This window comes from Zootoca vivipara, chromosome 13 (genome assembly GCF_965207765.1).
Source record: "Zootoca vivipara chromosome 13, rZooViv2.hap1.1, whole genome shotgun sequence".
Classification (NCBI taxonomy): Eukaryota; Metazoa; Chordata; class Lepidosauria; order Squamata; family Lacertidae; genus Zootoca; species Zootoca vivipara.
The window spans coordinates 31837538-32125895 of NC_142596.1; the positions used below are offsets into that span (position 1 = coordinate 31837538).

The window sequence follows — 288358 nt, forward strand, 5'->3', positions numbered from 1 at the left end:
CCAGATGCCGCAATGGAAGGCCCAAAAGCCAGAAGCTAGCGTTCCATAGCGTTACTACTTCCAACCATGGAGGCAGAGCATAGCCACTGTGGGTAGTATCGGTAGCCGCTGGTACCCTTTGTCTACATGAATTTGTCTAATCCTTTTTTAGTTTCTCAAATCCTGGTGTCAGAGTGGCCAGCCAGTTTCCCATGGGAAGCAGGACATGATTGTAGGACTTGAGTACATTATGGCATCCTCATCATGTTAGATTTAAGGTAGCACAAGCTGGGCAGAAACACACGTGTGAATACTCTTTGGTCTTTGCAAGCCACTCTTTCTCAGCCTCATCCACCCCATACATTGATCAAAGTGTTGTGGGTGCCGGCACAAAATGACTGCCAAGGGCAGCGTCATGGACTGGCTGAACGCAGAGGAGAGGGGGAGGGGGAACCCCCAAGGGAGGAAGACTCAGAGCCAGGGGATTGGTGGTGGGGTGATGAGGAGTCGTCAATGGGAGAGGGGGGGGTAGACTGGGGGTAGGAGCACAATTCAAAGTGTTGGTGCTGACCTTTAAAGCCTCAACGGCCTCGGTCCAGTATACCTGAAGGAGTGGCTCCACCCCCATCGTTCTGCCAGGACACTGAGGTCCAGTACAGAGGGCCTTCTAGCAGTTCCCTCGCTGCGAGAAACTAAGGGAACCAGGCAGAGGGCCTTTTCGGTAGTGGCACCCGCCCTGTGGAACGCCATCCCACCAGATGTCAAAGAGAAAAACAACTACCAGACTTTTAGAGGACATCTGAAGGCAGCCCTGTTTAGGGAAGCTTTTAATGTTTAATAATTTATTGTATTTTAATACTTCTTGTCAGAGGTTCTTGCGGCTACTCTTGAGTAACGACACTCCACACCTGCTTGTCTTTAAGGTGTTTTTATTGTGCATCCTATTTACAGTGCAAAGAGTCTGGAAAACATGTCTGCTTAGTCTGAGTCAGAACCTCGCAATGGCTTCTTTCTGTTTCGTGCCCAACATAACAGTTTGGGAACCCCAAAGCGCCTTTCTCTCGTCCTATGGGATGTCATGCGCCTTAATTCAGGCGTCGGGGGGGGGGGAGGGAAGGGCCGTCCTTCTGACTGCTCTCCCGTCATTTCCTCCCCAGCTGCTTCCTTCTCTACTTGGTGTTGAGGCTCTCTCATGCTGTCCGAGCCTCTTCCCTCCCTCTCTACTTCCTGATTCCTGTAATCTGATCCACTACTGGACTTGCTGCTCTGAGAGGAACTCGACCTGATATGGAGGGGGGTGGGTTGTTCCCTATAAGCCCTCCCCCTTACACTTCTGTTGGAAGCCGCCCAGAGTGGCTGGGGAAACCAGATGGGCAGGGTATAAATAAATTATTATTATTATTATTATTATTATTATTATTATTATTATTATTATTATTATTATTATGTGTCAGAAGCTGAAGAGGCATCGGGGTTTAGGGAGCAGGAATAGGCTGGTCCAGAATCAGAGGCAGAAGCAGATGGGGTCAGAAGGCTGAGTGAAGGCAGTCTGCTGAAGAATCCAGGGAGTTTCCCTTTAGTAGCCAACACCCAGGGGCACAGCAAGGGGAGTGCGGTAGGTGCGGTCCGCCCTGGGTGTCCCCACTGAGGGGGTTGACAAAATGGTGGGCAGCATTCACCGTGGGGCCTGCAGCATGCCTGAACCACTCATCTCCGGCATCTGCAGGCTCCACACTGTCCGCCTGCTGCCTCCCCACCAGCTGTAGGGTGGCTGAGGTCCCGCGGCGCCCCCGTCCCATCCCTATGGGTGCTGCGTGCCCCGTCCCTCCCTAAGGACACTGCTGCCCCGCCCTGTCCCTATGGGCGCTGTGCCCCCCACCCCGCACCTTTGGGTGGTTCATTCTCCCTATGGGTGGTTTGCCCCGCCCCTGGGCGCGCCACCCCAAGTGCCCGAGAGGCTTCCTCCACCGCTTCCTGCACCTCTCCCCCCTGGTCTCCCAGAACATGCAGAGAAATGCAAAGAGCAGAGAGGAGAGATTGGCGGCACACAGGTGCAGTCTCTGATTGCTTGGAAAAAACCCTGCAGAGGAGGGAACCTTCAGTCCTTGCAACTACCTCATTGGGGCCAGACCTACTGGGAAGAGTTGCTGGGATGACTGGGCCTGCACTGATTTCGTTTCTTTGAATAAGGAGTTAACTTCGCCGACACTGATGTGTTTTTTATTGCTGATTTTCACCTGACTTTGGCTTCTGACAAACAAACAAAGCAGTGACAGCACTCCATACTGGCACAGGAAGCTGTCTTATACTGTTGTCCTATCTAGCTCAGTTTTGCCTACACGGACTGGCAGCAACACTCTAGACTCTTGGAGATGCCACTGGGGATTGAACCTGGGACCTTCTGCATGTGAAGCAGCTGCTGTGCCACTGAACTACAGCCCTTCCCCTGCAGGCAGAACTTTCCTATTCTCCCCAATAGGAAATGCTTTTGCCTTCAACAACAAGCCACCAGGCACCAAGGAATGCTATATGCAACCTATTGCAAACCAGTCCCATAAGAAGAGGGTGGGTGCAGTCATCTAAGATGCATGACCACTTTATTGTTCCACCTGGAAGTGTGAATCACCTCCCAGTAGCTGTGAAGTAGTCCTTTGTGTTTCCTGATGAAACACTTGCCTAGTCTGCAAGTCATCTCTGATGGAGGTGTGTGGCATTGGCTGTCACTGGGACCCTGGCCCTTTGAGCACAGCACAGGCACTTTGGCAATGTATGAATGGCTTCACCCATTTCCTCTCCGTTCATATTTGTGATCCATCGCAGATGACAATGCGCTGAGTCATCTCTTCATCACTTCATTTCTGAATGAGAGAAGCAGCCAGCCAATATCTCTTTTTGTGTACAGGTGGGGGTGGGGGATGGGGGAACACATCACTACATCTTGACAATAAAATACAGGAAACTGAGTCACAGTGTTGATCCATCTAGTCCAGACTAGGAATGGGGGCATGGTGCCCTCCAGATGTTGCTGGATCACAACTTCCATTTGCCCATATCGTTGGCCCTGCTGATTGAGGCTGATGGGAGTTAGAGTCCAGTTAATTGATTGGTTAATCAATGAATCAGTTAGCCCCCCCCCAATCTCTGAGTGGTAAGAGATTCCAGGGGTTCCAGGTGCTCACCCAGGGTTCAGTTTCCCCAGAATGAGGGTGACTGTGGCATCTCTAAGACATATGGTTTACTTTTGCATATATTTACACAGTATATGCAACCTGAGCCCAGAGGGGCTCAGAGCATTAACACACCAACAGTCTGTGCTTTCCCCCTTAGTCACAGCCTTGCAATGGTGAAGGAAGGGGGTGCGGGGACAGAGTGGGGCCACCCCGGGTGTCATCACTGGGGGACGGGTTTGACAAAATGAGTTTTTTTTAAAAAAAAGAAATTGGGCTCACGAAACTTTTTAGGAGTGATGTGGTGGCCTAGGTACATGGGCGTACCCAGGATCAAAACTAGGGGGGCAAGGGGAGGGGCCAAGGCACGGAAGGGGAGGGGCCACAAAGTGGGCGGGGAAAGTGCAGTCAGATGCGCCGGGCTGGTGGGCGGAGACAGAGCCCAGCCCAGCCCAGCGGAGCGCGAGTTTGGCGTTCCCGCTCGCCGCGCCGCGCTCTCTGGTTCCCCGCCGCGCTTGGCCTTGCCTGAGGGTGCGACGGGGAGCTGGAGGGAGGGCGCAGCGCGGCGGGCGGGAACGGCGAACTCGCGCTCCGCTGGGCTGTGCCCCTCCATAGAAGCAGGGCTGGTGGGCGGAGGCGGAGCCCAGCCCAGCGGAGCGCGAGTTCAGCGTTCCCGCCCGCTGCGCCGCGCTCTCTGGTTCCCCGCCGCGCTTGGCCTTGCCAGAGGGCACGACGGGGAGCTGGAGGGAGGGTGCGGCGCGGCGCGGCGCGGCGTGGCGGGAATGGCGAACTCGCGCTCCACCGGGCTGTGCTCCGCCTCTGCCCACCAGCCCTGCTTCTAGGGAGGGGCAGCCTGCGGCCCCCACTTGCCCCGCGGTGGGTACGCCCTTGTGGGGGGGCAGCTGGCTTCTAGAGTAGGGCAGCTGCCCTAACTTGCCCCGTGGTGGGTACGCCCTTGCCTAGGTGCCTGCAGGTTCCGTGCTGCCTACTGCCTCTCCCTCAGCCGCTCTACAGCTGAGAGGGAGGTGGCGGAAAGGCTCCAAGCGTAGGAGAGGCTTGCCCCACCCCCATGGGCGGCTCTCTCCCCCCCCCCCGGCTGCAGGACATGCCCCTGCACCAGGCACCCGAGCGGCTAGCTACGCCGCTGCAGCCTTGGATTCCAGTCCAAATCAAGCATGGCTCTGTCTCCAGCTTTTGAACCTGCCTTCTTGCTCGACTCTCACACACCTTCCCTGCCTGTTGTCCTTCTAACTACCAGCCAGGTGAAGAGAGGGGAAGGCTTACCCATTTGTCCGGAGGGCACTGTCACTTAGTTGTAGTGCTGATCATGACACTTAACTACTCAGCCAGCAGCCATTGACTAGACAAAGGGACTGATTTAGCAAGCTTAGAATCATAGAATTGTAGAGTTGGAAGGGACCCGAGAGTCATTTAGACCAGCCCCCTGCAATGCAGGAATCTCAGCTACAGCATCAATGACAACTAAAGGTTACTCTCATAACTTTCTACCAGGTACAGGAACCCAACAAATGGAAGGGACTCAGGCATCATGCAGACCAAGTCCCCAAAACATACAACAATACATTTTATTTACGGATAATTATTTTATATTTATACCTTGCTGCTCCTTTGTCAAAGCAGCACCGACCTTGGTCAGACCACACTTGGAGCACAGTTGTACCTTGGAAGTCGAACGGAATCAGTTCTGGAAGTTCATTCAACTTCCAAAACGTTCAGAAACCAATCTGAAGCCGCAAAAGCTGTGTCACACATTCGGGTTCCAAAGAACGTTCCCAAACCGGAACACTCACTTCCGGGTTTCCTGCGTTCAGGAGCCAAAACGTTGAACTCGCAAGGTGTACAGGATCCAAGGTATGACTGTGCTGTGTCCAGTTCTGGGCACAATTTAAGAAGTAGGCTTAGAGCTAGGGTTGGTAAGCAATGCAAACAGGGGCAGCAACCCAACCCCTAGTAGAGTGCATGTAATAGAGGACAGTTGCCTTCTCATTATTATCTCTATTGAGATAGGGAAAAACTAGTGCCACAGAATTCCAGCTCCTGGTTAGGAGTTGCCTTTTGCAAAACACAAGAAGCTGCTAACACTCTTCTATCTCTGTGTTTACTTGCCCCGTTGGCGTGACTTTGGGTGGACCTACACACAGCTGTGTTTTGTTGGTGACCAGCCTACAGTCCATTGTCTTGCAAGTCCTGTTCTTCTTATCTTTATGACTGTCACCTGCTGTTCAACGAATGCCCAGTATAAGTAAGAGCAGAAGTCTAGCTGTAGCTTAGTGGTAGAACATTTCCTTTGTTTTCAATAGGTCCCAGGTTTAATCCTCAGCATCTCCAGGTAGGGCTGGGAAAGACCCACTTTGTAATCCTGGAAAGCTGCTGGAATTCTGATGTGGCTGGACCAAGGGTCTCAATTGGTATGAGACAGCTTCCCATATTCCCTATAAGAGCTATAAAGAAGAGAGGCAACCCCTTGCAGATCTGTCCTGGTGTTTACACCTAATTTAACCTATCTTCCTATGTGCAAAGTCACAGCTAAAGTTTAGGAAGCTTGCTAGGATGCACAGCAGCCTTTACAGATTACAGATTCCTAATATGCAAGGCTAGATCAGTCTCCCCCAACTGGGTGCCCTCCAAGAGCTTCTATGAAGGGCCAGGGCAGTGTGGTGGCTAGGACCCGAGAGAGACTAGGGTTCAAATCCCCTCTTGGTCCTGAAGCTCACTGGGTGATGTTGAACCAGTCCCTGCCTCATCCCACTCTCTTGCTTCCACTTCTGCTTCTGAGTCTGAACTGCTGTCTGCCACAGACTCTTCCTGCTCACTCAGCACTGTTACCTCTTCAGTTTCCAGCACCTCCTTCTCCCAGTCTTCTCCCCCTTCTCCTTCTGACCAGTCATCATCATCCCACCACCAATCCACAGCCTCTGAACCTTCTTCTCCTGAGAGTTCCCGAGCTGGTTCCTACCACCATTCCTCTGCTTCCAGCCATCCAGAGATTGTTAGACTGCAAATCCCAGCAGACAGTGAATGGGAGTTGTAGTCCAATACATTTCTAGGGCATCAGGTTGGCTGCCCTGTAGTTTGAAGGTTCACAGGAACTGATCTGTGGTGTAAGTCAGACAGAGTCCAGAGAGAAAGAAAGCCTGCCAAACCTTTACTGAGGAAACTGAGCAAAACAGAGGAAGGAGAAAGGAACAGAGAGGGTTTCTGACAGTCAGGCCTTGTACACAGCAGGGAGACATTCAAACAAACATACAAAAGTAAAAAAAAAAATCTCTCAGAACTACACTCCTGAGAGACTTACTGATAACGGAATTAAACCTTAAGTTGCAAACTGAATGATCCCTGCTGTTGGGGCTTCCGACATTCCATGTGAGCAGTGTGAATAAAGGATTGTGTGAGAGAGAGAGCAAAGGGGAATGAGCATAGTGAAGATATTACAAACAGACGCAGAATCGGTATCGGTATCAAGTTTATTGCTTATAGCCAAAGGCTGCTGCAATGTATACAATGTCATTCAGTAAAATATATACAAATTTGGTACAAAACTTAGAACATTTACATTATCAAAACATGACCTAATCAGCACAAAGCTATGGAAACACTTTATACCAATTCAATAATAAAATTCATAAACTAAAATCATCACATGGTCACTGATGTATTAAAAGAAATATTAAACAATACAAATGATAATTGTGTACAACTTTGGTGAGAGAAATGCATCTTGGTATGGATGGGGTCAGATAAATTCATCTCCTTTACAGTTACTAGCTACCTCAGCAATATAATTTTTTCTAATTTTCCTGGCGGCAGTTGCAAAAAGTGCTATGCGCCAGGTCACATATTTATCTGTGTCTCAAACGCAGAATCAGGCAAGCACCTCTGGTAATTTATGTGGGACTCTACCCAGATAGATTAATTGCTTTGCTACTCATCAAAGGCACAAGCACATAAATTAAACTAAAGGAGAGGAGTTGTCCCTCTGTGGCTTCGCCTCATACGGAGATATCTTGAGTAAGTACACATCCTCTCTCACACACCCCAACACAATACAACAGGGGTGGGGAATCTTTTTTCAGTCTGAGGGCCACATTCCCTTGTGGGGGAACTTCCAGGGACCGTATGCCATTGGTTGGGCAAGGCCAGAGACAAGAGTGGGCAGTGCAATAAACGTTGTTCTTACTTGTGTGCAGCAGCCGCTCATACATCTGCCTACACACATTGTGCACCATTCAGCCAGGCAAAAGCACCCAAGGAAGGTGTGAAGCAGGGCAGTGAGGGGTCAGAACCTTGAAAGATCCTGGACAAGGAGAAACCTGGGAAAGCAACAACCACCACAACAACAGCAACAATGATGCCCCCTGTCAGGGTTGTTGTGACTACTCTTGAGTAACGACCTTCCACATGCTTGTCTTTCAGATGTTTTTATTAGTGCACATTATTTACAGTGTAACAAACTGCTGGTTTCATGTCTACTTGCGCAAGTCAGATTCCTGCACTGCCCCCCTTTGCGTTCTTGACCAACATAAAAGCCTCGGAACTGAGAAGCGCCTCCCTTTCCTCCTCCTCAATTCCGGCGTCGGGGGGGGGGAGGTCTTCGGTCTGACCGATTCCTGTCCTCTCTTTCCGTCTCCCTCTCTCCCTGCCTATGTAGTAGGGGCTCTATGATGTTGCCAGACCCCTGGCATTCCCTTTCCGTTTCCTGACTCCCTCCATCAGACCCTTCGCTCTCATGACTGCTGGGAGACGTGCTGCTTTGGATGAGGGGGGGGTTCTCTATAAACCCTCCCCCTTACAACCCCTAACAAACCACATCTGGTTTACCATAATGGCCAGTTGTCTGAGGTAATTTGTATGCATTTAAATCAGTGCCTGAATCCAATCTACTAAAAATGTTTTATAGGTAGTATATGACCCCACACAGGCTTTCTAAGATGTACAAAAGCGTGCAAAATACCTGCTGGAGATGCGAGGAAGTTGGTGATTTGTTTCACATGATCTGGTGGAAATGTAAAAAAATTAAGATATTTTGGAATGGAATTCATTTAGAATTGGAAACAATCTTAGCAATTAATTTCCATAAATCACCAGAAGCGTATTTGCTAGGGATCGCAACTCCAGATATACCCAATAAACTACAGAACTTTTTCTTATATGCCACTGCTGCTGCGAGAATTTTAGTGGCATCCTACTGGAAGAGTGACAAAACACCTAACAAAAAAGAATGTTTTCTTAAAATTGTAGATTATATTGAGTTGGCCTTTCTGTCAGAAAAAAGAAAAGAAAATCCAAGAAGTAAATTTGTTGAAGAGTGGAATATGTTATTTTTATAAAAAAAATTCCTTCAGTAGCACCTTATTTTTTTATTTTACTTCGACCCAGAATTTTTTTATTTTACTTCGACCCAGACCAACACGGCTACCTACCTGTAACCATGTTATTTTTATGTTATTTAAAAAAGAGGTGCGACCTTAAGACGGCCTCGGTCCAGTATACCTGAAGGAGCGTCTCCACTCCCATCATTCAGCCCAGACACTGAGGTCCAGTGCCGAGGGCCTTCTGGCAGTTCCCTCGCTGCGAGAAGCCAAGTTACAGGGAACCAGGCAGAGGGCCTTCTCGGTAGTGGCACCCACCCTGTGGAACGCCCTCCCAGCAGATGTCAAGGAAATAAACAACTATCTGACTTTTAGAGGACATCTGAAGGCAGCCCTGTTTAGGCAAGCTTTTAATGTTTAATAAAGTATAGTATTTTAATATTTCTGTTGGAAGCTGCCCAGAGTGGCTGGGGAAACCCAGCCAGATGGGTGGGGTATAAATAATATATTATTATTATCATTATTATTATTACACATTGGATTAACTCTTGTATAATAAACTTACATAATAGTGATAATGAATTGCTAGATTAAGATTGCTACAAAATAATAAGTGGTAATCTCATGTTTTTTATTATTATTTCTTCTTATCGAATTAAAGGAGAGTTGGATTAGGGAAGTCAACGTTTATATATAATTAAGTTATTTTCTTATAATATGATTTAATGGAAAGATTAAAATAAATTGTATGAATTGTTTGAATGTACTATATTTTGTATATTAATATTGTGATCTTTCTTTTGGCTACAATTATATATTAGAACTCATATTTGTGTAAAAATATTTGAATGATGTGAAGATGTATGTATTAAAAACGAATAAAAAGATAAAATAAATAACTAAATCAGTGCCTGAATCAGCTAAACTGCCCAATGTTTATGACGAGGCATCAGCCTTGCCTAATCTGCTTGAATCAGCTAAACACTTGTATGCAAAACTACCCAACGTTTATGAAGAGGCATCAGTCCTACTGGTCTGCTTATGGTTGGCATCTGTTCTGAGGGGAAAAAAGAGGGGAGGGGACACTGAAATAATCCTGATGATGAAGATTTCCATCTCAGGCAGTGACTCCCTGGATTGTCAGATCTGGAGCATACCTGCCTAGCAGGTTAATCCCAAGTGCCATGACTCAGATCTGTTTGGGAAAGCTGCGAGTCACAAGGTCTTTATTCGCTCCCGAACAACATCACTGGTTACCTGGTGCTTCGGATAAGTGCTCTGCCCCAAAGAGCCTGCTGGTCGACTTGGAAATGTAAGCAGGAAGGGAGAGGTGTGAATACCAATTAGCGCCCATTTACCCTCTGGACAGTTACCGAGGTTGGATGATAACCGTGATTAGTTCCTGGAACACATCTCTGCACTTCCAAGAGGTGGATCCAAGGGAGGGAGGATCCTGTCAGAGATTGAAGCTCTTTCCCAATAGATGTGGAGAGGATGCCTAAGAGTGTTTTGGAGCAAGGCCAGAAAAAATGAGCATCATTTTTCTGGGCACAGTACCAATACAATGGCCGTGTGCAGGTTTGCTTTGCTGCTTTGATCTGAAGAACAGGCACCATCCTAGGTGTCATGTAATACTCATTCCACATTTGTAAGGAATCAATCTTTCAGGGCGTCACTAGAACCTACATTTGGGAACGCCCACCTGTTGACACCAGGCAGGTGCCTTCGCTGTTCCCTGCCACCTGCTTAAAACATCTAGGCAAGCCTGTCCAGACATGTGGATTCAACCTCTTTTTAGCTTGCTATCAATTTTAATTCTCTTTTGAATGTTTTTAAATACTTGTCTTAGCTGACTTTTATTGATAATTGTAATGTTGCTGCTCTTTTTGTAAACCACTTAGAAGTTTTCTTACAATCTAGCAGTATACTGTATAAATTTTGTTGGGGGAAATAAAATAAATACAGCCCACTTTTCACTCAGGACTGGCCTTACTAGTAGACAGAGTGAGGCAGCTGCCTCAGGAGGCAAGTGCCCCACAGTGGTTGTAGAGATCTTCCCCCATATTGCCTTGAGGAGTCGATGGAAACATGGCTGGAAGGTGTGATCCTGCCTGCCTGCACCCCCCCCCCCCAAATTCGTGAATGCTTGAGCATGTTAGTAGCTTCGAGAACACTGTCCATCCAACCATCTCGTCCTCTGTCGCCCCCTTCTCTTTGTGCCCTCAATCTTTCCCAAGATCAGGGTCTTTTCCAGGGAGTCTTCTCATGAGGTGGCCAAAGTATTGGAGCCTCAGCTTCAGGATCTGTCCTTCCAGTGAGCACTCAGGGCTGATTTCCTTCAGAATGGATAGGTTTGATCTTCTTGCAGTCCATGGGACTCTCAAGAGTCTCCTCCAGCACCATAATTCAAAAGCATCAATTCTTCGGCGATCAGCCTTCTATATGGTCCAGCTCTCACGTCCATACATCACTACTGGGAAAACCATAGCTTTAACCCATACGGACCTTTGTCGGCAAGGTGATGTCTCTGCTTTTTAAGATGCTGTCTGGGTTTGTCATCGCTTTTCTCCCAAGAAGCAGGCGTCTTTTAATTTCGTGACTGCTGTCACCATCTGCAGTGATCAAGGAGCCCAAGAAAGTAAAATCTCTCACTGCCTCCATTTCTTCCCCTTCTACTTGCCAGGAGGTGATGGGACCAGTGGCCATGATCTTAGGTTTTTTGATGTTGAGCTTCAGACCATATTTTGCACTCTCCTCTTTCACCCTCATTAAGAGGTTTTTTAATTCGGGGTCAGCCTACAAATAAAATAAGCAAAGCAGGTTATGTTTCTATGGGTCCAGATGGGCTTGTGCAGAATTCCCAATCCTAGATCGGTCTCCTAAAAGGTAATTATTTTGATGGGGTTACACCATACGTGAATACAGAGGATTTATTTTCATTTTATCTTTTAGTGCAGCAGATCAATACAGCTATTGGTCTGGAAAGCAAGTGAGCGAAAAACGCACAAAATTGAGCCCTTTCAGACAGTCAGGTGAACATCTTATTTTCCTTTAAGCAATGAAGTCGGAAGTTTTTTTTAAAAAAAAACAACAAAGCAAAACCACAGCAATTTATTTTGTGGCTGGGGCACAAGATGGGTGGGTATAAGTAATAAAATCATCATCATCATCATCATCATCATCATCATCATCATCATCATCATCATCAAATAAAACATTGTCCCTTTTGATTGTTCTGAAACTGCATAGAAAGAAGGAAGCATTTCCTAGCATGGTACTGTATGGATAAGGTACGGTAGTTATTTGGCTTGCTAATCAGTCTTGTAGGGGCCACCTCTGGTGATTCATGGGAAAGCACTCTGCACGTATTCAGAGGCCACCTTTTTACCTTGGCATTAGGAACTGGTTTGATTGCATTTCCCCATTTCAGTGGCGCCGCTCTTAATTTAGGTTCTGCTACACCTTGCTGTCACCTAGAGGTTTGGTGAGGAATTACGTCGATTGTGTGTTTACAGCTTGTTTTCACTGGAAGGAAGAACAACACACGCCGTCCACGGAAAGAGTAAGCTCTAAACTCCACCACCACTGAAGTTCTATGGAAGTTCCAAAGTGTTCTGAGATGGAGGCATAAGAAAAGGAAGCGCCTTTGGTAGGGAAAAGGCACGCTTTGGAACAGACCAAGGACTACAGAGGAAGCAGCCAGTGACCCAGGGCGAAGGAGCACCCTACCTGGAAAATAAAGACCATTAAGTCCAGGGATTAAAATGACCTGCCGCATGTGGAGCTGTGTGTCTGTATATGGGTGAGGTCGGTTCTGCCTGAGTCTTTCCAGTTTCCACCCCAGCCTCTGAGATACCTTGGCCTGGCCTTCATTCAAAATGATCCACAGCTTGTGACCAATTATCTGTTGTCCAGCCACCTGCTGCTTGAGGGGGGTGAGAGCTCGATGGCTTTGTCAGCAAAACTGGCACAATGGGGGCACTGCAACGAACGGGCGAGATTTCTCCCTGCTCGTTGCTTCTGAAAGCAGAGCGGCTCTTGAATTTTGCTGACCGTCAGTTAAAAAGCCCCCATTCTCCCTGTCCTGTGTCATGAGGGGAGATTTTATTCATACCTGCTATTTCATCTGCAGATTTTATAAACTGCGTCTCAGGACCCACCCAATACATTTTGGCACCTGAGGCAAACCACAAAATGGTGTCTCCCTGCCCCCCCCCCACCCTCAGAAGGCGGGAGTGACGATCTACAACCCCAACAAATGGGGAATAAAGATCTACATTGGAATCTGCTGCCCAGGGCTTTTTTTTTTTTTCATCTGGAACTCGCTGGAACTCAGTTCTGGCACATCTCAGGTAGGTGCCATTGCCATTATAAGAGATGAGGGAGGAGTTCGTGGTGAGTTCCGGCACTTCTTTTGCTAGAAAAATAGCAGTGCTGTAGATCCTGCCGCCTGAGGCGATCACCTCACCTTGTCTCATGGATGGGACGGCCCAAAGTGGTGTATCAAAAGATAATATGTAAATGATTAAATGCTCAGTAAAGCTAAAAAGATCATGACACCCCACAGAAATTATGTCTTAAAGCATTTAATTGTGATGTCCAAAGAATATTGGACCAGTAGTTTCTAAATCTGAAAGCACAAACACAGGCTTAGGCTGTGGGAACAAAGCAAAATCTGACATATTTAGGCTTAGAGAGCAGTGGGATTCAAACTTTCTGCAGGGAGGGAGCGAGCACTTTTGCTGCAAGGCAGCCTGTCTCACATAATCAAGAATGTGTGATTAAGCATTGCCAGAAGCCATTAAGACACGAAGCTGAGCAATTTGTGTTTGGATCCTGTGAATGGCAGGCAGGCATTGACTCAGAAGCTTCAGCTAGGCAGGGCGTTGTTACTAGGGATCTATAAATCTACAAATTTAGCTTTCTCTCAGTTTTTCAGTTTCTTCAGTGCTACACATTTCCACATCCGTTTGCTACACATTTTTTTTTAAGAACTCCTGAAAATTCACCAGCAGTTTAATGCAACTTATCACACACATTTTTGGTATGCGTTTTTGCATAATATATACATTTTTGCAACATACTGCATCTTCTTTACCTTATATTTATTCACATATGGAACTATAGGCACATTTCACCCTAATGTAGGCATTTTGTACACATTACCTAGAGAACCCCACTGCAGAATATCAAATGTTGAAGGAGGGCTGCATTTCGGTTTTATTGTTCCAGAAAGTGTGGATTAGGTAAATTTGCCTTTAACTGCAATGAGACTCAGATTTCTTTCCCATCCCCAGCTGCTATTTCTTCAAAAGTCTTGAGTCACAGGCCCTTGAAACGGTAGGATAACCAGTCTCATATAACCAACATGCTTATTTCTAATTAGTGTGTGAAGGGGTTAATACCATAGAGCAGTAGTTTTCAACCAGTGTGCTGTGGCACCCTGGGGTAACTTGAGGAACATTCAGGGGTGCCCCCCTTTCATTAACTTGCAGCCCTTTATCTTCCTGCATATATACATATCTCCCCAGGGGCAGAATGGGGGAATTCCCCCTAACAGTGTGTCCTGTAACGGAACCCCAGTGTAATGCTGTAGAAAGAATATGGTTGGCCAAGGGAGACATGGACTCAAAAAGGTTGAAAACTGCTTCCCCTCACCTTGGAAAGAACTAAAACTCGTGATTATTGTTAAACTCCCACCCTCGTCCATCTGAGAAGCTTAGCATGTGAAGAGGTTTGAGTTGGTTGCTCCAGCTCAGACCACATGGCTCTCACAAGCCACTCTTGAGGGCCTACAAGAGTGGCAAGCATAGTTCTCCCCCATTCCCATTTAATCCCCACAACAACCCTGTGAGGTAGGTTAAGCTCAGAGTGAGTGACTGGCCCAAGGCTACCCTGTGAGTTTCATAGCTGAGTAGGGATTTGAAACCTGGTCTCCCAGGTCCTAACCCGCTCCCCACCTCCCTCAGCCACACTTTCAGAATAAAAAATTTGCTCATGCCACACCAAATATTTTTATTGATAAGAAATACATTGGAAAACAAAAAGAAACAACTCCTAGCAGTGCTTGGTTTTGAAAAGATACCTATCCACATTCTGCAACTAAAAACAATAGTTGGATACTATACTGTACTGAAATGTTTAACTGTTTTTCTCTGAGTGCCCTTGAATCTTCCTGCCACACTTGCCATCTTTTCATGCCACACCAGTGTGGAGCGCCGCATCCTTTGAGACTGAGCCACTGCTCTAACTGCTACATCTTTTGCTGCCTCACTTCAAAAGGTGTTTCCTGCAACACTCTGCCTAAAACCCCTCTATCTGAACATTTCATCCTGGTTTTTTTTGTTGAACAGAAGCAACATTAATTTCACGCGACCTTCTTTTTCTGCCCTGCAGACAAAAGGCACCCTGTACCACCGCAGCTCAGGACGACACTGTGTTCTGGCTCTTTCGAAAATAAAGGGCTTCTTTGTTTGGCTGGCCAGGCTGCCTGCAGGCTTTGGATGAGCCTGGGCTTCTCCTGAAATGGGTTCAGGGGAGGAAAAAGCCCCCTTCAAAATTCCAGGCCCAAATTTCCAAAACAGCTTATTGGAATGGAAAGTCCTTCAACATGGAGGTGTACAAACAAACAAAATAAATGAATACAAAATGCAAGGGGGAAACATTCCACTGCCTAATCTTGTTAGATAATACATGTCACGAGAAATCTGTGTTCAGTGACCACATCTTTACCAAGTGTAGTACTGTTCCTCAAAAGATGTTTACTATTATGATTAAAACATGTTCTTCCTCCCCAAGGAGCCTAGGGGAAATAGATACACGATTGAAAAACAAACCAGAAGCGCTGTAAAGCAGTTGAATCATTCCAAAATAAATAAATAAATTACAATTAAAAACAGCTAGTTCCAAACATCAATTTGCAGAAAAGCCAATCGATGTTTGCTCTGATTCATCTGTAAAGACTGGGTTTCCTCAAGGCGAAGCGTAAGTCTGGCTGAGCCCAAAGTGCTTTTTTATTATTTTAAATTAACAAACGTTCTTCATCCTGCTTTCCATTCCACAAGTGGGTCACCAATAAAGCGTTAATGTTGGGGAAACATCGGCTCGCCCATGAGGCAGACTGAGGCAGCTGCCTCAGGCAGCAGAAGTCCAAGGAGCAGTGACCCTGTCGAGAAGCCGTGCCAGCTGAAGCAGTGGTGTCTTCTGGTGAGATCTCGCGAGATCTCACCAAAATCTCATGAGATCTTGCAGAGCACACAAAACGATGTGCAGCACACAAGATCTCACCAGACCCCACCGTTGCTACTACTGCTTTGCAGGCGCCACTGTGCAACGCAGGTAAGAGAGAGGCTTTGGTGGGGGCCTGTTTTGCATCAATGGCAAGTTTATTATTTGCTTATTGCATTTTCCCTCCAAGGGATAGATAGAATCTTTATTTGCATCAGCCACAAGCCCTAGCAATAAACAAAATCTCCAAGGGAACTCAAGGTTGATTGACTGATTAATTTCTATAGCACTAATCACTTAAAACTTAAAAAAAATACTTGCATTTCGGTTTCAGAGATTGAAATACAGACACTCAAACCCCCTTCAAAAATAAAAAATAGACCACTTTTTTATATGCCTATGGTATAAGTTTTTCTCCTATGAACTCATCCACTAAACCTCCTGCTCCACAGGTAAATATGTGGCGTGGACAAGCTTTATGGAAAACTAATTTGACTCACCTTTTTCGTCTGTGATAATTGTATGCAACACTGCACTCTCAGTTATTTCTTACTTTCCCCCTCCCCTCTGTATTGTCTTTTTATTAATTTTTATTTGTTACATTCAATATTCTTACTGCATTAAATGACAACAACAACAACCCCTGAAAAAGAGGACGTGTCCTGGAAAAAGAGGACCCATGGCAACCCTATGTCCGGCTCTCCAGCTGTATTGTAGGGGGCTGGACTAGATGACTCTTTAGTTCCCTTCCAATTCGGCAATTCTATGATTTTTAACTCCCTGTAAGCCAACAAACCACCAATCTCCACCCAAGCCTTGGGCAAACCATCCTATCTTCGTTCCTCGTTTTCCAGATTGCAAGCTCCCTCGGGGCAGAGACCTGTACTCTTGGGGCAAAGCCCCGGGATCCCTAGAAGCCTCCGCGCTTGGACCATGCAGCCAGCCAGCTGCGCAGCAACGCACCTCCTGCAGCGGCGCCGGAGTCCCCGCCCCGAGGGGCCTCCCTAGCCGGGGGCTGGCCTTCCCGAAGCCGCTCCACCTCCCGATTGGGGCCCGGGGAAGCGCAGAGGCGCGCGCACTGAACAGCAGCAAGCAAGCAAAGGTGGCAGCAGTTTCTGGCGAGCCCCGGAACCTCTTCGCAGGGGGAGATACGGTAGGTGAGGTTTTTTTAAAAAAAATGTTATTTTTGTTATTTTATTTTTTGCGCGGAAGGGAGGCTGCAAAGTCGATGGATGCGTGGTGCAACTTTAAAAAAAGAGAGGAAGTAGCGCGCGGGTCTACTCGAAAGTAAGCCCCGCTCTTTTAAACGGGGCTTTACTCCAGGCAAAGCTTGCCCGGGGTCGGGATCGTAGCCTCAGCTGGGGCGCTTGGAGGATGGAGTGAAACTTGCAAGCCGTGGGGATTGAAAACATGGGGACGAATTGAAAGTAAGGGTGGATCTATTGAAGTTTGCAACAAAGAGAAAAAGGAGGAGGCAACCGCACTGGGCTTCTGCAGGGGGGGCAAGATGGGGGCAGAGACCCCCAACTGCGCCCCCGAATATAATCTCCAGATCCCCAGCTTCCATTTGTTTGAAAAGTGCAAGTTTCTAGCATTTGTAGAACCTGCAATATGGGGCGAAATGTGTAAAAGCGCTATTCTTGTTTTGGGGAGGTAAAGTGGCCTCGGTGCTTTAGTCCTCTTTCCTGCCCCGCCCCCCCCAACACCCCGGGGAAAATCCTGCAGCCCCCCCCCCCCGGTAAGGTAAGAGAAGCAATCACCAATGGAAAATGATACCAGACGCTGAAACTTGGGGATTTACTTGTGTGCGTGTGTGAAGTTACTTAGGAGTTGCGTTCCTCCCTCCCCACATTTTTATGGGGTGTCCGCAGACAAAGGGTAAAGGCTTTCATGGATTTGGGGGGGGGGCGTGTATGAAGAGGTGCAGCAGGACTTCCCAAACTTAATTTATCCCTGGAAGAGTTGATAAACAGGTGGGGAGATGGTCCCTTTGTTTGTGGGGCAAGTTTGGAAGATATAAAAAAGTGTCTTTTTAATCAAAGCAACCTTGTGGCACATTAAAAAAATTCAAGGTGTGGTCTCCTTTCTGAAAATTAAAGGGCCCCACCCCCACCTTCAAGGGGAGGAGGGAATGAAAGGCTTTTTTTTAAGGGACATCCTAAAGCTGATGTGGTAAAACATGTTCACTTAGAATAGCAGTGCTGCCCTAACTGTCTACTCAGAAATGAGCCCCATTGAACTCAATGGGAATTGCTCCCAAGTAAGTGGGGTTTAAGATTGCTGCTTCTCTGTTAAAATGGGAGTTTTTATTCCATAATCATGGGACAACTCCATGCATGTTTACAGAGAGATAAGTCTTGCTGTGTTGGATGAGGCCTGATCTTTTGTAAATACAGTTTAGGATTGCTGAATCTGCAAAATTCCTAATGCCGCTTACTGGAGAGTAAGGCCCACTGACTTCCACAGGGCCTGCTTCCGAGAAAACATGGTTAGGATTGCAGCATTAAAGGTATTTGGTATTTGGATTCAGGGGAAAACATGTTTGATTGGCAGGGGAGCAATAACACAAAGCTGGTACGTTGCATTTTTTTAAGTGTAGTATTTTGTGTTCGTGTGTAACCTCTTTGCCACTTCAGTTGTGGGGAGTGTGAGAGAACCTGGCTTGCAATGGGCAAAACATAAGGTGAGGAGGCCACAGTTTTCCAGGAAGGAGCTTGGCATCCGGTCTGGGGTTCCAGAAACAATTGGCCAGCCTGATTGTGCAAGTCCAAGGAAGAAGAGGCAAGTCTGCTATTTCCTCCCAGCCCTACTCCCAAGAGAACTGCTACTTACATTTTCTTTTCTTTTGTGGGGCTTTGCCTTTCCATAGCAGCCTAGCAGGCAGGAATTCTACGGTTCACCATTCCTTCAAGTAAGGGGACTGCGCCTGTTGAGTTTCTGGCTGCAGGAAACTTAACCCAGAAGGTGGCAGCCTGCATCTCTTGAGTGCATTCAAAAGATAGTTGTTTCTTCTCCTCGCATCCCATCCTTCCTCCCAAGGAGCTTCCATGTGTCCCCACCCACATTTCATTCTAACAATAACAATAACAATAACATGGAGCAGGTTAGGTTGCACCATAGTTCAGCTGCAATAATTGAGGGTGAATTTGAACTCTGATCTCCTTGGTCAAAAAGTCTTACAACCATTCACATTTAAAGTTGTGGATTTCAAGTTTTCAGAACGGCTTCACCCACATTAGCTTGGCAATTTGGGCACCAGCCCTGTAATATGGACCAGTCCTGTATATGCAGAGTGTGATGAGAGAGAGAAATAAAGCATGCTCAGGGCCAGTGAGTTTGTGACTGATGTGAAATTTGAACTGGAGGTTTATTTTACACTTTATTGCATTTATGTGCAGTGTCCTCAGGGAGTGGGTGGGCTATTCATTTCTTCTGCATCCATTTTATCGTTGCAACAACCCTGTGAGGTAGGCCTAGGCAGATTACAGCCCAGTGTGTACACTGTTATGTAGCCTTATGATGTGTAGTTTCAAGAAGTTTCAAGATGTGTAGTTTAGACCAACAAAAAATACTAATCATTTATGCCAGGGGTGAGGAGATGAGACCGGGGCAGGTGTCAAACGTGGCCCTCTAGAACTCTCTTTCTGGCCCTCAGAACCTTCACCAGGCCACACACTCCTACACACCCTCCAACATTTCTCCGATGAAAATAGGGACATCCCATTCCATAATAATAGTTTTACTATTTACTGGGTTGCCCCAGCCACCCTGGGAGGCTTCCAACATACGGTATATAAAAACATAATAAAACATTAAACAAACTTCCCTATACAGGATTGCCTTCAGATGGCTTTTGGTCAGATTTACCCTCCAACATTTCTCTGACAAAAATAGGGACGTCCTAAGGAAAAGTGGAACATTCCAGGATCAAATCAGAAACCCGGATGGCTTCTCTAAATCAGGGACGTCCCTGGAAAATAGAGAAACTGGGAGGGTCTGCTCCTACAGGCCCTGCTTTGCACTCTCCTTGAGTCTTTTTCCCTGGCTGGAAGGTGTACCTGAACGCTTTCTTATCTTGCCTCTTATTTGCTTGTATGGAAGATAGAGAGAGCTCTCTGTGTGTGCATGGGTACAAACCAGTTTATTGCACCATATTTATTCAGTGATCCACCGACTTTTGCCTCTGCCCTCCCCCCCACTAACATGCAGCCCTTGTGAAGTTACCTTGGTGGGGAATGTGGTGCTTGAACTGAAAAAGATTTCCCCCTCCCTGATTTACATCAGTACTGGAGTTAGTTTCAGCAGATGCCTAAGCATGTCTACTCAGAAGTAAATCCTATTGAAATCAGTGGGGCTTAATCCCAGGTTAGTAGGGGGTTAGGATTGTGGCCTTCATTAAGGACTTATTTACAGGTCTCCTTTGGGAGATACCTCAAGCAGGGGAAGGATTTGTCTCATGAAAGCACAATGCAGTGGTACCTCGGAAGTCGAATGGAATCTGTTCCGGAAGTCCATTCAACTTCCAAAATGTTTGGAAACCAAGGCGCAGCTTCCGATTGGCTGCAGGAAGCTCCTGCACCCAATCGGAAGCCGCAGAAGCCCCGTTGTATGTTCAGGTTCCAAAGAATGTTTGCAAACCAGAACACTCACTTCTGGGTTTGTGGCATTCAGGAGCCCAAAACGTTCGACTCACAAGGCCTTCTGGATCCAAGGCACGACTGTAGAATGGAAAACGACAGCAGGCAACTTATATGGCAATGGTACAAAACTCTTCAGAATGTTAGGCTTGTTAAAAATAAATAATTCTATATAAGGAAAAAAGCAGTCCAAAATAAGATCTGGCTAAGATCCATTTCTTCCAAGTGATCTTTCCATTATTATTTTTTTTAAAGCTAGGGAAGTAAGACGTTGAAGCTAGGGAGTAAGACGTCAATTTAAATATGCAGTGAAAGGTCATAAAAGCAGTGAAATAGCATTCTGCGATCGGAAATGCAGAATACAGCAACATACACTCAAGGGTTTCAGCCTGAGGGCCAGAGGTAAAAATGGGTTCAGCAGTGAATGAAAATGATAGAATCATAGAGTTGGAAGAGACCACAAGAGCCATCCAGTCCAATCCCCTGCCAAGCAGGAAACACTATCAAAGCATTCTTGACATATGCCTGTCAAGCCTCTGCTTAAAGACCTCCAAAGAAGGAGACTCCACCACACTTCTTGGTAGCAAATTCCACTGCCGAACAGCTCTTACTGTCAGGAAGTTCTTCCTGACGGTAGTTTTGTACTGCAGGATGGTTTATTCACACACTTGCAATCCCTTCCCAGTCTTCTTTCGAGGGTAGCAAAGAGGCACAGTCAGTATTCAAGGACACTTTCCAGCCAGGCAAGGACACTCAAGGGGGGGGGGGAGAGAGAGAATGAGTAGTGGGCTGTGGTGCCTGGAGAGACAGGCAGGGAGGGCCCAGCAGAGAGGCCTGGGGGGCTGTGTTTGGCTCCTGGGTCCAGGCTTTCCCATCTCCGCATTAGCTAGAGAAAGTAAACCAGCCTTCTCTGAGACATGAAAGCTAACGGCACTGAAGTCTTTGCAACCAGGGTGCCACCACAAAGAAGCCCCTCCACCAAATCAGCCATTGACTGACTGCCAATGCAGCTGGCTTTTCATACATCCTTGCTCCTGAAAGGTTACTAGAATGCAGTGGTGGTCTTTAAAACGTTTGCAAAATACAGTTGAGCTTGGCAAGTCCTGGGAAATATGGTAATCTGGATGCCATGTCCTGAACCTGATTAAGACTTCTGAATAGTCTTCTGAATAGTCTTCAAGTCTTCAATGTACACCCCCGACCCAACTGCAGGAGTCAAGCCTCGATGTGACCAGACGGTGGATATCTGTGTCAAGACTTTCTCCCAATGCAAGAATAAAGCTAAGTCAGTATATTAACATTGGTGTAGGAAAAGGGGCTGGATTAATTGATGGGCCACACGTGCAATGTTGACGGTGAAGATGAGCGGTTTTGGCTTTTTAAAAAGTGGCTGAGGAACCTTCGGGTTGCAAGGTGCGTTGAGCGTGGGCTGCTTTTTTGACAACACAATGAAATGTGTCTTAATTGCTAGGTGGAAAAATCTCGTGACAGCTTGTTTGATGAATTGCTGTTGAATCATCGGCATCCGTGCTGAAAGTCTTGTTATTATTGGTATTGTAATAAAGTTATCTCCACCCCCAGGGACTTAAGAGTGGGAAGCAATATTTCCCAAGGCCTCAAAGCTTAGTGGCTGGAACATACACTATGCCTGCAACACACCATGCCAGCAGAAGGTTTCAAGATTCAGGACAGATAAAAGAAAGGCAAATAAAAATGATCTCTTATTAAAATTTGGCACTAAAAGCAGCAGAAATTAAAGGAATAAATGAAGAGGGGAAAGACTAAGATTGGAAAAAAATTATATAGCAACTATGGTGGAGAATGCTGACCTCTCAAAAGAACCATGAAGGCTCACAATAATGAAAATTAATTTGCCTATTAAAAAGTTAGGTATATACTTGAACTCAAAATACTAAGACGCAAGATAAGAATGGCTGGAAACACTAAAGGGTGGGTGGAGGGCAGGGTGGTGGGGGGTTGAAAAGATTTTGCTGCTGTATTCTTGACCAATTTGTGTTAATTTTGATTACTGTAATTTTGATTATTGTAGGGGCCTGGAATTTCAATCAAAAAATTTTTCCTAAAAAAAGAAAGGACAAGCGCATAGTTAAACTGTGGAACTCCCTTCCACAGGAGGCCACAGGATGACCACCAACTTGCATAGCTTTTTTAAAAAAGGGACAAATTCATGGAGGAGAAGGCTATCAACGGCTTCTAGCCATGATGGCTGTGTTCTTTCTCCACTTTTGGGAAAGCAAGATGCCTCTGGATAGCAGTTGCTGGAAGCCAGTTTCGGGAGAGGCGGGGGAATACTCTTCCTGAGGGTTTCCCCCAGGCATCTGGATGGCCCTTCCTTCCTGTTACAGCTTGGACTGGACCAAAGGCCTGATTCAGTACGAGGCAGCTATATCTATGCTCACGGGTGAAATGGTGTTGGATATATGAGGAGCAGATGCAACGTGCCTCAGGCCCACACACGTAGCTAAATGGCAGAGCCGGCCGGAAACGTTTTGCTACTGGCGGAGGCAAAGGTTGGAAGATTCAGGACAGCTAAAAGAAAGTAATTATTCACGTGGTACATAAGCAGTGGAACTCCCTGCCACAGGAAGCAGTGATGTCCACCAACTTGGATGTCTTTAAAAGAGCATTGGACAGATTTATGTAGCCAGATATGTGCATCAGTGCCTATGTTCTGCTGAGACTGTGCTGTTGTGCTTGCGGGTCTCTCAGAAGAGCCACGTAAGGCCATGAGACCAGGGGGCTGGGCTGGATGAGCCTTTGACCTGAACCTGCAAGGCTCTTCTTGTATGTTCTTCCATTGGATCGCTTGTCCTGTGTCAGGATAGCCACATTCAGGCATTTTCCTGAGCACACAAACTCTGTATCCATGGACAGCAGCAGCCAGTATTTAGAGGCACTGAGAAGAGAGGCAGAAGAACATAGCCCTTTGGGCTAGTAGCCATTGATAGCCTCCTTGATCAGGAATTTGCCTAATTTTCTAGGAAAGACACCCAAGTTAGTAGCCATCACTGCCCCTTGTGGGAGTGAAATCCCATAGGTAAACTTATGTGCTGCATAATGAAGGACTTCCTTTTGCCTGACCTAAATCTCTAGCATTCTGCTTCATCCGATGCGCCTGAGTTCTCGTGTTACGCCACAGGGAGAAGCAACTTTTCTGTGTCCATTTTCTCCTCTGTCGTGTTTCCTCTTGCTCTAAACCTAAAAGCATGATGGGACTTGGAGTGCGTCAACATCCGGAGATCGCCCAAGTTGAGGATGTTCTGTTTTCAATCAAGATTACAAGACCGTGCAATGCTATAATAATACATTTTGCCCTTTCTCCTGCTTTGTGTTCCTGTCTCAAGGTCTAGAAAAGCATCTCTTTTTTACCAAGGCAAGGTTGTTGCTGACACACCAGATAATGCAAGCGGGGGCCAGTGGGGTCCATTTCCCCCCCTCACAGAACTTCTGGGCCATGAATTGCAGTCAGTCCTCTGTTCATGTCATGAAAAGCCAGCTAGTGAAGGCAGGACTCAGTTTCCTGGGAATCACGGCTTTCATTTTTTAAAAAAATGATACCAGGGGCTGCTTTTCTTGCCCACCAAGCCCCACACTGCAGCTACAGTTTTTATTACAGAAACAGTATAGAGAGACAATCAAGTTTCTAGAACTTATGGTTGTAAAATATATGCTGGAATGTAAATAGGCTGTGTCAACAGCCAGAGAGATGGGTGGATAATCTTTCTCATACTTGGTATAAAGGCAGCTTCTTGTGTTCCAAACCGCTTTAGGAGGTCCTGCTCTGGGTGCCCCCTGTCAAATAAAGTAGGGTGGGTAACAAGTGTGTTTTGTGTACAGGGGCTTCTTAGTGGTGGCCCCCAGCAATTACAGAGCAGCTTTTGCAGGCATTTTCACCTGACACCATCTTTGTGGTCTTTTGCTCCAGCACTAGACCTTTCTGTTCATGCATGCCATTTATGTTAGCAAATTAATATACTACTTGATTGTAAAAAAAGCCAATGAACCTCAAAGTGGTTTACAGAAAAGAACAAAACAATGAAATAAATAAAAACAGTTAAAAAACACTCATGCGGAATGTTTTTCAAAACATAATTGAAAACATTGGTAAGCTAAAACCCAGATCGAAACACATGCCAACACAAGTCTTTTGTTTAGACAAGCCTGCACAGAACATATAGACATGTGTTGTCAGCACGTGTTTTAATCTGGTTTATCGCTGATTTTAGCATATCGCTGATGGCATCACTCGCCTTCAGATGTTCTTGACATGCTCCTGGCTGGGATTGCACCTTTCTCACATCTGGAGTTGTAGACTAAGCCAGTGGAGATTGCTTTTTAATGTTTTTTGCCTATCCCTTGTGCACGCATATAATTTTTGTTTCGTGTCTTCTCTTCTGTTTTAAAGCACATCTACCTGTTTTGAGCCTGTGCACATGTTGATCTATGAATATGGTCCCTGTAACCAATGTTTCCTGGCACGCCCCTTCCTCTTCCATCTCAATTTGAGCAAGAGTCAGGGGTGTGGTTTTGCCACCCGGCCCAAACTCCACAGATATTTCTCTCCAATCTTGTCAGATGGGGTGATAATGTGAGTCCTGAATCAATTTGCAAGGGGAGATGAAAAGGGATAGAAAAAGACTACTTCTGCTATGATCCTAACCCCGCTTACCTGGGAGTAAGCCTCATTGAATTCAGGAGGGCTTCCCTTCTGAGTAGATAGGGTTAGAATTACCTGGGTGCAATTTATCATTGTTTTCAGTGGGGCTGACTTCTAAGTAGGCACGTGCAAGGATTTGCATTGTTAATATGGCACGTTAATTAGCCAGATCAAGACCAGCACTATGCAAGCAGCACAATGAGATGGTAGAGTCCTGGGCTGGTAGAGTGGACTGTACTGCTTCAGACTGCATGGGTGGGAGATACCATTTGGAAGACTCCTTCTACATAAAAAATAACCCCTGCAAGGAGAAAGTTTGCTCGCCAAGGAGGGCTGGAAGCATTCTTCCTGATGTGCTAATTTTCTCATTGAAGAGATGCCTGTCGGTTTCACAAAGGGGAGTGTTAAATAATGTTATTTCCTAGCTTCAGCCTGAAATAGGTCCATCCTGGCACATTGAGATATTCTTCATCCAGCTGTCGTATGTAGATTTGGCAAGAGGGAGGAAGGAAGTAGGGTTGCGCCCATCTCTGGCCTTTGAAAGCATTAAGCAGAGGAAGGCTTGCTTTTCATTTTTTTAAAAAATAGTCAGATTTGTTGTTAGACTGCTGCTAAAGTCATGAGATTACAGCATGCCTCAGTTAGCAGAATTGGAATTTGCAACTGTAAAGCGCTTAAGCCGTGGCTTTGTGTGTTGCAGCACTTGATTTTTTAGTCGTAGATGCTATATAGCACCTTTCACCAACCTGTTGCACTCCAGATCTTTCGGGCAGCCACTGCTATACAGTCTGAAACATCTGAAGGGTACCCAGTTGAGAAGGCTGATCTGTTTCCTACGTTGCAACAGTTTGCTGCATGTCACAGTATTCTTCTCCTCTGATGTTGCAACAGTTTGCTGTGTATTATTCCTCTCCCTGTGACCGTCCTGTGACAAATGACAGCAATCTGTTTTCTTGGTCTGGCCTCAGGGGATCTGGCTGGGAGGGAGACAAAGGCTTCATTTCCGCTGTACTGTTGCTTGCGTTTTGTGTTCTGAGCAAGCAGGGCAGAGAGCAAGGGAATTGGATAAGCGCTGGCAATTACCGTAAGTGAGTCAGCACGATGCCTCTGTTGTGTTTGCCTTGATGTGTAAACTGAAGGGCGACAGCTATGGAGGCGAAAGAGTAAAACTATGGCTGTTGTGTTTCCCCTTTTTCTGCACCGCATGGTTTGTAGAAATCCAGAAGCGCTGTGGCAAGAATCAGACGGATGTCGTGTGCTGGACGCTGCAGGCTGCGCTTTAGCTCATTCATGTTCATGTTTTGCTCTGGGGTGGCTGGAATTTGGTTATTGTTTTGCATAAATAGAAGATCGTCCCTGCTTGCCCAGCCAGCCATCCTTATTTATTTGGAACGTTTGTAGCTGGCTCTTCATCCAAAAGGGCTCCCAGAGCAGCTTATATACAGGACAGTTCCTGCCTGTGGGTTTCTGGGTGAAAAGCCACACACATAAAAGAAAAAAGGGACTGGGAGGGCAGAGGTAGAATGCAAACTCAGGTAGAGAGTCTGACAGGTTAAATCAGGCATCCCCAAACTTCAGCCCTCCAGATGTTTTGGACTACAATTCCCATCATCCCTGACCACTGGTCCTGTTAGCTAGGGATCATGGGAGTTGTAGGCCAAAACATCTGGAGAGCCGCAGTTTGTTGATGCCTGGGTTAAATAGTAGTCCTTGACCTGCTGGAATGGAAATTGTTCAGGGGCAGGATGACTGCTGGTGTGTGGAATTCACAGAGCTATACTGCTACTGAGCATGGGGGCTTCAGGAAGGCCAACCTGGCTAACGCTAAAAAATAAATAAATACGGAAGTATATACATTTTACCCCTCTTGAATAAATTCACTACTCTGCTCCCACCTTCATAATTGCTTCAGTTTGTGTATCAAGTGAATCACCGTGAAACTTTTCCAGTGGATCGGGCAAACTGCTTGCCTAGATGGCTCTGGAAATTTATGAGCACAGCATGGAATGGATATTCTTTCTCTTTCCCCTGTTGTTTGTCCCTGACATCTGGTATAGTGGCCCTGATATTGCAGGTTCTATCGAGAGCTCTCACCGCCAGCAGCTGTTTGGGATAACGTTTCTTCAAAAAAGCCTCTTCCCATGCCATACATTTAAAGCAGGCACACTCTAGTTTGTTAAGGGTACTGGGAATTGCAGCTCTGTGAGGGGAAGACTACAGTTCCCAGGATTGTTTAGGCAGGGAGGTAGGGAATGTGCTTTAAACGTATGGTGTGTTCACAGAGACAGTATTGCTTAATTTGTGCCAGTTGCTCTGCCCCTTTTTAACTGCCTTACGCCAACTTCCCACTGAGTTTGGACCTTTGGAATCTTAAAGCCATATAAAATGTCAAATACTCAGCGTTTGGTCTTTTTAAATTTATGGCCCTTGCGATTTTGAACATTATTTACGTATTTAACCATTTGACAATGATTAACAATAATCAATGAAAAAACCCTGCTTCAGATAAAATTCCTTCAGATCATAATATTCCTGCAAGAAAATATAACTTAACATAAATTAACATTTGCTCTAAAAACAAACCTCAAAACCTACTTGAATTTGCTTTTGCGGGAGATAATTGTTTTCTGGGCCATAGGGGGAGACTAGTTTTCCCAAAATTTGAATTCCTTGTTTCCAGCAGCGTGATGATGATACTCTCTGGAATTTGATGGTGGGTTGGAATGAATGCATATTATTCCTCATGGGATCTTGACTTCATTTTGTTTCGTTTTTAAAAAGTTATAACCTCTTCATACCCAGAGCAATTAAACAGAAGATGAGGAGAGAGAGAGAGAGAGAGAGAGAGAGAGAGAGAGAGAGAGACTCTGTTCCCGGATGCTCTCCTACTAATAAGCCATAAATTTTTGTTCTTTCACTATTGTTACAAGGGGTGGAAAATTGTCACATTGACATGAGATGTCATCTGCATAATTCATGCGATCATCTATGTGGGAGCTTCATTGATGCTGGGTCTGACCTCTCTGTGTTGAATTGGTTTCCTGTTGTGTTTTAGGGTATTTTCCTGAGCAAGAGTCTTAGTAACATGTTGTCAGTTCTATCATTATTTATTATTATTATAATTTAGGATATTTATTATTATTATAATTTAGGATATTTATTATTATTATAATTTAGGATATTAAAACAGTCAGCCCTGAGTGCTTACTGGAAGAACAGATCGTGAAGCTGAGGCTCCAATACTTTGGCCACCTCATGAGAAGAGAAGACTCCTTGGAAAAGACCCTGATGTTGGGAAAGATTGAGGGCACAAGGAGAAGGGGACGACAGAGGACAAGATGGTTGGACAGTGTTCTCGAAGCTACCAACATGAGTTTGACCAAACTGCGGGAGGCAGTGCAAGACAGGAGTGCCTGGCGTGCTCTGGTCCATGGGGTCACGAAGAGTTGGACACGACTAAACGACTAAACAACAACTACTACCAAAAAATTCTTTTTGGTCTCAAAGTGATTTATAAGTTTGTTTTTAAAGAAGCCTATAATGTTGTTGTTGTTTAGTCGTTTAGTCGTGTCCGACTCTTCGTGACCCCATGGACCAGAGCACGCCAGGCACTCCTGTCTTCCACTGCCTCCGCAGTTTGGTCAGACACATGTTGGCATTTAATACCAGATTAAAATACAACAAAAGATTGCAAAGCACGATTAGCTAAAAGTCCTCAGCCTGCAGTAAGGTAAAAAAGATGGGCACTAGGGGTGGACAATATATTGATATATCGTCCAAAAGCAGTTTGAAGTCCATATTGTGATATTAGTTTCATAATTTTTGACCTGGCAATATATTGCGAAACATGGTGTGTGTGTGTGTTTGTGTGTATGCTATGCAAAAATCACAATGTGGGAAAAACAGTGAAACCAGCCAATGCCTCTACATAGCTCCATCCTTATTTCAGACATTGTGATATATCGGTATATCACAATGTTTAGCTGGTAATACATCACAGTGTTAAAAACCAGATACAGTGGTACCTCGGTTTTTGAACGTAAGACCGCTCAACTTCCGAAATGCTTGAAAACCAAAGCATTTACTTAAAGAAAACCAAAGCATTTACTTACAGAAAACTCAATACGGAAGCCGCGTGGCATGTTCGGCTTCTGAAAAGCATTCGAAAACTGAAACAGTTACTCCCAGATTTTGGCGTTCGAAAGCCGAAACGTTCGACTTCTGAGACTTCAAAAACCAAGGTACCACTGTATCGTCCAGCCTTAATGGACACCACTTCAGAGCATTGTTGAAATGGATATCTGAGAGAGAGCGGCTGACATTTAGCTTGCATGAGCCAAAACTAAATTAATGGGAAGATTGATCAACTAAACTCCTGCCTCTAAAACAAGACCTCCTCTCCTGTTTAGGTCTCTGAAATGTCTTCAGAATCTGCTTCCGCTCATGAGCAGCCTCCGTCTCCAGGCAGCCTCCGACTCCCAGAAGGGCGGCGGATGAGGGAGCGTTCTCCGTCTCCGATGAGAGGTTACTTCATCCCAAGTCCGCTTCCGACGCGGAGGACGCGCACATTTTCAGCGTGAGTATCAAGGGAAGCAGGTGGGATGGGGTTCGGGGCATAGGATACCCCCTGCCCTCCACTTTTCTCTGCCTCTCAGCATCATCTCTATTTTGAAATGGGCCTAAGGCATCACCATGAAAAAATAATCAGGGTGGGGTGAGAAGGACACATAATTGCATAAAGTTTGCATGCTTGTCTATGTATAAATGCAGGGCTGGATTTACCTTTGATGAGGGCCTAAGCTACTAAAGGTAATGGGGCCCTTTATATGTCCAGCTGTCCTTTGTCAAGAACAAATTGTCGCTGTTTTTTTGTGTTGAATATATGTTATGTGGTAATTTGTGGACCTAATAGGTATCCAAAGCCATTTGCCCATAACAAATAGGAGCCTACACAACACAAAACACTGTTGCTGTATGTAGGTTTTATTTTATTTGTTTTTTATCTTACATTTTGGAAATGTACATCCAGTGTTTTTTTATCCTTTAAATTTTTGGGGGGCCATGAGAGTGGGGCCCTAAGCTATAGCTTCTTCAGCTTATATGTAAATCTGGCACTGTATAAATGCAAATATGGAAATAACAGCTATAATTTAAGTAGAATTGCAATGCAGCAGAATCTTGGTTCTCGAACAGCTTAGCTGACTAAGCGCTGAAAACCCAGAAGTAAGTGCTCTGGTTTTTGAACGTTTTTCAGAAGTCCGACGCAGCTTCCGCTTGAGTGCAGGAAGCTCCTGCAGCCAATCGGAAGCTGCGCCTTGGTTTTCGAACGTTTCGGGAGTCAAACAGACTCCCGGAATGAATTAAGTTTGAGAACCAAGGTTCCACTGTACATCTCACCAGGGCTTTTTTTCCCAGCTGGAACGCTCCCCACACCATGCCTCTGGCTCACGAGAAGACTCCCTGGAGTGCAAAGAGGACATCTTTTATGGGCACTGGAGAGACAGAGGGGCAGTGGAGCTTTAATGAGGCTCTGGGCTAACAGCTGATGATGTGCAGGAAGACGCCTCCCCTGCTTCAGCTCTGCAAGCTCTCTGGCTTACTCAAGCAAGCAGAAGAGACAGGGCAGCTTGCAGAGCTGATGCATAGGGGGTGTTTCTTCCCTGTGCATTAGCTCTGCCCATTCACAGAACAGGCCCCCCCCTTTCCTCTGGCGCAGAAGCAGGAGGGACTGGGCAGCGTTCCTGCAGCTTTCCCCCCTAGAATAAGAGCACTGCATCTCACTGCAGTGGGAATAATGCAATGGCCTCTGTGGCTCAGCCTACCGTGCAATGAGGAGCTAGAACTGCTGATGGGCAACTTCCCATCAAATCCAAAATAAGGACCCAAAAGGAGGCAGATGGACTTCTTCCAATAGAGGGCTGTCCTCTGTAAAGTAGAACACACGGACACCCTAAATGTAGCCCAACGCACATATCCAACAAACTCTGCACTGCACTCTCCCTCTTGCCATAGCAATAATGAAGCACCTTTTTACCAGTTGCGCCGGGTATACAGCAATTCTGACAGTTCCTGCACTGGGAGAACTTGTCCACAGTAGTCCAGGCCTTGTGACTTCAGGACTGGACTAGTGCAATACATTCTGCGTGAGACCTCTGTTGTTCTTGACCCAGAAACTGCAGACGCTGCAGAACAGTTGCTGGCAGCGGGGAGACTGTGTCTGCTCAGAGATCTGCACCCGTGTTATCCTGGCCAAGTTCAAGAAGTCACTGTTGGTATATAAAGCCCTTAACAGCTTGGGGCAGTGAGATCACCTTGTCCCATGTGTGCCCACTCTTCCACGTCCATCTGCAGAACTGGCAGTGTCACATACTGCCCATTCCACAGTGGCAAGGAACCAATCTTTTACTGCAGGACCCCTACACTTTGGAACTCCCTGCCTGTTGACACCAGGCAGCCACCTTCACTGTATTCTTTCGGTGCTCATTTAAAACATTTTTGTTTAGGCAAGCCTAACCAGACATACTGATGTTGCTGTGTTTTAATCTCCTTTACTGTTAATTTCAATCTTCTAAAACAGTTTTTCATTGTTTTCATCTGCTTTTTATTGTTAATTTTAATACTTCTTGTTAAACCCCTTAGAGGTTTTGCTACCATAACATGGTATATAAATTTTGTTAGGTAGATAGATGAAATAATAGTGATAACAACTGTAATCTAGTGTTGGGATCCATTTTACAGCTGCTTTGGGATAATTTGCTTCTTACCTGACTCTGAATTGCTGGTACCACAATGGACATTTTAACCTTTTTTGCTTTTAACTTGTTTTTAACCTTTAATGCTTCTACTATATGGTTTTATGTGTTTATTGCCGTAAATGGCTTTGATATACATTTTTATGATATAGCAGTATACAAATATTTTTTAATTATAAATTAATAACAAACAAAAGGCATTCCTGCATCACTGGTGTTTTCTCTGGTCAAAATGAAACAAAGTAGTACAGTATAAACACCGGCAACTGGGAAACACTGGCCTGCGAGCGCTCCAATTGGAGAACAGCTTTTTCCAAAGGTGTCATGGACTTTGAAGACACCCGAACTCAGGATGAAAGGGAGAAATGTAATAAGAGGAAGGCGTGTTTGGCAAACCCTCACCATGATCAACTCCCACCTGGAAACCTATGTTCCTACTGTGGAAGGACGTGTGGATCCAGAATTGGCCTCTGCAGTCACTGTTGAAACTGTGTTTATGGAGGACAATCTTACTCAGCTACGAGTGATCACCAAAGAAGACGACGACTCTGGTCACTCACCTCTGCAAGCCTCGCCCTGCCTGCTTCCTTCTGTGATCACCTCCATACAGCCCACCCAGGAAGCAATTGCTCTGGCCATAGATGTTTGTGAGGTCACTGTAGATTTCCACCGAGAGTTGGTCTTGCTGAGACAAATCCCTGATATGCAACCCCCTACCCTACCCGCCATCCTTCAAAATACTGACTTGAGCAGCAGAGTGTAATCTCTCAGCCTCTGCAGCTGGAGGGCTTGGTAACTTGGGTGTGTCATTGACCGAATCCCCTGGGGCTCTGAAGGTTTGCTCAGCTTGCAGCTGAATGACATTATGACAAGCGGGGAAGTGCAAATGACTCTGGGATGGCTGGCTATGTCACAATCGCACCCAGGCCAGAAGCTCAGAAGTTTGTGTTGAGAGGAGGGAGGTGGCTGGCGGGCGGGCGGGGAAGCGAGAGGGCATGGGAGCAGAACAGCCTACCATGCTCTGTAGAAAGTTGTGCCCTCTCTCACTCAAGGCAGACGGGCTTCTCCATGGCGGCAGAAGGCCTTAGGTCCAGCTCGTCAAGGTGAGGAAGGAGGCAGGTGGCGGCAGAAGGATATTGCGGATCCTGGGAAAGATTCAGGAAAAAAAAGGAGACCAAATGGGTCCAGGGGATGGAGAGGCGCCCTGGCGAAGAACGGATGCAGAGTTTGGGAATTTTTAGTTTAGGGAAAAGGCGAGTAAGATGCGGCGTGACGGAATATTATAGAATTATGCCTGGTGTGGAGGAAACAGATAGATAGAGAACCCTTTTTCTCTCTCCTACTAGAACCTGAGGGGGGAACATGCAGGGAAGCTGAATGTTGGAAGATTCAGGACAGATAAAACTTCTTCACGCATGACAAACTATGGAACTCGCTGCTGCAGGGAGGCAGTGGTGGCCACCAACTTGGGTGGATTAGGCAAAATCATGGAGGAAGATGAGGCTATCAATGGCTGGTTGCTGTGATGGCTATGTTTATGAAAACCGCAAGTGGGGAGAGTGCTGTTGAACTCTGGTCCTGCTTGTAGGTTTCCCAGAAGAGGCACGTGGTTGGCCACTGTGAGAACAGAAGCTGGACTAGGTGGGCCATTGGCCTGATCCAGGAGGCTCTGATGATGTTCTGATGATCTTAGAAGGGCATGTCTTCAAGGCCAATTGCGAGCTCTGCTTTGCCCTTGGATGATTCTGACACTTATTTCCAGATTCTGATTCCTTCCTACAGATGTAGGAAGCTGCCTTATATTAAATCAGATCATTGGTCCATCTAGCTCAGCATTGTTTACACTGACTGGCAGCAGCTGTTTCAGACAGTTCAGTCCTCAGTGTCTCCAGGTAAGGCTCGGAAGAGCCTCTTGCCTCAATCCCAGGAGAGCTGCTGTCAGTCATTGTTGATGACTGGACGCTAGATTGGCCCTTGGTCTGGCACAGTGTAAAGCAGTTCCCCGTGGGTTGCATTTGCTGCTAATCCAACTCTTGAGTAGACCCTCTTAAATAGATGGGCATGACTAATGAAAGTCCATCAAGTTCAGCAGGTCTGCTCTGAGTATAATGTAGTTGGATGCATCTCTATGGGTGAGATTCACTTAGAAGCCCTGCATGAAGGCATCTGTGCACGGCAGGGCTCCCCACCCACTGGAATTGGCTTGCGGGGGGGATTGGGAGAACCCACAGAACAGCACACAGGAGGGGGGAATCTGGCAAACAGGTGGAATATTTGTAATAGCACGGTGTTGAATTTCACCCTGTTTTCCTAAAAAGAACACTACATTCTACAGCATCGTACCCAGTTCTCTCTTGACAATCTGAATTCTGCTAGCTGCATACATTTGCCTGATTTCTCCTCATTTTGCATGGTTTATTATTATTATTATTATTATTATTATTTATTTATTTATTTATTTATTTATTTATTTATTTATACCCCGCCCATCTGGCTGGGTTTCCCCCGCCACTCTGGGCGGCTTCCAACAAATACCAAAATACATTAAAATATCACAGATTAAAAACTTCCCTAAACAAGGTGTTTTCTAAATGTCAGGTACTTGTTTATCTCCTTGACCTCCGATGGAAGGGCGTTCCACAGGGCGGGTGCCACTACCGAGAAGGCCCTCTGCCTGGTTCCCTGTAGCTTTGCTTCTTGCAGTGAGGGAACCGCCAGAAGGCCCTCGGCGCTGGATTTCAGTGTCCGGGCTGAACAGTGGGGGTAGAGACGCTCCTTCACGTATATAGGACCGAGGCCGTTTAGGGCTTTAAAGGTCAACAGCCACACTTGTGCTCTGAAACATACTGGGAGCCAATGTAGGTCTCTTAGGACCGGTGTTATGTGGTCTCTGCGGCCGCTCCCAGTCACCAGTCTAGCTGCCGTATTCTGGATTAATTGCAGTTTCCAGGTCACCTTCAAAGGTAGCCCCACGTAGAGCGCGTTGCAGTAATCCAAGCGGGAGATAACTAGAGCATGCACCACTCTGGCGTGACAGTCTGCAGGAAGGTAGGGTCTCAGCCTGCGTACCAGATGGAGCTGATAGACAGCTGCCCTGGACACAGAATTGACCTGCGCCTCCATGGACAGCTGTGAGTCCAAAATGACTCCCAGGCTGCGCACCTGGTCCTTCAGGGACACAGTTACCCCATTTAGGACCAGGGAGTCCCCAACACCCGCCCGCCCCCTGTCCCGCCAAAAACAGTACTTCTGTCTTGTCAGGATTCAACCTCAATCTGTTTGAATTGAGGTTTGTTAGGAATGTAGGGATGCAGGGAAGCTGCCCTGTTTGACCATTAGTCCATCCAGCTGAGTATTGCCAGAGGCAATCCGGGGTTTTCGGTAGGTGTCCCTCTGAGCCCTACCTGAAGATGCCGGGATCATCATACCTGTGGCCTTCCACATGTGAACCGTGTGCTCTGCCACAGTTCATTTTTCTTCTGCTAGTTGTAAGTGGGTGGTGAGTAGTTCCATAGGACACTGAAGCACCCTGTGGCATCACTTGAACTCTTATTCAGGCTTCTCCAGGTTTCTCAGTTTTCAGCAGGCATTTTGCCCGTGCGCTTTCCCCCATATGGGCAAGAAACTTGACTTTTAAAAGCAGCCACATTAATTCCCAAGAAGCTGACTTCCGTGCCCTAATGTAAGAAGAGGTGGAGAATGGTTTTCTGAACTTGCTTTCGTTCTTCACAGGACGACAAGAGCCGCTGAAGGGCCTACCTACAAGGGGGTGTGTAAGTGTTTCTGCCGCTCCAAGGGCCATGGCTTCATCACACCTGTCGATGGCAGTCCAGACATCTTTGTGCACATTTCTGAGTAAGTGGGGCGGGGGAATGAACTTGCCCTTCATTTTTTCATCCTGAGGGGGGCTGCATTATTCCCATCAGGGCAACCTTCTGGGGATCACATGCCAACAGTGCTGGGACCAGATTTAGGTTTGACGAGGCCCTAAGCTACTGAAGGTAATGGGGCCCTTTATATGTCCAGCTGTCCTTTATCAACAACAAATTGTCACTGTTTTTTGTGTTGAATATATGCTATATGGTAATTTATGGACCTAATGGGTATCTAAAGCCATTTGCGCATGTTGCCATGCAACCAGTCCATGCAGAATGTAGGCACCCTATATATATAGAAATGAGCAAACCAGTGATATTTTTGGGAGCAGGTGGGGCCCATGACCTAAATCATAAGAGCCTATACAACACAAAACACTATTGCTGTATGTAGATTTTCTTTTATTTGTTTTTTATCTTATATTTTGGAAATGTACGTTCAGGTTTTTTTCCCCTTTAAATTCTTTTGGGGCCCCCAAGAGAGTGGGGCCCTAAGCTATAGCTTGTTTAGCTTATACGTAAATCCAGCACTGAGCAGTGGGCCAGGGCCAGAGGCAAAGCTGGTGGAGCAAGGAATGTAAATTTTACCTTTGCAAAGCCAGTTGTTTTCTGCACGCTCTTACACACCCCACTCCACCCAAGGCAAGCAAAATGCATGATCAGAATTCAAGGATAAGTCCCAGCAGCAAGGCAATAATGCTTGTGGTGCAGAGCAAAGCTGGTGGGGGTGTGTGATGGCATAGCTGCCAAGTACCCCGTTTCCCCCGGGAAACCCCCGTTTTTTCATACCGTTTCTTGGCGGTCCCCCGTTATCTCTTTGTCTCCCGTTATTCTCCCTTATATTCTCCTGCTGGCGGCCATTGCCCCCCCTGATTTGCCCATCTATGGGCACCGAAAATGGCCGGCGCCGGCTTCGAAAGTCGCCTCTACGCATGTCCGGAAGTGCGTAGACGCGACTTCCGGTGTCAGCGGCGGCCATTTTTGGTGCCCATAGATGGGCAGAGCGACACCGAAAGTTGCGTCTATGCAACTTCCGGTGTCACGCGGCTGCCGGTCCCAGATTCTGCAGTCCGGGACTTGGCAGGTATGGGTGATGGCCTGGGGAGGACGAGATGGAAAGAGTCCCCACCTGTGCCCTAGAATGAAGCTGAAGCCATGGTTTGTCACTGGCTTGCCAAGCTTCATTTGTCTCTTACTTACGACTCAGCATTACGTGCATATCTGGCCCCCTTTCTTAACTGTGGTTTGTACAGCCGCCCCAGGCTTGGTAGCTAAGCCACAAAGGCCAGAGGCCAAGAGCAGCTGGAAACCCAAGCAAGCTGTGGAGATGCAAGCCTTGGTCTGCTTGATTGTTGGACAACTCGTGGCTAATCTGTGGTTTGCTGAACACAAAGGATAGGCTTAGCATTGGCTCTCCCAGGCTTCTGAGTTCATTGACCCCCTGGATGAGATATATAACATTGCCATCAACCGCACCACAACTTCTTAGTCATGTAAATGAAGCAAAGTCATGAAATATCAACATTTATGAATCACCAGTCACTGTTGTATTGTGGAGTCATTAGATACATAAGTTCTTCATTGGCAAGAAAGGTGTATTCTGTACATGCCCATGATCTTTATTTCTGAGGCTCAAATTTCCCCGTTGTTGTTGTTGTTGCATTATTATGATTATGATGTACCCACCTTTCACCCTAAGGTCCCAGTGTGGGTTACAACAATTAAAACCCAGTGATAAAACAGTTTTGAACAGGTTACAACCACAGAAATAGGGTGGATCCTAAGAAACACAATTCATACACTTATTTTCCATCCCCAGGGGTGAGTGAGTAAATATCAACCACTTTGGGAATGAATGAATAAAAACATTGTTGTAGGTTCTACATTCCCTTTTTTGAGTTTGTGGCTTTTGGGCTTGACCAAGTTGGGATGACGAAGTCCTGTGATGGGATGAATGGTTCATTTAGCCCAGTGGTGTCCAAACTTTTTGGGGCTACCGCTCCCTTGGTTCCATAAACGCACCCTCAGTGCCCCTTAAGGTAAAGGGACCCCTGACCATTAGGTCTAGTCGTGTCTGACTCTGGGGTTGAGGCGCTCATCTCGCTTTACTTGCCGAAGGAGCCACCGTACAGCTTCCAGGTCATGTGGCCAGCATGACTAAGCCACTTCTGGCGAACCAGAGCAGCACACAGAAACACTGTTTACCTTCCCGCTGTAGCAGTACCTATTTATCTACTTGCACTTTGATGTGCTTTCGAGCTGCTAGGTTGGCAGGAGTTGGGACCGAGCAACGGGAGCTCACCCCGTCACAGGGATTTGAACCGCCGACCTTCTGATCGGCAAGCCCTAGGCTCTGTGGTTTAACCCACAGTGCCACCTGCATCCCTTACCCTACCCTACCCTATAAAGCAAATGGCAGTTTGCATGACCCACTAAGGAAGGTAACAACACAGTAAAATTCGAAACAGTAACGACCGATTTCACATTTATTCAAAATCCAATTGAAACAATTCAGTTGAACAAAGTAAACCAAATGGATGGCCTTGATCCAGTCATAGTCTGGTAGGCATTGACGCCTCCAGAGCCCCCTTGCTGCCCCCTTGCTTCTTAGAGAATCACCATTTGGTTCAATTATTTTGTTTTGTATCTTCTCCCCCTGCCTTCTGAAAGCATTGAAGGAGAATACGTCCCGGTGACCGGGGATGAAGTCACCTACAAGGTGTGCACCATCCCTCCGAAGAACGAGAAGCTCCAGGCCGTGGAGGTCGTCATCACTCACCTTGCTCCGGGCATAAAGCACGAGACATGGTCAGGAAACCTGATCAACTCCTAGGCCGCCCCGACGGAGGAAATGCTGGACTTTGGGTATTGTTCAACAACTGATACTGACTTGAGACTTGACAGACGAGTTTTCTGCGTATTGAGTGAGGTGGAAACACCATTGTAATGGGGGCCCAAAGGTGGCCAGAGTAACGCCCCCGCTTTTATACAAAAAAATTAAAAAAACGCAAACGGCACAACACTTAAGTTGACCAGGAAGACGGGATTTAGTTACGGCTTTGCTTTTTCTTTTTTCTTTTTACCAGCACGTGTAGATACACAAAGGCCTTAGAAATACGTAACCAAAATATAACAAAATGGCGCAGGTGCCATCTCTCCAGGTGAAGGGGAGCATGGCTTGGAGCCTGTAAATTTTCTGTTTTGGTGGGGACTCTGCATGGCAAGGCAAGGGATACCAGCGTTGCCTGGGTAGATCACCCCATGGAGACCTTTTCTGCTTGACACCACAGGGTCTCACCAGTATAATGAGCAACAGCACTGTGAAATTTGCCTGTCATTGTAGAAGTCATTTGCTGGTGGGAGCCACTTTCCTAGAAACATAGGGATTCTCTTGGTGTGCCCTCTGGGTTTCTAGGTCCAAGGAACCTCAATGGAGCACCTGGGCGAAGCCCCAGCAGGAAACACCTTTCCCTTCTTTTGATTTTGTGCTGAGATTTCTACAGAAGCCAATGCCCCGGCCCCTGGCAGAAAAGCACAGCCTGCCTCAACATTTCATACATAAAACATTTGAGATGCGAGAGTAGTGTCTGCTGTGGTTAGCTCGTAATTTGGGTTGATGAGAGCTTTCAGGGTTTTTTCTTTTAAAAAACCAGCTCTTGATTTTTATGTCCTCCTTGGCCCCATTTGCACAACTCACACCAAACCATGGTTTGCTTAACAAACTACAGATTTGTCCCACGGATAGTAAAACAAACCCATTGTTTGTTTCTCTAAAATGTGGTTTGTTTTTCCAGCTGGTCTTTTCTGGTAGCTTGGCAAGTGTTTGTTTGACTAACCAAACCTTGCTTTGGGGACGGTGCTGGCTTTCTTTGTGACACCAAGCCACAGTTAAAACAAACCAAAGGTTGTAAGTCAGTGACAAACCATGGCTTCAGCTTGTGGTTTGTTGGCAGTAAAGAAGCCATAGGTAATCCACTGAACAGGGTCCAGATGATCAGGTAAACAACAGTTTTAGTAAACCATGGCTTAGTATGAGGGAAACAAGCCCCTGTATGTCACGTGAACTGGTTTGAACCCTTCTGGGGCATTTCTTCAGCTGGCAAAGTATATTATTTTTAGTTAGTGATGTGTGTGTGTTTAATGCACAGCTAGCTAATTCCTGCCTCCAACTAGGTTTGTAGCTAAACCATATTTCATTTTTATTTCAATGCCATCTAGTTGGTTTTTTTCCCCTAGTAGAAAATGTTCTGAACAGTACATGTGTGTGTTGTGTTCCCTTCTCAAACTCCCTAACAGCTGGAAATCTTTGGGGAAATAAATAAAAAGCTTGGAGTGAATCTCCTCTTCTGGAATTGTGTGAAAGGCATCTGTAATCATCCGATTCGTTCTGGCCTCTAGTCCAATATTCTAGCCACTACAACACACTGCCTCTAAAGCAGGGACTGTCAAGAGACCAGAATTGCTCAATCTCCTCTTCTTATTATCTGCTAACACCAGAGAGGGACACAAGACTGCCAAGCCAGACAGACATGAAAGAGGAAATTAAATCCTCTTCTCATTCGCTGCAACCCCGGACATTGAGATACCGCAGGAGTTGTTATCGTTGTGACTGTTTTTTGTTTTTCTTGCCATGCTAGATATAGAACTGGCCTCTTATGTTTTCAACGGGATCAGGTAAACAGATCTGCTTGTGACAAGGCCACGCTGCCTGCAACTTTAGCGGTTTCATTAGAACCTCTGTCGCACTGATGTCGACGTCGCCGCTCCTATGAATCATTTACATTGCGTTTTAAATGTCTGGCAAGTTATTTTACATTCATGCGGCCTTGCAAGGGGACTGCAGGTTACTAACATTATGCATTAGTTGAGCGAGTCTGGGCTGAGGAGGAGGAAAAGTGGCTTGGCCCAGACTGAGTTTGTGCAAGATGAAATTTTAATTGCCACTTTCGTAATTTCCACTTCACGGCACCAAAGCTTGCTTCCAAGTAAGGCAGCATCAGCTTCATGGGTAAAGAGCTATAGGATCTGGCTAAAGATGTGCTTAGGATCACAGTACCATCTCAGCTGTAACCTGACTTTATCCTCTTTTACATCAGGGGTTCCCAGATGTTGTCCATGAGCTTCATTTAGGTCAGGCATCCCCAAACTGCGGCCCTCCAGATGTTTTGGCCTACAACTCCCATGATCCCTAGCTAACAGGACCAGTGGTCAGGGATGATGGGAATTGTAGTCCAAAACATCTGGAGGGCCGAAGTTTGGGGGTGCCTGATTTAGGTAGTCTTGTGTGTCTGTAGGCTCATGGTTGAAGAGGGAAGGTTCACTGCGTTAAATAATTCTTATTGATTTTAATTGCTTCCTAGATTGTATTTTATTGTCTTACAGTTTGAATGCCACATCATTCAAACTGTAACACAATAAAATACAATATCTAAGGAATAAAAAAGCAATAAAAATATAATTAAAAATCATACAGCACAAATTGCAACTGCTGCAACAAGCAGAAAATAATTATGTGGTCAACTAAGATCCTAATGTTTAGTCGGAATCTCCTTTCTTGTACAGTAGTTTGAATCCCTACCCTCTGGAGAAAACAAGCTTGTTCCATCTTCCATGTGACAGCCCTTCAGATATTTCAGGATGACTGTCATACCACCTCTCAGTCTTCTTTTCTGGAGGTTAAACACACCCAACTCCCTCAATTGCTTTTATTACCACGTGGTTTCCTGACCCATGAGCACCTCGGTTGCTCTCCTCTGCACACCTTCCAGCTTGTCAATATCCTCCTTAACCTGTGGCACCCAAAACTGGACACGGGACCCCAGGTGGGGTCTGAGCAAGGCAGAATAGAGTGGTACTATTACTTCCCTTGATCTGGACACTATACTTCTGTTGATGCAGCCTAGAATAGCATTAATCTCCCCTTCCCCCTGCTGCATCACACGGCTGGTCTGAAGAAATTGTCCTGGGTGTGAGTAAGCTCATTGATTTGTAACGTCTCCTCTAAGTAGTGTTTAAAAATGGTGGCAAAGATCAGTTTCTGAATGATTTTCCCTTCCGCATTCTATTTTACAACAATATTTCACTCTTGTTCAACTGGATATACATTCCATTGAGTAGCTGGATTTTTTTTTTTTAAGAAACCAGTTGTGAAAGTTCAGTCCCCCTCTCTTCCTTCTGCTCCTGGAATTTCCATAAAAGGGAATTGCAGTGCATTTTTAAACTTTGTTACAGAGACTATGCTGGCTTGAATTTGGACATTTCAGCTACTCATTTCCTGCTCTGGCACTAATATGACTGAATCTGGCCATGGTTTTTGTTTTGTTTTTTGCACTAAACCAGGCAAACTTTGGCCCTCCAGATGTTTTGGACTACAATTCCCATCTTCCCTGACCACTGGTCCTGTTAGCTAGGGATCATGGGAGTTGTAGGCCAAAACATCTGGAGGGCCGCAGTTTGGGGGTGCCTGCACTAAACCTACTGAAATTCTGTGGCCAGGGTGGGGCTGTTTTTTGTTTTTGGAAAAATGAATTCTTTAATTAGGATAAATGATTCAAATACATTTAATTTGCATAATTGCTTGTGGTTTTGAGAAGTCAACGATGCTGACCATACTGAGCTGGATGTAACAATGGCTTTACTCACTATAAAAGACAGTCGTACCTTGGAAGTCGAATGGAATCCATTCCGGAAGTCCATTCGACTTCCAAAACGTTCTGAAACCAAAGCGCAGCTTTTGATTGGCTGCAGGAGCTTCCTGCAGCCAATCGGAAGCCCTGTTGGACATTTGGCTTCCCCAAAAACATCCGAAAACCGGAACACTCACTTCTGGGTTTCAATCGTTCAGGAGCCGAAACGTACAAGTACTAAGGTGTTCGACAACCAAGGTACGACACTACTTCTCAAGAACAGGTTCGAAGCTCCTTAGCCAGGCAAATCCAGTTTGCTGATGACAGAAAGGCAATTGGGCATTATTGGTAAATATGAGAGGGTTTTCTTTCTGGGAGTGAGGGAGATATATGGAGAAACAAAACGTTATTCCCTGTGCATAAGGATTTTAATGTGGCGGTCCAACTTGAAGTATGAGCTTTTAACAGAAATTCCAAGGCAGGCTTAGCAACTGCACCATATTCCAAAAAGCCAGGTGTGAGGTATTAGTGGGAATCTCCCATCCCTTTGCATTCCAGTACATTAAATTCCAAACATACCCTACCGAGGCAACAAATTCTGAAACAAACCAGAGACCCCTGAAACAGCAGAAAACAGTGGTGGAAGAAGGATGGGCTCCTGTGCCAGAATTTTACCTCTACCCTAAAACCACCCTGCAACTGCCTGTCTCAATAAGTCACTGGGACAAGCAAATCCTTTCTGGACGTAGTGATCTACTTGCAAGGCTTCCACCGTGAGGCCTGTTTTTCAGGGCTACTCAGCAACCAGAAAGATGAAAGTGGGGACAGAACAGTGTTGGCAGAAGAAGCCATCCACACATGTTGCTTGGAAGGGATCCCGGTGTGTGTCGAGGAATCTGGTCTGGAAGGCGGGGCGGGAATCGCTTCTGACATTTCTGTTACGGCAGAACTTTTCAATCTCTAGGAAATCAGCCTGAAAGGCAAGCTGTGATCATGCAAAACAGAAACTGGGCACAACATGAAAGGCAAATCATTCATTTAACAGGTCTGACCATTTCCCCTATTTTTAAAATAGCTGTCGTGGAGGGAGGCAGCTAACTTGTATTCGCCTCATAATTGCCGCTTTCCTTTCTGGACAAACGGCCGCTTTGGGGGACGGGGACGGGATGACGACAACAGGAGAGTTAAATCCCCCCCCCCCAAAAAAAACTTCCTGCACACCACAGTCCTGATCCTGATCTTCACCCCAAGGCAGTTATTCTACAAATTTTAGTCCTGAAGTTAACCTGCTCCCTTTTCGTACAAAATAAGCGCATCTAGTTGAAGAATAACTCTTCACATATCTGTTTTGTCTGCTCGGGCGACGTGACACTGTGGCCGATGGTTCTGGAGTCTGTGTAAATTTCATAGTCGTTCCCACCCTGCGAATAAGACGCACACACACACACAAATTACACTTTGGAGTTTTCAGTCTCACTCGAGAGCTACCCCACCCCCAGAACTTCATAGGGGTTGCTAAAGCACCTGCTGTGGAGCCTCAGGTGAGTGTAACTGTGGAGCTATAGCAGCTTTCACCAACTACTAGGTGCTCTCCAGATATTTTTGACTGCAACTCCTATCAGTCCCAGCCAACACAGCTGTATTTAATTTCTCCGGGGCTACGAAGGAGAGACTATTTTGGGAAGGAAAAGTGGAGGGTAGGGAAGAAACTTTGCCGTTTCTTGCCTTCTGCATAGTGCAATGGAGATGAGGTCTTCAAAGATGGGAGCTTCAAAGATAGGGAACTATGTGCTGCTCTGTGTACTGCTGGCCGGGGGGGGGGGCAGTTGCCCTGAAAACTGGGTCTAGGTCAAATTGTTAAAAGGGGGTGGGGGAAGAAAATGAGCCATTTTAATAGGTAACTGTCTTGGTGCAATAATGAGTGCAATGTGACTCACTGTGATTTGGTATGTGCTAAATTTGCAAAACAGTCATACCTTGGAAGCCAAATGGAATCCGCTCCGGAAGTCCGTTCGACTTCCAAAACGTTTGATAACCAAGGCACGGCTTCTGATTGGCTGCAGGAGCTTCCTGCATACAATTGGAAGCCGTGGAAGTCCTGTCGGACGTTCGGCTTCCAAAGAACATTTGCAAACCGGAACACTCACCTCTGGGTTTGCGGTGTTCAGAAGCCAAAACGTTCGACTCGCAAGGCGTTCGGCTTGCAAGGTATGACTGTAGTTATCTATCTGGGATGGAGAACCTGTAGCCCTCCAGATTTTTGCTGGACTATGTCTCATCGTCCCTGACCACTGGCCAGGGTGACTGGGACTTAGAGTTCAGCAATGTCTGGAGGGCCATAGACACGCCTCCTTCCTGATCTATATATCAATTTCACGCGGGTAGCAGATGAATTTCTATTTCAATTCCACAAGGAATCCTTATCCCGATAGTGTATTTGAAACTTCTTGGCACGTTCCAGTCTAGCACTTACTGGCATTGTTTTGTCTCCAAAGAAATAAATTGTTTTGAAGCCATCTTGGGAAACAATTCCTAAACAGTATCGCTTATCCCAACCGTCTGGAAACACATCAAAACTTATCTGGCCCCCTGGTTGGAGAGATGTTACAAAAGGTTAGAACAGCAGCAGCACGTTTTGTACAGTGTAAAGAAAAAAATGACCTAGAAGAAGGTTTACTGAGCAGGAAGCACCTTGGAAGATGCTATCTCTATCAGCATAAAGTTACCGTAAATGGATTTATGGTAAAAGGGAGGACAGAAGTTTCATGCTTAAATAGAACAGAAAACACAGGATGTTGGAATATATCAAGACACCTGAAATTAACTCTTGTCCCAGTAAAAGGTAAAGGGACCCCTAATCATTAGGTCCAGTCGCAGACAACTCTGGGGTTGCAGCACTCATCTCGCTTTACTGGCCAAGGGAGCTGGCGTACAGCTTCTGGGTCATGTGGCCAGCATGACTAAGCCGCTTCTGGCAAACCAGAGCAGTGCACGGAAACGCTGCTGGAGCGTTACCTATTTATCTACTTGCATTTTGACGTGCTTTCGAATTGCTAGGTTGGCAGGAGCTGGGACCGAGCAACGGGAGCTCACCCCGTCGCGGGGATTTGAACTGCCGACCTTCTGATCGGCAAGCCCTAGGCTCAGTGGTTTAACCCACAGCGCCACCCGCATCCCTCTTGTCCCAGTAACATGCCGAAAATATATTTTGCCTGTGCTCCTGGATTGAAGTACTACGTCAATAGTAATTCAGGTGTTTCTCTAGGCTTGTTCACACATTACACTGAACACAGGTCTAAGCATTTGTGTGAATGAGTGTACACTTGTTGAGTAGTACAGCTCAACTCTTGCAGGCACACAGCCTGTACCCTTGTTGAACGTTTCATGCAAACAACTGTAGAAGTTTGCAGGTACACAGATTGTGTGCTTGCTGAATGTAAGGTGTGGACACCCTTATCCCAAGCCTATGTTTTCCAGTACCTCTGAAAACCAAGTGGCAAATGTTTCTCCCTTTCCCTTTCCCAGTCGTGTCATAAATCAAGCCGAGGGCAACACCTGAGTGGCCAGACTCATCCTTGTGCTTTGGCACAAACAAAAATGATTTAGGGGAGTGACATTTTATGTTTAAATACCTATAGAGAATGTGAGGCCTTTTCCTGCAAAGTCTCGTCGTAAATCGGCGACAAATTTATCTCTTATATGCTCCCTCTGTTCACAAAAACAAAACGGGAAAGAGCGTTGATGAGAAATAAGGATTCTGCCACACCAATGATTTTCAAAGCTTTCTAGCATTGGGGGGACCTGTTGCATGTCAATGAGTCTGCCACAGAGACCCTGCCAGAAGATTGTACGAATATGAAAAAAGCCCTTGCCCATGGTCAATGGCCCCTCCAGCCCAGCATCCTATCCTCACAGTGGTCAGTCAGGGAAGCCTATGGGAAGCCTGTAAGTAGGACCTGAGTTTAACGGGAGTCTTCTTGTGATTCAGAGCAATTGGTATTTAGAGGCATACAACTTCCGACACCACAGGCAGAACATAGCTGCTGTAGAAAGTGATGGAGTTGTGCAAGATTCTGAGATGCTTTCCAGGGCACACACTCTTCTTCGTGCAGACATGCTGAGACTTGCCATCGCCCTCTGTGCAAACTGAGCATGCACACTAAAACACTCCAGAAGCTTGCTCCTCCGTTGCTGTATGTTTGGGGGATTTTTGTCAGCTCTTTTGGATCTTCTCATCAAGAAGCACCAGTCTCTCTCTCTCTCTCTCTCTCTCTCTCTCTCTCCCCCCCCCCCCCCCCCCCGTAAACACAAATGGAAAACTACAGTACTGTATCCCACCCAGGAATGATTGCATTAGAAGTCAAGGGCATGGTAAAACCGACTTCATGCATCCACTTGCGCCACAACAGATTTGTTTCATCTTTAAAATGCAACAAGACTCGCTTAGCAAACCCCCGGAAGATAAAAGCTGATTGTCTTTACAGTTGCTCAAGGTTCACAGCTCAGTGACAGGTCACCTGCTTTGCATGCGGAAGGTCCCAGTTTCTCAATCCCCAGCATCTCCAGGCAGGGTTGAGAGACATCTCTACCCAGAGAACCACTGCCGGTCAGTATGGACAATGCTGAGCAGCATGGACCAATGCTCTGACTCAATGTAAGGCAGTTTCCTATGCTCCTATGTCGTGCCATGCATTTATAGTATTAATTCTCAACTACTTCAGAGTCGTAACTGGGCGGTCACAATGTTTTTTCACTTCTGTGCCAGAATCTTAGAGTAGACCTACACTAAGATGATGCCTTCCAGATGTTGCTGGACTACAAATTCCATCATCCCTGACCACGATGGCTTTGATGATGCAGGACCTGGAATCCAACAACATCTGGAGGGTGTCACATTGGCCAACCCTCATTCCTACAGTCTCTACTTGGCGATGCCAGGGATTTAATAAGGGACCATCTGCATGCAGAGCAGATGCTCTCCCCCTGAGCTGCAGCCTTTCCCCATGCAGATGTAAGCCTTGCAGCCACAGAACCAGAGCACACAAAGGGCCTGGCTATGTGCCACTGATGATGGTCGAAGGAGACGTGAAGCTTAGACATAAAGGGGACTTGCTAACAAAATGTTAAGACAGCATGGGGGGAAAGTGCACTTGCCTTATCAAGCTCATAGAATTCAATCCGCTCCTTCTGGCTGCAGTTTCTGCCCACGGGAGAGACGTTCAGCATCCCATTTCGGAATTCAATGAAAGTGCCCCTAAGAAGAGACACAGTGAGATGTTACTGCCTCAGACTTAGGCTAGTAAACAAAGCTCTTTGGACCAGCGTCTAGGAGGGAGATTAGTTATGGGGTAAAGGGAAAGGGACCCCTGACCATTAGGTCCAGTCGTGGATGACTCTGGGGTTGCGGCGCTCATCTCGCTTTATTAGCTGAGGGAGCCGGCGTACAGCTTCCGGGTCATGTGGCCAGCATGACTAAGCTGCTTCTGGCGAACCAGAGCAGCACAGGGAAACGCCGTTTACCTTCCCGCCGGAGCGGTACCTATTTACCTACAGGCACTTTGATGTGCTTTCAAACTGCTAGCTTGGCAGGAGCAGAGACCGAGCAACGGGAGCTCACCCCATCGCGGGGATTTGAACCGCCGACCTTCTGATCGGCAAGCCCTAGGCTCTGTGGTTTAGACCACAGCGCCACCCGCGTTGTGGCTCTTGTGGCTCAAACAAAGCTCTTTGGACCAGCGTCTAGGAGGGAGGTCAATTATGGGGTATCACAGCACTATTTTTTAGGATGCAAGCCCACCCATTGTAGTGAAGGAGGAAGATACATGGGAGAGAAACAGAAAATGCATTTTTCAGAGGTCAATGATATGTGAAAAATGGGGAGAGTACAGTCGTACCTTGGTTTTCAAACAGCTTAGTTCTCAAATGTTTTGGCTCCCGAACACCGCAAACCCGGAAGTGACTGTTCCGGTTTGCAAACTATTTTTGGAAGCCGAATATCTGACGGAGCTTCCGATTGGCTGCAGGAGCTTCCGTTTGACTTCCAAGGTACGGCTGTAGTTCAATATGGCTACTATTTGAAAAACAAAACTTGAAAGTTTATTCAACTGGTTTTGGAGAATTACAAAGTCTTTATCTGTATTACGTTTGCTCAGCAGCTTCTCTGAGTTCAATGGATTTATTTCCCAGGTAAGGGAGGAGTGGATTGTAACCTGAAGCATAAGTCTGATGTGTGACTAAGGCCTGGTAATGCTTCTATGGTGGCTCGAAATTGTCCATATAAAGAGCCTGGCATTTTTTTAATAAGATGATTTCCTTGACACCTTAATGGTTTGGTTGACCACTGATAGTCAATGTTGTTCCTTTAATGAGCTTTTTGTGGTAACCCTCAAAAACTAAAAGGGTTGTAGGCATCTAAATTCTGCTCAGAGTAAGTTAGACATATCAATTACTTTCAATGGGCCTGTAACAAGTATGACTAAGGTTGGATAATAGCCGGCAATTCTGCCACCTCTACTTCGTGGGAGGTGTCTAACGGCCCTCGATCCGACTCAGGCTACAGAAGAAGCTGGAACCACCCACCTCTTCCTCGGCAGTTTAAGTTTCGCAATGTAACTCAGGCAATAGTTGATCAAGTCTTGAAGAAGCTCTTCACCCATTTGGCCTTGAATACTCTACATGGAAAGCAGAACAGGAAGTGATTAGGTAGGTAGACTGGAAAAGGGTTTTCTAAAGGGGAGTTGTCTCCACAAAGAAGTATATAAAAGAATAAGAAGACGGGCTTCAGTTCCACTATTACCCGGAAGGGGGGCGGAGCTCAGTGGCAAAGCATCTGCTTGGCATGCAGAAGGTCCCAGACTCAATCCCTTGGAAGCCTCCAGGCAGGGCTTGGGCTTGGCAAGACTCCTGCCTGAAACTGAAGAGCCCTGCCAGTCAGCATAGACCAGTTTCCCAAACTTGGGTCTCCAGCTGTTGTTGGACTTCAACTCCCATCACCCCTAGCTACCAGGACTATTGGTCAGGGATGATGGGAGTCGTAGTCTCAAGTTTTGGAAACCCTGGCATAGACAATACTGAGCTAGATGGACCAAATCAGTAGAAGGCAGCTTCCTATGTTCCTAAGGGTCTCTTGCAGGCATCTCTGCGTTCGTTCCAGGCCCCCCTCTCGATGGCCCAGACAGCTGGTCCTCAGGGCTGCTTTCTGAAGTGGTAGAATTCCCCCCAAGGTGATCTTAACATACCATTTTCACATGGCAACACTGGATGACATTAAGAGTCAACAAGCCTTGCTCCAATGCAACTCCCCCAGCAATTGGCATTTGGTGTCATAATGTCTCTGAGCATGAGTAAGTAGCTATCAATCCCTCTACTACCAAATTTTGGTGTGTGCCAAAGGATTGTACTCATAACAGGGCCAATGAGAAACAAGACAGTGGTGTTATTTTGCAAGAAGCCGGAGCACCTCCCAGCCCCCATTTTCGAGTGAAGGGAGGGAGGGAATTATCCACCTTCTTAGCTAATCACAAGTCACAAACTCACCTGTTTACTCAAGAGGTTCCCATCTTTGTATGCCACGAGACCGTTTTCCGGGAATACGTAGTCAAATTTTTCAACCACTAAGAAGAACAAATGTTAAAGAACAGAATCATCAGAGAAATTTTAGGCACCTCTTCTAAAAAGATCCCCCCCCCCCCATATTGGGGATAGGTTGGCCTCAATTTAGTCATAATTTTAGCACCTGCACTTTGGAACTCCTTGCTCATTGATGTCAGGCAGATGCCTTTGTTGTATTATTTTTGGTACCTGCTGTATATGAGAGCAAATACTGAACAGTGATTCCAATGTAATGCACAAACATGGGATTGCGTGTAATGTAATTTGGACACAACTATGCAGAGATGGCTTGTGGGGTCTGTCATTCTTGTGTAGTGCAACAAGTCCCAGATTTCTTTCTCACATACCTCCCCCAACCCCCTTGTATCCTGGACACAAGAATGAAAGATTACATCTTATTACCTGCAACATGAATTTAACAGCCCATCTCTGTTGGGTAAGCAACAACCAACTCACAGGTATGGGGAAGGACCATGGGTTAATGAAAGAGCATCTGCTTTGTATGCAGAAGGTCCCGGGTTCAATCCCAAGGCTCTCCAGGGAAGGGGACCCTGCCTGAAACTCTGGAGAGGCACTGCCGCTCAGTGTGGACAATACTGAGCTGGATGGCCTAGTGGTCAGACTTGGAATAAGCCAGCTTCTTATGCTACCAACAATGTTCACGCCATCCAAACATGGAATTGCTATTAAGCTACCAGGCTAGCAACTTGCAGGCAGATCCTATGCTCTAAGATTTTGTCTGAAGCCAAGCTTTCATTCACAAGGATACCCAGCCTGAACCCCTTTCAGCCTAACTAAGAGCAGTTTACACACGGCTGAAAATAGAGAGCATTGCCAGATGGCAAGTCCTTGGCCATGCTTTATGAGCACAAATAATATGTGAGGAAAGTTGCTTCAGAGTAAATTAGTTTGATCAGGCAGGGTGCCAAGTGAAGAGGAAAGCTGCAACGCTTAAAACCACCAGCACTTTCCCGTTCAACCAGGAGTGGGGAACCTCAGACTCAGGGGCTGCATGTGGCCCCCCAGCACTCTCTCGGTCTCTTTCCCCAGTTCAGGTACTTTCGCGTAGCTAGAATGTGTCCTTGAAAACTCTGGTCTCAATTGCCTGGATGAAGAAGGGTGTGTGTCCATGCAGAAATATGAATTGTTGTATGGTTGGACTGCTGGCTACTGTTCAAAGGTCAAAGTCATGTTGTTCCACCCACCTTTTGTCTCTAGCCCTGCCTTCCACTGAAATGTGGCCCCTGGAAAGTTGTCCATGAGGGAATGCGGCACTTAGGCTGATAAAAAGTCCCCTATCCTGTACTCCAGTGTTTCTCAATCTTTTTTGGGCCATAGCACACTTGTTCCGTGAAAAAAATCACGAGGCACACCACCATTAAAAAAGTTAAAAAATTTAACTCTGTGCCGCCCTATATTATAATTATGACTGTAAGAAACACTTGCCAAATATTGCTTTCCGGTGGGTCAGTGTTGTGTATTGGCGGCCGCCAGGCTCGTTTGCACTGAGCTTTGGGAAAGAGGAGGAGAAATATTGCTTTCCGATGGGTCAGTGTTGTTTATTGGTGGCCGCCAGGCATGTGACAATGCAAATCGCCCTTCTCGTCGCCGCACGTCGCGGCACACCAGCCAGCGTCTCGCGGCACACTAGTGTGCCGCGGAACAGTGGTTGAGAAACACTGCTGTACTCAAGCAATTCCTTTCTCAATTTCCTTGTGCTCTATTCATACCATCGTCTCCCAGTTGCTCTTGAATCTTTTCGAAGTCTGAGCCGCCCACAACTCCGACCTTCACCTTCTTCCGCAAGGCCTGCAGAAAATTCGCCATCTCTGGGGTGACTTTCTAGATCCAGAGAGAAGGGACGGATCAACATTTTATTTGTTGTTGAACTTGTTGTGATTCATTATGAATTCATATTAAGCTGCTTAATAAGCTCCCAAATTAACAAGCTGCATTCTGGAAACCAGAAGCAGAATATGTTGAACTTCTAACAAGGAACAGTAGATAATTACAATGAATGAGGCTGCTGCTCCCGCAGCAGCAGAAATTTGCCTTCTAATTTGGATCCTTTTACTACATATTGCATTTTAATATTAATACACCAATGGCGAAATAATAATTTCATAATTTGTAAGAGCAAAGAGCAAGGTTTGCGTTTTCATTTTTCACTGTTACTTATTTTAGCTATGAAAAGCCCCGCACTTCACCTCCCACCTTCCCTCGAGCTGTAGGCTAAACGGAGGGGTTAAAAGCACTCTGCACATGCCCAGAGGCATGTTCAAGAGTGGAGTCGGCAGGCTCCCACCTGGCGAGGCGCGGTCAGGGTGCCGTCCACGTCGAAGAGGCAAAGCGTCCGCCCGCGGCCCACCTCCTCCATGGTCACTCGGGAGTGTCACCCGCCGCCCCTGCCTGCCCTAGCGATGAGGTGGCCGGCTGAGAGGCGCTTCGCTTCCTCCTGGGTTAGAAAGAAGACTACAACTCCCAGCATGCCGCACAGAGGGCGGGTTGACGTATACGCATGCGCTTCCCCGACATGCCCTGCGGAAGACTGAAAAGGGAGCCTAGAGTACATACAGTAGCCAATAAACACTTCCGGTTACTATTCGACTGTTACAATATGCGGGGCGGAAGTCTCATTTCCACCCTTGGAAGGAAAACTATCTATCTATCTATCTATCTATCTATCTATCTATCTATCTATCTATCTATCTATCTATCTATCTATCTATCTATCTATCTATCTATCTATCTATCTATCTATCTATCTAATATTATACGTAATAAATAATAATATTTATAATAACAAGATTATATATGTATATATTCCAGGGGGGAATGCTTTATAATGTTTCTAACAGCATGCAAAACAATATATAACATTGGGGTGGGGGAAACGGGATAGTAAATAATAGATTCTAAAATATGAGAGAACAAAACAGCAAGCACCCGCCAAAACCACCCAGGGTCTAAACTAGGAACCAGGAAGTTCCACGTATCAACAGTGCCCTGTGCTGCTCTACCTCTCCACACTAGGGTAAGGAGTCAGGCACTACAATTCCCGGCATGCCACGCAGCAGCTGACAGAGCTCACGTGCATTTCCCCCAGCAGGCAGCGCGCCGCCCAAGCGGTCTCCGCATCTGAAGGCGGATGGCAAGTCCTTGGTCATGTTGAAGGTGTTTGTGGTGTAAGAAGTGCCCCATTCAGGAGCTGCAGGAGCTGCCCTCATGGTAAAGCGGTGCTCTGGGTTCCCCTTTGGGTTGCTTCCCAAATGGCAAGCAAAGAGCCTTGCAAAGGAGCTGAGCTGGGTGGAAGCTGGTCTGTGGTGTTGGGGGGTGCATCAGGCAGCGTGGTGTAGTGGTTAGAGCAAGGTCAGCCAACGTGACGCTCTTCAGATCTTGCTGGACTACACATCAGCTGGCTGGGGCTCATGGGAGTGCAAAAAAGAGAGGAAAAAAACGCCATAGAGGGTACTGTGCTGGCTGCTCCTAGGTTAGTGTCACACTAGGTTCTGGGAGACCTGGGTTCAAATGCCCACTCAGCTACTGGGTGCCCCTGAGCCACTGTCTACCTGAGTTACCTCGCAGGGTTGTTCTGGGAATGAAAGTGGGGAGGAGGAGAACCAGCTATGCCCCTTTGAATTCCTTGGGGGGGGATAGGGGAGACATGAATGTAGTAATAAGACAAATAAATGAAAGTGTAGAGGAGTATGGAACTTTGTCCAGTCAGATCAACTGCAGTTAGCGTTAAATATGGGTAGTTTCAAACAGGCCAGCTTCAAACCATAGTTAAATTAACTACAGTTTCAGGTCTGTACAGCCAGCTGAAGTGAAAGCCTCTGAATGTTTGACACTGTGGGAGGAGGGGAGGGGAGTCTGGTGCACAAGAACCGGAGACTCATTGTGGTTCCTGCTTATTTTATCATGCTAAACTATCGTTTGATGTGACCATGCTGAACAGGACCATTGGGTTCAGATCCTTCCTGCAAGTGGAATGAATGAGCAGAGATTTAACCATTTGCTACAGAAGCCGTTTTCCAGGTAGCTTGCACAAGCAAATCAAGCCCCATGGTCCTGAGGGTTGCACAAAACATCCCAGAAAAATCTGGCCAGCCTGGCTTTGGCAGGGTGTGTGTGTGTTTCTCTGAGTTCTCAGAATAAATCAATCAGTGTAAATAATAAAGTTGTCCTGAGCGAAACATTAGCGGTTGCATGCATCTCTGATGTTGGCGGGTCCACATGTTATAATCTCTTGAGGGATAGGGAAACTCAGGCCCAGGCGAGAGGTTGGGAGGACATATGGCCCTCCAGGCCTTTCTGCCTGGCCCTTGGGACTCCCACAATCCACACCCTTCTCCAGCCTTGCTTCACACCTTCCTTGAATGTTCTTGGCTGGTTGGGATCCCTGTTACCCTCTTGCTTGCGTGATTGAAGAATAGAGATGTGTGTGAGTGTAAGTTGGTAAAATTTACATCTGTTGTTCCACCCACTTTTGCATGTGGCCCCCAGGTGGCCACCCAAAAGAGAATGTGGTCCTCTTTGTGAAAAACGACTCCCGCCCCAGTGATATCTCATGGAACTGTCTTTCAGGCTAGGATCCTCACCGCTTGCGTTGACCTGCCCTTCCTCGCACCCTGCGGAAGGTGTCTGGAAAACCAAGTTCCTCTGCGATGGCAGAAGGGCTTCCCAGCCTCTTCCCGTCCCTTTGGAGTTCCTGGGGTGCTCAAACCATGCAGTCAACAAGATCCTGGCAGTCAGCTGGCACGACCCAGATGGCTGGGCACCTTAGCCCCTTCTCAACGTGCCCTGGAGCAGACGCCCGACTTGGAAAGCACCCATCAGTATAAGCTGATTTACAGGTTTCCATGGATCAAGTACTGCAGAATCCTTTCAAGGGTGAAGCTGCTGCAGACAGGCCTGACCACCGTGATTCTCCCGCCGATCTGGGTTCTTTATTGGCAGAACCAAGTTTCTGTGGGACAGTGCCTTTACTGTACAGGGATTGCTTGCTTTGCCGCTGCGATGCTCTACGGCATGAGCTTCTACCTCCGGCGCATCGTTGGCATGATGTACCTGAGCGAAGACGGCACCCTGTTGAAAGTGGCTCACTTGACCTTCTGGGGGAAGAGGAGGGACATCTACTGCCCGGTCGCCACCGTGATGACTCTGGGGGACATCGGCGAAGACCCCAGCGAGCTGTTGCTACCGCTCAGGCGGTACGACCAAGATAACGTCCTGTATTTTAGTCTGCGCTATGGGCAGGTCATGGACAAGGAGGCATTTGTCAAAGTGTTTGGAGGGCTTGGGTGACCTCGGGAGCAATCGGGAGCCTTGGGACAATTTCTTCCTAGTTCGAAATATTTTGCGGTCACCATGTTGGTTTGCTTCAAGTGGCGCTGGTCAGCCGACGGCAATGCTTCCAGCAGTGCAAAATGGGAGCAATTTTGGGTGATTCTCACGCCCCACCGTAGATGCTACTTCTCCAGGGGTTTGGGGAAAATCTTCTGGATTTATTAACTAAATAAATGCATGTTTTGGAAAGTTACATGCTCGCTATGCATTCGGACACTTCTTCAGATATCGTAATCAATTTTGGGGCGATGTTACCCAAGATCGAGGAGCAGGTTTTCATCTGTTTAGATACACAGTGGTACCTCTACTTACGAATTTAATGCGTTCCGAACGCACATTCCTAAGTCGAAAAAAAATTGTAAGTCGAATCCCATAGGAATGCATTATGAAAAAATAATTCATAAGTCGAAGCAACCCTATCTAAAAATTCGTAAGTAGAAAAAATCCTATCTAAACCGCATCCAAGATGGCGGACGGAGCTCCATTCGTAAGTAGAAACATTCGTAAGTAGAGTTATTCGTAAGTAGAGGTACCACTGCATTTGGATTTTGAATCGGGATGCAGGATCAAGCCCCAATCCAACCCGAGTGAGCTCTGGCCAGTTCTCAACAAAAGCCATCAGCTGTGAATAGTTCTGTGGAGAGCATGAATGTGCATATGTGCCAGACAGAGAGACTCACTCACATCCAACAGAGAGTAGAGGTTGAATCTCTAGTCCCAAGCTCTTGCATGACTACATATTCACATGAGCCCCATGCCCCGTCGGCCCCTCTGGGCTTTCCTTTCCTTTGCACTTGCCTTGAGTGTTTTTGCCCCAGTCGCATGTTTCCTTGAGCTCTGATCATGCTGCTTCGTTAGTTAGATAGGTGTGTATTAAAAAACCCTACCCTATGAGGTTAACCTTTACATTCATTGTTCTGCCCACTTAAGAACATAAGAGGAGTTCTGCTGGATCAAGACAATGGCCCATCTAGCTCAGCATCCTCTGCTCACTGTGGCCAACCAAATGCCCCATGGGAAGCCTGCAAGCAGGACCCCAGCCCAGGAGCCCTCTCCCTTCCTGCAGTTTCCAGCAACGGGCATTCAGAAGCATTACTGCCTCTTGACTGTGCAGGTACATAATAGCCTTCATGGCAAGTAGTTATGCATAGCCTCCTCCCTGTGAATTTGTCCAATCCTCTTACAAAGCCACCGCTGCCTCCTGTGGGAGTGAGTTAAACAGTTTAACAATGTGCTGCATGAAGAACTTTATCTTATCCTGAACCTTCCAACCTTCGTTGAACGTCCACAAGTTCTAGTGTTACCGTACAAGATAGGAAGAAAACCTTTCTCAATCCACTTTCTCTGTACCATGCAGGATTTTACGAACTTGTGTTTTATACAGGTTACAGGTAGGTAGCCGTGTTGGTCTGGATCGAAGTAAAATAAAAAAAATTCCTTCAGTAGCACCTTAAAGACCAACTAAGTTTTTATTTTGGTATGAGCTTTCGTGTGCATGCACACTTCTTCAGATACAGTGAAATGGAAGTTTCCAGGCACTTATGTAGAGAAGGGGTGGGGAGGGGTGGGGATGGGGAGGGGGGATCACTCAGAAGGGTGGTGGAAATGGGTGATTGACTGACTGATAGCTGTTGATGACCGCAAACGACTGCAAATGGTTTTGCATGAAAAAGCAAGGGTTGAGATGGCTGAAGATCGCTTATCATGTATAATGAGATAAGAACCCGATATCTCTGTTCAAACCAGGTCCCTCCATGGTTTTGAGCTTGGTGATAAGTTGCAATTGACAACAGACCCTGGAAACCTTCCACCAGACATTCAATGACTTTCACCCCACCATCAACCTAACAATGAACCAATCTATGCAAGAAATACATTTTTTGGACACTACTATAAAAATACAGGATGGACGTATAGACACCACCTTATACAGAAAACCAACTGACCGACAAACATATCTACATGCTTCTAGCTACCATCCCAAACATACCAAACAATCCATCGTATACAGCCAGGCCTTACGTTACAACCGCATCTGTTCCAACTCTACAGACAGAGAATCTCACCTAAGAGATCTACAGCAAACCTTTTTAGAACTAAAATATCCACCTGATGAAGTTAAACAACAGATCAACAGAGCCAGACAGATACCTAGAGAGAACCTGCTGCAAGACAGACCCAAAAAAGAAAATAACAGAACACCACTAGTCATCACATACAGCTCCCAAGCTAAAACAGTACAACGCATCATCAGAGATCTACAGCCTCTCCTGGACAATGACCGCTCCCTTTCTCAAGCTCTGGGAGGAAGACCTTTCATTGCCTACAGACAGCCACCCAATCTTAAACAACTCCTCACCCACAATAATACAACCACCAGACTTAACATGGACACTGGTACCAGAGCCTGCAATAAACCCAGATGCCAACTTTGCTGCCACATACACCCAGACAACACCATTACTGGCCCCAACAACATCCAACATACCATCTCAGGACTATTTAATTGCTCATCCTCTAACATTGTGTATGCCATCAAATGCCAACAGTGCCCTTCAGCTCTCTATATTGGACAAACAGGCCAAACCCTACGCCAAAGGATAAATGGACATAAATCTGACATCAGGAACCAGAAGACAGAAAAACCAGTAGGAGAACACTTCAATCTCCCAGGACATTCTATACGAGATCTCAAAGTAGCTGTCTTACTACAAAAGAATTTCAGAAATAGACTGGAAAGAGAAGTTGCTGAATTGCAACTTATCACCAAGCTCAAAACCATGGAGGGACCTGGTTTGAACAGAGATATCGGGTTCTTATCTCATTATACATGATAAGCGATCTTCAGCCATCTCAACCCTTGCTTTTTCATGCAAAACCATTTGCAGTCGTTTGCGGTCATCAACAGCTATCAGTCAGTCAATCACCCATTTCCACCACCCTTCTGAGTGATCCCCCCTCCCCATCCCCACCCCTCCCCACCCCTTCTCTACATAAGTGCCTGGAAACTTCCATTTCACTGTATCTGAAGAAGTGTGCATGCACACGAAAGCTCATACCAAAATAAAAACTTAGTTGGTCTTTAAGGTGCTACTGAAGGAATTTTTTTTATTGTGTTTTATAAACGTTCTAATCTTTTACCTCTGCCCCCGCCCCTCACTGGCGTGTTGTCGCCCCCCCCCACCTCAAACTCGTACGTCCCAAATGTCTCCTTCCCCTGTTTTAAAAGAACACCTCTACTCCCGTAAGATTTCAGTTATAAATATTTTATTTTAAGAATACTGATTAACACAGGAAACGTTATTTCATGGATCTGTGCGACATGGTAACTGGCTACATCAAGTTAGGTACTGGCTCACGCATGAATTTGGCACAGTTAACAGAGAGGCTGTAAACAAAGATTATTACTTTCTTTTTTTTTAAAAAAAAGGATGACTGTTAACACTATAGAGCTTCCCTAGGTTAAAGCATCCACCATGGTCTGAGAACCATGGTTAGGTTGTGCACACGTGTTCACAGTTAACAGTGTTCCATTAAAAAAATTACCGTACTTTAAAGGAAGAAATGCGACAGGTGGAGAAGTTATTTTATGAACAATAAAACAAGAATGTGGCAAATGTGCAGGTTACTAGATCTTGGGATTCCGTCAGGAGGGAGGGACCCCCCAGGGTCATCTAGTCCAACCCCCTGCAATGCAGGAATCACAGCTAAAGTACAAGACTCACTACAGATGCCTACAACATCAATTGCGTCGATGTGCTGAAGGACTCTTGATTCCCTGCTACTGGCAATGGAGTCTGGCTTCTTTCCCAAAGGTCTCCAACCTGCTAAAGATGCGGCAGAGATTAAACTTTGATGCATGGATGCTTGCGAGGAAATGTCTGGAAAAACATGCAGAAGAAATCCAGTCTCCCAAGGGCAGGAGCGTTAAGTAGTTCAGTACCCCCCACCCCCCACCCCAACTACTTTTTGAAATGCCAAGTGTCGCAAGCAGCGAGATAAGCTTGCTTTCTTATGCACCAAGAGGCCTGGAACCTTTAGGTGTATACGTTCCTATCCCCATAGGTAAGGGAGTTCTTTGGACGTTAAGAGTAGCATCAAAGGCAGGGGCAGTATAAAATGAAATGTGAGGAAGAAGCAATTAGCCTGTTGAACTAACGACTCGGAGCACTCAGGATTACTGGAGCTATTTAGCTACCAGGTACCCAAGGATACAGACCTGTACGATACTGCTATTATAAGGTGCCAGGGGAGTCTTGAACTGGGGATTCCGGCAGTCAAGTGCAGGCGCCCTGCTGTGGAATTGCGGCAGTTTGACCAGTGGGAGACCTGCTGCCCTACAGCGCCCCCACTGCAAATGGACAAAGAGTGGCAATGCAGCTATCCACAGGTCAGGTGACAAGAAAGCGGCCAATGAAGGCTCCACTTGCTTCTTCCTACGCCCCTTACTGAAAAGGTCCTGGCGGTTTTGTGATTGCATAAATCATGCAGTGGTCTCTATTCTTTGCATAGATTGTTCAGCATTGCTATAATTTTGCTCTTCCAGATTTGCTTATCATGGCGGGTGAGGGATGAGGGAGGGAGAGGGGGCAAGGATCTGAAGCCCCTCCCTCAACCCCTGCAAATCTCGTTCAGCCAGCTTCCTGACTAAAACCTCAGATTTTAGAAGTCATTGCCCAAGTGCTTCCAAGTATCATAACCACAAGGACTAGACACTTCTTAGTCAAAGATTCCCAGGGAGTGGGATAACCCCCACTGCTTGCTATTTCCCGTCTCTGGTGGTCGAGCATTTCAGGTTCAACACCCAGCATCTCCAAGCAGGGCTGGGAGAGACCCCATACCCAAAATCCTTAAAAGCCCCTGCTGGTCAGTGTAGTAGACAATACTGGGTTAGGTGGATCAATGGTCTGACTCAACATAAAGTAGCTTTCTATGTTCCTAAAAGGAAGGGCCATCACCCAGCGGCGGAGCATCTGCTTGGCATGCAGAAGATCCAGGTAGGACTAGGGAACCCTCCATGCCTGAAACCCCTTGCCAGACAAGTTATTTTGGCACCTGAGACACACAGCCCCCTCTCCCCACTCTTGGCAGTAATGAATTAAGCAGTCCTGAATGCTGATTTTTGAGGACACACGGAACCAGCTGCCAGAAATGGCTTCTTCATCCTCTGCTTAATGGCAGAGCAGGTCCTGCTGCTGATGTTGTCTTGAAAGGGAGATAGGAGACATAGCACAGGATGTTTTTTTGGGGGGGGGGTGCATACAGAAGACCCCCTTTCTGTTGATCACATGTTTCTCTCCCCCCCCCCTTTTCAGGCAGTACTGAGTGACAGGGACAGCAAGGTAGGAGTTGTGACAGAGCATTTTGAGTAGAGGAGGGTGAATTTCGCTGTCTCTTCATCCTATAAAGAACTCCATTTATGAGAAGGGTATGCATGGTGGGAGGGGATGTGGGGCGGGGCGGAATAAAGGCACAGCACATGGGAGTTTGGCCCAGTCTTGTACAAGCAAGCCACATGCTTGTGTATTACAACCACAAAGTCTAGAAACTTAAAATCAGCGTTAAAAGTGCTGAAGAAGTTATTGTTTGAAAATTATTTGGTGGTGGTGGTGGTGTGTGTGTGTGTAAAACTTTCCTTAAAACATATCATCTTCTTCCCAATCCATACAAAAGTCCACACTTTCTGCTTAGCAGACAACCTTGTTAAAAAAAACAACTTCAAAACCCACACTCACAAACTCCGCTGCTTCTCTCCCTCTTTCTCTCTCTGGACACCAAAATTGGCAGGAGGACATCTGTGTGCAACATATCGCCCCAGCATGGAAGATATTTGAGGCCAAGTGGCAATGCTTCAAGGCTAAAACACAGTCCAGCCACTTGCAGCTGCAGGTCTGGGATGGCACGGCAGACCATTTGCTTTTGCTGCCTGCCTGGGATTGTAAAATGGGAAGGTCGTCAAGAACTGCCCCACGTTAAATGAGCTGGTGTGTTCACCAGTTAACACAGGAGGACATGTTTCATCTGCAAAAGGCTAGGCATTGCTAAGAGAAATTAGTATTCTGGTTCCGACAGAAGAGGGGTGCCGCCTTTCTGCACCTTTGCCACAGGGTTGTTCATTGTGCTTTTCTAAATATGCAAATCGGGACCCTTTGCACCAAGCCAGATGTTTGCCTTCGGAAGTACCATCTACATGATTTAGTCTCACCAATGTGACTTTAGTACAATCACAGAATTCCAGAGTTGGAAGTGACCCGCAAGGGCCATCTAGTCCAACCCCCTGCAATGCAGGAATCATAGCTAAAGAATCTCTGACAGATGGCCATCCAAACTCTGCTTAAAATCCTCCAGCGAAGGAGAGTTCTGTGCTGGCAGAGATATTTGGCACAGGAATTGTGGTGGTGGTGGTGGGGTATAAAAAGGAACCTCTCTTTATTAAGGAGGAGCTCACTGGCCAGGGGTCCCAAGTTCAGTGCTTGGCATCTCCACTAAAAGGGTTGGGGTAGCGATCCCAAACATCTACAATGCTTAAGGGCAGAGACCCACACAGGGTTAGGAAACTGCATCCAACACAAATTGGCATGAAGCCTCTGGTTACCTGCATATAGGGAAATGCAATGGGGAAACTCAAGAGGAAACTCGGACCCAGGGTCTGAGTCCAAAGGCATGCAAGCTGAAGCTAAGCAGGTCCGAGTCCAGTCAGTGCTTGGATGGGAGATGTCCTGGGAACCTGGCAGATACCACCTTTGGTAGCACAGTAGAAGAAAAACGGGACATATATGCAAGGAAAGAAAAAAAGTTTATATATATAAGAGGGGGAAATGATTCAATTGCTTGAATACAAACACAGTTGGCTCCAGTCAGTGATTATTTGTGGGTCTGGGGGCTCTGGGGTGTGCATGAATAGCTGCTCCCATCTGCACTGGTATGTATACAGAGCTCTGGATCAGTGGCAGTAGGTGGGCCTTTTCAAAAGTCTCACTGCCACCTTAAGGGCAGGAAAATTGTTGTTATAAACCCTGAGAAGCTCTCAGGAATCCCGCTTCGGAGTCTAAATGCACCAGACATGTAGCATGTGTCCTAACCAAGATAATGAACAACTCTAAGTCCCCATCCTGAACAGGTCGGCTGCCCAGAACTCAGAATACTTGCAAGGAATTTCAAAAGCACCAGAGGGTGTCCAGAGTTTTGAGTCGGAAGCAGCTCGAATTGGTGATAAGCATGGAAAAATAAAACAAACGTTTGAAAAAACAAACACCCCCCCCAACTTTATGAATTCGGTTTTTCCTATTAGTGAAAATATATATATATATATATATATTTATATATACGTTTATGATTTTAAATAAACTATTCTCAGACTCTTATAGGATTTGGGCTCTCTCAGTGCAAGGTAAGACTCGGCTACTTGAAGTCTGCCAAGATGTCGCTGAAGATGTTCAGGAAGAGGTGTGCGTGGTGGTCGCGGAAGACCAAAGTGGGCCGGAAACGGATCGACCTGTCGCCGCTGCCTCCCAACACGACACCTAAGGACAGGAAAACGCGCTTTAGAAATGCCTTGCGCTCTTTAGTTAGACTGCATACAAGCAGAGGAATGTACACTTTGCACTAAATCCCTCCTTCTAACAGAAAACTAAATTGTCCTCACAGCAGACCCCTTGAAAATCATGGACTTAAGTTAGCTATGTCCTTTAGTTTCAGTGGGCAGGCTTTAACGGTCACTGGATGCGACTCACATTTTCTGCTTTTTCTTTCTGATTTCAAAGAAGGTCGGATTTAGGGGAGTGCAACTGGTTCACTCGCACTGGGTGCCCAGCGGAGAGGGTGCTGCGGGGGGTGGGGGTGGCGTGACAATGATGAGCATCAGAAGGCAAGAGGCGGGCACCACAAATTTAGGTGTTGCACAGGGTGCTGCTGAAATATTCAAGCCTGACGTCCACCACTGAGTTACTTGGTTTGTGATTCCCAAAACAAAATAATCTGCAGACTTGAAAACAGATTTCGTAACGTGGAGGATTTGTTTACCAAGGTGATCATCTTTTGTGGAATGCTGGAACAACTTCCGTAAGAATTGTAAATCACAGAATCAATTGTTCAGTGTTTTGCATTGCATTATTTTATAATACATAATTAAGTTTATTTTACAATAAATTAAAAACAAGAAACTCTCCATTCTGTTTGTTTCTTAAAGTAAGTTTCTAGTCCTTACTGCTGCTAAAAGGTGCATGAACATGTGTGGAGAATAGTAGTGAACTCTCTGATGCCAAAGAGACCAACATTTTCTCTGGTTGCATGTGGGACCTCGCTGCCCTTTTTGTCACTAGTAGAACTAAATAAAAATTAAAAATTGTGGGATTGATGATGCAAAATGAGAGCAATTATGCAGCTGTTTGATATCACTGGATGACAACTCCCACCATCACTGGCCGTTGGCTATGCAGAGTAGCCAAAATCCTTAAGACCCAAAGAGATGCGAAACAAAGAAAGGGGCGCAGCTACGAACCACACAGAGCCTTACCTTTGTTTCTGGCTAATACAATGAGCTTGTTCCTCATAGCATCATTTGGAGTGTCAAATGAACAGAAGGTCCCTCGCCCTCGCACCCTGCTCATCAGATGTGGGTAGCGGCTCTGAAAAGAGGGAAGGAGAATTTAAGCCAGTTCTAACTCTGCTTTTGCTATGAACAGAGAAGCCGGGATTAGCAGTGGACCAGGGAACTGCCTTCTCTGGGAGAAGCCTCTCGCGTGGCATCCAGATGCAAGGCTAAAAAGAGACCCCCAAACACACATACAGTAGTACCTTAAAAAAAATGGCTGTTAGTGGCAACTTCAAAGAAAACCAAGCAGGCTGCTGTTGCTTTGCATCTATTTTGTCGTAAGGCAAAGGGGAGTCTGCTGGATCAGGCCAAAAGCCCATTTAGTCCAGCATCAGACAGCCAATAGCTGATGGAAACCCACAAGCAGGATCTGAGTGCAACAGCACACTCCATGCTTGCAATTCCGTCTCGTTCCTACATTTGTAGGGTTGCCATATGGCCGGAATTTCCCAGACATACACGGAATACTGTAGTAGGAAGCTGTGTCCGAGTGGAAATCGGCAAAATGTCCAGGAATATCTGGACGTATGGCAACTCATGTTGGCAATGCCGTTTTTGCTGATTTTCCTTAAAAATAGCTCAAAAACATCATTCCCCCCCTTTTGTGTCTGGATTTTCACTTTTTGAAATATGGGAACCCTACTATTTGTCTAATCCTCTTTCAAAACCATCGAAGTTGGTGGCCATCACTGCCTCCCATGGGAGCGAGTGCAAAGAAGCACCTTCTTTTGCCCGTCCAGAATCTCCTAACATTCATATTCATTGGATGACTTTGCAGTCTTATTAAATTACGCAGGAGAATGAATCGGATGATTTCAATTGACCAGAGTATATGTAGGAGAGCATTATCTCCTTTCTCTACGCCATGCATAATTTTAGATACCTCTGTCATGTCCCCCTGTTAACTTGCATTTTTTCCTAAACTAAAATGCCCCAGTCCTTGTAAACCTTCCTCCAACCCCTTGGCCATTTTTGTTCCCCTCCCCTGAAACTTCTGAGCTTCACAATATCCTTCTTGAAGTGAAGTGACCCGAGCTGTCCAAGTCAGGTGTCACCAAATTTTCAGCCTCTCTGCTTAGGATTTCTAAGATGAAATCTGCCTTTTTCACAGCTGCAGTTCAGTTGTATATTACACTGTGGTGTTGCCAGCTGTTAATCTAAACCCTGCTGAATCACAGGACGAAAAGCCAGGCCGCAGAAGACCAATATAATACAAGCAGCATGCAAGGGCACAAGATTCAATCAAGTTTCAAACTTGATTGGACTTATGAAGAAATTGGCAGCATTAGCCCATTATTTCAGGCTGCAGAAGACAGCTTTGCTGGCACCTCGCTGAATAAACGGAGCTGGTGTCTTCTTACTGCAAGTGAGAACAGAGAGTATTGTTGGTGCAAAGCAGTCCTTACACCCTGCTAAACTGCCGGAGAAGGCAGGGCTTTGCTTGCACCTTGCCGACTGGAGATTGCGTGTTACTTGCACCACACAGTGACTGGAGGCAGTGATATTTTGTTGGCGGCGGCGGAGACTGTACATGGATTTGGCTGCATTACCCGCACTCACAGCAACAGCCAGTTTGCATAATTACACATCTATGGCTTGAGGAAAGCTTGAGGGTTAAGCCACAGACACGGTGGCTGAGTCCATGCAAAACAGAGATGGGAAACCTGTGGGCCTCCAGACATTGATGGACCCAGTAACGTAGGAGGATGGGGGCGGTGAGGGCGCGCCGCCTCGGGCAGCGCGATCCCAGGGGCGCCATCGCGGCTGCCCCCCCCCACTGGGCGCCCCACTCCCAGAACAAGCGCCACATCCCTGGGGGCAGTGCGCCTGCTCTCTGACCCTGGTAGCGGAGCATGAAGCTCCGCCACTGGATGGACCACAACTCCCATCAACACCGGCCACTGGTTAGGCTGGCTGAGGAAGATGGGAGTTGGAGTCTGGTGACATTTGGAGGGGAGGGAATACTTCATGCCATCGGAAGAGAGCCTTACTGCAAAGACTGTGCGTTGGTCAGCGTGCACTGATCTACAGACATAAAACAAAATCACGCACAGGCTTCTTCCAAAAACCCAACCCAAACCCCAAAAGTCCCATGAAAATCGTGTTTATGGAAGACAATCTTACTCGGCTACGAGTGATCACCAAAGAAGAAGTAGAAGAAGAAGGTTCTCTGCCCCTGATATAAATAAGGTATTATTCTCTCCGAAAATAAAATGTCAGCATATTCTAAAAAGCTTGGGCTGTGATTGCAACCCAATCCTGGATTTCGTATTCTTATAATACCCGCTCAGCCACAACACAAAGAACCGGCCAATCTGAAATTGTTGTTGTTTAGTCGTTTAGTCGTGTCCGACTCTTCATGACCCCATGGACCAGAGCATGCCAGGCACTCCTGTCTTCCACTGCCTCCCGCAGTTTGGTCAAACTCATGTTCGTAGCTACGAGAACAGTGTCCAACCATCTCATCCTCTGTCGTCCCCTTCTCTTTGTGCCCTCAATCTTTCCCAACATCAGGGTCTTTTCCAGGGAGTCTTCTCTTCTCATGAGGTGGCCAAAGTATTGGAGCCTCAGCTTCACGATCTGTCCTTCCAGTGAACACTCAGGGCTGATATCCATTCAGAATGGATAGGTTTGATCTTCTTGCAGTCCATGGGACTCTCAAGAGTCTCCTCCAGCACCATAATTCAAAAGCATCAATTCCTTGGCGATCAGCCTTCTTTATGGTCCAGCTCTCACTTCCATACATCACTACTGGGAAAACCATAGCTTTAACTATACGGACCTTTGTTGGCAAGGTGATGTCTCTGCTTTTTAAGATGCTGTCTAGGTTTGTCATTGCTTTTCTCCCAAGAAGCAGGCGTCTTTTAATTTCGTGACTGCTGTCACCATCTGCAGTGATCATGGAGCCCAAGAAAGTAAAATCTCTCACTGCTTCCATTTCTTCCCCTTCTGTTTGCCAGGAGGTGATGGGACCAGTGGCCATGATCTTGGTTTTTTTGATGTTGAGCTTCAGACCATATTTTGTGCGCTCCTCTTTCACCCGCATTAAAAGGTTCTTTAATTCCTCATCACTTTCTGAAATTAGTGCTGTGCTAAAATCTGTCCCCCAGATTCTCAAAGGTTCCATTATTCTGCAGAAGAGGCACCTGTTTTTTGGCCTCATTCTTGGGGCACTCTGGGATTTCTTTAGCATTGCAAAACCTAGTGTTGTGATTTAAGCACCAGCCTTGCATTGGCACCTGCAAGAGTGGTACATATATATGTTTGTAGGTGAATAGTAGGATGATTTGAAGAATGAAAGGAAGCTCACAAACTGCCCTTGGCCACCTCAAAAGTGCATCAAAAACCTTGTACCCTACCCATGCGAATTTAATCAACGTAGGAAGAGTCTTTCTGGATCAGGCCAACGGCCCATCTAGTGCAGCATCCTGGTCTCAAAGGGACCGCTAAGATGCCTCAAAGGGAAACCTGCAAATAGGACTTGAGCACATAAGCACTTTCCCCTTTTGTGGTTTCCAGCAACTGGTTTTCAGAAGCATTACTGCCTCCAGCCATAAATAAATAAATAAATCACAATTTATGGCACAGCACTCGATAAAAAATTCTGCACAGAAGCTTACCTGTAAATCCAGCAGCCCTGACAACAGAGCTTTCCCTGCATGTGTAACATTGCTGAGAAGATCCTCTCTTTTGATAACGTTGATGACTTCTGCAAGCAGAAGGTTCTTGGAAGGATCCCCAAGCCACGTGTTGAAAATCCGATATGGCTGCAGGGCAGATGGATGGAAGGAGAGAAGAAGGGAACAGGAGAAACAATGAGGATTGTAAGAAATGCTTAGCAGCTGCCCAACCCATCACACCCCAGTATGTTTAACTAACAACAGTGCAAGCGAAGAAGATAATGCCTTGCACATCTTTGCTCCTTGATCCATTAAGACAATTGAAGGAGACTTTGGCCCCTCTGTCAGGCTGCTGCCCACCATCAAAGCAACAGGGCTGCATGCTGACACTTAAACAAAACATTCCATGCACTTCAATGGAGTTGAGTGTGGTTCAGTTTCCTCTAATGCACTTTTTAACAGAATTACCAGGGAGTCAGCTGAGAGAGGGGTTAGGGGTTAGCTGCACAGATATTATACGGCAGCATGCAGAACCAAATGAAAGCTAAGGTTCCCTATCTGTGACTTACAGCATTGGCCCTGAATTCCTCTTTGTGGAAAAACCCGCCACTCATCATCTTCTTACTGAAGGTGAGCACGTCGGCTGGGTCATCCAGGTCCCAGTGTTCATGGGCCCAGAACTTGCCGGTACATCCGCCTCCCGTCTGCACCTCGTCTACCAAGAAACCACAGCCGTGCTGCTCAGAGAGAGTGGAGAACGTTAGTTACTTGGAGTGTCAGTGGTGATATAGTGCTTAGAGTGCTAGAGTAGGACCTGGGAGACCAGGGTTCAAATCCCCACTAACTCAAGAAGCTCACTGGGTGACCTTGGGCCAGTCACAGCAGCCTCTCAGGCTAGCCTACCTCACAGGGTTGTTGTGGGGATTAAATGAGGGGGAGAACCATGTGCACCACTTGAACTCCTTGGAGTAAAAGGTGGAATGTAAGCGCAATAACTAAGTAAAATAAAGAACTGAGACTCTCAGCAGGTGGGGTTAGGAGGAATAACTGAGTGGGACAGATGTTTCACTGCAGGAGACAGCAGTTTACAGGATATGTGGATGAAGCATCTGATATGCCTGCACTCCACATCCCACCAATAGAATTGCTGTGCAGTTGAGAAATGGGTTCTTGGACCGATGGGACCCTGCGTTCTTCATCTGAGGCCCTTCTCCACGTGCCTCCTCTGATGGAGGTGCAGAGGGTAATGACACAAAAATGGCCTTCTTAGTGGTGGCTCCTGGCTGGTGGAAAACTCTCCTCAGGGCGCCATCATTATCTGTTTTTAGGCATCAGGCAAAAACATTTTTATTCACCCGGGCTTCTGGATTTAAAACTTTCTGCCTATCTTTTAGTGGGGTGGAGTTGGTCTACTCAGAGTAGGTTTAGCATTGGTTACAACCCCAAATCATTACTGTGTTATCATGTTTATTTTCAACCTGTGCATCTAAGCATAATTCTTTTTGGGGGGTGAGGGTGGAGAGGAGGCAGTCTACCCTGCTGTCTGTTTTTGACATTAATGTTTCAGTCTCCTTGAACTGAAAACAAAGCATAACTGATTTTACAGAAGAAGAAGAAGAAGAAGAAGAAGAAGAAGAAGAAGAAGAAGAAGAAGAAGAAGAAGAAGAAGAAGAGGAGGAAGAAGAATTAAATAAATTTATATAACACCCTGCATTGAAAGACCGCAGGGCAGTTTATAACATAGAACACAAAAGTGTGCATGTACACGAAAATTCATATGAATGACAAACTTAGTTGGTCTCTAAGGTTCTACTGGAAGGAATTTTTGTTTTGTTTTGTTTTGTTTTGACTATGGCAGACCAGCATGGCTACCTACCTGTAACTACAACAAAAGTCAATACATAGCATACCTATACAATATAAAAATCAAAAGTTACATAAATACAATTATGATAATAAAAAATAAATGATAGACTAGAGATTATTGGAAGAGACTGGATTTGTACATAGCCTTTGGGATACAAGTGCCTCGTAACAACAAAAACAACAACAAACATTCAAATTAACTCACCACAAACAATGGGAAACTTGGCAATATCCCAAATTTTAAGTCTGGCTTTCTACTAACCTTCCTGGCAATGTCCCTCAACTTTCTGAAGAAGTCATCTGAGGCATGGTTGTCCCCTCCTTCTGATTGAATGGGCTCAACGATAATTCCTGCCACAACTTTCTTCTTTTTCCTGTATTTTACAATCAAATCTTCCACCTGCATGTTGAACATGTTTTGTTTTTTTGAAAAAACAACTGGCTGTTGACATCCTCCCCCAATTAAATGTAAGAGCCAACTTAAATTTTAAGGGAAAATGAAATGGAAATGATTTGGAGCGGTTGAAGTGAGCAAATGTCAACACTGTGTGTGTATATATATATATATATATTGGGCATCTTATTGCCTGTCATCTGCTAGGCATTATTTACCTGCGATCCTTGCATAGCACGGGGTTGACCAAACGACCCTTGGGGTCTCTTCCAACTCTATGCTTCTAGTCTATGTCTACTTGTACTGACTATAGCCTTGTACAGTTAACTTGGAAAAAAAAGATGTACAAGAGATTGTCAGCGCTTGAAAACGCATGGCCAAAAACAGCTTTGTGACAACAGGTGATTGACAGGTGGGAGAAGTCAGTCACCCATCAATCTAGCCTGCAGGGTAAATGGGGCAGGGAAAGGTGAGGTGAGGATCTGACCTGCCAGCTACATCCAGTCCCCTCCCCACAGCCCTATACAACTAGGCAATAACTAACACAGTGTGTTACAAATATAGCTCAATATTTCCACAGCAACTGATAGCTTACAGAGATGATGTCACTACCTTGGGACATCTTGTGTGAACAAGAAGGTCTTTGACATTTGTTAAAAGCTTAAAAATAGATGATGTGTGTCTTTTTTTAAAAAAAAAATCAGCGGGAAGTTGTAGCCCAAAACACAAGTTAGTACAGCTTTATTGGTTTTATGTTGCATTTGACTGATACGGTTTATTGGTTTCATGTGGCATGCTGCTTACAGATTGTAAAAAAATTAAGCAGTTTATTATAAATGCTTTTAAATAAAGAAATACATAAATGCAAGGGGAGGACTGGGGTAGAGTGGGGGGGGGAGAAACAGACTTGGTTGAGGTAGGGCTGCTGCTCTTAAGATTGTCACTTTGCATTTCTTAGTACAGAAAGTATTGATCTGATGTGTAGAAATCTTTCCTACTCTGATTAATTCAAGGGGGTTCTGGAAGCTTTTCTGTGTGAAAGAAGCAAGCAGATGGTTCATGGTGTTTGGATTATTCCTTCAGAGAAGATGAGTACAATTGGCTTAAAATTATTCTCTTATCTCTTTCAGTCAAGGTGATGCTGACTATAAAATGCCATAAGGAGCCTGGGTTTCACTTTCACTTTCTATCGCTCTTCCTTCTGGTGTGGTGTTCTGTATATAGTGTTAAGGTTTAGAGTGACTTAGTATAAGTTACAGTGGTACCTCGGTTTACAAACAGTCCCATTTACGAACGCCTCCGTTTATGAACGCTGCGGACCCAGAAGTGTTTACATTTGGGTTCCGCGGCGTTGGATGCGCAGACGCGATCTGTGCAGCTCGCGCATGCGCAGAAGCGCTCTATCGGCGCTTCGCGCTGAAGCGTGCCTTCGGGGAGTGAATGCCACCGTTTACAAACGCCTCCGTGGAACGGATCGCGTTCGTAAACCGAGGTTCCACTGTATTGCAAGTTTAAGTCTGCTGCAGCTTGATTTCTTATGGGCAGTGCCAATCCTGAATGTATTGTATTTGTCACCATTATGTTCATTTCCCTTCAGTAGCAGTAAAGCTCTGCTGGATGAAATATTAATTGCCTCTGGTCTATTTTGGGGGAATCCTGCAATGTGTTTAATTTTTTTTTCTCTGCTAACTATACCTTGGAGTTCTGCTCTGAATCAATACAGTCATACCTCGACATCCGAACGCCTCGACTTTCGATGGTTTCGACTTCTGAAGTCGACAACCCCGGAAGTCTTTTCATCGCGCACGCCTGCGCAGAGCGACGTGCGCAGTTGGCGCATGCGCAGAAGTGCGAAATTGTGCTTCACGCATGCGCCGACCGCACGCTTCGACATCCGAAAACCTCGACTTGCGAAGACGGCCGCGGAACGGATCATCTTCATAAGTCGAGGTACCACTGTATATGAGTAGAATTTCATGACCAAAATCTCACCTCCTCTAGGCAGCGGGCCTCTTCCTGTTGATTTTCTCTCACAAAGTCTTCCAGAGGATACTTCAGCCTCGGAAAGGGAGCGATGGGCCAGTCAAAGGAAGGGATGTCCAGTTTGTGGATGGCTTTGGAATGCGTGGCAGCTAAGCAGCCTGCAGGAAGGGGGAACACCAACACATTGACTCATTAATTTTTTTAAAGCAGTTTCTCTCCCTTCTGGTTTTCTTAGAATGCATTCCTGGCAGCTAAGCATAAAAAGCAACAGTTGTATGATATAAAACATTCAAGATGTCGCACCCATGCCACTCACCCACAGTCTGACATGGCACAGTCCATCCATTGATACCTGCCTTAGAGTAAGACAAACAGAATGGACTGTACCACTCTAACTGCAGGTGTTAAACAGACTCATTTTTAGTACCCCCTTCTTGTATAAGGAAGCTCCCTGCAAGAAAAGGACTGCAGCAGGAAAACTGATACTGCTTTGCTACTTTTCCATTTGTGGGGATATATTTTTAACGTGCAGGAGCATTTAAAAAGTGGCATGCACACACCCACCCACCCAGCTTGTCATAAGCATTCATTCTATCACCACAGGCCTCTCTCAACTGCACGGCATTGATGTAGCCTGACTGCCAAGTCTTGAGGCAGGTCAAGGCAAAATGGCCCCTCGTAGCCCTCTCTTCTACACTGCTACCCCCTTCCTCCAGACAAAGTAGGGAGAAGGATACCACACAATGCAGAGGTTCAAGTGGCCCCAAACTTTTCCCCACCTTCCCCAAGAGCACACATCTTAACACTTTTCCTTACCCATAGTTCTCCCGTGAAACCCGCCCATAAAGGACAGCATACTGTACTCCGGGCAACCGGGGGGCTGGAATCAAAACAAGAAATTTATTCGCTGAGCATTCATCCAGATCTGCCTGCTGCACAAAGCTTATTCAAAAGTCAGATGAAGTGTCTTTACTGAACACTCCTTCTTATCCCTGTTTGCAGGGAGGTCGTACAGCAACAAGCATTTGACCCAGTTTGCTTGCAGGGTGTTCATTTGCCTTCCTGTTAGCTACTTGTCCATCCCACACTTTCCAATGCATTTCCCTGTCACTTTCCAAACAGCAAAAAGTCAGGTTCTCTCTTTTAAAGCATGTTTGCTGTGCTAGGGTGACAGAGCGTCTGAATTCACTTGCATGTTGCAGAACTAAAGTTATTGTATGCACTTGAATTAAAGGCAGGGAAAAGGGCTACCAAAATGATTAATGGGGTGGAGTGACTCTCCTATGAAGGAAAGTGGCAGTATCTGGGATCTGGGACTTTATAGTTAGGAGGAATAGCAAGTCGTCGTCGACATGACAGAAGTTTATAAAATTATGTCTGACATGGGAAGCAGCTTTTCTCCCTCTCTCCTAACACGAACACTCAGGGATATCCAATGAAGCTGAATGTTGGAAGATTCGGGGCAGATAAAAGGAAGGTCTTCTTCATGTAGCACATAGTTAAACTGTGGAACTCACTGCCACAGGAGGCGGGGATGGCCACCAACTTGGATGGCATTGAAAGATGACTGGACAAATTCATGGATAAAGATAAGGCTTATCAATAAATAGCTACTAGAAATGATGGTTACACTCTTGTCTCCAAGGTCGTAGGCAGTGATGCTTCTGAATACCAGTTGTTGAAAGCCACAGAAGGGGGAGAGCCCTCTTGTGATCAGGTCCTCTTTGTGGGTTTCCAACCGGTTGGCCACTATGAAAACAGGATGCTGGACTGGGTGGGCCAGTGGCTTGCTTCAGAAAGGTTATAAATTCAGGCACTCTCATAATATTGGTTGCATAATTCAGTAGCCTCTCTAGGTGGCAGCATCAAGCCCTGTATTGAAGCTCCAGGCATTGTTATGCAACCGACCAGGCTTAGAAGCAGGGGACCTTTGTTGAAATAACATATTCCTCATCTCTCCAGTATTCTAGGTATCTTTCGATTACAATAAAAGCAAGACAGAATAACAAAAAGAGTAAAACTGCAAATGGTTTGTGTCCTTCCATACTAGGGGATCAGGGTGGTAAGGAAAGTTCTCTTCCCCCCCCCATCCCACACCTGTCTTATCCTCCCAACAACCCTGTCAGGTGGGCTATGATAAGGGTGACTCATTCAAGGTGACATTTATGGCTGCCTGAGGATTTGAACCAGAGTCTCTCCCTGGTCTGAATATGACAGGCTGACCATGATGCTAACACTCTTCGTTTTAAGTCACGGATGGGGACCTTGCTGCCTCGAGGTTCCACATGCTTATTTTGCATCCAAGAATCTGCAAATTTCCACCAGGTGATGGCTCTCTTACCTGGTTGATCATGCAGGTCTCCAGCTCTTCCTTGGTAACACTGTTGTGCCCCCTTTCTTTGTTCTGGAAAACAAATGGGCTTCCTATTAAACTTCCAGAGATGGGAAAATAACCCAGCATCAATTCCTATAGGGTATTTCCAGATGCCCTGTTTATTGAGTATTCATTATGATTTGTTTGCAGAGAGGGTAGATGACCTTGTGTCAAAGCTAGCATTGCCTCAAACTTTCCAGTGAGTTTTTCTTATATTCTTATATAAAATGTCTGACCTTTTGGGAGCGTGGGTTTGTAGTGCAAGACCTCCCAGCTAACTATAACCACTCGACTTGAATTTTTTTTTTAAATTAAACTTTATTGAGATTAAAAAACACTTACAGAATTTAAACAACAAATAATAACAAATGAACAATAACAAATAATAGCAAATAACAAATAAACAAATAATCATAATCATAATCAACAAACAGCGTTCAAAAAAAAATGCTGATAGATATCAAACTCTAATAACAGATATCAAATATCAAAATAAATGATACTTTCAACTTAATACAAACTTAATCTTAAATGAACTTAGAGAAACCGAACTTCAACATAAATTTGATAACAAAATCATAAATTATAAATAAATCCCTAAAATGGAAAGCGTTCCCTTTTCTTTCCTCCGATACCCCCCTCCCCCTTTCCCCCCTCTAAAAACTGACTTCCAGTTCCCCCTTTGCTCTGGTCTTTTGCTTTTCATTATGTTCCTTATACATACTTTTTCTCCTATCTTTTACTCTTGTTCTTGTCCTGTGTCTTTTATAAATCCGCTAGAAGAGTGGTTTTTTCTATTAATTTTTTCTGATATTGTTTAAATAAGTTCCAATTTTTTACTAATTTTTCTTCTTTCACTCCTTTTGTTCTCCCCGCCCTAATTGTCAAATTTTGATAATTTATCAATTTTTCCAGCCATTCTTCTTTTGTCGGTACTATTTTACTTTTCCAATTCTTTGCGATTAATGTTCTGCTGGCGACTGTCGCATACATTATTAATACTTTATCATTTATTTTTATTTCATCACTTATTATCCCTAACAGAAACATCTCTGGATCTTTTTTGAAGGTGTATTTTAGAAATTTTTTAAATTCATTATATATTTCATCCCAAAATTTTCTAATTTTTTTTACATTTCCACCATATATGTAATTGGTTCCCAGGTTCTTCTTGGCACCGCCAACAAATATTGTTTGTTCCTTTGTACATTTTGGATAATTTGGAAGGCGTCAAATACCACCTGTATTGCATTTTATAAAAATTCTCCTTCAAATCATAATTTGTCACTAGTCTCAAATCCCGCTTCCATAAATTTCCCCATTTTTCTACTGTTATTACTTTCCCAAAATCTTGTGCCCATCTGATCATCGTTTCTTTTGTTAATTCATCTTTTGTTTCCCATTCTAGAATCAATTGATATAAATTTTTTATATATTTTCCTTTTCCTCCTAATATGATTTTCCCAAATTTTGACATTTCATTTTCAAATCCTAATTTGCAATCCAATTGGAATCTTTGCCTTATCTGATAATATTGCAGCCACACATTGCAATGATTTTTTATTTTCTCATAATCTTTTAAGCTCCATTTTCCGTCTTTCTTTTCCAAAATCTCCTCATATGTCGGCCATTTTGTTTTCATATTGATTTTTCTTACGGCTTCAATTTCGAATGGTGACGTCCACCATGGTGTTTTGGGTTCTAAAATTTTATGGTATTTTTTCCAAATTTTATATATTGACTTTCTGATTATATTTTCCATGAAGCAATTATGATTTTCCATTTTTTCTTTCATTAGATATTTATGCCATCCGAATCCGAGTCCCACTCCCTCTAAATCTAACACCAAATTATTTTTTAATTCTATCCAATCTTTTGCCCAGACCAATCCTGCTGCATCGTGATATATTTCCAAATTTGGTAAACCGAATCCCCCTCTTTCTTTTGCATCTGTTAACAATTTATACTTTATTCTTGGTTTTTTTCCGTCCCACACAAATTTTATCATTTCTTTTCGCCACTCGTTGAAACAATTTACCCGCCCCCCTAAAATCGGCAAATTTTGAAACAGAAACATTAACTTGGGTAATACAATCATTTTTATAACTGAAATTCTTCCCAAAATTGAGAGTTTTAATTTTGTCCATATTCCTAATTTTTGTTTGATTTCTTTCCAGATTCTTTCGTAATTCTCTTGTACAAATCAATATTTTTTGGTGTCATTTGTATCCCTAGATACTTTATTTTTTTCATTATTTCAATTCCTGTTAACTCCTGTAACCTTATTTTGTCTTCCTCTTCCAAATTTTTTACCAGCATTCCACTTTTTTATAATTTATTTTGAATCCTGCCAATTTTCCGAATTCATTTATTTTCTTAATTGCCTTTGGAATGCACTCTAACGGGTTCTCGGTCGTTATTATTAAATCATCCGCAAAGGCTCGCGCCTTATATCTGTTTTTCCCAACTTTAATCCCCTCAATTTCATTGTCCTCTCTTATGTTTTTCATTAAAGTTTCTAATGTTATTATGAATAATAAGGGGGACAGTGGGCATCCCTGTCTGGTCCCTTTATATATTTCTATCTTTCCTGTCAATTTTCAGTTAATCACGATTTTTGCATTTTTTTTATATATATAATTCCAATCGCTTTGGTTAATCTGTCCCCTAATTCTAATTCCTGCAATACCTTCGCCAAAAAACACCATGAAATGTTATCGAATGCCTTCTCTGCATCTACCGATAGGATTCCGCCCTCTTTACTTCTATCACTCTCCAAATATTCTAAAATATTAATTACGTTTCTAATATTATCTCTTATTTGTCTCCCTTTGATGAATCCCGCCTGATTTTCGTGTATTATTTCACCTAAAATTGAATTTAATCTGTTTGCCAATACTCCCACATAAATTTTGTAATCGCAATTTAATAATGATATGGGCCTATAATTATTTGGTAATTCTGAATTCAAATTTGGTTTTGGAAGCAATGTTATTGTTGCTTCCCTCCAGCTTTCTGGGATATTTCACTTATTTGGTAATTCATTCATTAATTGTTTTAGAGGGGTTATAATTTATTCTAACTCTTTGTAATATTCTAATGGAATGCCATCTGGCCCTGGTGATTTTCCCTTTTTCATTTTTTGTATCACTTCCTTAATTTCCTTTTCTGTGAATGGTTCATTTAGCAAATTTATTTTTTCTTGGGAAATTTGACTTGAATTTGCTGACATCGGACTGAATCCCACCGGAAGATAGTAACAGATGCACCTCTCTAGGAAGGGGATTACTGAACTGGGGAGCCACCACTGAAAAGGCCCTGCCATGGGTCAATGCCAACCAAGCAGTCCACAGTGACGGCACCACCAACAAGGCCTCACCTGCAGATTGTAGGATTTTGAGATGGTCTCCTATGTTTTACTCACCCTGTACCACATGAATATGGTTTTGAAGGCATTTTCATTTGAGCAAGATCCACATGCCATGGTTATAACCTGAGATAGACCCTTAGGAGCCACCTGTAAATGGGGAGAGAGTGGAAAAAGAGTTATAGCGACATTTAATCTCAGAAAGGCACAACACAAGAAACTTGTACACATCGTGGGCACATTCTTCCCTTTAGGCACCACCACCAGTGACCTATTAACTTTCCCTGAGCAACTGGCCCCACTTCCACAATTTCCATAAATGTGGTTTAGAAGCAGAACTGAATATTTGGCTTGACTTACATTTGTCCTGTCTCTGTACTCTATGGCTTGTGCCATAAGGCGCATGCACAGGAGCCCTAGAGGGGCCATTTCCCTCATGGCCTTACCACTGTATAGTGCTAAACACACCTAAAGACTTCATCATAGTGTTGCGATCTCCTGGGTTGCCAGGATGGCTGTGTTTTTGTTGCTTATTTTACTTTTCGTTATTGCAAGATGGAAATGTTGGGAGGTGGCAGTAAGGTGGGACAGCTCAGCTCTCCAAACAGATTTTTGAGGTACAGTCTGTGTTGATTTAAGCCAGGGGTGGGGAACTCTCTTCACGCTGAGGACCACATTCTCTTATGGGTAACCTTCCGAGGGCCACATGGGAGTGGTGGGCGAGGCCAGAAGCAAAAGTGGGTGGAGCGAGAGGTACGTTTTACTTTTGTACAGTAGGCGGATTTCTACACACCCTCACACATCTCCCCTCTGTTCCCCATCCAGGCAAGGAAAAGACATCATCAGAGTTCAATGACATATTCCAGTCAGGCAAAAACACTCAAGGTGGGAAGAAGAACCAGTGAGCGACATGGCTCGTGCAGAGGAGATGGGGCCAGAACGGTTGAACCTGAACCATTCACACCACAACAGGAAATTAAAAACTTTTTTTTAAAAAAAAAATATTTTTATTAATTTTCCAATTAAAACCAATTATATCACATTCAATATTTCAAATTATACACATATATATATCAATCAAACCGAATGTCAGGAAATTAAAAACTACGCCAGGTGGTTGGCTGCTGTGCAACAAAACTTCCCAAACCATCCATGCTGGGGCCACTTCTCTGCCAACGCAAAACGTACCGAAAGCAACGATTCCTTTAGCTTTTCAGCAAAGTTCCCTGGGGGAAGAATCCCCAGCGCAGGCCTGTTGACAAAGGTACTCTGGAAAAGAAGGCAAAAAGCTTGAAGTCAACACTGAACAGCACAGCCTTCACCAACCTCATGCCCTCCAGGTGCTTTAGACTACAAAAAGGAGGTACTGGCTGGGGGGACGATGGGAAACTGAAGTCCAAAACAGTTCTCTATGTTTGTAAAGGGAAGGCTCTTAGGCTTGTTTGTAGAGCCTGTGCCTTGCATGCAGAAGGTCCCAGGGCTGGGAATAACCTCCTGGTCTGAAACCCTGGAGAGTCGCTGCCAGTCAGTGTAGACAACACTGAGCTAGGTGCACCAATAGTTTGATTTCAGTAAAATAAAAAAATTCCTTCAGTAGCACCTGATTTCAGTATAAGACAGACAGGTTCCTATATTCCTATGTACTTTACATTTTTTAACATCTGCACCTGTTTTCTTCCTCCCTTCCCCTGAGTTTCCCCTTTCATCTTATTCCTACCCCTCCCTTCCTTCCATTCATATAATAAAAGTACAGGCTGATTCACACAAAAATATGGTTTGGGATTTGCCTGATGACCCTCTGGTTGAGTGGCTCACCCATAAGGGGCAGCGAGCCACAGATCTGAAGGCTCCAGGTTTGATTCCAAGGAAGTCCAAACAAGATGGGCACTACCTGTAGCAAAGAAAAGCAGAGGGGAACAATGGGAAAGTAGAGGAAGAAACTTAAGAGCTGGGCCTGGGTGGTGGTGGTTGAGGGCCAGAAATGGCCCTCTAAGAGATGGTTCTCCAATTCCTTGAAAATTGGAAAACCTGGCCACCTTCCAGAAGCAAACTCCAGCATGCAGTTTCCAAAACCAGAGAGGAAAGAAGTGCAGTTCAGGCAATATTGGGCAATGCTTAACAACAAATAAAGAAATCTCAACATGGGCAGGAGTTGCTTCAGTGACTTGGGTGAAAGAAGCATCTTACCAGATTCCGGGGCTGCTGCATGAGTTTTATCAGAGATGGATGGCTGTAACCTAAAACAAAACAAAGAGAGAATTTCCAATGGCTTTCAAGGAACCCTGCCAGCTTACAGCTAACATGTTAAAGGTTTTTGGAAACCATAATTTGAGTCTGGGAGCTGTTGATGACCACATTCTATCTCACTTCCTTTTTCTCATTTATGTTGTCATTTGAATGTGAGGAACAGAAACCACAGGGAATCAACACGAACATTGGCCTGGTTTGCACATAATGCTAAGCTAAACCATGGCTATGTGTGAGCAAGCAAGTGTTCTGGCACCCAGGGAGGAAATCACAGCCATTTCACTCCTTCCCCAGTCTTTCTGCTCCTGGAACAAACTTGATTGCAGCTTGTGGCTTATTTGGAGCAAGAGAGCTAAGCCATGGTCATGCATGTAACCCTAAGCCAAACCATGGCTTAACTCCAGGTAGTACAGTGACTGTGGGATCAGGGGAGGAGCCAAGCAGCCACAATTTTCACACTGTGCATCACAGAATCATAGAAATGGAAGGGACCCAAGGGTCATCTAGTCCAACCCCCTGCAATACTTACTCATTCAGTCAAAGCCATTATTTGGCTTAGTGTTGCATGAATGGATCACTGTCTGACCTCAACTGCTCTGTTATTTGACAAAGTGATATTGTGAATTTTCATTTCACAAGGACAGTACCTACTTATAGGGACAGCAGTGCCTGAAGCTGGAAGAAAATAGAGCGCCTCCAAGGACGAAGAGTGCATGCACAGGGAAAGAGCATGATTTAGGAATCAGCACAGTGGACAGCAACAAATTCAAATGCTTCTCCCCAAAAGGTACACTTTAGCCACCCTATTGAAGCCCAGAGACAAAGAGTAGTGGTTGTGATTATGGGACTTGCCAGCACCCACCTTCAGTAGGAGGCCCAGTCCATACTCTCCATGCTCCTCTTTTAAATGCCCCCCCCAAACTGGTTTCGGAATCACTGATACTGGAATGACTAACTACAACTAAAAGCACTGCAGTGACCACCTGCAAAGTCTCCAAAAGTTGTGTGTGCACCAATTATTCTGGCAATGATCCTAAAGCCATGCGACTGGTTTGTCACATTCTACTAATGACATGCTTGCTCACCCTGAGCAGGCTAAGTGTTTTGAACATTCTGTCAAATCACAGCAGCTTAGCCAGCAGCAACTGACCCATTAAGTTCTACACCAGGGGTCCCCAGACTACGGCCCGGGGGCCGGATGCGGCCCAATTGGCCTGCCAATCCGGCCCGCGACGACCCTCGCCGCCTGCTCTTATGGCGCGCAGCGTGGCAGCGCTCTTCCGGGTCGGGAAAAAAGCGCCGAAAATCCTTTGTGCACATGCGTATGGGCCTCTCCCGACCCGGAAGAGGTCATTTCTGGTGCACTTCCGGGTCGGGGGGAGGCCCATACGCATGCGCACAACGAATTTTCAGTGCTTTTTCCACCCTGGAAGCGCGCCGCCACGGGCGCGCACTCCCCCGCCCGCCGGCCCGCACAGGCGCGCGCTCCCCCGTCCTCCACGCAATCGGTGCGGTGGGAACCGGCCCAAACGCCGGTAAGTCTGGGGACCCCTGTTCTACACAATCAAGAGTTTGCAAGCTCAGGGTCGCAAGCCCCGTTTTTACAACCTCAAATATTTCGTTGACAGCTTGCGGGCCCAGCTGGTGCTCTTCTGATGCCGGTGAATTGTTGAAACAGCTCAGACATAGTAACTACACAGCAACTAGCCAAAATAAAATGGCACACGCTTGTGGTCATTAATCTGCATTCCTGGCCCTTCAGGAGCTTGGAGGCTTAGCCAGTTCCACTTCTGTAGCTATTCAGTTCTGTTTGGAAGTCTTATGTAAAGGCTAACCTACTTTCTTCAGAGTTTGGAAAGTTCTTCCTAGTGTCTTGCTCAATGACAGCCCTGGCTCTAGACCAGAACGTGCGTTTGGGGCCAACATTTGCTCAAATTTGGGACTTGCAACACTGAAAAAAGAATGCCAAACTTGCAATGCAGGACCAGTGCAGAGTCTGTCCAGTCCAGCCACCTGTTTGTTTGTTTGTTTATTTAATGCATTTATTCCCCACCCTCTTCTCCAAGGTGCTCAAGGTGACCTACATGGTTCTCCCATGCTCCTCAATTAATCCTCACAACAACCCTGTGAAGTAGGTTAACCTGAGAGTGAGTCGCTGGCCCAAGGTCACCCAGTGAGCTTCATGGCCAAGTGAGGATTTGGACCCTGGTCTCCCGGGTCCCAGTCGGACACTAACCACAATGACAAATTTGGCCAGCCAGATGCCTCCAGAAAGACCACAGGGAGGGCATGCAGCAGCCACCCTGTTATTTGCCCCAGCAGTAGTTCTTCAGATGTAGACTGCCCCTGTACAGGGAGGTTCTGTTTAGCTGTCAATGGACTTTTACAACTCCACCCTGCAAAAATGGCCCAACTGTTTGTGGCAGGCAACCCCACATCTCCCAGAAGGGAGTTTCATGCCCCCCAAAAGAGGACATCCTCTTGGCTTACCTATTGGGATGGAAGATATCTGAGAGTAGAGATCCAGCATGCGGTTCCCGTCAACGTCGACAAGGTAGTTCCCCCGGCTTTCTTCGTAGTTGCAGAAAAAGTGCACAGCTTCTGCATTCTGGAAGGGAGGGAGGGAGAGAGGTGGCCTTGACTGCCCCCGAGGGAAAGACCATTCAGGCCATTTAGCACAGGAGAAGGAGGGGGGCTGCCTCTGGTTTTAAAAAAAGACTTGAGGAGGCCACGACACTGTCCTGGTCTGCCTGATTCCTCCCTGATGGGGCCCTGAAGTTAAGGACGAATCAACACACTGCACTCTTTATTCATGCTTTTCCGATTGTGCTTAAAGCAGCCACTTTATTATTCTGAATAAAAAGCAATGCACCCTTGATCCAGACTAGGGTCCTGTTCCAGCTTCCTACTTGAAAATGGTCACATGCGCACACAGCAAGCTGCTCCTCAGCATAGTTTCAGGGAAACTGAGTTTGGTTTATTTCCTTTCCTCTCCCCCTCCCTTTTGTGCCTTAAAAAATCAAATATATTGTAAATCTCCAGGTAGGGGCTGTCTTGTTTTAACTGATGGCCTGTTAGCTTCTCTGAAAGGCTTTTTAGCTGAAGAGCAGGGTACAAATGCTCTTAAAAAATAATAATGAATCCAAATAAGGAAAACTCCAGCTTCCAGGCCTAAGAAGACTGGCCAGGTTTCTCCATTTGGTCCCTAAGGCTGTGTGGGCCAAGCCACACACATACCTGCTCTCTACCTGATGTCATCTATGTTGGCAGGTAAAGAAGGCTGAGCCAAAAGAGGGTTTGCTTGCATTAGCTGGTTGCTGGGGTTTGCAAAAAGCACTGGGCTTTTTGCCCATGTGGTTTGATTTCAAACCCTGCAGGCAAAAACAGCCCACCCGGCATCACTGTGATACCAAGCGACGGACAGTTGAGAGGCTCTGACATCTGGTCAAATGTGGCCCACGGAGAGGTGGGTGGGAGAGATAAGGACAGACAGATAACAGCCACGGGGAACCCTTGGAGGGCCCCCCAATCTGCAGCGCCTTCCAAGCCGGGGACTCTGGGCCACTTTCCCCCTTGAAAATCAATATGGCCAGCTTCTCAAAGAAGTATTGAATGCCCTCTCCCCATTTGCAAGGAGGGTTGCCTACCCACCCACAGTTGATTTGCTGCGTAGTATTATTATAAGGCTCTGCAAGTAAGGGGTTTGGGGACAAAAGATGGCAGAAGATTTATATCTTTACACTAAAAAGCAGGATAAATTACCTGAATTCTATTCAACTGTTTCATTAATTCCTGGAAGGAAAGAGATAAAGAATATTATGAATATAACTAGTGGCTTAAGCAGGATGAAATCTTGGATAGATGCACTGGTGTCATGGTTTGGCTTCCCACGTTGTCTGAACAGGGCTTGTGGTTTGGATCTTCAAACCACAGGGCAACTTTGGTTAGTCTAGAAAGAGCTGGACCTGGGTTCTGGCGACATTATAAGCCAGGGGTCAACAAACTTTTTCAGCAGGGGGCCAGTCCACTGTCCCTCAGACCTTGTGGGAGGCCGGACTATATTTTGAAGATTTTTTTAAAAACAAATTCCTATGCCCCACAAATAACCCAGAGATGCATTTTAAATAAAAGGACACCTTCTACTCATGTAAAAACACGCTGATTCCCGGACCGTCTGCCAGCCAGATTGAGAAGGCGACTGGGCCTTAGTTTGCCTACCCATGCTATAAGCCAAACCATGGCTGAGGAACTAATTGGCTGTACTCTCTCCTCCTGAAGTCCGCACACCTTCCACTAAGCCATTGTGTGGCTTAGTGTGACATATCGATTAGGATTGATAGGTCTGTCAATTTCAGTTTCTGTTGGTTTCATATTTTTCAAATCCTAAATTCGGTTCACATTTCTGTGGCCATTTGGGTTTCCATTTTTTAAAACCTCATGAGAATTGTTCAGTACTCTAGCACAAATTTCTCCTAATCAGCACGTTTTGGTATGCACTTTCGACTAAGGAGAGGGACCCAGGTGGCGCTGTGGGTTAAAGCACAGAGCCTAGGGCTTGCCGATCAGAAGGTCGGCGGTTCGAATCCCTGCAACGGGGTGAGCTCCCGCTGCTCGGTCCCAGCTCCTGCCAACCTAGCAGTTCGAAAGCACGTCAAAATGCAAGTAGATAAATAGGAACTGCTACAGCGGGAAGGTAAACGGTGTTTCCATGTGCTGCTCTGGTTCACCAGAAGCGGCTTTGTCATGCTAGCCACATGACCTGGAAGCTGTACGCCGGCTCCCTCGGCCAATAATGCGAGATGAGCGCGCAACCCCAGAGTTGGTCACGACTGGACCTAATGGTCAGGGGTCCCTTTACCTTTACCTTTTTCGACTAAGGAACACTTCTCTGCAAGCAATTTCTCCTATCACACGTTTGTATGTTACTTTTCTCAAATACGCACAGCTTCCCCTAATAGATGTATTTTTTGTGAGCACTGGGGAGAAAACAGCATCACAAAATTTGTAGAAGTCCAAATTTGGAAGCATGACTGCCTTTTGCTTCTCATTTTGTTTTGAAAAATGCGAGTGCAACAGTTTAAATGCAAACTGGATCAAATTCTCCCCCTCCCTGTGTTCAAACCAGGACAATAACAAGTAGGTGGGGGCTTGAAAGATGGCTGCCTCATTGCATCAGTTTACCCTGGATTTTGGGCCAGGGACTTCTGTCTTCATGAGGGGCCCATCGTAGTCAAACTCCACATCAATTTTTGCTGCAGCTTGACTGATTCCTCTGTGCCCTGAAAGGAAAATAAACCAATTCAAAGTCATTTTTTTAAAGGTTTAAAGCAGGCTTCCTCAAGCTCGGCCCTCCAGATGTTTTTGGCCTACAACTCCCATGATCCCTAGCTACAGTAGCAGGACCAGTGGTCAGGGATGATGGGAATTGTAGTCTCAAAACATCTGGAGGGCCAAGGTTGAGGAAGCCTGGTTTAAAGCTACAATCCCAAATGTACTTACCATGGAGAAAATCCCAAGGGGCACAATAGGACTCCCTTCTGGGTAATATGTATAGAGTTGCATTGTATATAGGGCCGGCCCAGGCATTAGGTAGAACGAGACTGCTGCCTCAGGTGGCAGAAGCTCTCCAGGGGGCACCTGCTGCCTCCGCCAATGGCAGAGAAGCACCGCCATCATCAGTGCAGATTTTGGGCAAGATTGTGTCCATTTGGGTGGTAGCAGCAGGGCAAGGTGGCACTTCTGGTTTCACCTCAAGTGGCGAAACGGGACTCGCCACCCTGAGTGTACATATCTATTGAACAAATCCAATGCAGTGAAATAAAGTTGCCTTCTATCAAAAACCAGTCCGAACACCTTTTCTGAGACACTGGTGGAAGCCTCTGGCATAATTTAATAAGCAAAGGCTACCAAGCACGGTTAGAAGCCCCATCTGTCCAAACTGAGCTGACACACTAGGACCAAAAATAGTCTCACACCCCAAGAAAAAGATTAACAAGTATGCCCTCCAGTGATGAAACCAACCGAAACTTTAGCTGATTTAATTTATTGATCAGAGCTTGATTGATCTGACCGCATTGCCTGTGTGGCAGTGAAGCCTCTGAACACTGATCAGCTGAGTTGATGGGATGGCAATAGAGGATTCATTAACATTCCTGCTGGTCGTAAGAGCTGTAGCCTAGTGGCAGGGCATCTGCTTTGCATGCAGAAGGTCCCAGGTTCAATCCCCAGAATTTCCAGGAAGGACTAGGAATGTCCTACCTGTAATCCCGGAGAGCTGCTGCCAGTCAGTGTTGACAATACTAAGCTAGATGGACCAGCTCAGAATAAGGCAGATCCCTATGTTCTTTCCTCTAGTCTATTTCATTGCTCAGATGACAGAGCACATTATTTCCATGCTAAAGTTCCCAGGCTCAATCCGTGTCGTCTCCAGTTACAAAACAAAAAGGTCATTCAGATAGCAGGTGATGTGTAAAACCTCTCATTGAGATGCTGAAAAACCACAAGCAACGATGAACTAGATTAAAGAATGGGGAATCTGTGGCCCTCCAAATGTCCCGTCTCCACCCCCCCCACCCCGAATTAAGATTGCAGTTTTGCTAACGGGAATCTTCACAGAGCAGAAGGCCAAGCCAACGGGAACTGCGTAGCAAGTAAACAATTCTTGTGCAATGTTCTGGGAGATGAATCCTTTTTATTAGATGCTTGAAGAGTAACACGAGAAGCTCTAGAGGATAAATAAGCTGCAGAAGGAGGCAGTTTGTACTGGACAATCCCAGCCGAGAGGAATTTAAAGGCCTCTTGAAAGGCCAAAACAGAAAGGGAAGATTTTGGATCCTGGCTGGTTTTGCTCACAGAAAGACATTTCGTAAGGAACATGTGAATCTGCCTTATACCGAGGTCACGTTCACCCTTTACATTGAGAGGGCTATGATGCCACTTTAAACAGTCATGGCTTCCTCCAAAGAATCCTGGGAGCTGTAGTTTGTTAAGGGTGCTGAGAGTCGTTAGGAGAGCCCTCTATTCCTTGCACAGAGCTATAGCTCCCAGAGTTCCCATGAAGAGGGATTGACTGTTAAACCACACTTGGAATTATAGCTCGGGGGGGGGGATGGGGTCTCCTAACAACTCTCAGCACCCTTAACAAACTACAGCTCCCAGAATTCTTTGGGGAAAGCAATGCCTGTTTAAAGTGATATCATGGGGCTTTAAATGTGTGGGGTGAATATGGTACAATGCAACACGCCCCCCCCGAATTTCAATGATATTTCTCCTCCCCTCTAGTAATTTCCAAATGTGATTTATTTTCTCCATAAATAGATGAAGACTGGTTGGAGGAAGGGGGGGAAACATGGGGGAGATATTCATCACAGGACTAATATAAGCCACTGCCTTGAGCTGTGGAACTCTACCAATGTCTCCACTCTGTTTCATGTGCTTTCCCCACCACTTACCAGCTGCAATAATCCTAGAGTTCTGTTGCAACGAACTCGTTAGATGTCGACTGAGCAGCATCAACGCCATTTCCCCTTTGCTTCCGTCACAAAAAGGATCAAACCTTTTTTTCCTCCCTTGCTGCTGATGACCTGGGAGACAGAGAAGGAAGAGACTGAACACACAAGCAAATACATTCTTCCTGTGACCATGAATCATAGCCCCATAAGAACAGCAGCAGCCTGTTGGGTCAGGCGCCCAACAGTCCAGCATCTTGTTCTCACAATGGCCGACCAAATGCCTGTGGAAAACTAGCAAGCAGGATTCCAGCACAAAAACACCCTCCTCTCCTTTGCTTTCCAGCAACTGGTATTCAGAAGAAGAGGAGGAAGAAGAAGAGTTTGGATTTGATATCCCGCTTTATCACTACCCAAAGGAGTCTCAAAGCGGCTAACATTCTCCTTTCCCTTCCTCCCCCACAACAAACACTCTGTGAGGTGAGTGGGGCTGAGAGACTTCAGAGAAGTGTGACTAGCCCAAGGTCACCCAGCAGCTGCATGTGGAGGAGTGGAGACGCGAACCCGGTTCTCCAGATTACGAGTCTACCACTCTTAACCACTACACCACACTGGCTGCCGCAGACTGTGAAAGCAGAGCACAGCCATTGTGGTTGGTAGCCAATGACAGCCTAGTTCTCCACGAATTAATCACCGCATCCTCTCCTGTGTACACAAATAGTTGACCTGTAAACTCATATTCACATTTAACATTCAAAGTTGTATGTTTCTGTGCAAACAATAGTTGAGACGTACATATTGACAAGTTTATACAGTCGCACCTCGGGTTACAGACGCTTCAGGTTGCGTGTATTCGGGTTGCGCACCCCGCCGAACCTGGAGGTAACGGAACAGGTTACTTCCGGGTTTCGGCGCTCGCGCAGAAACACCAAATTGCGAACGCTGCAGGTTGCGAACGTGCCTCCCGCACGGATCATGTTCGCAACCCGAGCGTCCACTGTACTCTTAAACACAAACAGTCCTAGACGTGTAAAGATGAGTTCTACCTGTATTCAGTGGAACACGTGAATGAGCTTACCTTAAAGTTCTGCTTTTGTTGCTGTTTCAGTTTTATTTAGCTTTATAAAAGGGAGTTGCATCCAGTATTGGTTAGAAGGCACATAATCTCAATATGTACACTGATGTTATATATACTATACTATACCTAGCTGTTCAAAAGCACGTCAAAGTGCAAGTAGATAAGTAGGTACTGCTCCAGTGGGAAGGTAAACGGCGTTTCCGTGCGCTGCTCTGTTTCATCAGAAGCGGCTTAATCATGCTGGCCATATGACCCGGAAAAAGTGTCTGCGGACAAACGTTGGCTCCCTCAGCCAATAAAGCGAGATGAGCACCGCAACCCCAGAGTCATTCGTGACTGGACTTAACTGTCAGGGGTCCTTTAGCTTTTTATATACTGTTAATACTTTGATTTGATGAAAGGAACGTACCTACCCCCAGGCCCCGGCTTTGTCCCTGTCTCAGATGTGGAAGTTTTTCAAAATCTGTATATCTGGCCTCTGCTGTCCCACTGAAGCCACTTCCTCTTCGCATTAACATTAACAATGGGCAAAGAATTCAGAAAGACTAATTGCTAATTGAAATGCTAGCATCGTTCCCTTATGTTGCTTCCCCCCCCCCATGGCCCACTTTCCTTCTTTACTTCCACAGACTGAATTCTATCAATAATTTCAGTTCCAGGTTCAAAGCCTTTTAGAAAAAGATTTTGCTAACCTCTGACACTCAGTGGGAATTTACCATCTTTATTTTGAGAGATCTTATTGTACTTTGTTTTGCACACAGCAACGTTTATTTAGCTCCTAGCCAGCAGTTCCTGCTTTTCCTCTACACAGTATTGGAAAGGTCATAAATTGCCACGGCAACACACAAAGCTGGAGAGGTTGCAAGCATTTCCTCGGGTTTATTTCGTCTGAAACTCAAATCACCTTCATGTTGCAGACTGCCCAGGGAATGTTACTCTCCCTGTGGAACCTATCCAAACATGCAGTCAAATCTCTTAAAGCTAAATGGGGTTTTGTAATTCTTTCTCCATCCCATCATTAAATCTCTCCCTTTCCTGGCGCACTGAGTCTTGGTATGCTGACCTGCTGGGAAAGCAGGTCAAATCAAGTTCAGCGACTGATATGCGCTGACTCACGGACCATGCTGGGGTCACCCAATCCCATTGCAACGATGAATCCAAGGATTCTTGCTCAACACTATTCCAAGCTTCTACATTTGCAGTCAATTGCTCCCGGGTTGCATAATTTATTACAAATGAATAAAGCACATCCTTGCTTGCAATGCCCATGTGTAATCTACACACTATTTAGTAGCATAAAAAGAGCCTGCCAGATCAGGCCAATGGCCTATGTAGTCCAGCCTCATAGTCACCAACCAGCAGGGGTGGCCTGCAAAGAGACTGGTATTGATGAATTGGAAGAATAAAGGCATTGATCCCCTTTAATCAATAGATTCGTGACGTGACAACACTTGCAACATATGAACAGATTGCTGTCTCAACAAATGAAATTGATTTGTAGGAAAACAAACAAACAAACAAAAAATTCAGCAGCACCTTAGAGACCAACTAAGTTTGTCATTGGTATGAGCTTTGGTGGGCATGCACACTTCTTGATCTGTAGGAAACGTAACTTGAAAAAAGAGACATTGCACATACTTTTGTAAACCAAGAAATCTTCAATAAAAAATACGTTTAAAAAGAAAATAAGACGTAGACTTTGGATAACATTTGGAACGAGTTGATACAGAATATAGCAGGTTACTAATAATCCTTTTTGTATTGGGACAATAGTAAAAGGTACTAGGACCCAGGTGGCGCTGTGGTTAAACCACTGAGCCTAGGGCTTGCTGATCAGAAGGTCGGCGGTTCGAATCCCTGTGACGGGGTGAGCTCCCGTTGCTTGGTCCCAGCTCCTGCCAACCTAGCAGTTCGAAAGCACGTCAAAATGCAAGTAGATAAATAGGAACCGCTACAGCGGGAAGGTAAACAGCGTTTCCATGTGCTGCTCTGGTTTGCCAGAAGCGGCTTTGTCATGCTGGCCACATGACCTGGAAGCTGTACGCCGGCTCCCTCGGCCAATAATGCGAGATGAGCGCGCAACCCCAGAGTCGGTCACGACTGGACCTAATGGTCAGGGGTCCCTTTAAAGGGGCCCCTGACCATGAGGTCCAGTCGTGTCCGACTCTGGTGTTGTGGCGCTCATCTCGCTCTATAGGCCGAGGGAGCCGGCGTTTGTCCGCAGACAGCTTCCGGGTCATGTGGCCAGCATGACAAAGCTGCTTCTGGCGAACCAGAGCAGCGCACGGAAACACCGTTTACCTTCCTGCCGGAGTGGTCCCTACCCTGTTTCTCCTAAAATAAGACATACCCATAAAATAAGCCATAGCAGGATTTCTAAGTATTTGCGCAATATAAGCCATACCCCGAAAATAAGACATAGTGATAGACGCGTTTCTGGAGGGCCCCAAGGAAGAGGCAAGGCTGGATGCGTAATAAAAAAAAATAAGACATCCCCTGAAAATAAGCCACTGTGGGGTTGTTGTTTTTTAAGGAAAAATAAATATAAGACGGTGTCTTATTTTTGGAGAAACACGGTATCAAATGATTGGTCTGAAATCTAGAGAGGGCAATGGTATGCACCACAGGGCATGGGTTGGCTGGAGAGATCTTCCCAGCCTACATTAGCACTGTGCTTACCTTTCTTCTCCCTTCCAACATCACTAAAATTGGCGGGTGGGGGGGGGAAGAGAGAATAAAAATTTTTGAGGTGGCTGAATTGGGTGCTCTCAGGTGTTTTAATCTGCCATTGTTTAAAGAATTTTGGTGTTCTTATTCACCCTTTTAACATAATTTGAAACTGTTACGGTATTTATCTACTTGTACTTTGACGTGCTTTCAAACTGCTAGGTGGGCAGGAGCTGGGACCGAGCAATGGGAGCTCACCCCGTTGCAGGGATTCGAACCGCCAACCTTCTGATCAGCAAACCCTAGACTCTGTGGTTTAACCCCCAGCGCCTATATAATAATGTATGGAAATGTAACTGATTATATTTTGTTATACTACCGTATATATTTATTTATTTATTTATTGTTGTATTTTTGCACTTTTTGTTCCTCTTTCTTTCCCCCACCCTCTTCCAGCACTTAAAAGACAAAACAAAAAAAACAAAAAACCAGCAGGGGCAGCCTGTCCTGTTTCGCCACCTGAGGTGAAACTCGAATTGCCACCTCCTTCCTCCCATCCCATCCATTTCCACTGCCACCATGCCCCAGCTCTTGCCAAACTCAGCGGGAACCAGGGCACGCCTCAAAGCTTGCCGCTTGCTTGGCTTCCCCTTCTGGGGGTGGGGAAAACGAGTGGCAATGTGGCATGCCACACACTTCCCTCTTGGTGGCAGAAGTAATGGGAAGGGCAGAGCACTGCCTGAAGCGGGCACTTCACACCACCTTAAGGGGAGGCCGGCTCTGCCAACCAGATGCCACTTCTGGGAAGCTCGTAAGCAGGACCAAGTATAAGAGCCCTCTCTCCTCCTGTGGCTTCCAGCAACTAGCGTTCAGAAGCATTATTGCCTGCAACCGTGGAGGCAGAACATAGCCATCAAGACTAGCAGGCAGTGTTAGCCTCCCATTCAAAGGAATCTTCTTATTCAGTAAGGTAAAAACACAATTTGGTGGATGCACTGGAAAATATTGTTTCTTTTATCAACCCCATCATCATCATCATCATCATCATCATCATCATCATATTTTCCTAATACCCCAGAGGAAAGGATCACACTTCAAAATGACCTTAACAGATTAGACAACTGGGCCAAAGCAAACAAGATGAATTTTAACAAGGAGAAATGTAAGGTACTAGGTAAAGGTAAAGGTAAAGGGACCCCTGACCATTAGGTCCAGTCGTGACCGACTCTGGGGTTGCGCGCTCATCTCGCATTATTGGCCGAGGGAGCCGGCGTACAGCTTCTAGGTCATGTGGCCAGCATGACAAAGCCGCTTCTGGCAAACCAGAGCAGCACATGGAAACGCCGTTTACCTTCCCGCTGTAGCGGTTCCCATTTATCTACTTGCATTTTGATGTACTTTCGAACTGCTAGGCTGGCAGGTACTACACTTGGGCAAAAAAAAGTAAAGGCACAAATACAGGATGGGTGACACCTGGCTTGGCTTAAGAGCAGTACATGTGAAAAGGATCTAGGAGTCTTGGTAGACCACAAACTTGACATGAGTCAACAGTGTGATGCAGCAGCTTAAAAAGCCAATGCAATTCTGGGCTGCATCAATAGGAGTATAGCATCTAGATCAAAGGAAGTAATAGTACCACTGTATTCTGCTCTGGCCAGACCTCACCTGGAGTACTGTGTCCAGTTCTGGGCACCACAGTTCAAGAAGGATACTGACAAGCTGGAACGTGTCCAGAAGAGGGCAACCAAAATGGTCAAAGGCCTGGAAACGATGCCTTATGAGGAACGGCTTAGGGAGCTGGGTATGTTTAGCCTGGAGAAGAGAAGGTTAAGGGGTGATATGATAGCAATGTTCAAATATATAAAAGGATGTCATATAGAGGAGGGAGAAAGGTTGTTTTCTGCTGCTCTAGAGAAGCGGACACGGAGCAATGGATTCAAACTACAAGAAAGAAGATTCCACCTAAACATTAGGAAGAACTTCCTGAAGGTAAGAGCTGTTCGGCAGTGGAATTTGCTACCAAGGAGTGTGGTGGAGTCTCCTTCTTTGGAGGTCTTTAAGCAGAGGCTTGACAGGCATATGTCAAGAATGCTTTGATGGTGTTTCCTGCTTGGCAGGGGGTTGGACTGGATGGCTCTTGTGGTCTCTTCCAACTCTATGATTCTATGATCATCATTATTAGAAGGCAAGGCTTGTTGTATATAAAGAATTAAGCTTACTCTATTTTGTCTATGTACCGTAGTTATTTTCTGAAATTAAAATCAATTCTGTGAACATGGGGTTCATTTCACAGATTTAATAATACACATGTACCTTTGAATACAATCCAGAGTTATGCCTCTCCATTGGTTGGATGGCGCTTACTGGGATGGGAGACAGAGGAAAGACGACTGAATTTTATGTGAGTGCTGGGGCCTGTCCTGAATCTCAGGAACTTGTGCAATTTGTTTAATTATGCTCCTGGTATAATAAACCTTGGGGTGGAGGTTCCTTCTACAGTTAATTAAAAAAATTGCAGAGTCTGATGGTTGTGATTTATTTTATTGTTAAAAATTCCTATCAATACTAAGATATTCAAGTAAAAGTATTTTGGATGAGGGAGAGTTAACTCTCTCTGGGTTGAAATTACAGATGTTAAGATTCTAGCATTGCAACGATAAACAAAGCTGAAGATTTCATTGTTCTGTTTCATGCCGTTTTACGTTCAGAATGATGAAGGGGGCTCTCTGGGTAGTTCCCCCCACCCTCATAAGCTCGGGGGGGCGGGCGGGGGGAAGGCTGCCTGGAAAGGTGCATTCTGTGTGGCAGCCCCCTAAACTGCACAATCCCACCCCGCCCCATACAGAGATGCACCTGGCACCTTCGTTTTGTGGTTTCCACCACATGCTGAAGATGCAACCTTTGATTCTGGCCTTCGACAGCTGAGGAATATATATATATTTCCCAACTTATTCTCTTGACTGTAATTTGTTTTCACTGTTCTTAATATTGTATTTTTAAAAAATTTGAAGGCAGGAAACCAAAGCAAATATATACAAATAATAATTAGTAGCAACAATAATTTTGTTATTGTCTATTGTGCAGAGGCCTGAAGCTAAAGGTAATAAATATGGCTGACATACAAGTCATTGCTTGATGCTGTGTGTGTGTGTGTGTGTGTGTGTGAGAGAGAGAGAGAGAGAGAGAGAGAGAGAGAGAGAGAGAGAGAGAGAGAGAGAGAGAGGGAACGAACCAGCCTGCCCAACAGCTATATTATCTAAACCTTTTCCCTTCCTATCCAGCCTCAGATAAAAAAATGCCAGGCGACCCTGCGCTAGGAAATTCCGCATGCAACGCTAAATACACCGAAACCGTCAGTGTACCAAAAAAAATCAGCCATCTTCCCTTAGTTCAGCTCAGCCTTCCTCTGCAAGATGGGAAAGTTCACAGTCCAGAAATTGGAGATTTAATATGTACACATTTACGCTCTGCTCACTCACAGATGCGTTATGTGTGCACAGAGATAACACGGTGCAAGATACTGTAGTAACAAAGCCTTGCCTTTACTCACCAGGAGAAAATGCAGCAGCCTCAGGTGACCCCCCCAAACACCTCTTGATAAGTTGCCATGGCACCCACAGTGGGGCAAGAATACAAGCGCAAGGAATGTTCCAATGAGGGAAGGGATTTCTTGGGGGGGGGGTGTCTTTTGAGCCATAAATCACCCAGACAGCTCTTCAGCTGAGCTATCACTATACGGTTGCTGTGGTAACAGGGGAAAAACTGCAAGGAAATGTATAATTATTAGATAGGAGACAGCATCTTAGTCCAGTCATCAGTACGCCACAGAAAATATATGGCTCAGTGGTTATGGTTTTTCTGTGTGTGAGAGTGTTAGGGGGGAATTTTTTTTATTTATTTTTTTGGGTGGGGATATTTTGGAATGCATGTTAAGTTTTTTTCTGTTTAAGCTACACCCCAGTAAGAATAGGTAGACCAGTTTTAATTTCTTTGTTTAACCGTCTGAAATTCAGCTTACCACATTTTCACATCAGTTTGTGTGTTTATATTTTTTTGCGGGGGAGTGGTAGAATTTCTAATGAAAATTTGCCAGCATTTTGGTTCCATTTCCTCCTGATTTACACATCTTTGCAAGGGATTTCCCCTAACGGTAATCCATTTTTCTATGTTGTTTTCAGGCACGCTTTCCCCCAACACACACATTTTGCTTGTACACTTTTTTTAAAAAGAGAACTTCTCTTACAAAACTAAGAGAAGTACGACTTTGGAAAGGTAGCAAAGTGCAAATTAGGTTAAAGTGCAAAGAGCCTCAAATTTCTCCAGGAATTTCCTGGACATATCCATAATACAGTGGTGCCTCGCTTAGACTAATTTAATTCGTTCCACGGGTCTTTTCTTATAACGAAAAATTTGTCTAGCGAATCCCATAGGAATGCATTGAATTTTTTTTGAATTTTTTTTTTGCCCATAGGAACGCATTAATTGAATTTCAATGCATTCCTATGGGAAACCGCGATTCACTAGACGAATTTTTCGTAAAACGAATTCGTCTAGCGAGGCAACCTCCACTAGAAAAAAACCTTTTGTTAAGCGAAAATTTCGTTAAGCAGGGCATTTGTTAAGCGAGTCACCACTGTACTGCATTCAGAAGCAGTGTCCGAGCAGAAATTGCCAAAATGTCCGGGAAAATCTGGACGTATGGCAACCCATGTCGGCAGTGTCATTTTTTTGAGATATTCCTTAAGAATAGCTCAAAAAGTTTGGGCAAAACTACAAAAAGCTCAACAACTTTGGCAAAAGAAGCAGCAGCTCAACAACTTTCAACTGTTATGGCAGCCCTACCTTACACAACAATATTAAAATATTCAGTAGCTTTAGAAATGACACTGGTATGGCAATGAAACAGGATAAACTCCACGCTCTTGCCCCAACGTCTTCTTTGTTATTTAGGGATACAAGCAGGCAGCAATTTCTTTCTAGCTCCCTAACAAACTACAGTTCCCAGGATTCTCTGGGGGAAGCCATGTGCCTTAAATACAGTATATGGTCCGGCTGTAACCTCAGGTTGCATAGGTACCATACATTTAAAGCACACGGCTTCCCCCAAAGAATCCTGGGAACTGCATTAAGGGTGCTGAGAATTGCAGCCCTGCGCAGTCTCCCTGCCACTCCCCAAGGCTGATTTCCAGCAGTCAGGAGTAATTGATTTTATGAGGGAGATGGAGGGCGAGAGCTTGTTCCAGACCGACTCTCCTGGTATGCCCCGCAGAGGACCTTAAGGTCCACAAATAACAACACTCTGGAGGTCCTGAGCTGCAAAGTGGTTAGATTGGTCTCAACTAGGGCCAGGGCCTTTTCAGTACTGGCCCCGACTTGGTGGAACGCTCTGTCCCAAGAGACCAGGGCCCTGCGAGATTTGACATCTTTCCGCAGGGCCTGCAAGACGGAGCTGTTCCGCCTGGCCTTTGGTTTGGACTCAGTCTGACCTTTATGTTTCCCTCACCTTATGGTTTAGATTTATGGGCTACTACTAAAATGAGGCTGCATTTTAAACTGGATTTTAACCCGTATTTTAATTAACTGCTTTTCTTTTTTCTTTTACGTTTTATTGTAATTTCATTGGTGTTAGCTGCCCTGAGCCTGGTTCTGGCCAGGGAGGGCGGGGTATAAATAAAAATTTATTGTTATTAAATGGCAGCCTCTTGAGACAGAGACTAAAATGTCAATTGGAAGCACATCAGTTATGCCTGCAAGCGACCCAATGAGGCCACATCAGCGTCACAAAGGAGAAGACAAACCAAGCGGGACAACTGCTGCCGCATTTGGTTTATCATTTCAAAAGCAAGCGCTCTCAAATGAGGCAACTTTTTTTAAAAAATAAATAAATCCAACCTAGAGTGATTTAAGTTCTGCCTCTGGACCCCTATGTTCACAAGATAGGTCTTACCTTTAAAGAAAAGCCGGAACATATCAACATCTACACCCCAAACGTCTATACCCTCAAACCCATCAAGGTTGAATATTTTCTAGGGGTGCAACATTTGATTGATTGGCTAATCGGCCAAAAACCTCCGAATGTTTTGGGCAACAACATTGCTCATTTGCTTTGCATTCGGAAGGTCCCAGTTTCATTCACTGGCATCTCCAGGTAGGTCTGGAGCAGAACGCTGTCCCAAACCTGGGGAGCTGCTGCCGGTCAGTGTCGACAATACTGAGCTAGACAGACAATGGCCTGACTTGGTATAAGTCTTCCCATGTCTGTCTAGCGCAGTACAGTGGTACCTCGGTTTATGAACACAATTGGTTCCGGAAGCCTGTTCATAAACTGAAGCGTTCATAAACTGAAGCGAACTTTCCCATTGAAAGTAATAGAAAGTGAATTAATCCATTCCAGACGGTCCGCGGGGTAAGCGTTCATAAACTGAAGCAAACTTTCCCATTGAAAGTAATGGAAAATGGATTAATCCGTTCCAGATGGGTCCGCGGAGTACTTAAACTGAAGCGTTCATAAACTGAAGCATGGGTGTAATTGGTTCTGGAAGTCTGTTCATAAACTGAAGCGTTCATAAACTGAAGCAAACTTTCCCATTGAAAGTAATGGAAAATGAATTAATCCGTTCCTGTTGGGTCCGCGGTGTTCATAAACCGAAAATTCATAAACCGAGGTGTTCATAAACCGAGGTTCCACTGTATTGTTTACACTGACTGGGAGCAGCTCTTCAGCAACTAGACAGGGGAAATTCCCTTGGGGGATCTTTGGGAGGGGGGCAGTATAATATATGTAAGAAAAATTGAGATAAGGATTGGAAAATTATGATAAAAGATATTGCTAAAGAAGGTTATAAATTGAAAATCAGAAAGGGGGAAAGGGGAAGTCTATAAGATAATGATTTTAAAAATTTGATGTTTTAAAGTTTGTTTGTTCTTTCTTTCTCTCCCTTTTTACTTTTTTCTATGTCTGTGTTTGTTGGATGTATTTGTTATATTGTATGTTTATTTGCTTAATTATGTTTAAAAAATCCAATAAAAATTAGTATAAAAAAAATAGACAGGGGAAATTCCCTGGAGCTGCTGGGGATTAAACCTGGGACCTTCCACATGCAAATCAAATGCTCTACCAATGAGCTACAGCCCTTCCCCAACAATGCTTCCTGCATATCAACCATAGCTCATTTGGTTAGAGTATGGTACTGATAACGCCAGGTTTGATCTGCATATGGGACAGCTGCATATTCAGGTTGGACTAGATGATCCTTAGGGTCCCTTCCATCTCTATGATCCAACCATGTGTCAGGAAAGGAGGGATCAATCTACAGGTTTTGGTTTTTCTGTTTCTCATTTCCACCCCTGGGCTGCATCCTACCTTAGTCCCATTTAGAGCAGACCCACTGAAATCAACATTCATGATTAAGGTAAGTCTGGCCTGGTTACAAGGCAGCATTCTATGCTCTTCCTATGTTCCTAATGCACACCATCCCTGAACACTGAGCGGCATGTAATTGCTGAGAGTTGCAGTTCAGCAACATCTGGAGGGCCAGCGGTTAGTGGGATACCTGGTGGTATCCCAGACCGGCAGCTGCTGCATTAGATGCCTCGCTGTGGTTGCACAGGGTTCAAGAGAACGGGTCCCGTCAGGTTCACGTGGCATTGTCTCAGGGGAGGAAATGTCCTGACTGAGGTGCCGCAACCACCAAGCGCCACGGTCCTCAGCTGCTTTTATGAAATTGACGAGGTTCATCTGCAGCAATTTTTTTAAAAAATTGATTTCTGCAAAGTTAATAGACCTGGCTAAGAGAATCCCGCAATCCGAGCTGCTCGCCGTCCTCGCTGACACCATCGGCACAGAGTTAATGAGTTGATCAGAGGCTGAAGTTCCACAGCGTGACTGCAAGATCTGGCTCCAAAGCACAATTATTGATTGGGGTTTCTTTTCTTTTATTTTTTTAATCTGGAAGACAAGGCTCCCTTTATGACTTTTGACCAGATTTAACAGCCAGGCATCTCCTCCCCACTCTGCAGGCAGTCATAAAACCAGGCACTGGAACAAGAAGGAAATGACCGAGAAGGGAACGTGGGTGAGGATTAACACAATTTGGAACAGTGCACAGAGAGGGACATTTATCCCAGTTTCTCCTAATGCTAGAAAGCATGGAGCTACACAAGAAGCTGTCCTACACTAAGGTAGCTCCTTGGGTTCATCTGTCTCAGGGCTGGGGGACCTCTGGCCTACAAACCCATTTTCCCCAAACCACATCCACCAACTGACAAAACCCATGACATCATCTCTTGGGTAGGAGGACGGTGTTAAATCCTACATTGGCTGTGCACCTATTCCCGGCACGGAGGAAGGGTATGCAGCCAAAGCAGCAAGATTTAACTGCTACTTTTATTAACTGATGAGTGGGGAGTTAAATCCTGCTCAGTTCAGCAAATTCCATGGAACCCCCATGCTAAAAAAGAAAGGGAAAAAACACTCTGTTTTAGCAGCACCTTGCAAGGTGCTTTGAAGTTCCAACTCTGGGACGTCAAAGCACCTTGCACTTGATGTCATTGTGGCATCGGGTAATGGACAGGTGAGGCTGCTCCTGATAATGATCTGGCCCACGGATCCAAAAAGGTTCCCCATCCCTGATCTAGCTTGTGACTGGCAGTGACTCGCCAGGATTTCAGCCGGGGGGTCTCTTACAGCCCTCCCTGGAGATAATGAGCATTGCACCTGGGACCTTGTGCATGCAGAGCTGTAGCACTGAGTTATGTCCCATTTTGCTTTTTACTAGGTTCCCTAAGCAGGTAAAGGTAAAGGTAAAAGTAAAGGACTCCTGACCGTTCGATCCAGTCGCGGACGACTCTGAGGTTGTGGCACTCATCTCACTTTACTGGCCGAGGGAGCCAGCATCCAGCTTCCGGGTCATGTGGCCAGCATGACTAAGCCGCTTCTGGCGAACCAGTGCAGCACACGGAAACGCCGTTTACCTTCCCGCCGGGGCGGTACCTATTTATCTACTTGCACTTTGACGTGCTTTCGAACTGCTAGGTTGGCAGGAGCAGGGACCAAGCAACAGGAACTCACCCCGTCGCGGGGCTGTAATCGACACTACAATTGACAAAGACACATCGAAATCAACTGCAAATGCCCCTGAGTTCAATCAATAGATTCCAATGTACTACCTGGTTACTCCTCTGCAGATAGAATCAACACCCTCCAAATGTTGTTGGACTCTAACTCTCATGAGCCAGCATGGCCAATGGTCAGGGATGATGGAAGTTAAATTTCAAAGGCATCTGGGAGGACACCATGCTGCTGCAGAGTGTGAACTCAATTCCCAGCGACTTAACTGTTGCTAAACTACTCAGAATAGCCACGATTCTGAAGACATTTCCAGAGAGTTTTGCAATACCTTAAAATCTAACAAATTTATTATGGCGCATCCTTTTTGTTAACTGGACTCCATTTCATCTGATGCAATCAATCACTCAATCAATCCCTTTATTATGATAAATGACCAGTATTCACATCTGATGCAATTCTAAGACACTGTGGAATTAAGCATTTGAATGAGAACGAAAACAGAAAGCTGTTACAATTTACTAACGCAACCTCCTTTTGTAGGCAGTGCAAGGCAGGCTATTCAGAGCCTGAGGAAGCTGAAATGTTAGAAGATTTGGGACTAACACCGCATAAATAAACCGTGGAATTGCTCCCATAGGGTGTAGTGTCGGCCACCAACTTGGATTGCTTTAAAGTGGAATGGTCTCCCTTGAGAGGTGGTGGACTCTCCTTCCTTGGAGGTTTTTAAGCAGAGGTTGGTGGGCCACTTGTCATGGATGCTTTAACTGAGATTCCTGCATTGCAGGAGGTTGGACTGGATGACCTTTGGTGTCTCTTCCAATTCTAAAATTCTATGATTCTATGGAAAGTGGATTAGACAAATTCATGGAGGATGAGGCTACCAGTGGCTACTAGCCTTGATGGCTATGTTCTAATCCCTCTGTCATGTCCCTAAATACCTACTGTTGACACCTGTCTGTCTTGAGAGACAATGGAGTGCATCTCCAGGGATGAAGTCAAACAGTGTATTGACCTCTCTGGGGCACGAGCCTGGGCAATGTGTATGGAGGTCCTGGGCTGCCCAGATGACAGATGACATCTGTCTTGCTGATGTGGTCCAAAGGAAAGCAGAGCAAGACATTTGGCACCAGCTTGGCTGCAGAAGTTGCGAGACAGAGGCATACACGGCACGATCCAATCGCCTTAGGGATTCCACTCTTTATTTGTGTTGCCCTTTCTTCTCCTGAAGATGTCCCACAAGGCAGTGGGTAAAGACTTTCCCCTGGGGTTTACTCCCAAATCCTTTCTCATGAAGGAGTAGAGCCACATGGCAGCAGAGGTTTAGGATCAGAATTTTCCTTCTCCTAGATGGGCTACCTTCCCAGGTTGATGAGCCCCACCTGCCCCTCATGTGCAGAAACCACCTTCTTGACCATTGGACCCACTATTGGTCTCATCCGTTCATCCACTTGAGCTTGTCTTCACATGCAGGGGAAGTCCCTAACTGACCGAGGGTTTGAGACCCCCTTGGCTACCCTCACCTGGTTTAGCCAGCCAGACACAGAGTAATATAACAATACAGTGGTACCTCTGGTTAAGAACTTAATTCGTTCTGGAGGTACGTTCTTAACCTGAGGTGCCACTTTAGCTAATGAGGCCTCCTGCTGCCGCCGCACCACCGCAGCACAATTTCTGTTCCCATCCTGAAGCAAAGTTCTTAACCTGAGGTACTATTTCTGGGTTAGCCGAGTTTGTAACCTGAAGCGTTTGTAACCCGAGGTACCTCTGTACGCAGGATTCCCAGGTCTATGCAAGCTACATCTAGATACTGAACACATACATCAGATACACATGCATTATACCAGAAATGAAACTAAGCTGAACTCTTTGGACCCAAAGACATTTCAAGCTTTTCAGGCAAAACAAGACACCCTGTTTTATCATGGCACTTAACAGCCAGTCACCCATACAAACATTTCTTTGTTGGCTGCAGACTTCTGCTTGCAAAGATCTTTCTGACTGAAAGATTTTGGAAAAAGTGTTTGTCCTCAAACCCAAACACAGCCCCAGAACAAAAATGGCAAATCTGCATGTTATATCCTCACAGCAACCACTCCAATTTACCCAAAGTTAAAGGGTAAAGTTACAGGGGACCCCTGACCATTAGGTCCAGTCGTGACCGACTCTGGGGTTGCGGCGCTTATCTCACATTATTGGCCGAGGGAGCCGGCGTATAGCTTCCAGGTCATGTGGCCAGCATGACAAAGCCGCTTCTGGCAAACCAGAGCAGCACATGGAAATGCCGTTTACCTTCCCGCTGTAGCGGTTCCTATTTATCTACTTGCATTTTGACGTGCTTTCGAACTGCTAGGTTGGCAGGAGCTGGGACCGAGCAACGGGAGCTCACCCCGTCACAGGGATTCAAACCCTGACCACCTGATCAACAAGCCCTAGGCTCAGTGGTTTAACTACAGCGCCACCTGGGTCCACTCCAATTTGCCCAAAGTTACTGATATTTAAAAATTGTGTGTGAGAGTGTTTTAAACCAGCCTCTGCTGACCACACATTAATTTTGCTAATCCTTAATGGCCCCAAAGGAATGTTTGTGTGCTGTACGTGAAAATTTAAAAGAACTTCTGCTTCTGGCCCACCAATGGCAACCCTTACTTGCCACAGAAGACCAGGCAAGAAGCCTATTGACAAGCACACCTGAAAGGGAAGAATCTGTCTTACGCCAGGACCAGTTAACACAGTACTACCAATGTGCTGCCCTCCAGATGTTGCAGACTTCAACTCCTCAGCTCTATCTCAATGGCAGCATTCATTTAAAAGCAACCCCAACTTCGGGTTAAAGCTGTTACTTAGCAGAGGGCAGCTTCCTATGACGAGGCAAGGTCCATAGCTCAGGGATAGAGCATCTGCCTTGCATGCCAAAGGTCCCTGGTTCGATCCCTGACGGCCTCTCCAGGTAGGGCTGGGAATTGTCCCCTACCGGAAACCCTGGAGAGCCACTGCTTGTTGTCAGTGTAGACCAGAGATTTTCAACCAATGTGCCGTGAATGATGGTCAGGGGTGCCATGGGCAACACTGGGCTCCATCCCTCTTTCCTTCCCTCCCTCCTCTGATGCCCTCTTGCATCTCTGCCTCCCCAAGGCTTACATGGCTGTTTGTTGCAGCAGCAGCCCTGGCTACAAGCTCCGCAGGTGAATGGTGCTTCTGGGGCTGGCCAGGGGGTGCTGGTTGCCAGGAGGTGAAGCAGTCTCCGAGTAAGCAAGCAAGCAAATGGGCAAGGGAGCCCAGCCAGCCAGTCCTTGCTGTTGGGAATGGACAGACAAGTCTCAGGGAGGCACCTCTCTTTGGGGTGGGGTGGGGGAGCTCAGAGATCAGGGGTGGTAGCAGTGGCTGCCCAGAGGACTCCCGGGGAGAGGAGAGGAGGTTGAGAGAACACTCCACAAGGAAGGGTGTTCAAAAAAGGATGAGAGGCTGCCAGCTCTGCAGGCAAGGGGTAACATAACAGGGCTCCTGAGCCCCAAAGGGGTGCCACAGAAAGGAGGTAGTTGGTCAAGGGATCCGTGGATTCTAAAAGGTTGAAAACCTCTGGTGTAAACAATATTGGGTTAGATGGGCCATTGGCCTGACTCATAGAATTATGGAATGGTAGAATTGGAAGGGATCCCAAGGGTCATCCAGCCCAACCTCTGCAATGCAGGATTCGGTATTAAGCAGCTTGTTTGTACTGTATGTTCCTAGGGTGTCAGTCAATCTGCTTATGCACACAAGCAGCTCATGTCTTCTGCAGATCAGAGTACAAATTAAACCGCAGCTCATTTCTGCCAAGCAAAGCCAAATGGCAACCTCTCCTGTTCCAAAGATCACTGTAATTGCCATCATTATTCCTTCGGAGCCGGGAATCAGCAGTGACTAAGCCCGGGCCTTGATCTGCAGGAACTGCAGCCCCTCCCTCCCACACCGGCAACAGGATCAAGCAAAGAACAGGTGCCGCCCCTGGGGAACAGATGCAATCCTGGTGTTTTGCATCCACCACAAAGTGGCAGGCAGCTGCTCCAAACACATCACCTCATTTGGCTGAGAAAACTTTGCTATGCTGTTCCACTGGAACTTCCTAGGCAAATACACCCGGAAAAATGAGCCTAAGGGCCTCATTCCCTCTTGGGCAATTTGCCGGGGGCCACATGCTGGGTGCAGGTGGGCCCAGAGGCAAAGGGGGTGGGCAGAGCAACAGGTGTAAATTTTACTTTGTACAGTAGGCTAGTTTCGAGGCACATTCGCAAGCTCCCTATCCTCCACTCATGCAACCAAGAGTTATTATCAGTTCAAGGGCACATTTCAAACATGCAAGCTTGTTTTCTACTGCTCCAGAGGGTAGGACCCAAGCCAATGGATTCATAGGAGAGGAAAGGAGATTCCGACTAAACATTAGGAAGAACTTTCTGGCGATAAGTGATGTTTGGCAATGGAACGGACTCCCTCAGAAGTTAGTGGGCTCTCCTTCATTGGAAGTTTCTAAACAGGGTATGGATGCCCACCTGTCAGGGATTATTTAGCTCGGATTTCTGCATTGCAGGGTGTTGGACTGGATTACCCTTGCGGGGGGGGGGGACCTTTCCAAGTCTACAATTCTGTGATTCTATGATTCTATACCCCTCTAGCTGCAGGTGATGGGAAAGACCAGGCCTCAGGCTGCTACCCTGCCCTGGACCACCACTGCCTGTGCTCACTAGCCTGGTGAAAAAACGGCATGATTCGGCGCAAGGCGAATTCCCTACGCTGAAACAGCAAATCGATTAAACAGTACCTAAACATGACTCAGCACAGAAGAGCAAAGCAGAACCGCTTCGTTTGATGGCTATAGCAAGATAATTGATATATGGTCTTATAACGTGCTCCCTGCTATCCAGGATCTTTCTACCGTCCACTGCTAGGAAAGGTTTCCTCCTCCCACCCCCACCCCAAATTAAAATTAAATCAAACCAACTAGAGGGAAGTGAGAGGAGAAGGAACAGGAGGGCTGTTTCTGGTTCCAACCAGGCAAGAGAAGGGATAAGGGCTCCTTTGCAAGACCCCTTTCTGCATAAGTGCACCAGAATTTATTGTGATAATTTACAGAGAACCGCAGCAATGCTCTCTTCCATCCAGTTTCAATCCCTAGAATGCATGAACCCACCCCCACCCCCTTTTCAAAACATCAGAGCAACACCAGTCAAAGAACCGCTTGCGGCTGACAATCCCTGGAAGAAGAAGGCCTTAATTGGAAACCAGCCACGATAAAAGCAGTTGATATGAGGGAGTACTTGAATGGAAAAGAAATCCCCCCTCCAAAGACTCAAACTGTTTGGGATCTTTTGAAGGAAAGAGGTTTTCTTACATAAGGGGACAGAGACACAAATAGTCATTTGTGGCAAGGAAAACAGAGTGGGGGTGGGGCAGAAAAACAAGGGAATGGAGACAGAGAGCAAAGAAAGCGTCATTTCACAGGGGGCTTTGCAACCCTCTCCCCAGGTGCAAATATGGATTTGGGGGAGTGTTGTGTTAAGAGTAAGTGGGTGATCAAAAACTGATCACCTGCCACAAAAGGGAGGTTTTAGTATTGAAACACATAGCACAGACAGACAGACAGACAGTGGTAATGCTAACCATACTCAGAGTGAACCTATTGAAATTACAGTAATGGACATGGCTAACTTAGGTTCATTAATTTGAGTAGGACTTGGTTGGATACAACACAGTGCAGAAAATGCTGTGCTTCCTGCTGCTTTTTTGTCTTCAGGCTCTTCCCATCAAGATTTGGCTAAGGTCTTTTTGAGTATGGGTTGGGAGGGAATCTGAGAAGAAAAGATGAGCACAAATGCTACATTTTCTGTAACTACAGAAGATAAGGACACAAGATTCTTTGGGCTGGGTATGTTCTACAAGTGTTGTAATCAGCCCTGGGGACAGCATTCATCATCCTTTGGAATCTAAGCTTTCTTTAAAAAAAAAAAGCTGCTAGTCCTCAAGGCTTCCAAGTTAAATTCCGGGGGTCAGAGGTTGGGACTTTAGTACCTGGCTATCTGTCTCCCAAACATCATTATCTTTGCGGGTGAATATTGATTTATTTAAAATATTTGAGTACAGAATATGAGATATGTAGAAGGAACTTTATCCCGGGTCAAAATTGGTTAGCAGTCTGGTTTTTATCACCCTTTGACCTCTTCAAACTCTACAGTTCCATTTAAAAAACAGTCACGTATTTTGGACTTGCAAGAAATGGGTGGGTTTATTTTAGTTAGTCACTTGCCTTTCAAGTAGTTAAATGGTTAAGTTTCATAAGCACTCGCAGTTTTGATAAACAAAACCTGCCAATCATTTGCTAAAAGGACATCCTTAGAGTCCCTTGGTGGGATGGTTAACAAACTAGAACCAAAACTGCTACAAAACAAAACTCTCTGATTAAAATATTCCTTCACTGATGGAAACAGCCCCCGCCATTCAATCAACAAGAGTAGTTGATTAATCCACCGATGAAGCTGATGAAAAGCTTGCAGCACAAATTCCAATGTGCACCTGCCCAAACCGTTTGCTTGTTTTGATAATGCAATTGAACCTTTAAATTTCTGGGAGTGGTGATGGGAAGAGTGTCCAAAACAAACTACAGAAAGCATCTAAGAATGTTATCCTTGGGCAGAGGCTGGCTGGCTGGTCTGAATCGGCTTCCTGTTCCTCAGGAAAGAAGGACCATCCAGGAGGGGTGGAGAGGAGCAAAGAGGCTCAAGTCAGGATGTTGGTGGTGGTGATGAATTCATGGAGGATGATACTGTCTTTGGCTACTAGCAACAATGGCTTGCTCGGCCTTCACAGTCAGAGGCAGCAATGCTTCTGAATACCAGTTGCTGGAAACCACAGGAAAGCAAAGCAGCCTTGAGTTCAGGTTGTGCTTGCGGGTTTCCCCCAGGCATCTGCTCAGCCACTGTAACAGGCATCCCCAAACTGTGGCCCTCCAGATGTTTTGGCCTACAACTCCCATGATCCCTAGCTAACAGGACCAGTGGTCAGGAATGATGGGAATTGTAGTCCAAAACATCTGGAGGGCCAAAGTTTGGGGATGCCTGCACTGTAAGAACAGGATACTGGACTACATGGGTCATTGGCCTGATCCAGAAGCCAGAAGCTCTTCTGATGTTCTTACCATGAGAGCACCTGGAAAGGCTCACAAGAGACACTGGGCATTGTCAGAATTGAAATCGTTTCCCCAAAATTTGACCAATGGGGAAGATTCTTTGAGAATGGGATGGGGTGTGCAGTGGGATGAGAGTCCCTAAGAAGGGTAGGCTAGATTTGGGGAAATGATGGAGACGAAGTGAATATCTTGAAGCTGTGTCCTCAATAAAGGGTTTTTTTGGGGGGGTTAGTTCCCTTGAAGAAAAATGGGGGACAGGACATTAAGGGGTGGCTCTGGAAATAGATTAAGGGAACCCCCCCTCAATGCACAATGGGAATAATGGGGAGAGTGGAGAGTTCAACATGGAACTGGAGGAGGAGAGTGACATTGGGGGTGGGAGGCGAGAAAGGCCACAAGGCAGTGGTGGCCAAACTTGGTCCTCCAGCTGTTTTGGGACTACAATTCCCACCATCCCTAGCTAACAGGACCAGTGGTCAGGGATGATGGGAATTGTAGTCCCAAAACAGCTTGAGGGCCAAGGGGCTGAGGGGGCAGGATGTTGTAGAGGTAGAAACATGGGGGGTGGAGGTGAAGAGGGCTAATAAGAAGCCTCCCCACTATAAAGGGGGAGGGCGAAGAGAGCGACTGGGAAGAGAAACCAGACAGAACCAGAAATCTCCGAGATGAGGACGTAATAAAGAGATTGGGAGGGGGCAATACTGGAAAAGGTTACCCCCAGTAGATCAGGGAGGCACACTGATGTCCCCACCCCAGCCCCCAAAAAGATGGGAGAAGCAGGATGCAATAATAGATGAAAGGGAAAGAAAATAAATTCCTTAAAAGGGATTACATAAAGACCCCCCTACTGTATTAAGAATTGAAGGGAAGGGGTTGCTCCTCCTAATTGTTATCTATCCTGTTCACAGGTAGGTATAAAATGGAGGCTATCTTCTCGCCTCCTTCCCGAGATAAGCGGAAGAGCGGCAAAGAAGCAGAGCCCTCCCCCTACTCACCGCTTTCCAGGCAAACGCCGGCTCGCTCCGACCTCAACCGCTTTCGCCCCCGTCTAGCCGCGCGGCCGCCGCGGTCCTCAGCTTGCAACTGAGCAGCCGGGAGGGCGGATCGCAGCTGGCCCGCTCGCCGAACGCGCCGCAGCCAATCGGAGCCGAGCTTTCGCCGCTCCGTTGCGGCGCCGGCCAATGGGAGGAACCGAGCGCGACACACCCCTCCTCTGAGGAGGGGAGGGGAAGAGTTGTTTTGTGCGTTTGGGAGGAAAGAGGGTAAATCTAAAAGGATGGGGGTGGGCGAGATGGAGGCAGGCAGGCGGATGGGGTTTGCCTCTGAGACCGTGGCAGGTGGTCCCTTTGATCAGCCTTTGGGGATGGGCAGTTTTTAACAGTGGTACCATTTCTTTTGAAACGCAGAGGAAGTGTCAGGCTCAAGTCTACCTGCATCAGATCCCCCCCCCGAAGATCTGGCTTCCCTTAACATTCCCCTTGGCCCTGCTTACTCACAACAGGGGAGAGGATAGTATTATTTTTAAAGGGGGGGTCCTTATTTATGCATTATAAGTAGTGAACTGTCTATTCCCCCCTTTCATTCTGTGTATATACATAATTCCCTGAGAGGTAATTTATTTAGAGAATAATGTGTAAAAAGTGTGTTCCTGTAAGCATTTGCCACATTCACCCTACACATTTAAATCAATATGATGCTTTAAACAGTCATCCCTCAGAGAATTCTGGGAACTAAAGTGTGTTAAGGGTGTTGAGAGTTATTAGGCCACAATTCTTCCCCCCACCCCTGCAGCCCCAGCTACAATTCCTAGAGTTTCCTGGGAAGACAGATTGATTACGAAACCTCTCCTGCAGTTACAGGATATCAGCAGGAAGTTGAGTTCATGCATTGGCTGGGGGGAAAAAAACAAGAAATCCACCCCAAAACTTTTGCAGACACAAACAGTATTCTAGGCAGGATCAAGTATAACCACCCCATGCTCTCATGAGCACAAATAATCACAAACATCAGAAGGATATCTGGAAGGGCCTAATGGGGCTTACTTGCAAGTAAGTGGGGATAGGATTGCAACCCTAGATTAATTACATCCATTGAACCCAAGTGTGTTCTGAACAGAGACCTTGGTCTGATTGGGCAAACCAGGACTTGACGTTCTTAGGGAATTCTGCTCTTCACAGCATATGTGATAAACACACAGATTGGTGCACAGGCTGGCTGGCTGGCTGGCTGGCTGCTCAGATATGCCCTTTTTTATAGCTGAAATTTAGCAACCGAGAACGTGGCCCTGCTAGTAAAAGATAGTAAATAAATCAAGTGCACGATGACACGTCCTCTTGTAACCTTGCCGACTGTTCTGATTAGACCCTCCTAAAGCCAGATTATGCAATTGGTTCTGCGAAGAAAACCAGTAGGCAATTTGAGAAATAGCCAACCTGGACAGAGAGCAGAAACAATGTCGATGTTGGTGCAATGGGTCAGTAAATCTGGCTGTTAACCAGAAGGTTGGTGGTTCGAGCCCAACCAGGAATAGCTGTGGGCAGAATTACTGCATTGCAGTGAGATGACCCATGGGATCGCTTCCCACTCTACACAATCCCATGATTCTTTTAAAAGTTACTTTCAAAATCCTCCTCTACAAATTTTGATGTCCCGTATTCCCACAGTATTCTCACACACAAATATTCACTGAATATGTGATACCTGGTTCAACATAAGAAGAGCCTGTTGGACCAAACTAATGGCCCATCTTACCCAGTATATCCTGTTTTTACAGTAGCTAACCAGATGCCCGAGGGCAAACCACGAGCAGGACTCTACCTTCTCCTTGCAGTTTCCAGCAGCAGGTATTCGGAAGCACTGCTGCAACTGACCTTTGAGGCAGAGCATAGCCATCATAGCTAGTAAACCACTGAGGGCCTTATCCTCCATGAATTTATACATCCATTAAAACCAAATCTGAGAATTATTGACATTTGCAAAATGACTGCAAATATCAGTACAGTGGTACCTCGGTTTATGAACACAATTGGTTCCAGAAGTCTGTTCATAAACTGAAGCATTCATAAACTGAAGCGAACTTTCCCATTGAAAGTAATGGAAAGTGGATTAATCCGTTCCAGACGGGTCTGCGGAGTACTCAACCTGAAGCGTACTTAACCCGAAGCATGGGTGTAATTGGTTCCGGAAGTCTGTTCACAAACTGAAGCGTTCATAAACTGAATTGAACTTTCCCATTGAAAGTAATGGAAAGTGAATTAATCCGTTCCAGATGGGTCCGCGGCGTTTGTAAACCGAAAATTCATAAACTGAGGTGTTCATAAACCGAGGTTCCACTGTAGCTTCATTTGCCCAAACGATGATTTTGGGGCTAGAGTTTAACTTTAAAACAAACTGTTTTAAACTGTATCCAATGTTAGTCATACTCAGAGTAGACCTATTTAATGGACATGATTTAGGTCCATTGTGTCTACTCTAGCTCAGTTAGAGCTTTCAATTTGAGCTTGCTGCCAGTAACCAATTGCTTGTCACTCTCTCTGCTTTCTAGTTTTGAGTGTTAAATAACATTATGCTCTTTTGACCCAGAGGCCTTTCCCTTTTTCATTTCCTTCACCTCACCTTCGGTTCTTGCATTATCTTCATTGTCCTAGCCTAGTTCTTCAAATCCTCCTGCCGAAGCATTAATACCCAGGGGGGCTGACATCTTTAATCATACTACGTATCATATGCCAGCACGGTTTAAGTGCATGATGTACAATGAAAGATGGCAACGTTCTGGGAAAACAGCTCTGCTGAGATTTTCAAAGGAATGACAGGCAAATTTGGTGAGATGACGGGAGGGGGGGAGCACTGAGGAAATTCTCTGCTCAGGTCTTTTCCTGACCAATGAGAGGAAGGAAAAAAAGGTAGAATTCACTAGAGCAGCAGTGTTCCTGAATAGCCTGCTTTTTAGCCAACGTCAAAGACTAGATGACCCTCAGGGTCCCTTCCAACTCTACAGTTATATGACTCTGTATCTTCATATGGCCTTTGGCAAGTGTAACAGAGCTTTTCAGCCAACCATTGGGCTGGTTAGTGTGAAATTCTCTTTCCATGTGCCTCCAAGGACTGGCTCACAACTATCCAAACTCACAAGTCCAGTCACAGTGCATAGCCTTTCCTGTCTTTGGGTCCTATGCGAGTTTTGCCCTGCAGCTCCTAGGGAAATAAGAAACTGCCTTATATCAAGGACAGGCCTGTCTAGTTCAATATTGTTGGTAACTGGCAGAGGCTCTCCAGGGTTTCAGACACGAGCTTTTCCTACCTGAAGACTGCAGGAGAAGTGATCTAGCTTGGTGGAAGAACATCTGCTTTGCATGCAGAAGGTCCCAGGTTCATCCCTGGCATCTTCAGATCCACTGTGCACGAGGGCATGGGGTCTCGCTATCAGAATAAGCATTTGGACTTTGGAGAAGCAACTCCTCTGTAATAAGTAGGGAGCACTGTTGAGAGGCCAAGTGAGGAAACGGAGTGCAGGATAGCTAGTGAGGGGAGTGAGGCAGACAGCAAGGAGCAAGCAGAGCCTGAGAACAATTGAAGAGGGACACAGCATGAGTCTTCCGACTGGCAAACAAAGGGTGACCTAGAAAGCGAAACAGGTGTGAGAGCTAATCACACAAGGGGTCACTTGCCACCAATCTGAGGCGGACATCAAGGCAATCCTTGCAGAGCTTACTCAGGAGGGCCTGCCATACAGTATTTCTGAATCGTGCATACGCATGGACAAGGGTATTCTCCAAAAACAAAGCTCATGGTAAAGGGAAGCTGAATCAGGGTATCCCAGAATTCTCCTCTGCCCTACTTTCAAAAGAAGGAGTAGTCCTCTCTATAGGATGCTACAGCATACTGAGCAAAAGTGGAATGTAGCTTACCCTTTTGCTAATGTTCACATGAACACAGGGTAGGAACAAGGCTGTGTTGTTGTAAGCTCTATTTGCACATTCAAAATTAGTGTCAGGGCTTAAACTGGGAAGTGAAAGCAGTTCTGGGCACCTTGATGTCTCCACATACACAAGGCATGTCTGCCCCACTCAATATTCCCAGGCTGAGCGCAGAAGGTCTGATAAAAGCCTGATTCTTATGATCAAAAACCCTGATTACTGCAGAGGTTCCTGATTGTGGGGAGAATTTGTTCGTTCATACCTGGATTTCAGAAGAGATGTGACCTCAAGTCTTAAATTTATTGTTTACTAAAATATGGCGGAACCAGAGAGCTATTCTACATGGGACGCAGAATGACATGGCAGAGTGCTGGAGTGCCCCAGTGCAGAAAGGGCATTACATTTTTGAATGATCTGCAGCAAAACCAGCACATCATAATGTAAACCTCTCTCAATAATACAAGTTTACTTCCAGAATTCTACCACCTCACTCTCCCAACTTACTTTGCATAAGGTACAGAACAGCACCCATTCACAAGCAATTGCTGTTTTCACCCTGTGCAAAATATGCATTATGTAATAAATGAAGACAATTAGGAACGGGATTGTAGAAAACAAAAGATGCCTGCAGAGTTGAGAAGACTTATTTTTAAATCCTGTTTTTCACCTCAAATCCCAAAGAGATTAAGGAGGTTGTTCCTTTTGTCTTCCACATACATGCAATAGTTCTGCTTCACAGTGCTGCAATTCTCCAGGCAACCCTCTTAACCTAATCTTTCTTTTGTATAGGAAATACTCAAATCGTTAAATAGAACAACTGTACTTTTGTTATTCGAAAACTACTGTGCAATCAAATCTCCAGTGGGAAAAGTGTGGCTAGAAACCTCGCTCAAAAGAAAAACACTGGAATTTCCCCACGCAAGATCGCTTAATGTGGTTCAGCTACCTCTGTGTGCTTGCAACCAAGCTGGTTAGAGGACTGGCTCCTCTCCTACCAACCAGCTCCTTCAGTGCATGTTTATGGGCAATGCTGGACTACATAGACAGCACGTGGAGAAGAGGGAGGTATCTCGTCTTGTCCTATGGTAGAACAGAGATGGGGAGTCTGTGGCTCTCCATGTGTTGTTGGACTCCAACTCCCAGCAGCCCTGACAATCATCATAGTCAATAGGCAAGGACAGTGCAAAGTGTAGTTCTGCAATCTCTGGAATGCCACAAGCTCCCTATTCCCATCCTAGAATATTCCAGTGCTGCTCTTTGTAGATTCAGTATGAACCTGAGAAATGCAATGACAGAATACTCACTATACTTTGTTATGTCGATAATACTGAAGTCTTCAGTCAGGTCACAGTGACATCTAGTGGTGAACTGTAATCTTCTGAATCCCCCCCCCCATATTCTATGGTACACAAAATAATGTGATTGGGGCATTCTGGAAATTCAACAATCCCAGCCTGCTACCATTTCATGAAAATAAATGTTATTGAAAGGACACGAGATATACCATTTTAACGTGCAGCTCATCTCATCTCAAACTCAAGTAAGAAAGACCGGGATACTGCTCCCCCGCCCCCCGGTTTTAAGGCATGTATGTGGGTTTATTTGTTTTTGGGTCATTTTGGAAGTTGCTTTGAATTGCTAGGAAAAGCAATTAATATCTCAATTTTATTAATTTACAAGGCCTTAACAACTTGGGTCCCCAATACCTTAAGAACCACCCGATCCCTTATATCTCTGTCTGATCACAGATAACTTCAGTGTCTCTGTAGCCCCCATGGTTCGGATGCTTGCCCTGTAATGACCAGAAGCCATGCATTCGGCGTTCTGGGGCCAATCCTGTGCAACTCCCTCCCAGATGAGGTTAGACAAGACCCCTCCCTGCTGAACTTCAGGCGCTTGATTTGACAGCAGGTATTTTCAGGTAGTTTTCTGCTTCCACAAGAAGTGAATATTAATAGTTCTTATTCTTTTTACTTAAAACAACAACAACAACCCCATTTTATGTACACTGCTTCGAAATTCGGAATATTAAGCAGCATATAAACACCTGAAATAAATAAATACCTAAGATTGTGACGAGTCCAGAGCTGTCCTCCTTCTGTTGGCTAACAACGAGTTTTCAGAAGGGTTTGAAATGCACATTGCCTTGATATGCTCCTCACATTGACTTGTGTCATTCTTTAGTCAGAATGAAGCATGCAACCAGGTTTTGCATATTCCATGATTGTGCTGCATAATATTGGATGTCAGTCGTTTCTCTCTTCCTCCTAGGCCAGGGGTGCTGTTTTGGGCTTCCAGGAGGCTGGCCTAGCAAATATATGGTGACAGTATGAAGATGCACCTATCTTCATACAGAGTACCGTAATTTTATTTGTCCTTAGGGATTGCTCATTGGCTGTTGCTATGGTTATTAACATAAGAGCAGCCTGGTGGATCAGGCCAATGACCCATCTCGCCTAGCATCCTGTTCACAGTGGCCAACCAGAATGCCTATAGGAAACCTTCAAGCAGAATCCAAGAACAAGGGCACTCTCTTCTCCTGTGGTTTCCAGCAACTGGCATTCAGAAGCATTACTGCTTCTGACCAGAGAGGCAGAGCATAAACACTGTGGCTAGGAGCCAACAATAGACCAAACCTTGTCCATTGCTTGCATTTGTACTATATACATTACCGGTATATTGTTCTTTGCTAAAAGGAGTTCAAGGCATCGTACATTGTTCTCTCTCACACATACACCCAACACTGTCTTCACAACCACCCTGTGAGGTAGGATAGTCTGAGAGAGAGTGACTGGCCCACGTTTCATGACTCAATTTGAATTGGAACCTGGTTTTTGCTCCACTACCATTAAAAGTCCAACTTTGTTCATTCCAGTTCCTGATTTCCCAACCCGCTTCACCAGTTTTTCGTCTTCAACTCTGCTGGCAGGCTCTAAGGTAGATGGAGCCTCTTGATGCCCCACAGAGTTTACTGGCTCACTTACAGCCCCATTTCTTCCAAGTAGGATTCCTGTGAACTTCCAAGCAGGAGTCCCTGGGGTGCGCCTGCCCAGGGAGGGCTGCTTCACTGCACAGGAATTTGTTCCTGGACATAGAAATCAGTACGCCGAGTGTCTCCAAAGGTAGGTAATGAGCAGCGAATTCTCAGAAATGAGATGAGCAGGTTGACCAGTACCTAGGGATTGGAACTTCTTGGACTTCTCCACGCTGAGCAGAAAGAAGATAAATTACACAGATGAGCCAATAGCATGATTTTGCTTAAGGCATGTAGGTGATGGTAACATTCAGCTTTCTTATCCTTACTACAGAACGGAGGTTACTTTGGCCTGGGATTTTGAATTGTAACACGGAAGAGCAGACACAGCTGCAGACTGAGGACAAAAAAACCCATAAATTACTTCCAGGAGGGTAAATCTGCTTGTCTTGTGTGTAGCACCTAAAAGCACCTTTACCAATGTCATGCCCTCCAAAAGTTTCGGACTACAACTCTGCCCTCCCGCCCACAAAAACTGGGGCAGTTGTAAGCCAAAACATCTGGAGGGTATCATGCTGGTGAAAGCTGCCTTAAAGACTAACAGATTTATTGCGCCAAAAGGTTTCCTTTTGTACACTTCTTCATATGTTAACCATTTCTACATATGAGATAGAAGGGTCCAGTGAATGAAAAAGCCCACATGGTGATACATCTGTTCCTCTTTAAGGTGCATCAAGCATATTTGTTATAACTATATAATTGACAAAATGGGAAGGAGGCACCTAGTAACTAGCAGTGCTCCGTGATAGGCAATTTTCTATCTCATATATATATATATATATATATATATATATATATATATATATATATATATATTAGAATACACACACACACACACACACACACACACTGTTTTACAATTTTGAATACTCATTAAAACATCCTTAAAATAGGAATGACTTCCCTCCTTCTCTTTCCATGGTTTATTTTGCATTCCGTAAATCCCTGCATATTTTACATAAACTAAACCATTCAGTATTCCATTATTACATCCATCAAAACTTATTTACACTGTTGAATTTATCTTAATGCTGCCAGCCTTTTCAAGTGTACACAACCCCCCCAATATATTCAATAAACATTTTCCAATCTTCTTTAAACGTATGTTCTTCTTGTTCTCTTACTCTATATGTTAAGTCTGCAAGCTGCGCATATTCCATCAGCTTAAGTTGCCATTCTTCTTTAGTTGGAACCTTGCTCATTTTCAATTTTGGGGCTAACAAAACAAAGGCTGCAGTAGTGGCATACATAAATAACCTTTTTTGATACCTGAGAATTTCTGTCTGAATTATCCCCAATGAAAAGGACTCAGCTTTTTTGGGGGGAAGTACTTTAAAACATTTTTTTCAATTCGTTATGGATTATTCCCCAAAACTCTTTTACCCTTTTACAGGTCCACCACATATATTAAATAAAAAATCCCTTAATCTCCTTGCATCTCCAGCACTTATCTGATTCAGATAAGAGTCTGAATCTGAATCAGACCTGGTATGCGATTTTCCCATCCCGTATCCAAACTGTTGGTCTTCTGGTGTTGTTGGAACACAAACCAAACATATCACAGAGGGTGATATTGTTCATAAATCACACCCAGACTATTAACTGGTGCTATTCACATATTTAGTATGCTTTTCTAAACACATACCCAGGATCTGTTTGGGTCCTGGCTCCATTCAGATAATTATTCAGACAGAACCCTACAGGGAAATTATTCTGTACTGAAGTCCCCATGTCCGGTTTTCAACCTCTCAGGGAGAGTTGTGTGTGTGCTTCTTTCAGTGGTCATGTCAGCTGTAATCTTCCATAACTCCTGTTAAGCAGAGAAGAGATATTGAAAATCGATGAACTGCCATGGGCAGTATGGTAATCAAAACAGAGCATTTAAATTCTAAATTCTAAAGTAACAGTGAGTATTCCTTCTTTACACTTATAACTTGGGGGTGCATTACTAATACACCAACTGTCTTAACAGAGAAGCTACCATTAAATTAGGAGTTAACTTAAGGGCATTATGCATTTTGAGTTAAAGCAAGAAGAGCTTAATCTACCTAATGCTACAAGATGAAGTTTAGATGCTAAGTACAGCCACGGCTGTATTTGCCACCGATACACATTCTTTGCTCTTACAAAGACTCAGTAGATGCAAAATAAAAAAGAATAAATGTCTAATTTCTCATAGAATCATAGAGTTGGAAGAGACCCCAAGGGCCATCCAGTCCAACTCCCTGCCAAGCAGGAAACGCCATCAAAGCATTCCTGACAGATGGCTGTCAAGCCTCCGCTTAAAGACCTCCAAAGAAGGAGACTCCACCACACTCCTTGGCAGCAAATTCCACTCATCTGGCTTAGCAGGCAAAATGAAGGACTGGGACTAGTCCAGCCATGCAGGCTCAGTCATAGTTTGTGCACCCAAGAAAAGCTGTGAAGCTGGATCAGACCAAAGGCCATTTTAGTTCTACATCCTGTTATTACGGTGGCTATCCAGATGCCTACAGGTAGTCCACAAGTAGGTCAAGAAAGGAACAACACTCTCTTACTCATAATCCCCAGAAACTGGCATTCAGAAGCATATTGCCTCTAACAAAGTAAATCACTCTCTGACATGGTAAATCATCTTTATCTGAGTGAAGACACAGGTGACATTTTAAAAGTGTCAGTGGTAGGATGATAGCAGCTCTCCTGCTCGGAAAACACATACTCTTCTCTCCAAGAGGGAGCTCTGGAAACAACAGCTCTTGCAGGTTTTTAGAGTGGTTCAGTTTGAACAGGGAAAAGATGACCTACTGGCTAGTGCTTGTGGCAACCTTAAAAGCACCACCATCTTGTACCCAGAAAATTTTGCAACTGTGTTTTTTTTTTAAGATGTTGCACACATCTTTTCCAGTAAGGTGATAGATTAATGCATATATGTACAAATAAATGATTGTGCCCTTTGAAACCTGCAAATTTGGACTAACGCAAGAGTGAAGAATCTAATGTGATTCTGCTTCTTTGTTACATATATTTTTAATGCATCCATTTAATTATGTTCCCAAGGCACTTTACAAGAAACAATAAAACAACTGAATTCATGTCTTAAAACTCCATGCCTGTTTTCACCACTTATCATTCTTTCCTCATCTGTTTGCAAAGAAAACTAGCAGCCTCGGAAAATAAAGTGATGTGTACAACTTACTGCTGCTTACTTTTCTAAGTTCAGTCAGAGAACCACAAGATAATGTCAATTCTTTTTGGCTGTGTCTCATTAATACAATTAAACTGAAAACTGCTCAAAGTTTTAGATCGTTTGTCAGACCAATGGTACCCACCAACTGCTCAACCCGCTCATAAATAATATGCTGAGGAAAGGAGAGTTGGACAGGCTGAACAGTATATCTTATTTTGCCATCTCTGATATTTTCTAGATCATTCAAGGTGCTTCGAAAGTAACTGTATGCTTCACATACAACATCCATGTGTCTTAAGGTGAAGTTGAGCCTGCAAAAAGATACATCCATTAAAGACTGAACTTTTAAAAACTGCACAGATTTTAACTAACTTTTGCATCGTGCTTCCTGAGATCAAGGTGCAGGCTTTCATCTACATTTGGATAAAAATGGATGCCACTTTGAATCAAGATGGTGGGCTGAACCTTTCAAGATTGCATTGATGTTTTGGTTTCTCAAATTCCCCAAACAGTACTAGGTACAAGACTGGTAGTACAATATAAATGCCAAGTATTATCAGCTTCAGCTCTCCAAGGTCCCTGCTTTAATCAGATATGCCTCCCCAGTGTAGCTATTGTAGTTCAAGTTTAGGCAATCCTGACCAGCACTGCCTCTCCAGCAGAGTTCTATCTCATCCCATTCTTCCCACTCCCAAAGATCTTTCAACAGAAGGTACAGACAATGGTACCCAACAAAGCTATAGGTTCTCTTAGGCTGACAAGTGGATTCACTTAGGATCAGCTTAGGGCTGTTCATCCACCAATCACTAACCAACAGCATGAGTGTCTGCTTTGGTAGGTCAAGAATAGACTCCCAAAGGTAAGCACAAAAGCGACGCCTGTCTATCTAGCAAGGTTCTCAGTATCTCTCAAGTGGTTTTTAACAAATCTTCAATATTCTGCAGCCTTGTAGATGTGCTGTAATTTCCACCACAGAGGAACTAACTGAAGCAGATCCAAACTACCTGACAGCCACTTAAATGCTTATTTGATGACCATGACTGTTTGCTGCATCCTCTTAAGAACAGTTTCCTCTTATGAATCCAGTCATCTATATAACTATTTAAAAATATCTAAATAACTTCATGCTGGAAACCTTTTTGAGAAACAATAAGACTGCCCTCTTCCAAGCTGAAAAACGTTTCTCGCATTAGCAACTATCAAAACAAATTAATCATATTGTGGCTTATTTTCCAATTAAGAGTTAAAAGCATGTCACCTCTTTTCTATTGACAAGTAGATGGTGGAGGGGTTTTTCAAGTTGCCAGTGATTCGATACAGCGTTTTGAAAAAGGCATCTGTTAGATCATCGTCATAAAATACTGCAATGAAAAAGATCATCTGGATTTTGACTTCACATACAAGACATTCACTTCTGTCCTAAAAGCTTATTTTTAAAAAGATTTTTTTATCCATCCCAAGCCTTCAGAAAAGAATGGCTACAGTCTTAATTACTATGGGCACAGCAGTGTTTTGTTTTGCTTTGCTTTGTTAACATGGACATGGAATCTTGCAAATATGAGGGCAGTTGGGGATGAAAGAGCTAAATCTTCTGGCCCTCTAAAATTGGCATATGGCACTACTGTTTCTGGCATAGCTTCCATCTGCAAATATCATATTCTGAAGTATCCTATCATTCACTGGGGTCCTACAGGCACATAGGAAGTTAGGAACATAGGAAGCTGACATATGGAATCAGAGCATTGGTCCATGTAGCTCAGTACTGTCTACACTGGCTGAAAGCAGGTTTCTGGGGTTTTAGATAAGGGGATGTCTCAGCCGTATCTGGAAAGGGTTGATTGAACCTGAGATGTAAAATAGATGCAAAGCAGATGCTCTACCCCTAAGCCACAGCCCTTCCCCTTTCTATTATGCATGGAACCCCCCCCCCCATTTAATACAAGGAAAGGTGTAAGTTTCTCCACAGCTCCTACTTTTTTCAAGGGGGCACGTTCAGGGAAAGCCAGTGGTGCCCCATGCCGATTAAAAGCAATTTCCATTACAGAAAAATACAAATCATCTGATCTGTGATGTGTTCTTCTAGGCCTTGTGTCAAGTTTACTGTGTTAAATTCAGGGTAATGTTTCTCCAGATTCAGCTGATGTGCATATTTTACAATGGGCTAGATGAGCCGAGTCAGTTTCCTGATTCAATGTCTATGGCAGTAATGTATTTTACTGGGCTCTTGAAACAATGATCAGAAAATATTTTCTGAAAGCACGCAATACGCACAAAACAGGGGCTTTAACGACCACTATGAATCCTTGGCTCTCCAGTTCTGTTTCCTTACCATCAGCAGCTAGGATCACAGTGGTGAAATCGTGAAGCTCTGCAATCTCTTCTTCAGACCAGCTGTAGGAATGATCAGGATCTACAGCAAAATATGCAAATTGATTTGGTTATAAAGGAGACAATAATTTTCTAGAGACTGTACAGAAAGTTTAAATAAGGAAGCAGGTCTTCCCAAAGGAACCCACAGTGGCAAACAACAAGCAATAAAACAATAAAAGCATGTTGAAAACAATCCCGATACAGCTGCAGACTAGGAGAGATATGCTGGAAGGGGACGGTTTTCAGTAGGTACTGAAAAGACAACAGAGATTGTGCATGCCTAGTATTTAAAGGGAGGAAATTCTGAAGGGGAGGTAACACAGCACCAAAGGCTCAATTCCTATATTGTGTGGAATGGATACCCTGATAAGATGGTACTTGCAGACGACCTCAGCTGCAGAGCACAATGATCAACTAGGGGTGAGACAATTTCCAGGTATTCTTGTTCCAAGGTTTATAGGGCTTTACGTAACAAACCCAGCAACCCAAGTGCTGTGTATATTTCCTTTTTCCTTTTTGCCACTGCTCCAAAAATTGTTTGTAGAACTGGATCAGGCTCCCAAACTGTGGGTTAGGAACCCCTGATAATGCAAGCAATTCTCAGACTTGACAAAAAGGATACCCATGGCTCCATATAACATGTAAAACAAGAATGGCTCTGTGGGTGGTCTCTTTTAAAGGGTTAACCACTTGACCCCCTGAAGTCTGGCTCTCCACTTCTCTAACTTCTTATTGTTAGAGAAAGAATTTGGATTACTCAGTGACTTGGGAAATGTACTTTGCACATACTCAGAAGCAAACTCATTTACTCACATATTTCAAAGCTAAGCCATGGGTTTAAATTGTGATTTGGCTGTAAGTGAAAACAGTAACTCAACAGGTTAGAGAGAGAACATCAAATCAAGCTTTTAAGAAGTTGATGCATCTACTTACCAATACAGAACTCATCTTTAAGCCAGTCCAGCACTCTGACCTTAATCTTAGTTCCTGAAAGTCAGTAAGATGATAAGAAAATAAGTGGGTGGCAAATACTCTTTAGAAGGCAGGCAGGTTAGAGCCAGCAGGTTAAAGCCATTAAAGTGTCATAAAAAGAGGAATATTGTAAATAGCTATAATTGATCATAGTGAACAAGCAGAGGCTTATGCCCCCACCTCACTCTACCCGCCTTCCCCCAAATTAGTCTTGCTAATGATTCCTTGTTCCTTCCCATGATGTATTTATAAAATGTAATCCGGAGCAACCTTAACCTCTGCATTTGCTGGCTAGAGAGGGTTAGGACTATGCAAAGGCTTGCTCTGCTGATGGGGGTATATCCACTGTGGAGGCCCTCAGAAAGCTCTGCAGACATAGATTCACTGGCGGTTACAGGGAGGGAGGGAGGGAGGCACACGCACACGCACACGCACACACGCACACACACACACACACACACACACAGAGAGAGAGAGGGGGGGGCCAGCCTAGATCCAGCCCCTTCATTCATCAGTGGAGACCCAAGGATGGGAACCCATATCCACGCAAGGCTAGAGCTGGTGTAGCTCCTCCTCCTTCCCACTGGGAACAATCGGGGTGGGCGGGTGGGTTTGATAATAAAAGATCTGCAAGGAGCAGAAAACAAGGTAAGTCCACACCTCCCACCAGGCTGGGCCTGGAAAGTGGTGGATTGTCCTCACTGCCCCACAAACCCTTTGGAACTGTGCTCTTAGCCACCTTTCTAGAAGCAGCACCCCAAGGCAATGTACAACACAGAGACCATTACAATGTATAAAGAAGCCAAAAGCACTGTATTAAATAATTCTAATAACAATTAAAATATTATTCCTTAAATTTGAAGGGATCTTTTATAAGCAGACTTGAAATTGGTCTATTTTTTACTCCACTATGCTCAATGGAACTTAATCTTTATATAAGTGTGTTTAGGATTGAAGGCATAGGTTTGTAGGGCAGAAGCGGTTGAAGGAAATGTTCAGAACAGAAGCCACTTTGGACATGTAAATATTTCATGTGGCCATCTGGACAGTATTTTGGATTTGAATGATATTTTATCCAACTAGAAAAAACACACCAAACCCATTAAACAATAATAATATACAAGCAGTCTTTTTTACCTGCTGGCTCAGCAAGGTGCTTGTTTAATGCAATATTTCGTTCACACATTTCCAGGAGATCTTCACCAATATCTTTAAAATATTTGAGAAACAAATGTTAGTAATAATTTGAGAAGAAATAATAAAAAAGAGGGGGGGGAAACAAGCATAGAAAAAGCAGGGCAGGTACGTCTCTTCTCTCAAACATCATCTGCATTTAACAACTCAACTCGACTTACTGCTCTTTCAAGCTTTCTGATAAAAACAAAAGCAACATCACGAACACCAAAGGTAACTGTCCTAAATAGATACCTGTGCAATAGACGGCCTTGGCTGCCTTTGCCATGATGATACTGACAATCCCGGTGCCGCCCCCAAGCTCCAGCACTGTGCAGTCCTTAAACAAATCTTGCTTGGAGAGGATGTAGTCTGCAAGTAAGAAGGCTCCTCGCCAGACCTTCAAGACAGGAGGCAAAAGGTAGCACAGTCTGGTACATGTGGGTCAAGGCAGAAGAGAAGGGCTGGCAATGTAGCTACCCACCTGTTTGCCAACATCTTCTAAAGGGGTTGCCATGGCGTGCTCTGAAAAAGGAAGAACACAAACACGTTACAGTAAATTTATGGAGGATAAGGCAATCAATGGCTACTATATTCTAATATATTCTATATTCAACAATGACTATATTCCACCTCAGCTGTCAGAGGAAGCATGCCCCTGAATGCTAGCTGCTGGGAAACTGCAAGAGAAGAGAGTGCTCTTGTCCTTAGCTTTCTCACAGGCTTCTGGCTGGCCACTGAGAATAGGATGCTGGACTAGATGGTCCAATGGGCTGATTCAGTAGGCTCTTCTATGTTGTTACATTTGCCCTTAAACTTTTCCATTAAACACACTGTAGACATGTCTGGCACAAAACAGAAAAGGACAAAATATAGCCTGTTGTCCTTAGGGCACATTTGTGAAGGGTCATTTATGAACTGATTGGGCCACTGTGGAGAGGACCAGGGGATGCTAATTGAAAATTGATATATTGTTCTAAAATACTAATTCAATTAATATGTATTTTATTTCATGAAGTTTATAATGCGAATGTTTTATTCATAATTTTGTTCTGAAGCTTCTGAATTTGTCATGCCTAATAAAGGTTATTGATTTGATTTGATTTGAACTGAATATCCCACTTTTCCTCCAAGGAGCTCAAAGCAGCGCACATGCCTCTCCTTTATCCTCACAACAACCCTGTGAGGTAGATCAGGCTGAAAGAAAATGGCTGGCCCAAGGTTGCCAAGTCAGCTTTATAAGCAAGTCTGTGTTTGTGCCTGATCTCTCCCCAGTTTTAGCCCTACAGTCCAACCAGCTCACCGAACTAGCTGGCATGGGGAAATTCCTGAGGTTGCCTGGCTTCCAGTTAGTACATATCATTTCCTATCAATTTCAATCCAAAAGGTGTACCGGTAAAAGGTTTTATGTGCAGATGTAGAGGAAGGAATAAAGTATACAAATTGGCTCTCTATGCTCACATCTCAATGAGTACTTCTGGATCATGTTATGAAATGCAAATCATTTTATGCCACATCCATATACTACATTACTGACCTATTTTAATAATATCATAGCAATTGTTTTCTTGCTCTTGTTCTTCCAAGACTTCTCCACCTTTCATCAAAATGATGGGGCACACTTTGTCCCTTGAAAGGTCTTCAGCTTCTGCATCAAGTAACGGAGGCTTCCGGACAACCTCCAAATCCCCATCTTCGTCTAACAAAGCTTCAATTCCTTTCAAAGAGTTCTCTTCCTTGTTAGTGGTTTTCAGAGTAACGTGGTCACCAGCAGGATCCTCCACATCTAATCCCTCTCCACATTCGTCCCGGTGTTTAAGGTTTTCTTTTTCAAAGCCACTCACTTCCCTCTCAGTCTTCTGATTGCTTTTGTCCAAAAGGAATTTGAACTGTGAGAGAAACACTAAGAGGCAACAATCTGAAGTCAAACACTGTGATCAAAGCCCGGTCAATCTTCAAAACCATAACAAAGAATGCAGGAATATCACCATAGCTTTCCTTACTCTCTAAACAGATTTCCCCGACATTTGCCCATTCATAAGTCACACATATGATCTCATGTTTTGGCCGAGCCTTCCTGGTGTGCCTGAATTTTGTATTATAACCGTTGATTTCGTTTCTTTCCTCCATTGCTATGATTACTCCTCTTCCTATTCTTACTGAACTTGGATAAACTTTCCTGTAGTATCCTAACCTCACATTGCCTGCACTTCCACTGCCAAGTGCCTGCTGTACTTAGTATCGTCTTAGTTCCCCAGCTTGTCTTCTCCAAAAACCTGCTCAGCCAAGATTTATGGGATGGAGGAAGAGTGGTGGGCATTTGCCCCAAAGCAGCAAGTCCCGAATGAGGCTGCCAGGAAGTCCTATCGACACATTTAATGCTTCTTCCACACCCTTTACTATCATCTGCATGTGCCAGAGTTGGCCCTGGAGCCCTCAGTTGTCAATCCCGATATGAGCCCAATGGGAAACGATTGTGGCATCTCCACAATCTGTACAGCACTTGGCGCACACAGGTCCAGCCTTCATTAGGGTGAAATAACTTGCTCTGGCAACCTTCCCTGCCACAACCCAGGAAGTAGGTACTGCTACATTTGACAAGCTCCACCCCCTATCCATGGCACTGTCTACTGCAAAGGACAGATATTCCTGCTAAACATGGGATATGCCTAGTTGCAATGTTAACAACCAAAGAGCCTCAATGTAAATGGAGAGATTCCACCAAAGAGGATGGTGGCGAGACCAGTTGCGTTAAGCAGGCCGTAAGCTGTTTGCTATTGATGAACTAACACTTTTAATGTAGTAACTTCTTTAAAACACACACACACACACACACACACACACACACACACACACACACCTGTTGAAGAAAGCTCTCAGTGGGGATCATGATAATTGTGTGCAAGTAACAGTAACAACCAGGGACCCAGGTGGCGCTGTGGGTTAAATCACAGAGTCTAGGGCTTGCTGATCAGAAGGTCGGCGGTTCGAATCCCTGTGACGGGGTGAGCTCCCGTTGCTTGGTCCCAGCTCCTGCCCACCTAGCAGTTCAAAAGCACATCAAAGTGCAAGTAGATAAATAGGGACCGCTCCGGCGGGAAGGTAAACGGCGTTTCCGTGCACTGCTCTGGTTCGCCAGAAGCAGCTTTGTCATGCTGGCCACATGACCCGGAAGCTGTCTGCGGACAAACGCCGGCTCCCTTGGCCTATAGAGCGAGATGAGCGCCGCAACCCCAGAGTCGGACACGACTGGACCTGATGGTCAGGGGCCCCTTTACCTTTACCTTTAACAGTAACAACCACCGGGAGCACATTACCTGGCTGTCCAACAGCATTCAGCCTGACCATTAAATGCCTTTTGCTTGGGGTGTGTAGGTGGACATCAGATAGGACAGTGTCACTTCGGAAAACAATGTCATCCATCACCTCTTTCCCCCCTGCACCTTGTATGGTGCACTGCTGAAGGGAGCATCTATAATTATAAGACATAAAGCTCTGTTGGTATGTTAATAATCAAGAGTTACAAATTTCTATACAAAGCCTAGCACCTCCTGCCAGCTTGGTATTCCTACCCATTATATTTCAGCACACCTCCTCAGCTGCTGCTCCCCCCTTCCTTTAAGCTTCTTCTTCTTCTTCTTGACACATTAGCCATTTGTTACACATAGGTCCCCAGGTGACTTATAGCATATCTAAGAACACAATTTAATAAAAATATATATAATACTATTGACACATTCACACAAACAGATGATTCTCAACAAGTAAACAAACCACTACCATCCCGTCAATAACAGCCACAGAAAGCTTTGGTAATCACACTTAGAGCAAAATACAATCCCAACCTCCTTTGCCTCCTCCATATATGAATGCCAACTATTTTGTTTTGCTGGCCTTCACACAGCACATAGTTAAACTATGGAACTTGCTCCTACAGGAGACAGAGATGGCTACCAATTTGAATGGCTTTGAAAGAAAACTGAACAAATTCATGGAGGAGGGGGATGAGGCTATCAGTGGCTACTAGTCATGATGGCTATACTGATTCTGAATACCAGTCACTGGAAACTATAGGAGTGGGGAGTGCTTGAGGGTTTCCCACAGGGTGACCACTGTGAGAACAGGATGCTGGACTCAATGGGCCACTGGCCTGATCCAGCAGGCTCTTATTACATTCTCAATGTTCAATATTCATTTCTGATGCACTGCTGTGGATAGCTCAGTCGGTAGAGCATGGTACTCTTAATCTGAAGGTCATGGATTAAAGCCCCACATTGGGCAAAAGATTCCTGCATTGCAGGGGGTTGGTCTAGACTCTAGATGATCCATGTGGTCCCTTCCAACTGTACAATTCTATGCTTCTATGAAATAGTACATACATTTAATCTGCATCAATATGTAGTGGTTTGTGGGGAGATGGTCACATCTGAGTAAGGTCAACATTGCTCTTTCCTGGCCCAGTTCCCTTATCTTTAACTTCTGCCTGATATGCAGAAGCAGGTGAAGCTGTTAGCAACAAGGAGGTCAGTGGTCAGAAATGCCTCAGTAACTACTGATAAATTTCTGTGTCAGGCCACTGATTAAAAAAAGTCTGGCAACCTTCTACTTCCAAAATTATTGAGATGAGGTGCTGAATATTAGTTTACTTTTCAGTACGAATGTATGCCATTCTTCTGTACATGCTCAAGGCTATGTCACAATTCTTACGGTAGTGGCAAGCAGTAGACTGAAAGGGGGAAAACCAGAAGTTCAGGAACTGCTGCTGAAAACATGAAACTCACCCCCCCCCATGTATATATAAGGTATCCGAAATTCTGAAAACAAAACTGGTAGTCTCTCTTTTCACCTACAACAACAAAACTTCACCCAGGATTGCACCAAGTTTAATGTAAATTTACAAATGAAAGGAACACACCACCTATATTTGAATTTTTCTGTTTATGTTAAATTCATATGCTGTCTTTCACTGGATCTGCTATTTTTTAAAAAATCTTTCATTTGAATTTAGAGTAAAAACAAGGATTTTAAAAAACAACAGATCCAGTGAATTACAGCATATGAATTAGTAATAAATAAATAAAAATTCAAAATCCGCATTATGCAAAGGTTGAGAGTAATATTTCACATTCCTATAAACTCGGCTTATTTTTAAGGGCTACATACATTTTTTTTGGGGGGGGGGGACGAGACTTCTGGAGGGAACCAGGCTGGCTAGCCTAGCATCATGTGTAACAAATGATTAGGCTATATATTCTTAGACAATGTGCAACCCAGTATATAAGAACCAACTAAACAGATTAACAGCACACTCTTAATCATGTCAACCCAGAAGTACAGTATGTCCTATTGAATTTAATGTGGTTTATTCTCAGGTATGTAGTTAGTCTTGCAGCCCAATTCTTTAAAGCAAGCTATTTCAGCTTCTGCCTTCGTCAGCCAGAAGCCAACACATTTTTCTATAAAGATTTAATCTGTTAGTAACTGTTAATATGATTTTAGTGATCAATTGTGCCCTAATTTGTCTGAAGTGCAGCATGAAGCTTTAAAAATAGTCTCTTTCACACAGCCAAAATGACTTTTATTTTTTTTGGTCCATAATGTTAAGTTTTAAATGTTACGCCCAGGCATAGCTGTCAAGTTTCCCCTTTTCTCGCGAGGAAGCCTATTCAGCATAAGGGAATTTCCCTTTAAAAAAGGGAGAACTTGACAGCTATGCGACCAGGATCCCCCCCGCCTCCCTATTATTATGCCCCTTCCCTTCTAAGTTTAAAACACGTATGCACAGAAGGCAAGCGAGGAGCATTCCACTCTGCACATGCACAGAAGCACTCCCATTTCTACTTCTCCACATGCTGCTATTTGTTAAAACAAGCTAAAGCTCCAAGTAGGCAACAAACGGCAGCCGTTCCAAGGGGTTGGGAGACTGTTACGGGGTGGAACAGGCAACAGAGGGCTGCGCCTTACGGAGCGAGGGCTCTCTCCTGCCCAAGGTGGGTGTAATGGCGACTCTCACCTCCGCTCTCGCGGCAGCCTCGTTGACGCCGCTGCAGCCATTTTGCATTTTGCCCTCAGCCGCTTCCGCCCTTCTCCCAGACTTCCGGCGCGCTGTTTCCCGTAGCAGCGGCCCGCCCACCTAGCTCAACTGATGCGTTGTCAGCCCAACCGACTCCTGCTTCCCTCTGTTGCCGCGGCAACGAGCCCCTGTTTGACTTACTGCTGTCACCCCTCCCGCGCTCCAGAGTTACTATGGCAACGGTCTCCGTCTGCAAGGACCAAACTCCTTTCAGACCGGGCCGGGACAGAGAGGATGGGGGAAATATCCCGGATGTTAGCCCTGCTGGACCAATATGGCAGATCGCTGCCCTTTTTATTCATCCCCTGGCCCCTGCCCCGCCACACCACCTTTTCCCCGGTTCAAAAACAATAAAAAACGGTTCCTTATTAAAACGTGGTGTTACTTTCTGATATTTTATTTGTTCAGCTTATCTTTATCCTGTCTTTAAGGATACAACACCTTCCAAGGCAGCTTTTCAAGTAAAATCAAAATAGTTGCAATGAGGCGATAATATCAAACTCATCATTGTACTTCTGATTGTACCGTGCAAGTAAAAATATCTGGTACCTGGAAGAGAAATTTTCATTAAAAAAGATTCTAGTCCCTGTGCAATCTTTCACCTGCCTACTGAAAAACCCAATTGAAATAAGTCAATTGAATTCAGTGGGGCTCCTATTGTGAATAAACATGTAAAGGACTACAACAGTAATAAAATAAAAACTGATATTCTCAGAGTACTGAATTCTGGCCAGATACCATAGCCAATCTGGTAGGATTACAATTCAATTTATTTATTGCTTTGCGGATTCATGTCATAATTTTCTGTGACAATAACATGTAAAATGCAATATGCAATAAAAGCCATTAAAATGGAGCAAATATACTAACTGTTCATCTACACCAGGCATCCCCAAACTGCGGCCCTCCAGATGTTTTGGCCTACAACTCCCATGATCCCTAGCTAACAGGACCAGTGGTTGGGGAAGATGGGAATTGTAGTCCAAAACATCTGGAGGGCCGAAGTTTGGGGATGCCTGATCTACACAATCACCCAAGAACAGCAGCCTTACAGTCACATCCAACTAAGACACACCCATAGCAGACCCATTGAAATCAATTGACATAAATTAGTCACTTTAATTGATTTTGATGGGTCTACTCTATTTTATTTACTATTAATTAAATTTATATCCCACCCTTCCAAGACAGTGAATACATCAGTAAAAAAGCAATGCAATTAAAAATAAAATTAAAAGCAGTTAAAAGCATGTACCAGTAAAACAATTGCATAATCTAACAGCTAATAATGTCAAGATTGCCAGGAACAATATCTTTCCGCCATCACTCTTATTCTAAGATGAAAATAAAGATTACTGTCCAAAACCTTCCTGCCCATTGTAGCAGACCCCATGGTCTGATAAGGCCGCTTTCTACATTCCTGTGCTGATTGGTGAAACATGTGATGGGCAAATGCAATATGGCTCAAGCTTGCACCCCCTCATATATTTTATGTTCATGGTGTGCACCAAATGGCAGAGCCAGCCCAATACATTTTGCTGCTGGATAAATCTTTTAAAATATTTTGTTAGTCTGAGCCTTTGCTTTACCCTTTCCAGCACCTGTTTTAAATATTTTTGTTCTTAACTGTTTTCACTGGTCCTTTCAATATTTTTTGCCACCTTGAGCTCATTGGAAAAAAAGGTAGAAATGTAATTACAGGAACATAGGAAGCTGCCTCATACTGAGTCAGACCATCGGTTCATTTTGCTCAGTATTGTCCACACTGACCGGCAGCAGCTCTCCAGGGTTTCAGACAGGAAGTCTCTCCCAGCCGTACCTGGGGATGCCTGCCAAGGATTGAACCTGGGACTTTTTGCATGCAAAGCAGATGCTCTGCCACTGAGCTACAGTCCCAAATGAATAAATATAGCACCTCAGATGCTTTTGCTGCTGCACTTACATCTTTAGGCAGAATCAGATGTGATATCCCATGTTAAGAAGCATAATGTAAGATGTGGTTTCATCCTGAAGCTCTGTTCACTGCCCTTAACTCTCTGGCCATGAGGGATTTGTAGGGGTGTCTGGTTATCAGAGAAGGCATATGTGCAGCAAATCCTGTTCTGACTTCAGGTCTTGCTCTGACTTATGTTTCACAAGCACAGGTTGAAACAGTCCCTGCTGAAGACATCATGAATGTCTTAAAGGCTGATTAGACGTGCCATCAAGCACCTGACTCACCACTCAGCTGCGTCAGAGAACTTGGATGGTAAGCCAATTGATCTCAGTAGCAGCTATTGTGATCTGCTTGTGTTGAAGCACACAATGGTCAAGCCTCAGCCTGCTCATGGTTGTGAACCCTATGTCTTACCTCCACTGTCAGAGGCAGTATCCCCAGCTGCTAATCCTACTCTTGAGCTCCCTGCCTTCTACCCTATGTGTCCCAGTGGGCACCAGCAACCACTGCCTACTACAAGAAAAGGGTCCAGCCACTGCTGCCTCCCAGCATCCACTGCCTAAGGCAGTTGCCTCACTTTGCCCAATGATAGGGCTGGTTCTGAGTGCCAGTGATGGTACAAAAAATTGAAATTAGCTATTTGGTACCATCTTCTCTCACGACAAGTGCTTCAGTTTTTTGAATAAGCAAGTGATTGAAAACAACAACAATAATGAGATTGAAGAGTGGCAGATAAAAATGATAGACTATGCAGAATTAGCGAGACTGACTAGCAGGATCCGGAACCAGGGGAAAACAAGGTTCCAAAAAGACTGGAGTAAATTTGTGGACTATATGGAAAAGAACTGTAGAAGTTTAAAGACACTTGCAGGACTGAAATAAATCCTACGAATTGACTTTAAATGGATGGAACAAAGGGACTGCGAGATAAGAACTGAATAGAAAACCAAATGAGGGGAGGGAGGGAAGTCAAGCTCGGCAGAGCATTGGGAAGGAGAAATTTGGAAAGAATTGCTAAAAAGATAAATGTGTGTGTTGTATTTGTTTTTGAATGTTTGTTTTGTTTACTGTTTTTAATGTGCTTATTTGGAAAACTTAATAAAATGCTTTATATATATATAAAAAAAACAATAATGCTTTGAGTTCTTTTGAGAAAACCTATTGTTACAGGCTGCCTGAATCTCTGAGTGGTGTGAGAACCCATGGTCTTTGCACTTAACCAGAGTTGCTTTTGGAGGCACAGCAGAGTTGCTTTTTATGCCATAAATGCAGCAGCAACCTATCCAAACAGGCAGCCAGGATTGCCTTGAACCTTGGGTTCAAAACAGCAGCCAGGATGGTTCAGAGCTGCTTTGTAACAGCCTGCTCTGGTCTGTATGAGGCTAAGTTGTTTTGGACTTTAAACAAAACTGTGACTCCCTTGTTACAACCCCTGTATGGTTTCATGTGTGTTGCTCCCATCAAGTGAACTTATACAACTTCCTCATATTGAATCAACCCATTAATACATCTACCTCAGTCTCCTGACCAGTTTATTCTGGTTGAGCTGATTGTGCCTCTCCAGGCTCTCACACCATGGCCATGCAAGGCACTTCTCAGTGGAGATGTAAGTTGGCATGCAACCTCCTGCACTGACACAATCTGTGCACTATCACGGAGTTACAACCCATACATTGTTAGGGGTACAAGCAATAATATCTAAGCTGTAGACCTGAAGAACAGCAAAGTACAGAATGACTTTTCACACATGGCACTGAAGATGCCTTTAAGTCTTTGACATAACATAATAATGTGCACATTTTGGAATGCCATTAAGATGGGATGGGGAGCATCAGAGAGAGACTTTTTTAAAAAATGAAAAGTACAGATTGATCTTTCCAGGCTCTAACATCTAATTATACACCCAAGAAGTGCAAGGGAGAGTCCTTTGGAGATCATGTGTGGATATGCCCTGACCATCTCTTTGCAGGTCACCCTATTCCCACGTTGCAAATTCTTTCTTGCAACCTCCCTGCAGCTTAAAAGAGCTGTATTTACGCATTGCTCCCTGGGCACTGTCTGTGGTGCTGATCTCTGACGTCCTTCTCCTCCTCCTTTCTTGTATTCAGTAGAAAAAAGCTGTTGGATAATTATTGCCTGAACAAGAAGCCATTTGGTACTTTGATGGGCTAGAGCGGGCTTCTTCAACCATGCGCTGTGTTGTTTACTCGTTTGAAGGGTGATTGGGTGAAGTGCAAAGAAGGGGGGGTGGCAACGACTGTCATAAGTATCTCTTATTCAAAAGCGGGAACCAACTGGCTATGACTTTCCATGCTGGGAGGAAAAGACAGAATAAATAAAGGGAGCGAGGGACAGATTGGAGGCAGGGTTTAATTAATTATGTATGGATTTTCTTGACCACCAGGCTGTTATTACCGCCGTTTGGACTGCAATTCATTTGTTGGGCACCCAGAGAATCATTCCAGAGGACCAGCTTGTGATCAAGGGATGAAAACAGTGGTTCAGTTCTTTCAGTCTTAGGACCAAGGCAGCAGGTGGCAGCCAGAAGAACATTGCCATGAAAGTCACACTGAACGGCGTCTCCCTCTTGGCAGCCTTGGCTGGCGTGGTCAGTTTCAGCTTCCTGGTGGTGGCTATCAGCACTGACTTTTGGTACCTTATTGATGCTTCTAAGCTGCAGAAGCTCATCAACCGCACAGACAGCCTGAGCTCCCATTCAGGGCTCTGGAGGACATGCCAAGGTAAGTAACCCTTGGTTTCCTCTTGAGCTTTGGTGGGAAATGGTTAGGAGCACAGCAAAGTGCCCTTAGAGTGAGTCAGACCATTGGTCCAACTAGAGCTCAGTACTGTTAACACTGACTGGCAGTGACTCTCCAGGGTTTCAAGCAGGGAGTCTACCTGGAGATGCAAGGGATTAAACATGGGATGCTCTGCAAAGCAGGTGATCTACCTCTGACCCATGGCCCATTGACATAAGCTGGGCTCTTTGGGAAAAGTCTCTTCCTAAAGGGAAATAGAATAAATAGTCACTTCTTTTAATTGGCTGGCTGGGCAGACCCCATCCCACCAAATGTCTTGCAAGGTATACCACCACATGGCTGATGGATGGGCTTATTTTATATTCCAACCATGCTTTAGTCATATCCTAACTTTCCTCCAAGGAGCTCAAGGTGGTGTATATAGATCTCCCCACTCGGTATCATCATCACAACACCCCTGTGAAGTAGATTAGGCTAAGTGATAGTGACTGGCCCAAGATCACCCAGTGAGTTGCATGGCTGGGTGGAGATTTGAATCCTGGCATCGCAGGTCCTAGTCCAGAACTCAAACCACTTCCCTACCTTGACACTCTTTATAGGTGAAAGGAAAGGAAACAAGCATTGGAGAGACAGGGCGCTCCCAGAAGGAGTCCTTATTCTAAACCTGCTGGTTGCAGATCACTACATGGGTAAATAAAGGATGAGTGCTAGCAAATTAGTTAGTGCTGATTAGGATTAAGGGGCTAAGCCCCCCAGGGTGGAGTTTTGAAAGGCATAAATGCTATCCATGTTGAAATCCATCTTGAAATTTGACTGCTGCAGTGAAACAATTGGTAAAGACCAGTCTCATAGAACTGTCCTGCGCTGGGAGGTTGTGTCAAGAAGAAGTGGAGCTGCATGTTCTACTTGGTTTAGCAACCAGATTAATCAACTTGATCCTTCAGGTTGATTAATCAATGGTGGTGAAATGGAAAATTTGTAGTAAGAAATTATCCATTTTAATTCTGAATAGATGTTTCATGGTCTTTCCCCTTTCTTTTCTTTCTCTTCCAGTTAATAGGACCTGTTTCCATTTGGTAAACCCCTTTAACCCTGACATATCAAATATCACCACATCACACAAGCAACTCTTAAGTAAGTGGCATTAAAAAATGTACCAAAATTCATATTTTAGGATAAAATGTGTTCGGAAATGCATATGTTGATATAAAACAAGTATTTGTATACATGTGATATCTGAATATGCCTTTAAATAAAAAAACAGTACCTAAAAAATCCCAGATTAATGTGGAAATAGGATGAAATGGACTTACAAATGTTGTTGTTGTTGTTGTTGGCATCCATCTGCCTCAAGAGACAATGGAGTGCGTCTCTGGGGTGAAGTCAAACTGCTGTGTTAGCAGCACCAAAATTGACCTCTGTGGGGCTGAAGCCTGGGCAGGTGTATGGAGGTCCTGGGCTGCCCAGATGTCAGGATGCCGTCAGCGGCTCCTGCTGGTTGCCTAGGAAAGTATAAAGATAAGGAAAAGTTTCTTACAGTTCTTTTTTATTTCAATCTTTACAGAGAGAGGCTAGAGAACCTAGCCTCTTGGATAATGGCATTGTCCCGAGTGAATCTCCACCTCCCCGTCTCTCCCACTTCCTCATTTGCCATTCTCATCATTTCCTCTACGGGTGCTGCTACGTGCCTATGCCTTTGAGTTTTTTTGTTCTCCTACTTTTAAGGCTCGCTAGGTTCTGGGAGATGGAGGGTCTGGAATGCTTTCTAATGACGAGTCATCTGGGTGTTGCTCTGGCTCTCCCATGATTTCCCAGCTTTTCTCTTCATCTGCCTCTGAGCTGTGACCTCTCTCAAACCCCTGTTGTAAATCTATACTGTCTTCCTCTTCCTCCTCCCCGGAAGGGTCAGCATGGGAAGGTGGTCTCCACTAATCCTCCTCTGCCCAGTCCCTGACACCAGATGACAATACCCCCCTCTTGGCCTCGCTGATGTGGTTCAAAGGAAAGCAGAGCAATATATTTGGTACCAGCTTGGCTGCAGGAGTTGCTGGAAGGAGGTGTACAAGGTGCTATCCCAACTGCCTTAGGGACTCCACTCTGGATTTGTGTAGGGTTTATTCCAGGCATCCCCAAACTTCAGCCCTCCAGATGTTTTGGACTACAATTCCCATCTTCCCCGACCACTGGTCCTGTTAGCTAGGGATCACGGGAGTTGTAGGCCAAAACATCTGGAGGGCCGCAGTTTCGGGATGCTTGGTTTATTCCTTAGCCCTTTCTTCTCCCAAAGATATCCCACAAGGCAGTAGAGGTTTAGGATCAGAGTTTTTCTTCTCCTAGATGGGCCACCTTCCCAGACCTTCCCAGGTTGATGAGCCACATCTGCCCCTCGCTTCCCTCTACAGCAGCCATCCCCAAACTGTGGCCCTCCAGATGTTTTGGCCTACAACTCCCATGATCCCTAGCTAAGAGAACCAGTGGTCAGGGATTGATGGGAATTGTAGTCCAAAACATCTGGAGGGCCGAAGTTTGGGGATGCCTGCTCTACAGCATGTGCAGAAAACACCTTATTGACCGCTGGACCCACAATCGGTCTTGTCCGCTCAATCCATCAGAGCCTGTCTTTGCATGCAAGGGAGGGTTTGAGATCCATTGGCTACCCTCACCTGGTTTAGCTGGCCAGTTGAAGGCATTTCATGTGGTGTTACTGCTGTTGCATGCTGACAGCTTCTAGGAGACACTGGTGAGGACTGAGTGCAAGGTGGGGACCAAAGGTGGACAAACTACCCCAGAAGGAGCATAACGTGTCCCCCACCAGAGGTACGACCTTTTCCCTAACACCCCATACACCCACTTACAGATGTACACATGCAATATTGACAGACTGGACCCACCCCTTTCCAGTTATGGGGGCTGCCATCCCCCTTACTTGTAATGTCCCAGAATGGGGCATCTGGAGAGAAAAAAAAATGGCATGCATTCCCTCCCACCCCAAAATTAAGATTCAAGACAAACAAAAGCATGGGCGTATCCAGCGAGGGGCAGCGGGGGCAGCTGCCCCACCAGAAGCAAAAAATTTTTTTGCCGTATTTTACGGACCATAACCCGCACTTTTTCCCTCTGAAAACTGAAGGAGAAAAGTTGCTGTGGGTTATGGAAATCGGGCTGTTTCCGCCCCCTCCGCGGCTGCAGCCAGCGACAGGGACGTGGGGGGGGGGGAGAAGCAGCCTGAGCTGGGGGCGGACGGTGGACTGGAGCTCCATCCTTCTTTCCCCCCTCTTTCTTCCTTCCTTTCCCTCTCTCCCTCTCTCCCTCCCTCCTCCTTCTCTCTCTCTCTCTCTCTCTCTCTCTCTCTCTCTCTCTCTCTCTCTCTCTCTCTCCTTCTTCCTTCCTTCCTTCCTTCCTTCTCTCTCTCTCCCTCCCACCCCTTCCTTCCTTCCCTCCCTCCTTCCTTCCTCCTCTCCCCCCCCCCAGTTTTGATCCTGGGTACACCCCTGCAAAAGAAAACACTTCTTCACATAGTGTATGTACTATGTAATTTTCTTCTACAAGATGAGGCAGTGAGGCTTTTACCAGAGATTAGACAATGTTATGCAGGATATGGCTATCCGTGGCTGCTAGCCATGATGGCTGGTTTCTGCCTTCAGTGGCAGAGACATTGTGCACCTAAATGCCAGTTTCTGGGAATCACAAGTGGGGAGAGTGATGTTGTTGCACTGAGATCCTGCTTCCCACGGGCATCTGTATGCCATTGTGAAAACACGATGCTGGACTACAAGAGGCTTTGGCCTAACCTAGCTGCAGAGCGTTTTCCTATACTCTTATGAGCAAAATATTCCACCTAATTTTACCATCCAGGAATGGGGCCACAACATTCAGGGTCTGTTTGGACTCAGGCCTATCTCTTGAACCGAGGAGCAAAAGTCAGCATGCTTACCAGTCAATCAATCAATCAATCAATCAATCAATCAAATCTTTATTAAAGTCATAGACCAGCACAAGTAGGGTGGGGGTTCAATCATTTAGAATTTGTAAAAGGTTTTGGAAAGCTAAAAAGTATTAAAACAGAAGGTCTATCTACTGTAAAGGACTAAAAGAATCTAAAAGAAGGGTTAGGAGCATTAAACAGATGTGGAAAAGCATAAAAGATTAGTATATAAAAGACTATAACTAACATGCTTACCAGAATCAAAAATAAATGTGAAAATGAAAAAGGCAAGCAACTACCGTATATAAGAACTAAGTTGCAGCTTATGGTAATTGCTGCAAGCTCTTCCTATAATGATGTGAAAATGAGGTTTGGAAGCAGGGCCGTCTTAAGCACCTTTGGCGCCCTGGCGCCATGGTGCGACGGATCCCTCCGCCGCCCCCCCGCTGCCCCGTTTTCCAGCGCGACGGGCGTGTGTGCGTGCGGGCTCAGCACGCAGTGTGGTCGCCAAGGGCGCTACTGCACGACGGGCGTGCGGGCGGGCTTGCTGCGCGGCGGAGTGGTCGGCGTGCGGGCAAGCGTGGCTGCGTGGCACCCCCCCCCGGCGTGCCGGCGCCGTGGCGCCCTGCGCCACTCAGCCTGGCCGTAGAGCCAGCCCTGTTTGGAAGTCAGCTGTGGTCTCTAAGTTCACACTTCTAATATGATAGTCAAAAATCTCCTCATGCTTAAGCTGGGCCTGCTGCTGCTGCTGCTGCAATAAGATGAAATGTGTTCATGAGCAAGCTTCCCACTGCAGTGTCTCTTTCTTGCATCATTTGTCCATTGTTATGGGAAGCCACATTTTCCATCATCCCCTGCAGAAGAGCTGGAAACAGCGATAGGTGGGAGGAAATCACAGCAGAACCTCTTGTTTTGGCCAGTTGCACCAGTGTACTAAGGCAAGCACCTCTAACAGTTCTGTGAATTAGTATAACAGCATTCATTATCAACTCTTGAGTTTCTATTATTTATTGGTTTCCATAGTAGCTTTAAAAGACTAAGAGGGAAGTCAGGTTTTCAGTGCACGGGCAATTGGTACTGAAGGGGAACAAAGGGGAACTCAGAATCCAGCCACTCACTTACAAGGATGAAAATATGCTCTTCTACTCTTCTTCTTTTTTTCTTCAAACAGCAAGGCAGAATCTAGTCTTCTTAACTGAAACCCAGCATGTTCATTGCCAACATTTCTGGGTGATAACCATAGTCTCCAGTTGCAACGGAAAGGCCTGGGGCCTTCACAAAAACCCTTGAGCCCCCACAGCTTCTCACTTTACCATGCAGAGTCCTGAATTCAGAGCTGCAAGCCTTTCCTCCCCCTCCCCTCAAAATACCTGAAATCTTTTCCCACCTTTTTCATTCCTTGCTCCTTCCATCTCCTTGCCAGGGAAAGGGAGAAGCTTTAGATCAGGCATCCCCAAACTTCGGCTCTCCAGATGTTTTGGACTACAATTCCCACCATCCGTGACCACTGGTCCTCTTAGCTAGGGATCATGGGAGTTGTAGGCCAAAACATCTGGAGGGCCGCAGTTTGGGGGTGCCTGCTTTAGATGTTCTGCTGCAGGTGGGGTCTGAGTTGGCTACAACCAAACATAGATCCACCTTTAAACACAAACTGATTTGATTGCCTCTCCCATGCTTAGTTGAGGCCCAGGCTCAGGCCACCCAGGGCAGAAGACAAAAGAGGGAAAGTACTCCGACACCCCTCTGTTTATTCAGCTGGTGGCAAGATAGCTGGCAGGAAAGGTCATCAGAGAAGCACAGAAAGCTGATTGCACAGGAAGAAAGCAAACAACCGAACAGTAGCTCCTAGGAGGCACCAGAGGGCTCTGAGGAATTTCCAGTTATCCATTAGCCCACTGCACACGAAAAAGACAAAAAAGACAGGAAAGGTGAAAACAGGCAAGAGCAGGAAGGGTCACTTACAGCAAAGAACAAATCACAAACAAGCACAGCTGGGAGACAAGGTACCCAGTCCCTCGTCCAAAACATGTTTATTCGGAAGGAAGAGCAGCTCAGATTGCAGCCACCATGATGTTTATGAAAACCAGGCATCTTATGACACCTTTAAAGATGGACAGGTGGATTGTGGCCTGGCGTTTGTATGGATAGGGGGGCTCCAGCCCCGATGGATTTTGTCTTTCCTTTACAAATTGTTCTCTTACCACCAGGGATAGACAAATATGTCAGTTTCAGTTTTTCATTTCTCCCCTCTTAAATTCATTTCTCCATATTTCCACAGCAACTTTGCTAAGGAGGAAAATTCATGAAAATTCTTTATCATTTTACTTCAAATTTATCCTAATAAACATGTTTCTCTTGGTGTTTGGACCAACAATTACATTTTTTTTTGTATTGCAAAATTGGAGAAGCATGAATTTGGAAGGAGAGCTGCCCTTTGGTTCGCATATAGGCTATTGAACTGCAAATTAGGCGGTTTCTCATTGAAATGAGAACAATGGAGAAAAGGGCATTAGAAAATCTAGACCGTAACCAAGTGAACAAAATCAGAAAAGATCTAAGTGCAGATCCCTCAGATTTTAAAAAATAAATAAATGCTGAGATACAGTATTTAAAGTATGAAAAAGAGAAAACAAACAATTAACAAATCCTTATGTTGGAGTACACCAAAGGGACTTTCATTTTGTTGTTTGAAACATTTGTATAAGCAATTAGGATTACTGCCTCCAACAAATGTGTCCCTGCAACTATTTCCTCTAGCTATTCTTAGTTTGGGACGCGGATGGCGCTGTGGTGTAAACCACTGAGCCTAGGGCTTGCCGATCGGAAGGTCGGTGGTTCGAATCCCTGCGATGGGGTGAGCTCCCATTGCTCGGTCCCTGCTCCTGCCAACCTAGCAGTTCGAAAGCACGTCAAAGTGCAAGTAGATAAATAGGTACCGCTCCGGCAGGAAGGTAAACGACGTTTCCGTGCACTGCTCTGGTTTTGCCAGAAGTGGCTTAGTCATGCTGGCCACATGACCCGGAAAACCTGTCTGCGGACAAACGTCGGCTCCCATGGCCAGTAAAGCGAGATGAGTGCCGCAACCCCAGAGTCGTTTGTGACTGGACTGAACTGTCATGGGTCCTTTACCTTGAGCTTTATTCTTAGTTTACATGTACAGTGGTATCTCTGGTTAAGAACTTAATTCGTTCCGGAGGTCCGTTCTTAACCTGAAACTGTTCTTAACCTGAGGTACCACTTTAGGTAATGGGGCCTCCCGCTGACGCTGCGCCACCGCCGCACGATTTCTGTTCTTATCCTGAAGCAAAATTCTTAATCTGAGGTACTATTTTTGGGTTAGCGGAGTCTGTAACCTGAAGCATTTGTAACCTGAAGCGTTTGTAACCCGAGGTACCACTCTAAGTTTCTTTTAAATTAGGTCCTTTAAGATCCTTGCAAAACGTGGCAATAGCCATATGTGCAAGGACAGTACTTGGCAAATGTGACCAATGGATTTTGTTTCCCTCCAGATATGCATGGGGCAGTTGTGATCCTGCTACCTCTTAGCCTCATCTTGTTGATCTTTGGAGCAATGACAGGCTTCATCAGTATCCTCGCACAGGCTTACTTCCTCCTTGTGTTCACTGGCCTCCTCTTTCTCTTTGGAGGTACGCCACAGAGCTGCTATGGATTTTTTTTGGGGGGGGGGGCGGGGAATAATTCCTTGCACTTTTAGACTGTCCTTAATTCCACAGAGGCTGAAGGCAATGTCACCTTCCCCATGCACCATGGGTGACTAGCCCATGGCCTGCAGACTGAATATGGCCTGACAGGTCACAGACTTGCCAGCCCCCAAATTTTATCTCTTGATCTGATAAAGCTCTCTGCCTGCTCTTTAGAGGGCAATATCTAAAGAGCAGGCAGAATGATTTATCTCCCTGATTGGCAGATAAAATATCCCTCTGGATGTTCTCTAGATAGAATCGCTGAATGACAGTTGGATGGATCTTTGATCTCCAATCTCGGCACCAAGCACTGCAGCACTGAGATCAGAGACCAGCCCTCTGCCTGCTCTGGGTAAAAGGTAGTGCCCACCCTCATTCTAGTACTCCCCTTTACTCTTAAATAGCAGGCAGAGACCATATAACACCAGTCCTGAAAGACCTACATTGGCTCCCAGTTCGTTTCTAAGCACAATTCAAAGTGTTGGTGCTGGCTTTTAAAGCCCTAAATGGCCTCGGTCCTGTATACCTGAAGGAGCGTCTCCACCCCCATCATTCAGCCCTGACACTGAGTTCCAGCGCCAAGGGCCTTCTGGCGGTTCCCTTCCTGCGAGAAGTGAGGTTACAGGGAACCAGGCAGAGGGCCTTCTCGGTAGTGGTCCCCGCCCACGGAACACCCTCCTATCAGATGTCAAGGAAATAAACAACTATCTGACTTTTAGAAGACATCTGAAGGCAACCCCGTTTAGGGAAGTTTTTTATGTTTGATGTTTTATCATGTTTTTAATACTCTGTTGGGAGTTGCCCAGGGTGGCTGGGGAAACCCAGCCAGATGGATGGGGTATAAATAAATTATTATTATTATTATTATTATTATTATTATTATTATTATTATTATTATTTGTATAAAGGTAAAAGATGCTTTCATTGCCCCACCCGCTTTTGCCTCTAGCTCCACCCACCCCTAGAAAGTTGCCCTGAATGGAATGTGGTCCCTAGACTGGAAAAGGTTCCCCTCACCAGACTGCTTCACAGCTTGTCTCTCTTTCAGCTCTCATCACACTGGCCGGGCTCAGCATCTACATTACCTACTTTGCCGCAGGCTTCAGGGAAGCCATTCTCCTCCTGGGAAAGAAGAACCTTCTGGACATTATCAACATCCAGTTTGGCTGGTCTCTGGCCTTTGCCTGGGTTTCCTTGGCTACCGAGATCCTCACTGGGCTAGCTTTCCTCCTGATGGCCAGGATGGTGGATATGAAGCAAAGGCAGGATTGCACCATATGAGGTCATCAAACACCACAGCCCATCCGGGTCAGTTGGTTTTGACATATCCAGGTCTCCATCTCTCCCTGCTTTCTCTTTCTTCCTTTGAGCCACCTGCTGGCACTTAAAAGTGAGTGACTTTTAAGTCACAGGGTGACTTGTCTTGCTCTCCCCTGGACCTTTTTCTTCCATAGCTTCCATGTGCTTATAATTTTGGCTATCAGATGAGTGGCCTTCTGGAAAGAGGGTCTTGTGCAGATCTATGTTCCTTCTGTCAGTGGCGAGGAAATAAAATATGATATATGAAAAGGGAAATTCCTGGATGCCAAGATCCAGGTTTGGGGCAAGTAGTCTTCGGTGAGAGAATCCCAGCAGAGATTTAAAACCACTAAACATGAAGCAAAATGAAGTGTGGAAATATAGGTTGGTAGACCTTTAAAACATGCCCTTTAAAGTTCCAAAATAGTCCCCTCTTCCCCCAGCACAAAAAGGTTTGTAAGAGCCATGCGGTCTGAGCTTGGATCAACCAGCTCAGACCTCTTCACATGTTGAGCTACTCTGGTAGACTGAAGATGAACAAAGGCCACTAGGTTTAGGTAAAGGTAAAGGTAAAGGGACCCCTGACCATTAAGTCCAGTTGTGACCGACTCTGGGATTGCGGCGCTCAACTCACTTTACTGGCCGAGGGAGCCGGCGTACAGCTTCTAGGTCATGTGGCCAGCATGACTAAGCCGCTTCTGGCGAACCAGACCACGTGCTTGATGGAACTTTGAGAGATGCAGAAATACAAACAAAAATATTTTTTTTAAGCCCCCAGAGCTTTTGGGGGAAACCCACTGGAAAACAACAACAATGCAGCGAGAGTAGAACATGTTCAATGACCACAGAATTTAGAGTGACAGTATGAAAAGAAAAGAGGAAAATAGAATGGGAGGCTGAGGTGGGATGCTTAGTTTATTGGAACACTGAGTGTGAGCACTCCTTTGCGAAAGGAGATGAACTGCAACATTTAGTTGCAAGCCCCCCTTTGTACATCTATACTGCCCAACATCTGCAGGTGCCTCCCAAGTGACATCAAAGAATGCTCACAAACATTCTACTTTCAAAGGGCAAAGGTCTGTATAACCTTGATGAACTGAGCACTGGTTATATCCTACAAAGAAATAGTGTTGTGTGCAAGACACCTGCTTTGGCAGAGGTGCTGCTTCTCTTCAAAGAGGGGTGTATGTGTGAGTTTGTGTGTACCTGCCTGTGCCAGCCCTGGTGTGCCCTACAAAGAAATCCTGCTGCACACCGGACACCTGCCAATACTATAGAGAAGGGGTGGCGACACGCTTTCAGTTGGTTTCCGCACCAGGAATAGCTCTGAGAGAAGAACTGTGGTCTTTGCTGACATCTCGTGGCAGGAGTAAGAAACTGAATAGCTGAGAAGGAAAAAGAGAGGGTGCCATATTTACCAGCTTCAGTTGGCAAGACAGCTAAGGCCATTCCTGGACCGAGGTAGCTTAGTCACTGTGGTCCTGGCATCACAACCTCAAGACTAGATTACTGCAATGCAATATTGTGAAGCTTCCCTTGGGCTTAGTACGGAAGCTGCAGAATACAGCAGCTAGGTAGTTGCCTAGGACATCCCGTCGACACTGTAACACCTCTGCTGAATTTGTTGCACACTGTCTGCCAATATGCTACTGGGCGTGATTCAAGGTTTTCTTTTTGCATTTTAAACAACTTGGGACCCAGTCATCTGGAGGACTCCCTTACCCCATATATCCCTGCTCAGCAGCTGCATTCTTCAGAAAGGACATTGTCTCAGAGGTGTGTTTAGTATGCACAACAGAGCAGGCTTTTAGTGCTGCTGCACCAGCCCTCTGGAATAATCACCTTGATATTTAGGCAGTTATGGAAGACTATTTTTGTTTGTTTAAGAAAGCTTTACCTTAATGTGACCCGGTCTTTTTACGGAAAATTACTTGTACAACTGTAGCAATGGCGTTAATTTATTTTAGTTCACTGAGTCTGCAGTCTTTTGTATTTTATCTTGTACTACACCACTTTGGTGGCTTTTGGCTTGTGAAGTGGTTTCTAAACCTGCAAATAAATAAAATATGATGTAAGAAATCTGGCTAGATTCTCCAAAGTATGTCGGGCCAACTCTATATTCAATGAGGCCTGGGATATCACCAGTCTGCGAGTGTCTCTTTCTTTTGATGCGTGTGTGTTCATCTTTGTCGAACCACAGAATTGTAGAGTTGGAGGGATCCCCAAGCCTCATCTAGTGCAAGCCCCTGCAGTGCAGGAACCAAAGTGAAAGAATCCTTGATAGTCAACAGCCTCTGTTTAAAAACCTCCAATGAAGGAGAGCCCATCACCGTCCAATGTAGCCTGTTCTACTGTCAAACAGCTCCTACTGAGTGTAAATCAAAGTCTGTCACAAGTAGCAGACTCCAGACTAGATTGTGTATGTGGCTGGACACTGTGAGAACATGATTCTGGACTAGATGGGCCATTGACCAGGTTCTTCTTAAGACTCAGACACCTAAGAGCTCAGATTCCCAGGTGAAGTAGAAAGGTGAGAGGCAGGAAGGCAGATGAAGGAACCCTTATATTTGCATGCTCTCCTATGATTGGTGGCTTTTTCAATCCCCCGTATCATTGATTGGAGGCATTCTCAATCCCCAGGAAGATGTGGATTGCTTCCCTTTTGTCTCTGGAACCCAATCGCTCCAGTGCAGGGATGGGGGACCTGTGGCCCTCTAGAACCACAGGTTCTAGATTCTGCAATCAAGTGCATTTCAACTGTCTTATTTAGTCTAAGACAGGCACCCCAAAACTTCAGCCCTCCAGATGTTTTGGACTACAATTCCCATCTTCCCCGACCACTGGTCCTGTTAGCTAGGGATCATGGGAGTTGTAGGCCAAAACATCTGGAGGGCTGCAGTTTGGGGATGCCTGGTCTAAGACCTCCACAGAAATTTGTGGTTTCTATTTCCATGCTCCCCCCCACCCATGTGTGTGTGCTTTTTGCTATATATATCTTTAAATAAATTCAGTTGTTCTTTATTATTTTAATTTCAAAATCTTCTTCCTCCTCCTTTAAGCACAGGAGACAGAGAAAAAGAGGGAGGGAGAAGCTAAGCTGGGTTTCCTGCATAGCTGCCAAGTTTTCCCTTTTCTCGCGAGGAAGCCTATTCAGCATAAGGGAAAATCCCTTAAAAAAAGGGATAACTTGGCAGCTATGGTTTCCTGTAAGAATATTTCAGTGTCAGACACTACTCTCTCCACCTGCCCCCTGAAGCTCGGCATAATTCTGCCGACGACAGGGGCCCTGGGACACCCACATCTGCTTCCTGAAGAATTACCTTCCTTTTCCCAGGCAACCTGGCCTCCTCCAATATTTAAAAGGCAATATTGTCTCGTTCGCATGCAGGGTGCAGAGCAAATAAATGGCTCCGCACTGCGCAGCAGCTAGGTCTTCCTCCAGCACTTTGGAACCGGCTGCACCAGCACAGTGGGGAAGCGTTTGCATAATCATCCTTTTATTGCCATGATCGCCAGCTTGACTGGCATTGTACGAAGATGAAAGTTAATTATGAAAAGAGAAATGCATTAAAATAATATTTAGGCCTGCCTGGAGGAAGGCTAGAAAGGCAGTTAGCTTCGGAAGGCCCCTGACAAGCATGCTCAACACCCGGGCTGCGTGATCTGTGCTAAACAGTAAAAACACTCACGTACCACGCACCACACCAGCTGCAAACACCAATTCTGGGGTATAAAATGCCGAGTTTTTCAAGCTGCACATGCAAGTGGGCATGTCTCTGCTCCAGGGAGAATGCAATCTAGATTTTGACACAGGGGAGATAGAGAAAAGTTGATTTTTTTTAAAAAAAAGAATAAAAGGGACATCAAGGAGCAGGATGAGGATCTTTCCAAACGGCAAGGAGAAAGCACAAATTAGGTATTACCCTTTAATTGCAAAGTGAATCAATTTTCTGACTGCTACCCTTGACTGCAGAAGTTATCGGTTTGCACAGACACATAACAAAGCCAAAGTTCCTGGAGTCAAAACATGAGATACCTAAAACGCCAGCGAGGCTGAACTTTTCAGTCAGAGTACATGACAACTGAGCCAAGTAGCCAATTGACTGCTTGCTTTCTAGGTAGAGAATGCGCCCCTACCCCCCTGCAATATGCATACACAGTTTTTATTTTCATTTAAGGACATAAGAGCATAAGGTATGTTTAGGTTAGAGAAGAGAAGACTGAGAAGTGGAATGAGAGGCAACCATGTGAAGGGCTGTCACATGGAAGGTGGCCCAGGCTTGTTTTCTGCTGCTCCAGGGGGTAGACTCCGAACCAATGGATTCATAGTACAAGGAAGGAGATTCTGATTAAACATCAGGAAGAACTTTCTGACAGCAAGAGCTGTTTGACAGAGTAAAAAATCACCTCAGAAGCTGGTGGCCTCTACTTCACTGGAGGGTCTTAAGCTGAGTTTGGAAGGCCTTCTCTCAGGGATTACAGTCATACCTCGGTTTAAGTACGCTTCGGTTTGAGTACTTTCAGTTTAAGTACTCTGCGGACCTGTCTGGAACGGATTAATCCACTTTCCATTACTTTCAATGGGAAAGTTCGCTTCAGGTTAAGTACGCTTCAGTTTAAGTACTCCGTGGACCGCCTGGAACGGATTAATCCACTTTCCATTACTTTCAATGGGAAAGTTCGCTTCAGGTTAAGTGCGCTTCAGGTTAAGTACAGACTTCCAGAACCAATTGTGTACTTAAACCAGGTACCACTGTATTTAGTTGTGATTCCTGCATTGCAGGGGGTTGGACCAGAAGACTCTTGGGTTACCTTCCAACACTACAATGCTATGGCTTTAAGAGCCTGATGGCCCTTGCAGTGGCCAAGCAGAAGCCTCTGGGAAACCCACAAGGAGGACCTAAGCAGAAGAGCAACTCTCCCCTCCCTGGATTTGCAGCACTGGCATTCAGAAGCACAGCAGAGCCACCATGGCTACAAGCCATTACCTCCACAAAAAAGTGGTGGTCTAGCAGATTTGATGGCTCATTACCTCCTGCAGATCCTCTCCAGGTGCTGTTGTCAAGTTCAGGACACCTCTGCTCAACCCTCCTCCTTGCCTCCACATCCTCAGGGGAGAATGATGTGAAGGGAACTCTGAGGCAGCCAATCTGGAAATCTGTTCTCTTCCTGTCATTCTCTCCCCTGCCCCCATCCTATCGGAACCACCGGCCATTGCACCTCTGCTTTACATCAAGGAGAAAACTGTGATGAAGCGAGACAGAGCCCTGAGGACAAGGCAGGGGGGCAGCCTGCGGAGGAAATGACAGGGACTCTCTGGAAATCTTCTTACAGCATAACACTTGCCAGCAGTTCCCTGAGCACTTTGAGCTCCAGGCAAGGCTGCAAGGGAGCGAAGTGTTTGCAGGCGGGCATGCTTACTCCAACAGGGAGCATGGGGGCTCGGCTTGGTTCTCCTCAAATCCCTCTGGAAATGTACCTGACTGTACAACAAATAACAATGAACTGTGGTCTCTGGAGTTAACAGGATCTCCACTGCGTTACGAAGGCCGGAGTCATAAATTTTAGTATCACTAGATAACTGTGGACAGATCCCACCAGAACCTCCTACTCAGACGCCACTGGGATCAAGGGGAGCAGTGCTAGGATGGGGTGTACACTTAATAAAATAAACTGGGTGCTTAAGGTAAAGGTAGAGGGACCCCTGACCATTAGGTCCAGTCGTGACCGACTCTGGGGTTGCGGCGCTCATCTCGTGTTATTGGTCAAGAGATCCGGTGTACAGCTTCCAGGTCATGCGGCCAGCATGACAAAGCCGCTTCTGGCGAACCAGAGCAGCGCACAGAAACGCCGTTTACCTTCCTGCCCGGAGCAGTACCTATTTATCTACTTGCACTTGATGTGCTTTTGAACAGCTAGGTTGGCAGGAGCAGGGACCGAGCAACGGGGATTCGAACCGCCGACCTTCCGATCGGTAAGCCCTAGGCTCTGTGGTTTAACCCAATACTATGGTGGTGATGATACCCAAGTTATGTTAGAGTAGGCCCATTAAAATAAATGGATTTAACATTGATTTCAGCAGAATATAAGAACATAGGAAGAGTCCCACAGGATCAGGACAATGGCCCATCTAGTCCAGCATCCTGTTCTCCCAGGGGCTAACCAGATGCCCCATTGGGAAACACGCAAGCAGGACCTGAGCACAAGAGGACTCTCTCCCCTCCTGTGCTTTCCCAGAAATTGGTATTCAGAAGCACTGCAGAGCCGAGCCATCATGGCTAGCAGCCATCGATAGCCCTCTCCTCCATGAATTTGTCTAAACCTCATTTAAAATCAGCCCATTTGATGGTCATCAATGCCTGCAGTGGGAGCGAATGCCACAGTTTATCTATGCCCAGTGGGTCTACTACAATTATGATTAACTTTGGATATCCCTTATTATTAGCCACTCTGAATCTGTTGACTGGGTCTGCTTGTTTTCCTCTGAGTGGGGCTGATGGCAGTTACTGTCCAAAACACCTGGGGAGCAACCTACTCCGTCACACCAAGTGCCCCATGACCAAAGAATCTGGCTTTAGAGATGGAGATTATGTTGTCGTGGCAAAGCAAAAGAGCAGGCAAATATACAAGAAAGCACAGTGGTAAGAGAAATAAGGCTGCAGCGCACAGTCTGGAACACCATCTCCTAATTGCCTTATATTGGGGATTCATCCAGATTCAGTGGGTTCCCACTTGCACAGGGATGGAATAATTGGCCAGTCATGTGAAAATTCATGGGCATTTTAGTGTGCCTATTTCTTCTTAGACACACGAGTGATGGTTCCAAATACTTTCACCAATATGTACTTTTAAAAACGTGTTTCCCACTATGACACAGATTTCTTGGTTGGAGCACCGTGCCTCAAAATGATAAGAGAAGCTGTGTTTCAGTTCATGAATTGCCTTGGGAAGTGTGAATCGGTAGGGTTGCATGAAGTTGTCAACTGAACCCAATGGCTCTCTCACCCCTGTCCCATCAGATGTTGCTGAACTATGACTCCCCTCACCATCGGTTCCATTGACTGGGACTGATGGGGGCTGGAGTCTAATAACATGTGGAGAGAAATGCATTCGTTTCCCCCGCTGTAGGCAAGTGAGGAGGAATTAAAGAACCTTTTAATGAGGGTGAAAGAGGAGAGCGCAAAATATGGTCTGAAGCTCAACATCAAAAAAACCAAGATCATGGCCACTGGTCCCATCACCTCCTGGCAAATAGAAGGGGAAGAAATGGAGGCAGTGAGAGATTTTACTTTCTTGGGCTCCTTGATCACTGCAGATGGTGACAGCAGTCACGAAATTAAAAGACGCCTGCTTCTTGGGAGAAAAGCAATGACAAACCTAGACAGCATCTTAAAAAGCAGAGACATCACCTTGCCTACAAAGGTCCGTATAGTTAAGGCTATGGTTTTCCCAGTAGTGATGTATGGAAGTGAGAGCTGGACCATAAAGAAGGCTGATCGGTGAAGAATTGATGCTTTTGAATTATGGTGCTGGAGGAGACTCTTGAGAGTCCCATGGACTGCAAGAAGATCAAACCTATCCATTCTTAAGGAAATCAGCCCTGAGTGCTCACTGGAAGGACAGATCGTGAAGCTGAGGCTCCAATACTTTGGCCACCTCATGAGAAGAGAAGACTCCCTGGAAAAGACCCTGATGTTGGGAAAGATTGAGGGCACTAGGAGAAGGGGACGACAGAGGACGAGATGGTTGGACAGTGTTCTCGAAGCTACGAACATGAGTTTGACCAAACTGTGGGAGGCAGTGGAAGACAGGAGTGCCTGGCGTGCTCTGGTCCATGGGGTCACGAAGAGTCGGACACGACTAAACGACTAAACAACAACAACAACAACAATTCCTCTTTTCTAAGTAGCAATGGGGAAATGACAATTGCCTCCCTGCGGCCCAACCCTTTGCTTCTTACGCAGCAGCATTTGAAAAGTGCCCATATTAATTTTGGCATAAAAATAAATAAATTAGTTGATCTCATTAATGCATTATAAGGTTATCTTGTTAAATGCTAATTGGATGTGTAAACATGCCCTACAAGTTTTAATATGTTAAGTGGTATGTGTGTCTCTTTCTGTGTGTGTGCGTGTGTGTTGGGGTGGGGGCATGTAATGTGTGTTCTGTGTTTGCGTCGTTCCAAATTAATTACATGACAGCTGGGGTTTATCCCAGTCCCAACTTGAGAACCTTCCATAAGTAGTCTTTCAAGAATAAATTGATATTTAATTAATATGTACTGGCAGCCCCGTTTAATTTAAATGAGTTATTTCAGTAAGTTCAAGTGCTGTTGAAAGGCACACACACACACACACACACACACACACACACACACACACACACGTGTCTGTCTCTCTGTGTGTGCGCCTGTGTGTGTGTTTGCAAGTGGGAGAGTCATCCCAGTTGGCTTCGGATGCTATTCCACTTGAGTATCACTAGAGGGCGCTTTTGGAAAAGCTGAGAATCACCCACTATATCTCCAGAAAGAACGTACCTGTTCATCTTTCCTACACTCTTTCCATCCAAGAAAAAAATAAAATAAAAGTAGCAAAATGAAAAGCTTTAATGAGAACCACAGGCAGTAGACTGGATCAAAATTAGAGGGATGCCCAGGGTTGATTTGAGGCAAGGCACAGCTCTAGATAGAGCAGGATTATGACCTTTAGAGGTTCTAAAAAAGTATGCTTCCCCCACATGTAATTCAAAATAAAGACAATACTAAACCATGGAGTAATAATTTAAAAATGGCACAAAATTTACATGCATGCTCAAATTAAAACAGCTTCTTTCCAGATATTCTGGTTGCTGTCTCTCAAGATATCATCACAAAACTTGGCATTAGGGTTTCCAAGGTGAGGTGTAAGGCTTTGTTGCCATTTGGACCCTGGGAGCCATTTTGAAACAATATGGTGGACCGAAATGTCACTTTAGCATGTTTTTTTAATTACACTTGTCCGCCTCATCGCCAAACTTGGCCTGAGGGTTTCTGAGGTAGGGGTGGGGGTGGTCTTATTGATGTTTGGGTGCCGGGCACAATTTTGAATCAAGACAGCAGACCAAAATGTGACTTTGGTGTGACTTTGACCGTTTTGGGCATGAAGGGTAAAAATTTGCAAATTGCGCTGTCCATGCATAAAACACAATGCTTTTTGGGCGATGCTGGGCAATTCTTGCTAGTAAAAAGAAAAAGAAAATAACAGCCTAGGTTTGATTTATAAATGGAGTCACCTGTCACTGGATTCCAGAGTTCTCCTAGTGGATTTATTTTAACAAGCTCAGAGTCAGCTGTTCCCCAAAGCGGCTTCCGGTCTCCCCCCCCTTTCTTTTCTAGAAGTCCTGCTCATCGCTTTGGAAAAAGACAAGCCCCGAGGAAGATCTCTCCAACAATGCTGACAAGCACCCAATGTCTGACACAAATATGAATCTGAATTTTCTGACAGGAATTGATTGTGTTGCTTTGGGAAACCTTAACAGACCTGCCACTCAGTCGACAGAGCTCTGCTTAATACTTCGCTTTACAGAATGGAGTGGTCTCTCTGGGACTATCAGTTCAGGAAATGGAGTCTTTTCTGTTACATTTTTTCCCCCTTCAAAAAAGGAAAATGCTTTGACAATTATGCACAAGGGAAGCAGGACAGAAATGCTCTCGCCTTCCCCACCTACTGTTGCCCCCTCACCATGGTCAGCTGATGATCAGTTCCTAAACTGAAAATGTGCTGACCCTGAAAGTTGTACCGTGTTTCCCCCTTTTTAAGACACCGTCTTATAACTTTTTTTACTCAAAAAAACAGACGGTGTCTTATTTTCAGGGGATGTCTTGTACCTTAAGGCCTCCTCGGAAGGGCCAGGCCACTGGCTCGGGGTGCTGCTGGGCGCTCTGCACGGCACCGAGGCGGCAGGCTGCTGGCTCGGCGCTCCGCCCAGCGCTGCTGGGCGCTCCGGGCGCTCGGCGCTGCAGACCACCGGTTCCGGCGGCGGGGGGCAGGCCTCGGGCAGCTCTCCCCCCAAAAGAAGAGGCCAGGCGCTGCAAGGCGCTCCGAGCGCTTGGCGCTTCGGAGCGCTCCGCTATGCAGCCGCCGCTTCCGGCGGCGGGGGGCAGGCCTCGGGCAGCTCTCCCCCCAAAAGAAGAGGCCAGGCGCTGCAGGGCGCTCCGAGCGCTCGGCGCTTCGGAGCGCTCCGCTCTGCAGCCGCCGGCCTCGGGCAGCCAAACAAAAAGAGAAGAGGCCAGGCGCTGCAGGGCGCTCCGAGCGCTCGGCGCTTCGGAGTGCTCCGCTCTGTAGCCGCCGGTTCCGGCGGCGGGGCGGCAAGCCTCGGGCAGCTCCTTCCCCCCAAAAAAAGAAGAGGCCAGGCGCTGCAGGGCGCTCCGAGCGCTCGGCGCTTCGGAGCGCTCTGCTCTGCAGCCGCCGGTTCCGGGGGCGGCAGGCCTCGGGCAGCTCCTCCCCCCCCCAAAAAGAAGAGGCCAGGCGCTGCAGGGCGCTCCGAGCGCTCGGCGCTTCGGAGCGCTCCGCTCTGCAGCCGCCGGTTCCGGCGGTGGGGCGGCAGGCCTCGGGCAGCTCCTTCCCCCCCAAAAAAGAAGAGGCCAGGCGCTGCAGGGCGCTCCGAGCGCTCGGCGCTTCGGAGCGCTCTGCTCTGCAGCCGCCGGTTCCGGGGGCGGCAGGCCTCGGGCAGCTCCTCCCCCCCCAAAAAAAGAAGAGGCCAGGCGCTGCAGGGCGCTCCGAGCGCTCGGCGCTTCGGAGCGCTCCGCTCTGCAGCCGCCGGTTCCGGCGGCGGGGCGGCAGGCCTCGGGCAGCTCCTCCCCCCCCAAAAAGAAGAGGCCAGGCACTGCAGGGCGCTCCGAGCGCTCGGCGCTTCGGAGCGCTCCGCTCTGCAGCCGCCGGTTACAGCGGCGGGGCGGCAGGCCTCAGGCAGCTCCCCCCCCCCGCAAAAGAAGAAGCCAGGCGCTGCAGGGCGCTCCGAGCGCTCGCTGCTTCGGAGCGCTCCGCTCTGCAGCCGCCGGTTCCGGTGGCAGGGCGGCAGGCCTCGGGCAGCCCAAAAAAAAGAAAAGAAAAGAAGAGGCCAGGCGCTGCAGGGCGCTCCATGCGTTCACTGCAGCAACAGCAGCCGGTTCCAGGCCCCTCTGGCTGGCTGGGGCGCTCGGCGGTCTCGCATGGAGGTATGTCTTATTTTCGGGGGGTGTCTTAGATTTCACTAATGCTAAAAAATGCTGCCATGGCTTACTTTCTGACTACGTCTTAAAAAAGGGGAAACACGGTACCTCATCCTAAAAAAAAGCACCCTAGCAAGGAATGCCTGTAAGCATCTGTGGCCAATTTCGGAATTAAGGGTTAGGGTCAAGAATTGCTGAATGCTGCCCCTTGTGGTGAGCCTTGTCTCTGCAAGTGCTCAGAAATCTGCACTGACTGCATACATATTTGCTTTAAGGCTAAGTTAAAGGTGTTGCCGTTAGTATATCTAAACCTAGAACCTCCAAGTGTCCCTGTTTTCCAGGGACGGTCCTGGATTGCCTTCCCAGTTTCTGATTTGATCCTGGAATGCCCTGCTTTTCCTTAGGACTATTATTTATACCCCACTCATACGTACCCCAGCCAGTTTGGGCGGCTTCTAACATATATAAAAACATAATAAAACATTTTAAAACTTCCCTATACAGGGCTGCCTTCTAAAGGTTGTACAGATCCTTATCTCCTTGGCTCGGGGGTCACATAACTCCACACTCTCCAACGTTTCCCTGATCATAATAGGGACGTCTTAAGGAAAAATGGGACATTCTGGGATCAAATCAGGAACCGGGATGGCTTCTGTAAATCCGGGACTGCCCCTGGAAAATAGGGACACTTGGAGGGTCTGAGCCTGCATAATTTGTAGGCCTGTGGGCTCCACTTTTATGGGATCCTCAGTGGCTGTTGTTGTTCCGACCAGGTGAAGTTGTCTCAAACATCAGAACTGCATCAGAACTGCATTTTTTAATTATTAAAGATTTTCTTGATTTACAGAAATATATGCAATGTCTCTCGTAACATTTTTACAAATCGGTTTCATTTGTTGAGACATTGGGAAAAAAGAGGGGAAGAGAAGTAGATGGGGGCAGATAGGGAGGTCAGGTGACGATGTTTCTATTTTACTAAATATGTGTGTGTGTGTGTGGGGGGGGTTGTCAGCGTCGTTTGTGCAGGTTCCCTGTTGTTCCCTTGTGTTCGTTTGGTGGTGAGAATCACAACTGCATTTTGAGAACGAAGCTGCCCATTGCCAGAAATGGGGTCACTTCTGCAACATTTGTGGTGTGACTGCAGTCGTGTTGCAGAGCTCAGGAGCCCGGCCTTTTCAGAAAGGGTAGTGTATTGGAGACGTTCCCCGCTAAGAGAGCACCTCCCCTGGGCTCAGCCCCATGGCACATGTTCAGCAAGCCCATCTGCCTACCAAGAGATAGATGTGCCGAACATTGACTGATGTTCTGTTTCCTCCCCCTGGTGCCACCTGAAATCCATCATCTCGCTAGGGTGTCGCCGTGCCACTCCTTGCGAGCGAGATCCAGGGAAGCGGGACGCCGTCGTGCATCCTTTAGAAAATGATACGTGATCTGTCAGGCGAGCATATAAACATGAGCATTGACTCTGGTGCGCTCCCTATAAATCTGCCCCTCTGCCGCTCCAGAACATATGTGCCGTCTCTTCCTTAAACATAAAAACATTAATTACACTATATTGTTTGGCAGTAATGGGGCACCGGCTGCCGGAGACTTGCCAAAACCTTAATTTTAACCATAAATCTGAGTGAGCGGAGATAGATGAAGATAAAGAGGGAGGCAGTTTATAGCGCTGCGGAGTAGCCGGCAGGGAGGCTGGAGTGTGTGACGCACGGACCTGTCGCCACTGTGATGGGCTGAAGCTCACCAGCATGCTTCTATGCTCCTGCGAAGGAGGAGGAGGAGGAGGAAGTTTGCTTGCATGGAAATGATGCCACCATCTGGCAAGAGAGCAAGAAGCACTTCAGGCGAGTCAGACTGACGCTCCATGTGTCTCCAGGTCACCTATGACAGGTGTGCAGAACTTTTGGCCCTCCAAAAGATAAGAATATAAGAGTGGGATCTGGCCAGTGGCCCATCTAGTCCAGCATCCTGTTCTCACTGTAGCTTACCAGAAGCCTATGGGAAGCCAGCAAGCAGGATTTGAGTAGAAGAGCCCTCCTGTGGTTTCCAGCAACTGGGTGGTGCTGTGGTCTAAACCACGGAGCCTCTTGGGCTTGCTGATCAGAAGGTCAGCGGTTCGAATCCCCACGATTCAGTGGGGGACTTTGGGCTCTCACATTTCAGTGGTGCCCTGTGTACAACACTAAAATTCAGGAGCCTTCCGCCTCTCGCACTCCGTCCTACAGCAGTTTTGGTGCTCCCTGCAGTGCAGCACCCAATGCAACGACACCGGGTCACACTACTGCCTCTGCTACTAGCCACAATGGCTCTGTTCTGCCTTTGCTGTCATGCTTCTGAATGCCAGTTGCTGGAAACCACAGGAGTGGAGAGTTCTCTTGGGTTGAGGTCCCGCTTGCATGATTCCCACAGCCATCTGTGCAATGCAATTCTGGGCTGCATCAATAGGAGTATAGCATCTAGATCAAGGGAAGTAATAGTACCACTGTATTCTGCTCTGGTCAGACCTCAGCTGGAGTACTGTGTCCAGTTCTGGGCACCACAGTTCAAGAAGGATACTGACAAGCTGGGACGTGTCCAGAGGAGGGCAACCAAAATGATCAAAGGCCTGGAAACGGTGCCTTATGAGGAACGGCTTAGGGAGCTGGGTATGTTTAGCCTGGAGAAGAGACGGTTAAGGGGTGATATGATAGCCATGTTCAAATATATAAAAGGATGTCATATAGAGGAGGGAAAGAGGTTGTTTTCTGCTGCTCCAGAGAAGTCAACACGGAGCAATGGATTCAAACTACAAAAAAGAAGATTCCCCCTAAACATTAGGAAGAACTTCCTGACAGTAGGAGCTCTTCGACAGTGAATTTGCTGCCAAGGAGTGTGGTGGAGTCTCCTTCTTTGGAGGTCTTTAAGCAGAGGCTTGACAGCCATCTGTCAGGAATGCTTTGATGGTGTTTCCTGCTTGGCAGGGGGTTGGACTGGATGGCTCTTGTGGTCTCTTCCAACTCTATGATTCTATGATTCTATCTGGTAGGCCACTGCATGAACAGGAAGCTAGGCTAGATGAGTCAGACTCTTCCTGTACATGTTCATGCCTCAATACCTTGGCAGCCAGGTCATGTCAGCAAGTGGCAAGTTGAATGTTGTGACATGACAGAGCACCACAGGTCCATTCGTAATGGCAGGTAGGCATCTACTGATAAGGAGGCCTTACTTGAAAGGATACAAGAAGTTGGATTGAAGTTGCTTTTGCTGTTCATCCTTGGTGTGACCTCCTCCTCATGACGCATTTTACTTTTCAGTGACCACAAAGGGTGGATGAATCTGTCAGTTTTGGTTTCTCACTATTTATCATTTCCCCCCAGTTCAGGTCTCCACATTTCCACACCACTTTGCAATTTGTGTATCTTGAAAAGTCATATAGCTCAAATTTCTCCTAATAGGCATGTTTGTATGCAATTATGCCCAATACTGGAGAATCACATCTTTCGTGCATTTAACCTGTGCCATTTCATCGATGTGTGGTCTAAGGCACGCTGGTCAAAGTGGCACAGGTTAAATCCAAGCAAGCTGGAGCGCCTAAAACCCCTTTTTGCAGCAGATCTGCTTGGGGTTGCCTGGCACTTAAAGACTTTTAAGCTCTCCGCTTTGCTTGGGCCAGGGCCTGCTCAGTGTACCAGCTCTGGGATGCCCTTAGAATATCTCATGGGGCCATGTTGCATGAGCATCCCTAGCCTCTCAGAGCCCATGCACCAAGAAGGCCATGCCCAGCAAGCAAGGCAGAGCGCTTAAAAGCTCTTTTTGTGCCACATCCGCTTGGGTTACCCAGTGCAAAAAGAGCTTTGAAGCTCTTCCCTTGCAAAGCTCACTTGGTCACAGGCTCTGGGAGTACAGGGGATTCTCTCTATCCCTCCTCTTCACCTGCTATCCATGGAGGTGGCTCCAAGGTGTTTGGCTATATGCAATTTTCATGTATACGCAGAACCCTTGGAACCAAACCCCTGCAGAAGAGGGGATCATACTGCATACACATTATTGAAAAGCAATTTCCCCTAATATAATGCATTTTTGTATCTGAGCCTTTACAAATATATACAAACTTTACCATTGTTGTTGTTGTTTAGTCATTTAGTCATGTCCGACTCTTCGTGACCCCATGGACCATAGCACGCCAGGCACTCCTGTCTTCCACTGTCCCGCAGTTTGGTCAAACTCATGTCCGTAGCTTTGAGAACACTGTCCAACCATCTCTTCCTTTGTTGTCCCCTTCTCTTTGTGCCCTCAATCTTTCCCAACATCAGGGTCTATTCCAGGGAGTCTTCTCTTCTCATGAGGTGGCCAAAGTATTGGAGCCTCAGCTTCACGATCTGTCCTTCCAGTGAGTGCTCAGGGCTGATTTCCTTCAGAATAGATAGGTTTGATCTTCTTGCAGTCCATGGGTCTCTCAACGTTACCCTATTATATGCATTTTCATACATATTACTTGGCTGCAGAAGTGCATTGCAAAATTCAGAGAAGCACAAATTTCCAAGGGTGGCTATTGTTTCAGTTTGCATATTGTGATGAAAAGTGTGAACTAGATAAGTTTCCCTTTAAATGCAAGCTGAATGTAATTTATTTCCCATCCCTAAAGACCACACTTGTGGTGTTTTTTGGGGGGGTGGGGTGGGAGGGCATTGACAAAGTGAGATTGCCCCCGGAACCCCCTCTCCAAATACAGCATGGGGGCTAAGAATCTGGCTGTGTCTGAAGCTTTATTTAAATCCCAGAGACGGGTGCTGAGTGGGTTGTTTGCTGAAGAAGAGTGTCAGGCTGATGTTTTCAAATGAAGAAAGGTGCAATGGAACTTTTTTGTTCTGCCTGCGTCAGCTTCTGCAGGAGCTTCTACCTATCAGCAGCCAGCGCCTGAGGTCTAGTAACATGAAATAAAGTTGCACCCAGACTGGGCCCCACAACAAACAAAGAACGCTTGTAGCTCCTGAACTGGCTGGGTTGCTGTTTTGATGTGTCACTCTTCGGCAGCCTTTGCACAGCTGGTGCGGACTCTCGGCTGCCTCCTTCCCTGTGGCTGTTATCGTGTTGGATCTTGTGAGGTCTCCGTCTTGAAAAGAGATGAAAAGCAAAGGAGGAGAGGACTTTCCTGAAAGCCAGACAGCCTGTCGAAGCCTCCCATGCCAGCGTCTGCATCGCTGATGCATTTGCAACAAGGTGCTGGAAAAGTCCAATGTCAAATATGGATAAATCAGTACAGGAACAGCAAGTGCTGCCTATCTGAACCTCACTGAAATCATCATCCGATGTTGGCAAACTTTCCCAAGTTTGTATTGTTATTTATGCACTTTTAAAAAGCAAAAAATTAAAAAGCAATGAACAAAAGGGGAAAATTGTGGGGGCATGTGACACATTATTCAATAAAAGGTATTTATTTATTTATATTTGTACAGTGCTTAATGCTGTCTCTAAGCGATATGCAAAATAACCAACTTTATATAATACAGCAGTATATCACACAAAACTACAATGCAATCTATTCTATATTGGAAAGGTGTTTGGTTGCTACTGGTAATTAGACCTAAGATATTGTAATGGAATTTTTGCATGGTGGTTCCTGAGATCAAGGAACAGGTTTTTGTCTATGTTTAGATTCAATTGGATGACATTTTGAATCAAGATGGCAGACTGGACCTTTCAAGACTGCACTGATTTTAACCACTGACTTCAAAACAACAACAAAATCAGTGCAGTTTGTTTCTTAGAATTCCTGAGCAAAGCCAGGCATAAGTCTGCTAGTGCAACATCAAACAATAGAATCTGCCACCCCAAAAGCAAAAACATAGCATCACATTTTGAAAACATTTTGTTTGTTGCCATCGCGGAGGCCCCAATGTTGCTGGCCTCGCCCCTCACTTCTTCCTGGTGGGGTGGAGGCAAGGGGTGGGCCAGAGAGCCGCTGACGCCCCTCGCCGCTCCGCCTCCGCCTGAGTAGGAAGAAGCACAAAGTGCGCTACGGAGCGGGTTGCCGGCGGCGGTGCTCCAGCGCCCAGATCCAAGGATCCTGATGTTAGAGCACCGGCGCCGGCAACCCGCTCTGTAGCTCGCTTTGTGCTTCTTCCTGCTCAGGTGGAGCGGCAAGGGGCGTCAGCGAGCTACAGAGTGGGTTGCCGGTGCCGCCGTTCTAGCATCAGGATCCTCGGATCCGGTGCTGGAGCACTGCCCCCCAGCAACCTGCTCCATAGTGCAACGCGTGCGCCGTGCATCATGACACATGCATCGTGATGTGGGGTGCCTTTGGGTTTGCCGCCCTGGGCAGCCAGAAGGCTAGCGACACTGCTACATTTGAGAACATTCCCACCAGCCTCAGTTTGCTCTTGACTAGGCCCCACCTGCCTGCTTGGCTTCTTACAGCCAGTCCAGGGCATGACCTTGCCTTCAGCTTCCTCCTCCTTAGCCTCAGTGTTGCCCCTTGTAGAACTCAGCAGGGAGGAGGAAGGCAGAAACCAGGACTAGAATTGGTTGGCTTTGTCTGTCTCTGACTCTTTTAAAGCAGATCGGATTAAAACCTGTTTGGGTCACTGGGAAGGGAAAGGCACCCGATGGTCCTCCTTAAGTTAATTGCATTCAGTCTCCAAGTCCCTGTACATATATTCCCCACTACCCCACACCAATTTCTCTTTGCTTATACTGTCATTTCCAACTGCTCGCTGCCTCAAACGTCGGCCAATTACTCGGATCTGTTAGAAGTTCCCTGTCACTGCTAAAGAAGCTTTTGAAAACACGTGTCACTTTTCAAAAGGAGAGAGAGAGAGAGAGAGAGAGAGAGAGAGGAAACTGAAATCAGCAACCTCTAAGGGGGAAGGGGGTGGGTGGGAATACAGAAAATAAACCAAACCTCAGTGGAGTCTGCTACCAATTCCAAAGCAATTGGGGATATGGCCTGCATGAACTTCTTATCATCAATAGGGATCTGACAGGAGTATCAGGGGAGAGTTCATCTGCTCCTTTAGCACTAGATAGGAAGGTGTCTTATACTGAGTCAAGCCATTGGTCCATCTTGCTTGGTACATGAAAAAGGGGAAAAAAGAACCAGCTAGACCCAAATCTCAGTCAAGATCGCATTCTAGATCTAGATAAAAATCCAGATCCTGGTCATGCACCAACTCCAATGATCACTAACAATGTACTCTGTTTTTTAAGCATGTATCATCCAGTTACAAGGGACGCAGGTGGCGGTGTGGTCTAAACCACTGAGCATCTTGGGCTTGCCGATCGGAAGGTTGGCGGTTTGAGCTCCTGTTGCTCTGTCCTAGCTCCTGCCAACCTAGCAGCTTGAAAGCATGCCAGTGCAAGTAGCTAAATAGGTACTGCTGTGGTGGAAAAGTAAATGGCATTTCTGTGCGTCCTGGTTTCCATCATGGTGTTCTGTTGCACCAGAAGTGGTTTAGTCATGCTGGCCATGACCTGGAAAGCTGCCTGTGGATAAATGCCAGCTCCCTTGGCCTGAAAGTGAGATAAGCGCCGCAACCCCAGAGTCACCTTTGACTGGACTTAACCATCCAGGGGTCCTTTACCTTTTTACATCCAGTTACACAGTTGAGTTATGATGCTGCAACATTACTTAGAGTAACTTTCATCAGTTATCCTGTTAGCAGACAATTATTACTATCAAAACACAACCTTGAGTATCTTATACAAGAGAGACCACTTTGTTGCACTGACTGGCTGCAGCTTCCCAGCGTTTCAGGCAGAGAATATTCCCAGCCCTGCCAAGAGATGCCAGGGATTGAATTTGGGACCTTGGGTATGCTTTGGCTTTGCATGCAGGTCCCTGGTTCAATCCCTGGAACCTTCTCCAGGTAGGGCTGGGAAAGACCGTCTGAAATTTGGGAGAGTCTCTGTCCATCAGTTTAGACAATATGGAGCTGGGTCTGATTCAAGCACAAGTCCATTGTGAAGCAAGGTGTAGATGGAATGGTGGGGGTTGCTTTTCTGTTATTTTTCCTTGTCATCTTTTTCATCTGGTCCTCAGAAGTAAAATGCCCTGCCAACGCCTCTGTGCCTTTTTTTGCATGCAACCCAGAGTTGTGCTCCGTAGGTAGCTGTTGTTTCAAAAATGCTCATGAATAACAAATTAGGATTTATGCTTGTGGATGTGGGGGGAAAAATACTAAATTGGAGTCTTATTTTATTTTTATTTTTTCATGTGTGTGTGTGTGTGTGATGGACAGTTAATCCCTCAAGCATATTACTTGGGGGTTTGAGTTTGGAAATCGCCCCCTTTTCAGGGCTCTTGGGCACGAAGCTGAGGACAGTGAGAGCCTGGTGAGGGGGTTGACTGCAGCTAGTGTTCCCTTACATTCTTAATTTCTTTTTGCCAGCCATCTGAAATGGGGATATTTATTTATTTGCATTTTTTAAAATCCCTCTCTATCCTTTCGAGAGCATATTTAAAAAGTTACCGGGGTGCGGGAGGAATGTTACAGTGATCCCAGGAGGATGGAGGATCTCCTTGAGATGTGCTTTGCAGTTCTTTTACTTTGTGAAAGAAAAAAAGTTTACCTTCTCTTCCAGCGCAAAGAGCAACCAAGTGTTTTTTTGGGGGGTATTTTGCAGCTCAGTCTAACACGCATCTCCTCTGAAGCAAGCCCTACTGAGTTCAATGGAATTTACTCCTCAGTATGTCCATACGGGATTGCAGCTTTGTTCATTTATCTTTGGTTTTATGAATGACATAGGTGTTCTTTTAAAAAACAAAACAAAAAATAAGTTCTTTATTCTATGATTCCCCACCCCCCTTGTATACAAGATGGAAAAATGGGCATATAGAAAAACTCTGACCTCCGCATGGCTGGGATGAAGCCTACTGCACAGAGATCAATGTGACACCTGTGGTTCTGATCACATTTACCTTTGGCCCCACCTACCACTGGCATGTTGGCCCCATGTGGGCGACATGCAACCCTCAATATGTGATGCTAAATTGATCATGCAGCCAGCTGCGTACGGAGCCTCTTGGTCACTATGCGCACTACGGAGCAGGTTGCCGGGGGTGGTGCTCCAGCGCAGGGATCCTCAAGGATCCCAATGCTAGAGCAGCGCTGCCGGCAAACCGTGAGCAAGCCGTGGAGCGAGGTTTTTTTTTTTAACAAAGCCTCGCTCTGCAGCTTGCTCACTCACCTGCTCGGCCCACACTTTGCTTCTTCCTGTTGGGGCAGAGGCAAGGGGCAGACCAGGGAGGGCCCTCTCTGGCCCGCCCCTTGCCTCTGCCCCCGCAGAAAGAAGCAAAGCATGCCGGCCGAGCAAGTGAGCGAGCAGTCAGCCGACAAGCGAGGCTTTACTGGGTGACAGCTGGCTGCTCGCTCACTCGCGTGGGGGGGGGAAGTATCACCCCCCCAGAGTGGAACCCGGGGCGCCCCACCCCCTTGCTACGCCCCTGCATGCAGTATGTGGCCATCAGGCTGAAGAAGTCCATTCACCTTTTATCTGGTGTACGGCATTGCAGCCAGTCAGCCAAGCCTCAACAGTTTTCCGGCGTAGGGGGAGGCACGCTGCCTCCCCCCACCATGTCATGGCTGGCCACGTCATCTGTGCTGGGGATAGCTCCAGGCAATCTGCTGCCAGGGTGGGTGTGATTTATATCGGTGGTTGACCCTTCCGTGGACTTCCTGCCAGATGGGCAGGAGTCAAGATATAGCCTGGCTTCACCCCAATGCCTAAGCCAAACCGCTCACACCTGTAACCAATAAAGTTGTGGCCTATTTGAACCCATAAACCAAAATACTCTGTGCCAGTGTGTTTTATTGTTCTCCTGGGAACTTTGTGGCTCGGGTGTCTTGGCATGCAAAGAAAACAATGCTGAATTAGATGGACCTAAGATCTGCCTTGATGTGAAGGCAGCTTTTTTTAATTTCAAGGGAGTAAAGAACTGGAGGAATGTTAGTCCTACTCAGAGTAGACCCTTTTAAATGGATGGAGAGAAATAACTTCAGTACATTGGTACCTCGCAAGATGAATGCCTCACACAACAAAAAACTCGCAAGACGAAAGCGTTTTGCAATCTTTTTGTTGACTCACAAGACGAATTTTTCTATGGCCATGCTTCGCAAGACAATTTTTTTGCATTTTTTGTTTTGCTTTGATTTGTTTAAATTGGAAAACCGCAAGACGAAATTTTCACAATACAAAACAACTCGCGGAACGAATTAATTTCATCTTGCGAGGCACCACTGTACATCCATTTCAGTGGGTGTATTGTGAGTAGAATTTAGTTGGATATAACCCCATGACTCCAATTTTGATTCAGGTTTTTTTAATATAAAAAAGAAGTATATATATCAGCTATCAAAAGTTTGGGAAAAGCATCGAGTCCTCGAGTTAGTAAGAAAGGCTTGCCCTTGAAGCTTATGAAAGTGGCTGTGCAGGTCAACTTTAACTCTCCAGTTAATCTAGCTACACAGATTGCCAGAAATAATGCACAATGCCCCCCCCCCCAATCCTGGGGAAAACTCCCACAAGGTGAATGCAAAGGAGTTTAGAGAAGCAGGAAATAACATTCCAAAGGATTAAGAGGGAGCTAACAAACATTGTGGAGATGGGGAGCCTCATATTTCCCCTTTCCACTTGCCGACATCTGCATTTTTGACTTGCAAGAGGAGGAGTTGGAACGAGTCCAAAAGTGGAAATTAATTTCAGGAATGTTAAGATAGCATTCTGCAATGATTTGCAGCAGAGGAAAGGCTCGCTGCACAGTGAAAGGGGACAAATTTGGGCCTACTGTACCAGAGGCAAAGGGTGGAAGCTTCTGGTCTGGGTAGACTTCATGCATATTTCTGAGCCTAGCAATTCATTTTCATCACCAGGAACAGACTGGTGGCAGCTGTAGTTCATAATGTGGCTGCGTTGGCTGGGGATGATGGAAGCTGCAGTCCAAGACATCTGGAGGGCGCCAGGTTGGGAAAGATTCCTGCCAAGGATGCAAATTCTTTTCCAGCCACCAACACTACCACCTGGAAATGAATCCAAGTGAGAGCCCGTCCATCTCTCGCAGCCCTGTTCCTGCTGGCTGCCTCCCTGCTGATGCATGGCGATAATATGCTAGTGATGATATTCTAATAATAAATGATAGTAATTCATTATCAGGACGTCATCATGCCGGTGATGTATTGCAGCAATAGATCATTGCAGAATGGAAGGCAGAATATTAGAGAGACAAATCTGAACACACATCCATTGCATGCTCTATATATAGCAGCATCCAAACAGTATATATGTAGCAGTTGCGTGCAGTACATATATCTATATAATATGCATTTAATTCACTCCACTGCATACACTGCAGGAAGATAAATGGTAGTGGATTAATATAATAGTATCCATTCCTCCCCCCCGAAAAGGAGTTAATGTTGTCCGATTGACTGCTGGCTTGAATTTGGGATACTAGTGAGCCAGAATAAAACACGGGGCCCATGGCTCAGTGCTTGAGCAGCTGCTTTGAATGCAGAAGGTCCCAGGTTCAAGCCCCAGCATTTTCAGGTAGGCCTGGGAACAAGTGGATGCTTGTCCATTAGGGCAAATGGGATGCCCTCATGTTCATTTGTGTTCTACATATTAATCTCTTGCATTGATTGACCCCTTGGCTTTACTTGGAAAAACATCCCCCCTCTTTTTCTTTCGATGCTCAGGAATCTCACTCTGTTGGTGATCCCCTTTAGATCTGGACCTGAACTTCAGTTAGGATTCATGAGCTGGGGTTAGGACGGATGAATCTGTCAAATTCATTTGGTCTCTGTTCTTCATTTTTTCCAATCTTAAATTCAGTCAATCCCTTTTCTGCACCAGTATGCAATCTTATATCTTTTAAAACTTGGTACCCAAGTATTGCCCAATGGACACATTTTTTTTTTGCAAGCATTTCCCTCTAATACAATACATTTTAAATTTTCATTCATATATGTATTTCTTTACACACACTTCCCCCTAATAGACACTTTTCTGAACATTTTTTTTTGTTAGAGATTTGGAGATGTGCAAATTCTGAAGTATAGCTGTGTTTCCTTTTACTTATTTTATTTGAAACTTTATAGCCTGCTGTTTTATAACAAGGTAGCTTACAACATATAAAATGTGCTAAAAGGAGCCTAGAAATATATATAAAACAGAATTAAAAAGCATCACTAAAACATCAGTAGATCCTGGTTGTTTTAAATAAGAAGTCATACTGTGGCAGCCTGTCTAAACCAGGCAACCCCAAACTTCGGCCCTCCAGATGTTTTGGACTACAATTCCCATCTTCCCTGACCACTGGTCCTGTTAGCTAGGGAGCAAGGGAGTTGTAGGCCAAAACATCTGGAGGGTCGTAGTTTGGGGATGCCTGCTCTAAACGTTGCAGTTTTCAGAAGATGTCTGAAAGAAGGCAGAGACGGTTCCTGTAAAATCTCCAGTGGCAGGAAGTTCCAGAAGACTTGGTCCCACCAAATCTCAGGGGCCACGTGGGAAACCACCAGAAGAGGAACTGTGAATTGTTTCATGATGTAAGAATTAGGCAGTTTCATATTAAAATGCGGGTAGAATGATTTTCTCCCTCGTTCCCTAGCTGGGATTTTAATAGGCTCAGACGGGACCACTGAGCACCATTACGACTCCTCTTCTGAACATTAGACCCCTGAGGGCAGAGACTCCCACACTGCTGTCAGCAACGGTCATCATCTTTCCAAGTGGTTATGAGCATTGGACCACACATCAATCGCAGTGGCAAAATTAGCACATCCTGTGTGTGCCGTCATGTACAATTTAGAAAGGTTGCCGAAACGGAGACTTCCCTCTATTTCACCGGTTGCAAATTTACACCGAGCAGAACTGCTGAAGAGTTTCAAAGGGAAGAGAGAAAGACCTGTTCAGATGTCGTGCTCACACACAAAAAGCACCTCAAACTTTCTTTTAGGAAATTATATTTCCCAGTGTCGGCAGTTGCAAACTTTTCCAAGCGTGCATGCAAGACACGATTCCTTCCCCAAAGAATTCCAGTTGTCGATACATAGTGCAAAGGTGCTGAATGTACAAGCCGAGTTGTCTAGTAACAATTCTCAGTGTCTGTCCTCGTTGGACTATTGATAACATATTTATCGATTATGGGGTTGGCTGGCTTAGGAACTCGCAGGAGGAAATGCACACAGCCAACGAGCCTGCACATTCTGTGGCTTTCTTCCTTAGCTTCTTGTCACTGATACTGCCCTCTCTGCTTTAGAACAGCAGATCTTTTCTATGTCTTGATCTTGCAGCTGAAGCTTGTTAACAGCCAGCTGTGACGTGAAGGCATGAGGCTCATTTCTGTAAATGGGACTATTATCTAATAATAATAATAATAATTAATAATAATAATAATAATAATTAATAATACTAATAATAATTTATTTATACCCCGCCCATTTGGCTGGGTTTCCCCAGCCACTCTGGGTGGCTTCCAACCGAATATTAAAAACAGTACAGCATCAAACATTAAAAACTTCCCTAAACAGGGCCACCTTCAGTTGTCTTCTAAAAGTAAAATAGTTGCTTATTGCCTTGACATCTGCTGGGAGGGCGTTCCACAGGGCGGGTGCCACTACCAAGAAGGCCCTCTGTCTGGTTCCCTGTAACCTCACTTCCCGCAATGAGGGAACTGCCAGAAGGCCCTCGGTGCTGGACCTCAGTGTCTGGGCTGAATGATGGGGGCGGAAACGCTCCTTCAGGTATACTGCGCCGAGGCCATTTAGGGCTTTAAAGGCCAGCACCAACACTTTGAATTGTGCTCAGAAACGTACTGGGAGCCAGTGTAGATCTCTCAGGACCGGTGTTATGTGGTCCCGGTGGCCACTCCCAGGCACTGGTCTAGTTGCCGCATTCTGGATTAATTGCAGTTTCCGGGTCACCTTCAAAGGTAGCCCCACATAGAGCGCATTGCAGTAGTCCAAGCGGGAGATAACCAGAGCATGCGCCACTCTGGCGAGACAGTCCACGGGCAGGTAGGGTCTCAGTCTGTGTACCAGATGGAGCTGATAAACAGCTGCCCTGGATACAGAATTAACCTGTGCCTCCATGGACAGCTGTGAGTCCAGAATGACTCCCAGGCTGCGCACCTGGTCCTTCAGGGGCACAGTTACCCCATTCAGGAGCAGGGTATATATAAAGTGCTGACTGATGGTATCTGAGTGTGTGTGCATGTGTGCACTACCAGAAAACAACCTATAGGGATGTTCCCTCTTCTGTATATAAGATGTTAGAGCATACTTCCTCTACCTGTGGTTAAGAGTGGTAGACTCGTAATCTGGTGAACCGGGTTCGTGTCTCCGCTCCTCCACATGCAGCTGCTGGGTGACCTTGGGCCAGTCACACTTCTCTGAAGTCTCTCAGCCTCACTCACCTCACCGAGTGTTTGTTGTGGGGGAGGAAGGGAAAGGAGAATGTTTGCCGCTTTGAGACTCCTTCGGGGAGTGATAAAGCAGGATATCAAATCCAAACTCTTCTTCTCTTCTTCTGTCATATGCAGAACTCATGTGCTTTAGCTGTATGTCATGGATGTGACCAATGTTATGTGAAAACTTGATCTGCACCAGCCATATCCAACATGATGCTCTTCAGATGCATTGGACTATCATTCCCATTGGTCCCAGGTTTCATCGAGCCTAGTTATGCTGGCTGGGGTTGATGGGAATTGTAGTCTAAAACATACGGAGAGGAACAAGCTGAGAAAGGCTGTGCCACAGCCAGCAGGCTTGGAGGTAATCTGGGAGGCAAACTTGGGTGTGCAGTGTGCTCAAAGCAACATATCAGGACCACATGGGGCAGAATCATAGAATCATAGAGTTGGAAGAGACCACAAGCGCCATCCAGTCCAACCCCCTGCCAAGCGGGAAACACCATCAAAGCATTCCTGAATTATGGCAGTCAAGCTTCTGCTTAAAGACCTCCAAAGAAGAAGACTCCACCACACTCCTTGGTAGCAAACTCCACTGCCAAACAGCTCTTACTGTCAGGAAGTTCTTCCTAATGTTTAGGTGGAATCTTCTTTCTTGTAGTTTGAATCCATTGCTCTGTGTCCACTTCTCTGGAGCAGCAGAATCTGAGAGATGATTCTTAAGATTGCTTTATGGTGGTCTTGTCCCCTAATTAAGATATGGCATATAAAGGGGGGGGGGGTGTCTCCAGAGTCCTGGTGAGGTTCTGGTGTGGAGAGAGAGAGCACATCATATGCAGTTGAGGGTGTCCATGTGGTACAGTTCTTTTACATCAAGGTTTTACAATTGGTCAAACCAGAGCTGGGGTGAGCTCCATTGCGAGGGGCTTTGGTCCAACTCAGTCATACTCAGAGTAGACCCACTGAACATCAGTGGGCTTAATTAGTCTTAGAATCATAGAATTATTAGAGCCCCCTGTCAAACTCATTGATTCCTGAAGGAGCGTCTCCACCCCCATCGTTCAGCCCAGACACTGAGGTCCAGCTTCGAGGGCCTTCTGGTGGTTCCCTCACTGCGAGGTTACAGGGAACCAGGCAGAGGGCCTTCTTGGTAGTGGCACCCGCCCTGTGGAACACCCTCCCATCAGATGTCAAGGAAATAAACAGCCATTTGACTTTTAGAAGACTTCTGAAGGCAACCCTGTTTAGGGAAGTTTTTAACATTTGATGTTTTATCGTGTTTTTAATAGTCTGTTGGGAGCCGCCCAGAGTGGCTGGGGAACCCCAGCCAGATGGGCGAGGTATTATTATTATTATTATTATTATTATTATTATTATTATTATTATTATTCCATTTTACACATGACTTAGGCTGCATCCACATAGTATTTCATTCAGTTTCCCCAATCTTTCCCTGCTAATTTCAGCATCTTATCTGAGCTTTCACATGCGGTTAAAGCCTCTTCCAGAAAACTAAGAGCATATATTTAGTGCTCATTTATGTGTTATTTGATTCTTCACCCCCTATAAATAAAAAAATAATAATTCACCAAATCCTCTTAACCTGAAGTGAGGAAATCTGGGGCAGTATACCAGCAGAAAGCTCTTTTCTGCAGTTTTCATAGAGGAAACATGGGAGGACATGTGCAGAAACAGCGGGGGGAGTGTTTTTGCCAAATGCAAGAGTTCTTTTGGATTCAGTGGCAATAACAACACCAGTGGAACAGTCTTTAAGCAGAAGAACAAGCATAAGCAAGATAAAATACTTCTCTATTCTGTTATCAGGAGCTCCAGGGAATGATAACAGAGAGAGACCAGCTGGCCAGTATGCAGCACCTGACTAGCCAGGGCCTACATCAAAGCTCAAAGGTCAGACCCTCATCTGAGAAAATTATATACTTTAGTCCAGGCATCCCCAAACTGCGGCCCTCCAGATGTTTTGGCCTACAACTCCCATGATCCCTAGCTAACAGGACCAGTGGTCGGGGAAGATGGGAATTGTAGTCCAAAACATCTGGAGGGCCAAAGTTTGGGGGTGCCTGCTTTAGTCCCTTAGTGACTACATGTGAGCTGGCCCAATACCTAAATTTATCCCGCCAATATACAGGGGCCAGCATAGTTAATTAATCCTTCAGCTGCACTGCAGCTGGAAGGCACTCGGCCTTCACCTGGCTCACAAGTGGATCTTCTCACGTCCTGCTGAAACTTATCCCTTGAGCACAAACAGTAAATCAAAACAATAATAATAACAATAATTAATAAATTTTTTAAATAATGATATATATTTTTTATTTGTATCCCACCCTCCCTGGCCAAAGCCGGGCTCAGAGTGGCTAACATCATATATATAAGACAATATGCATAATACAATATACAATATGCAAATAAAATAACATTCAACATTCATTAAAATAATATAGAATAATATTTAATATCAGCATTTCAAGATTAAACAAAAACCCTCTCTTAACTGTTACAAGAAGTAATTTCTAAACTCCAGTCCATAAAACAACAGCAAGTCACAGTGCACAACATTCTCAACACAAAACGAGAAGCAGAGACTGGGGGGGGGGCAAGGCAGGTGGAAAGAGGCCTTGCCTGATGGAGTCTCTCCCCTCACAGTTCTTCCTCCAGGAACACCTTCCTTATGAGGAGCAAGCAAACCCCAAACCCTTGAGACTCCCAAAGGGTAACCCTTGGGGACGTGCCAATAAGCAAGGAGGAAAATAGTCGTGCAAATCAGTTGACCTATCTCCTTCAATAGGTTTCCCCTACAGGAGGTGGCTGCATCACTCGGCGCTGTTGGTTGTTGTGTCACAACACGCCCACTGGTGTGAATGAAATCTGAGCAGGACTGTCAGGGCTGGTTCATATGCAGGTCAGCAGTGAAGACGCAGAGACAAGCAGAAAAGCCAACTCTTTATTCAGGAAAACAGCATACTGTACAAGCTTCAGGCAGGATCAGCCCTATGAAGCTTCTGCAGCCTCTTTCCCTTCCTCCTATGTTTCATGTTCTGAGCCGGGATTGCTTTCTGCACCTGGCTCCTCTCTCTCTCTCTCTCTCTCTCTCTCTCTCTCTCTCTCTCTCTCTCTCTCTCTCTCTCTCTCTCTCTCTCCCCCTCCCCCTCTCCCTCTCCCTCTCCCTCTCCCTCTCTCTCTCCTGTTGCCTCTTCTGCATCCAACAATTCTACCCCACCCTTTAATCCTCTGACCTGTCCTCAGTGTCCCAACACCATTCCCTGAGCCCTGAGTCTTCCTCTTCGGGGGCTGGCTGTTCTCCAACTAGAGTCTCCCAACACCCCTCATCATCCAGCCAACCCTTGACAATGCCATGTTTGTATATCTGTCAAACACCCTCCCCCCCCGGTTCCGATAATCTGATAGTGGCGATAGTCTATACTTGGACTTTGTTATTTTAATCCATGGAGAACTTTACTCATTCCACACGCCTATTTTATGGTTTGGTTTCTCATCTTTTAATTTTCACATGTTGTTCTAATTGTTCTTTCTGCTTTATGTGCATTATAAAATGAAATGTCAAAAAACCTTTAAAAAGCCAGTTCTGTAACGCAACTGAAGTGTGAAAGGAACATTAAAAGTGATTCTTTTGCAAAGGGATGCTGGGAGACACTTCACAGACTGCAGACTCTTAAATTGGGCAGTGGAGCGTCTGGTGCTAAAAGAAGCATTATTATGACCATCTCTGAATGCAGCTGATGGGAAACTTCCAGCACAATCCCCTTGTCTGTGCCGGGATTGTGCTTCTTCTTCCAACCCCTTGGAAGCCCTCTTAGTCAACATCCTCTTCAGAAACTCTCTCAGCTATTGACTTACTTCTCCTTGTTGCCATACCAGTCCCAGAGGTGGTAGTATGTCAGGACCAACACCACTGCAGTGTGCATCTCAGCAGCAGACCCTTTGATTGAGAGATGCTCTTAGTGATCTGTCCAGGGTCCTGATGCTTTGCCACTCCAAAACTCTCTTTTCTCTGCACACCTCAACACCACGGGGCCTCTGTCTGGTCCCTGAACACACCCATCACCAGGATTTAAGGTATGCCACACACTTGCCCTCACTACTTGCCAATGTGGCTCATCCACAAGCCTGTACTTTCAGAACATAAGAAGTGCTCTGCAGCCTCACACACCTCACAGAGTGCTTGTTGTGGAGGAGGAAGGGAAAGGAGATTGTTAATCACTTTGAGACTCCTTAGGGTAATGATAAAGCGGGATATCAAGTCCAAACTTCTTCTTCTTCTTCTTCTTCTTCTTCTTCTTCTTCTTCTTCTTCTTCTTCTTCTTCTTCTTCTTCTTCTTCTTCTTCTTCTTCTTCTTCTTCTTCTCCTTCCCAAAGGATCTAGTCTAGCATCCTGTTCTCACAGCAGCCAACCAGATGCCTGAAAGGGAAACATGAAAGCAGGACCTGAATGCAACAGCATCCTCCTCACCTGCAATTGTTAGCTACCGATATTCACAGGTATACTGCCTGCAACAGTGGAGGCACCACCACTGTATGTGGTTTCTATTATTGTAGCTTCTGCATTTGATTATGCTACTTTAATTGCAGTTGCGCCAGATGCGCTGATTAATTCTTCTTGAAGGGCAGCAAATCCACCCAGAAACAGAAGCCACAAAAATGTGGCCCTGCCCAAATATTTGTTTGTGAGCAGCGAGCTCATGAGTTCACCCACTTATGCACATCTCCATAGTTGCGCTCATAATTAGAGACCAATCATGACCGCATTTCAAGTCTATTGCAATGTATATTGGGCACTCAGAGCATATTGTTCTCTGATACAATAATTCTACTTTCAATTATATCTGGGTAATGGATAAAGACAGTTCAGACCGTAAGCTGTTTTCCAAAAGGAGAGTTCTATCAACATGCAGTTATTTATGCTAATGAAAATAATGATCTTTTTATAGCTCTTGTCATGGCGACGGAATGATGGGCTGCCAACTGTGGATGTTAGCCAGTGGCTACAAATTAATCACTTAAAACTGGAGAGGTAATTGGAAGTGAGGCAAGCAAAGGGCCAGTCAGGCCGATTTTGGCTGAAGAGTTTTTAAAGGACAATTTACAGAAAGTCTGCTTATAAACAAGAAGATGAGCTTAAACCTTCAAGCTGAGCTCTGTGTGGGTTTTAAGTCCTGGGGTGGATCTCACTTCAGTTTAAAGCTCAGTTTTTAGGTCAGTTTTTAAAACCCAGATGGGAAAAGTTTATGAAACAAGTGTATAGTGAGCTGCCACCCCACAAATGTTCTTTTCGTTGTGTGTTTATGATCACTAGTGTTCACGATAGCACTGGATAAGTGCTACATTATTCTGGTTTTTTTTAAAAAAATACCATTCACCCCTGCAAAAGATTTACAGTGTGTGTACTGCTTCATTTCCAAACAACAGTTGTCTCCTAGCATCCTTTTGAAATCCTGCCACTCTTTATACAACATTCTAGGTTTATTTTTCTGCCTTGCTTTTGTCATGCAATAGATTGCAAGAAAACTAGCCATAGAGAGCCCCTTCCTCCTTTTCTATGTTTGGCTAAGCCATCCAGGTTTGGCCATCACCACTTCCTGTGGAAGTGAGTTCCATAGTCTAACTATGCACTGTGTTAAAAAGTTCTTCACAGAATTATAGAGTTGGAAGGCACCCAAAGGGTAATCTAGTCTAACCCCCTGAAATGCAGGGATCCCTGCTTTCTTTTGTGTCTGTCCTAACATTTAGCTTCATTGGATGCCCCCCCCCCAGTGGGTTCTGGTATTATAAGAGAGGGAGACAAACATCTCTATATCTTTTCTCACACTACACATAATTTTCTCAACCTCTGCATATATCACAGCCTGGTCTCCACAGAAGAGGGAGGAAAATAACCCCCATCAACATTTTACAATATTTTATGTTGTGGACTGCCTTGATATTTTATGTAAGGTGGTGGTATTTTTTTAAGGAATTGATGAAAAAACAAACAAACATTGTTTGAGTTCTGCACTGCAGCAGTCATGATGCCCCCTACAGTCTGAACCTGGTGCTACATTCCAGAAACATTTCCCCCCCGGCAGTCCTCATTTTGTTTCGGTACATTTGCCTGAGGATTCAGCTTCAATATCCGTGCAAAGAGTGAGGGTGGCAGGAAACTAATGGTGGTGTTATTTACTCCTTTTAAAAAGACGGAAATGTAGGTCAAACGGCTTAACTCGAATGATCAAGAAAGTTCTAGAGACCCATATGCTGTTGTACAGAAGGAGGGAGGAGCACCAACATGATCTATGACTGCTCTTCCCGAGTTCATGAGGCAAACGGTGATGCAGTAGCCTGTTTCCATGGCAACCCCAGGGTAAAGGAGGGGAAGGAGGGAGGAAATTATGGCTTTGGAACTGACTGAAAGGTAGGCCTCGTGAAAAGTAAAGGGCAGACCGTATCTTTTCTAAAATATAATTTAGCAGTAAGTCACCCAAACGGTATTAGCTAAAAGGATTTGAGCAGCCCGTTTGGGATATGGAGCACTCGGTTTTCCTAATGGGGTAGTTTAGATCTGAAAGGCTTGGTGGACAAGTCATCAACTGCACCATAAAAAACAGGAAGAAATCCTTTTTGAGTGGTGTGTGAGGGAGAAAATCTTATCAGCGAATGGCAAAATTACTGGAGGGAAGTTAGGAGAAATGTCTCAACAGGCATGGACTTTCTATCCTTCCTTCCTTATTTTTGTCATTAAATAAGGCAATTTTAGCTGATGTTGAAGGACAGCAGCATTCGGTGAAACAAATATATTTATCCGGTAGAAACCAATAGATAATGTCACTCACCCACCCACACGCCTCATGGGAAGCAATTCATAAATCAAATAACAACAGCAGCAACAGCAGAAGAGGCTTGGTGGATCAGGCCAGTGGTCCATCTAGTCCAGCATCCTGATCTCACAGTGTCCAACCAGGTGCTTGTGGGAAGCCTGCAAACAGTTGTTGTTGTTTAGTCGTGTCCGACTCTTTGTGACCCCATGGACCATAGCACTCCAGGCACTCCTGTCTTCCACTGCCTCCCGCAGTTTGGTCAAACTCATGTTGGTCGCTTTGAGAACACTGTCCAACCATCTCGTCCTCTGTCGTCCCCTTCTCCTAGTGCCCTCAATCTTTCCCAACACCAGGGTCTTTTCCAGGGAGTCTTCTCTTCTCATGAGGTGGCCAAAGTATTGGAGCCTCAGCTTGATGATCTGTCCTTCCAGTGAGCGCTCAGGGCTGATTTCCTTCAGAATGGATAGGTTTGATCTTTTTGCAGTCCATGGGACTCTCAAGAGTCTCCTCCAGCACCATAATTCTAAAGCATCAATTCTTCGGCGATCAGCCTTCTTTATGGTCCAGCTTTTACTTCCATACATCACTAATGGGAAAACCAGAGCTTTAACTATACAGTATGGACCTTTGTCGGCAAGGTGATGTCTCTGCTTTTTAAGATGCTGTCTAGGTTTGTCATTGCTTTTCTCCCAAGAAGCAGGGGTCTTTTAATTTCATGACTGCTGTCACCATCTGCAGTGATCAAGGAGCCCAAGAAAGCAAAACCTCTCACTGCCTCCATTTCTTCCCCTTCTATTTGCCAGGAGGTGATGGGACCAGTGACCATGATCTTGGTATTTTTGATGCTGAGCTTCAGACCATATTTTCCAAGCAGTACCAGAATGCAACAACAGTCTCCTCACTTTCAACTCCCAGCAACTGGTATTAAGAAGTGTACTGCCTCTGGCAGCAGAGAGAAAAGACTGTGGTGTTACCATTGCAAAGTGGCCAAGGATAATCTGTTTGCATGCTTTTCTTCCCAGTAAGCATTTCTTCAGCACACTGCAGCCTCCTGGTCCTGATCTGCAAAAGCCCCCCCAGGAAGGAGGTGCCTTATTAGATCTTCCCCTGGACTTCAGCTGAAGTATGAGCAGGTGCAGCCTGCAAACCACCGGAAAGATGAATTGTAGAAAAGAAAGGGCACTCCTAAAGTCTACCTCAAAATTGACAAACCCCTGCCCTCCCCACCCATGAAAATGTTGTCAAAATATTATCTCCTTTTAAATAATGTTAAATTTTCTTTTCTAATTCATTGAAGAAGAATGAAAAAAAACCACATAAGGGAAGTAAGTGGGAGAAGGTTTTGATACGGCATTCCTCCTTTTTGATAACTTGTTGCCCACCTGGAATGGAGCAAGTAGAGCACTGGAAGAAATTAAATACTTCAGAAAGAAAGCAATACTTTCTAAACCATCTCAGAGGCCATGAGGTCTAGAACCCTGCCATGTACCAGTTTTTGCTTTTACTGTATTAGTAAAATGAGAGAACTCAGAAAGAACCAACTCAGCAGCCATTAGGGTCATAATAACCTTGTCATTTAGTAATAATAAAAGTAAACCAAAGCAAATGAGAGCACTCAGAACCACGAGGCCTAGAACCTTGCCATTTAAAATATCTCCATAGAACTGCAGGTGTGGTTTTGTAGTTTCAAAGGCCACAGGTTGACAGACCATCCCAAAGCAACCTTTGGCAAATGATACAATAAATTTATGCAGCCAACACTTCAGATGATACTTGTTCGTGGAGATAATTAATGAGGCTGACAAAGAGCAGAAGCTTTTCCTTTGAATAATTTGCCACACAGAGGCTCCTCGTCTGCTTAGCTGCCTCCAATAACATTGCTCCAAGTATTTATATATATTTATCATAATAAACTGCTACAGCTCTTGCTGCAACCATTAATCTGTTATCTACACTTAATTTGCTCTTATCTGCCACTGTACAGAAACTGAATCAGTTCATTAAACAGGAGCAGCTCATTGGCAACATGATTCTCTCTCTAACCTCTTCCCCCTAACTCCCCAAAAGGCACGTGGGGCAAGATTTCCTCTTCTGGGCTCCAAGTGGTCGCTTTGTTGGTAGGGATGTAAGAAGGCATTGTTTTTCCTTTCTGATCCATATTAATTGCACACAGTGCGGTTTCTGTTCTGCTGCAGTTTGTCTTCTGCCCCAAAAATACAATGTTATTTGTCTTGCTGTCCACTGTAGCAATATTATGCAATTCATGTAATTTACATAATGGATCGTGTAAATTACCTAAATTATATTGTGATTGCATTACTCCTCCCTTTCACTTCAATTCAAAGGAGATTCAAGGCAAATGGGGGAAAAGCGTAATCAATTACATATTGCTTGCTGAAATGGAAAGCAACAACAGTGAATACTGGTTTTATTCAAGGGATTGATTTCTGATCTGGATTTGGGACAAATAAGCGAACACCAGCAATTTCCGTTCCCATTTCCATTTCTGTTGGGATTCTCTGACATCCCTCTTTAGCGATGAAGGTGATAAGTTTTGAACAGTAGCTTTCAAACTTCCTTCCTTTGGAATGGAGCAAGAAATCAAGGCAAGGATGACATAAAAAATGACATCATGACCCCTTCTCTTCCCCTTTCCTCCATGGATGTATACAAAACATGAGATACGATATTAGGGCCCAGCAAAATTTCCTGAGAGCCCTATGGATTCCTGAGAGCCCTACTGGAGGTGCTCTTTCAGTCACAAGCAGGCATTTAATGGTACAACAGGATAAATCTTTCACTAAAAATACTCAGATGGGAGCTGTTGAATTCACCTGCAATATAATGAAAGACTGGCATTGCTCCTTTGGGCTACCTGTGATTCTCTGATCAGGGTGTAGGAAGATAGGGGTGGTGGTGGAGCGGCGTGCCCCGAGTGACGTGATCCCAGGGGCGCCATCACCGCTGCCTGCCCCGCCCCAAAGCGCACGCCCCGCCCCGCCCCAAAATGCGCCGCTACGTCACTGTGCACGACGCCCCCGCCCCGCCCCAAAATGCACGCCCCGCCACTGCGCATGGCACGCCCCACCCCCAAAATGCACGGCACGCCCCACCTCCAGAACGCGTGCCACGTCACTGGGGGGGCAGCGCGCCTGCTCTCCACCCCCGGTGGCGGAGCATGAAGCTCTGCCGCTGTCTCTGATGTAGAAATGGGGAATGGGGGGTAATTAGGAATGGGGAATTTTTGGAAAACTCAACTGGGAAAACTAAGCCGGAGGTGAATTGAGTTGATACCTGGCAAAGAATTTGCAAGGGGTACAATCTTCCCAAAGTCAAGAATCTCCTTGTCCAGTAGGGCAAGAGATTCTGTGTTTGCCATCTCTGGGTGGCTTTTTCTACCTATCTTGCATCATCCCTAGGAGCCTTCATAAGGGAGCTGCTTCCAGATGAACTCTGAGGGGATTCTCTGACTTTCTGGATTGAGGCATAAAACCACTTCCGTGCCTTTGCCGGAGGTGGAGTTGTGGGCAGCCCGACGAGTCCATTGCGTAGGGGCTGCAGTGTCAGCCCCTACGCAATGGAAGTTCCCGCCTGCGTCACCCACGCCCTTGTCCAATAGGGATGAGGGGGCGGGGCCGCAGGGTTTAAACCCCACTGCGCGGCCGGAGCTCGCTCTCTTCCTCTTAGTTGCCGGAGCGAGCAGAAGCATCCTTTTCAGTGGTTTTGTTTTATTTTTCCTAGCTCAGTGTTGTCTGATTGCTTACTTCCCTTTTTTCCTTTTATCCAATTTAGGTCTCGTCTGCGTCTGCGAGGAGGCTTCATCGGAGCCGCGGTGCTTCCGCCACCCTCGACTCAGCCGCCTATCAGCTGTTCCGGCGCCGGGCGCGAGTCGCTTCGTCGCGTGGGGACCTTCGTCGGAGTTGCGCTGTTTCAGCCTCCCTCCGCCCAGCTGCCCACCAGCTCTTCGGGTGCCGGCCCCAAGCCGGTTCCTCGTTCGGATCCTACCGCCTGGCTTCCTGGTTCCGTGTAGCAGCAACTCCTCCATTGCAGCTGTTCCCACAGCGAAGCGGCTCGTGCCGATTGGAGCGGAGGATCCCGCTTCCCCGGGTGCAGAGTTGAGGCGGCTGCCTCCTCTCCCCGCTCTCCTGCGAGAAGGACCTTTCGCAGAGCCGGGTGACCGTTTCCTGAAGGTTTCTTGCCGCGGTTTGGGTAGCAGAGTTGAGGCGGCTGCCTCCTCTCCCCTTGCCTGTCTGAGCTCTCTCTTGAAGCGGTCGCGGACTCGGTGAGTGCGTTCCATTCTCCCTCCTGATTCTGGGCTTTTCTCCCCCCTGTTTGAATACTCTCCAAGAGGGGATCGCGACCACGTGGGTTTGGTGGCCATAGCGGTTGGGCTCTCTCCTTCATAGCCCGGTTGTGGTTTGCTTATAAGGAAGCCATTTTGAGTGTGGCCAGGTGGGTCGGCTGGCGGTCGCCATTTTGAGGGGGCCTCCTTGCGGTAAAGTGCGGCGGCCATTTTGAGTGTGGCCACGTGGGTCTGCCGACGGTCGCCATTTTGGGAGGGTCCCTTCTTCAGGATACTGTGATTGCTTGGCTCAGTGCAGCCACCGCCATTTTGGGAAGGGCAGTGCTAGCTGTTTTGTCCGTGTGGCCAGCGCCATTTTGGGGAGGGAGGTGCTTGTAGGGCTGCGCCATTTTGAGTGGTTAATTCTCCCACGTGGTGGGCGCCATCTTGTGTGTGGCCTTTGTTTTTGCCGGTAGTAGCAGCTCACTGTTACTCCCTTGTGTTGGTTCTCAGTGCGCCCTGGTTTTAATTAATCTTAACCTGACTTATCCTGGTGTTTTGAATTAATTCATTGCATATAATTAATTAGCGATATTTCCCAATTGCAGTTATTAATTATAGGTAGATCTGGTTTCCTTTTGCGCAGCGAGTATTAATTATTGGGCGGTCTTCTCTTTGGTAATTTTGCTAGGCGATTAATTTTATAGGAAAAATATATTGGTATTTTGATAATAGTTATAATTGCTGCTATCCAGAATTAATTTGGGGTTTTGATTACCATTGGTTGGCATTGGTTTCCGCCTTTGATGTGGATAAATAACTCTAATAATATCGGGAATTGATTACAGTATACAGAGTTAGCTGTTTGCTTATTGTATATTTTATCAGGGCCTCATTGGAATTCATTTGAATTAGCTAGCAAATAATTAAGAAGTCACAATAATAATTGTTTAATAATAATAATAAATACATAGATACAGCCAGAATCCAGGCTTGTACGTAGATAAATATAGTTAATAATTATAAATAAAAATAAATAAAAATAAATAAATAAATAAAATAATAATAAAAAATAATAATAAGAAAAATAAAATAAAATAAAATAAAATAAAACAAAATAATAAATAAATAAATAAATAAATAAATAAAATATAAATAAATAAAACATTATATATATATATATATATATATATATATATATATATATATATATATATATATATATATAATAATATAAGGGAGGAAATTATTTCATAGCGTCTGTCAAAAGTCCTTGCGACCATGGCTTCAAAAGGCAAGCAGGGCCAAGCCAAAAACCTGGCAGCTAAGGTCAATCCTAAGGCTTTCACCCAGGCGGTTAATGCATTGCAATCTATTTGCGGCCAGTTGGGCCCTCTTTGCAGCACGCTGGTCCCACTGGCCGAAAGCCTACAGGATGAGTCCCCACCTAATTCTCAGGATTGTGTAGCAGATACCCAGTTTGATGACCAGGATGGGCCGTCCACCTCTGCTTCCTTTTTCTCTACCTCCACCTCTGGTGGGGTTAGCGACGGGGCTCAGGGACCGCGTACCCGGTCGCAGAAAGCGCGCTCCAACACTCCCGGCCAGCAATCAGTGGCTTCAGGGTCTCAGGTGCCAGGCTCCCTTAGCGGGGCGGCCCAGTCTGTTGCAGGTCAGCAGGGGACCCAGCCCGCGGCGGCTGCGGCACAGCAGGGGGCGCAGGCGCGCGATTCGACCACGGATGACGAGGTGGCGGGGCGCGCGGCGGGCGGAGTCGCGGAGTTGCGGGACGGAGAGGACCGACGCCAGGGAGGAAAGGCGAAGAAGAAGTCGGAGAAACGTAAGAGGAGCAGAAGAGACGATTCGGATGACGACACAGGTACGTCCTCGGATTCGGAATGCGACATCCCAATGGAGGATTATTGGGGTGTGGGGGAAGACCAGATGGGTTTTCCCCTCTGGGTGCATAATAGGAGGGCCAGCTCCCATCGCAAGTCATTTAGGGGTACGCTGGAGTGGCGCGACGGTGCGTTAATTCCCGACGAAAAGTATGCCACGAATTCGGACACGGATATCCTTTTGGGTTCTCATCTGTCAGACAAAAAGAGGGAAAATTTTTTAAATGGGGACTATATCAATGTGTTCACCATTCTTCCCCTGACTCAGATGATGGGAAAAGGGGAGAAGCGCCGGGATTACAGGGGTCGGCGATATAGGACGCCTCGGGCCGACCACACTTTCGAAAATTGGTTAGAGGGCATAAACATTTGGGCGGCCGTGATCTCGGCGGCATACCCAAAGCGAGCGGTGCACCTTTTTGCATACATGGCCAACGTTAGGTTGGCTCACAAGATGGCTGGGGAGACGGCAGCTTTGAACTACGACGAAGACTTCCGCAGGAATGCTTCAAAAAACCCAAAAACGCGTTGGGACCAACGGCACCAACACTACTGGAGTAACCATGTAGTGCCGTACGTTGAGAAAAAACAAACTGACCCCCCGAAAGCAGGCAGGTTTGAGCCCAAAAAAGACCCGCGGCGTAGGGTCTGTTGGGAGTTCAAGAAAGGACTCTGCCAGAGGCCCAACTGCAAATATACTCACGAGTGTGAGAAGTGCTTGGGTCAGCATCCGGGGGTATCCTGCTTCAAGGGGAAGCAGTCCTTTCGGGGGGCCAAGGGCAATTCTCACCAGGGCCCCAGATACCCCCCGGTGCCTCCCACGGGGCAACCTCAGGTCAGAATAGATTCTAACTGTTCTCTAGTCATGGCCTACTCCCCAGTTAAACTGAACCCCTTAAAAAAGTTGCTAGCCCTATACCCTAACAGATCGGCGGCAGTGTACCTTGAGGAGGGTTTCTCTTCAGGGTTTCGCATCCCCGTCCAGATCCCGCCTTCCACAACCGACCCACCAAATCAAAAGTCAGTTAGGGAGCGTCCCGACATAGCCATCAAGAAAATAAATAAAGAACTATCGGCGGGCCGGGTCGCGGGCCCATTTTTAACTCCACCTATAGCTAACCTTCACATTTCCCCGCTAGGCATAGTTCCTAAAAAGGCCCCGGGAGAATTCAGGTTGATTCATAATCTCTCTCACCCTAGGGGTAGCTCAGTTAATGACGGTATCCCGCAAGAGCTTTGTACGGTAAAATACGCCTCCTTTGACCACGCTGTGAAGCTGGTTCGCCAGTTTGGCAAAGGGGCCATGATGGCGAAGTGCGATATCGAATCGGCCTTCCGCCTCCTTCCTGTACACCCCCACGACTACAAATGGTTGGGTTTTAGGTTCAAGGGCGCTTATTTCATCGACAAAGCTATGCCCATGGGATGTTCCGTCGCTTGTTCGGCCTTTGAAACATTTAGCACATTCCTGGACTGGGCCCTTCGTGCTAGGACTGGTCTATCAGGTGTCACACATTACCTGGATGACTTCCTTTTCGTGGGTGGAGCACACAGTACTGATTGCGCAGACCTCATGGAGGCCTTTGCTTCCCTTACAAGCGAACTGGGGGTGCCGCTAGCAGCTGATAAAACTGAAGGACCTGTGTCCCGTTTGACGTATTTAGGTATTGAATTGGATACGGTAGCCCAAACCTCGCGTTTACCGGCTGAAAAACTCACAGCCCTTAGGGAATTGATTAGACAGCTTATCCCCCGCAAAAAAGTCACGTTGAGGCAAATCCAATCGCTACTAGGGCACCTTAATTTTGCTTGTAGAGTAATCTCACCTGGGCGCCCCTTTTGCCTGAGGGTTGCCAGGCTCACTGTAGGACTAACCCGACCGTTTCATAGGGCTCGCTTGCCAAAAGGGGTGAAAGCGGACCTGGTGAACTGGCTGACCTTTCTAGAGCACTACAATGGCGTATCTTTATGGCAGGATAACATTACTCTATATTCAGACTTTCAGATTCATTCTGACGCAGCGGGCGCATTGGGTTTCGGGGTATATTTCAGAGGGAGATGGTGTGCTGAACCTTGGCCTCCCAGTTGGAAAAACACAGACATTACTCGGGATTTAACATTTCTAGAATTCTTTCCCATAGTGGTAGCAGTGCATCTTTGGTCGGACGACTTCAGGAACCGGAGAGTCTGCTTCAACACGGACAATCAAGCGGTAGTCAGTGTGCTTACCAGGCAATCGTCGCGGTCGGAGAGGGTGTCTGCCCTCCTACGTCATTTTGTGCTGCGCAGTCTCGAGTTAAATATGCACTTCTCAGCCAAATTCGTGCCGGGGCAAAATAATAATATCGCAGATGCTTTGTCTCGTTTCCAGATGGACCGCTTCCGCTCATTAGCACCAGATGCGCAGCAGTGTCCAGAGAGGTTCCCGGAACACCTATGGAACCTTGGAAACGGGAGATCCTAAAGGGAGTATTTGCTTCCGTGGCCCCCGCCACCCTCAGCTCCTACAAACGAGCTTGGGCAGACTTCCTTGCCTTCCGGCAGAAGGGCGCTGGGGTGCGCCTCGAGAGTCCACCAACCCCCGAGGAGGTTATGCAATACGTGGTATACCTCAGAGGGCTGGGTCGCGCCGCCAAGACTCTTGGCACCCACACTGCAGCTATCACCTTTTTCTCGAAATCTCTTTATCTCACCGACCCGTGTGACAACTTCCATTTGCGTAGAGCAATGGAAGGCTGGCGTAGGCTGCAGCCCCCCGTTGACGATTCCAGGCGGCCCATCACATTCGAGATGCTTACCCAAATCCATAGGCAATTGAGAACTCTTTGTTGGTCCAAGTTTGAAGCGCGGCTGTTTTCGGCAGCCTTTTCGGTAGCTTACTTCGGGGCCCTTAGGGTTGGGGAAGTGGTGTGCGAGGACCACCCTGATGGTGTTACCCGGGGTCTATTATTGCGGGATCTATCACTGTCCGAAACCCAAGCTATTGTGCACGTCCGCCACTCAAAAACGGACCAGAGGGGGAGAGGCGCTAGCATTCGCCTCCCGGCAACAGGCGCCGCAGGTCCTTGTCCAGTGAAGGACACTAGACGGTATCTTTATCTCCGACCGCCGGGTCCTGGCCCGTTACTCATTCACCATGATGGTGCTCGGCTCACTCGTCAACAATTTACCAGGGTACTTCGCAAAGCCATTGCATCTTGCGGGTACAACCCCACCGGATTTTCTGCCCACTCCTTTAGAATTGGCGCTGCCACTTCCGCTATGCACCTAGGCTTGTCATCGGAAAGGATCCAGGAGATGGGGAGATGGAAGTCGAATGCTTACAAAAGGTACATTCGCACGTAGGCTGACTCTGGTGACTCTGCTGGCAGTGCTGATTCGGCTTCTCATCTTTACTTTTCAGGTTACCATTTCATCCGGGTTTGGATAGCGGGGCACAGCATAGTGCACTGGGCCCAGAGAAGAGCAATCGAAGTTGGTCTGGGATGCGGGCTCGGCCTCCCAGAAAATGTGGAGGTTTCCTGGATATCCAGAAGGGGTATGCGGTGGATCGAGTTGCTGCCGATTATCCAGGCTCGGGCTGCTTCACTTGGTCCCCCAGATGTCCTGATTGTGCAACTCGGTGAAAACGACCTGGCTTACCGCAACGCGGTCGATTTGAGGAAACATATATTTAAAGATTTTGACGTTATGAGGGAGAGTTTCCCGTGGATGACGTTACTGTGGTCCTCTTTGCTGGAAAGGCGCTGTTGGCGTGATGGCCGTTGCCCCAAAGCCTTGAACAAATCCAGGAGGCTTTTGAACTCAGTCGTGGCCCGCAGAGTGTTATCCTTGAATGGCCGGGTTATACAGCATCCCACCCTGAAACGAAGTGAAGCAGCCCTCTATCGCGATGATGGCGTTCACCTTTCTCCGATCGGGAATGACGCCTGGCTACTGAACGTTATTGCTGCCATTCGAGATGTCCTGGATAATGTAGATCTTAATTAGGCGAATAAGAGAGTAGGGTCACACTCCCCCGATAATAACTGGATTCATGCCTTATATCGAATTAATCGAGTGCTAAACTGCTAATTAGGGTTTCGCTGAAATTAATATCTAGGTATTATAACATGTGAGCGGATTGGCGGCGAGCCTGGGGGGGCTCGAGTGGCGGTTAGGCGTTGGAAATTTGCATAACAATAAGATGGAGGAGGGGCAGATTGCGTCATCACCTGCCCAAATTTGGAGAAGTAATTCCGTTAAAGGATTCCGGGGGCGAGGCTTGGTCCAGAGCCTGGAGTCGCCAGGGCCGTAAGGCACGCCCCGTACGGTGGCCACAGAAGGAGTTCCGGTTGATCGGCATCGCCGGGTTCCTTACTGGTGGTTAACTTCTCACGGACTTCAACACACGGGTTGGAGTCGGATTTAGTCTGATAGGTTCCAACGCCTAAGCGAATTCCGCTCAACATGCATATTTAATAAAGTTGTGGCCTGAACCACCCAATTAACCTTTAAATTCTGTGTCACGTGTCATTATTACACTGATCGGAGGGCATTGCTACACAAAACCACTTCCGTGCCTTTGCCGGAGGTGGAGTTGTGGGCAGCCCGACGAGTCCATTGCGTAGGGGCTGCAGTGTCAGCCCCTACGCAATGGAAGTTCCCGCCTGCGTCACCTACGCCCTTGTCCAATAGGGATGAGGGGGCGGGGCCGCAGGGTTTAAACCCCACTGCGCGGCCGGAGCTCGCTCTCTTCCTCTTAGTTGCCGGAGCGAGCAGAAGCACCCGCCCACCCGCCCCTTAAAAAGAGAATAGGGGGCGCTGCTACGGACCTGGTCGGTTGCCTGGTTAGTCAGTGGACCGGGTAGGACTTTTCCCATACTGGGCTAGCCATGATGGGTTTTTCGCCTACCTCGTAGCATGTCGTCACAACTTAGGTTAGGCGGTTAGGCGTTGGAAATTTGCATAACAATAAGATGGAGGAGGGGCAGATTGCGTCATCACCTGCCCAAATTTGGAGAAGTAATTCCGTTAAAGGATTCCGGGGGCGAGGCTTGGTCCAGAGCCTGGAGTCGCCAGGGCCGTAAGGCACGCCCCGTACGGTGGCCACAGAAGGAGTTCCGGTTGATCGGCATCGCCGGGTTCCTTACTGGTGGTTAACTTCTCACAGACTTCAACACACGGGTTGGAGTCGGATTTAGTCTGATAGGTTCCAACGCCTAAGCCAATTCCGCTCAACATGCATATTTAATAAAGTTGTGGCCTGAACCACCCAATTAACCTTTAAATTCTGTGTCACGTGTCATTATTACACTGATCGGAGGGCATTGCTACACAAATGTCATCAGCTTTGGGGCTACTTTTGGATACCAGGTTCTAAGCAGTAGTGTTGTGCCAAATTCAGAAGTGCAAGGACCTTTCATGATAGTCACAGCCATGCCCTCTCATAGCCATGGACCTGAGAATACTCTCTCCTCTCCTGTGGATTCCAGCAACTGGTATTCAGAAGCATTGCTGCCTTTGACTGTGGAGGCAGAGCACAGCCATCATGGCAAGTAACCATTGATAGCCTCCTCCTCCTCCTCTTCCCCTTCCACCATCATCATGAATTCATCCCGTCCCCTTTTAAAGCCACCCAAGTTGTTGGCCATTACAGCTTCTTGTGGGAGAGCATACCATAGTTTAACTATGTGCTGCATGAAGAAGTACTTTTCTTTTATCTGCCCTGAACCCCAACAGATGATTACAGGGACTTCATAGCCACAGGCAGGCTGCTAGCCAGTGAACTCTACGCATTCATGTCTCTGAGTGCCAAGTGTCCCAAATTCTGAACAGGCTAAATGTTTGCATTGTTGATTCTCAGCCCAAAAACTGCTGGTGGGTGTTCTTTTGTTATTTTTGGAACATTCTGGTCAAATTTATTTAGCCACTTTTGAATTATGTGTGTGGCAAAGGAGGGGGAGAGGGCAGGGGGAGAGATATACGTTCTCCATATGTTGTGGCTGAATAGTTATATTTGCATAATCCAAAGACAGCTGCAGCTATAAAACTTCAAACTTGGCTTGATTGATGGGGCAGAAGGGAAGACGGAGCCTGCTGCAAGGCCTCCAGTTTGGGGGCTTTCCAAAAGGCAGAGCTAAAATTGGTACGGCTCACACTGTTCGATACGTGATTTCCAACGGTGCCCTTTGCTTTGAAAATGCTGGAGCCTGACAAAGAACGGTTTGCTCCTCTTTGACTATGCATTTTCCAACTCACATGTTGAACATTCACATGGTGCCTGCAGCCGGAAAGGAGGGCAAAGGTGCCTTTGGAATGTCAGGACCTTCGGATGTGGTTTGTGAAGTTTCCAGAAGCAACTTGAAACCAATCGTTGTTGTCATGTGTACTGGGAGTGGGCAACCTTTGCTTGGTCAAGGACTACATTCGCTCAGAGATAATATTATGGGAGCTATATGCTAGATGTGGGCCAGTGCCACTTCCCACTTCTTTCTTCTTTCTTTCTTTCTTTCTTTCTTTCTTTCTTTCTTTCTTTCTTTCTTTCTTTCTTTCTTTCTCTACCACCACACCTCTGTCTCAGACAAACCATACCCCATAACCCTCAATCTCACCCTTCCATTCCATCACCCCCCCCCCCTCTCTCTCTCTCTCTCTCTCTCTCTCACACACACACACACACAGTGTTCATAGAAGCATAGAATTGTAGAGTTGGAAGTGACCCATCTAGTCCAACCCCTGGCAACGTCATGTCATAACCAGTTGGGTATAACCATAGGGGGGATTGTTTAGCATCTAGGTGACACCAAAGAAGTTTCCTTCAATGCAGGTTCCTTCTATATAAAGAGGCTGCTGGAATGTTCAGCATATGTAGCTGTAATTCCATTCTGTTAAAAGCCTGGCCTGGTTTGCTCTGCTCTCCAGCTACTTGGCCAAGAGAACATTGTCTGTAAGCTGTTATTTACAGAAGTCTCACTGCTGCAGTTTTGTTCAGCCCACCTGTTTGTAACTCAGTAAAGTTTGCCAAGCTCTTCACTTCCTGGATTCAGGCTGCTTTATTCTGCCACTTTTGCTAATACCTCTGAATACCAGCTGCTGAAATAAACAAAGGGTGAGAGATCTTACCTTCGTGGCTCCCCATCTGCCGTCCCCCCTCGCCTCTGTTAGAAAGTGGGTGACATTCAGCTAAGTCAGGTGTGAGGAACCAAATCTTGTTGGACTACAACTCCCATCATCCCTGTACTGTCCCTGTACTGTTGTGGGTGTTTGTAGTTCAGCAACATCTGGAGGGCCAAAGGTTCCCTATAACTGAACTAAGTCATATAGAAGTAAATCACCTAAGTTGTATCCAACTATGCTATCATCGTGGACATTATTACCCTGAGTAGGACTAGCATTGGATATAGCCCATTGGAATTAAGCAACTTTCCCACTGAAGTTGGGTATGATGAACATTGGATAGCATCCCAGTATCTTTTTAGAATTTGCTTTTTTATGTATTACCGAGCCTGCAATTACCTTTTGGATGTCTGTTTATTTTATATTTTTAAAGCATGTTTGTTTTTATCTTGTAAATCATTCTCTCTGTGTGTATATTATTATTATTAGAGTGTCCTCCCCTGGGTTGTTTTATGAGACACTTACATAAGGGTTGTAAACAAGTAAGCAAACAACGATTTGCATATTTTGAACAGAAAATGCTCTGTGAAGGACATCTAACTGTTTCAGGCTTTTCAAGTGTGGCTCTTTGCTCTTTCCCCTTGTAAAGCTTCACAAGGTGTGCCAAAACATCAGCAGGTGTAAAAATTGATGCCGGCCTATTGATGTCAAAGGGTTGACATCCATTTACCTCCGACTGAAGTGATGGGCCCCCTCTCCTTCACCTCTCCCTCCTCATTTGGCTCTGGAGGCCCCTGATTACTTCCTTGACACTCCATTCTTCTGTCTGCACTGGAGCACTGCTTTTCAAAGTGGACGAGACAATGCATGCAGAAGCTTCACCCCTTGCCCCCTGGATCAGCCCCACTGCGAATGCAGGCAGCCTTGTATGCCTGACCTCCCTATCCCTTTTCTGCTCAAGGCCAGTCAAGTCTTCCTTTCGGCTGGCAAAAGTTGTTTTCTCAGTGTCATGAAACAAGCCAAAGCCTACAGCGTGAAATGTCTCTCCCCCCCCCACTTCGTCTTCACCTCTCTCACCTTTTCTCCAGCAATTGGCAAGATTCACAGGCTTTCGCCTTCCTCATCAAGCTGCTTCCGGAGACTCCAAACTCCCCGGCTCTTAAAAATCAATGAGCTAGACAATGAAAGCAAAGGAATTTCTTGCTTCATCACGTACTGTGCAGACCATAATCTGTCAGAGAAGAAGGAACGAGAAACAAAACAAAACACATAGCTGGGAAAACTCCAGAAGTCACACACACAAAAAATGCTATGTGGAGCTTAAACTTCAAAAAATGGGTGTTGGAACTCCTGGTCTTCTTCAGCATAGGTGACGACTGGCTCCTAATAATCATCCCTGGTAAAACACAACATTTCCTTTGTTCCTTTCTCTCAGGACCTGGTAGCTTCAGGAGCTGGATTATGTCTGGGCATCCTCAGAAGAAGAGGAGCCCACCCCTGGCACCCATAAGGTGTGTGTGTGTGTGTGTGTGTGTGTGTGTGTGTGTAGGTGGACAGGGTCTGCATGCCCTGGTGAGACCCCAAGGACAGCCATAGGAAGATTACCCCCACTGCCCAGAAGTAGCTTGGAAGCTGCTTTTGCAACACCTCCTATGTGTGGTTGACTTCCTTGTACCTGGTTAGCATATTACTTCTTCACACAACACATAGCTGAACTGTGGAACTCTCTCCTGTGGGAGGTGGTGGTGGCAACCAGCTCGATTAGCTTTAAAAGATTGGACAAATTCATGGAGGAGAGGAGAGGGCTGATGGCTCTTAGCCACGATGGCTGTGCTCTGCCTCCATGATTAGAGGCAGTAATGCTTCTGATTATCAGTTGCTGGAAACCACAGGAGGCGAGATGCTCGGGTCCTGCTTGAGGTTTTCCAAAGGCATCTGGTTGGCCACCGTGAGACCAGGATGCTGGACTAGATGGGCCACTGGCCTGATCCAGTAGGGCTCTTCTTATGTTCTTATGTTAGACAGTTCCCTTGGTGTCCAGCTACCTGTCGCCGGGATCCTGCCCCTTACATTTCCCAGAACCACTGGCACTGTTGCAGCAGTATTTTGCATTTTGGGGAAAATAACACACACAGAGAGACAGCTTAAAAGTTTGTACATCACACACCAGTGAGCTAACGACCATAGCTCAGTGGTAGAGCATCTGCTTTGCATGCAGAGGGTCCCAAGTTCAACCCCCAGCATCTCCAGGTAGGGCTGAGAGCAGGGGCATTGCTATGGGGGTGGGGGTGGGTGGTCCGCCCCGGGTCCTGCCCTGGAGGGGGTGAAACTCACTGGGACCCCGCCCCCGCCCCTGTGACTGGTGACTCAGCCGATCCCAAAACCTTGCTTGGCGTGCAGCGGTGGCTGGCTTGTGCTTTCTCTGTCTCTCACTCTGCCACTGCCAGCTTGCGCTTTCCTTTTTTTTTTTTTGCTTTTTTCAGTGCTGGGGTGGGCCCTGGGTGGAGCCGCTTGCGGAGGCGATGGGTAGGCCAGCGAGAAGGGGCATCACACCAGCCTCAAGAGTGACACCTCACTGGCACGCCCCTCGCCTTTGCACATGGCTCCGCCCATGGCCCACCCCAGCAAAAAACAACAGCAACAAAAAAAAGAGGAACGCACGAGCCGGCAGCGGCAGAGCGAGAGAGCAAGCACAAGCCAGCCACCACGCACTGAGCAAGGGTTTTGCCGGGCAGCGGGCCAGGCTTGTCTTGCTCCCTCGGCCAGCACACGCTCTCCCTTCCTGCTGCAGCGCACGTTCTCCCTGGGCGCTTGTGGGTGGCATGACACCCCTCAGTGGCCCGCCTCTCGAATCCGTCCAGGGAGAGCGCGCACTGCAGCAGGAAGGTAGAGCGTGCGTTGGCTGAGCAAGCTCTGCAGCGCCTGGCGAGGTTTTTGCCAGGCGGCTGCCGGGACCAGCTTGCTCCCTCTCAGCCAGCATGCACTTTTCTTCTCATGATGAATGCGTCATGATGTCATGATGCTGCGTAGCGGCGCCCCGCCTCGGGGGGGTGCCTCCGCGTTTGATGTCCTGGGTGACAAAGCGGCTAGCAACGCCCCTGGCTGAGAGAGAATTTTGCCTGAAACCTTAGAGAGCCACTGCCAGTCAGTGTAGACAATACTGAGCTAGATGGATCAATGTTCTGACTCAGTACAAGGCAGCTTCTTGGATTCCATGAGATGGTGAGACGAAGCTAAAACAGAGCAGAATTGAATGTCAGTCTTGCCAGTATTATATGCTGCCACAGTGCTGTGATGGCTCTCTTTTGCAGCTAGCTTGATGTGGCCAAAGAAAGAAAGAGTGGTGTGAAATGGGTAATGGCTAGCAAGAAGGAATTATGCTAAAAGATCCATAGTCATTGCAAGTGATCATTATTATCATTAGCTGTGATTTTATTAACCTTTCCCAGGGTGATTAGCTGCATTTGATTGGCACCACCTTTTTAACGTGCAAAGTTGTGTATTTTAAAATTCTCAAAGCCCAGCAGGAAATGTGGCATTAAAATGTTTTCAATGAGTCAATGAATGAACAAACTCGAACAAGAACACTCCATGATGCAACAGTTTGTTGCAATTTCCCACTTGTAAAAAATACAATGCTGAGAAAAGGCAAAGAAAATGGAATACCTCTCCCCCGGACCCCCCCCCCCCATAGTTATCCATCATTTTGGCAAAAGCGAATCCAGGTAACCTGCTTCTACATCTCAGGCAATCTGTTTCCCCATGTTGTTCAGCGACAGTTGCAGTCATGGATCTTCATTTACTTAGATATGGGAAGGAGCACCTTGCAGTAAGTGGCTGAAGCAGGGACTAATTTGAAAGACTCGTTTGGCAAAGGGTGCCTGCCGAATTTGTGAAACCTTCTAGTGCTTGACCATCTGTCAGTGGAAACAGCAGAATTAATGCATAGCCCCTCCTTCCCTTTGGAGACCACTTTTGTAGCAGAACTGCTTTGGACTTCAAATCTTTTTTAATGGAGTGAGATTTTAAATCAATGTTGGCTGAGCTGCCCACCAAAAGTGGATCTGCTCCAGGATCTAATGCTGTTTGTGCTGGCTTGGTTCTGACAGGTCACAAGCACATAGAATAAAGAGGCTCCAGGGGATTATTTCTGGGCAGAGCTGGGAAAGATGTATTAATAATTCCATCCAGCCAAGACAAAAATCTAGACCATCCACAGGTTGGAGGTGTAGGAGTAGGTGGAATACGATGGGGAGGTCATTAGTGCTGAGTTTTGCATTTGCAAACCAGAAGGGCCTCATTGAGATCTGGCAAGGAGGAGGGTTACCTCTCATCAAAATGGCAGAGCCAGTCATCATGACGTGTCAATCCTTAAACTTGACAAATGAGAGAGAAAAGAGGGGAAAGGAAAAGGGAGGGGGGTAGCAAAACACAATCTGGCTGTGTTGCTTCATGAGTATCAAACCATTATCCAGATATGAGAAGTAATTAACATTTGGGCTTATGTGGAAAACCTAGTTGGGGAGCGGAGGAAGACACACATCTCACCATCTCTACGAGGCCAATAGTTAATTGGATTTTAAAGAGTAATCCAGCCTTAAGTCATACACAGATTTTGCCAGCTGCTGGAAATGGGGGGCTGGATGAGTGCAGTGGCTAGAGAGGAACCTGGCAAAGGTGGTGACCTGCCATGCTGAACACAGTCCAGGACTCCTTGGAAGGACAGTAGCTCAGGGGTGGTGAACCTGCCTTGTAGGCAGAAGGCCCCTGGCATCTCAAGATAGGCCTCTGAAATCCTAGAGAGCTGCTGACAGTCAGTGTAGACCAAGGGTCTGATATAATACGAGATGGAAGAAGAGTCCTCTAATAACTGCAGCTCCAAGAAGGAGATTGATGCATGTACTGGCTCATTCCGTATGGGTTTGTCGACACTGAAGCCATCTTCCCATCCCCTGAACTCCAAGGGGATACTCCTGACACAAGATCCTGGTGTATGGCTCACAGGCTCCTGGAGGGATCAAAATAGCCTTTAGGAGAGATCCTCACAGCTGGAAACCCAATACTATGAAGGAAGGAAGCAACAACAACTGTAGAGTAAGACACCATCCGTTTAACTGACCAGCAGGCTATAAACAAGGGCAGTTGATGTGCCAGTCCATTTCTACCTAGCTCAGCTATATAACTCAGCAAATTGCTCCAGGACTTTGCTGAGGCAACGTCAGCTTCAGGAGTGCTGTCCATGGTACTGAACCTCCACCTTGATAGCCCCCCAGGGTGCTGACTTTTCCTAGTCTTGCTTTCCCTTACTACCCTGCCTGGGGAAGCAAAACAGCTCTTCTTGCTTCGGCCATCATCCCTCCTTGGTGGTGCTCTATATTCCTGCTTGTTTTCTTTAGGTTCAACCTGTAAGCTTTTAACTACAGAGATATGACAAAAGTCACCAGAAGTGTTCCGTGACACTTTCTTCTAAGGGAAAAGGGTCCAGGTTAAACATGCTGGCCTTGAAACTTCCTAGAGTTGGGGGAAATGAAGAGCATGAAACAGTATGATTTTATTTTATTTTTTTAAAAGAGATTGATACATTTTCCAGCTCTCTTCTGAAGAAACTCTGCTTCTAATCTAATGTAATTAGGCTTGGCAGACTGAACAAGGAACTCAGAAGCTTTTAAGACTAATCTGCCCGATAGAAGTGATTCTGGGAGATGACAACCTTCTTAAAAAGACAACGCAGACATTTCCCAAAGGCTGAGAGTTAATGCTTCAAAAGGTGGAAGGGAGTGACTGTGTCTGTGTGTCACAGAGGGACCGACGCAGTGACCTTTTCCATGCTATCCGACAGGATTTTGGCAGCCTCTCTCTCTCTGAATCAGAGGACTTTGGAGGAAACTTAAAGCTGTTTGCAGAGGATCTAAAGTCATAATCCAAATTCAAATGAGAGCTCCAGAATAAGTGAGAGATAACATGAAACACATCAGTCGCTCGAGATGAAAGTTGTCGGCCCCTTTTGTAATCTTTACAGACTTTTTATAATTTGAGGATGTTTCATTCATAGACATAGAATCATAGTATCATAGAATTGTAGATGGATCCCAAGGGTCATTTCGTCCAACCCCCCTGCAATGCAAGATTCTCAGCTAAAGCATCCATGACAGATGAACATCCACCAACCTCTGCTTAAAAACCTCCAAGGAAGGAGAGCCCACAACCTCCCAAAGGAGACTGTTCCACTGTTGAACAGACATGGGGAACTCTTTCCAGCCCAAGGGCCACAAGGGCATTTTTTGGGGTGTGTGTGTATGCCAGTGGGGTGTGTGGCCAGAGTAAAAAGGGTGTGTGTGCCTGTGTGCAAAAACAGGCAGAGCAACAGATGTGACTTTTGCCTTTGTTCAGCCGACTATGCTTTAGCCACCCCAAATCCTGCATTTTCTACACACCTTTTTCTATCTGAGGGAGATGGGCTGAGCTAGACAGACCCATGGTCTGGCAACTTCCTACGTTCCTATTTGAACCATCTCTTTCTTCAAAACCACGAGGACTGAAATCTTAGCTCAGTGGTAGAGCATCTGCCTTGCATACAGGTTGAATCCCTGGCATGTCCAGGTGGAGCAGGGAAAAGACTCTTGCCTGAAACACTGGCGAGCTGCTGCCAGTCAGTGAAAATACTGAGCTAGAGAGACTGTCTTGGTGCACTGCAGCTTTCTTGCTCCCTTGACCTCCTGATCTGAGAGTGTTCCCAAGGAAAGACTTGTGAGGTATCTAAAGGTAGTGGCCAGGAAATGTTATTAGGAGCAGGGCAGAGAGGAAGCACGACTCCTTGACGCTTCTCCTTCTCTGTATAAGTTCCCACTAAAGGATTGCCTCAGTGGTTGCTCCTTGGGATGGTTCAGGGAGACAGTCTCCCCTAATCTATTTCTGCTGTCCCCAGACTTCTCTTCTGATGCAGGTGTGTCCACATGCCCAAGCCTAGGCTACCTGCTTTATAGGATTTGCAAAATGGATTCACCCTCCCTCCCCCAGTTTATCATATTTGTCTTCAGGCTGTTCTTCAACTTTTCACTTAAGCCTCACCAAATCCGGGATGAACTCACTCGTATGAGCTACGCCACTTCTTTCCCTTGAGGGGAGGGGAAAAAAATCCTTCTCTGTCATATCTAAATAGCATTTTCCGAGCTTCTCCGATTTCCCCCTCCCTCTCCAAGTAGGATGCACTCCTATAAATCACATATTTCAAAGTATAAGGAAACAAGTTTGATATGTTACAGAGTGATTCTCTGGCAAATCTATACATGCTACAGCGACACTCTGAACCTTAGCAGATCCTTTTCGCTATGGCTGAGTGAGAAACATATTTATAAAAATTCATAGCCCTGTCCCTGCGGAGTAAAATGGAGAGACAAATAGTTTCCTGATCACTCTGGAGGGAAGGAGAAAAGAATATCATTGCATCTGAATTATTTAAAAGAGCATTTGTTGGAATTATTCAATATTCCTGCCCTACACACTTATTTGGTATGCAATGCGATATTAAATTCCAATTTAACAAAGGCTAAGGGTGAGTTTACACAATCAATAGGTGTAGTAATCTTTCCATGGTTTGTTTCCTGGTTTGATGATCTGATACCTGAGACTCAAATTTTAAAGATTTGCTAGCTCTGGATGGGCAAGCATGGATGTTTACTCACCATTGCCCAGTGTTGTAATGCTTGTGGTCTGTCATTAGATGCCACTATGTTGCTCTTTCCTTCAATGAACATGGGCAAATTACTCCAGCAGCAACTAATGGCACAGAGAGATGTGAATTCAGGAGGGGGAATAAACATGCCAGCCGTTCCTACAATAATTTATTACGCTCTCCATTTCAATGGGAGCAGAGTTCAGTCAGCATCCTGTAAAGTAATGGCGAGGAACTAAAATGGAAGGACAAAGCCAGGGTGTAGAAAGAGGGACTTTCAATATGTTTTTTTAATTGTTCCTTTCTTCTCTTTGTATTTTAAATTGTTCTTCTTAAAGCTTTATGTGTGCCCTGACCCCTTATGACTGCTCTCATGCTTAAAAAGCTGAATGGGGTCAGAGAGTTACTTGACAGAGATTTTCCTCTGCTCTCTATTAATGCTACTTTAATGTATAGGCCCAATATGAAATCTTTCTCAAAGGGCAAGTATAAGTAACACAGGTCAAGAAACATAAACATAAATAAGGTCTGTTTCTAGGGAAGTGATGCATCTCAGTGGTAGAACATCTGCTTTGCATGCAGAAGGACACCGGTTCAATCCCCAGCGTAGGACTGGGAATGTCCCTTGTATGAAGCCCTGGAAAGCATGGCAATACTGAACCGGATGGACTAGCAGCCTGATTTGGTATAAGAGAGCTTCCCATCTCTCTGTCTATGTATTGATTTTCAAACAGCAGAGTTTGCTCTGGTCTTGTCAAGAAGCAGTTAATCACCAAAAATACTTATTACAGTGTCTAACAAAACAGAGATTCAATTCTTAAAGCAACAGTTTAAGCTAATGCCTTCTTTAGGTAGGAATAGTCAAAAAGCCCAGAGAGAGTACAGAGAAGGTAAACCCACATGAATTTTATTTTATTTTTTAAAAAGCTTTCCCCCCCACAACAAAGCAGAACCACAAACTATTATAGCTCAAAACACACATCCTACAAAAGATGATCCTTGAATCCACAAGAAGCCCCCATGATATGTTCTGCAATATTATGGTCAATGCTTCAACCTTAGTTTGGTAGAATGACCACCATGGTCTTTGATGTCCCTCTTCATCCAAGGAAGGGGATGGTTTCACCTTTTGTGAGCTCTGGATACCACTAATTCTGAATCCTTCTTGATGATAATGGTCACACCCACATCCTGCATTTCAAGCATGTGGCTTTCCATAAATACCCCTGGGAACTGTAGATTGTTAAAGGTGCTAGGAATTGTAGCTCTGTGAAGGATAAACTACATCTTCCTATAGTCTTTGGGGGAAACCATGGTATAAATGTGACCAATGCCATTTGAAAACAGTTTGAAATATTTTCCAATTTTCTACAGAATTTGTTTTTACAGATGGGAGAGCCACTGACTCATGCCTGGTCGAATGATGGTACTGTGATAAAAAAGGGGACCTGAACTGAGCTTCTGCACCACCCTTATCCAATACGATACTCTCCATATGTTTTGAACTACATTCCTACAGGCCCCAGACAGCTAAGCTGAGGGGGCGCACCAACGAAAGGATCAATCAAAGCCACATAAGAATGTGAGTAGAGCTGGGTTGCTGCCTCAGGCCAAGGACCCAATTTGTTCAGAACAGTGATCTCACATTGTTCATATTCTCCAATGGGAATCTCACTAGCAGGACATGAGTGTATCAGCACTCTCTCCACTTGTGATTCCCAGGAGCAAATATTCAGGACACACTGTGTCTCACCGTGGAGGCAGAACACGGCTATAGTAGTAGCTACCGATAGCCTTACTCTCTATGATTTTGCCCAATCCGCTTTTAAAGCCATCCAAGTTGGTGGACATTACACAACCTCTTGTGGGAGCGAGTTCCACAATTTAACAACAATTCGCTAGCTTTCTCCATGCAAGGTGGTTTACGTGGAGGAGCATGCAACCCCAGCCGCCTGCATACCGAAGGGCAAAGGGCTCCAGCGTTTTTCTGCCACAACCGAGCACCTTGTTCTGTTACAATGACTCTTCCTCTTCTCCAGCTCACAACCACAAACCTCATTAAAGATTTCCCTTGTAGTTAGGAATGAATGATTCCCCTGCTACGTTGCCACAAAAGTAACCATGTACCACAGCACACCAGATGTTGCTGGCATTGTTGGATTGGAATATATGGGTGCGTAAATGCACATGCCAGAGTCAGCCGGCAGATGGCATTCCATATGGCTGTGGCGCCCGCACAAAACTAATGAACACAGAGCAGATGTTTTTCGAGAGCTAAATAATGCAAACAGAAGCCGGTGCAATCAATATACAGCCCTTATATCTCAGGCGGCTGCACTCTGCCAAGAAAGGCAGGGAGTGGGCATTTAAAAATAAAATAAAATAAAACTCAGCAACTACTTTCACAGAAAAGAACAACAATGCAAACTGGATTTTAATCATGGAGGCTGTGGGCTGTTTCCAACTTACAGTCCCCCATATTTTGTCCTTAATGGCAGCAGAAGTTGTTTTTAGAAACACAAACTGGGTTCCATGCCATAGAACCATCTCAAATGGGGCAAAGGAAGCCAGAGGTCTCTTATAGAGTGTCCTTTGGTGTGGCAGCCCCTATTCTTTGGAACTCCCTGCATATTGATGATATTAGGCAAGTACCTTCATTGAACTGTTTTCAATGCCTGCTAAAAACTTTTTTATTTGGGCAACCTCACATAGATATGCATTTTTATTATGCCCATTTGCTTTTTAAAAAATTGATCTCCTCTATATTTTGATAATTTTACTATGTCTACTTGTTTTTATGTTGGATTTCATTGGTATGATGAATATTTTATATATTTTTTATGAAAACCGCTACGAGGTTTCTTTTATTAAATGATCTATCCATCCATCCATCTATCCATGCATCTATCTTCTTAAATAATAAAAAGGGAAATAAAGCAAAAACCACTGGCTGTTTTCCATTTTTAGTAGTGTTGAAAAATGTCTCCCATTTTGGGGGACAATTCTTTGACACTTTTTGCAAATGTTTGCCGATATTTCTATATCTATCCCTCTGATAGATCTTCTTTCCCATTTGACTTCACTTGGTGTTAGTGATGTCATCACATGGACAAATCTGACTGGCTATCTAATGTAGTGATGTCATCTTATTCACCCATGAGATGACTCCATAAAGCATTGCCCTCACTCCCAGCTGGCTTTGTGAAGTTGTCACAAATTTCGGCTATGTAGCACTATGACATCATTCATTATGTGCTCTCTGCGATCGCAGTCTCCCCAACAACAGTTCCATAGCAGCAGTAACAATTAGGGGAAAGCATCTGAGCACACTTAAATATTGGAATTCAAGAACAGCAATCCCTTCTTTGTACTCACATTTCCTATGCATCTTTTCAGTTAACAATGTATACAGTGATACCTTGGTTCTCAAACACTTTGGTTCTCAAATTCCGAAAACCTGGAAGTAAGTGTTCTGGTTTTCAAACGATTTTTGGAAGCTGAATATCCAATGCAGTTGTCAGCTATTGTTCCCGGGGCGCCTGCACCAGTCAGAAGCTGGGCCTTGGTTTTTGTGAACATTTTGGAAGTCAAACGGACTTCCGGAACGAATTAAGTTTGGTGCTTTTGTTTTTGCTATTTTGCGTTTTTATTTTTGAGACTTTTTGCGTTAATTTGTTTTTGTGGCTGTGGAATCCAGTTCAGCTACTGATTGATTGATTGATTGATTGATTGTGTGACTGCGGAAATGGATAAAAGCCCCCCATCCAAACAATGATTATTATCAATGCAAGGAAGATTTTTTTCCCCTTTCATTTTTATCATCTACAATCCTGTCTTACTTATTTTATAGTACAGTACATTGATTATTGCTTTCATTTTATGAAATAGTAAAATTCATGTTAAATTGCTGTTTTAGGGGTTGTTTTTAAAAGTCTTGAACGGATTAATTCATTTTGCATTCCTTTCTATGGGAAAACACGCCTTGGTTTTGGAACGCATTGGTTTTAGAGTGGACTTCCAGAATAGATTAAGTTTGAGAACCAAGGTACCACTGTACTAATAACATGGGTGGCCCTCAACCACAGGTGGCCCTAATCCTGCACATTCGATGCATGCCTACAATTCTGCTACTGCCTCCTGATGAAATGGCTTCTGCAGAAGTCCCTCTCCTTCAGAGTACAGTGACCAATGGGGTATATAAGGGTACAGAAGTATCTCGGTCCTATACCATACAAGGTTTTCCACAGCAGTATCAGCATCTCAATCTTAGTCTGGTTGATAAAGCTACACACACACCCCTCCTCCAGAATGTCAAGTTTATCTGATTTGGGAGCAAATTGCCCCTACCAGTCCATATCTACAAATCTGTGTGTTCCAAGCTGAAATTGCAGACCTAATTTGTTGCTCTTCAACCACAGACTGACCAATTTTTCAAAGCTGGCATGGACCTAAAAATAAAATAAACACACAGAGATATTTGCATCAAAGGCTATTGGAAGAAAACAGGCTGCATCCTTGCAGCTTTTCAAGGCCTTGAAGGAAATGATCAAAGGAGGCATTGGAAAAAACACAATAGCAAGATATTCGGCGGTATTTCTAGATTGTTTGATAGCTTGAAAATAAGAAAGGAACTGGCTTTGGAACAGCAGTAGATTTTATTGTCTAGTACAAAAATACGACAGTTCCTACATTGTTCAACATAGGCAAAAGATGAGATGAGAGAAATGAAAGATGTCTGCTTCTAATGAAGGTGGCAAAAGAATAAAGAAGAGAAAGTTTGTTCCTATTACTATCACAAGGACTAGCATCAAAATCAAATACATTGCTGTAGGGAGGCCATAAAACACTCTTGGAATAGCTGTGGCTGTTTAAAGCTCATTGCTCCCCTAAAGAATCCTAGAAACTGTAGTTTGCCACCCACAGGGCTCCAATTCCCAGCACCCTTAACAAATGACAATCCTCATGGTTTCCCTGAAGACTTGACACCGTGTCACGCACACTCCTTGAGTGGTTTTTCCTAGCTCTGCTTTCTTCATTGTAAGGGATTGAACTAGATGACCCTTTGGGTCCTCTCCAACTCTATGAATGTGTCCCTGACCTGCAATGGAGCCTCATGGATAAAGGAGGGTGAAAGTTGCATGCGAGTGTGTGTGTGCTAAAATCCTCTGGATCTTATCTGGCTAAAATGTAGCCTGCCACATTTCTGCCTCTGACCACACTATTTCTCCCCTTGTGCAGAAGAAGGTTCCCAACTCCTGATCTAACTAACCTGAATGCACTTGGGAGGTTTTCTCTCTCTCACACACACACTTCCCATGCTGGACCTCCCTGTGTCCTCCTTCCATTCTTTGGTTAAAGGTTAAGCAGTGGTGTAGCTTGGGTTGCTGGCGCCTGGAGCAGGGTTAAGGCTATGTCTCCTGGTGGACTGAGCATCTTGGGGGGGGGGAGGTTTGTGATGGAGGTGGCGCATGGCGCCGATGAGGCACATGGCTGGCAGCTCTGTCACTTCTGGTGTTGGTGGCTGTGTGCCTTCTCAGTTTGGTGGCTCTGCCACTTCCTGGCTTGGCCAGCTCAAAGGCAGGGTGCATGGGCATTGTGTCCGGTTGTGCCTCCTCAAAATTTTGCACCTGGCACTACTGCCCCCTGGCCCCTCTCTCACTATGCCCTTGAGGTTAAGGCCAGCCCTTGCAATTGATTTAAATGACGTGTGTGTGTGTGTGTGTGTGTGTGTGTGGTGTGTGTGTGTGTGAAAATAAATGGTGCTACTTATTCAACAACCTCAGATCTACTGATGACACAACCTTGATGGCAGAAAGTGAGGAGGAATTAAAGAACCTTTTAATGAGGGTGAAAGAGGAGAGTGAAAAATATGGACTGAAGTTCAACATAAAAAAAACTAAGATCATGGCCACTGGTCCCATCACATCCTGGCAAATAGAAGGGGAAGAAATGGAGGCAGTGAGAGATTTTACTTTCTTGGGTTCCATGATCACTGCAGATGGTGACAGCAGTCACGAAATTAAAAGACGCCTGCTTCTTGGGAGAAAAGCAATGACAAACCTAGACAGCATCTTAAAAAGCAGAGACATCACCTTGCTGACAAAGGTCTGTATAGTTAAAGCTATGGTTTTCCCAGTAGTGATGTATGGACGTGAGAGCTGGACCATATAGAAGGCTGATTGGTGAAGAATTGATGCTTTTGAGTTATGGTGCTGGAGGAGACTCTTGAGAGTCCCATGGACTTCAAGAAGATCAAACCTATCCATTCTGAAGGAAATCAGCCCTGAGTGCTCACTGGAAGGACAGATCCTGAAGCTGAGGCTCCAATGCTTGGGCCACCTCATGAGAAGAGAAGACTCCCTGGAAAAGACCCTGATGCTGGGAAAGACTGAGGGCTCAAGGAGAAGGGAATGACAGAGGACGAGATGATTGGGCAGTGTTCTCAAAGCTATGAACATGAGTCTGACCAAACTGTGGGAGGCAGTGGAAGATAGGAGTGCCTGGCGTGCTCTGGTCCATGGGGTCACGAAGAGTCAGACATGACTAAACGACTAAACAACCCATTACTCAATGCACAATCAGATTGGGGGCCCCTTTTGAGCCCAGGCATTGACTGAGAAAGAACCTGCAAAGGCTTGGACTTGTGGTGACCCACAGGCACCTCCAACCCTTTCAGTCCACTGAGTTGCAGAAAAGACAGAGGGAAAGGGGGTTGGGAAGAAAGTGTTTGAACACTTCTGCTGGGAGACCTGATAAGGATGCAAGGGGAAGTGTATTCATGTTCTGAAAAGTGATTCTGTAAGAAATCGCATGGAATTTAATTCTAATCTTTTCCCTGAGCATTTAATCCTCATTCATGCCGACACTCCTTGATTATGCCAATGGGACTTGGTTTGTTATAGGTACTTGTTCATTGCAGGGTCAATCCCGAGGTTTGCACAAAGGCGGCTGTGCACGTGAGAGCTATTCTAATGAGTTTGCAAAAATAATCTGCAATGCATGTGCTTAAATTCAGAAAGCACACACACACACACATTTCTGATGAGGTTTAAGATGGAAGGTAAGGAACTCCCTGGGAAAAGAAGCTGGTTTGCATAGGGTCTAGCTCCGGCCACCCACTATAATCTAGATCAGCCTTTCCCAACCTTGAGTCCCTACTGTAACTCCCATCATCCCTGACCACTGGGCCTGCTGACTTGGGATGATGGAAGTTGTAGTCCAACAACATTCAGGGACCCAATGCTGGAAAAGTTGGAGCTGGATCCTGGTCGCAGTCCAATATTCATGTGCTCCATTCTGGTGAAGACAGTATGCTGTTAACATCATTAGCAATGGTGTTTCTGGAAGGACCTTAGCATACAGCACAAGTGAGACCATTTCTGGAATCAAAAATTGAGAGTAGCAGGGTCTTTTCTTATCAGGTTTGAGGGACCTCATGGGACTCTGGTTGTAAATCTGTAGGGCAGATTGATGGGCTGAACCTGAGAGAGAGATGCAGTGGGGCTAGCTCACAGCTACCTAGCAAATCCATGCTTTATAGCACATCATCTTGTTGGTTTATTGATGCAGGTGCTATCTCCTTCCAGGGTCTGAAATCAAAGATTTTGTCCATTGTTTGCTACTCCTGAGACTCATTTAACAGGTGAAGACTGAACCTGGGACCACCAGAATGCAAAGCACATGTGCTCTACCCCTCCACAATGCACTCTTATCAATTTTCCTTTTAACTCCTATTTCCTGCAGATTGAGCAGGTGGGAGGACCTCTCCCCCACCCCGCTGCAGCTGAACACCGCATGCGATGCCCTGACCCATCAGTCTAATACTTGGAACGGACCTACCTGTCACTCCTGTCAATGTGCGCGCCATCAGGGTTTCTGCCAATCTTGGTAATGCAGAAGCCTCCTGCCAGGTCATATTGACCAGTGGTGCTCTTCCTATTTGTGAGGCTCGCCTGCTGCAGCATTTCCAAACCCTGGTGTATCCCTTTCGTGTATCCAACACATGTCATGTCAAGTGTTTCCGAGGCCGTGGTTATCTCACTGTTTGCAAGACCTCAGTGAACCTAAACAAATCAATGTTAACATTTAAATGCATTGTCTTACCTGCAGAGCAGCTTGTCAGCTGGGACATTTCTGCAGGAAATTACAGAGCGTGTGGCTACAAAATACAAGCACAACAGATTTTCTTAGCTGGTAGAACAGGTGGGATAGCTTTAGCACATGAAATCTGATTCCTGTGGAGGTTAAATTTGCTGTTGAATTCATAACAGCTCACCTTGGCTATCCTCATTAGAGGAAGCTAGATTTGAAAAACAGGAGGTTTCATATAATCATGCAAATGTGGAGTTGGAAGGGACTCTTAAGGGTCCTCTAGTCTGATCCCCTGCAATGCAGGAATCACAGAAATATGATGATCATCCAACCTCTGTTTAAAAACCACAAATGAAGGAGAGTCCATCATCTTCTGATGTAGTCCATTCCTCTGTTGAACAGCTCAAACCACCAGAAAGTTCTTCCTGGTGTTTAGTCAGAATCTCCTTTCTTGTAATTTGAATCTGTTGGTTCAGGTCCTATCCTCTGGAGCAGGAGAAAGTAAGCTTGCTCCATCTTCCATGTGACAACCCTTTAGGTACAGTGGTACCTTGGTTTTCGAACATCTCCATTGATGAACATTTCAGTTTTTGAATGTAAATGCCTCATTTTCAAACATGCCTTGGAAGTCAAACATGCCACGCGGCTTCTGTTGAGTGCAGGAGCCTGAGGCCTAGCTGTCGGCTGTCGAGTTTTTGGTTTGCAAATGTTTCAGAACTCAAACAGTCTTCCGGAACGGATTACATTCAAAAACCGAGGTACAGCTGTATTTGAAGATGGCCATCATATCCCCTCTCAGTCTCCTCCTCCTCTTCTCTAGACTAAATCTATCTAACACCTTCAACTGTTCCTCACAAGGCTCGGTTTCCTGGTCACCCTCTTCTGCACATGTTCCACCTTGCCAATATCTTTTTTACACTGTGGTTCTCAGAACTGGACACAGTACTCCAGGGGTATCTTTACAGTACTTTTGGTCTCTGTGTGTGTTTGTATTGTGCCAAGTTGCACCTTCAGAGTAGACACTGTAGAACTGCCAGGAGCTGCCAGATTTAGAACCAGGAGCTCCCATCTCTGGGTAGAATTTCCCAGTCTAGTGGGCCACCAGGCTACAAACTAATACTTTTGAATGAAAAGTCTGGATTTCTCAGGTGATATGTGCCCTTTATTTTGTATCATATGCACAAGGCAAAATGTTTATATATATATTTGTTACTGTGTTTGTTGTTAATTATGCTTATCATAGGTGATATACAATGAAGCCACACTTTGAGTAGATCCATTGTTTCCAGTGGGCCTTTTTGACCATGATTAACATGGGGTGTCACCCTAATCTCCCCTATCATGTTACCATTTCGATGGGATAGAAATGCTCCTCTCACAAACCTTTTAAAATACTGTTCACATGCCATTGTTTCACTTGAATACTGACTCCTTCCACTTCATGGAAAGGGGAGGGGGTATTGTTTAGTTGTTCCTGTTTTAACCATTTATTTCATAGAATCACAGAGTTGGAAGAGACCACAAGGGCCATCCCCTCCAACCCCCTGCCAAGCAGGAAACACCACCAAAGCATTCTTGACATATGCCTGTCAAGCCTCTGCTTAAAGACCTCCAAAGAAGGAGACTCCACCACACTCCTTGGCAGCAAATTCCACTGTCGAACAGCTCTTACTGTCAGGAAGTTCTTCCTAATGTTTAGGTGGAATCTTCTTTCTTGTAGCTTGAATCCATTGCTCCGTGTCCACTTCTCTGGAGCAGCAGAAAACAACCTTTCACCCTCTTCCATATGACATCCTTTATATATTTGAACATGGCTATCATATCACCCCTTAACCTTCTCTTCTCCAGCCTAAACATACCCAGCTCCCTAAGCCGTTCCTCATAAGGCATATTTGTGCTCTTATCTCATGTTTTTAATCTTGTGAACCACCTTGAATCTAATAAACAACAACAACAATTCATAGATTAGTCACATGGGAGAACCCAGCCAATCAGCAATCGTATGGTGAATAGGTTAATATCATGATAATAATGACTACATGGCCAGTCAAATTCCATTTCACCATGATGTAACATGGCAAATAAATACAAGTGAGAGAGGGAGCAACACTTTACACCTTAGACAGATAGGCAAACCCAGAGATCATAAAGTGAACAGGAAGATGTCACAAGGCTACTGAGTTGCCTTTGTGATTATATCACTCACAGCAAGTAAAAGTGACTGAGAGCAAGAATAAAAGAGGGTGATATAAACGGGTAGATGAACATCTGTGCAGAGAGTCCCAAAAGGGAGTGTTTTTCCCCCTGATACATCTGAAAATGGAAAGTAGAAGAAAAAACCACGAGCCTTTACAGCTCAGCCATTTAGCTCAGTTAGAGATTAGCTGAGAATAACAGCAATGGCCAGCAGGTGACGCCAGCAACTCACACATTGGGTCTCTATAATTAAGTCCCTTGCTCTGCTGTTTTATATATTGAGGTTTCCATGATTTATTGAAGAAAGAGGGGCAGGAGGAAGAAGCTTCATTGGACTTCAGCCCCTACTGCTAGAAACCATGAATTGATCTGTGCTTTGTTAAACAAGCCTTTACAGTTCTGCTGTAATTTTTGTTTTTAGGGGAGCGGAGTCACCCCTCCCCCCCTCCCGTAATCAAAGTAAGATATACAAAAGGGCCAAATGTGAAGGTTTTAGCCTGTGTCCCGGAGGGGAGAAGCTCCCATTGTACAAATTATTTCAAAACAAGCCACTGACATGCAGGAACAAGATGCCAGAATGCCAGCATTCTAAGCTTAAAGATTCGCGGCTTTGATGGAGATCAGACAGGCAGCTTCAGACAGTGTGGTTGAAAGAATTCCGTTTCTGGTGATCATGCAAAAATGCACAGATCTATTGCAGAGTGCTGAAGTGCCTCTCTTAAGCTTGTGGGAATCTTGCTCATATCCTTTTAGGAGGCAGCATGTAACTGGCTGGGAGGGATGGGGAAACTGGTGGCCCTCAGTGGACTCAATCTCCTGGCATCCCCAGCAGCCAACATGATGGGAGTTGCAGTCTGATGACATCTGGAGAGCAGCTGGTTCCCCTGTCCCGTTTGATGTGTAGAGCAAAGATTTCAGCACCCTGGACAGCTCTGCATGCAAGAGAGGGTGGTTGTGCGGAGCAATGCTCACCTGTGTGGTGTCCGTGGTTCTCCTATGGCAGGGGTCAGCAACCTTTTTCAGCCATGGGCTGTTCCACTGTCCCTCAGACCATGTTGTGGGCCGGGATATATTTTGGAAAAAAAATGAATGAATTCCTATGCCCCACAAATAACCCAGAGATGCATTTTAAATAAACGCACACATTCTACTCATCTAAAAACACCAGGCAGGCCCCACAAATAACCCAGAGATGCATTTTAAATAAAAGGACACATTCTACTCATCTAAAAACACGCTGATTCTCAGATTGTCCGCGGGCCGGATTGAGAAGGCGATTGGGCTGCATCCGGCCCATGGGCCTTATGTTGTATACCCTGTCTTATGGCATCCACAGAAGGTCTCTGTAAGGGGAAGAGAGTATAGAGAACCTCCCCCTCTCATCAGAAGCAGCTCCTCCCCAAGCAGCGATGGAAGCGTGGGCTCTGAAGAGGCTAGTCAGGAAACGGAAAGAGAGTGCCAGGTCTCTAGCAGCATGGGATAGCCCTGGCTCCACAGGCGGGAAGAGAGAGAAGGGGAAAGGGGGGAAAGGGAAAGCACGGAGCGTAGACCTTTTCCCCCGGTTCTGGAATTATGGAGGAGGAGAAAGGGGAGGAGATTCACTGTCCCGCGACTCTTATGCTGGGGGAAGTTGCGCAGAGGGGCAGTGCCGGATTCTGGATCAGAATGAGCAGACATGTTTCCAACACCCCGTTACACTGTAAATAGAGTGCACCAATAAAGACTGTTAAAAGACAAGCATGTGGAGAGTCGTTACTCTAGAGTAGCCGCAACAACCTCTGGCAGTCTCAATAGACATTCCCTCAAAAATCCACTGTGCACTCCTCTGTTTGCTCCTTCTGCTCAGATCCTACTTGCAGAAGCTCACCCTCTCCTACTTTTGAATACCACCACCCTTTCAACAGACCCACATTTTGTTGGAGGACAGAATTGGATGCCCACCTTCAAATCCATTCTGAATAGAAGAGCTTTCTCTGGGATTGAGTGTTGTGGTGGCTTCCTGTGGGCACCTTCCCCCCATTTATGCGGCAGCTGATGGAGGGACTTGGCCACACCGTTTTGTGGTCCTGTCTCTTTTTCTTCTCTTTTAGATGTGGCAGCCATTTTGTGTTCCGCCACACCCCCACAGCAGCCCGGGACCCCCAACACTTTCTTGAAAGTCCCAAATAGGTATTGTTAAACCAGATTCAATCTCTCCCCCCCCTCCTGCTGGGACAGTCTAATGTTTTCCAAAACTCACTGACACACTTCACAGTGGACCCTTTCTACACTGTTTTGCTTCTTCTCAAGTTTGTGCACATTTTAAAATATGCCTTGCACTTCTGATCCCAGCAGCAGCAGCAGCAGCAGCAGCAGCAGCAGCAAGGCAGGTGATTTTGGCCATCCCATGTGCAGAAAAAAAACTTTGCCCTCAGCCTCTGACATTCGGACGTACTGCTCCTGCACATGAAAGCTCCATTTAGGCTTCATCCAGACTGTCAGTATTTTGGCAGGAAATTTTCAAGTGCATGCTACATGTTAAAGTTTGCACAATTAAAATGGATTGAAGCATTCTGTCACCCTGGTGCAACAAAAACACTTAAAAATAAATAAAACCCAAACAGACATTTTGTGATGGGGAAATGCACTGAAAAGTGATGGATTGATGAATAAGAGCACAAGAATGTCAGGAGAGCCCTGCTAGTTCAGGCTAATGGCCCATCTGGGCCACCATCCCATTCTCACAGTGGCCAACCAGATGCTTGTGGGAAGCTTGCAAACTGAACATGAGCACAACAGCCCAGTGTGGTGTCGTGGTTAAGAGCACTAGACTCGTAATCTGGTGAACCGGGTTCGCGTCCCCGCTCCTCCACATGCAGCTGCTGGGTGACCTTGGGCTAGTCACACTTCTCTGAAGTCTCTCAGCCTCACTCACCTCACAGAGTGTTTGTTGTGGAGGAGGAAGGGAAAGGAGATTGTTAGCTGCTGAGATTGTTAGTGAGGCTGAGAGACTTCAAAGAAGTGTGACTAGCCCAAGGTCACCCAGCAGCTGCATGTGGAGGAGCGGGGACGCGAACCCGGTTCACCAGATTACGAGTCTACCGCTCTGAAACCACTACACCACACTGGCTCTCCAGGACCCTGTCAGAGCCCTCACGCTTCCTTCCCAAAGTCAGGAAAGTACTTGCCGGGCTTTGAGAAGGCTCCTTCTTCAGTTTCTATGCCCAGCGTCACCCCACTGTTTGTGCTGCCCTAAATCCGCCTCTGCCAGAAGGCCACAATTAGAATGCCCAGTTAGTGCAGTGTGGTGGTTAGATGCTCAGACTGGGACCTGGGATTCCAGGGTTTAAACACTCACTCAGCCACAGAGCTCACCAGGTGACTTTGGGCCACTTGCTGTTTCTCAGCTTAACCTCCCCCACAGGGTTGTTGCGAGGATAAACTGAGGGTGGAGAGAACCATCACCTCGAGCTCGTTACAGACAAGGTGGAATATAAAATGTAAAATGTAAATATTTTGTGGCAAAGCACTCCCTCTTTAAAAAGGGGCAGGGCAAAAGGGGGAAAGATTTGACAAGCAAAATACTTATGCTAATTTTTGCATAGATGCAAATTCAGAAATACTTTAATCCAGTCCTCTAGCCACTCCTCTCCCTAGTACACACCCCTCACCAGCTCTGCTAGGCTCTCCCCATTTGCCTGATAATGCCTCTTGCTTGCCTGGATAGAGGATGGAGAAGGGTGTTGGAGTGTGTGTAGAAACATGCCTCCTTTACAAAGGAAAGCTTTACATTTGTTGCTCCACCCACTTCTGCCTCTGGCCCCGCCCATCACTGGCATTTAACACCACCACCCCTGCAGAAGAGAATGCAGCCCCCAGGCTGAAAAATGCTCCTCACATTTTGCTTTTATGCTCACTTTTTGATGCATTTGAAATGAATGGTTTATCGCTGAATTCTTAGCATTATTTGGTGATACTCTTAACTTTGATTATGTACTGTGGTCATGAACTGTAAAACTTCTTGGAGCACAAATGCCTTTGTGGAAACTGTGGGCCAATACATAATCTGTCTATGGCTCTATTCTGCATTCAAGAGAAATAAATGGCTACAAACTGTGCATGGTATTTAAATGCCCCCCGCCCCCCCCAAGAACAGCCCTGCTGCATTGGCTGGGAACTGGCAAGGCTTCTCCAAGAAGTATTCCACATGCAGAGTTAACATTGGGCTAGGAGATTAAATTGACCTCTAGTGATAGAAACAGGAACGGGCAGGCGGACCAAACTGAGCATATCAATGACCCGTCCCTGGAAGATTTCTCCAAGAATTTAGCTGAATAATTAGTTTTGCCATCCCCGCACAGCCAGCTCCCTTTTTTCTATTCAATCTATCAGGCCTTTATCTCATCTGCTCTCAGTGGTGTGTCTAAAGAGGAGTTTTGAAAGTTGGCCTTGTGGGTCTGATCATCTCATCGACGCTGAAAGCATTTAAATGCAATCTGCAGCCCGTTCACATTTAGAGGCGCAGGGTCTTAACAATGGGGAGGGGAGGCAAGGGGGATTGGAATTGGCAGGTGAGCTATTTCTCTGCAAAGAAACTTAGGAGGATTCTCCTTGTCTAATTAACTGTGGCCGAAGACAAAGAATGAGGAGGAGGAGAAATTAAAAGAGGGTAATGTACCAGCAACAACTCGGCAAAACGCACGCACCCCCTCTTTTAAATGACAATAGGGATTCTGAATTCCCCGAACTAGTGGACTGTGCTGGAAACATTTTTAGTGCAATGATGAAGCAATCAGTGGGTGCTGCTCAAAGTAGATCCATTGAAATGAATGGACAAGAGTAACTCACATGCACTTGAACATGGAGGTTCAATTTAGCTATGAATTTATTTATGGAAATATTTATGGACAGCTATATCATAGTATATCAGGTTGGTGTACAACAATAAAATGTAAATCACCACTAAAAACAGCACTAATAAACCATTAAAGTGGCTGGCTAATCAATTTAAATTGCTGTAGAGGAGGCCTGTTGGCATAAGAAGGCCTTTATGAGATGCCTAAGCCTCAGAAGTGAGGATGCGTGGGCTGAATCTCTGCTGGGACAGTGTTCCACAGCTTGGGACCAGTGACACTAAATGCCCATCTTCTACTGGAGGCCTCTGTAATATGGGGGGTTATGCTTAACTGGGAAAGGAAACTCACTGTGATAATTCTGGTTGCACTTGTCCTGTGCACTCTCCAAGCACACTATAGCAGAAAGATGGGAAATGCCTACTGAGTCATAGAATCACAAAGTTGGAAGGGATCCCAAGGGTCATCTAGTCCAACCCCCTTGCAATGCAGGAATCTCAACTAAAGCATCCATGACAGATGGCCATCCAGCCTTGGCTTAAAAACCTCCAGTGAAGGAGAGCCCACAACCTCCTATGGGAGTCCATTCTACTGTCTAATTGCTCTTATTGTCGGAAGGTTCTTCCTATTGTGTAATCTGACCATTGGCCCATCTAGCTTGGTATTGTCTACACAAGGAAAGGGCAAATATATCTATCTCAGGACAGGTGAATCTTTTGGTTTCAGCTTCTCCGTTTTCCAATCTTAAATTCGGTTCTCTCTCTCTCTCTCTCTCTCTCTCTCTCTCTCTCTCTCTCTCTCTCTCACACACACACACACACACACACTAAAAGTCCTCATGAAAACACACCAACTTTTAAACATGCATTTCTCCTAAAATACATGTTTGTATGGAATCATGTCTAATATAAACATTCTTACAAACCAATTTCATACAATACAATGCATTTTTTGTGTATTTTCCCAAATATATGATGTTTTTTGCATACTTCGCTGCAGCACACACACTACTTGTCTGGAGACCTGCATTGCAAAATGCAGAGCAGTGCAATTTTCATAGGATGGCTGCGTTTCACTTTGTGTAGTGTTTTGGGAAGTGTGAGTTAAGGAAAGTGAGCTTTAAATGCAAACTGGATGGACTTTCTTCTCCATCCATGGACTGGCAGCAGCCAGAGATTGAACCTGTTGCTCTTTGTCTGCCAAGCAGATGCTCAACCCCTGAGGTGTGGCTCCTTCCATCCTATAATGTCCGATCTTCACTACCAAACTCCAATACCTGTTGTCAAATAAGAAATCAATCAGTTTTTCATGAAATATTTTTCAAATGTAGAAAATGCCTGGAGAATATTTAACATGCAGATTTGTAGATTTTTTTTTGCATAATCAGAAACTATTAAAAATGAAATAAAAAAATCAATACTTTCCCTATCTTCTTTGTTCTAGGACAAGTGCTTAATTCCACCCACAAATGTCTCCCAAGGCTCAAGGGCTTTTACTTGTCCGCTGACTTACAAGCTTCTTCTTCTTCCCCCATCTTCACTTTCAGCTTTTCATCTGTGAGTCAGTGCCAAGAACCCTCTGTAGGCATGTCCTTCAAGCTACCTGTGGGTGGCTTTTATTGTGATTTGAGAGCCTACATCTTATTAGTTGACTGGCAGTGAGCGAAGACCTCTCAGCTTGCTATTGTTGACAACCTAGGCAGTTACCTTTCCACAAGGGCCAACATTGATGCTGAAATCCAGCATCGCCTGAGCTCTGCGAGTGTGGCTTTCTCCCGATTGAAGTGCAGAGTGTTTGAGGACCGGAACATTCACAGGGAAACAAAAATGCTTGTTTACAGAGCTATTGTACTACCAACCTTACTATATGCTAGTGAAACATGGACCACTTATAAACGCCATCTCCAACTCCTTGAAAGATTCCATGAACGGTGTCTCCGAAAATTTTTACACATCACTTGGGAAGACAGGCGAACTAATATCAGTGTACTGGAAGAAGCAAAGATCACCAGCGTTGAAGCAATGATTCTTCAACATCAACTTTGTTGGACTGGTCATGTTGTGCGGATGCCTGATGATCGTCTTCCAAAGCAACTACTCTATTCCGAACTTAAAAATGGAAAGCGTAATGCTGGTGGTCAACAAAAGAAGTTTAAAGACTGTCTCAAGGCAAATCTAAAAAAATGTAGTATAAACACTGACAACTGGGAAACACTGGCCTGCGAGTGCTCCAGTTGGAGAGCAGCCTTTACCAAAGGTGCCATGGGCTTTGAAGAAACTCGATCTCAGGACGCAAGGGAGAAACGTGCTAAAAGGAAGGCACGCTTGGCAAATCCACACCATGATCAACTCCTGCCTGGAAACCAATGTCCCTACTGTGGAAGGACATGGGGATCCAGAATTGGCCTCCACAGTCACTTACGGACCCATTGTTAAAACCATGTTTATGGAAGACAATCTTACTCGGCTATGAGTGATCGCCAAAGATTGTTGACTGCCTCTACCACCTTCCAACTCATGCCTACCTTTCTTTCCTTGTACCCGTTGTGTAAACCAGTGTTCTTCAACCTTAGGCTCCCAGATGTTAAAGCCACAACTCCCAGCATCCCCAAACAGCTTAGCTTAGCTAATGGTAAGGAATGATGTGAATAAGGAATAAAGGGAGCTGCCTTATGCTAACTCAGACTCTTGGTCCCATTGAGCTGGGTTTGGATCTCCTGTGATAGCCAGGGTTTCTCCAGGGTTAAACAGCCATCCCTAGAGATGCCAGGGATTGAACCTGGATCCTTCTGCATGGAAAGCAAGTCCTTCATCAAACATAGGAAGCTGCCTTATACCAAGCCATCAAGTTCAGTACAACAGGAAGAGGGAACATCCAGCTTGTAGGCCAATCTTGGCCTGCCAGGGGTCCAATTTGACCAATGAGACATTTTTCTCCTACCCACCCACCAACACTGATTGCATGCCTTGTTCCTAGCAGGGAACAGCCTCTTGCAGCTTAAAGGAACAGCATATAACCCTATTCATTGCTGACTGTTTGGCCCGTGGAGCAAAGGGTTCCCACGCCTTCTTTAAGGCAAACCAATTTCCATCTCCAAAATGCCACCCTGCACCACACACACACACACACACACACACACACACACACACACACTTTTTCTTTTGGTCCAGATCTTGCCCTTCACATTGTTTGGCCACAGTAGTGAATGGCAAATGAGTGGCATGTTCTGATTGTCACTCTAGTTGAGATTAATTGAAAAGCTATCAAACAAACAAACAAACAGCAGCGGCAACAAAAACCGGCAGAGATTTTCTCCCCATCTCAGTGTATTAGGAAAGGGATTACTACTGACAGCCACTTGAGAGCAGGAGAAGGAGAGGACAGAGGAGGGGAAGGGAGGTTGCCAGGCTCCATTGGTATGCATTATCAGACTTCCCTTTTGCAAGACTTTGCTGGGGAGGTCAACCTGCCATCGCTGAGAGCCACTTTGTTTCCAACCAATGTAGGAATTGCAGCAAGAGGGGTTTAGATTTTGTGGGAAGGAGTCCCCGACCCTGCTCCCCCAGAATGGATGCAGAGATGCTAAGGGTGCCTGCAGGTGAAGGGTGGGTAGAGAAATTCAGTTCCGTTTGCATTTAAATACAACCCTACATAATTAACGCTTCCCGAAACAGCATGCAGATTGAAGCACAGTCATCCTTTGGAGTTCCCACTTCTCCCAATTTTGAAAGAGGTAATGGTGGCCACTAGCTTGGATAGCTTTAAAAGAGGGTTAAACCAGGCATAGGCAAACTCAGCCCTCCAGATGTTTTGGGACTACAACCCCATCATCCATAGCTAACAGGACCAGTGGTCAGGGATGATGGGAGTTGTAGTCCCAACACATCTGGAGGGCCGGGTTTGCCTATGCCTGGGTTAAACCAGTTCAGGGAGGATAAGGCTATCAATGGCTACTAGCCAGGTTGGCTAGATTCTGTCTCCTGGGCTGGAGGCAGCATGAATGTCAGTTGCTGAAAATTAGAGGTGGGGTTGGTTCCGGTTTCCGCCTGCAGGAATGGCGGACCTGTTTTCCATCTCTCTGACCTTCGTAAGGAATTTGGCGGTTGCTAGGGGAGTAAATGGCAACCCCCTACCCTCTCCGGGGGTTACGGAGAGGGGCCGCTGGCCCGCGATGCCCCCAGACCCACTCCGACTGTTTTTGGAGTGGGGGGAGCTTGGGCTGAGCACTTACGAGGGCCAGGACTCCCGGACGCTAATCTGCATGGCGGGGATTTCCATGGTTAAAGAAGATAATTAGGCTTAAATCTATGGACATACTTCAGAAGGAGGGGAAGAAGCGCTGTTTACTGCTGAGAAATTTATGCTGCTGAGGGAGAGGAGTCAAAGATTGTACAGCATCTGGAAGAAGGATTGATGGGGACGGAGCGATAAGGGAAGTGAGTTTTTATTTTTTTTCTTCATATTGTTGCCTCGTACCTTCCCGGACGCGAAGTCCTGGCTTGTTTGGAGTGAAAGAGAAGCAAAAGACTGTGTGAGTTGAACTTTATAACTGTTGTTACTGAGCATATTTTTTAAAGATGTGGAGTTGCCGATGAGAAAAGCCCCCCCCCTAGTCGGACGGAAGGAGTTCTGGACGCGTTCGGAGGATTTATGAGCTGTGACGCACTTTAAATTGGAGCAGCGACCTGAAGCTAAGTTCAGCTATAGGGCAAGGAGATCCATTAATTTACCAAGAGTTTATGGTTTGATGTTTGGGTCTCCTGCCTGGAAAAGCTGTAAATTCTATAATGATCGTAAATCTTCATGGCTATGAGAGAAAACGAAAGTGATTTGAGCTTTTTAAGATGGCGCTGCTTCGTGCTGCTTCGACGCAACAGGGAGCTCCATTAAGAAGATTTATGGGGAGGCTGGACTGATTAACTCACACAGGAGAAAGAACATCTGTGAAACTTTGTTTGATATTTATCTCAGCAGCTGGGAAACAATCGGATGAAAGTGGAAAACATCTATGTGACTGTAAGGGGAAGATCTGGATTATTATGAACTTGGAGGACGATTTGAACTTTAGAAAAAAGACGGCAGTGGACAGTTGCGAGGAATTCCCAATTTCTTGAAGCATGGGAACCCAAATAAAAAATTCTTTAGATGATTTGGCATAACATTCGGTTTGATTGATATATATATGTGTATAATTTGAAATATTGAATGTGATATAATTGGTTTTAATTGGAAAATTAATAAAAATATTTTTTTAAAAAAGAAAAAAAAAGAAAATTAGAGGTGGGGAGAGTTGCTGTTGTCCTTCGGTCTTAATTTTGGGCTTCTCATAGGCATCTGGTTGGCCACTGTATGAACTAGATCAGGCATAGGAAAACTCCGCCCTCCAGATGTTTTGGACTACAACTCCCATCATCCATAGCTAACAGGACCAGTGGTCAGGGATTATGGGAATTGTAGTCTCAAAACATCTGAAGGGCTGAGTTTGCCTATGCTTGAACTAGATGCTGGACTAGATGGGCCCCTTTGGTCTGATACAGCAGCCAGTTTCTTCTTAATTCTTTCTGCCTCCTTTCTCACCTTTCTTTTTCTTATTTGCCTTTTGCTCATCAGGTCACTCCACTTTCCTTCTTTCTCCTTTTTCCACCTCCTGCCTATTTCTTATTGCATTTCTATCCCACCTTTCCTCCAAGGTGCTTGAGAGGAAGAAGAAGAAGAAGAGTTTGGATTTGATATCCCGCTTTATCACTACCGGAAGGAGTCTCAAAGTGGCTAACATTCTCCTTTCCCTTCCTCCCCCACAACAGACACCCTGTGAGGTGGGTGGGGCTGAGAGACTTCAGAGAATTGTGACTAGCCCAAGGTCACCCAGCAGCTGCATGTGGAGGAGCGGAGACGCGAACCCGGTTCCCCAGATTATGAGTCTACCGCTCTTAACCACTACAGATAGTGACCAAATCAAGGTCACCCAGTGCATGTCCTGGCTGAGTGGAGGATCTGAATCTGCCACTAGCCAATGGACCACTCTGGCTTTTGTTAGCATGCCACAGCCTTGCTGTTGAACGGACTCCTGTATACTCTCATGCATGGCAGATATGATGCCCTCAACAAGGAGATGCTCCTGTTGGCTTTGGTCTAACCAAAATGCTACTGCATGACTGGGCTATGGGCTGTGATGCTGAGGTCCACCTGAATGGGGGCTGAGGACAGCCTGTTAGCAGTTGCAACCTCACCCCACAGTTTGAGAAACACAACTATATGACCGAACCCAAAGGGTGCTCATCAATGGCTCCTCCTCATCCTGGAGAGTAGTGACTAGTGGGGTGCCACAGGGTTCTGTCTTGGGCCCAGTCTTATTCAACATCTTTATCAATGACTTGGATGATGGGCTTGAGGGCATCCTGAGCAAGTTTGCAGACGACACCAAATTGGGAGGGGTGGCTAACACCCCAGAGGACAGGATCACACTTCAAAATGACCTTAACAGATTAGACAACTGGGCCAAAGCAAACAAGATGAATTTTAACAAGGAGAAATGTAAAGTACTACACTTGGGCAAAAAAAAAGAAAGGCACAAATACAGGATGGATGACACCTGGCTTGAGAGCAGTACATGTGAAAAGGACCTAGGAGTCTTGGTGGACCATAGACTTGACATGAGTCAGCAGCGTGATGCAGCAGCTAAAAAAGCCAATGCAATTCTGGGCTGCATCAATAGGAGTATAGCATCTAGATCTAGGGAAGTAATAGTACCACTGTATTCTGCTCTGGTCAGACCTCACCTGGAGTACTGTGTCCAGTTCTAGGCACCACAGTTCAAGAAGGATACTGACAAGCTGGAACGTGTCCAGAAGAGGGCAACCAAAATGGTCAAAGGCCTGGAAACGATGCCTTATGAGGAAAGGCTTAGGGAGCTGGGTATGTTTAGCCTGGAGAAGAGAAGGTTAAGGGGTGATATGATAGCCATGTTCAAATATATGAAAGGATGTCATATGGAGGAGGGAGAAAGATTGTTTTCTGCTGCTCCAGAGAAGCGGACACGGAGCAATGGATTCAAACTTCAAGAAAGAAGATTCCACCTAAACATTAGGAAGAACTTCCTGACAGTAAGAGCTGTTCGGCAGTGGAATTTGCTACCAAGGAGTGTGGTGGAGTCTCCTTCTTTGGAGGTCTTTAAGCAGAGGCTTGACAGGCATATGTCAAGAATGCTTTGATGGTGTTTCCTGCTTGGCAGGGGGTTGGAATGGATGGCCCTTGTGCTCTCTTCCAACTCTATGATTCTATGATTCTATGAAAAGCATTGAGGTGAAATTGTATGTCCCAAGTCCCAAGGAAATACTTCTTCACACAGTTAAAAGCTGGAACTCACCACACAGGAGGCAGTGATGGCCGCCAAACTGGATGGCTTGAAAAGAGGGTTAGGCAAATATCACGGAGGAGAGGCTTGCTTCCACAGTCAGAGGCAGCAATGCTTCTGAATACTGGTTTCCAGTTGCTGGAAACCACACAGGAAAGAGTGCTCTTCTACTTGGGTCCTGTTTGTGGGTTTCTCACAGGCATCTGGTCAGAATGTGAGGACAGAAGGTTGGACTAGATGAGCGACTGACCTGATCTTGCAGGTTTTTCTCAAGTAGTTCTTTCCATAGCTCCACTTTTGTTGTTTCCCAGTAGAAATGTGAAACCATTAAAATCACAGTAGCTGAAACTGTTTCTGCGCCCCCACCCTACTCTGCATGAAGGGATATTACAGAGTCAGACCATTTAACACCCCCATGCCTCCCGACTTTCTCATGTGGCTGTTATACACAAGCCTTGTGGAAATCCTCATTATTGTTCCCTACTGGCCTTTCCCCTTTGCTTGGGGGCAACCCCCCCCCCCAGAAGCTAAAATCTTAATCTTCATGGGCAGGGCTGGGGTGTCCGCTGGATTGCCTGTTTTCTAATAGAGTAGTTTTTGCTCGTCGCTGTCATAGCTGTGCCTTAGTTACAGACGGGAGAAAGAATCAACAGGTACATCACTTTTGCAAAATTAAATAAATAAACTTCCAGGACGGCTTCATTTTGAGGGGAAGTGGGATGGGTGACAGGGGTGGGGGGAGGGAGAGGATGTCACATCCCCATCAAGATAATTAATGGTCTGCTGAGACAGGCAATTAAAGGTTGCAATAACAATCGACAAGATCTCTCCCTTTGTTTCCCAATTAAAACCTTCCAAACTAATTAAAAAACATGGGTTCATCACGCCATGGCGTGGCTTCAAACTGGCACCGTAAAAGAAAAGGATCTCAGATGGAGAAGATAAGTCCTTCAGGATAAAATAGAGCAAATAAATAAAATAAAGAGCCATCTGCCCACCATCTTGGGTCAATTGTCGTATACGAAGTTCTTGTGGCACAGATTAGCAAACATTTCTTAAAGGTCACCCCTTGGCATTACTGTGAGAAGAGGCAATAACAAGGCTTCAGAGAAAGAAATGAGCCCCTCAAAAATTTCAGATATATACAAAGGAGATGAGGAAATTGATGGATTATATATATATATATTTAAATGAGTCACTTGGCGGAAGAGTCATAGCTCAGTGCACATGCTTGGAACACAGAAGGTCCCAGGATCAATCCCTACCTTCTCCATGTAGGGCTGGGAGAGACCCTTAGTCTGAAAGCCTGGAGAGCTGCTGCCAGTCAGTGTACAGTATTGATCTTAACTATTCAGATATGCCTGTGGATCCCAGTTGCTGGAAATTGCAAGTGAGGAGAGTGTTACTGCTTACGTTCTGCTTGCAATCTTCACATAGGAACCTGGTTGGGCACTGTTAAAACTAGGATGTTGAACTGCAGAGTTTATTACCGCATGTTCTTAATGGTTGCTTTTTGCTTTAAAGGCTTTTATGCCGAGGAGAACCAGGAGTTCGTTAAAGGTTAAAAGTTAAAGGGGATCTTTAGCTCAGGATATTCTGCAGGGGAAAGTTGAAGGTACAGCCCAAGAACCTGGCAATTAAAGGGAAATAGCAACTTAAGTAGGGACCCAGGTGACGCTGTGGTTAAACCACTGAGCCTAGGGCTTGCTGATCAGAAGGTCGGCGGTTCGAATCCCTGTGACGGGGTGAGCTCCCGTTGCTTGGTCCCAGCTCCTGCCAACCTAGCAGTTCGAAAGCACGTCAAAATGCAAGTAGATAAATAGGAAGCGCTACAGCGGGAAGGTAAGCGGCATTTCTGTGCGCTGCTCTGGTTTGCCAGAAGCGGCTTTGTCATGCTGGCCACATGGCCTGGAAGCTGTACACCGGCTCCCTCGGCCAATAATGCGAGATGAGCGCAACCCCAGAGTCGGTCACAACTGGACCTAATGGTCAGGGGTCCCTTTACCTTTACGTAGCAACTTAATTAGGTGTCTCCTCTCCTGATGGGCTGAAAGGGTTGGAAGTCAAAAAATGGTACATGAACCAAACTAGAAAAGTGGGCACTTCAGTTATTATGGAGCTAAAAAATTAAAGCTTGGGTTGAAGAGCTGCAGGAGGAAGAACCAAAAGAAGATGACCATGAAAGGACCCCAGAAACTTAGCTGAGGTGCTCAATTTGATAAGTGTTGTGTGAGTTAGGGAAACAATCAGCAATAGGTATAGTTGGGTGTGTTCAATCTCTTTTTATGATTTGATCTTAAACTGTAAAATTAGTTTTCACCCCTAGAATAATTTTCTGGAAAATGGTTTTACTTGTTCCCTTGTTAAAACTTCAACTGAAAGCATTAAGCAGCAGCAGCAGCAGCATGGCCTTATAATTCTCTCCATGCCTATGTGTCATACAGCTCTACTCAGGAGAGGAAGTAGGTTGGGTCAGTTAATGTCCAGACAGTGAAAGGGGCCATTTAATGGAGGCATCTAGAGAAAAACAAATACATTAACTTGCTGGCAATGGTGAAGATCAGAACAAAGACTGGATGGTTTGCCACATCTGCCTGCCTCAGTTCTCATGGCATAGGCTGCAGTCTGTATCCACAGGGAACATTCAAGATTTGATCCCATAGCTATACAGTGCTACCTCGACTTACGAACGACTCGACAACCGAATTTTTCGGCTTACGAATGGGGCAAATGGCCGCACGCTTGTGAATCACTCGATACCCGAACGAAAACAGCGGCGGTTTTAGATAGGGTTTTTTCTGACTTGCGCAATTTTAGATGGGGTTGCTTCGACGTACAAATTTTTCCGTTTCCAATGCATTCCTATGGGAAATCGCGTTTCCAATGGTGCTTTTCGAATCACGAATTTTTCGACCTACGAAGGTGCCTTCGGAACGGATTAAATTCGTAAGTCGAGGCACCACTGTACATGCAACTGTTAGACATGCTAGGGCCTGGAAATGGTAGAGGCGACTGCACCACATTTGGCTGAAGATGGGGGAATCACATTTTTTGAATGCCACATCAGGTAAAAGCAAATGCGCACACCAAAACCTCCTGGCAAGTAGAAAACTTGTTCACCAGAGGAAAACAGTCCCAGTCCTTTCTTCTCTCTGCTCTATGTTTCTACATGCAAGGAGGGTTTATGTGTTTGTGTGTGTTTGTGTGTGTTTGTGTGTGTGTGTATGTGTGTTTTATAAAGTCAGGGAGCATTTGAAGTGTGCGCTCTTTGTGGCATGCAGTTTGACATGGTACAGCTCACCTTGCTCCATCAGGACTCTACCACTTTATCCCCCTGTGTGTGTTGATCCTGCCGAGAGGGTGGAAACAGCAATTTCTAGACACTTTTTGAGCATTAGCCAATGTAGCCTCTCATCTCAGCTTCCAGTCTGAGATGAATCGGAAGGGCAATGCCCAGGTGACTTGTTTACACTTATCCCACTGAGCTAACAGACTCACTTTTGAGAATAACCACATTTTTCATCCTGATAAACTGATAACAATAGATGGCAAGACACTTCTGTCTATAGTGGGTTGTTTCTTCAGGCTTGCCAACCCATAGCTCTTCTCCCTCCGCCCTTTGGGTATAAATTCCAAAGTGAAACCAAGTGTCATATAAGTTGTAAAAGTTATAGTAACCCTGTACTGACAGTTGAGACGTATTGTTGGGGGGGGGGGGGGAGAGAAACAGTGCCTGGCTCCTTTTGATCTATGATTTATTGATGTACAGGATGAAATATTCATTAAAACAGACTGCTATTTCACGTTGATTTGTCATGTTTTTAATTCATGTCTTAACATATTAATAAAACTGACACCATTAATTATTATTTTTTTGAAACTCCGAACTTATTTGAGATGTTAGAAGAAAAAAAGTGGTGGTGGGAGAGATGGCTTTTGTTTGATATTGAAATTGTAGGAGGAATTAGTTGAAGGAAATCTGCATTCATTTGTACTGATATGTATTCCAGAACACCAGAAAGCTCTCTCACACCCCAAAAACCATCTTGTGGAGGAGCCCAACGATAACAAGGAGAAAGAGCATAGGTTTGGAAGCCAGTGTGCATAGATATTGTTAAGTCCCTTTCACCTCAATATCACTAAGAGCAATGGACAAAATAAACCAAATGGATGCGCTGAGTGAACCTGGTGAATCTGGAAAGCAGGCAGAGCCATAATATTACCACCAGGACCAGATAAAAGACAGGATGACATGATCAAGGGTCCAAGTGCATCAAAGATCTCCATCAGAATAAATCTTAAACCAGGGGTGGGGAAACCTCAGACCACGGCCCAAGTGTGGACCTCCTGTACTCTCTGTCTGGCCCTTGAAATTTTCCCCAGGCTACCTTCTCCCTAAGGATGCAGGTGGCGCTGTGGGTTAAACCACAGAGCCTAGGGCTTTCCAATCAGAAGGTCGGCAGTTCGAATCCCCAGGACGGCGTACTAGGTGCAGGGCAGAATTTGCTTTGTGTCCTGATTCAGTGAACTGGGTAGAGGTGCGGAGGAAACAAGAAATCCCATGGATCCCATGAGGAAACGATGCTCCTGTTGATGGGGAGGGCTCTTAGGTCTGCAGCAACTCTGCCCCACCGCTACTGGTTTCCAAGGAAAGGTCACAAGGTTGGGTTTGCTTGGAAAAGAAGAAAGCTGGCAGGGAGGCCTGCAGGCGAATGACCCCCTCAGGACTTACCTCTCCTTCAAATGTTCAAGCTTTTTCTGCAAATTCTGCAAGAAAACCTGGAAAAAAAATCTAGGTTAATTTTGAGGCTCTGTGTAAGTAAGCCTTCCTAAGACCCAAGCAGAAGCAGCAGATCAGGGTATTATGGTGGTGTTTAATTATCTCTACAGTTCTCTGTATGTATTTGAAATTGGACTGAAAGTGAGCCACAGCAAGAGAGAGAGATAGTGAGAAGACTAGAGATGGAATTTTCTCAAAATCTCAATGTCAAGCTCATCTGCATGGATTCCCCCCCACCTCCTAATTTCCATCCCACTTCTAGATCTTGATGAGAAGCTAGCTATTTTATTGCCAGTTCCTCTAACAAAACCAACAATCCTTCCACAATATATGCATTATTATGCATATACTATGATGCACCAGTAATGCACATATACATTTACAGTTTCCTAAAATAACCAGTGCATGAAAAGATACACACAACAATGCATATAACTGTATAAAAATACTCATGCATTATTATTATTATTATTATTAGTAATATACCGCCCTATATCCACAAGTCTCAGGGTGGTTCACAGAATAAAATTAATACCTATTAAAAGTCAAGTTGCAGAAATAAGGTACCATGCGGGGCTGGACTCTTTGATACAAATTATACATATAATTGTATTTTATGCATTTACCTTTACATGCAATTAGTCAGGCTTTTAAAAAGAAAAAGCAGCTTGGGCATATGTGGTCACTCGATGTGAGGTGGTCTGTGAAGGAAACGGACTTTACTTTTATAAAAATGTAAATCTTGCATGAAGGTTGATTTGGGGATTTATGGGGCTTAAATTGGAAGGTGGGGGTATTCTTCATGAAAGATGAGATGGATGCCATTTAGGCTGTCTGCACTTGGGAATCACCCCCACTTCCTTGAACTTGAGGATTAGGTGCCAGGGTCTATGTGGTCATTTCTCGCTTTGGGAAGCAGATCAAGGTGTGAAGGAACTTGGGTGCCATTCTAACATCTAAGGAAGAACTGTCTGCTGGTCGAGAGAATGCTTAAGCCAGAAGGAAAGTGGGTTTGTGTTTAACTCCTTGTTTATTTGTTCTTTTGCTCCAAGTGGGAGGGAAGCAGTGCATGCTTGCAACCATTCCTGTCTTAAACCTTTTACCTTATTAATAAACTTGTAGTCTTAATTCACAAAAACCTTGTAGTCTCTGTCATCTGAAAACCACCCCACATCTAAGTCAAGCTCTATTCTCCTCCAAGGTTCTTCTTGAGCGGACACAGAAACTACGTAGAAAAATGTGTTTTTATTTCATGACATGGATCTGATGCAGACAAAGCCCAGACGGGTCAGAACTGCCTAATTCTGTCTCTAAATCCATTAAAAGTGGATTTCACCCACATCCCTGGGTGTGCAATCTTTTTCCTTTCAGCTCTGCCTTTTGAACAGTAACCTTCTTTCTGTGAAAGTGCCCTGGACAGGTCCCCTTTTAAGTGCCCGTGCCTGCCTTTCTCTTCATCTGCCAAAGATCGCGTCTAATGATCTTCCCCCCACCCTCAAAGGTAAAAAGTGTGATAGAATGAAAGAGTCAAACATTTATAGAAATTAAACCGGGGCTCTGATCTCTGAAGGAAAAGTGAGCATCGTGTCTGGAACCTGGGGAAGTTGTCATAGCACCGCCAACCCAGCAGTGGAGGAAAAGGGGACAAGATGAAATGTATTTAAACTTCCAAAGTGTTTTATCGTGTTCTACAAACTGTCCCTGACATGGACATTAAGCTCCTGGGTTCTAAATCCCTCCATGGCATCAGGAAACACTTTGAGATGTTCGTCTCCTCGAACATGATGCCTTTCGTCATGACCCACTTAGATGTGTACTGTAGATGTGGCAGCTCTGTTAGGAAAAGCATCCTGAGATCTTGGTGTGGTACTTTCAAAACACCCCAAATCTCTTTCCCAAATAAGGCCGGTTCCAATCGCATTTTGACCAACAGACTGCTGTGTTGGGCTAAATTTCTTTTGCAGCAGTGGGTGCGGTGTGACCCAACAATGAATGCCATTGGGCAATGCTGCTATTCCCCACCCTTTCCACACATGTGTGCTTCTGTTCCCCCCTGATCCCCATGTGTAGACTGCAGGAAAGAATTGTATGGCGGCACACCTCTTCAAATTCTGGCACTGTACCTCCACGACTGGAATCAAGTAACAGAGAAATGGGACCTGTGGTTGCATCTTATGCATATCTAAGTTGCACAGTTTCAGTCACAGGTAGTTGAAGGTTGAAGGTTGACTGGTTGAAATTGCAAAAGGTCAATCCATTTTTCAGGTGAGGTGTCCAAAACCATATACCATATCCCCAAAGGTGGTCACCCCAGACTTGAAGAAGGTGTAAGGTAAGACGTGTGAGGTGGGTGCCCTTTGAGGGTTCTGAGGGTCTGATAGGGAGATCTGAAGGGCTACATGAGGCTTCCAGCCCTGAGGTCCGCCACCCCTAATGTAGAGGCTCCTTATCACATGCATCAACCTGAAAGAGCTTTGCAAGGACTGGAGATTAAAAAAACAGCAACTCTGCTTGGCACCATTCCCACAGATGACTCTCAGAAAGCAGCAAACTGGAGCCTCAGCAGTGGACTTGTAATTCTTTAGATCCACAGTCTGCATAAAATAATTTAGGAACTCAAGTTTTCTGTATTGATTTATTTCATGGTAAAATTGCATTTCAGCTGACCTTTAAAACAGAACAATCCATGGTTCAATTATTCTTGAAGCCTTTTGCCATTACATTAATTATGGAACACCCTCTTCATGTCTGTTTAGTGGCTGACTTCGCTCGGGAGTTTCCGCCTGAATATGTCTGCCGCTTTCTGAGAAACTTCCAGAAAACTCCATCCATGACATCGCCCTGAAAGAGAACCTTATCGTGGGATTTGGGAAAGGGAGGAAGCAAATGAAAATGCTTCCCATTTCAGGGGCATCGCTTCTGGGCAAAATTCACTACATTCAAGATTAAACTGCATTAAAAAAAATGAAGAGCGATGCAACTTAGGAGCAGTCTTGTTTGTGTGTTCACACTGGGTGTGGAGCTTCTGGGGCACTGCAGCAGGCGCTGCAACTATGAAGTCCCATGGAAGGGGAGAGGTGAAGTGGGTGTGTTAGTTGTGTGGGTGCGTGTGCTCCGGTTTTGGCATCACACCGGGTGCCACTGAAATTGGAGACCAAGTTCCCCCACTGCCTAGCTGTTTAGAAACGAAGGAAGCCCTGTGTTCCCATCCCTAATGTGATGTGCCAGAGACTGAGCTTCTGCATGTAGAGCAGATACTGTACCACCAAGCTACACCCATTGGTCTAATAACTCAGTATTGTCTGCACTGACTGGCAGCAGCTCTCCATGGTTCCAGGTGAGACGTCTCACCCAGTCTGCTGGAGATGCCAGGGATGGAAGCTGGGACCTTCTGTAGGCAAAGTGGATGCTGGACCACTGAGCTACATCACTTCGCCTGTCCTATTCGAGGGTCTCCAACTGTCAGGCTTCAGGGGGCAAATCCCTCCCCTTCTCCCCCTGAGCTAGCTGGTGCTATGGCCCTGGGATTGCATTTCCCTCTGTCAGAGGATGAGATCAGGAACTCTGAGTCCAAAGGGGAATTCCATGCAGGGCAATACCCAGCAGCACATCCTCAAGAGGAGACCAGGTTGCCAATATACCTCCAGTCCAAGGAGGTATTCTAGCCTAAAACACACATCGTTTCCAAGCTATTTCTCCAAATATAGTAATCTTTTGGTTCCTTATTTTCATGCCCGCAGCATTATATGCACACTTTCAGATAACATCCACACACCCAGATCTTTCGTATGCATGTTCTAGATGGAGAACTACAGTACAAAAGCTGGAGAAGCAGCAATGTCAAAGGACGGCGGCGTTGCAGTTTGTGAAAAGAGAGTGTCAGAAAGTTGAGCCAAGGGAGGCAGTCACAATCACAACACCTTTATTGGCATATATAAAACAGTAGAATCATACAAACCATCTATATTTATATAGAATGATTCTAAAACACACAATGAATAGGGGGAAAGGGTGAAGGATAGGGAATCCTCAGCAGTCACTATTGGGTAGGCCAGATGTACTGGATTGGATTTCAAAAATCCTGGTCAGGTATTGCACCATAACTCTACTGAGTACGGGGGAGTTGTCCCTCAACAGGAACTGGACCACATGTTGTTTGTTGGAAGGGGCCCTGAGCCACAAAAAGGGCATCGAAGGGCCAACATGGGAGATGTTAGAAAGAGGGCATTCTGGAACATGTGGTCCATAGAGTCCGGCACATTCTGGCCACAGGGGCAGAGTTCTGGTAGGGGATGCCCTTAAGCCTTCCGCATAGCACAGAAGACGGGCCAACATAAATGCTCTACGATGTGATGGTGTGGTCAAATCATAAAATTAGTTAGAGACAGTCAACACCGTACCTGTTGCAGGACTCTGCTCTCTGCACCTTAAAAGTTCTGTTCAATCAGCGCAGGTAAAGAGTTAGTGGCAAGCAGGAACATTATGTGGACAGCTATGCCTCTTGTTTTTATCAGCACACCAGGGAGCGTGGTTAGAGGGGGATAAGTTATGTGTTGTGGGTTTAAGCCTTAATGAGAATGAGAAGCTAAATTATTGAGTTTTGCAATGCAAATGATTTTTGAGCACAAATTCTTCATTTTTTGAATGCTAAGGCCTCGTAAAAAATGTCAATGGCTTATGAATTAGGCCATTAGCATGCAATTTGTGATGCTGGCGCCACTGGAGCACCATGCGACGAGGAGTCGCGAAGCTGTCTCTCCGTTTTACAAATGATTTTGCCAAGGGTTTTCGGGGGAGGATTCAGCCAGCACACAAAAGGCTTAATCATAATCCGTGTCCTTGGTGGGTGCTCAGTTGCCAGAAAGGACCTTGCAACTGGGAAGTCCAGGGAGAAAGGTTCAAAACAGGAAGTGGCAATGTTGTGACCTGGGTTTGGTCTACAGCAACAGGCGGGGAACCATTTCCAGACAAAGGACCACATTCCCTTCCGGCAACCTTCCAGGGACCACATTTCAGGGGTGGGCAGGGCCAAAGGCATAAATGGGCAACAAATGTACCTGTTTGCCTTCATAGAGTGACACTAGTTTCTGCACACACCTCTCTCGACCCTCTATTCAGGCATGCACATCCCAGCCAGGCAAAAGCAATCAAGGAGGGTCTGAAGGAAAGCTGGCAATAAAAGTACAACGATTGAATCAAAACATTGCAAAATAGCAAAATCACAAAGTGCAGATCAGTTGTGTTGATATTGAGAATTTTAGATTTAAGCAATGGATTTTCAGCAGAGACCAGGCATAGTCTAAGATCTCCGCGAACAAACAGCCGTGAACCGTATTTATGAAATGTAATGTGCCATTGGATCTATTGCGCACCTCAATTTTTAAAACCTTGAAACCAAAAACGTATTTGTTGGTGAATGTAAATACACCATCAAATGTAATGTGCACCCTGATTTTCACGAAGTAATTTGGCCAAAAACGGTGTGCATTACATTTGAGTAAATACTGTGTGTGTGTGTGTGTGTGTGTGTGTGTGTGTGTATTCTACTTCAATGTAAGCATTGCAAAATGTCACTTATTTTAAAATATGTGTGTTTTTTTCAGCCCCTTTTGACACTTTTTGTCTTTTCATCTGAGAACTTTATCGTAACATTCAGAGAAGTGTGAAATCTGAAGGGTAATTATGTTTCAATTAATCTGGGAGGTGTGAATTAGATGAGTTTGCTTATAAATGCAGCATGAACGCAACTCTCTTCTATTCCTGTTTATAACACATTGCAAAGTCACTGTGCAAAACCTGCTTTTGTGGGCATTTAATTAAAACACACAAACATATAAATGATCATGTTTCCTAGCTAGGTATTACACAGCAGATGTATTACAACAGTTTTAATAAGCACAGCTTCTTCCTTCCTTCCTCCTCCTTGCCCTTGCCTGAGAAATCTCAGGGGGAGGGGAGATCAATTTGTCAGAAATCCAAGTCAGGAACTTACGAGGGGAAAAGCCATCAATGCATAGTTTCATCAAACACGGACTTACGAATCATATATCATTGTTTGTCATCGGGAGACTTTTCGTGTACACTGGTCCCTCTTCAAATCCACTCCTTCCTTCATTTGCAAACTCGGTCAAAGTGGAAGGAGAGCAATTTTCTCTTTTACACACACCCATTGAAGCTAAGACAATGGGTTTAGTTCTGCAAAGCAGTCTAATGACTTTTTTAAAGACACATCAAGGATGTTTGCAAGAAGAAAGACAAAAAAAACCTTCCCAAATGAAGGCTTGCAATCCAGCCCAGGCAAGACTTCCTTCCAAATAAAAGTGTGGGGTCTTGTTTTGTAAGCCTGGGACAGGCTCTAGGGCACTGGTTAGGGAACTAATTCTGGCCAGAGGGTCAACTTTTCTGGGTGCAGGTGGGAGACATGCCAATGGTAGGCATAGTCGTGAGCAAAAGGGGGCAGGGCAATGGCTGTGACTTGTATTCTTGTGTAGTCACCTGCATTTTAGCCACACAGAAGTCAGAGGATTCTACTAGGGCTGTGCAGAGCCCCCACTGACCCAATCTGGGCCCCCACGGACCACCCACCCTGGATCTGGCGCAGAATCAATTTTGAGGGCTGGAGGCTAATGTTTAATTAGGATCTTTAAAACCTAATTAAGCATACAATAGGAAGGGAGGTAGAGGAAGGAGGATATTGGGAGCGGGTGGCGCTGTGGTCTAAACCACTGAGCCTCTTGGGCTTGCTGATTGGAAGGTCGGCAGTTCAAATCCCCACGACGGAGTGAGCTCCCGTTGCTCTGCCCCAGCTCCTGCCAACCTAGCAGTTCAAAGCACAACAGTGCAAGCAGATAAATAGGTACCACTGTGGCAGGAAGGTAAATGGTGTTTCTGTGCGCTCTGGTTTCCGTCACAGTGCTCCGTTGCGCCAGAAGCAGTTTAGTCATGTTGGCCACATGACCCGGAAAGCTGTCTGTGGACAAACGCCGGCTCCCTTGGCCTGAAAGTGAGATTAGCGCCACATCCCATAGTCACCTTTGACTGGACTTAACCATCCAGGGGTCCTTTACCTTTTACCTAGAGGAATGAGGAGAAGCAGACTCCTACACCTTTGCCTTCTGATGTCCTGGCACTGATAGCCCTGGTTTGCTCAAGGTGGTCTCACTCCACCTGCAGTGAACTAGGGTTAACCTAGACCTGAATTGGCACAAGTCCAGACCTCCCAAATGAACCCAGCTCATTGGGCCAAATCCAGTGCACATGTCTGGTTTCTACACACACTGCTCAGGGTCATTCTCAATCAGCTACCCCTTTCTTAGTTCACTTCATTCCATTCTACCACCATCTATTTTCTGTTTCAATTTCCAACTACATCAGTGTTCCTTGGCTGGTATGAGTGGTATTCGTTGGGCTGTGTGTTGTTGTTTTTTTGGAGGAGAAAGAGGGGGGCATTGCCCCCCAGAGGTTTTTAAGGTATATACAGCACTATACTGGCAATGTCAGGGTTTCCCCAAACACCCAGAAGTTCTTTATTTCTAAGTGGCCAAGCCTTGACCACAGTCTTCTTGGGACTCTTTTGCCATTCAAGCCAGTAGCCACCACAATGTCTGTGCCCAATTCCTAAAGTTAAAGTGCAGGGTCATTCCCCCCCCCCAAAAAATCCTAGGAACCCTAGTTTGTTAAGGGTGCTGGGAACTGTAGCCTATGAGTGCAACTGTGTGCTTCTGTTCTCTCACGAATACAGCAGGACACAACTGTATGCCTCAGATTTTGTCGTTTTCCTCCCACAATAACATGGAAATGAACACTAAACTTCCACTAGATTTCTGGAAGTGGTTTTCACATCTCGTGAAAGCTCAAATATAATGCAGAAATTAAGAGTTAGGGAACACCCTTTTAGAATGTGGCTTTTTTGGGGGGTGTTATTGGGTTACAGTGGTACCTCGGTTTATGAACACAATTGGTTCCAGAAGTCTGTTCATAAACTGAAGCGTTCATAAACTGAAGCGAACTTTCCCATTGAAAGTAATGGAAAGTGAATTAATCCGTTCCAGATGGGTCCGCGGCGTTCGTAACCTGAAAATTCGTAAACCGAGGTGTTCATAAACCGACGTTCCATTGTATTGTTTTTGTTTTGATTTTATATGTTGTGGTCTTGTTTGTGAACCGCCCTGAGACCTCCGGGTATTAAAAGGTAAAGGGACCCCTGACCATTAGGTCCAGTCATGACCGAATCTGGGGTTGCAGCGCTCATCTTGCTCTATTGGCTGAGGGAGCCAGTGTGCAGCTTCCAGGTCATGCGGCCAGCATGACAAAGCCACTTCTGGCGAACCAGAGCAGCGCATGGAAACGCCATTTACCTTCCCGCTGGAGCAGTACCTATTTATCTACTTGCACTTTGAGGTGCTTTCGAACTGCTCGGTTGGCAGGAGCTGGGACCGAGCAACAGGAGCTCGCCCCATCGCGGGGATTCAAACCGCCGACCTTCTGATTGGCAAGCCCTAGGCTCTGTGGTTTAACCCACAGCACCACCCGAGTCCCTCCGGGTTTAGGGCAGTGTATAAATTGAATTAACAACTACTACAACAACAACAACAACAATAATAAAATTAAATATTAGGAAGAATTTTCTGACTGTAAGAGCTGTTTGACAGTGGAATAGACTAAGTTGGAAGTTGGCTTTCCTTTGTTGGAAGTTTTTTAACAGGGATTCTTTAGGTGGTATTCCTACATTGCAGGAGGTTGGATTAGCTGACTCTTGGGGTTCCTTCCAATTCTATAATTCTATGATTCTAAGAAGCCCTGCGGAAACAGAATAAACTGCTGTGTGAACGCAGCTAAAATCTCACAACAGAGGGAGATTTTTTCTATCTATTTACTTCCTTTGCACCGTGCGTAATCTTCTATGTCTCTGGCCCACAAATGAAAACGAAAATTCTATACTTTTTGTTTGTCTGTTTTCTGACACCGTATATCCAAGTACAGACACAAAAACGCAGCAAGCAGCTGCTAATCTGTGTACTTTCAAGCACGCTCTCCCCTTTAGAAGCAATTGCAGCTGCCTCTCAGAGTGGGGGACCGTGGCCGCTTGTCCTTTAACCTGCCCTGCAAACTTAAAGCTCAGAGAAAGAGATTATTTTTTGTTAAGTGGTGAGGTCTACCCCGCTTCCCCCTTTCCTTGTTTGGAGCCCCAGGTGTTCAATTAGCTTATGTGGAGAACGATCTACTAATCCTTTGCTGAGTGGCTCAAATCAAGGGACTCCCCCAGGACCAGCTTTTAAAAGGGGCTTAGCTTTCTGGGTGTGCACCAGGCATTAAACGCCACGGGAGGGAAACGGAATCTCATCGGTGGGGTCACACATGCCTCTTTGAATCGCTGTGATGATTGACAGCCAATATTGATGCTACATATTCATGAGTGGGGGAGAGAAACACCTTGGATTGCTCTAATTTGTCTTTCTTACTTATTCATCTCAGCCTGTCCCCATTCCCCTGCAGTGCATCCCTGTGAGAAACAATATGAAATGGCAGACTCATTGGCTGGGCAGAGAAAAATGCAGTGTGTGTGTGTGTGTGTGGTGTGATCCTGCCCATTCAACAAGACGAAGGGACCAGCCTGATGAAGCACCTTGGCAGGAGGGGGAAGAGGCTATAGGGAGGCAGGAATTGGTGTCTGAGAGTCCCATGCTGAACATTTCTTAAGTTTATCTACTCCCTGCTGCCCAGCAGCCATATTCTGTCAATTAGAAATCACAATTCAGTTGGAAAATACCATGTTTCTGTAGCAAAGCGTGTAGATGGCTATCCCAGGCTCAATCCTCAGCATCTCCAGGTTGGGCTGGGGAAAGACTCCCAACTGGAATCCTGGAGAGCTTCTGCAAATCAGTACAGAAATGCTGAACTAGACAGCGCAATGGATCGAGAATCTGCTCTGCATGCAGGAAGTCTCAGGTTCAATCCCTGGCACCTTTGGGTGTTGAATGCCTTGACACCATGGCGCCATCAGGTGAATGAGAAATGGGTGGTGGGTGGGTGAAATTTAGGATCTGACCCACACTGACTACACCCAGTTCCCATTTGCCACTATAAAACTAGGCCCATAGAATCCCGCTGCCTTATTTCTCTCACCTACTTATGCGGATGGATTCCCTTTACCGGGTCCGTTAAGAAATAAAAATTTGCAAGGTCTATATCGGAACAAATCCTTCTTTCCCTCTTAAAGGCCACTAGGTTGCTTCCAGTCCCGAGATCCATTTCGTAATTTGCCATCTGGGAAGCTTTTAGAAACACTTTGATAAATGAACAACTGACGATCTCTCTGGAAGATAATGATACAGTGAGTTTCAGCTTTGCTTTAGTTCAGAGGATATTGCAGCGGCTGGAAAGGGTAAATGATTTTTTATTAGCCATAGACAAAAATCAAATTTGTGCTTCAATCTCCATCAATCTTGGGAAGGCCTCTGATGCAGCAGTACTGTTTTATTGGCCAGACTAATGAACGCTGGCGTCGGTTCTTTAAGTCTTCAGGAATTCATGTCCTATTGCTGGTACTTCAGAGATAATGCCTTTCTTTCTTTCTTTCTTTCTTTCTTTCTTTCTTTCTTTCTTTCTTTCTTTCTTTCTTTCTTTCTACATTCTGCAGCACCCATCCTCAAAACCCACTTTCTTTATCCTACCTTTGATGCAGTGCCCTTCAGTCTGGGGGTGCCTTTGCCATACCCCAGTTCCGCCACAAAGAAGTCCAAATGGTTTTTCCCCTGGGAGGGGTTTGAGGTGTGTCAGCTGGCTGTGGGAGCCAATCTCGGGGCTGGGTTGGGTGGGGGGCAGTGCCTGCTTATATTGGACTGCATCTCCCCAAATGCTTCAGTCAGCAATTTGCATCACCCCTTCCCTTCCAGTGTGGGTTTCAGCTGCTCACCTTTCAGAGGGGCCAAGTAGGAATTTTGGTGGCAGCTCTGCCATTATTTTTCTTTGTGTAGATTAGAATTGGTTGTGAAATAATGGAAAAATTGTGTTAGAATGATTTAAGATGATAAAGGAAAATTGCTTAATTTAGATTTAATAAATGGACCCAGTGGCAGGCAGGGGGGGGGGAATCGAGGAAGTCCACAATGTCAAGTTAATGTAAGAATTGATATGTTCTTTCTTTCTTTCTTTCTTTCTTTCTTTCTTTCTTTCTTTCTTTCTTTCTTTTTCTTTTTGTGTTGAAATGTTTGAAAATCAATTAATATTATTTGTGAGGTGCCGGAACTGAGTTCCTGCGAGTTCTGGCTGAAGAAAAGCCCTGAATACAACCTTCATCCAAGTTCAGTTTTCATGAATCTTCTTTCAGGGTGTGGTGGCAATGCTATTCTACTAATGAGATTCGCATGGGGACATATGGTATTTACAGGGGGCGCGGTTAGAAGGTGGGAAGGAAGTCACTTCTTTGCCAGAAGTTGGGAGGAGTAAAAGGAGTTTTTAAGTCCCTCTCCCCAACTGCCTGCATCCTCTTCATCTCCTGGACAGGACTCATATCACCCTTCTTGTATTCAAGATGCTTCCATTCCACACTCGGAAATTTAGCTTCTAGAGAACCCGGGAGCAGTAGAGTGATCACACCAGCAACGCAAATGTTAATGAAATGTTAGCATGGCATCCTCAGTTGCTGGTGTTTTGTTTTGTTTTTTAAGAATGGTGAAACAAACAGGGAGGGAAATTGGCCAGAGAGAAATAGAAGAAAACTGGAATCTATGCATGGTTGAAAGACCTGCTAGATCCAATGGGCTATTGAAACCATCTCTGTGTTTGAGAGATAGGCCTTGGAACCCGGGATAAACCCATTTCCAGTTTGCATCTATTTTTGCATGTACCCATTCAACAGTCTATTCCATCCCATTTCCACATTAATCTGTGATATAAAAAACTTTATATTTAAAGATGCATTTTTTTAAAATAAATAAATGCAACACTTCAAAAAATATCATACATTTCTAACCCGTTTTGGAATAGTCATATGTGCATCAAGCACTGTATCAGAGAAGTGTGAAATCGGAAGGAAAATTATGTTCCAATCCACACATGACTTCAGGAGGTGAGATCAGGTCATCTTGCCTGAAGCATCACTGCTTGGGACCATTTATGAAGGTTGTGTTAAGGCTGTTTCCAGGGGAGATGCTGATGGCCATTCCTTAATACCTGCTCACTTCATTATTTCTTACTGCACTAACCCAGCAGGCTTCAATTGTCCAAACTTAATGTTCTTTAACCATCTCTACCATGACCCAAGTTTAACATGTACATCAAGTCGTTTAATGCAAAGACTTGCATGGTTTTCTCCTTTCCACTTATACCCCTATTAGCGATGGTTGAGAAAATTGATCCAGGTGGTATTTAAAGGTGAACCACCCTAATTCACATTTTCCAAAACAACAGGAGAACCAAAACACAACCATCCTTTGAAATGCACACTTCTGAATTTTGCAAGGCAGTTCCCTAGTCAAGCAATTTGGCATATACCTGGGTAAAAAGTGCCCCAAAATTGATACCTTCATAAAAACAACATTGAAAAATGAATTTTATTAGGGGAAACTCCTTTGCAAAAATATGCCTATTAAGGGAAAATCATACTGAAATGAACATTTGTGAGGACTTTAAAATCATAATGATAATAATGATATTAATCACAAACTGATGTGGAAAAGTGGATGATTCAATTTAAGACTGGAAGAGTGAGAAACTGAGAGAAACAATTATTGCCATATCTGCCCATCCCTAACCCCTTTCCATGATCAAAGTGTGACAATGGACTTATCACTACAGTGAACTAGTAATTCTGAGCACCTTGCAAGATGAAGACATCCGGATTATGTTATTTATTATTACATGCATATCCCACCTTTCCTTCTAGGACCTGAATGTGGCTCAGATGGTGCCCCCCCATTTTATTCTACAGAAACCCTTTGAGGTAAGTCAGGATAAAGGACAGTGATTGGCCTAAGGTCACACAGCGGGCTTCATGGCTGCTTTGGGATTTGAACTCTGGTTTCTCAGATCTTAGACCGACACTCTAACCACTATATCCCATTGACTTGGGGATTATCCAATGAATCTGGCTGGTAGTAGCCTGAAGGCTGACACATGAAGGGGTAGGTAGCCGTGTTGGTCTGAGTCGAAGCAAAATAAAAAAATTCCTTCAGTAGCACCTTAAAGACCAACTAAGTTTATATTTTGGTATGAGCTTTCGTGTGCATGCACACTTCTTCAGATACATGAAGAAGTGTGCATGCACACGAATCTGAAGAAGTATCTGAAGAAGTATCTGAAGAAGTATCTGAAGAAGTGTGCATGCACACGAAAGCTCATACCAAAATATAAACTTAGTTGGTCTTTAAGGTGCTACTGAAGGAATTTTTTTATTTTACATGAAGGGGCTTTGCCACACAATACATCATCATCTAATGGAACTCAGTGTCACAAGATGTGGTCACCAGCACAGATGGCCTTTTTGGAAAGCATTTGTTACATTTGGGGAGAATAGAATCTTTAATGGAATTTTCATGTCTCCCTTGTCCCCATTTCTTTTTTCTTTGGATACAAGTTTCTGGAGACAAAGAGGAGAGGCAAGGCCTGATTGGGAGCTTCCAGAGATATCTGGCTAGGTACTGTTTGAAACTTTAGTGTGTGGAGGGGTAAATAACCATGATCCAGTCCAGGGTAGACTTAAGGTCCAAGGGTAGAATGTGACCCCTGAGTCCTTTCCATCCAGTTGTCAGGGACTGTGCTGAGGAGGGCTGCACTGAGGAAGAATGGTGGGAGCCACCCTCTCCTCATTATCCTTATCCTGAATCTTCTCAGGAGCAGGAAGACAGCATAGATTTGGAACGGTGGTTTGCAGAGGGGCATAGTTCAGAAGGCAGAAGCTGGGAAATACTGGATGGGGAACAGTCAGGAGAAGAAACACTGGAAGAGAGAGAGTTAACAGATCCATAGTCTCTGGATAGTATCCACCCACCTCCCCCAAAGTCCCAGAGATCTCAGAAAGTGTCAGAACAGAAAGCACAGAGGCTACAAACTCAGATTACAAGACGTAAGAGGACGTAGATTAATAGGGACGGAAAGGGGAATGACCTTAATTGGGAGCATGGCTGTCAGGGTGGTACCAGGGCCGGCTCTACGTAGAGTCCCGGTGGCATGGGGTGCCAGGGCTCCGGGCTGGTAGGCCGGCGCTGCACGGTGAAGCCACGCGGAAGCCATGCTGTGCCCTGCAAGGGCGAGGGCACTGGAGTGATCTCCGCCCCTCAGTGCCAGGGCGCGCGACCTGCTCGAGACTGCCCTGGGTGGTACGTTCCTCTCTTTACCGCAATCACCACTTCCATGAGGTGAAGTTTTACAGTCTTTATTTACAAGTATTTACAAAAGTCATTACAAGCTCATCACCATCAGTCTGAGTCTGAGAGATCAGATCCCCCAATGATTTATGACTCTGTTTCCGGCATCTAAAGTGTGGGAACTTTACAACTCTTCTTTGGTTCTGCCTCTTTTCCTCACGCCTGGGACGAGCCTGCGTAAAACTCCCTCCTCCCTCTGACTCAGAGCTTAACCCTTGCGGTGCCTGAGAGACTGCTGGCTCATCTGCCACTTCTTCCTGCTTCTCTTCCTGCACCGACTCCAACCCTTCTCTGCTGGGTCCTGCTCCCCCCCCCAGCCACACTTTCCTCTGCTTCTTCTGGCTCTTGCCAAATGCTCTCTTCCATCTCTGGGCACTCTGACTCAGCCCTGACAACAGCCATTCTGGGTAGATGCTTCATTTGTCCTTCACTGTGTTTATTAAAGAAACTAAGGTCGGCGGTTCGAATCCCTGTGACGGGGTGAGCTCCCGTTGCTTGGTCCCAGCTCCTGCCAACCTAGCAGTTCGAAAGCACGTCAAAATGCAAGTAGATAAATAGGAACCGCTACAGCGGGAAGGTAAACGGCATTTCCCTGTGCTGCTCTGGTTTGCCAGAAGCGGCTTTGTCATGCTGGCCACATGACCTTGAAGCTGTACGTTGGCTCCCTCGGCCAATAATGCGAGATGAGTGCGCAACCCCAGAGTCGGTCATGACTGGACCTAATGGTCAGGGGTCCCTTTACCTTTAACTGGTAAGAATTCCCTTTCATTTGATCTGCTCATTTACGACCACGGGGGAGGAAGCCGATTTTCCGAAGCCTGACACCGGTCCTCAGGGGGCTGCCTAAGCCACACCTCCTCTCCAGAACATGCTGCTCAGTGGACCCTGCTCTGTCACCTCCTTGAGTGTTTTCAACTGTGTGGAGTGTGCTCTTGAGCTGTGACAATGCCTCTTGCTTGCCTGGAAGGGGAGGGAAATGGAAAAATGTATGCTTCATGTATGTGTATAAAACCCATCTTACTTTCACGTCACTGGGATACAGCCCACTTGGCCTTCTCAAGAGTCAAATCCAATGATCTGCCCATGTTTGCCTCCAGGACTTACCTACCACTAGCATGAGGCCCCTCCCCTTTCCTCCCCTCCTAGAAGCTACCCTAAAAAGGAATGAAGTTTCTCCCAAAAAATACTGGAAACGTTTCCTCACCCTGGCCTTATGCACCAAGTCAAGGCATACGTTTTTACAACGGAGGTGTCAGTCTAAGAAAGTTTGCTTGTTAGGGCAAGCTCTGGTTTCTGTAGTGCTGTTCATTGTGTGTGTGTGTGTGTGTGTGTGTGTGTGTGTGTGTGTTCCGAAGGGTGTTCTGTGGAGGGGTCTCCTTCCCTCTCATGAAAGCTATGGAGAAAAATCTCCTACGGGGATGTATCATCATTCAGGCTGGGTATCTAAGAGATAAATGAGATCAATAAGGCAGTGCCCAACAGGAATTTAATCCAGCATTCTGTTTGAAGACTTCCCCCAGGGATAGGCTATTCCAGGGATGGGAGTTTTAGCATGCTGTTGGGTGTCCCCCCCCCCAGTAAAGTGCCATGCTATTGGTTTCGATCCATTGTGTTTCTGAGTTTCAGAGTCAAAAGAAAGTTGAGAAGAGAAATCAAAGTGACTGGAACACCATGATCTTGTGGCCGGTTCTGTATTCTTGTTCCCATTATCAATGGGGGGAAAACACCATGCGGCGGGCAAGTGATTCTTAAAGAAAACAAATACCATACGGCCTTCTTTCTTTCCAGCCATTTAAATCATTGTTAACTACTTCTAACCAACCTCTTTTTTCTCCCCCTGGGTTGTTTAATTATTGCCGAATAAGTGATACTGTTGAGGAATTCGTCTGGGGTGCAGCGGGGGGGGGGACGGAGAAAGTAATTAGTATTTCTATCTATCTCAATGAAAGAGACTATTACTATTAATTAATATCCATACAAGGAAGCCAAAGAGGTTTTTAAAAAGTCTACAATAGAGATATCTCCAGGGTCCACATTTACTTCGAGAGCCTCTTTGACAGGTAGCCATTTATTATTTTAACAAGCTGAGATAGTCTGCATCGCCAGTCTCGGGAGGTCAATCCGTCATTGCTGTCAAATATTTGATAACTAAAGTGTCTGTATTAATAACTAAAAATGGGGAAAAGATAGAGCATTGTAAAAGGTGAGATAACTGCAGCGGGGGGTCAGGATGCTAGCAAATGGCAAACAGCGGCAGGCTGGCTTTTGGACAAAGGAAGGAACAGATCTCTGTATATACGGACACGGTGCTTTGTTCCAGTTGCATTTGGGCGCTACTGAGTTACAATCTCGCATCATGGAGTGCAGGGGACATGGTTGAGATTTATTCAATTATGTCTGGGATAGAGCAGGGGAAACCAATGTGGTGCCCCCCCCAGATGGTGTGGACTGCAACTCCCATCATCTCCAGTCAGTCTAGCCAATAGCCAGGCATGATGGGAGATGTAGTCCTCCACAAATGAAGGTAGTGCTAGCTCTATGACCCCTGCTCCCTCAAGGAGTCTAATTCCTCAGCCCAGCAGGTCTAAAGGGCTCTTGTGAGTGGATCCCCTTGCTGGGCAGTGGGCAGATCCTTGGCAGATGTCCTACCATGTCAACACTTCTCCCTGGAACTCTCTGAAGGAACATAGAATGTTCCTAGGATAGGGAATGTGGATTAAGAGATATTTTTGGCCCTCACTTATATCCAATCCAATTTATTGTACATTGGTACCCCGGGTACAGAGGGACACAGAGGAACACAGAGGAAAATAAAAAATGGGACGCAGGTGGCACTGTGGGTTAAACCACAGAGCCTAGGGCTTGCTGATCAGAAGGTCAGCGGTTCGAATCCCCGCGATGGGGTGAGCTCCCGTTGCTCGGTCCCAGCTCCTGTCAACCTAGCCGTTCGAAAGCACGTCAAAGTGCAAGTAGATAAATAGGTACCGCTCTGGTGGGAAGGTAAACGGCATTTCAGTGCACTGCTCTGGTTCGCCAGAAGCGGCTTTGTCATGCTGGCCACATGACATGGAAGCTGTACACCGGCTCCCTTGGCCAATAATGTGAGATGAGCGCCGCAACCCCAGAGTTGGTCACGACTGGACGTAATGGTCAGGGGTCCCTTTACCTTTACCTTGGGTTACAAACGCTTCAGGTTACAAATGCTTCAGGTTACAGACTCCCCTAACCCAGAAATAGTACCTCAGGTTAAGAACTTTGCTTCAGGATGAGAACAGAAATTGTGCTCCGGCGGCGTGGCGGCAGCAGGAGGCCCCATTAGCTAAAGTGGTGCGTCAGGTTAAGAACAGTTTCAGGTTAAGAACGGACCTCTGGAAGGAATTAAGTTCTTAACCAGAGGTACCACTGTACAAGCCATTGGCCATGACAAATCTGAATAAAAAATAAGTACTAGTAAAAGGGGTGTTTCACCACAAATAATAGTCTCTATTTGGATTTCTGTGTCTCCCGTACAGTTCACTGCTATATTGTCCAAGGTCTTCTTTCTGATCTTTTTGGCTGCCAAAGAAAAAAGGGCAACTTTATGAGTCACTGAAGCGTTTACATTGCTAAGAAGCCATAGGACCTTCTCTGCCAGGGAGAGACATCTTGTATGGATGGTAAGGTGAGAAATGGCCTCCTGGGTCCAATGTATAGTGCATAGTGGGCAATACACCTGTGGTTGCCCATATATACAGAGTCTGTCTTTGTACAGTGCCCTCCCTTATAAACCCAGAACTCAGAGTCTAGGGCTGCCAGAGAATTTATTCATCCCATGTCCAGAATGGAAATAAATCCAGTGACTATGATTAGCACCCACTGTTGTTGTTCCTTCAGTCCACAAATAATATGTAGCCACTCCCATTTGCACTGTCTGTGTTTCCTTTGCATTGGAATGAATGGGGTGGAATAACGCAATGAGCATGTCGTTTATGTAAATTAAGTAATTTCACCCCAGTGGACAGTAAGATGAATAACACTGGGGGTTTATTTTTTTTGGGGGGGGGATGTGAACTACAGTGGAACAGAAACAGTGCTGCATGTGACAAATACAGCAGGGAACAAAAAAACGATGCCTTTTTACATCCCTATCAGGATCACTGTAGAATTTGATTGGTAGCTGGTTCAAATTGGCCTAAAGAAAGCATCCCTTGTGAAATCCCAATAGCGAGTGGCAGCTTACTCAAAATCAAGAGTATCATCATTTAATTTTTTTATTGTGTTTATATTTCCTGTGCTTCAGCAGGCCACCCTCAACAAGCCTCCAGCATCTTTAGCCACGATAAGTTCAGCCATGGGTCATGAAAACTCTCCAGGGTGCTCCCCATTTACTCATATCAGATCTCTGCCATGCCCCTCTTCCTCCTCCTCCCACTCCTCTTCTTCTCATTCTGCATTTTTCTTGCAGGGCCCAGCCAGGTCCTTGTACATCATTTCCAGCCATTGGTCTCTGAGTGAAATCCTTCCCTTGCCCAGCTTATGTTGCCACCCAGCCTTCCGTATGTGTGAACTGCTACCATTGAAAAATATTTGTATTCAAGTTATTTGAAGAAGGATGTTCAGCATTTTGAATTTGGAGAGTGCTCCCCATTCATTCTCAGGGTGATAACTTTATTTGCATTAGTTTGCCTCACCATGTTGTTTGTTACTATGGTACTTAAGTTTGTGTTTTTATGTTGTAAACCACCCTGTGATCCTCGGATGAAGGGCCGTATAGAAAATTTAACAGCAACAGGAGCAACAACAATTTCACTTATGTGCGTGCATACCCGGAATGTAACCCCCACATAAGTGGGGAGCAGCCTGTAGACCTGAGGGAATTAACAAAGATGAATAAGTTAGGCCTGTTCATTTGAAATTACAAACCCAAGTTACACGTGACCGTTCTTTTCAGTGGGTCTGCTTTGAGTAGGACTAGCCTTGGATACAACCCATATATTTCTGGGTTTTCTTACAAGGACCCAGGCTTCTTTTATCAAAACCAATTGTCCATGCAGCATTGGTTATCACTAGTGGAAAGCAGAAAAAAGGATGTCCTTGTAAGAATTAAGTTGTCCTTCCTGCACCACTCACATTACCTCTTGTTCTGATTTCCATATTTTTGTTTTCCCCTTCACTTCACACCAAGAAGCAAATCCTGAATACAGATGTGACTCCACTCTTTTATCCAAAGGACAGTCTTCCAAAGTATTATATACAAGTGTCGAACTGTATTCAAGTACCTGTCAAGGAAGAATGACCTCATTATTCATGAATTGTTCCAGGGTGTTCCAGGGATTGGGCATTGCACGTCTTATCAATTTGAATACGTCTTGAAAAAAGAATATAAGCACAGAAAATATTAATACTTTTTTTTTTGGGTCAGATCTCACTCTCATTCTGTTCCCATCCATTTTAGGACCACATTGAAATAACTCCCTCCTAGTTTTGCTGCCCTATGAGAATGGCAGTGTGTGAGTGGAAATCAGCAATTTTCAGAAGTGGGGTGGGCAAACCCAGCATTGCAGGGGGTTGGACTAGATGAGCCTTGGGGTCCCTTCCAACTCTACAATCCCTCCCTCCCTCCCTCCCTATACCCCCATCCATCACATACACTGCTTAATGCCCAAATATACTTCTGAGCATGTAACAAGTATAAAAATCAATTAATTACATAATTAAAATACATACAGCCACCATTAAAATGCAAAATAAAACAGTCACATTGGGCAACACTACAGTTGGACAGAGGGTGGCTTTGCAGCTACAAACCCAACAGGAATCGGGTGACAGAAGGAACCAAAATTGTGTTACTGGCTTATGGTGTGGCTTCTCATTGCTCACCTGTGGATTGGAGTAGACCAGGTGTGACGACCCGTGTCCCACTCTCTCCTACTATCACTGCGACACAGGAATCCAGAGGGGAAAACACCCACCCTCTGCTCCTGCCGCCTCAAAAATCAACCCCTTTTCCTAATGGGTTTCTAAGTAAGGAGAGCCTTCCAGCCTACGTGGCCTGGTACCTTAAGAAACTCTAGGCTGTCCCCCAGGAATAACCTCTTGCCTCCTGTAAAGGGTCTCCCTCAGTTGGATTCCCCCACTGTAGAAGTTTGCCCTAGGCACTCTGGCAACTTCTTGGCACCTCAGGTTACCCTTCTAAGCCTCCTCCGTGTAACTTCAGGACACAAACCACCTCCTCCCTGCCTGAGGTGAGTTTGGCCCTCTCTTGAGTCACCACGGCTGTGAGTCCTGGTACCTCGCTGGAAAAATACAAACGGACCTCTTGTTGGCAAAAACAGAGATGAAGTTTTATTGTGTTAAAACATAAGTGATTCTTTAACGTGTCATTTATTAATTAGCTTTGTTCCAGTTGTACAAAATAAACTCAGTCAAACATTTAACTTTAAGTTTTCCTAGCCTCTTAACTGTCTTCATATAAGCCACCACATAACATCACACCCCACCTTCCTCCCTCTCCCTCCTCCTAACTGACCAAACCGACACTCCCCCCTTTCAAACCGGGCACAGTCCCGCCCCCATCAGAGTTCTATGCCAGTCAGGCTGGAGGTGGGTTAACTCTTTGCCAGCCGGGCAGGAATAAACATTTTAAAAGTGCTTCAATTTGTCACATATCTCCCCCACCACAAAGACATTGCGTCGGCTTGCTCTTAATTAACTAGAGCAATGCCAAAGCAATGGGCTTGGGGTCCAAAATACTTCAATGCATTCTATAACATTCATATTACAAAGTCAACTAAATCAACATCTCATAAACTTGTACACAGATAAACCATGTTTGGCAAGTGTCAGATTATAACGCCTAAGCACAAATGTTCTGCTAGGGTTATCACCGTTTCATATAATCATTTGCACCATTCTATACCTCTCAAAAATACCTGGATAAAGCGTCCGCTATGATGTTTTCCTTCCCACTTATGTGCTTACCCTGTGTCTATTACATGAGTTGCTAGGTTGGTCCTCCCTGGGATGTTTGAGAAGATCTGGGCAAACTGAGCAAGGACTATTTTTAACTGCTCCTTTTGCTCTGGGGTCAGACTTTCATCGAATGACACCTCTGCTAGAGTTGTGCCCTTACTTAGCTCTCCCCATCCAGTTAAATGAATTCCTTGTGTCACCTTCCCCTTTACTTGCAACACCAACTTATTTCTGTCAAAATAAGGCTTAAGTAAATTTACATGAAAATTTTTACATCGGTTCCCTTCCCCATTTAACTCTACCAAATAGTTCACCGCTGATATCCTCTCGACCACTTTGAAGGGACCGTCCCACGACATCTCCAACTTCTTTCGACGTCTTGTTCTTAACACGAGCACACTGTCACCAGGCTGGAAAGTTCTGTCTCTTGCGTGTGCATCATACCACTGCTTCTGTCGACACTGTGCCTGCTGCAAGTTGTGAGCAGCTTGCTCCCGTAGCTCTTGAAGGTCGCTCTGCAGCTCCTGTAGATACGTCACAACATCAGGGCTGTCGATCTGCTCCTCCCCCGACCATGCTGCTTTCATCAAGTCTAGGGGTCCTCGTGGCTGTCGTCCAAATAGGAGTTCAAAAGGACTGAACCCTGTGCTCTCCTGCGGCACTTCGCGATAACCAAATAGGAAGTGTTGCAGCCTCTCATCCCAGTCGTTAGGATGATTGATGGAATAGGTTTTTAGCATCCGGCTCAGGGTCGAATTAAATTTCTCCGTCAAGCCATTCGACTGTGGATGATAAGCCGTAGTTTTAACATGCTTAATCCCACAAAGAGTTAAAAGCTCTTCCATGGTCTTGGACGTGAAGGATGTCCCTAAATCTGTTATAATTTCTTTGGGGAATCCCAGCCTTAAGAATACCGACATGAGGGCTTTTGCTACAGTCTTTGAGTCAATGTCCTTCAGAGGTATTGCTTCTGGATAGCGCGTAGCATAATCCACTAGGCATAAAATAAACTTATTCCCCCTTTTTGTAACTCTGGAGATAGGCCCGAGGATGTCCACTCCTACTCTGGAAAAGGGCTCAGTAATTACGGGAATAGACTGTAACAAGCCTCGCGTTTTGTCCGCTCTTTTGCCTGCTTTTTGGCAGATCACACAGGACTTGCAATACTCTTTGATGTCTTTGCCCATCCCAGGCCAGTAAAATCTTGCTTGGATTCTATCACTAGTCTTTCTAATGCCTAGATGCGCTGCTGAGGGTGCGTCGTGTGCCATTTGTAGCACTTGCAACCGGTAAGCTCTTGGCAACACTAACTGTTTCTTCCTTTCCCAAACCGCAGCAGTTTTCCTCCTCCTAGAAATTCTATACAGTCTTCCCTCAATGGTGGTAAATAAGCAGGGGTTCTCCACAGTTACTTCTGCAGTAGGACTTTGTGCTTTACCCCACAGCTCTTTTATAGTTTCATCCTCTTTTTGATCACTCAAGAATTGGGCACCGTGCTCCTGGACCACTGGCACGCTAATCAGCCCTTCATCCTCACTAGGATCTATGGGTGACTCTATAACTGCAGGAGGATTACTCTCAGTGACTTGAGACTGAGACCTAGTTATCACTTGAATACGATGCTTCTGACTAGCTAGGTCATTCCCTATTAAAAAGGGTACCTCCAATTCATTTAGGATTCCTACTCTCCACTTGCCACAAAATCCTTTGTAGGTAATATCAACTTCAGCTAATGGTACTTCAAAATGTGGGCCCCATATGCCTTTTAAACTATAGGACTGACCCTTGAGGTACTGCTCCTTTGGAACAAATTGTGATTTGACAAGTGAGACTTCTGCTCCTGTGTCCCTCAAACCTAAACAAAACTGACCATTTAATTCAATTGGCTCCATGTAATCTTGGTTGCACTCCTGCTCAGCCCTCCAGACCTGCAAGACTTTAGAAGTAGTCTCAGCTGGACTGTCTGTTTTCTCTGAGCCTTCTGTCTGAGGCGAGCTATTTTCCTGTGACTGCATTACCAGTTTTACTTGTTTAGCTGCAGTAGGTGTAGTTTGCGACTTAACCAGCAGGGGGCACCTGGCACGTACATGGCCCTCACGATTACAGAAAAAACAAGTGATTTTCTTAGACCCTGTCTTGTCAGAAACTGATTCCCTGACAGGAAAATTTTCTTGCCTGTCTTTAATTTCTCTGTTTCTCCATGGATTACCCTTCTGTGAGTGTTTTGGGAATGCTATTTCATTGAAATCACCTTGTAGTTCGTCTAAGACCTCGGCAACCCGTGCCACAGTTTTCAGTTTTTTATCCCTCATGAACCAACGTAAATTGCTAGGGATTTGCTTAAAAAATTGTTCTAAACAAATTAATTGTTTTAACTCATCAAAGTCCTTCACTCCACTCCCTTGAATCCATCTGTCAAGTAATTTATCTAAGCGGCTAGCTAGTTGGGCATACGTCTCTTTGTGTTCCTTTTTTGCCTCACGAAAAGCCTTTCTGCTTTGTTCAGCCGTGAGTCCACATCGAACCCTGACCCTTTGCTTAAATACTTGGTAACTTGACAGCTCTTCTTCCCTCAGGTCAGCATAAATTTCACTTAGTATCCCACAAATTTGAGGTCTTAAATAAAGCATCCAGTTCTCCTCAGGTATTTGAAATTCCACACAAACGCGTTCGAAGGTAAATAGAAACGATTCGACATTATCGTCCTTTCCAAATTTGGGGAACCTTTTTAAATTAATTGCGATACTATCATTATTAACTGGGCCACTAGTTAATTCTGATCGCAAACGTATCTCTTCAAGCTTCATTCTGTCCTGTTCTAATTGTACCCTTAACCTCTCGGACTGCATTCTCTCCTCAGATGCCATCTTTTCCCTCTCAGCTTCAATTCTAGCTTTTTCCCTCTCATTCTCAGCTTCAATTCTAGCTTTTTCTCTCTCACTTTCAGCTTCAATCCTAGCTTTTTCTCTCTCACTTTCAATTCTAGCTTTTTCCCTCTCACTTTCAGCTTCAATCCGGGCCATCTCAATTCGTAGTTTCATCAGTTCTACCTCAGAACTTGGGCTTCCCTCAGCCCCTTCCGTTCTTTCATCTCCTTTTGCCTCTCTGGGTTTTCTTACGTGAGTCATTTTCCTCACAGGAAAATCCTGACAGACTCAAACCAAACTAGGCGCGTGAGCTTTTAATTTCGATCACGACGCTGCCACCAAAAATGTGACGACCCGTGTCCCACTCTCTCCTACTATCACTGCGACACAGGAATCCAGAGGGGAAAACACCCACCCTCTGCTCCTGCCGCCTCAAAAATCAACCCCTTTTCCTAATGGGTTTCTAAGTAAGGAGAGCCTTCCAGCCTACGTGGCCTGGTACCTTAAGAAACTCTAGGCTGTCCCCCAGGAATAACCTCTTGCCTCCTGTAAAGGGTCTCCCTCAGTTGGATTCCCCCACTGTAGAAGTTTGCCCTAGGCACTCTGGCAACTTCTTGGCACCTCAGGTTACCCTTCTAAGCCTCCTCCGTGTAACTTCAGGACACAAACCACCTCCTCCCTGCCTGAGGTGAGTTTGGCCCTCTCTTGAGTCACCACGGCTGTGAGTCCTGGTACCTCGCTGGAAAAATACAAACGGACCTCTTGTTGGCAAAAACAGAGATGAAGTTTTATTGTGTTAAAACATAAGTGATTCTTTAACGTGTCATTTATTAATTAGCTTTGTTCCAGTTGTACAAAATAAACTCAGTCAAACATTTAACTTTAAGTTTTCCTAGCCTCTTAACTGTCTTCATATAAGCCACCACATAACATCACACCCCACCTTCCTCCCTCTCCCTCCTCCTAACTGACCAAACCGACACTCCCCCCTTTCAAACCGGGCACAGTCCCGCCCCCATCAGAGTTCTATGCCAGTCAGGCTGGAGGTGGGTTAACTCTTTGCCAGCCGGGCAGGAATAAACATTTTAAAAGTGCTTCAATTTGTCACACCAGGCACCCCCAAACTACTGCCCTCCAGATGTTTTGGCCTACAACTCCCAGCATCCCCAGCTAACAGGACCAGTGGTCAGGGATGATGGGAATTGTAGTCCAAAACATCTGGAGGGCTGAAGTTTGGGGGTGCCTGGAGTAGCCCAACAGTCAGTAACTCAGCTTTACAGAAGCTCATTCTTCCCTCTTCCCTAGTGCAGGCAACTGAACTCCTTGAGAGTCCACAGTGTCACATGAACCTTGGGGTTTCTCTTGAGAACAATGTCATAAGATCGTAAAACTTTTGGCAGGTAAGTTTTATGGTTTTGTCACCTTTTTAAAGGTAAAGGTAAAGGGACCCCTGACCATTAGGTCCAGTCGTGACCAACTCTGGGGTTGCATGCTCATCTCGTGTTATTGGCTGAGGGAGCCGGCGTACAGCTTCCAGGTCATGTGGCCAGCATGACAAAGCCGCTTCTGGCGAACCAGAGCAGCACACGGAAATGCCGTTTACCTTCCCTCTTGGAGTGGTACCTATTTATCTACTTGCACTTTGACGTGCTTTCAAACTGCTAGGTTGGCAGGAGCTGGGACCGAGCAACGGGAGCTCACCCCATCGCAGGGATTCAAACCACCGACCTTCTGATCAGCAAGCCCTAGGCTCTGTGGTTTAACCCACAGCACCAGCTGCGTCCCATTTTTTATTACTATCTATTAAATTTGTATACTGCCTTTCACCTGATGATTCCCAGGGTGGTTCACAACAGAAAAATACAAAATGAGAATACAGACTGGCAGCCTCTGCTTTTGAGCTGCCAAGCAGCACAGAAAGGAAGGTATATGGCCAGGCCTTTTCCACAGGTGTCTCTGGATTGAGAAGCCGAATGCAGGCTTTTAAGGAAACCGGGAGTGTCTAAGTCCCCTTGGAATAAGAGGAACCCCTTATGATGTAACAGAAAAGACACCAAGCACAGCGAGTATCTGAAATAGCTTGGTGGCCATGCCTTAGGCTTTGTGGAAAGGGAAAATGGGCTTGGGACTTTTACAAGCTTTGGATTTATTGATGAGGCTAGCAGAGATCTTCTTAACAAGTTTGGATTCTATCCCGAAACAACCTCCGACCTCCCTGTGAAGTTGGTGGGAGTGCAGCCAAATGCATTGATTTAAAAATAGAGAGAAGAGAAAAAAGCATCCAGATAAAAGCTTCAGATTAAACCGTACAATCAATACACTCTGTGAACTGGAATTCCACTCCCCAAGTCAAGTAGAACGTGAACACCCTGGGAGGGAGGGAGGGGTGTTTATATGTGTGTTTCTTTTTCAAGCAGAGCATGGAAAGTTGGTGGTGGTGGAGGGGAGAAAACAACTTTTCCAAACTGTTAGTAATTATGCCTTGATTGTTGTTTATGTTTGCTGTACTGTAAGTGGCTTGCCTAAGGGCGGCTGGTGGTGCTGGAGAAGACACAAAACTAATTTTGTTTTAAAGGGGGAAATGAAAGTTTTAAAGTAGTTTAATGTTTCGATAAAACTATAATGGGTAGAGAAGATTGGAGCCTCCGAGTCAATAAAGAGCACTAATTCCGATAATAATTCAAACCCTTAACTCTCCCCAGATCTGCTGGAATCCTTCTTCCTGACATGGGTGTAGAATGCTACTTAGGGCTACAATGGATGTCAAATTGGGAAGCGATGCTTTGCCCCCGAAAATGTCCAGTTGCCCCCATTACAAAGTAATCTCAAATTATTGTTATTTCTTATTTTATAAATTGCTTAATGGGGCTGTACACCGCCCCCTCTGGATTCAGCCCTTTGAAGCAGCCCTGATTCAGCACAGGATAATTGAGGGTTGACCAGACTCAGATCTGGGCCCTGAACCAATTTGGGTGCCCTACAGAGGGGTAAGGTTTAAACCAGGCACCCCCAAACTCAGCCCTCCAGATGTTTTAGGACTATAATTCCCATCATCCCTGACCACTGGTCCTGTTAGCTAGGGATGATGGGAGTTGTAGTCCCAAAACATCTGGAGGGCTGAGTTTGGGGATGCCTGGTTTAAACCCTTAATTAAACATGTCATTGGGGGCAGGGAGAAGCAGATACAACTGGTTGCCTGTATCTCACCCCCCGTCACACTGAACTGCACGTTTAATCTTGACATTATTGGATACAACTAAGGGTGGATGAATCTACCAATCTCTCTCATTTTCCCAATCTTAATTTCAGTTCTCCCCATTTGAGGATTTAAAATCCGTGAACATTTGTCAGCATTTTAGTGCAAATCTCTCCTGAAATGCACATTTTTGGTATGCAGCTTTGGCTAATATACTCATTTTGGCAAACACACACCCTCCAACCTTTCTCCAATGAAAATAGGGATGTCCCTTTCCACAATGATCATTTTACTATTTATACCCCACACATATTACTGGGTTGGCCCAGCCACTCTGGACAGCTTCCAACACATATAAAAACAGAATAAAACATTAAACATTTTAAAAGACTTCCCTAAACAGGATTGCCATCAGACGGCTTGGGGGTCGGATAACTCCATACCCTCCAACATTTCTCCAATGAAAATAGGGACATCCTAAGGAAAAGCGGGACATTCCGGGATCAAATCAGAAACTGGGACGGCTTCTCTAAATCAGGGAAAAATAGGGACATTTGGAGGGTCTGCAAGCAATTGCCACCATATAATTGTTTATCTATGTTTTCACAAATGTTTGGATTTTTATCCTAATGTGCCAACTGGAATACTTCTAGATCTTGGTACCTGCTTGGTTTTGACTCTGCAGCAGCAGCTAGCCAACATGGTAGCAACTTGACACCTGCATGTTTTGAACCAGGTACATGTTTCTGGTCCTCATGGATTGGCAGCCAGCTCCCTCTGCATTGGCACATAGCTCTGGCTTGCTCAGAGTATGACACTTGCAGAACTTGAGAAATGGCTCACAGTTTCAATCCCACAACCACCAGGGAAGGAGGGACCCATGACTGGCCCACAAGTTTGAACACCATGCAAGATGTGGACTGCTACTACATCAGTGCAAAACCTCACGGGGTGGCTATGGAGCAGTTGTGTTGGCGCACATCAGTCTGTGAGCTGCAGACTTGGAAGTGAAATGAGGATGAGTGATGAGGGGCAAATGAGGACGCTGTTTATTGGGGTTCCTGCTTTTTTAAAAAGAGACACCGAACTTGCCTTCAAGCTGGACTTAATGCAAGCATCTTGACTGAATGCATTTGAAAGTTAAAGAAGGCCGCTAGGACTCAAGGGCATCGCGCTTGCAGCCAGATGGGGGCAATTCATCACGAGCTGGATGGGATGTAATTGGATGTTACAAATTTGAAAATAACCTCTTTGTCAATGCCTCCGTTAGCAGAGGACACCCGACAAGAGCTTTCTTGTCTTTGGGGACCACCTCCCAGCAAAGTGGAATCACTGACTACATCTTTATTAGAAGGCCATGTTTATGCTTCTGAATGGTAGCTTTGAGAGGCGTCGCGGTCTCAGTTCCATACCCAAATATGCCACTGGAAGCAAATGACAGAGCAGGGAGTTAAACAATGGTATCCTCTGCCGCAAGGTGGTATCCATTTGAACTGTCTCCAAAGGGGATTAGGCAAATTAATGGAGGAAAAGGCTACCAGTGGCTACTAGCCACGATGCCTATATATTACCTCCAGTGTGTCATTGAACACCAGCTCCTGGGAAGGAGGGCAGGGGTGTAAATGGCATGAGAAGGTTGTTGAGCTCATTTCCTGCTTTGGGCTTCATATGGACATTTTGCCGGCCACAGTGAGAACAGAATGCTGGACTAGATAAGGGCTCACCTACTGTTCTTATGATATGTATGGATGTCAAGATGACAGTTGCTTAGAGCAGTGTTTCTCAACCAGTGTGCCTCCAGATGTTTTGGGACTACAACTCCCATCATTCCTGACCACTGGTCTTGCTAGCTAGGGATGATGGGAGTTGTAGTCCCAAAACATCTGGAGGCACACTGGTTGAGAAACACTGGCTTAGAGTGTGTAATGCATTCTAGGCAGTGGAGGCTGGTCAGTTAGGGCAATCAGGACACTGAGATCCAGTATCGAGGGCCTTCTGGCGGTTCCCTCGTTGCGAGAAGCCAAGTTGCAGGGAACCAGGCAGAGGGCCTTCTCGGTGGTGGCGCCCGCCCTGTGGAATGCCCTCCCATCAGATGTCAAAGAGAAAAACAGCTACCAGATTTTTAGAAGACATCTGAAGGCAGCCCTGTTTAGGGAGGCTTTTTAATGTTTAATAGATTATTTTATTTCATTTTTCTGTTGGAAGCCACCCAGAGTGGCTGGGGAAACCCAGCCAGATGGGTGGGGTAGAAATATTATTATTATTATTATTATTATTATTATTATTATTATTATTATTGACCCACCAATCTCAGTCTGTCCTCAGCCAGGTCCCATTGTCCGCCTGCCTTCTTCATTACATTCAGTTCTGGGGGTGGCATTGGTTATTGGGTTCTTCTTCCTTAGTCTCAAGCTTTACCCCTTGTAAAACTCAGCAGAGAAATGGACGAGGGGAAAAAAGCTAGAATTAGTTGACTCCTCCTGTCACTGGCTCTGGAGTTTCTGCCTTCCACCCTGCCAGTCCCAATGGGCACACAGCACCACTGATTCTAGGTCTTTATGACTTGAAGTTGGGATCTGTTCTAATAAGCTATCATGTATTATAGGTGTGCAGGTCTTGGAGCCCCTTTTAGGTATCAAATGGGACCGAAGAATTGGCTTCTCTGATTGCCAAGCATTATGTCTGGTCAACAGAGTCAAACTTTCTGTCTGCTTCATTCATGCTCTAGAGACCAAGCCCCAACATAAAATATTAAATCTTATTAGCCATCAGGTGCCCCTACCAAGTTGTCTACCTAATCCTAAATATCACTGTATGTCAGTGATAAATATCCTTGCACACTCCATGCATTAAATATCCTTGCACACTCCATGCATTGAATATAGTGGAACGTTCATAGGAAAGTGGCTCATTGGCAGACCGTGGCTGGTTGGACAGCTATGGCCATTCCTGGACAGGGAGAGCCTGGTCACAGTAGTTCATGCACTAGTTACTTCAAGATTGGATTACTGCAGTGTGTTCTATGTGGAGCTTCCCTTGCACTTGATCTGGAAGCTGCATTTACTGTAAAATGCTGCAGCGCAATTGCTGACAGGAGCGAAGCCTTGTCAGCATATAACACCTGTGCTCAGAGGCCTGAACTGGTTGCCAATCTGCTACTGGGCTGAGCTCAACATGTTACTATTAGTATATAACACCCTTAACAATATGGAACCAGTTTCCCTACAAGATCGCCTTAAACTATATGTGTCCAGTTGCCTGCTTTGCATAGGAGCCGACTCCTAGGGGCCCAAAGGGCTTTGCCTCCAAGAAAATATTTGAGGGGGGCACCCCCCCCCAAAGTTGATGGGCATTGCCATTCAAATGGTGTGCATGCACTGTGCCATGTAATCGATCATGTGGGGTGGGGCTTACCTGCCCCCCCAAATTTTTGTTCAGGTTGGCACCCCTGCTACATTGATTGGTGGAATTGGCACTTTTACAAGTGCCACATAATGCCCATACCATATCTGTAAGAGCTCAATTGTTTAGTGTGGCAGGACTGAAACTTGGAACTCCCTGCCTATTGATATCAAGCAGGCCCCTTCACAGTATTCCTTTTGGTGCCTGCTGAAGACATTCTTACTTAGACAAGCCTACCCAGGTGTTTAGAAAGTTTGTAGGAGTTTTAATTTGTTTTAGTCTATTTTATTGTGGTTTAACCTTCTGTATAAGGGACCCAGGTGGCACTGTGGGTTAAACCACAGAGTCTAGGGCTTGCTGATCAGAAGGTCGGCAGTTTGAATCCCTGCAACGGGGTGAGCTCCCGTTGCTCAGTCCCAGCTCCTGCCCACCTAGCAGTTCGAAAGCACATCAAAGTGCAAGTAGATAAATAGGGACCGCTCCGGCGGGAAGGTAAACGGCATTTCCGTGCACTGCTCTGGTTCGCCAGAAGCAGCTTTGTCATGCTGGCCACATGACCTGGAAGCTATCTGCGGACAAACGCTGGCTCCCTTGGCCTATAGAGCGAGATGAGCGCCGCAACCCCAGAGTCGGACACGACTGGACCTGATGGTCAGGGGCCCCTTTACCTTTACCTAACCTTCTGTATGCTTTAAATACAGGGACCTGGGAAAACTGTCTGCCGAAAAACGTCGGCTCCCTCGGCCTGTAAAGCAAGATGAGCGCCACAACCCCAGAGTCATCTGCGACTGGACTTAACTGTCAGGGGTCCTTTACATTTACATTTTTATGCTTTAAATATTTCAGTGATAATTTTATTGTTTTATCTTTTTTTGTAAGCCACTTTGAGGTTTTTTTCTACCATCAATTGATATATAAATTTTATGAATAAAATAAAGTAAATAAAACATCTGTTTTGCATGTAGGAGGTTTCAAGTTCATGGTGAGTAGGTCTGGGAGAGAGGCCTGTCTGAAACCCTTGAGAGCTGCTGCCAGTCCATGTAGGCAATACTGAACTAGGTGAATCACCAATTACCACTAAATAAGAAATATCATCAACTCAGATTTGGATTTGTTCATTTGTATCTAGTCACCAGACCATCACAAAACAAAGCTCATTGATTCAATGACATGCAGATATTTAGCAAATATTTTTTGCAAAGCTGGAGGATATCTACAGCATATTCTGAGGGTGTTTTACAGTGGAATTTGCAGAGGAGAATTGGAAAGACGATCTTTGGCGGACAAATTCATTATGGAAGTTTGACATCAAATACTGTGCCTCAACATGCAGCCATGGAATTCCTCCACCCCCTTGACCCTCCAAAATGATGTCTCATCGCAAAAGCCAAAAAAGGAAGCCGTTGCAAACAAAAGAGAAAAGAAATGTTAAGCCCATGATTCTCTTGAAAAGATTCCTTCTGACTTTGGACATCTGGATGCTTTGGCAGCCAAGCTGAAATTTCCGGCCAGACGGCAGTGTTGGAGTAGTGTCAGGATGGAACAAAGACATGGGATGACGGCCCTCAGAAGTGTGTGTGTGTGTTTGGCAATGTGTTTCACGAGTGTACTGAAACATTAGTAGGGCTCAAAGGTTTAGTCAATTAAAGAGGGCATTCTCAGCAATGGCACTGCGGGAAAGCTGCCTTATCCTGAGCGAGACCTTCAGTCCATCTAGCTCAGTATTGTCATTCATCACTGACTGGTAGTGATTCCCCAGGGTTTTCAGACCAGGCTTCATTTCCAGCCCACCTCAGGCTGAACCTGAGACCTTGTGCACATACAAAGGAGGAGCTCTACCACGGAGTTATGTGTGTGTTTAATGACTGCTACTATTGTGAAAAGGGGACCCAGGTAACCCACAGAGTCTAGGGCTTGCTGATCAGAAGGTCAGCGGTTCGAATCCCTGCAACGGGGTGAGCTCCCGTTGCTCGGTCCCAGCTCCTGCCCACCTAGCAGTTCGAAAGCACATCAAAGTGCAAGTAGATAAATAGGGACCGCTCCGGCGGGAAGGTAAACGGCGTTTCCGTGCGCTGCTCTGGTTTGCCAGAAGCAGCTTTGTCATGCTGGCCACATGACCCGGAAGCTGTCTGCGGACAAACGCTGGCTCCCTCGGCCTATAGAGCGAGATGAGCACCGCAACCCCAGAGTCGGACACGGCTGGACCTGATGGTCAGGGGCCCCTTTACCTTTTACTGTTGTGAAAACTCTAATTGCAGGGGTTTGACATAGGAAGCTGGCTTATCCCGAATCGGACCATTGGTCCACCTGGCCCAGTATCTTCTGTACTGGCAGAGGCTTTCCAGAGCTTCAGGCAGGGGTCTATCCCAGTGATAGCCAGTAACATGAGGCAAGGTGTGGGAATGCAAAGTTTCAGCATCAGAACTTGGGGTAAGGTGGAGTAAGCATTAGGCGGCGGTGGAGGCAGGAGAGGGAATTCAAGATGGGGACTAGTTTTGCCAGGAGCTTCATACTTATTGATTCCATGCAGTAATTGTCATAAATAGATCAGGATGTGTGATTTGCAGAACAGCTTTATGTGTCCATCAATACCTGAGCATCTTTATTCCTACCTAGGAGTAAGAGAATGGCAACAAATCCAGCTCCCAAGTCAGAATAAATCCCAGCTGGCATTAAAGTATTGCTCCTCACATCTTACAGCGCAGCAAAGTAAAATAAACAAAAATAAAATAATATATTTGCATGGGAAACTTAATTACACAGAGGAAAGCTGCAAATTACAAGCATTTTCTGAGTGTTATCAGAATGGAAGAGCCTTAGTTCAAGTCATATGTGATTTAAATCTTGAAAAAAGTCTTGTCGAGGTGTCTTTTGTTTTGTTTTGTTTTTCCATCTTCTTTGTCTTCTTAACGGGAACATCAAAACTCTGAAGACTAACTTCACTAAATCAAAATGAGTGTCCTCTAAATAATTGGGAACGTTATTGGCTTCTATTGATTTAACAATACCTTTTTGTCGTTGCGGAACTTCATCTTGGAAGTTGTGATACTGGCATGAATAAGAAAGAGGAGGCATTGCAACGGAATGAGATGTACCTAACCATTTTTCACTTTAGAAAGGGAGTCGTATTCCGTCCATGAGATATTACTAACATAACTCAATCTTCCTAGAGAGATAAAATAAAATTAAAACCATAGCAAATTAAGGATATGGGTAGCCTGAGACATCAATCTTTTTGCAGCTCAACGATGGAGTGCCATTCATTTTAAGTCTAAAACATAATGCACAGGGATCAACTGCCTTAAGGACCATAGCTCTGTGGTGGAGCGTCTGCTTTGCCTGCAGAAGGTCCAAGGTTCAGTTCCCAGCCCTCCAGGTAGGGAAAGACCCCTGCCTGAAACCTTGGTGATCCACTGCCGAACAGAGTAGACCAATGTTCTTCAACCTTGGGTCATTAGATGTTGTTGGCCATCATCCCTGACCAGTGGCTAATATAAGTCCTGCTTCTCAATAGCCAAGGCCAAAGGGACAGCCCACCATATCAAATATGAGTCAATATGCTGCGAGCTAGGAATACTACCTCTATCAATAAGAGCATGGCTGAGGACTTTGAAATACTGGATCTTCCTTCATAATAGAGCCCTATCTCCTAACTCTCTCCTTTACGACCTTCTAAGTGATAGTATAAGCTATAACCTATCACTGACTTGCAGGAGAAAGTTGAACTCAATAGGACTAAAGATAACTGATTTTGAAAACGTTGACCCCAAAGAAGTCTGGAAAATTATTAGAAAGACTCTTATAGAGAAAAGCACCCTCTACTTACTTGAGATGGCGGGGTGCAGCACCTGCTCCCCATTACACCTGAACCTCCCAATGTGTAGAGACTTTAAAGGGGGATATATGGCAAACTTGAAGAGTCAGGAAGGGTGCAGGCTCTTCATGTTGGCTAGATTCAACGTGTCCCCCTCTATGGAGACAGAAGGAAGATATCTAGCTCTCCCAAAAGCCGAACGTTTATGTAAATGCGGGAAGAATGAACCAGATACATTGGACCACATTTTCTTTTCCTGTAATTACAGTATTAATGCGAGAAGATGATTGCTGGATGCTTTGCAGGTGGATGCATCGATCGCAGCAATGCCAACTATTCAGGGGTTATTGTCAGATAATAATGATGGAGTTACTTTAGTGGTGGCTGAGTTTTTGTGCTCGGTTCACGCAGAGAGATTGGGCCACTGTGGAGAGGACCAGGGGATGCTAATTGAAAATTGATATATTGCTCTAAAATACTAAATCAATTAATATGTATTTTATTTCATGAAGTTTATAATGTGAATGTTTTACTCATAATTTTGTTCTGAAACCTCTGAATTTGTCATGCCTAATAAAGGTTATTGATTTGATTTGAAGTCCTGCTTCTGTGATTCTTGTAGGCATTTGGTTGGACATTGTGAGAGTAGCCTTTGTGCATTCAAAGGTGGGGCATATTTTCCCTTTCACAGGTGACTCAGGAGCTCTTAGATGCTCCCCAAGGGAGGAGGCGAAGGTGGTCATATGGGGCCTAATGGCTAATAGGAAATTCCTCTTCACTGGGTTAAAGAACCCTCCCTTCCTACACATATACAGTGTGGGCTTTGGCCAGACTGTTGAACTGACTGAGTAAAAAAGAAAGAAAGAGGTGGGACGCCTTGACTGGCCTTAGGATCTCCATGTTTTTCACCTACTTCACACTGCTGGGACTGATTTGTGCTGGGGTGGTCTGGTAGCCTGTGAGGGCACTGAGTATGTGTAGGTAAGAACGTGGGTGACAAGATAGTTGGGACGCAGGCATTATTGGCTTGAGGATGCCCTTGAGGGATTTGCCAGTGCTTTATGCCTCAGGGGACTTGGCGGTGCCCTTCAGGCCTAGCATGTGGATTTGGGGGTGAACACTGGACAGCAGAGCCTGTTGGTTCATAAGACCATGGCTCTGCTAGCAAGGAGGGAGTCATTTCATCCCAATCCTTAACTGAGGAGCTTATGACTGCAGTGGCAGACCTTGGTGCCTCAAATTCCAGTGGCGCCCTGTGTGATGCCAAAATCTGGTGCCCCTGCCTCTCACATTCCACTCGACTTCATAGTTGCATGTGGCACGTGGTATGGTGCCCCTGAGGCTTGGTGCCCATTGTGACCAAATCAATTGTGCTCCTCTAGATCCACCTTTTGTGGCTGTAGCACATGCCCAGGGGACTGAGGTGGATGCTTTCCTACCCTCACTTTCTTGTGCTTCTTTGCATTTGGTACATTGGGTTTATGTTGGTTTGCATTTTCTCCAGACTGTTATATTTTAACAAATATAACCTTCATTCCAGCTCTTTCTCATGAGTGCTGTTTCCAGGTGCTTTCCTGAATCAACTGTCCTTGCTGGCTGAAGAACTCAGACTCAGACTATGGTTGCTGTCCAAACCTTTCATGCTCAAATCAGTACGGTATGTAGGCAACCCTTAAGGCACCACAGGCGATCTGCATGGCTGAGTAAGCTGTTGTACCAATGAGTGATGGATGCACCCCTTCCCTTACTGCTTCCTTTAAAAGAGAAGGATGGGCACAGCTTTAGTGTTGCAAGCATGAGGAATCTTTGCAGGTAAGCAGGCACTCTTTCAAGTGGGCTGGCCCAGTGTTACCTGTTCACACCGGTGCTGGCATCTCCCTGTCCTAGGAGGTGGAGGAAGAGGCAGTGCTGTCTCAGAACCAGATCTGTCATCCAGAGCCTCCTCTGTGGGTACAGGTTCACTGACAGGAGGAGCCACTGGAGGGGTCTGACTGGGAGTGTGCAACAGCATAAGGGTGTATCTCTTTCCCAACAACCCACCTGGCTGCCCCTTGGGTCCTGCTCTGTGCCTTCAGGGCTTATTGTCACTTCCTTGCTCAGCTCCAAGGCTTCCAAGGGGCCTGATGAAGCACCTCCTGGCCCGCCAGGAACCACCCTGGGTCCACCAGATTCTAGCTCTTCCAGCTGCTCCCACCCACCGTCTTGATCCAAGGATCACCTCCAGGCCATCTCCACAAGGCTCAGGACAACAGTAAATGGGCCAAAACATAGGCCTCCTTCGATAGGTGCATGTCTCTGAATTTTGCGATGCCTTTCTACAAATGAAGTAACAGAATGCATGCATCAGTGAATGTGCAAATGATATATTAAGAAGCCGCTGTTAGTGAACATGATGTTAAAGATGCTTTATGTTAGGGAAACTGCTTGCAAGAATGTGTATATTAGGCATACAAAAATGTGTATATTAGGAGAAAAAGGCACACTAAAATGCTGACACATTTTCCTGAGGACTTAAAAACAAATTGGTCACAAACCAATATGGAAATGTGGAGAACTAAGACTGGGAAAAAAAAGAGAAACTGAGAGAAATGGAAATTGACAAATTCTTCCATCCTCACCGGGAAGGGATGCAGAGGAACCTACAAATGTCTATTTAATGTTTTTGGACCTGTGGGCTCTCTGTCCACTTTCCCAAGATCCAATTATGTAATGAATCCCTGGGAAGAGTTGTGGTGGAGGTGAGAGAATCGCATCTATCCAGTGTTATGATGCTGGTTCCTGGGTCCTGCTTCCCTAGACTCAGAGGACTTATTAGCATCTTTGAAAGCTGTTTGAAAGCTGTTTGAGGTGAGTGTCTGGCAGAGATATTGGGCTGAAAATAATGGGATACAGCAGCAAGTGACTCACTCGGAACGAGGAAGCAAGACAGAGTGAAGGCCGTCCCTTGAAAGTATGTGACAAGATTAGGTTGGCATGCATTTGTATTACAGAGATAGGAGATACATGGGGAATCAGCATACGGCTTTCTTTGGAATTTATCTGCTGCACTGGACCGCAAAGTCAGCAGTTTAAATTAGACCCCAGAGGCTCAAACGGGGAAGCCGCACTGCAAGAGCAAACTGGTTTTGTTCTCTGACAAAATGACCGATACTCGCTCTTCTCCATTTTGTAACCCCATTATCTCACAATTAAATTTTAAACATTCCCTTCCTGCAGGATGCCTTTATTTGGTGGAGGAGAATCTTCAGAGTTTTGTGTTTGGTTTTTTTTTTTACTCCAGCTTGAACAGAATGCGGAAGGGATGTAGCTCGGTAGTGGAGCACCTGCTTTGCATCCAGAAGGTCTCAGGTTCAATCCCCAGCATCTCCAGTTAGTGCTGGAGAGACTTCTTGAAATCCCAGAGAGCCTTAGCTGCCAACTATCCCATTTTACATGGGAAACCCCCAGATTTTAATCCGTTTCCCGCTGTTCTCCCAAATGGAGAAAAATCCCGGAAATCCCCTGGATTTCCTACCTGCCAGGGAGCCTCCATTTTGGGTGCTGCTCTGCCCATGTGTGGGCACCGGAAATAGGGTAGAGCGGCACCAGAAGTCGCTTCTACGCATGCCCGGTGGCCATCTTGGTGGTGGTCGCCACCATGCGGCTGCCGCCAAGATGGCCACCGGACATGCGCAGAAGCAACTTCCAGTGCTGCTCTGCCCTATTTCCGGTGCCCACACATGGGCAGAGCGGCCCCGGAAGTTGCTTCTACACAACTTCCGGTGCCGCGCTGCTGCTGATCCCACATTTTTCAGCCGGAGACTTGGCAGGTATGTAGAGAGCTACTACCAGTCAGTGTAGATGACACAGAGGTAGATAGATCAATGTTCTCACATGGTATAAGGCAGCTTTCTTTGCTACTATGAACACTTCTGCTCAGGTTCAATATCAGAACTGATTATGATTGATTTTTGAATCAATTAGGTCTACAGTGTCAGTTCCTTGCTATTGAACCCATCCCAGAGCTTGGAAAATTCATTTATATTAATGACCCTGTCCACTTATCCCTCTGGCCCCACCCAACCACTAGTATGTGGCCCCCAGAAGATTGCCAGGAATGGAACTGCTTGACCTACATTGCAAGGAGCCCAGAAATCTGATTTGGTACCAGATACCTCCTGACTGATTCTGGTAGGCTGGAGGGCTCTGTGAATGTAGCTCTTTTTACATCTCATGCAGCTGTCTCCAGTAAATTCTCCAGGAACTCCCTGCCTGCATCATAGACCCTGCTCCAGAAGAATTTATCCAAATGCTTATTTTATTGCAGTTGAATCAAGGCAACTCCAGCAGAAATCAGGAGTATTTAATTAATCCGAAACTGAGCAGGATTTAGGGGATTGTTGTTGCTCAGAATGGCTTGTGAAAGGTGATGTTAATATTGACGTGAATTAATTGTAGTCTTAATGCAACATTATCATCAATGGCTGGTTGGCTTAGAAGCTCCCAGCTATGCATTGTACAATTTAACTGCATTTCTAAAAAAAATAAATACCAGAACATTTTCAATCACTTTCCCCCATGAAAAAGTGCATTCAATTTACATTACATGGTTGCAAAAAGGGAAAAGAAAGGCAAAAAGCAACAACAACTCCAGATTAATCACCATAGGGATTGATGAAAAATGGAATCCCAATTTAATGACAAGATTTAGTTCATTATTTATGTCCCAGCATGTAAATTATAGATTGTCATGAATTTTACATGCTTCCAGTGCCTGTTACTTAATTCAGGCAAAAAGCAATAAGTTGCCATTGTAAAGAGCAAGGTCCCCCAGCCTGTGTACACGGCACTCCTCCTCCACCTTGTGATGGACTATAATCTGTCAAAATGAAAAATTAATGGAGGCTTCCTTAATTCATCATCATCTTCTTCAGCTGTTCTATTAACTTAAAAACAACAACACCCACAACCCTCTAACATATGGAGGAGATTGGTGGCAGTGAAGAGAAGTGAAGTGCTCTCTCTCTCTCTCTCTCTGGAAATCAAGCAGATCAGGCGACTCTTTTGGCTTTGAGCTGGAGTTGAACCAATGAACAGGTGGTGTGCTTTGTTCACTAGAGGTAACAGGCATTCAGAGCACTATTGACTGCCTCCCAGCATACTCCATCACCCACATCCCCAGGATCATTCTCACCATGTTCCTAGGGATGGCGACATGCTATCAGATGGGGTGTTGCAAGGTTAGCACTGAGGAGTTAGCAGAGGTGCGGTTAGATAATTTTATTTATTTGTTTATTTCTGTGGGGTGTAATCCACTGGAGCAGTCAAGTACAGCATTACCTCTTTGGCTAGAGTGGACACTCAGGGGAAGGTTGGTCCAGTCAGTTTGAACTTCCTGTTACACCTGGCTGGGGCAGGTGGGGCATTCTTTCCTTTGCATGTGACCAGTGGGTGGGCGTGACCTTTCCAGACCTGGTAAAAAAAGGCCAAGTCATGTAGCCACCCCACTCTCTTCTTCTTTGACCTGCCTGCTTCCTGCTTCACCTGGACTGCACTGCTGGCTCTCAGCCAACAGTCCCTGGGTTATCTCCCATATGGGGTAAACCTATTTCTATGTATTTGCAACTTTAAGCCTAAAGTCTGCCTTCAGGGATCACACTGTGCTCTGCCTGATCGTGAGTAAACTTCTTTTTGTTACTTATGAAGAAGACTGTTGTGTCTTTATTCTTCTGAAGGGATTCAAGAGGTCTTACCAGGAACATCTCAATCTGGGCAAGCCAGATTGAATTGCTTATTATCTTAAAAGATTCTAACGAGTCTGCAACCAGCTTCCTGCTGTGTAAAGGGGAATGCACTCGGCTGTATGAATAAACTTGCTAGCGCGAGTTAGGAAGGATAATATTAGTCAATATATCCTCTCCTGTTACCCACAACATCCCCACAATTTCTTATTGAGCCCCTCTCCCCCACAAAGCCCAGGGCAGCAAACAGACGAAAAAATTCTTTTTAAAAAATCTAGGGCGGATTTAAACATTCCAAAACCAATGACAATGAAAAAACATCTAAAAGCAGTATCAGTTTCAAAACATTACAAAAGCAATTGCAGTTAAAAACATCCTTCCCTCCAATGATCTTGTGGTTGCCAGAAGCAATATTCTCCAGCTATCAAATGCCTGGGTGAATTTATCCTGAGAGTTAATGATGATGGAGACAGGTACACCTCACTAGGGAGGGCATTCCATAACCAGGGAACCACCACTGAAAAGGCCCTGCAACTGTTCAGTGCCAACTGGGCAGCCCTGGTTAGAGTCAGGGGCGAACAAAGGCATTGTAATGCCGCACATGCGCTGTACATAGCGGTTTGCCGCCGGTGCTGGGATCCTTTGCTCGCAGCTGCAGCTGCGAGCCCCCGCGGGGTGCCTTCTTGTCACCCCCCCCCAGACATGGCACCCGGGGCGAACCACCCCCACCCACCTGTTGCGACACCACTGTCTCTGGTCTTCATTGTTTTGTAGGGTAGCAATGCTTGCTTCTGTTAATGGCAATGTGAAGAGGTGTCTGTGTGAATCTAAACTTATGAGATGGTTTATCTCTGTAGATCATGGCATAGGTATAAGATTGGCAGAACTCTAATATGACAGGAGACCCTCCATGATGAACCTTGGTGATACTGGCAGAAACCTCCTGAAATCATTGAGGAATTTCTTGACTTCACACACATCTGGCCTAAAGATTAACACACACACAAATTGAGTTGTCAAGTACAGGATACTCAACTCAGTGGGATCCATCTGCACAATTATATGGTGATTTGAAGGCAGATAGCAGACAGGGGTGCTCACTATCACAAGTCTTTCGCAAATATGATGACCAGTTTTAACCATTTCTCACTAAGATGGGTGAGGTGAGAGCTTGGCAGGAAATTCTGGAAGGAACTATGGAAATTGTAGAAATCACTAAGTTCACAGTCTTCTCTCCCCTGGCTTCCTTGGCAAAAGGTATGAAAAACCATTAAATGCAAAGCTTAGTTAGCTCTCCTAGCTCCAACAGGACAGAACATACCCAGTGCTCCCTAGGACTCAGCATACTTCTGCTTTGCATGCTCTCCTGTCCTGCTCCACTTTTCGTGTGGGTTTATGGCAAAATTGCCATGCCCACATTTCTATAGGTCTCTTAAAATAGTTAGGGAATAACTTGAGATTCAGGTGGCCTTGGTGGCATGGAGTGCCTGCCATCAGCCTTGGCTGGTGGCCCAGCTGCACCCCTATCTGCGCAGGGATAGCTCAACTTCTGTTGTCTATGCTCTGGTAACATCTAGCTTAGATTACTGCAATGCATTATAGGTAGGGCTGCCTCTGGAGACGGTTCAGAAACTTCACCTGGTGCAGAATTCAGTGGCCAGTTAGCTCATTCAGGGCAAGATGGTTTGAGCATATTATTCCAATCCTGGCCCAACTGCACCAGCTGCCAATTAGTTTTCACGCCTGATTCAAAGTGCTGGTTTTGACCTATAAAGCCTTAAATGGCCTAGGACAGGCATGTCAAACCTGCGGCCCTCCAGATGTTTTGGACTACAATTCCCATCTTCCCCAACCACTGGTCCTGCTAGCTAGGGATCATGGGAGTTGTAGGCCAAAACATCTGGAGGGCCGCAGGTTTGACATGCCTGGCCTAGGACCACTAAATGAGAAAGGGCATTTTCTGTAGTGGCTCCTTGTTTGTGGAATGCTCTCCCCAGGAGTCTCTTCTGGCGCCTTCATTATACATCTTTAGACAACAGGTGAAACCTTTTCCCTTCAACCAGGATTTGGGCTGATTAACATTTGATGTCCTTTTAAATGTGTTTGTGGGAGGAGGTGTTATGGGTTTATTATTATTAATTAATTGATTCTGGGAAGGTCTGAATCACAACACGATGCCAACAAGGGCAAGATACAAAGTGACACAAGAAAGTTACAGCCCTGAGAAGTTTACAATCCTGCACACTTGGGTCAGGGATGTCCCCCTCCTCAGCATTTGGGAAGCTAGTCTGTTACTTCGGCTTTCATTCTACCCCTCCTCCAATCCCTTATGTCCCTCCTGCCTTGATCGAGCATGAAATCCTTCAGGCACCTAAAAATTATCATGCTGCTCAGACTCTTAAGGTCAAAGATTAAAATATAGTGTGGCTCTTTGTATAGGATTCTGGGGATGGATGCAATGCTTCAGGCATGTTGCTTTGAATGGAGGTATTAGTCTGCTGCCTGTACAGAAAGATGAAGTTTGTGTGTGTGTGTTGGGGAGAGAGCCTTGCCTGGCTAGTTAAATAGAGGGTGGCTGTTCTCAATGGTCAATGTTGCAGTGAAATTACTGTTTTAAAAAATAGCAACTGATATTGAACTTTGCTGCAACATCTTCTGATACCTCTAGGCTGCAATTCTCTCCTCACCTCAATAACCTTGTTACACCTGCTGGTTTCAAATATTAGCAATTTTCGGAATCGTCTCGGCAAGCTATTTTCCATGCGCTCGACTCTCTTATTCTGCATGTTCCTCAGACATGGTGGGAAATTGCTTTTGCGGCTGTCTGCTTAAAAGTCCAAGTCATTGGGATGCAGGTTACTCAAGGCTTGGGAAATTTCCTTGATTATATCTGGGGGGTGGCTTCGGGGAGTGGCGCGTTTTTGAACGTGAGGTGTGTGATCAAATCGAGGAGGCAGATGCCGGGGACTGTGTTGAGGGAGAAGGCTTTTGTGCATCTTTCTCTCCCACATCCTCCCATCAATCACATGGTATCACAGTAATGTCAGGTGACCCATTTCTGCATAGATCAGCTGATTGTCAGCCCTTCTATGCACGGTTGATCAACTGCTCATCAACACTTGCAGGGAGGAGGCCCCAATGATCAGCTGACCATTGCAAATTGCCAAGGGTGCTGTGCGAGCCTCGACATCAGGTGCAGGTTCAGTGGGCTCAGCTTGGCTAAAATGGGCTCATTGGCCAAATGAGGAGACCTGGTAGATGTCACAATGCCCATGGCTCCTCACCACTTCCTTTAAGGCAACAGGCATTGTCTCCAAAGAATATCACACCTAGTTACTGGGAGAAAAGCAACTCCTTGTTGCAACAGCTTCACTGACTGCTAGTCTGTTTCTGGGCACAACTCAAAACACTAGTTGTGACCTACAGCTTGGACTCAGGCTGTTGGGGTGGTGGTGGTCAGGAATGGGGAACCATAGGCTTGAATGCCAAATATGGCCATCCAGCAGCCCGAGGAGGAATGGTGGGAGCCCCCCCCCATTTTTCTGAACCTTTCCAAGGGCAGGAGGACAGTATTGATTTAGAACAGTGGTTTGCAGAGGGACATAGTCCAGAGGGGGAAAGCTGGGAAATACTGTGTGAGGAACAGCTTGAAGAGGAAACACCAGGAGAGAGACAGCTGCCAGATTCAGTGTCCTTGGAAAGCATTCCAGATCCCCCTTCGCCTAAGACTAGACGGGCTCTGACAGTGATAGAACAGAAAGCGCAGTGGCAGCAAGCTCAGATTACCCGACATTGGAGTGACATAGATTAATGGAGAGACGGAGGGGGTAAACCTTTACTGGGAGGAACACCATTTTTAGAGAGAGATGCATTCCTTTGTCTCTCGCTGTGATTATTAAAGAAACCATCTGGTAAAAATCGTTTGATCTGCTTATTTACTGTCACCGGGGGAGGAATCCGATTCCCCAAAGCCTGGCAGGCTGCAAACTTTCTCAATCCACACCTTGCCCCTGCCCTGCTTTGCACCCTCCTTGAGTGTTTTTGCCTGGCTGGGATGTGTCCTTGAATGCTCATAATACCTTTTGATTGTCTGGATGGAGGACAGGTGGTGTCTGGGTGTGAATGTGCAGAGACCTGTATAAAGGCTAGATATGCTTTGCTTACTTTGGCCCCACCCACAAAGCATACCCTCCAACATCCTGGGAGGGCAAATTGAGACATGACCTCCCCACACCGTTCTGCAGCTGGCTGCCCCTACACACCTCCCCTCTCCCCTGCTGCTCCCCCCCCTGCCCTATCCCGCCACTGACTGCCCTTATACAAGTGTGCACTGGCTTCCAGAAGCATGTCAGAAGAAGTGGTTGCCATGGTGGCAGCGGAAGTCACGGCGGAGGCAGACGGAGCCAAAATGGGGCATCCATGATTGGCATCAGAAGCTGCAGTGGTTTCTGGGGTGGAATGTCCCACTCAAAACAGGGCGGTTGCACAGTATGATAGTTGTGGGCTTGTGGCCCCTGGAAGGCTGCCCAGAATGGAATGTGGCCCTCAAGGTGAAAACATTTCCTTACTGTTGTAACGCTAACAACAACAACAACGGGAACAATTTTATTCCCCACCCATCTGACTGGGTTGCCTCAGCCCACTCTGGGTGGCTTCCAACAGAAATACTGTAAATATTGTAACATCCAGAAAATGGACCCTTTTTGTCTTGTGGTCAGGATCAGCAACATATGTATTTTATTTTATTTCTTAAAAAGGGAAATCAGAAAAAAAGAATTAGAACTCTGAAGCACCTGATTTTGAAATAAATCGCCTTTGTGGAATGGTATCTTATCTAGCCTCTCCTCCCCCACCCCCCAAATAATGAGCTTGTCAAATAGGCAATATCAACACTCATGGATGCCCCCAGTGACAGCTTTTTATCCAAGATACAAAAATATAAGGAAGAAAAATATTTTCTGAAGAGAAGGAAGAAACTGGAGATATTTTATCTGAATGGAACAAAAGAGAGAGAAAGCTAGTTTTCACTTGTTATATTGTTGTGTGTGTTTGTGCAAAAGTAACCACAGAGGAAAACATTTTTGTCGGAATGCTTTGAACATGGAAGTAATTTTGACAGAAATCAAGCAAGATATAATTTATCCCTAAAGGAATTTTCCCTTCTGCAAGTGATGCTGGAACCATTTCTAGTTAAATTGTGTTTTTAAAGGGATACCTTAAGGCAGGGGGCAGCCAGTGTGGTAGCTTCCAAAAGTTGGTGGACTACAACTCCCATCAGCTCCAGCCAGGTTGGTCAGTGGTCAGGGATGATGGGAGTTGTAGTCCAGCAACAACTGGGGGCTACCATGCTGCTGTCCCCTGTTTTAAGGACCCAATCCTAATACAAAATAGATTCTGGCTAAGCAGTTAGAAGATTGGGAGGAAGCCCCATTATATCAGCAGAACATGCCTGTAGGACATTCCTGTTACGCTGATGTAACACACTTAAATGTGGACTTTGCCAGCTTCACTTGCTATTTTCACCATAGAGACATGAGTAGTTGCATAATACCAACTCAGACCATTGGTTCATCTAGGTCTGTATTATATACATTGACTGACACCTCAGGATTTCAGGGAGGGAACATTCCCAGCCATACCTGGAGATGCTGAGGATTGAACCTGCTGCCTTTGGACTGGATGCCCCTTTGCGATCCCTTTCCAGCTCTACAATTCTATGATTCCACATGCAAAGCAGATGCCCTACCACTGAGCAGTGCTACTTCCCTTTAGGAACATTTAGCTCAGTATTGTCTAGGCTGACTGGTAGCGCCTCTCCAGGATTTCTTCTAGGGCTCCTACCTGGAGATGCTAGGACTTGAACCTGGAACCTGCATGTAAAGCAGGTGCTCTGCCACCAAGCCGCACAGAAGTCCACCTGATTCCAAGTTGGATGCTTGGTCCATCTAGGTTAGTATTGTCAGCACTGACTGGCAGCAACTCTCTGTGGTTTTGGACAGGGGTCTCTCCCTGTCCAACTGGAGAGTCCAGGGATTGAACCTGGGACCTTTTGCAAGCAAAACAGATGCTCCAGCATTGAGCTATGACAGCGTGGGCTAGACATATTCATAATTAAGAAATTTGCTGCCAGCTTGGTCCAGTTCTGAACATGGAATGGGTGTGGAGAGCATCTTCTTTAGTCTCAGGCAGTCTTGGCCCAGTCCTGTATTTCCATGTACAGCAGAAACCTATGTAGGAACAGACTTTAGTATGTATAACATGTTTCAGAAGTCTCCAGTTGTTAATAAATGAGACATATATACTGGTAGATACAAAGAAAGCATAATGAAAAACTCTTAAATTATATGCTTTTTTTGGTGATTTAATCTTGAATATACATCCTTTAAACCATGTTGATTTAAAATCTCAATAGAAAATCAATATTCTAAGAGCTTGGTATGAAATTGTGTTTTGTTTTGGTTGGGAAAAGACAGAGATTCAAAGGAAATATTTTCTTGTTTTTCTGTTTCTAAATCCCCCAGACATTGAGATGTCTTTTGTTTTCAGACCTGAATGTGAAATTCTTCTGCTAATGGGCATGGGAGCCCAAAGATCTTTCTTTGCTAAACCTTTACCAAAATGTTCTCCCTCGATAATCTGTTCCGTTTATGGGATTCTTCCCTCCTCCCACTCCCCATGACCTTTCTTTCACAATTGCCAACTGAGGCAACTGGTACATCTCTTGCATCTGCATAACTGCCGGAACATAGATAATTACTTGTAGAGTTTTTGTCTGTTTCAGGAGGTGGGTGGGAGAGGGAAATGCATAATGAAGTGAGAAACCGCAGGTACACACACATCTTGCTAAGCCAAAAAGGTTCCTAGCGTAACCATTAAGCGGGGAAAATTACGTTGGGGAAATCAGGAGGCTGGCAAAATAAAATTGGCAGAATGAATGAATAACCTTTACTCTGGTCGGGGTTATTCTGGGGCTGCTGTCTAATGGAGAACGAGGAGCAGTAAAAGGCAGGATAGTATCAAGTTCCCTGTCTCTGGGAGTGTCGATTATCCTTTCTTGAGCTCCAGGAATAGGCAGAAAGATTGACAACACCTTCCTGAGGACTTGCTGTGTTAGTTTACAGCAAACACAGGAGCAAGTTGGCACAGGAAGGAATTGGGCACCTTAAAGACTAAGTTTTTTAAATAAAAAAAATAGCATAAGATTTTGTGGACTGGAGAGACACAGGTGGATCTCTGAAGATAGAGGGGGAGAAAGCAGGGCTGTCTTAAGCTCCCCTGGCGCCGTGGTGTGCCGGATTCTCCGGCGCCCTCCCGCCCCGTTTCCCAGCGCGGTGGGCCGGTGGGCGCAGCGGGCGGGCAGGCAGGCACAGCGTGATCTCTCCGGCACCCTCCCGCCCCGTTTCCCAGCACGGTGGACGGGTGGGCGCAGCGCGCAGCTGCGCAGCAGACCGGCCGGCCAGCGGGCGGGCGCAGCTCGCGGCGCCCTCCTGGTGGGCCGGCGCCGTGCTGCCGCGAGCCACCCAGCCTACACGTAGGGCCGGCCCTGGGAGAAAGAAAAACAGAAAAACACTGTGGCCCAAAAGCCATGAAATGCAAGAGCTATTATCCCTATTGTCAGAGGGTCGTCATGGCTACTCTAGAGTAACTCTGCTTGAGTCCAGTTTGTCTTAAAGATGTTTATTGTGCTAATTATTTACAGTGTCAAGACAACATGTCCTCTCATCCCGATTCAGAATCCGGCAATGGCGTACGTCTGTTCCTACGCCAGCAAAGTAATCGGGGCACCCCAAAACGCCTCCCCCTTGACCTGCATTGCGGCGCTCTCCTTACTTCTTGCACCGGAAGGAGCAATGCCCTTTCAGTTTCCTCCCTGAGCGGTCGGTGACATGGGTCTCCAACATCCCTGAGCCCCTGTCTGCATCTCTCTGCCCCCCCCGAGCTTTCCCATTGTTCTTCACTCTGATTTCTCTCCCCTTCCGAGTCTCTTCCTCCCCGCCTGGCTGCTTCAGAACCACTGGTGCTCTCTGTATTTGACGAGGTGTACGTCAGGATGATGGGGGCTGGCTCCCTGTAGGGAGACACCCTTACACCTATATATTAGTTTCCCTCTGCAGTTCGAATTGTGTAAGGAAGAATGGAAATACGCTCTTCAACCTGGAACCAACACCATCACTTCCTTTGGGCAGGTATAGCTCACAGGTTGTTTTGAGACATATGAGAAAGCAAGGTAGCCCAACAGTTGCTGCCCTGAGCATTTTGGGTGAAAGCATGGGATTAAAAATGTATTTAAATGTGTCCTTCAGCAAATGTGTTATTCTAAGGTACTCTCTTCATCACAGAATCATAGCATTGTAGAATTGGAAGGAATCCCCAAGGGTCATCTCGTCCAACTTTGGACGCATTGCAGGAACCACAGCTAAAGAATACCTGACAGATGGCCATCCAACCTCTGTTTAGAAGCTTCCATGGAAAGAGAGTCTTCTGAGGCTGCTCATTCCACTGTTAAACAGCTCTTACCTATTGTTTAGTTGGAATATCCTTCCTTGAAATTTGAATTCATTGGTTTACGTTCTGCCCTCTGGAGCTGCAGAAAAAAAGCTTGCTCTATCTTCCATGTGCTAGCCCTCTAGCTATTTGAAGATGGCTGCCATATCTGCCCTCAATCTTCTCTTCTGCAGGCGAAACATACCCTGCTCCCTCAACCATTCCTCTTAAGGCTTGGTTTCCAGATCCTTTACCAACTTGGTCCCACTCCTCTGCGCACATTCTAGCTTGTTCCTACCATCAGTTGTGAATCAGAGGCAAGGACTTAAAGTTGAATGTTGTTGTTTAGTCGTTTAGTCGTGTCCGACTCTTCGTGACCCCATGGACCAGAGCACGGCAGGCACTCCTGTCTTCCACTGCCTCCTGCAGTTTGGTCAAACTCAAGTCCTCATTAAAATTAACCAGCATTTTAGTGCAAATTTCTTCTAATGCATACATTTTAGCAAAGAAATTTCCTCTGACATAATGCATTTTGTATGTGATTTTCAAAATATATACACTTTGATGCATACCTCAATTGAGTATATACATTTTTGTGCACGTTAGGACTGGTGTTTTTCAGTTTGTTTCTTGTTTCAGAAAGTGCAAATTAGGTAGGTTCGCCTTTAAATGCGAACCTTGCCTCAGGCTGGTAGATGTTGAAGTCTGGCAACATCTGGACGGCACCATCATAGCTGTCAAGTTCTCCCTTTTTTTAAGGGAAATTCCCTTATGCTGAATAGGCTTCCTCGTGAGAAAAGGGAAAAGTTGACAGCTATGGGCACCATGTTGGCTAAGCCTGAGAAAGAGCTTGAACTGGGAAACACATGATGAAAGGTGTGAATCTAGAGGCCTCATAAGTTCAAATTAAGTCCCGAATGAGGACTAGACAAGTCAACTGCAACCACACATAATTTATTGACATTCCATTATAGATATAGGGCCAGAGCCCCCAAGTGGGCCTGCACTTCCCAGGTAGTACAATCATTGCTACCCAGTTGGTGAATCCCCAAATCTCCAATGATTTCAATATTTGGGGAGTGAAGGTTCAGAGCCTGTGCTGCTGGCTCCTTATTAAGGTACTCTGAGGCTACCATCAATGGCCAGGCCTTTCCAAATCCTAGTCCAATTGGGTTGGGGAAACCAGCATGGGGTTTTCTCTAGAAAAAGAAGAAGAGACTGAAGCAGAGCCAAGAGATGGCCAGGCCAGCTCCTCCCTTTCTGGGAAGCCACTTTCCACCATCCCTTCTTTAAGCTCCCGAGCCTTTCATTACGCCCTAGTAAGAGCAGCCATTCTCTGCCCTGCTCCATATCTTCCAACATTTCTCCAATGGAAATAGGGACGTCCTAAGGAAAAGTGGGACACACCTGGATCAAATCAGAAACTGGGATGGCTTCTCTAAATCAGGGACTGTTCCTGGAAAATAGGGACACTTGGAGGGTCTGCTGCTCAGCTTCTGCATGTCCTGGTTGAGTAGCAGCAGTCTGGGCTCCTGGAGAGGTGGATTGGGGCCACCTTGAAGGGAGAGTCAAGGGCAATGTTGTTCTACCCAAGGCAATCCCCACCACGTCCTTGCAGTCATCATCTTGTCGAAACATGCAAGGTTTTTCTAGTGCCGAGCATCACTGAGGCTACATAAATTCTCCTGCCCAAGAAGCAGAAATGATATAGGCACCTATTTGCCAATTTTACTCACCTGCCCCATGCAAAAAAAGAAGAAAAGAAGAAGAGAGCATCTTTGTTTCATCTTCGACTGCTAAGCTTATAATGTCTGTATTGAGAAAGGTAAAGCAAATTGGCAGGATAGATAAGAACAAAGGATCAACGTAAGTGTTTATTTAATACAGCTGGAAGATGGCCAAGAGGGAATCTTCACAGAGCAGCTGAGGGCCATGTGCATCTTAGGAAACCTCTAGAGGGTTTCTATTTGTGTCTGTGACTTTTCTCATTTCTTCCTGAAAGAGGGAGAAATAAACTCCTTATCATCTTACTTTAGCTGCAGCACGAACCACGTGTCAAGTCAGTGGGAGCCAGCTAGTGGAAGACTTCCCTACGATTGACCCAAGGATCAAATGTTATTGCTGTATCTTCTCCAATAATAATCTGAGCATTGTTTCACCCATGGCTGGCTTCTGAGCATATATAAGGCTCACCTTAAAAAAAACAAACAGGCAAGAAACCTATTACCCTTTTCTGAGCTCCAGGGATAGACAGAGAGATAGATAACAACTTCCAGAGGGCTTGCAGTGTTTGTCTGTTAACAGCAAGCACAGAAAGGAGATGTGCGGCACCTTAAAGGCTAACAGATTTTTATACATATGTGGACTTGAAGCATCAGATACATCTGATACCCATGCAAGGAGCTGCTGCATGCATAGACTCACAAAGAGGCAGACACAGGTGGATCAATGAGCATTGAGGGGAAAAAAATAGCATACCCAAAAGGATATGGCATGCAAGAGATACAAGAACTATTTGGTGATGAATATAAGAACATAAGAAGCAGCCTTATACAGAGTCAGACATGTGAGCCATGTAGCTCAGCATGGCCCACATGGACTGCAATGACTCTTCGGGGTTTCTGGCATGGGTCTCTCCTAGTCCCACCTGGAGATGCTCTGGGGATTGAACCTGGGACCTGTTGCAAGCAAAGCACATGCTCTACAACAAATTCATCAGTTGCCTCACTGACAATTTCCTTTCCCAGAAGGTGGAAGAAGCAACAAGGGGATCATCTGTCTTGGACCCGGTCCTCACCAGCAGGGAAGAACTGATTGATGAGGTGGAAGTACTGGGAAACTTGGGAGGAAGTGATTGTGTCCTCTTGGGTTTCATGATATTCTTGTGGAGAAGCTGGTAAAATGTAGACTGGACGAGGTAACTGTTAGGTGGACTTGTAGCTAGTTGACTGACTGAACTCAAGGAATGCTCACCAATGGCTCTTCATCCCAGAAAAGAAGTGACAGGGTTCTATCCTGGGCCTGTTATTGCTCAACTTTTTAATAAATGACTTAGATGAAGGAATTGAGGGGATGTTCATCAACATTTGCAGATGACACCAAGCTGGGAGCGGTAGCTAATGCCACAGAAGACAGAATCAAGATTCAAGATGACCTTAGCAGATTGGAGAACTGGGCCACTAGTGCATGTGGAAAGGATCTAGAGGTCTTATAGACCACAAGCTTAACATGAGTCAACAGTGTGATACAGCAGCAGGAAAAGCTAACGCTATTCTAAGCAGCATCAAGAGGAGCATAGTGTCTGGATCAAGGGAAGTAATAGTATCACTCTATTCTGTCTTGGTCAGAGCACACCTGGATTACTGTGTCCTGCTCTGGGAGCCACAATTTAATCAGGGTATTGAACATGTGCAGAGGAGGGCCGTTTCATATCACTTTAAACAGTCATGGATTCCACCAAAGAATCTGGGAATTATAGTTTGTTAAGGGTGTTGAGTATTGTAGCTTTTAATGCCACCAACAAACTATATTTCTCAGCATTCTTTGGGGGAAGTGGTCTCAGACTATAGCCAGCAAGGTATTTTCCCCCTTCTTTTCTCCTTCTCTTTCTCTCACCACCTCTTTGTCCTTGCCTCCTTCAACTGACTTTTCCTGATTTTTAATTTCACCCTCCTCTGCCCTCCCATTGGCCAGCTGAAGATTCCACAGCTTTATCACCTTGACCAGGACATTGCCTAAGCCTTTAATGATGCTACTTTCTTTACTGTGTAGCTCTTGTTTTTCCCAGCCCCCAAGTTCAAACAAAGACTATAAATAGTATTGTTATGTTAAGTTATGGGTCCCCAAAGTAGGCTTGTAATTTCATGGTGTGTTAAAAGCTGTAATAACCCTATTAAAACACAGAAAAGAATATATCCAAATAGAACTAAGAGGATGAGCACCGTGTCTCCAAGAGAACAATTTATTCAACTCTCAGAAGATATCTCTTGGAAATGATACATTCCCCCACTGCCTCACAAAAAAGGGAATATTTGGACATGACAGGCCTTTGTATGCAACCACCAACGAAATTTCTTCTGTTCCACAAAATATAACTGTGGACCAGCTTATATTGTCCAGTGCTCAAACAAGAATTGAACTTGTTTCCAATTTGTGACTGGTTTGGGTGTATAAAGCCCTATACAGTTTGGAGACCCATGCCACACTCTTTGAGATTCTCTTCTATTAAATACACTGTATTAGACTGAAGAGTGGGAGAAAAAAATGCTTGCAACCAACAAATGAATAAATCGATCCCAAAGCAGTTATGCCAAGGGTAGGCAGTGTGATGCCTTCCAGACATTGTTGGACTACAACTCCCATCAGTCCTAGCCAACATGGGCAATGTTCAAGTAAGACAGAAATTAGACAGCAACTCTCATCATCCCTGACAATTGGGCTGTACTAGCTGGGGATAATGGGAGTTGCAGTCCAACAACATCCTGAGGGCATCACATGGGTTACTCCTGGTTCAATCGGAACGCTCAAAATTACTCTGAAATATGAATGCCAGGGCCGTTGGGCTGCCCCTGCTGTTTTTCCCCAGCATGTAATGAGTCTGAGTGCCTACATTCCAATCAAATTTGTTTCTCAGAAGCCTTAATTACTTTCCTGCTTAAACCTGTCGAAGATCCAAAGTTGAGTTCTGACTGCTATCCCATTTCCCTTACAAATGAAGGTTGTAAAAAAACCTAAATTATTGGCTTATAGGAAAGGGGAGGAAAAGCAATTTCCTGCATCATATTTCATTCCATATTTGGAAACACTGCATGCTGATTATGCATAACTGATGTCAGAAACTGTCTCTACATTATCCTCTGAGTGAGGATCCCACCCCCAAAGCAGAACTTTCATATCACATAAGCCAACTCATTGCAGTGAACAGCCTTCCATAACGCTGTCATGGTATAGGTTTGGGCCAGCACTGAATTAGTTAATATTATCACTATAGGGGACAACCTGATGGACCCATCTGATCAGCAGGTCTAATGGTACAGGGCATTAACAACAGCCACCTGACCTATGGTGGCCTAGTATATTGGGTCCTCCCTTAAAGAGGGCACGTGTTGCGGTGAGACCTGGCAACCAAACCCTGTGTTGTGGGTGGTATGATTGGATAGCCACAACACCCAATTGGTAGGTCCCTTGATCTGGGATTCAATCAGGCCAATGGGACGCAGGCTAAATGGATCAAGGGACCTATAAATACCCAGAGCTTTCTCTTTTGGTGGGTGCATTGAAACACCCGCCCACCTCTCCCTACTTTTAGGACTTGTGCGCTTGACCTTGCTATGCCATCGTGTGTCGCCTGTCGTTGGGACAGGGGCATGACAGGAATTTCCCCCACTTGGCTGATTGGCTGGTGCCATTTGGGTTTCGCCTGCTGTGTAAGGTTGCAGATAGGCTCTGGTTCAGGTGATAGGGATGGGGGAACACTCTCGCCATCCCTATGTGAAGGGTATTCCGTTAAAGGAATCCAGGGCCTTAAATGGTTTGGTCAAGCCCTGAGAGGGGTTTGTGCCCATGCCTGAGTCCAGGGGGACATCTGGGTGGTGGACATAGCCTGTTCCCGGCTTTCCGCCTATCCGGGTGTTCACCCTAGGCTGACCTATGCTGATGCCCTAGGTCAGCGCTACATGCAACAGTGCAGGGAGCTAGTCGAACCAGAGCCTATGCAACCACTCACTTGCTGTAATCAATAAAGTTGTGGCCTAAATTCTGCCAAAAACCAAACCAAAATTTGAGTCTTGTCTGAATTTATTTAAGGGGGAGGTTTAAAGGTCTAAACACGCAAAAGTCATTTTACAGAGTTGTGATCTCCATGTTGCTCCAAATGCTTATAAGGATAACTGAGGCTGTATTCAGACATCACTTTATTCCATTTCTGCTGCATCAAGAGAAGTATAGTGTCCAGATCAAGGGAAATAATAGTACTTCTCTATTTTGCCTTGGTTGGAGCACACCTGGAGAAATGTGCACAGTTTTGGGCACAACAATTTAAGAAGCTACCGTAGAACGTGTGCAGAGGAGGGTGACCTAGATGACCAAGGGTCTGGAAACTAAGCCTTATGAGGAACTGTTGAGGGAGTTGGGCATGTTTAGCCTGGAAAAGAGGAGACGGGGGGGGGGGGAGATATGATAGCTGTCTTCAAAGGGCTGCCACATGGAAGATGGAGCAAACTTGTTCTCTCCTATTCTAGAGGGTAGGACATGAACCAATAGAATCAAGTTACAAGAAAGGAGATTCCGACTAAACATCAGGAAGAACTTTCTGATGATGGAAGCTCCCATATGAGAACTGGGAGAGTCCACCCCCTTTTGTGTGAGAGAAGGCTTAAGATCTACCTCTAACAAAGGGCTTTGTATCTATATCTATGTCTATATTCCTCTTTCTCTTTTGTTGTTGATTTTTTAAATTTTTATTTAGATTAGTCTATTTTTTTATTGAATTGTAAAGCATCTGCCATGGATGCTTTAGTTGAGAATTCTGCACTGCGAGGATTGTACTAGATGACCCTAGGAGTTCCTTCCAACTCTACAATTCTATGATTTTCTCAACTCTACAATTCTATGATTTTCTTTGTGTTTTATGTGATCTTTCAGATCACACAAAAGCCATAGCTTTTCTGAATTAAATGGTTCCATTTGAAACCCGTTAACGTGGAAAATTGCAGGAGTTTGGTGTTGTAATTTCCCTACGTTTTTCAGTATCATGTGCTGAAATTTGGGACAGTAGCCCAGCACTTAAAATTCAGTGCTACATGGAGGCACATCAATCAAAAAGCCACAGTTCATAACACAATGGAGACTGCAGTATAAAAGGAGCGTTAGGAATTGGGACAGAATTATATCCAGGAAAACTAATGCAATAAACCTTGAGTTTAAGTTCACATATTATACTTCAGGAAGTACAATTTAGTAAAATATGAACTGAAACAAATTTCTTCCACATCCTTACCCAGAAGTAGCCATTGTGGTGCCCTATAGACCAGCCCTATCCAGCATGGCAAGTGGTCAAAGATGATGGGAATTGTCATTCACCATCACCTGAAGGGCAATAAATTGGCTATGGCTGGTATAGGCATGGAAGATCATAACCACTACTGAGAATCAACAGTGAAGTGATAGGCTCATTGTTGTTGTTGTTGTTTAGTCGTTTAGTCATGTCTGACTCTTCGTGACCCCATGGACCAGAGCACGCCAGGCACTCCTGTCTTCTACTGTCCCGCAGTTTGGTCAGACTCACGTTGGTGGCTTCGAGAACACTGTCCAACCATCTCATCCTCTGTCGCCTCCTTCTCCTTGTGCCCTCCATCTTTCCCAACATCAGGGTCTTTTCCAGGGAGTCTTCTCTCCTCATGAGGTGGCCAAAGTATTGGAGCCTCAGCTTCAGGATCTGTCCTTCCAGTGAGCACTCAGGGCTGATTTCCTTCAGGATGGATAGGTTTGATCTTCTTGCAGTCCATGGGACTCTCAAGAGTCTCCTCCAGCACCATAATCCAAAAGCATCAATTCTTTGGCGATCAGCCTTCTTTATGGTCCAGCTCTCACTTCCATACATCACTACTGATGATAGGCTCATAATGCTAATTAAAAATGAGAGGAATAACCAATCTTTTCCCTGTATCCTTACTTGATTCCTTTCTCGCTGGGATCTTCCTGGTACACACTGACAGCGCGTGTTTCCCTCGTTCTTTGTAAAGTGAAAAGAGGAAAGAAATAGCCTGGAAGGTTTCTGTGAGCAAACGGGGAAGTGCTTGTTTTCCGGGGCTCCCGAATTTCTGGCACAAACAGCTGGCTGTACTTTTAATAATGAGCTGCTCATAATTGGGATGTATTCAATCCAAGTTAAGGCACACAGGCGCACACTCGCTAAACTTGCTAATTAGGAGTTTCTCTCGATAATAAGCACATTATTCTTGCTTCCTTGAATGGTGATGAAGTGCTGACGCAGCGGCAAGAGCACACCTCACCCCCCGGCAAGCGCAGCAAGGGAGGCCCCAATGCCTGGCAATCTGGGGAGGGGAACATATGGTCAGAGGAACGGCTGAAGCCCATAGACAGCTTGCGTAAATTACAGTGCAGCCACCGAAACTGGGGCTCACGCTAAGCTGCTGAAAGCAAAATAGGTTGTCATTAGCCACAAAAAATGATGGATATAACTTTGCCGTAATGACACTCGAGGGCTGTTGTGGTTGTGCAATCAGTTCTAGTGTGCATATAGCAAAGAACGAGAAACACACTGGAAGCGAGAAGGATTTACTTGTGCATGAATTCAGTCACCTGCATTGACCCATTTGTCTTATGGTCACAAAAGTAATTATTACTTTTATAATAATTACACACTCACCTGCCTCCATTCGAACTAAATGAGCAAACATTCCTAGGCAGCCATATGGAGCAAGTTCATAACAGCACATGGTGAAGTTCTAATTGGTCTTCCTAGAAGGGTGATCTCACACTATACCAGGGAGCCCAAAAAGGCACAGCCCAAAAGACGTTTTTGGCCTTGACACGTTGGAGGGTATGTTATAATCTCCCCAGATAGCAGTCATTTCTACCTGGGTTTAGCTGCTCATGAGAAAGTCTACCCATGGAGAATACAAAACTTACCACATGGAGGTATCTCCTGAAAAAATATATGGTATTTTCCTCACTAGTTAACTCCCCTTGCATGTTCTCTCCATTGTGAGCTGTTTTCACTCCCCTCTCTGGGGACAGCTTGAGTCTTTCTTCTAATCCTGTGCAATCCTTACCATACATATGTAGAAGTAAACCCCACTGCGTTCAATGGGACTAACTCTCAGGTAGCTGGGCGTATGATTGCAGCCTAATAGAAATGAGAATGCTATCACTTGAAGGGGAGACTTGAGCAAGAGCCAAGGGTTGGCAGGCAACTAGACAGAGACACTCTTGTATGAAATGACCCTGCAATCATAATCTAAGGCTCTTTTTCATGTGCCTCCTCCACGAGAGGTCCAGAGGGTAGCAACATGAGAAAGGGCCTTTTCTGCAGTGGCTCCCCACTTGTGGAATGGTCTCCCTAGGGAGGCTTGCCTGGTGCCTTCATTATATATATTTAGCACCAGGTGAAAATGTTCCTTTTCAACCAGGCCTTGGATTGATTAACATTCAATGGCTTTTTAAATGTGTTTGTGTTTAGGAATAATGGTTATAGGCTTGCTTTGTTTTTATTCTGTATTTTTATTCTGTACGTTTATGCTGTGAACTGCCCTGAGATTTTTAGTTGAAGGACATTAATACATATTAAATAAATAAATAGACAAACAGACAGATGGACTGGAGGACTGTGTGGCTTGCTAATGTAAACAGCGTAAATATGTCTACTTAGAAGTAAGCTCCACTGAGTCTAATGGGGATTACCCCTGACTAAGTGAGCATAGAACTGCAGCCTTAAACATCTAAATTCCTTTCCCCCCTGTAAAGACTAGATGCTGATGTATTAATAAATATTACAGCATTTATCATAAGTCTGTTGAATCTTCAGCGTGTCTTCATGGGATTCTTCTGGTACCCTTCAATATTGTGTCATGAATAAATGCTGGTAAACCTGCTTAAAACTTGCTCTGAAGCCAAGTGACATGTACAGTGGTACCTCGACTTACGAATTTAATCCGTTCCGAATGGACCTTCGTATGTCGAAAAATTCGTAAGTCGAAGCCAATGGGATTTTTTTAAAAAAAAAATTCATAAGTCGAAAAAATCCTATCTAAACCGCATCCAAAATGGCGGACAGAACTCTGTTTGTAACTTGAAACTTTCGTAAGTCGAGTCATTCGTAAGTCGAGGTACCACTGTAACGAATACTTCGCTGCAGTTACAACTGCAATAATAAAGTAACCTAACACAACATTCAGAAACGATAGTCATCAAAAAATAGTGGAAGCTTTAGGTAATACAGGCAGCAACCATTTTGCATGTACAGTGCTACCTCAGTTTATGAACTTAATCCGTTCCGGAAGTCTGTTCTTAAACTGAAACCGTTCTTAAATCGAGGCATGCTTTCCCTAATGAGGCCTCCCACCGCTGGTGCACTTCCACCATCGTTCGACTTCTGTTCTTAGACCGAGGTAAAGTTTGCAAACCGGGACACTACTTCCGGTTTGGCGGAGTTCATAAACCAAATAGTTTGTAAACAGGGCTGTTCTTAAACTGAGGTACCACTGTATTCAATTGACGTGTAGCAGCCGACGCGCAGAACAGAGGCAGGGCATAATGGGACAGGGTGGGCTTATGCATGCTCTGCCAATGCATGGGGCGGGGGGCAGGAAAGCAAGTCCTGTGCAAGTTGGGGGTTGACTGTACTTATTCTTTGAAGCCGAAAAGTGTCACAACAGAATCCCAAGCAGGTTTACTCTAAAGCAACTTTTGCTGTTCAATGGAGCATACCTATTGCGCAGAGAATTGTGTCCTTATTTTATATTAGTATCATTTCCTTTATATCACACCTTTTCTGGAAAGAGCTCAAGGTGCCATACATGGCCCTTAACCTCAGAACAATCCAGTGAGATGGTTTAGGCAGAGAGTGCCCAAAGTGAGCTTCATGGCCAAGTTCACCCAAGTGGTCCCTACCAGATGTGGTTGAACTACAACTTTTATCACCCCCGACCATTGACAATGCTGGCTGAGGCTGATGGGAGTTGTAGGCTAACAACATCTGGAGGGTACCACATTGGCTTCTCCACTCCTGAAATATACAAGGATTACTCCCCCCCCCATTTTTGCCTCGCATGTTATTTATGACAGCCTTGGAAGTCCTCATCACAATTAAATATAATGACACAATTAAGGGTGTTCAAATGAGAGAAAACCAATTTGAACTATCATTATGTGTGGATTTCACAGGGGAGCTTGACCCCAGCTCGTCCTTGGGATGACTTAATTCTGAGTCTTTCTAATTTGTGAGTAATAAAGCAGATTAGCCAAATTAATGCTTTTGCCTTTCAGTGCAATTTGGTGCTAGGCTCATTTTCTCAGCAGTTGGACACCTGGAGTGTCAAATGTTTGTGCATTGAGGATTGCGACTAAGACACTCCCCACTCCCCCACTCTGCAGCCAACACTTCCAGAAAGTTTCTGAGGCTCTTCTCTCCCAACATTTCATTTAGACAGGGTTAATGTCCAAGCCAATGTACTTTGATACTGCAGACTCAAAACAGGTGAACAGTAATCTCATCTCTCTAGGGAGCCAGAACATCTGTAGTTCTGTGAAGACGTCTTGGGCCACACCCACACCATACATTTCAAAGACTACACTACCACTTTAAACAGTCGTGGCTTAACAGACAGAATTCTGGGAGCTGTAGTTTGTTAAGGGTGCTGACTGTTGTTGGTAGCAAGCCCCTAATCCCCCGACAGAGCTACAAGGCTTGCTTATCCAAACTCTGGGGAAATGGCATTTGTGGCTCAGTGTGGTCATGGTGGATGGGGCTCCCTTCTGCAGCATGGGTCAGCGGTGGAGCTTTCTCCTTCACCAGTTGTACTGGCTGCTGGGGACTCTCTTGTAGGCTGTGCAGCCCACCAGGGCATGGCTTTATTGTACTTTATTGTACTATTGTACTACCAATCTTATATTGTACTACCAACCTTACTGTATGCTTGTGAAACATGGACCACTTATAAATGCCACCTCCAAGTCCTCGAAAGATTACATCAACGGTGTCTTCGAAATTTTTAATACATCACTTAGGGAGGCAGGCGAACTAACACAAGTGTACTGGAAGAAGCAAAGATCAACAGTGTTGAAGCAATGATTCTTCAACATCAACTTCGTTGGACTGGTCATGTTGTGCGGATGCCTGATGATAGTCTTCCAAAGCAACTACTCTATTCCGAACTTAAAACTGGAAAGCGTAATGCTGGTGGTCAACAAAAGAGGTTTAAAGATTGTCTCAAGGCAAGTCTAAAAAAATGTAGTATAAACACCATCAATTGGGAAACACTTGCCTGCGAGTGCTCCAATTGGAGAACAGCCTTTACCAAAGGTGTCATGGGCTTTGAAGACACTCGATCTCAGGACACAAGAAAGAAATATGCTAAGAGGAAGGCACGCTTGGCAAATCCACACTGTGATCAATTCCCATCCGGAAACCAATGTCTCCACTGTGAAAGGATGTGTGGATCCAGAATTGGTCTCCACAGTCACTTACGGACTCATTCTTAAAACCATGTTTATGGAAGACAATCGCCAAAGAAGAAGGCTTGGCGAGAGGACCAGAGGGGAGACTTTTTCTAATGGTCTTTCCTCTGTTCCACTTCCTGGAAATATAAACCAGCCGCACCTGTGCCTTGGCCTCAGTTCTCTTCCAGATTTTGGAGGAGGAGGGGGAGGACCCTGAGTGCTATGAGGATGATGCGGAGGAGATGGCATCTTCAAGATGGCAGTAGGGTGGGTAAGAGGCTTCCTTTTTGGGGATGATGGTGGTGGGCGGCAGGCCTCCAAAGCACTGAAGAGAGCTGAAGAGACAGGAAAAAGCACTTTAAAGCACCAACAAGCTGAAACAAGGGATGAGCAGCTTGGGCTGTGGGTTCTATCCCTGCCTTCTCCCTCTTTGGCTATGAAAATGTTCAGCACAACAGAATGATGTGAAGAGAAATTGGGGAAGAAAGGCCTTCCTTCCTTCCTTTGACCTTGTTAGTCTCTCTTTCAACTGCAGGAGGCGCTTCTGGAGTGGCAAAACAATTAGTGACATAGGAGGTCAGATGCATTTTGAGAGACTGGAGGGAAATTAAATTTAAACTGTCAGGTTTCCTCGTTTACCCACAGGAACAACAAAGAAATAACTCTTGTACAAGGAATGCAAAGCCTTCCTCCTTCTAATGACTCTTATTAGACAATCTTGCAATGATCATTCCCCCCCCCCCATTCAGCTAACTTTGGTGGGTCTGTACAATTCAGGGAGATAAAAGTTCCACTGATTGTTTGGGGAAGCTTTTCAGAACAAGAACAGGTTGATCTACAGGCCAGGGGTATCAGACTTAGGGCTGCTGACTGGTTGTTTTAAACCACTTCAGGTTTTCCAATGGTAGAGAGGACTCCATGGGGTAGGGAATCTTTTACAGCCTGAGGGTTGTATTTGCTTCAGTGCAATCTTCCAAGAACCCCACGAGAAGGATGGGAAGCAGGAGAGGGGAGAACATTCCACCTGGCAAGCAGAAATGGCTGTGCTGATGGAATTACTTTCTTAGCATTACCCTGAATTCCACCCACTGCCTGCAACCTTGGACAGCTGCTGCCAGTCAGGGTAAAATATACTGAGCTGAATGGACCAATTGTCATATCCGATGCAAGTCAATTTATTTTCACGGCAGGCTTAAAAGATGTTGAGGGCATGTTAGTTAAGGTGCAAAGACAGGAAGCTGCAGGTAGTCCGCCACCTGTCTTCTATGCCCTGCAAGGTTTCTGAAGGAAGAAGACAGAACAGGATAATCCTTCCAAGAGCAAATTTATTAGAGGGCTATTAAAAATGAAATAGCATACGAGCACAAATGTACCTCAGCGGCTCAGGAATAAGGAAGCGGTGAAGCCCTTTGAAAATGAGACTTCTGATGGAGCAATCATTTTCTCCAGTGGCAGGAACAACAAACCTGGGCTATGTGACCTTAATCCCTCCATACTCGTGAAGCAAAGGAGTGGGGAGATTTGCTGGAGGAAAGAGGCAATGAAATTGGAAGAGTTCATTGACTGCTCTGGAAAAGGAAGTTCAAAACCTGATCAGTGCAACTGAACACTTCTGATGGGCATCTGGTGAGGTGTGCGTGTGTGTGTGCGCGCTATGCGCGTGAGCTGAATAATGAGGCCAATAATGGTTTCTTCTACCTGAGTCCAAGTGCAATGTCAATACCCCTCAAATCAGATCAGGGCCCCCACCAAGCCTTGTGTTGCTCTATTTCTCCACCCTTCTTCATGCTGTACTGTTCTTTGTTTTCCTATATTATATGTCTACATATGTTTTTCTAGGTCCATGAGCTTTGCATAAAAGTGAGCTGTCCAAAATGTTTCCCGCAGTGAACTGAAGGGACCTGGATTGTATTTTTGTTAAAGTTAAAATCTTCATAAAATCATAGAGTCGTAGAGTTGTAAGGGACCCCAAGGGCCATCTACTACAACCCCCTGCACTGCGGGAACAATGTAAGTTCTTAAAAGAATAATAATCCTAGATTATTTAACAACTTTAACAACAACATCTTTCCCCACAAATGCAGGGATCTTCTGAACTTCACAGGCAGCCTCACATTGTAAGACCTGGGAAAGGTCTATGTAGAGATCTGTAAAGCCCAATGGAAGACACAACCACCAGAAAGAAAGGCCAGTGTGAAAGTGCAATTTTTAAAACAAAAATGTACAAGCAAAATTACATGCCACTCGACTGTCTCTTAATTATTTTATGGTAAGTAGAAGGAAAATCCACTCTGCCTCCCTAAGGGATGATGGAGGAAAGTAAATACCTTTCTCTTTCCCTATGAAAATCCTTCGGACATATTTGTCTGCAGGTTGTCAAGCTTAGTTCATTCTGGAGGGGCTCTTGTGCCTGCAAATTTCATTCACTTTGGTCAAAAGGAGGAAAAATCATAGCTGTTTTTAGATTCCCCATTATACTGAATGAGTAAAGATAGAGGTTGTTTTTAATACCGGGTGACTCAGCAGCCAAATGAAAGATCAAAGCAGAAAGCAACTCAGGAAAAAACAAAAATTATTTTTAAAAACTGCACAGATACAGATGCAAGTTGAATCTTTCAACCTGTGCACACGCCAAATACAGTGGTACCTTGACTTATGAATTTAATCCGTTCCGAACGGACCTTCGTAAGTCGAAAAATTTGTAAGTCGAAGCCAATGGGGAATTTTTTTAAAAAAATTGTAAGTCGAAAAAATCTAAACTGCATCCAAAATGGCGGACGGAACTCTGTTCGTAACTCGAAACATTCGTAAGTCAAGTCATTCGTAAGTCGAGGTACCACTGTACGACATTTAAAGTGATGATATTGGAACTGGGCTATAGGAGACTGAACACTGTTCCCACATGATTCACCTATTAAAAGTATGGGAAGAACTGCATGTTAGGATACTGCCTCCAAATTTCTTCCCTTGATTTTCCAGGTTAACAGGGTTGCAAACAGATTTCCCCCCACAAGCAATTAACACGGCAATGAGCACTAAATCCCACTAGATTTCCAGATTTGGCTTTTACATCATGAGCAAGATCACACAAAATGCAAAAATTACCGCATATGGAAAGGTTGGAAATGGAATTAAGGCGCTGTCTGAATGCAACCAATATGCTCTACAGTACTGTACTACGGTATTTGCTTTGCAAGGTTTCTTGACATGTCGTTTCATATTATACGAAGCTTTGGGAAATCACATTTCCTGGTGCTAGGGATTTTTTTTTTTAGGGTGTGTGGGGAGGAGGATATAATCTAGCAATTAAACTGGAGGCAGGAAGGTACTAGGGCACAGTGCATTAGCCCATTGATTTTGTCCTTGAGGGGTGGAGGCGAATGACAAGACAGAAGCAGCTACCTCTTATGGAGGTCTGATAAAAATGAAAGAACACGCTGATTATGTCTGCGGCTCTTCTTCTTGACCCAGCCAACAGTGACAGTCATCAAACTGCACTACATACACTGAGCGGCTCAATGTGCAAGCTAACCAAAGGATATCATTAAGTCTAAACATCGGAGCTTTTTTACCAGATACAGTGCTTCAGAACAGCTCGAGGGAGAAGAGCAAAGGAAAAACCCAAACAAATCCCTTCTGTGGGCTGAAATGTCACACATGATTCACATTTCACTTTATAGCACCTGTTTGCTTCTTACTTAAGAATGTAAGAATTAGCTTTGCAGGATGGATGCAACTGAGGGTCCATTTAGGCCAGGCTTCCTCAAACCCGGCCCAGATGTTTTGAGACTACAATTCCCACCATCCCTGACCACTGCTCCTGCTAGCTAGGGATCATGGGAGTCGTAGGCCAAAAACATATGGAGGGCCAAGTTTGAGGAAGCCTGATTTAGGCCACCATCCTATTCTGAACTTTGGTTTGCCAGAGGTCTCCAGGAAACTCACAAGCAGGGCAGAACGGTGATGACCATATCTAGTGGTTTGTTCCCAAGAGCAGGTAGAGTGACTACAGATCTGGAGGTTCCATGAAGTTATAATGTCTAAGCTGGTTAAGAGTTTGCTCATAAGAAAGGTGGTCTGTTCCTCTGAGATACCATGGGATCTAGGAAAGGTTTGCTGCATCCTGTGGGAGGTGGCATGCTTAAAACTGATCACAGTTTTCTAAACTTGGTTACAACAAAGATGTACTTGATCATCTGATCACATGGTCATCTTCAGAAAATGAATTATTCCATAAGGCAGAGAAATGTTTTTTAAAAATAAAAATTATGTCAAGAGCTACATTCTCTTGCGAGTTGTCTGCCAGAGACAATGTACCAGCAACGAGTGGGGTCTTTCTGCCACCTCTTCTTTCTTTCT

At 45.6% G+C, this 288358-nt stretch overlaps 6 protein-coding genes across 10 annotated transcripts; 3 read left to right on the forward strand and 3 right to left on the reverse strand.

The window, feature by feature from the left end:
* Positions 1-16768: 16768 nt before the first annotated feature.
* On the forward strand, positions 16769-39982 carry CARHSP1 (calcium regulated heat stable protein 1). 2 transcript variants are annotated; one of them, XM_035130961.2, is made up of 4 exons: positions 16769-16860; positions 29428-29594; positions 35503-35625; positions 38316-39982. In XM_035130961.2, the coding sequence occupies exons 2-4, from the start codon at positions 29437-29439 to the stop codon at positions 38476-38478; spliced, it is 444 nt and encodes a 147-aa protein (XP_034986852.1). In that variant the 5' UTR covers positions 16769-16860; positions 29428-29436; the 3' UTR covers positions 38479-39982. The 2 variants fall into 2 exon arrangements, with proteins under 2 accessions (XP_034986852.1, XP_034986851.1); XM_035130960.3 differs by having other exon boundaries at positions 16769-16856.
* A 2698-nt stretch (positions 39983-42680) lies between these two features.
* Positions 42681-52432, reverse strand: PMM2 (phosphomannomutase 2). The gene is made up of 8 exons (XM_035130959.3): positions 52188-52432; positions 51613-51724; positions 49808-49884; positions 48851-48942; positions 47426-47525; positions 45904-45979; positions 44745-44860; positions 42681-43692 (listed from the first exon to the last, which is right to left on the reverse strand). Exons 1-8 carry the CDS (start codon positions 52257-52259, stop codon positions 43588-43590), a joined length of 750 nt encoding a protein of 249 aa, XP_034986850.1. The 5' UTR covers positions 52260-52432; the 3' UTR covers positions 42681-43587.
* Positions 52433-52945: 513 nt separating this feature from the next.
* TMEM186 (transmembrane protein 186) lies at positions 52946-55424 on the forward strand. Its single transcript, XM_035131408.3, has 2 exons — positions 52946-53110; positions 54470-55424. Exons 1-2 carry the CDS (start codon positions 53108-53110, stop codon positions 55187-55189), a joined length of 723 nt encoding a protein of 240 aa, XP_034987299.1. The 5' UTR covers positions 52946-53107; the 3' UTR covers positions 55190-55424.
* Positions 55425-62008: 6584 nt separating this feature from the next.
* ABAT (4-aminobutyrate aminotransferase) lies at positions 62009-108216 on the reverse strand. The gene is made up of 16 exons (XM_035131268.3): positions 108090-108216; positions 87127-87258; positions 84857-84954; positions 83438-83467; positions 82166-82283; positions 79616-79665; positions 78617-78697; positions 77486-77578; positions 74029-74091; positions 72504-72567; positions 71697-71845; positions 69573-69710; positions 68014-68181; positions 67445-67591; positions 63747-63858; positions 62009-62754 (listed from the first exon to the last, which is right to left on the reverse strand). Exons 2-16 carry the CDS (start codon positions 87194-87196, stop codon positions 62633-62635), a joined length of 1503 nt encoding a protein of 500 aa, XP_034987159.1. The 5' UTR covers positions 87197-87258; positions 108090-108216; the 3' UTR covers positions 62009-62632.
* A 6868-nt stretch (positions 108217-115084) lies between these two features.
* On the reverse strand, positions 115085-128892 carry METTL22 (methyltransferase 22, Kin17 lysine). 4 transcript variants are annotated; one of them, XR_004693606.3, is made up of 12 exons: positions 128739-128892; positions 126043-126197; positions 124263-124628; positions 123210-123250; positions 122981-123125; positions 122690-122761; positions 121514-121567; positions 120540-120620; positions 119469-119571; positions 118353-118521; positions 116690-116854; positions 115085-115217 (listed from the first exon to the last, which is right to left on the reverse strand). XR_004693606.3 is itself a non-coding variant. In XM_035132089.3 (11 exons), the coding sequence occupies exons 1-11, from the start codon at positions 128777-128779 to the stop codon at positions 116753-116755; spliced, it is 1329 nt and encodes a 442-aa protein (XP_034987980.2). In that variant the 5' UTR covers positions 128780-128892; the 3' UTR covers positions 115953-116752. The 4 variants fall into 4 exon arrangements, 3 of the variants coding, with proteins under 3 accessions (XP_034987980.2, XP_034987981.1, XP_088513578.1); XM_035132089.3 differs by lacking the exon at positions 115085-115217 and having other exon boundaries at positions 115953-116854; XM_035132090.3 differs by lacking the exon at positions 115085-115217 and having other exon boundaries at positions 115953-116854; positions 128690-128801.
* A 4315-nt stretch (positions 128893-133207) lies between these two features.
* On the forward strand, positions 133208-144494 carry TMEM114 (transmembrane protein 114). The gene is made up of 4 exons (XM_035132307.2): positions 133208-133475; positions 134547-134627; positions 140928-141065; positions 142171-144494. Exons 1-4 carry the CDS (start codon positions 133292-133294, stop codon positions 142401-142403), a joined length of 636 nt encoding a protein of 211 aa, XP_034988198.1. The 5' UTR covers positions 133208-133291; the 3' UTR covers positions 142404-144494.
* The last annotated feature ends 143864 nt before the right edge of the window (positions 144495-288358 follow it).

Excerpts from the sequence above, each read along its gene's own strand:
- CARHSP1 (XM_035130961.2), top strand. The coding sequence starts at position 29,437 with ATGTCTTCAGAATCTGCTTCCGCTCATGAGCAGCCTCCGTCTCCAGGC. Across the intron at positions 29,595-35,502 it reads AGGACGCGCACATTTTCAGC|GACGACAAGAGCCGCTGAAG; the intron begins GTGAGTATCAAG and ends CGTTCTTCACAG. Across the intron at positions 35,626-38,315 it reads ATCTTTGTGCACATTTCTGA|CATTGAAGGAGAATACGTCC; the intron begins GTAAGTGGGGCG and ends GCCTTCTGAAAG.
- PMM2 (XM_035130959.3), bottom strand. The coding sequence starts at position 52,259 with ATGGAGGAGGTGGGCCGCGGGCGGACGCTTTGCCTCTTCGACGTGGAC. Across the intron at positions 47,526-48,850 it reads CTTAAACTGCCGAGGAAGAG|GGGCACTTTCATTGAATTCC; the intron begins GTGGGTGGTTCC and ends GTCTCTTCTTAG. Across the intron at positions 45,980-47,425 it reads AATTCTATGAGCTTGATAAG|AGGGAGCATATAAGAGATAA; the intron begins GCAAGTGCACTT and ends TTTTGTGAACAG.
- ABAT (XM_035131268.3), bottom strand. The coding sequence starts at position 87,196 with ATGGCGTTGATGCTGCTCAGTCGACATCTAACGAGTTCGTTGCAACAG. Across the intron at positions 83,468-84,856 it reads TCCCTGGCCCAAAATCCAGG|GAATTAATGAAACAGTTGAA; the intron begins GTAAACTGATGC and ends CTTTCCTTCCAG. Across the intron at positions 71,846-72,503 it reads GTTTCACGGGAGAACTATGG|GCTGCTTAGCTGCCACGCAT; the intron begins GTAAGGAAAAGT and ends CCCTTCCTGCAG.
- METTL22 (XM_035132089.3), bottom strand. The coding sequence starts at position 128,779 with ATGGCTGCAGCGGCGTCAACGAGGCTGCCGCGAGAGCGGAG. Across the intron at positions 126,198-128,738 it reads AGGCTGCCGCGAGAGCGGAG|ATGCTCCCTTCAGCAGTGCA; the intron begins GTGAGAGTCGCC and ends TTATAATTATAG. Across the intron at positions 121,568-122,689 it reads GCACCTTGCTGAGCCAGCAG|GAACTAAGATTAAGGTCAGA; the intron begins GTAAAAAAGACT and ends ACTGACTTTCAG.
- TMEM114 (XM_035132307.2), top strand. The coding sequence starts at position 133,292 with ATGAAAGTCACACTGAACGGCGTCTCCCTCTTGGCAGCCTTGGCTGGC. Across the intron at positions 133,476-134,546 it reads GCTCTGGAGGACATGCCAAG|TTAATAGGACCTGTTTCCAT; the intron begins GTAAGTAACCCT and ends TTTCTCTTCCAG. Across the intron at positions 134,628-140,927 it reads ATCACACAAGCAACTCTTAA|ATATGCATGGGGCAGTTGTG; the intron begins GTAAGTGGCATT and ends GTTTCCCTCCAG.